Raw genomic sequence first — 266530 nt, forward strand, 5'->3', positions numbered from 1 at the left:
GATCGAGTCAATTTCCTCAGACATAAGAGTGAGTGTGATATTTACACATGGCCCAATGACCAGGTGGGGATATGAGTAATGAACAAAGTGACAATGGTTCATCATTAAAGGAATAGACTATCAGGCTGTGAATAACAATACATAAGTGTCAAACTGTGTGAAGCAATGTGGCATTTTACTCTTGATAAGTCAGAACCCTTGACTGATATTCAGTCTTTTAAAATTGATCTCCAGCATCCATATATATCTAATATCAGATATTTCTCTTTGAAACCTTGTTTTGTAGTGGGTCTTTCTCTCCACCCCCCCAAATTGTACAGGTTTTTGTATGTTGTCACTCCTAACATCAAATTTATGTTCATTACAGAGATTGTCCTGCTTGTCCTATATAGAGTGCAGAGAGGCATTATTGGCAAAGTATGGCATATATCATATTAGTAAATGTGCCCTGATGCAGAGGTTAAGTCCATTTTAAGATGCAGTATATTTGTCATACTAGTAGCTACAAATAGATCTTTTCATTAATTCATCTCATTGACTTTTAAAGCTGCCAAAACTATCAACCAACCAGCACATTGCATGGACTCGTTTACATATCAGTACTGCCCATGGAAGGTCTGGGACATCTGTCCATCACCCTCCAGAAACTGGATTCTGATTCTTAGCCCCTGCCACTATAAGTAGTTTTACGGGATGATGGAAGTACTAGTTTGGACATATCTACAGCTAGAGGTTTCCTGCCTTATAAGATCAGTTCTGGGTGCAGGCAGTGCAAATAGCACATGCAGAAACCTGGCTTTGCATGCACTTTCAACATGGAGTAAAAGCTTTTCCCACCTGCATGTGAGCTCACATTTAATCCCAACCCCTTAGAGAAGTTAATTTTCTTCAAGTGGAACTGGTTAATGTAGAGCTGCAGGAGTTAGCAGAATCTAAGTGGCAGTAATTAAGACCTATTGGGCATGTAAATTGTTACTGCCCTTACTGTCAGTGGGACATGTGCACATAAATGCTTCCCTAGTGCCATATTGCTGATACAGAATTGACTAAACAAGTGGTATATTACTACACTGTTACAATTACAATAGGCTCAGTAAAGTACAAATAATTGGGTGCAAAGTACCTGAAAAGGCCAACTTTGGAGAACCTAATGTTCACTTTGGGCTGTAGAGCTATCATGCTGAGGGTATAACTAACCTCAAGAATTGTTCTGTTTTGCTGCTGCAAAGTTGGACAAATCCAAAGCTCCTTGTTATTGCTTTTAAACACACACACACACACACACACACACACACACACACACACACACACACACACACACACACACACACACACACACACACACACACACAAAGAAGAAAAGTCTTATGAGACCTTAAAGACTGAAAAGTGTATCCAGAGATAAGCTTTTGCAGGCTGAAATCCACTTTGCCATAAATTTACTAGTCTTTTAGGCATGACAAAGTTGTTAGTTACCTTTGCTACTACATAGTTGCTGGACTACCTAAAGCATTGTGACAATAGCCAATGTCACTCATACCATTCATATTCATGAACTGATTTGCATGAGCCTATGAGAGGATTGGAGAGGCAGAGTCAGCAGCTACATCAGGTTTGGCAGGAGAAGGAGGAGTCAGATAGGGCTGGTTAGTCAGAGAGGGAACAGATACTGATAGAGCTGGTTAGAAAAATAGGTAGAGAATGTAGCAAGGATATTACAAGTGAAAAGAAGTATGTACTGAGAGAACTGTTGATGAATTGCTTATGTATAATGTGTATCTGAAGAACTTCTGTTATTATTCAATCTGCTTCACTTCAATAAATAAGTTCTGTTTCTGTTCACAAGACAAGTGTTCTGACAAATGACATTTATATTGTGGACTGAGGTAGTCCACTGGTGGCAGTGAGAGGAAAATGTGATGTGAGCCTTTGTGAGGGAAAGACAAGCAAGGGCCACAAGGGCGAACTCCACAATTGGTGTCCAGCGGCAGGATATGAAATAATCCAGTGAAGCCAATGTTTAAAAGTGAATTTTCTGGGGTCCTGGGTACCTTTTAGTCAGAGGTCTGTGGTGAAGAAGTGGATGACCTGCTAGAGCTTTTGTGGAAAAGCTTAGTGACGGGGCTTCTGAACACAGATCTGGGGGAATTAAAGATAGGGAACCGACTCTAAAGGAAAAATTTGTTTCTTTTACCTCAGGATTTGAGAGACCCAGTGGCTAGCTTGAAATCCAAGAGAGATAAGGGAGCACTGGTGGATAAAAATTGGAAGCCAGGGTCAGAGCAGATCTGAGGTGATAGGAAAATAAAAAGCAGAGGCTTGAAAACAGAATTTGTTTTGTGTCTAGAGGCAAGAAGGTTGTCTCAGACCAAGAAACATTGTGGAGAAAGTATAGCCATCTTTAGCTGCCGAGTAAGAGCTACAAATTACCCCAGAAAAATACTGGAAAAAGAAAACAGCAGTAAAAGTGTTTTGAAAGGAGGCCTGACTAACTCAGCAATAGAAATCAGCCCGTCTTATCAAGAAAGTACATACCACCCAAAAGAACTAAAAAGCCAGTAATGGAGGAAATTGATCCTCGAGAGATTGAGAGAAATGGAAACCCTCAAATTCCGAGTGAGGAAGAATCTGAGGGACCTGTATTGATTGCCTCAGAGGGTGAAAATATTCAAAGCTCCCAAGATTTCGAAAAATTGAAGTGGGGACAGGAATTCAAGCTCAAGGAACTGAAGGAATTAGAAATTAGAGAAAAAGCCAGAGCTGAAGAGAAAGCTAAGGGGCTAGAGCTCAAGGAACTAGAGATTAGAACCAAAGCTGAGCAAAAGGCCAGACAAATGGAATTAAGACAAAGAGAAGTGGCATATGAGCAAGAAAAAAGACAAATGGAATTTCAAATAGAGATGAAAAGATTGGAAATTGCTGCTCAAAATAATAACAACAACAACTCTAGTGAGGGAAATCTCTGAAAGATCGATCTAAAGAAATTTCCCCAATACAGGAAAGGAGATTGCCCTGAATGTTTCCTGATTTCATTTGAGAGAGCGTGCTGGGATTTTGAGATTAAGGTTGATGAAAGGATGATAGTTTTGTGATCACAAATAATTGGGGATTTAGCTGAGTTTTATTCTCAGATGCCTCTGGAGCAAGCTAGAGATTTTGAGGCATATAGAAAAATGGTATATTCTAGACCTGGCATAAATGCAGAACACCTTAGAAGAAAATATCATCCCCTTGCCAAAAAGCCTGAAGAATCTTATGCCCAGTTAGGGACTAAATAGATTCAATGTTTGGACAAATGAATGGAACGTGAGAAAGTCACTTCCCTAGACCAAATGAAATATGTAACTGGTTTAGAACAATTTTATTCAGTGTTGCCTGGGGAATTGCATTATTTGGTCAAGGACAAAAATCCTAAAATCTATTACAGGCATCTGAATATGCTGTTTCCATTAGTGAGATTCAAGATCCTTGATTTTCTGAGGTAAAAATTGGTAGAAAAATGTGGGGTGACAGGAGGAGAGGACCCCCACCTACTAGAAATTACCTCAGAAGTACCCAAATTACTGGAAGCCATTTTGCAAACAGGCCTTCATCTCCAGAGCACAGTCATCTGAAACCTAATAGTCCTGAGGGGAAAGGTAATAAGGCCCTTTGTTTTGAACCCAAGGCCAGTAAACAGTGTTATACATGTGGAAACAAAGGTCATTTTTGGGCTTAGTGTGAGACTCAAAAGACTAGGGATTGTAATCAGCATAGGGGTGGAGATTCTAGTCCCCCTTAGAAGGTGTTTTGTGTACAGCATAATAAAACAACTAATGCAGCAGTTGAAGCTAGCCATGGAGCTGTTGCCATAGCAACACAAGTCAGAAGGGTCAGAGAGCCAAGATCTTCCTGTGGCCAGGGTTGTCCAGTGCTTTCTGATAGAAAGTAATCAGAATCCTCTTCTACATGGCTCAGGAGATGTTACTATGTTGATAATAATAAGTATCTAACGCCCAAAGATTCTTGTTCACAAGTTACAATATGTCACCCTGATATAGTCCTTAAGGAAAATATGTTAGATCGTGAAAATATTTCTATTAAAGGGATTGGTTCTGAAATGGTGGTGCTGCCCATGGCAAAAATACCAGTGAGATATAAGGGATGGTCACGAGTTTGGAAGGTGGCCACAAATTTGGCAAAGTCCAACTTGAAAGGTTCTGCAGCAGCACCATGGTCAGAACTTGCAGCCTCCCCATGTCTTACAACACTGTGGATGCCACTTCTCTTTTGGGACTTTTGAAACCACCCTCTGCTGGCTTTGAATTCTTCTTGTGCTGCACTTCCAGAGGGGTTTCTTTCCATTAAATCACTATGCAGCTTCTTCACTTTTTCACAAATCATGGCTTCACTGACGCTTTCCCCTTTCAGCTGTTTCTCATTCATCCACACCAGTAAAGGTTTTTCTACCTCTTCTATCGGGGTGACCTGTGCTTTTTAAGGATTGTGACTCCTTTTGTTTCTAGCCAATAGAGATAACCTGGCAGATGAAGTGAGACTAAGGGGAACTCTGGCCGAGAGTGATCATGTTCTACTAGAATATTTCAAAGGAAACCAGAGTGTAGCCTCAGATATATGTGGGATTAAAAAAAACCCAGTTTCAGTGAATTCAGAACAACAATAAGCAAGGTCCCATGGCAGGGGATCATAACAAGAAAAGGAGTTCAAGAAGGATGGGAGCTTTTTAAAAAAGTAAATACAAACAAGCATTCCTCTGGTGTGTATGTAGTAAAAGAAAATAAACAGTGGTTCAGTAACTCATTGGAGATGAAAAAAATGATAACAAAGAAAAGGCAGAAATGTTCAATTCCTATTTTAGCACAGTCTTTTCCCAAAGGACAGACTATGACCCTACAGACAAATGAGAAGTGCTGGATGATTGGCTGGATGATGCATATACCCAGTCTATCCTGGAGCCTGAAGGAGGAGGGAACTAGAGTCCTAGAGAGTCGTGAGAAAGAGAGTGCAACTGAAGAAAGAGGGTTGTTGTAACTGAGAGGAATTGAACACGTTACTAGAAAGTTCTTGTAAAAAGTGACAAGCCTGGGTTGGGCCTGATCACAATAACCTACTTGCATTCATATCTAGCAATACAGCCAATACAAAGCAGTTCCAGAGTTTGAGGAAGTTACTTTAGTAGACTGCAATTCCCAGTGTGTATGCTGGCTGTGAAATTCTGGGTGTTGCTATCCAAAACAGTAATTTTTCAAAGCTCTGAAGGTGAAGCCCCTGGTAGGCCCAGTCTACTCTCCGGGAAAGCTTGAAGGTGCCGATTGTGGTGGTGGGGGACCCCCAGGAGGTCTCCGATGGCAGTGGGGAAGCCCTGGGAGCTTCCCCGCCACCATCGGAGATCTCCTGGGTGTCCCTTTTCCTAACCGTTGGGGTAAAGAGCAGCCTCTTTGCCACCAACGATTTGAATGAAACAAAAAAAGGCAGGGAAAATTTGCATTTCCCGCCCTTTTCTCCTGCCTTTTTTCATTCATAGGTCGAAGCTTGATTCGCAAGTCAAAGTAGAACGGAGCCAGTCGAATCGTTTGCAGGTAGAGACATTCATAAGTCGAGGTCCCACTGTACTGGACTGAGTAGACTAACTGTCTCGTTCATCTGGAGCTTCTTACTTTTCTGGATTACAACTCCAGTTTGGAATCCCAATACTAGGCTATTTGCTTAATCAGACTGGAAGTTAAATCCTCCCTTCCAGCCTGTCAGCAGAGCCATTTTCCTAAGGACACCATATTTTGTATCCTTGTGGGAAGACTGTATAGCACACACAGCTGTCCTCCAACATGGTTGTACTGGCCAGTGGCTTGGCGAAGTTGTAATCCAAAATGAAGACTTTTCCAGGAGTTTATTTATTTATTATTCATTTATTTAACTTATATGCCACCCACACTACCCAAAGGTCTCTGGGGAGCTTACAACAATTAAAATACAGTTTAAAAGATAAAACAATTAAAATATATATGTAAGCTACCCCCGTCTCCAAGGAGATTTAGGGGTGCCGGAGACAGAGAGAATCCAGAGATTCAGTCAGTCCTCATGTGGTTAAGACGAGCCCAAATTCTCAACCAGGCCCTGCACTGATTCTCTTTCATCAAGTCTATCCACTTTGTTAAGAAAAGGCAAGAAACACAGACAATCCATGAGTTAACACTCAAGTAAAATCTGGGCTCTATGTGGTAGCAAAATATTCATGGCCAATTAGTTAGGCTAGTTTGCACAAGAGACCAATGCATGCAATTTTAAACATTATTGCTTTTATTAAGAAATATAGTTCTAAACAGAATTCAGATTGTAGCAAAGTAATTCAGTTAGTAACATTTCCATGTCAAGTCAGATAGACCACCCCACAAACTCCAGCTAAGAAAAATAACACAAGAAAAACATACTAAGCTAGAGTAATGCATAGGCGTTGTCTTTCTTACGTATCCAGTGACTCCACAGTCCATAGTCCATCAGGAAAGGTTAGAATCCAGTTGTAATCCAAAAGTCCATGTTGGCAAAAAGGCTCCAAGCAACTAGTATCTTGTCCCGCCTCAAGTTCTCATGAGAAATTCAGTTGTTATCTTGCAGGTGCAAGGATTTGTTATGACTACAAGGAATTCAGCTCTCTCGCTCATCTTAGTAACTAGATAAGACAGAACTATGCAGTTGAAAACAGCATGTAAAATTTCCTTACTATAGACACAGATATTTGATTCAATATGGATGCCATTAAGACAATCTTATGAGTACAAAACCCATTCTAACAAACACAGAAATAGCTTAAAAAACACATATCATTACAATATACTCTAAAAATTGCCATCAGGATCTGCAGTTGATATTATTTCAATTAAAAGCCTTCTGGAACAGGGTTTTGACCGGGCATCGAAATGTCATCAACGTCGGTGCCAGGTGAATCTCATTTGGGATGCCGTTCCATAGTCTGGGGGCAGCTAACAAAAAGGCTCTTTGTCTACAAGCCATCCCTCTTACCTCCTTGAGCGACAGCTCTTTCAAAAGGGCCCCCTGGCTAGATCTTAACTGCCAGGTAGGTTCATATGAAAGGAGATGGTCCTTCAGGTATCCAGGGCCCAAGCCGTTTAGGGCTTTATATGTCAAAACAAGCACTTTGAATTGGGCCCGGGCAGCAACTGGTAGCCAATCCAATTTAAATAGAATCGGCTTGATGTGTCCCCTAGAGGCCCCACCACTTACCTGCCGTGCAGCTCAATTCTGGACTAGTTGCAGTTGCCAGATCGTCTTCAAAGGCAGCCCCACGTAGTAATCTATATGAGATGTTACCAGTGTTATTACAGATATTACTACAAAGGGAAGGCAATTAGCCTTCAGAGGAAGTACAAAGAAGAGTCGACAACAGATGTCCGAGCCAGCAGAGCCTCAGGCAACGTCTTGAGAACTCTTTTCATTAACTTAACATGATTAATAGAATATTGTGAGAATTCAGATAGGATACTAGTTACCTAATCACCACTAGGATTGGCCAGAGAAAGCCTTTGATCTCTAACTGTAAGCAAAAGGGCAGAATGAGGGGTTGCCCTGCCCGCTGCCGCTCTTTGTCAGGAGTGTGTGCACGTCACTGAAACAGAATGCATCTAACAACCATTAAGCAGGAGTTTCCCACATTCCCCCTTTTTCTTTTTTTTCAAGCAGAGGCATATATTCTTTCATGTATTTGCGAACTACATATAAATCTTTTCAGCGAAGTCCTGAAGGCGAAGCTTTGAAACAGGTAGTTATTATGGAAAAGAAGGTTGGTATACCTTGAATAAAACAACAGCAAATTATAAGGAGTATGAAGAGCACAATTGCAAGAATGAAAACACAACATAACAGCATCACAGAGTTGGCATTCAGCTGCAAGATGGCTGCCAAAAAGGTTTCAAGAGTCCCTGTGATCTGCTGCTGACTTAGAGTTATTTTTGCATCAGCACTCAGTGTCTTTAACATCCCCTAGGTAACTTTGGGCTGAGTGCCTTCAGGTCTGATCGGGTGCTTCCAATGACGCAGAGTCATCTGGTCCCACTCCAGAGCCATTGCTGGATTGAATTCCGGAATGGGGTCCTGCAGGTTGCTATGCCAACTCATTCTTTTCACAATATGGCCTCACACACTGAGCTGGATCCACAAAGGACCTCTGGGAGTAAGCACAGCAGCATAGCTGCACCCCCATGTTAGTAGAGGGGCTGGACCCTCCCACTGAGGGTCAAGAGGTTGCTTATAAGTCACCAGCGGCCATTCCATAGGGATTTCTTTACAAAAGTGTTTCTCTTTTGGCGACAACTTATGCTGACCTGCAAATACAGTTAAATGTTTTACAGTAAAGTGAACAAAGCTATTGATACTACATCTGGAACATCTTGGGGCTTGATACCTCTGTTTTTAGTTTGTTTTGCAAGGAGAAATTTAAAAGAGCGATATGCTCTTTCCACAATAGCCTGTCCTGTGCAGTTATAAGGAATACCATGGGAAACTCGAACATTCCATTCATTACAAAAGGTGGTAAAGGCATGAGAGGTATAAAGCAAAGTGTGTTGCTTATATACTGCCCCATAATGCTTCAAGCACTCTCTGGGCGGTTTACAAGTTAATTATGCAGGTTATACATTGCCCCCCCCCCCCAGCGAGCTGGGTACTCATTTTACCAACCTTGGAAGGATAGAAGGCTGAGTCAACCTTGAGGCGCTACCTGGGATTGAACCCTAGGTCGTGAGCACACTTTTGGCTGCAGTACAGCAGTTTAACCACTGCGCCACGAGGCTCTATAGGCAGTGCCATTGTCTGTTTTTAAGGCCTGGGGCCAGCCCATAACTGCAAATGTATGTAAACAATGTTGTATGACATGGCAAGAGGTTTTGCCACGAAGAGGCGTAGCCCAGATGTATCCTGAATAAGTATCAGTAGTTAAATGAACATAAGAAAAGGGTAGGAACATGAGTGACATCCATTTACCAAAGCTGATTGGCATCTATTCCTCTTAGGTTAACAGCATCAAAAAAAAGGTCATGGGAGATATGAAACAGGAAGAGCAGGAGGAGATACTGTCTCAAGCTAGAGAAAGTGGAATAGAAAATTGCTTATGGAGTTGTTTAGCACTCTGGTGAAAAAAGGAATGGCTGTCAATAGGATTAGAAAAGAGGGGACACAAGGAACGAAGAGCAGAGTCTGCACGATGATTTCCCTCTGAAATAGCATCTTGAAATCCAGTATGAGATTGAATGTCAGCTGCAAAAAAAGGTTGTGATCTGGCAGCTAGGAGGTTTTTTAAAGTCAGAAACAGGGAAAGTAAGGAGAAGTCAAGATCAGGAGAAAGATAGGCATGTGACAGATGAGTGAGAAGATTAAATACATATTGAGTGTCCACAACGAGGTTTAAAGGTTGATTTTGAAACATTTGAAAGGTAAGGATGACAGCTGCTAATTCTGCACATTGACTAGAGATTTTAGTAGAAGTAAAAAAGGTTTTTCAGAATCCTGGAGGTTGCTGAAAGGTAACCATGCCTCTGGTAGGCACAGCATTGGTAAAAACAGTTAGAGCATTAGGGAAAGGAGTGGCAGAGAAAAGAGGAAAAGCAAAAGGGTACTTGAGGGTCTTTAGGAGGATTAAAATGTATATCACCAACATAGTCTGAAAAAGCAATTTGATAAGTTAATGACGTAGACATTAAATGATCACAGTCAGCTTTGGAAATAGGTAAGTAACAACACAGAAGATCCCAACCTGTGAGTTGCTTGACACGATGGCATCCCTTGAGTACAAGGTCTGTAATCACATTTAGAGTAGAGTAAACATTTTGGGGAGGAGTGTTAGCTAAATAAAGCCATTCTGCTACAGCAATGGTCTTGTCAGATTTTGGGTTGCACAACAACCCAGTAGGGAATTGGGGAGTGTTCAAAATGACCAGCTGCAAGGGACCAAAAGAAATGTGGTCGACCATGGTACATCGCAAGGCTGCATTAATTTGATGTATGGCATGTTTCATAGCCTTGGTGATGGGTATGAAGTCAGCAGGAGACTGGTGTTCCCGGAGTGCAATTCATGAGTAGGGAGGCCCAAAAATGGATGAGCCCAATTTAAGTGCCCGAGGAACTATTGCAACTGCACTAATGTAAATTGAGATGGAATTTTTAGTTCTGGTAAGAACGGAGAAGATGTAACTTGCAACAGTTTGTGCCCTAGATAAAGAAATGGAGGTGTGGTTTGTATCTTTTCTCAAGCTATATGAAAGCCTTTTTTCTCTAAGAGTTAGCTAGAGAATCATAGACAGTAGTGGGGAGGGATTGCCCCACCACCAATATGTCATCCATATACAAGCAATTTAGGGTATTCTAAATGAAATTGCTGTATGGCTAGATCCACAAAATGTTGACATAAAGTAGGAGAATTCATCATTCCCTAAGGCAAGGCTTTGTAGTCATACCTTTGAGTAGGATGGGAATTGTTGTACACAGGGAATGTAAAAGCAAATTTTCCCCATCTTGTTGTGCTAAAGGAATAGTAAAGAAACAGTCCTTGAGATCCACTATCATTAACTCATAGTGTTGGGGTATTGAATTTGGATTAGGTAAGCCACATTGTAAAGGGCCCATGGGTTGAATGTGCTTGTTAACTTCCCGAAGGTCGTGTAACAAATGCCACTTCCCAGATGTCTTTTTGATGGTGAAAATGGGGATAATCCATGGACTGGTGGAATACTCTATATGCCCTTCATCTAATTGCTTCCTAACTAAGGCCTCCCCTGTGTGGAGCTTTTCTTTAGACAGTGGCCATTGTTCAACCCAGACAGGTAGTCCAGGGAGCCACGTTAATGGCAAGGCTGTGTAAGATTGCGTAGAGGCCTGTATTATAAATTTGTCTGCAATTTTGCATTGACCTTTTTCAAGAGATCCCTTCCCAAGATGGAAAAGGGAATAGGCAGAATGTAAGGAGTGATTGTGATTTGTATAGGAAAGTCACTTAGGCTTTCCAGAACAATGGGCTGAAAGCTTTTCTGGGCTTGCTCATAGCCTCCAACTCCCCAGGTATTGTGCACTGGCTGGGTGGGATAGCTTTCTGGCCAGTATTTCTTTGCAATAACACTAACATCGGCTCCCATTTTTAGAGGGAGTCGGGGCTGCGACTGCTCAATAGTAGTTAAGGCAGCAACTCGAGTAGAACCAAAGCCTCCACTACAAGGGTTGGTAGAAGAACCCATCTGTGTTAATGGAAGCAACAACAATTAAGCGATAGGTTCACCTGCAGGAAGGACCTGTGGTACATTAGACCAGGCTTGAATAATTAGAGGTCCTTCAAAATCCCCATCACTGACACCTGATACAACAAATAAACCATGTGCAGAGGTGCTAGAGCCAGGGAGAATAAGATGTGCCTGTAACCAGTGCCATGCCGGCAAGGTGAGCTGCCTATCCTCAGGCGATGTCTTTGTTTGAAGTCCCTGCTTGATGGTCCCTGTTTGGGTGCCAGCTGTGGGTGATCATGGAACAAAGGGAAGGCAATTAGCCTTCAGAGAAAGTACAAAGAGTCAACAACAGATGTCCGAGCCAGCGGAGCTTCAGGCAATGCCTTGAGAACTCTTTTTATTAACTTAGCATGATTAAATAGAATGTTGTGAGAATTCAGATAGGATGCTAGTTACCTAATCATCATTAGGATTGGCTCAAACCCTTTGATCTAATGCTCTAAGCAAAAGGACAGAATGAGGGGTTACCCTGCCTGCTGGGAGCTGCTGCTCTCTGCCAGGAGTGTGTGCATGTCACAGAAACAGAATGCAGCTAACAACCGTTAAGCAGGAGTTTCCCACAAGCCAGCCTATCCAAAAGGACACTATGGTCAATGGTGTGGAGAGCCACTGAGAGATCCAGGAGTATAAACACGATCACATTCCCCCATCACTCTCCCAGCAAAGGTCATCGTAAAGGGTGACCAAGGCAGTCTCCGTACCAAAACCAGAGCTGAAACACGATTGAAATGGATCCAGATAATTTGTTTCATCCAGCAGCACCTGGAGTTGCCCGGCCACTGTGATGATTTGTGTTTTTATGTGTTACGAGAATGGGATATGTAGTCCTAAGATTGTCCCAATAGCATCCATCTTGATTTAATGTCTGTGTCTGTGGTAGGAAAATTTTACATGCTGTTTCAGAGAAGCTTCGTTCTCTGGTTATCTAGTTGCTAAGGAGAGCCAGAGAGTTACATTCCTGGTAGTCATAATAATTCTGCCACAATACATGATAACAACTCAAGCTCCCATGAGAAAGTTAGGCGGGACAACAAGACCCAGGAGGGGGTGTTCCTTATGAGGCATCCTGGGAAGAAGAAGGAAGTTGGTAGAAGTTGAAAAAAAGATGGAGTTTGACTGAGGAAGGACAGACATGTGCTTTTTCCCAAAATGGATTATAACTTTTGAATGGAGCCTTTTTGCCAACATGGACTAATGGATTACAACTGGATTTTACCTTACCTGTTGGACTATGGACTGTGAAGTCTCAGGATACGTAAGAATGACTACGCTTATGCATATCCTAGTTTAAAATGCATTTCTTGTTTTATTTTAATAGCTGGAGTGGTGGGGGTGATCTGTCAGCCTTGATATGAAAATGTTTCTAACTGAAATGCTTTACTATAATCTGAATTCTTTTCTGAACCATATGTCTTAATAAAGCCGTAATGTTTTGGAATTGCATGCATTAGTTTCTTAACAGACTAACCCATCTAATTGACCATGTGTATTTGCTACCATATAGAGCCCAGATTTGCCTGAGTGTAAACTTATGGATTGTCTGTGTTTCTTGTTTTTACTTAACAAAGGGGATGGACTTGAGGAAGGAAAATTGGTGCAGGGCCTGGCTGAGATCTAGGGCTCATCTTAGCTCATAAGGACTAACTAATTTTCTGGATTCTCTCCTTCTCCGGCATCCCCTTAATCTCCTTGGAGATGGGGGATTGCTTACAGCCACAACCCGCTCCAACACTTTGCCCAAATAAGGGAGGTTCACCACTGGTTGGTAGTTAACCAACTACCCTGGGTCCAGGTTAGGCTTTTAAAGGAGTGGCCAAATTACTGCCTCTTTCAAGGTGGTAGGGACCACTCCCTCTCTCAAAGAGGCATTCACAGCCTCCTGGATCCAGGCGCAACCCCTCCGACAGATCTTCCAATTAGCCAAGATGGGCAAGGGTCAAGCGGAGTGGTGGTAGAATGGACAGATCCCAGCACCCTGTCCACATCCTCAGGTCTCAACAATTGAAACTCATCCATTAATACTTACCTAAGCATGGCACACTGGACATATCCTCTTCTGCAGTAACGGTGGAGTCCAACCCACTGCAAATCTGAGCGATTTCCCCCTCAAAATGAATTGCAAACTCGTCACAGTGAGCTGATGAGCAGTCGGGGGCCTCCACAGGATTTCCTGGTTGAAGAAAATTCCAAACCACCCAAAACAGCTCTGCTGGACAACATTCTGTGGAAGCAATACAGCTGGAGAAATATTGCTGTTTTGCCACAAAATAAGCCCGATAATAGGCTCTAAGTCGTGTTCAATCAGACTCCTAGCGCGATTTCCTCCAGCTGTCTCCCCTCTCGCTTCATCGCCCACAGTTCAGAAGTATACCAAGGAGCTGTCTGGGCTCTGTGTGCAGGGAGAGGGTGCTTAGGCGCAATCGTGTCATCTGCCTGAGTCATCTCCCTATATCAGATGGATAATCCCCCAGAGCATTCAGGAAACCATCCAGATCCATTAGTCTCTGAGGGCGGATCATCTTAATAGATCCCCCATCCTTGCAGAGGGGAGAAGAAGCTAATAGACTAAACTTGACCAGGAAGTGGTCAGACCATGATAATGGGATCACAACCAGCCCCTCCACATCCAAACCACAATTTTCCAGTCCTGTTGAGAAAACCAGGTCCAAGGTATGGGCCTTCCCATGTGTCAGGCCCATGGTTGTCATGGCGGCCATGAAGTCCTGTGCTGCCCCAGTCAAGGAGCCTTGTCATGGATGTTGAGGTCCCCCAGCACCAACATCCTGGGAGTCATCAACACCGGTTCCAAGACTACCTCCGTCAGCTCAGGCAGGGAGACTGTTGGTACACAGCAGGGTGGGCGGTACACCAACAGAATCCCCAATCTGTCTTGTAAGCCTAACACACCAGACAGGCCCTCAAGACCTCCTCTCAAAGGGATAGGAAGCCTGGTCAAAGAGGTAGAACTCCTATAGACAATAGCAACTTCCCCTTCCCGACCCTTCAAGCGGCATTGGTGCTGGATCGAGTACCCAGGCGGACACAGTTGGGAGAGGGGGATACCACCCTCCTCTCCTACGCAGGTCTCAGTAATGTATGCCAGGTCAGCACCCTCATCCAGAATTACATCATGGATGAGGGCAGTCTTATTTTGTACTGACCTGGTGTTCATCAACAGCACCATGTCGCTCAAGGATTTGCTGATATGGTCACCTGATACCATTTGGTTGGGGGTAGGACTAGAAAAGGGGATAGAGGTAAGATATCTAACCTTTCTTCTCCTACGTGGGCATGTTCTATCCCCCACCACCATTCCTTCCCCTACCCAACACCACCTCAATGGCTGCTCCCTCCAACGCCCTCTCCCCTTCCTGTTCCTGAGTTAATACTTTTATCTATTAGCTCAAATCTTGCAGTTCTGCAAACAGCATAACTTAAATGAGAAATGTCATAAATTAAGACACATCTGTAGACATTATCTGTTGCATACAGAGCCACATAACTCAGGGTTTAACAGATGTCTATGAAGATTTCTTAACTTAATGGCAATTTGTGTCTAAAAGTTACACTGTTTGCAGAACTACACAACAGGACCTCATCCATTTTGTTGTTACTGGAAAAAAAATACAGTGGTGCCTTGCATGACGAAGTTAATCCGTTCTGCGAAAATTGCTGTAAAACGAAAACGTCATGCGATTTTAAAAAGCCCATAGAAACGCATTAAAACCTGATTAATGCATTCCTAGGGGCTTCAAACTCGCCGTCCAGCGAAGATCCTCCATAGCGCGGCCATTTTCGCTGCCCATGCAGCGAGGAATCCGTGCCAGAAAACAGCGGGTGGCCATTTTTTTACCCGGCAGCCATTTTGAAACCACCGATCAGCTGTGCAAAAATCATCGCTTTGCGATGATCAGCTACCGAAACAGGAGACCGATCATCGCAAAGCGAAATTCCCCCATAGGGAACATCATTTTGCAATCGCTTTTGCCATTGCAAAAACATCGACGTAAAGCGATTTCATCATCAAACGGAGTGCTCTTAATGCGAGGCACCACTGTATCTTGTGTTCTTACATCACTAATGGAACTAATATATCAGCTAATGGGGTAACATCTGGAGGCAAATTCTCTGTTGTAGACATTATCTATTGTGCACTGAGTTGCAACAGATGAAGTGTACACTGACTTTGTGATTTCCAGCAACTGATCTCCAGAAGTTATGCAATTAACATTATGCTGGCATGACCATGCAAGTGGATTCTGGCTACAATGTAAAATTTGAAAATAAATTTCCACTATAAAAGTACTGTAGAAACAAAATGCTGAGCACCATCTCCATGTCTACAGCATCCAGGGACACTGGGAACAAGAGGAATTTAATTTTTCATTCTCCCCCACAGTTTCTGTAAGTACTGTCCATTCAGAGGCTTGGCAGGGGTTCTGGTAGCAAATCCTGCTATGACATTCATCATTAGGAATAGAAACTAATTGTCATAATTCTGCTTCCAAACAAGACAGGCAGTGCTGTGTGGTGGCTAGAACTTGGGAGGGTCGTGGAGTTTATTGGGTGACCTTGATCCAGTCAATCTCTCCGTCAGCCTGACCTGCCTCACAGAATTGTTGTGAGGTTGATGTGGATGGAAGGACAGCCACGCACACCTCCATGAGCTCACGGGATAAACAGTGGGATAGAAAAGTAACAATCAACCAGGCAGTTCAATACTTGGTTCATACTTAATGTTTATTTTTTAAAAAAAAAAATTGTAGTGGAATCCAAATTATATTTAAAAACAAAACAAACCAGAAACTTTAAAAAACCAAATTACATTTAAAAACAAAACAAATTCGAAACACAGGTAGCAGTGCTTATCCTTGAGGAAAAAAACCCAAAACCATTAGGAGCAATTGAAATAACATAGAAATATGAAGTTCTCCAGAATTCTTTGTCACATTAGGTTGTACAACAAGAAAATGATGGGGAAAGAAACAGAAAAGTCAGTCATGGTCACCTAGTAGCCATGCTGGCTAGGCAATTCTGGGAGCCATCTTTTAAAAAGTAAAGCATCTTTTCCTCAGCTCAGCGATTTAGGCAAACTGGATTGCAGTTGTTGCCATTCTTTGATTTCCTAACAAGATTGATGCCACTTGGCACCCTCCCTTCATCAGATTGTGATGCATAGAACAGCACCGAGGCATGAATTCAGAGTAAGGAATGTACTATGCAAGTTTCTTCAAGTGTCTTTCATGTTAAAACTTGATGCAGCATTTCCTTTACAATTCACTTGATTTTGCATTGTGTATATTGTTTGGCTAGGTAATTGCAGAATGCTTTTGTTTTGTTTTTGTTCTGCAGGGTGGAGTCCCACCACTGAACAGAAGCAAGTTGTTTAAGAATTCTCCATGCTATAACCAGTTTTTCTGGAAACAGAGGAAAAACTTGGTAACCCAAGAGGTTGTCAGGAGAGATGGAAATCCAGATGGACTGGAGAGGCTGCTCAAGAGTTCCCTGTTTCTAAGAGTTTAGTTAGAAGGGATTTCTCAGAGGTGGTCTCCAGACTCACTGGAGTCACTGCCTACGCACCTACAGGCAGTGTCAGCTCAAAACAGGGTGGAGGTCATAGGCAAGATGTTCTTAGTAAGCCCAGCTCCCAAAGTTAGTTCATCTGTTGCTGTAACAGTTGCCCACACACTTGCCCTTCAAGATGCCCATCAAGTGTTGGCACCTGGTCAGAATACTGGCTCAGAAAAGGCGACCTGGTCACAGCATGGCCCAGAATCATTAGATGTATTAGCTAGAATCATGTTTGTTTGTAGAATCATATGAGAGGAATCATTTCCCCACCTCCTACAGGCTCTGCTTCCTGTGAGTGGACGACCACCGCTAGCATTTCTGAAATGGGGAAAGGGCTGGAGAGTAGAAATGCTGAATGGTTTGCCTTAACAGGATTTTGGCCATTTTACATTCATTTACCTTTTTGATGTTTCTTCTTAATTTGCATTTGCACATATAACATGTGTATTTTATGCAAATTGGACTGATGTACTCTTGATTGATTGATTGACTGGTTGGTAATGCAAAGAAAAATCTTTAATCTGTAAATAGCCATTCTAAATGCCTAAAACTGTAGTTGGTTTTGAGTAGAATTCTAGGACTTGCACCAGATTTGCTTTGGGAATTGTTTTGCCGTTCTCGCTGTATATTTATATTTATGTATAATATCTATAAATATTTCTGAGCATATTTATAAATGTAAGCAAACAGTTTATTCATTTTTAAATGTAATAAGTATACAGAGATATTTCCTCCGTGATCTTATATCCTTGCACACTTTCTCTGAGCATCAAGTTATGTTAGCTAGAGATGATTGGGCTTGTATATCTGTAAAGAGTTGGCCTCCCAAAAATGTGAACAAAATAATATAATAAATAACCTCAGAATTTATTATTTCATGTTACCTAAACTAGAGATGCTTTCTAGGCAGGGCCATAGTTTCACAGTAAGGCTTCCTCACTATGAGAAGCCCTTCCTGACAACTCCTGGAGGCAGGCATTTGTGTGAACAAACGCACTCTTGTGAACAGAGTAATCACAGATGTGAAACTAACAATTCCTATAATCAATGTGGCTGGAAAACTGCTATTAACCTTATATATGATTGCCCCAGTTCTAAAGAATTTTTGGATTATAACTATCGAAATTCTATAGCCAGCATGATCGTGAGCTCCAGCTAGTTTGCACCTTAAGTTTGTCCATGCAAGTATGTGCCCAACGGAAATAAGGCTCAGGTAAGGCAGGAAAATACCTTATTTAGAATTCAATTGAATCATAGTCTTACAATGTTTACAATGGAATCTGTCAGCCTCCAAACCTTGTTGCACTCCAACTAACATCAGTCTCAGATGCTGGAAGCTAAAGTCCTACCTTTTGGCTAGATGTCAGACTAGAACTTGTTGAGCTGAAATGTAAATTTCCACTCAGCCATTAATTCATTCGGCGACCTAAAGCCATTCACTTTATTTGAGTTCAACCTACCACACAGGATAGTTGTGGGACTAAAATGGGCGAGACACGAAAAATCCATCTGTGCTACCTTGAGGTCCTTGGAAGACAATGTATAAATGTAATAAATAAATATGTTCTACCATTCAAGGTAGGTTAGGAGAAGAAAGTGGGGAAATCCAGATGGAATTGTTTCTGCAAGTCTGTATCATATGCACAACAATGGAGAAGGGTATGACTGTGAATGTCTGTGTGGCGGTAGCTTCAGCATTAACAATTGTACAAGTGGAAGATTCCTTGTAGTAGGCCAAGTAGTCTATCTTACCTGCCCAATGAAGTAGCCTTCTCTGCACTGCCATGTCATGGAATACAGCCTCCTTCAACCCTGTAAAACATCTCTCACTAAAATAAGCTGGGAAACCTGTTTCCCTTCAAATGTTGCTGAACTCCAGTTCTCATTACCCACAGTGTTAATCACATGGGTTACTAATTTTTTGAACTGTGGATCTAGAATTGATAACTTTTTTGGAAAAAAATGAGTGCCAAGTTTTGTAAAACTGTGCATCTTCACCACTTCCTTGTAAAGCCTGTGCTAAAGCAGTTAGGTCAAGGTCAAGGTTCCCCTTGACATTTAGTCCAGTTGTGTCTGACTCTAGGGCATGGTGCTCATCCCCGTCTCCAAACCGTAGAGCCCACGTTTGTCCATAGACCATTTCTGTGGCCACGTGGCCAGCGCAACTAGACACGGAAAGCTGTTACCTTCCCACCATGGAGGTACCTATTTATCTACTTGCATTTTTGCATTTTGCATGCTTTTGAACTGTTATGTTGGCAGGAGCTGGGACAAGCGACAGGAGCTCACTCTGTGGTGTGGATTCGATCTTACGACCGCCAGTCTTCCAACCTTGCAGCACAGAGGCTTCTGTGGTTTAACCCACAGCGCCACCACGTCCCTTTAAAAGCAGTTAGCTTTTCTATAATTTCTGACACCAGATTTTGGTGTAACAATAGGAAATGGTAACCTCCATCATGCCCCTCCAACTGACTGAAATAACTAGCCTAGCAGCTAATCAGAAAATTGAGATCAGCTGTTTTTGTAATAAATTTGCATTTCACTTATTTTTTAGGTGTCAAAAACCTAGATATTACTTTGAAATTGTGTTGCCTTAGTTTTCTGTGTTCCAAAATACTGATTTCATCATCATGGTCTCCAAAACATCTGGGTTTTATCCTCCACATGCATAACAACCATGGAGTCTTCTAGAGCTAAAGCTAAAGCATTTTTGGCAGGAGTCTTGCCCAGCTACCTACCAGGACAAATAGTGGGGGCTCCTGCCAGGACTCAGTTTCTTTTCGTCCCCTGCTTTGTTTACATCCCAGATCACGAGAGTTTTATTTCTCAGAACAATTACTTTTGCTTTAACTGTGATGATTGTTTGGACGTTGCTCTAACTGACTACTATCTTCAGTCTACTGGTTTGACCTTGGCTTGTCTTTGTTTTTGATCTCAGCCTTTATGCTTTTATGCCATGGTGTCAAGGGCTTTCTTCAAATAGTGTACATAATGTAGTAGCAAAAGTCCATACACTGATGGCCACTCCAAGTGCCTTTTCTGCCTTGTCAAAGGCCATGTGAGTGCTAAGTTGCCAACACTTGTCTAAGTTTTCACTTAAAACCAGTTGTACCTTCAGGCATCTTCCTGGAAGTAAACCTCCAGGCATCAGATCGGGAAGCACAGTGCTGAGCACCTCAGCCACTGTCTATTTGTTCTCAGCCCCCCCCCCCCCTTTGGTTGAGCAGCTTTAATGCCACTCTCCAACATCCCGTCCCTTGACACCAATTTCCACTCTGGAACAGCCTATGCACTGTTCCGCCTCTAAGAGGGCTCATTCCCATTCATCTTTCCATTAATAGAACAGACACAAGAGGGTCAAATAGGCCCTTGACATCCCCTCTTCACCTGTCTGGGCATTCAGCTATCCAACTGTTCTCTCTGAGATCACTGGAAGTTTCCATTTCTCCCCACTGCTCTTTTGCAGTGGATGTCTGAAACTGTGTCCTGGCATGAGCTGTAGCTATTTATCGCAGGAGGCAGCCGGGCAGGCCTCCCCCTCAAAATGCTTTAGCTTTCACTTTAGCTCTAGAAGACTTCAAGATCACTGTGCAGGCACAGAACAAAATCCAGATGACCACTTGAAGAACCATGGCAAGCTGCATATGCTTCTTCTGCATTGACCCCAACATGTCTGTACCAATGCTGGTTTCATTATCACTTTCTGAAGTGATTTTAATGTGTCCCTGGTGTCATATGATACCTAATTAAGAATAGTACATAATTTCCCAATTAGATTCACTTTTCATTCCCATGCTGACTTTCCACTTCCCTAATCAAAGGGAAGAATTTATCTAAACATCTGCCTGTGGATGGCTGTGAACTGTGTCACCTGAGCTATCTGGAAATAATAATGTTTCAGCCCCTCTAGCTGGTTGTTTGTTCTGTTTCATTGTTTAATAAAGACATCATGTAACCAACAAAAACTGTGCCTTTCTATTCTTTAAATTGAACAAATTTGTCTTTGTAAAAAAAAGAGAGAATGAGTAAGAAAGAGGGTAATTGTAGAGGGTTGTTCTGGGTTTTTCAGGCTCTTTGGCCGTGTTCTGAAGGTTGTTTTTCCTAACGTTTCACCAGTCTCTGTGGCCAGCATCTTCAGAGGACAGCAACCTGTGCTCTGGTGTAGTTGGCTTGGGAGTGCAGTATTTATGGCTGTGAGATGGGCTTTTGTCTTTTTCTGTAGATGGGTGATTAGTGTGTATTGTTGTGGGTGTATTGTTGTGCTAAGGAGAAGAGATTATCTGTTCCTGTGGTTGATGGGTGTCATTAGCTGGTCTTTTGTGTGTAGTGATCCCCTGTCCTTGTGGCACGTTGTATTTTTGAGAGCTGGGAGCCAAGTTTTGTTGAGCTTCATACTTTCCTCTTTTTTGTTGAAACTGTGCTGGTGCTTGTGGATTTCAATGGCTTCCCTGGGCAGTGTGACGTAATGATTGCTGGTGTTGTTCAGTATTTCAGTACAGTGGTGCCCCGCATAGCGAGGTTAATGCGTTCCGGATTAACTGTCGCTATGGGGAAACATCGCTATACGGAACGGAAAATGCCATAGAAACGCATTAAACTTAGTTTAATGCGTTCCTGTGGCTCTTAAACTCACTGTTCTGCGAAGTTTCTCCATAGCGCTGCCATTTTCGCACGCTCGGTAAGCTGATCAGCCGTTCCCAAAATGGCCGCCGGGTGCAGAAATAATCGCAATGCGATGTTTAGCCTATCTAAACATCGCAATGTGATCGCATTAGCAACCCCCAAAAACGGGTCGTTATGTGGATTCTTCGTTAAACGGTGCGCTCGTTAAGCGAGGCACCACTGTATTTTGAAATAGAATTTCATGTCCAGTTTGTTTCAGGGCATGTTTAGCTACTGCAGATTTTTCTGGTTGTTTTAGTCTGCAGTGTCTCTCATGTTCTTTGATTCTGGTGTGGATGCTTCGTTTTGTGGTTCCAATATATACCTGGCCACAACTGCAAGGTATCTGGTATACTCCTGCGGTGGTGAGGGGGTCCCTTCTGTCCTTTGCTGACCGTAACGTTTGTTGTATTTTTGTGGTGGGCTTGAATACTGCGCTCTGTGACCCCTGGGGAAACTTTTGAAAAAACACAACCTACAAACAGTATTCAAGCCCACCACAAAAATACAACAAATGTTACGGTCAGCAGGGACCCTCTCATCACGCAGGAGTATACCTCTGTATGGGTGGTGATTTTAACCTCCCACATATGTTCCATATGCTCTCAGACCAGACTCCTACTGACTTATACAATCACAGACAGGCAATTGCTGCATCTTCCGGCAGGCTTGCATTGTGCGTCTGGTTGTGAAATTAGATGCATGTCAAGTCACATGACCAGTTGCTAGAAATTGAGTTTTTTTTTTCACTACAGCTCCCATAATTCACCAGAAATACCCCTAGCCAGAATTCTGGTAACTGCAGTGAAATAAACCCCTAGCATACCAGTGCGATGAAGGACAGCCTGCTAGGGGTGAGACACTATGTAGTTGCTCTTGTATGGGTTTTCTCAAGAGAATTCTGGCTTCAACAAGGTCTTCATTAAGTGCCTGTTAGCCTTCCCCACCTGGTGCCTTCCAGATGTGCTGGACCACAACTCCTACTATCTCCAGCCTACACAGCCAACTCAAGTTGGAGGTGATAAAAGTTGTTTCCAGGTTTGGAAAGTGTAAAGGAAAATTGCAGGCCTGAACAGAATGGAGTGGTTTAATGAGAAGCCATAACAATCAGGTGTGCTGAAACTGAGTCAGGATGACTCAGCAGAGATGATGTAACCCAGGGCTGATGCAACCTAGAGATGAAGTAATGTGATGAGGTAATGTGTAACCTGATTGGTCCTGTGTATGTATATATGTATGGCTGTACACATTTGCCTGCCATGCTGCCAGACTGCTGTATATATTGATGTAAATACACTATGCTGCTGGACCGCCAAATACTCTGCTAAATCGTGATTTCCGCTGAGAAACCTGACAGAGAGGCTTTCCCATGTAGTGCAACAGACATAATCACCATGCCATCTTCTCATGAAATAAATGTTTGAAAGCATTCTATAACAATATCCTATAACATCATTTAAAAATTATAAAACCTTTTAAATAGCGTCTGAGATACTGAGAAATACTCTGTTTCAAGGCTCAGATGATCATTCAAAGTACTTTATTTGGACTACGATTCCTGGAACACCTCATCACTGATCATGCTGTCTAGAACCTATGGGAACCGTAGATTTGAAAAACTTGGAAGATCATTGTAGCCGCCTCCTCATACGTCACAGAGGGGACGGCACTTCACACTTTCTTTCTCTTAACATGCTGCCACCAACCACACACATATATCTGACTCCTCAGACAAAGGTATGGATTTTAAAAATAAAAATTATTGTTTATTGGTACAACTTAAAATACAGTAAATCAATGTATGAAAGGAATAAGTCAATCAATAAAATAAAGAATCCCTTCAGTCACTCTATCACTCAGACCTTATCTAACACAGTACTTCCTAACATACATGCCCTAACTCAAACTCTATCTTCTCATCCTAGCTAATCTCCCACACATCATTCACTCCCCCCTTATATACATAGCTCCACCTCCTGGAGTCCCACCTCCTGCCCTGCTATAGGCAGTTGAGCTCCAGCATAACATTGATAGGCAGGTGACGTCATCGCAGCCGTCACATACCTCCCCCCTTAATAAGTTGTTTTGCGGTGAAAAGCTATAGTGCTTTTCAACTCAAAACAACAGCAGGTAAATTGTATCAATAACCCCAACATTTCAATAACAATCATAAACATAGCACATTTCTATGCATACACATACCTACCAATAATACTTATTTTCAAATAATAAATGCACATATAATAAGGCACTGAACAATATACTCAACATTTCAATACATATCATAACGGTTTACATTTAGATATACTTTAAGAGTCCATATCAATTCATCCGTTATCTTCTGGTCTTCTGGATAAGGCGTCAGCAACGCAGTTCATAGTCCCTCTGACCACCTTAACCTCGAAGTCATAGTCCTGCAAGAGAAGTGCCCACCTCATCAGCTTACTGTTCTGGGCTTTCATTGTCCTTAGCCACATCAGAGGTGAGTGATCAGTGCACAAAGCAAAATGTCGACCCCAGATGTAGGCTTTCAATTTCTGAATCGCGAACACGATGGCCCAACACTCCTTCTCGATGGTAGACATATTCTTTTCACTTGATTGCAGCTTCTTGCTTAAGTAGGACACAGGATGTTGGTCTCCGTCGTCATCTTGTTGACACAGCACCGCTCCAACACCGGCATTGGATGCGTCGGTATAGATGATGAATTCTCTGCTGAAGTCAGGAGCATGCAGCACAGGATGGTTGGTTAAAGCTTCTTTCAGCCGACCAAACGCCACCTCGCAGTCTTGTGACCAGGAAACACTGTCACTGCTCCTTTTCTTCGTCAGCTCCGATAATGGTACAGCAATCTCACTAAAGCAGGGTATAAATTTTCTATAGTACCTTACCAGACCTAAAAAGGATCTTACTTTCTTTTTAGTATTGGGTCTGGGCCATTTAAGGATTGCATCTATCTTGGCCTCTAGGGGTTTGATAAGGCCTTCCCCAACTCTATGACCTAAGTATTTAATCTCAGGGCTTCCTAGCTGACACTTACTGGCTTTGACTGTTAACCCAGCATCCTTTAACCTTTGTAAAACTATTTCTAAATGACATAGGTGATCCAGCCAGGTGTTGCTAAAGATCCCTATATCATCGATATAAGCCACAGTAAATGCACTGAGCCCTTGCAAAGTTTTGTCCATGAGCCTTTGAAATGTAGCTGGTGAATTTCGTAGGCCAAAACTGAGGACCCGGAACTCAAACAGACCAAATGGACTACAAAATGCAGTTTTCTCTTGGTCCCTAGGATCGATTCTTACTTGCCAGAAACCTTTAGTTAGATCCAGACAAGATATGAACCTGCAACCTCCAATAGTTTCAATTAGGTCATCAGGCCTGGGCATAGGATAAGCATCAGGTTTAGTTACTGCATTTAACTTTCTGTAGTCTACGCAGAACCTGACACTACCGTCCGGCTTGTCCACTAAAACTACAGGGGCTGACCAAGCGCTAGAAGAGGGTACAATAATTTGATCTTTCAGCATTTCATCAAGCTCTTTGCGAACTTTCTCAACATAAGGACCTGTTACTCTATACAGAGTTACAGACTGAGGGGAAGCATTCCCTGTGTCAATCCTGTGTAGCACTCCCTTGGCAACACCAGGTTTGTTTGAGAACACTTCTTGATATTTTGTAACTAGTGTTCTAAGATTACTCTGCTGTTCACTGGATAGAGCAGGGCTGATCTGCACATCTTGTGGATTGAACTTTTGTTGACCCCTCCCTTCCCAAAAGGGTAACTCATGTTCCTCTTTATCAGCAGCTTTCATAGCAAACAGCACATGGTTCGTTTCTCTATAATAAGGCTTAAGGGCATTGACATGAACGACCCTCCTGCCTAAACTTTCGTCATCCTCAATAATATAATTGAGGTCACTCATTTTCTGAATTACTCTATATGGTCCATTCCATCTAAGTTGTAATTTGTTCCCCTTAATGGGTCTCAGCATGAGAACCTCATCTCCAGGGTTGAACTGACGTTCTCTTGCTCTTTTGTCGTACCACTATTTCTGTTTGGCCTTTTTAGTTGTTAAATTCTCAACAGCCAAGTCCATATTTCTTTTGAGGCAGTTCATTAATGAATCAATATAAGTTACTACATTTTGGGGATCATCTTCAATACACTGTTCCCAATTTTGCTTGATTAAATCCAGCGGTCACCTCACATGTCTCCCAAATAATAGCTCAAAAGGACTGAAACCAGTACTTTCCTGTGGGACTGATCTGTATGCATATAAGAGTAGTTGTAACTTTTGGTCCCAATTATTTGGATTCTCATGTAAATAAGCTCTGATCATCCTGATAAGGGTCCCATTAAATCTTTCTGTTAACCCGTTACATTCTGGATGATAAGGAGAAGTTTCTAGGTGTTTGATTCCACAAATCTGCCATAACCTTTTCATAAGTTTGGATGTAAAAGAGGTTCCTAAGTCTGTGATTATCTCAGAAGGGAAACCCATCCTACTCATATAATTTACCAAAGCCTCTGCTACAGTCTGGGTCTCTATGTTTCGTAAAGGAATCGCCTCAGGGTATCTAGTGACATGGTCCACAATGGTTAAAATAAATCTGTTCCCTTGCTTAGTGACTGTGGGCAATGATCCTATAATATCTACCCCTAACCGTTTAAATGGCATAGATATTACTGGTAAAGGACACAGCTTTGCTTTAGTCTTGTCATGGTTATGACCCTGTTTCTGACATACATCACATCTCTGGCAGAAACTTCTAATATGTTTTCCCATATCAGGCCAATAAAAATTTTGGGCTATCCTCTGTTTGGTCTTATTTATCCCCAAATGTGCTGAGAAAATGTCTGCCTGTCCCTTTTCTAGAATCATAGGACGATATTTATCAGGAACAAACAACTGACTTTTAATCTCAGGCCCTCCTTTTGAAATATTAATCAGTTTTTCTTTGTAGAGCAAACCACACTTTACAATGAAACGTTCAGGACATTCAAGTGATAATTCTTTGTCATCCACCTTTTCAAAACAGATTTTTAAAGTGGGGTCTGCTATCTGTTCCTTGGCAAATACATTTTTCTGAGGTATTTCTAAAGAAAATGCCTCAGCTTGGGGTATATTTTCCTCTTGCTCTTGAGAGTCAGTACCATTACTAGCTTCAATTTGTTCAGATTGTGATCGAGTAATCACAAACACACTCTTAACATGCTTTGTTAAGTCAGTACCAATAGGAATTTGAGAAGAAACCCCAACTCGCCAATTTCCCCGCCATCCTTGATAATCAATTAAAACATCTGCTACAGGCAAAATCACTATCTCCTTCCCAATTCCTTTGATAGTCAAGTTCTGATCAGGAATTATACATTTCTGAGGTACAATATCTGAGTGGCAGATGGAAACCTGTGAGCAAGTGTCTCTTAAGGCAGTGTAGTTATGTCCAAAAATTTTTATTCTGTCCCCAGCTGATTCTAGTAACTGCGAATTTGTCTGAATATACAGGCAATGTCTAATTTCAGCTATAGGCAGATCTTCATAGTCGCTTGTACTCTGCCCACTCAAAGTATCAATTTCAGAAGAGCTAGCTGCTGCCTCTGGTTTCGTTTCCATGGCTACAGAGCTATCTCTAGAGGGAGTCATCTGGCTGTTCTGTATACAATATACAGACTTAGCCTCTTTTAAATTCACTTTCTGAGGAGAAATTTCTTTATTTTGTTTTGTATTAAAACACTGGGAAGCAATGTGTCCCCTCCCCTGACAAGCGAAGCAAATTTTATCTCCCCATGAGCTTTTGTTAGTGAATTTTTCTGATTTTTCTTTTCCCTCCAAAATCTGGTTCCTGGACTGGCCCTGCCCAGAAGTTTTATCAACAAAATGGCGGCCCATTTTAGGCTGACCCTGACCTAGCCCTTTGGAGTACTTTGGGTCCCATGTTTTCCTCATGCCTCTTCCCTCATAATTTATAGGCCCCCTTATTTGAGAAATAAAATCAGCAATCTGAGCAGCCTGTCTAATGTCCGTAGGTTTCTTTTCCTGTACTAAATATTTAAGTTCACCATGGAGTAAGGAATAGAACTGCTCCAAGCCTACAATATCTTTTAATTGTTGAAGAGTCTGTACATTCTCCTGTTATAGCCACCTGTCCAAACACCTCTCTAAGTTAAAACCAAGTTGTGTATAAGTTTCATCTGATTTCTTTGTAAGCTTTCTGAATTTCTGTCTTAGGTGTTCTGAATTTATGCCAAATCTAAGAAAAACAAACTTTTTAAACTCTGAATAATCTTTACTGAGTTCAATTGGCATATCAGCATAGACTTCCGCCATTTTCCCACTAATCAGAGACCTTAAAATTATCATTTTCTCTGCTTCTCTGAGAGAAAATCTGAGGCTGTTCTCTCAAAACTCGTAAGGAACGCTTCAACAGAATCCCCTTGTTTATAAGAAGGAAATTTCTTTAAATCTGCTTTTGACAATTGGCTCTCCTCATTTTCCCTATTATTATTGTTCTGATTCAGTAATTCCATTCTTCTTATCTCAAATGCCATTGTCTCTTTCTCTAAGGCAATTCTCTCTCTCTCAGCCTCCCTTTCCATTTCCATTCGTCTCATTCTATATTCATGTTCCTGGGCTAATTGAATTTTCCTCAGTTCTGATAACTGTTCCCCATTAATTCCTTCCTCCTGCTCTGAGGTAAACCTGTCCCCTTCTTCATAAAACACCTCTCCAGCTCTTTCAGACATCTCTGGAGATTTTGGCTCACTTTCAGCCATTTTACTGCGTGTTAAAGGCATGTTTCTTGCACAGAAGGCTCCTCACTATTTCCAAGCCTCTGTTTAAAATACTTTTTTCCCTTTCCTTTGTTAAGGTCTGATATATATATTAGCAGTGTGCTCCAACTGATCTAACACTGGAAACTGTAACCAAGCTTCTCTAGCGTCTTCTTTTCCCCTTTCACTGGCCTCTTGCCAAATTCAGGATACTTTATTTTATATTACTGCCTTTGGCTGCTTTTATATTGACCACAGCTCTGCCCACTTACAGGAGCTGTTCAAAATGGAGATCCCTCAGCTTTGCTGCGCTTGGTCTGTCCTCTCAGAGTTCACCTAACTCAGGACCCTCTGACCAATTTGCCACAGCCACTGCTTTTGGGCTAATCTCCCTCACAAAATTGACCTTACAGAGCTCATAAATCAGTTTTCCACTCTGAAGCTTAAGTGCCTCTCCACTAGATTTGCTCCCCGTGAGTCAAATCCTAAAGAGTTACCCACACTTTCCACTCCAGGTGACACTAACTGAAGTCCTTTTGCTCTGGTCACTCTAGCCAAGGCTTTACTGGCCAACTGGCCAACTGGACACCTCGTATCCCACACGCTGGCACCAAATTTTTATTGTAGCCGCCTCCTCATACGTCACAGAGGGGACGGCACTTCACACTTTCTTTCTCTTAACACGCTACCACCAACCACACACATATATCTGACTCCTCAGACAAAGGTATGGATTTTAAAAATAAAAATTATTGTTTATTGGTACAACTTAAAATACAGTAAATCAATGTATGAACGGAATAAGTCAATCAATAAAATAAAGAATCCCTTCAGTCACTCTATCACTCAGACCTTATCTAACACAGTACTTCCTAACATACATGCCCTAACTCAAACTCTATCTTCTCATCCTAGCTAATCTCCCACACATCATTCACTCCCCCCTTATATACATAGCTCCACCTCCTGGAGTCCCACTTCCTGCCCTACTATAGGCAGTTGAGCTCCAGCATAACATTGATAGGCAGGTGACATCATCGCAGCCGTCACAATCATTATAGACGAATTTGGAGCAGAGACAGTGAACATTTAGTCTGCTAGGTAAATTTATTTATTTGATTTATATACAGCCCATCTGGCAGCCAAGGCCACTCTGGGCAGTTTACAACAAATAACAAATAACAACTGAGTATCAAAATAGCAAATAGGGACATTAATACATAGGGGAGAAAATAAAAAATCATAAAGTGAGGATAAAATTATAATACAATAAATAAAATTAAAAGCATAGAAGAAAATAAAAACATGGAGCGTGGAAGTATGATAGAAGTTATATTATTGGACACTATTGTATCAGAGTGTAATTTATTCAGGGAAGGCCCTTCTAAATAGCTAGGTTTTTAGTAGCTTTTTGAATGTGCCCAGTGCATATTATTCTGGGTTGCTTGGAGAATAAATATTTAAAGATGTGTTTTTGAGTAACCAAATGCTATGTACATACATATACAGCAATTTATTTAATGATTTTATTATGTTTATATTCCACTTTTCTTTCAAAGGACTTAACATACACAGCTTCCCCTTTCCCGTTTAATCTTCACAATCCTGTGAAGATAGGTCAGATCACTCAGGAATTTGGGACTGCCTCAATTCTTCCAAGAACCAATGCAGTGCTTTAACACAGCGCTGGGGAACCTGTGCCTCTTCGGCTATTGCTGAACTCTAATTCCTTTTAGACCAGTGGAAACATATCAAGGTGTAATCATTTATTACTATCTGGAGGGCTGAAGGCTCCTCATTCCAACTATCCTCTAAGGAGTACACCTGTGCCTCAGAGCAATACTGGCAATAATTTTGTAAGGTACATCAGTGCTATTATCTCTTAATTTGAAGAGGGCACTGAAAGAGGGAGGCGACACCTTATATACGTAAGGGCACATCCTGCAGTGTTTTCTCCTCTTTTCCTCTTAAGATTTTATGTTCAGGTTGCAGCTTTCTCTGCTTCAAATGCCTGTCGTCTTAGCACTGTAGCCCAAGTGTACCTTTCTTTGGTGAACTTTGAACAGGGACTTCCTATTCAGCTCCTGTTTGTTGTCAAGCCAACCTGTGTGGGTGTATCTATATTCTACAGTTACAGTGGACCCTCTACTTACAGAACTAATCTGTATTGGAACTGTGGCTGCAGGTCAAAAAGTCTGTAGGTCGAGTCTTCATTGACCTACAATGCATTGAAAACCGATTAATCCCGTAACCAGCCGTTTTTGTTCCATTTTTGTTCAATTTTGTATAGTTTGATTCCACTTTAACTGTTATGGCTCCATCCTGTGGTATGTTGGGGCTTATAACTCAATTAACCGGGTTTCAATGCATTCCTATGGGAAATGGTGTTTCGCTTAACGATGTTTTCACATAACGATTTTTTTAATGGAACCAATTAACATAGTTAAGCGAGGCACCACTGTACTCATGACCTCCGGCTGCAACTACACGGTCAAATACTGTGCAAATTGCTGCAGGTATGAAACAGATGAATTCTTTTTTTAAAAAAAGAACTAATCACATGATGCAAAAGCCAATTCAAATCAATCCGGCCCTTTTTGCTCCTGAAATGGATTTTTTCTCTCTGTTACCGGGGGATTATACTTCTTTCAAGCCAAAACAATACAAATGAACTTTCCCCCATGCAAACAGCTGTTCTGTTTTGCATAATGATGGGAGAGCCATGTCTGTGGGAGATGGAGGGGTGACAAAGTCAGTTGGAGCCTGTTTAGGAACTATGGGAACACCTGCCCTCCATAATCTGTCCTGAGTGTCCCAGAATTTTTCTTTAATAAATGAGTTTAGCATTGAGTCATTGCATACTAGCATAGTGCCAGATCATATGAATCATAGAATCGCTGTAGGAGTAGAAGGGACTTTGGAGGTCTTCTAGTCCAACCCCCTGCCCAAGGCAGGAGACCTTATACCATCCCAAACCTCATACCCGCCAGGAGAGCTGGTTGTCCAATCCTTTCTTGAAAACCTCGAGCGATGAGGCACCCACAACATCGGGAGGCAAGCTGTTCCACTGCTTAATGGTTCTCACCCTCAGGAAATTCCTCTTTGTTTCCAGGTTGGATCTCCCTCTGACGAGTTTCCACCCATTGGTTCTTGTCCTACCCTCAGGCACAATGGAGAATAAATCGATGCCCTCTTCCCTGTGGCAGCCCTTCAGATACTGGAAGACTATCATGTCTCCCCTCAATCTTCTCTTCGTTAAGCTAAACATACCTAGCTCTTTTAGTTGTTCTCCATTAGATTTAGCCTCTAGTCCCCTTATCATCTTTGTTGTTCCTCTCTGCACCCTTTCCAGGGCCTCGGCATCTTCTTTGTATTGTGGTGACCAGAACTGGACACAGCACTCCAACTGCGACCTCACCAGCATGGAATAGAGTGGTACTATCACTTCCCGTGATCTTCATGCAGCCTAGGACTGTGTTGGCTTTCTTGGCAGCTGCAGCACACTGCTGACTCATCCTTAGGCGGTGGTCCACAAGGATGCCTAAATCCCTCTCACAGATACTATTGTCGAGCCAGGTACCACCTATCCTGTACCTGTACATCTGGTTTCTCCTGACTAAGTGCAGGGCCTTACTTTCCCCTGCACTGAACTGCATCTTTTTGGACAAGGTTCAATGTTCAAGTCTGTCTGGATCACCTTGGCAAATAATAAAAATCACTCCTCAATCCCACACCCACAATCTGTAGTTTTCCCTCCCTATCAAAAACCTTTCTACTTTTAAAATGTTGAATCTTTTCGCTTTCTCGAATGCAGAAAGATCATCTGTGTATGTGTGCACGCACGCATTCGGCAAAGTACCTTCCTCCTCACAGCCTGTCTTATGGGGACTGCAAACACACACAAGAAGCGGGACCACTCATTTCTCCCTCAACATACTTCTCTCCTTTTCTGAACAGCTTCATCCTGGGAGGACACCAGTTTATTTATTTTTTTACAATTTATTGGATCTGGAAGACAAGAGGAGAAAATAGAGTTACTGAGGACAGAAAGGCTTCTTAAAGCAATTCCTTTGAATTGCAGTATCTTTAGGCACTTGAAATGAATCGCAATTACATAGGGTTGTTTCCCCCCCCCCCCTCTGCCTATGTGGCCACTTACGGGGCAGAGAACTAAATGCCTTGTGTGCCTTCAAAACAAGAGAGAATGTAAATTAATTCGCCTTTCCCTCACTGTATAATCGCCTATATAAGCGCATAGGAGGCGCCCTAACTTGAGTTGCCTGAAGAAGTGCGAACAAGTTGCTTTCGTCATCTTCTCGGGCCGGGAGCGGATAGAAGGCACGCACAATAAAGAGGCGAAGAGCTCATCGCCAGCCTCCTCCTCGCGTCTGCCATCCCTGGAAAGTCCCCTCCTCCCTCCTCCTCCTCCTCCTCCGAGCCAACAATAAGAGGCGTTTTCCCTGGAATCTCTTCTCCACGCAGCGGGCGCGCGCGCGGCCAAGCGAGGGAGGGCTTTCCTTCCCTTTCCTCCTCCTCCTCCTCTTCCTCTCGCTCGCCCGGGAGCCGAAGATAGGAGCTCTATTGCTTTAGTCTAACTGTGTCGGAGGAGGAGGAGGAGGAGGAAGGAGAGCGATGAATATTGATGAGGCTGCTGGGGCCTCTATTGTGCAACCGGAGCTGGCGAGGTGAAAGCGCAGGCAGAGCGGAGGGAGGTGGGGGAGCTGCTGGTGTGTCGCCGCGATGCGCTCGTACGTCTGGGGCTCCAGCGGCGGCAGGAACAGCAGCCGAAGCCGAAGTAGCCGCCGCCGCCGCCGCCTGCCCAGGAGGGGGCTTTGTTAGTTCCACGCCGCCGTCGCCGCCGCCGCCCGCCCTCCCTCCGTCCCTCCCCCCCGCCGCCGCCGCCGCCGCCGCCGCCGCCGCCGCGCGCCTCCGATCGCCGGTGTTTCCTCACCCCCGCCTGCCCGAGCAGCAGGAGGAGGAGCAGCAGCCGCGGGGGCCGCGATGAAGCCGCAAGGGCAGAAGGCTCTGTGAGGAAGACCAGAAGGGCGAGCGGCGCCTCGGAGCCCTCCTCCTTTCCCCCCACCGCCGCTGCCGCCGCCGCCGCCGCGCCAAGGGGGAAGACGAGGAGGAGAAGGAGAGGAGGAGGAGGTACGTACCGAGGCTTGAGAAACAGGGCCATTTTGACGCGACTTTGCCTCTGGGTTTTGCCGGGCGAGCGTGCGTTCTTCTGGCGGCGCTTCGGAGGTTGGTTGGTTGGTGGGAGAAGGAGAGGGCGAGGCGGGAAGGGCAAGAAGGTGGCTCTCCTCAGGGCTGCGACTGGGGAAGGGGGGGGGAGAGAGAGAGAAATGGGGGAGGGGGGCTCCTCTCGGGAGGGACAGGGAAGCGGGGGGGGGGAGGCGGCGGCGGCGAGGCAGGTTTATTCCCCCCCGTTTTTTGGCTCCTCTCGCCAAGAAACACGATTTCCTTTCGCTCCGAGGTTGTCTGCGTCTCTCGCTCTCTCTCTCTCTCTCTCTCCCCCCCCCCCGGTTCTGGTGTCTGGAAAGATTTAGTGGGCCGGGGGGCCGGGGAGGGGAGAGAGAGAGACGGATCTACCGAGTTCTTGAGGGCCGCTACCCCAGCCAGGCTGCCATGTTTTATTGTGTGTTCCGGAAACTACAGCTGTATAATTTTATGGGGGGGGGGTTTCTTTTTTAAGGGGTGGGGCGGGGAGAATGGTTGGCTTTGGGTGTTGTTGTTTTGGCTGAGGTGTGCTGAGGAAGAGGAGAGAGGCACGCCAGTCTCCATGGAAACACAAACCGATGCTGTTGGGAGATGTGGTCACCAGACGGTGGCACCTGCCCTGGCCGGGGGGGGGGGTGGGGGGGGGAAGGACGACGACGGCGGCGACGACCGGGGCTTCTTGGGAGCGTGTCCTGAGGCAGAATGGCGGGAGGGGTTGCGAGCAGCACCTGAGCGGTGGTTGACCCGCGGAGGGGAGGATAGGTCTTGTTATTCATCTAGGGGAATGTGCCATTCTGTGGACTTGCAGGTGAGGTGGCGGCCTGCACTGCCCTTTTTGTTTCTTTTAACAAGAAAGGGGCTTTGGTTCTTCAAGAGTGGCCATCTTCCTGTGACAGAACCTCACTGCTAGGAGAACTTGACATCTGTTCAGGAGTAGTACCCTCCTACCCTAAAGAGTGGCACAGCCTGCCTGAAAGCTGTCCCCAATAGGGTGCCATCCAGATGGCTTGGATGGCGGCTCCCATTATGCCAGAACATGGGAAATGATAACTGGCATTGTATGCCAGGGCATTTTGCAACCTCCAAATTGGAAGTGGTATAACTTCAAGCCTGTAGGGGGGGTCCCTCTCAGAAGGATGGGATGAGAAGGTCAGATGTTATTAAAGGGCTGAAGAGGGGTTCCTCGAAACATTTTAGTTTCCAAGTAGTGGAATATTCTTATGGGAGGAAGACTTGTTCTTAGGTTTCTGTCAGTGGTGGATGAAAAGCTAGGGTTAAGCCATAAACAAATCTCGCAATGTGTCCTTTCAAATTTACCATATCTTTGCCTTTTAAAGGAGCTTGTGCTACCTGAGCATTGACAGAGCTGGGTATCAGAAGATACTAGATAAATGAACGAGGGCATTGCCAATAATACATTTAGCGGCCTGTTCTGTTCTTATATTTGTGGGACTCTGATCTGTTCTGGCTAACTTGTTCATATTTTTATATCGTGTTAAGAAGGGAAAAGAAAAGAAAAACAGTTCTTCCTTTGACTCTGTAAAAGTGTAGAATCACACCTTTCTCTTATTTTATGCACTAGAAAAGTTGTGCTCTGCTAGTATGGAGACATGGATCTACAACTGATATCAGCTGTCTTCACCACCATTCTTATTCTCTGACATTTTTATTTATTTTATTTTATTGGTCTGGATGAATGAATGCAGCAAAGAGTGGGGAGAACACCAGTTCCTTCAGTTCCTTGGTGCTAAGCTAATCTTGCCCTCTCTGTTTGCATAGATACTACATGTTGGTTTGCCCTAGGTTTTTCAGAATACAGTGTAACATGAAACAGAAAAGTGTCGGTTTCTGTAAGCATAAATGTCCATGAAGATTTTTTCCTAAGCTATAAGAATATTACCAATCTCCTTGCTTCTCTTTATTTTATTTATTAAAAGACATAATAGTTCACTCTTTAGCCTCAATAAGACTCCCAAGAGAGCTAACAGTCAAAATAAATGCATCAAGTGTGGAGAGAAGAAGGTGTTCAAAATGACACACAGACAAAATGAATTGAAAACAAGAATAAAATAAAACAGCAGTATCAAAACAAAGTAAAACAAATGATGGCTCAACACATTTAATGTCCCAGGTCATTTACATTTTAAAAACTAAGTATTTTGGCCTAGGAAACTGCTTTGTGCCAAGTCAGTACTTCAATGCATCTAACTTACCATTGTCTTCCATTCTCAATGGGGGCCATATGGCATCCTGGGGGCCCATGGCACATTTGAAGGGTGGTCACAAACTGAAAAAAAAATTCTATTCTCTTTTTCTCTTCATCTGTTCATGTTCTATCCTTGTATTACAGAGGGCTCTGGAACCTGAGAAGAGGTCTTAAAAGGGCTGTGTGTGACTAAGGAAAAAAAGGTTGAGAACGGCTGATCTACACTAGTAGTAGTCACATTTTAGCCTCAAAATATTTGGACTCCATCTCCCAAAAGCTCTACATTGGTATGGCCAGTGGCTTGGGCTTCTGGAAGTTGAAGTCCAAAATATCGAGGACCAGAGGTTGGGAACCACCTGAGGAGTGAAAACTATAGGTGTGCAGATGATGTTGGACAGCAGCTCCCATTAGTCTTAGCCAGTGGTGAGGGATAATTTTAGAACTGTATAACTGGAAGAGACCCTGTGGATCATCAAATCCAGTCTCTCTCAAGTGGGGAATTGAACTTCCAGTTTCTAACTTTGCAGCCAGAGACCTAAGCCACTGAGCTATCCATAATGGGAGCCACAATCCCAAAAAGATTTGAATGGATGCATGTTGTCCCCTCTATTTAATGCTAACTAGGGGTGGCTCTCCAAAGGGTTTTTCCCAGCACTTCCTGGAATAGGACATTCCTCATGCAAGATATGAAGACATGGAAAAATTACCCATATTTTTCCGTGTATAAGATGCCCTCATGTATAAGACACCCCCACTTTTCTAATCCAAAAATTAAGAAATCTAAGTGGGCCTTAGCAAGTGCAGGGGGAAAGGGATCAAAGCATTGCAGGACTACTTTGATCCCTGCTTTCCCCTCCACTTGTTTTTGTTCTCTCCTCAGCTGGGTATAAGACGACCCTCAATTTTTAGTCTAACGATTTTTAGACAAAAGTATAGTCTTATACACAGAAAAATACAGTATTTTTAAAGGCTACAACTCCCCAAATTCCCCAGCCAGTATGGCCGTAGGACACAATGGTTGGTTGTAGCCTCAAGCATACCTTTTTCAGCTTGAGATTCTTTTTCAGATTCTGAACTGCATCTCTTCCTATGAGCAAAAGACAGAGGCATCTCACCAATCTGCATGCCACAGTCAGAAAGGCCCTATGTTATCTGTCTGAGTTCAGTGAGAAGTAGGACATTGCTATGATCATGTGGTAGACAACTTTCTCCAGTTCAGTAGCCTTAGGAAGGAGAAAAAGTATATTGTTTGATGAATTTAGATATTGTAAATTGTTGAATGTCAGTAAAGTTTGAATGAATGGGAACATCACAGAGCAGAGAACACTCAGGAAAAGGTAAGCTGCTTGGATTGGATTGGTCCTGCAAACCTATATTGTGTTCTTGCCCCTTTGGTGGACTATTTTCTCACACTATTTTCACTGGTTTGGAAAGCTTAGCATGAAGGATGGAACAGCCATCCTAATATTTTGTTACTTGCATGTGGATGAATTTGGGCAGGGTTGAGACAGTAGATTGTGCTTTCTTTTGTACTTAATTGCTTTGTTGTTCTGTTGTATTGCAAATCTTGAGGAAAGGAGTTTACGTCAGTGTGCAGGAGACATGGGAAGAGTTTGAACTACCACTCACATAATGCCACAGCCAGCATATCCAGTGAAATGGAGTCAGAAACAGTCACTTTTCCTTTCTCTGATGTGCAGTTCTTGTATCACAAACCTTAGCTTTCTCTTTGGTTTGGACTGCTTAGAAGGACCCAATATGTTGTTTTTAATAACTTGAGGAAGGATAGACCTGCACCCAACAAATGTGAACTACTTTCCTTGAAATGTGTTACTTGTGAGATCAGGCAATGTTTCTTCTTGTGATTTGTAATCCATAGACACAGTTTCACAAATGCAAATGGCACCTCATAATCAATCCAGAGTGGTAGACAAGCCTCCTCCTTAACCTTGGGGACTTGACATGTATTTGATGGTAAATGTGAGCTGATTGGAGGGCCCATTCGCATCAAGTAGCTTCTGGGAAGGAAACCTACATTGATGGGTAGGGATTAAAGTTTCATGTCTGTTTTTTAATAGATAGAAATTTATGCTACAATGTCAGCAAGGAAATGACCTGGAAGATTAAGGAATTTTACAGGTTTAGGAGGAAAGCAGGTGAAACCTAGATACATTCTTGTAGGAACACTTAAATTTCAAAGAAACTGTAGGCTGTCTAAAAGTAAACTTGCTGTTTGTAGAAGTATAACAGGATTAAATCTGACATTTGTTAGTTTTGTAATGATTTACAAGTATAATAGTTACGTGGATTGGGGTGAATGAAAGGTACCATGCCCAACAAATATTTCCCCATATTGCTGTAACTGGAGAAGCAAAGTTGCAGTAAGTTAAGCAGACTTCAGTGGGTTTGATAGTTCTTCACAGATCTCATACGCTATCAATTTATATTGATAACAAAAAACCCTGCATGTGGGAAATTTTCCTCTCCTATTGCCAAGTGCTTTCAGAATTATAAATCAATGAGGTTCTACACAGTTGGCACACATTGATTAAATGTACAAGAGCAGCTGAATGGAATTACTGTTATAAGATTCATACTGAAGAGGTATAACAGTAATTTCTTAATTCAGTTTGCAAGGACAACTTTTAAACAACAAAACTGATGGTCTGTAACAACAGTTTGAGGCTGATGCGGAAACTTCAGGTGATGCAGAATGCGGCGGCCAGACTCCTCACTGGAGTGAGAAAATACCAACGTATTTCTCCAACTCTGGCTGCATTGCATTGGCTGCCCATTCATTTCCGCGTCGACTTCAAAGTCTTAATGCTTACTTACAAGGCCCTAAACGGTTTAGGACCTCGATATTTGGCGGAACGCCTGCTCCCACCAAGATCTACCTGGATTACCCATGCGAGTCAGGAGGAGAGGCTGAGGAGACCGACCGCCTTCCTCTCCGGCTGGCGCAGCCCCGCGTCACTCATTCAGCAGCGGCGGCAGCAGCTCCTTCCTGGCCCAAATGAAGTGCACCCCCCATTTGGAGGCATGTTTTTGGGCCAAAAAAGTCATCTTGTACGCTGGCAAATATGGTATCTTTACTAGTCTGTTAAAGGAAACCAGGTTTCCTGAGAAAAAGTGTTCTGCACAGAGCCTGTGTAGTTGGTTGGCTGCTTGCTTTGCATACCCAGATATTACAGTATTTCCCATCATTTCTATCAGTGATGGAAATTCTAATCCAAGAGATCTAAGGCTGGAAAAGGGTAAATTAGATTGTTGCAGTGAGATAGGATAGACTTGGTCTGAGACCCTTCTCCACTCATGAAGATGACTGAATTATATTAGTCCAGTCATACATTCTCATCCTAATCTACCTCATAGGTTTGTTGTGAAAATAAAACTAAGAGGGAGCCATTTTTGTTATCCAGAATTTTTTGGGGGAAGGATAGGATAAAATGTATTAATAACAACAAGCATCTTGCCTCTGAAAAAGAAGGAACTTCAAGAAAAGTCTCATTACAGATTCTTAAGGACTTGAATGGATTTATGTAGGAGATGCTGCTTCATAGGTCCAAGATTTTTCAGGGAAACAAAGATCCAAGTTAACACTTTGAAATGGGCTAAGAAACAAACTGGTAATCAATGTATATGCTTCAGAATGAATGTCATGTATTTTTTTTCTTGAACTGTGGGTTAGATCTAGACCTAGGCATGCTTATAGGGACTTAAATGAGTCATTACTAACTTGCCCACTTAGCTAGTGGGGCTGCTCCAAATATGTTGAAACCTGGACCCTATCCAACAATATACAGACATGTTGTATCTGAGCGCATGTGTAATATAATATTATATGGTATCTAATAGGTAAAGAGCTGTATGCTCTTTATTTTTCAATTCAGTATTGAGAATCTTTAGGAGCCAGCCCTCTTCAGAACCTAAATACAGTAAATGTTAACAAAGTTGTTTGGTATTTTTGAAGCCGGTCTGAAAAGCTTCAGAAAAGCATGCACTTGTTTGTATGTTTATTCTTGGCAGTAATTGTTCGTTTACCATTTTCCTTCATCTGTTGTAGTTATTTTATTTATATTTTTGTGGTAGCAGTATAAATGTTAAAAACAAAGCTCTGAAAAATATGGTAATGTTAAACCAGGTATTGTGGAGTAAACAAAACTGCTGCATCCTATCAGGAGCCTTGCTTGTTTATTCACTTCCTATTAGTTCCTATTTAGAAATGTTGGAATTCTAAGAGCTGGTGATATGATAATTTATTTGAATCAAAAGTTTGCTACAGTGTACTTTTCCATGCAAGCTCTCAGAGCCAAATAAAACAGCTTTTGTTGTAAATAATTACTATCTGCAAGCTGATTGGGTTTACTGTTTTTGGACAAATGAAGGAGGAGAGTGGTAACCTTGACTGAATGATAAACAGTTAAACCTTACCCAAGAAATTGGCTGGCAATTCTGTTTTCTCATTGTTGTAGTTTTAGAAGAGGTAGACGTGTTAGTCTTTGCAAGCATATCAGGCTTTGAATCTTTGGATTTTGCCTGTTTTCTCATGGCAGCTCAGTCTAGTACCATCCACGTGTTGAATTACAGTTCTCGTGGTTGGAGTAATGGGGGGGGTGTAATCTAAGCACATAATGGAGAAGCTTAAATAGAATAGAGCTGGTATAGCAACATGATAAATCTGCTGTTCCCCAAGTGTGACACCCTCCAACTCAGCTGGCACAGTCAATGGTCACTATTTATGAGAATTATAGTTTGAGATATCTGGAGAGTGCTATGTTGGGGAACAGTAGGTTTAACTATAGTATATCTCAATTACAACCAGTCTCAGCAAATCTTGGGCTTGAATATTCCTTTTGGCTCTCTTCTAGCACAACCGCAAGGATGAGATTGGAATGTTTTGCTTCTATTTTTCATTCGTTGCTTTTTATAATTTGATCCGAGATCTGTAAACTGTGGTGAATTGTAATTGTTGCTTGAAAAAAAATATTGTTAGGAAAGGCAAAAAATTTATATTTTTACTAAGAATGTTACAGAATCTACTTTGTGAGGTTATCCTAAAAATGATATGAAAATGCTGCAACTAGAATATTCATTACAAGGGCAAAATATTTATTTTATTTATTTATTTAAAATATTTTTACCCCCACCTTTCTCCTTAAAAAGGACTCAAAGCAGCTTACATAATTAAAAAATAATATTTAAAGCTAAAACCAAACAGTAAAAATGAAGAAATACCACTCTTGAGAAATGTCAACACAAGTAATACTGAAAATAATGTATAACAATTCATTTAAAAATCCCAGTCAGGCAGCAAGTCACTCAGGGAAAGTTTGCCTAGAGAGAAAGGTCTTTGCTTGCTGGACAGCAAAGATGGGGCCAATCTGGCCTCTTGTGGGAGAGTTCCAAAGTCTGGGAGCAGTGACAGAGAACACCCTCTCATATGTCCCTCTCAAATGAGCCTGTGAGGGTGGTGGGACCAAGACTTCTCCTGATCCTTTTAACCCCCAAGCAGGCTCATAATGGGAGACATAGTCTGAGAGAGAGATACAGTACTGTAGCTTGGACTGAAGCTACTTATGGCTTTATAGGTTAAAACCAACATTTTGAATTGTGCCTGGAAATGGATCAGCAGCCAGTGGAGCTGCTGTAACGGGGTTATATGATCCTTGTAAACAGCCCCAGTCAGCAATCTGGCTGTTGTGTGTTGGACCTGCTGAAGTTTCCTGATTCTTTCCACAGGCAGCCCCACATAGAGTGTATTACAGTAATCCAGCTGGGATGTAACTAAGCCATGTGTCATTGTGGCCAGATCAGACCTTTCTATGAACAGTCACAGCTGGTGCACTAGTTTGTCTCTCTAGATGTTGGACTTCTGTTTCCAGTCCTAGTTGACATAAGTAATGATCAAGAAAGGTGGGAGTTGTGATTCAGTATGAGCATGTGGGCTACATTTCCTCATCTCTAATTTATAATGTAAGAAATTTACATTATGACTCTTACATTACTCTAAGGGTGGACAAGTTGCAGCTTTCCAGATGTTGGTGGACTCCAATAAACCCTAGCTATCAAAGCCAATGATAGCAATGCAAGAAGTTGTAGTCTCACAGCATCCAGCAGAATATACTTTGCACACCCCTGTTCTTTTATATCACTCACAACATGATCCTAAACATGCCTGCTTAAAAGTAATTCCTACTAACTTTGAGGATATTTACTTGCTAGAACGAGTGCTTGGGTATGGCAGTCCTAGGAAATTGTTCAGAATCTGTGCAAAACAAATGAGCTATGGAATAAAAATAGCAATGATAGTAGTAAATCTGGAGATTTATTTGCAAAAGGTATGAGACAGTCTATTTGCTTAAAATTCAGTGGAATTGCCTGTTGGACGGTATTCAGCCCTCTGGAACAAAGTGTCATCTCTCAGAATTGTGGAGGACTAGCAGCCAAGTTAAACAATCAGCAGCCTCACATGCTACATCTGTTTATTAGACTGTACCACTTAATACTACAGTGGGGAGATCAAATATTTGAATGCTGTCCTCTCTCCCTCCACCTATGAAAGAATGCTAGCCTTCTCTCTGAAATCATCTTTGCACAATGAGGAGTTACAGATGGAGGGAATGAAGTGTTGCCCATCTAAGAAATGTGGCCTGCTGATCATGTAGAATGGCACTTAGAGTAGGAAAGGGGAATGTGTGTGTTTCCCCATACTGTGAACAGCAATATATAGAGGTCTACACATTCCCCATTCCTACTCCATCACCATTGGGATGTGCTAGCTAGAAATGCTAGGGATTTCAAGTCCAGCTACACATGGAGAGCCACATGTCCCCATTTCTGAATGCATCATGTATGTTTCACAAGCACATTTTGGAGAGGTTTATGAGGTCTTTCCCCCTACATCTATTTTCTATGACTTATTGGAATTGGAGGTCAAAACATCTGATGGACCAAAGTTTCCTAAGCCCTACTCTAGAAAGTCTTGGCGTCTGGAGTTTCTCTGGCCCTGTTTTTAACAAGCCTTTCAGGGAGCAGTCTAGGGGAAAGAATTATATTTTATCCTGATGGGTTCCCTGCTTCAGTTACTATGGTAGCCTATGTGCTTCCCGTATGTTTATTACTGATTGGCCTTTATAAATGTGATTGCTTTGTTTGTTCGGTTCATAAAATATAACCTATTTTAACAGTGTTGTATCCTTAAAGACTATCTAAAACATGTGTTAAATATGCAAATACATTTTTAACAGGAACCAACATGGTGTAGTGTCAGACTTGGGGGAGACCATATTTAGATCTCCACTCTGCTGTAAAACCTTCTGGGTGATTTTTGGTCAGCTACTCTTTCTTTCTTTCTTTCTTTCTTTCTTTCTTTCTTTCTTTCTTTCTTTCTTTCTTTCTTTCTTTCTTTCTTTCTTTCTTTCTTTCTTTCTTTCTTTCTTTCTTTCTTTCTTTCTTTCTTTCTCGACCTCATGGGGTTGAGGAGATAAAATAAAAAAATATACTGCTTTGAGCCTCCCAGAGGAAAAGTGGCATACTGTATAAATATGATAAATATGTGTCACTACCCATGCTGGCTGGGGGAGTCTGGAAACTTTAGTTCTAAGACTAACTTTTCTAAACTCTGAACAAAGTGATAGACCTGCATGTAGGTAAGGTGAACTTGAGTTGCTGAACCTGGCACTGCTTTAAAAACCTGGCTGGTATTTTAAAATGACAAACAAGACATTTTAGATGAATGCCTTGTTTGTTATTTTAGTCCCTGTGGTGGAAGTAAACATGATCCACCTGTTAATTGTTGCAGATTAACTTGTTGCTAATGGCACAGTTACAAGATCTTTGTTGTTGTTTAGTCGTTAAGTCGTGCCCAACTCTTCGTGACTCCATGGACCAGAGCACGCCAGGCCCTCCTGTCTTCCACTGCCTCCTGGAGTTTGGTCAAATTCATATTGGTTGCTTCAGTGACATTGTCCAACCATCTCATCCTCTGTCATCCCCTTCTCCTCTTGCCTTCACACTTTGCCAACATCAGGGTCTTTTCCAGGGACTCTTCTATTCTCATGAGAATGCCTAAGTATTGGAGCCTCAGCTTCAGGATCTGTCCTTCCAGTGAGCACTCAGGATTGATTTCCTTCAAAATGGATAGGTTTGTTCTTTTTGCAGTCCAGGGGACTTTCAGCTGTACCTCTATTGACCATGCTGGGTGGGTATGATTGTAATATAATACATGAAGAAAGCGCTCATACTGGTTTTTTGGGGTGTTTTGAATGTGACTTTATCTACACATGGCTGGATGGCTAATGTGAACCTTAATATATTTTTGCACTCACATGATCCCTCACCATTGGCACTGATACCCTGTTTTCCCAAAAATAAGTCCTAACCCGAAAATAAGCCCTAGTATGATTTTTCAGGATACAGTGGTGCCTCGCTAGACAGTTACCCTGCATGACAGTTTTTTCGCTAGACATTGGCTTTGTGCGATCGCTATAGCGATTCGCAAAACAGTGATTCCTATGCGGGAATTTCACTGGACAATGTTTGGTCCCTGCTTCGCAAACCAATTTTCGCTAGACAACGATTTTGACAGCTCCCTCCGCACTTGCAAACAAGTGTTTTCGGGAACTAAGCTTCGCAAGACAGCGATTTAAACAGCTGATCGGTAGTTTGCAGAGCAGCTTTCCTATGGCCAATCTTCACTAGACAATGATGATTCTCCCCCATTGGAACACATTAAACAGGTTTCAATGCATTCCAATAGGGAAATGCTTTTCGCTAGACAATGATTTCGCTAAACAGCGATTTCAGAGGAACGGATTATCATTGTCTAGTGATGCACCACTGTACTTGTAATATAAGCCCTACCCCCAAATAAGCCCCAGTTAATTGAAACCCCGCCCTCCACCATTGTGCAGCAACCACAAGAGGACATGACTGCATTTGAATAAATGTAGATGGTTGTATATGAAAAAATAAAACATCCCCTGAAAATAAACTGTAATGTGTTTTTGAGCAAAAATTAATATAAAACCCTGTCTTATTTTCAGGGAAACACGGTAGCTGGACTGATGGGAATCACAGTTTGTCATCTAGAAAGCCACAGTTATTCATCCCTGGTCTTTACCGTGAATTTGTATGGACCTCCACCTCCACTTGGGGGAAAAGGAGGTTCATGCTAGCAGAGTCAGATTCTTTTAAAAAGGCTTACTCTTTAGCCCTAAAAGCGCATAATAACAGTTTTATTACAGTATATCTAACACAGTTGGATGTTAGATATAGATTTAGACATCTATATAGACTGTAATCCTGCCTGCCTGTCAGGGAGTAAATTCATTTTAACAGTGAGATTTAACCTCCAAGTAAATCTCACTAGGTTAAGCTGGGTTGTGCTATTGGCAGAGGATTGTGCTATTGGCCATCAATCAACATTATTATCCCTATGAGATATGCAACTCATTCCACTCCCATTGTGATGATCTCTATGCAGAACACTTTTAAACAGCATGACTTGCCATTATTTTTCCCCTTGTACATCTGCTGAAAGTCTGCTCCGCCCCTTAATACTTTATAATCTGGTCATAAATCAGAGATCATGTCTGTTCATTTTCACTTCCCCTTACTCTGCTTAACAGGATGTTCAGTACCTACACATCCTTAAGATTGCATACACACAAACATAAGGTACCCCAATGTACAATGTTACTCACTGAAAACAAGTAGTAAAGTTTTAATCATTGCATCTTCAGCTATCTTTCTCATATCAGATTTTTGGGGTACAGATAGTCTGTGGCACTACTGTGTGAAATTTAGAAAATAAAACAAAACTGGAGGCATATTAGAGAAAATTTGGATTCAGTAACTACAACATCTTATTCTGAAACTTGGAAGTTTAACTGATGTGTGCAAGCATAACTGAAAAGCAAGTGTTGGAGTTGTACAGCTGTGGCCCTACAATTACAGGTGGCCCCAAATTAAAGAAAAGCCTGGCTTATCATGAATGGGAAACATATTGAGACAAGTTGGCCATTCACTTCTGTGCATGTCCCTCTGTGGGAGCAGCTAAACTAGGAATTCTAACCTGAGCTCTTGGATAGGGAAGGAGTTGTTGTTCAGATGTTGTTGGAGTGCAAGTCCCATAATCCCTCACCATGAGCTGCACTAACTAGGGCTGGTGGGAACTGCAGTCCACCAATGTTGTTGTTTAGTCGTTAAGTCGTGTCCAACGCTTCATGACCCCATGGACCAGAGCACGCCAAGCCCTCCACTGCCTCCCGGAGTTGGGTCAAATTCATGTTGGCCGCTTTGATGACACTGTCCAAGCATCTCGTCCTCTGTTGTCCCCTTCTCCTCTTGCCTTCACACTTTCCCAACATCAGGGCCTTTTCCAGGGATTCTTCTATTCTCATGAGATGGCAAAACCCTCAGCTTCAGGATCCGTCCTTCCAGTGAGCACTCAGGATTGATTTCGTAGGTTTGTTCTCTTTGCAGTCCAGGGGACTCTCAAGAGTCTCCTCCAGCACCACAATTCAAAAGCATCAATTCTTTGGCGGTCAGCCTTCTTTATGGTCCAGCTCTCACTTCCATTCATTGCTACTGGAAAAACCATAGCTTTGACTATGCGAACCTTTGTCAGTAAGGTGATGTCTCTGCATTTTAAGATGCTGTCTAGGTTTGTCATCATTTTTCTCCCAAGAAGCAGGTGTCTTTTAACTTCATGGCTGCTGTCACCATCTGCAGTGGTCATGGAGCCCAAGAAAGTAAAATCTATCACTGCCTCCATATCTTCCCCTTCTATTTGGCAGGAGGTGATGGGACTAGCGGCCATGATCTTAGTTTTTTTGATGTTGAACCCAAGAAGGTAAAATCAGTCACTGCCTCCATAGCTTCCCCTTCTATTAGAAGACATTAAAAGGATGCTGTCCATCCTTCTTTAAACAAATGCAGGGCACATTTTTATTTAATGGATCATATGACTTTCCCATGCACTATGTTGTTTGGTCTCACTGATAGTAGCTTCAGAGATCTTTAGCATAGAAGAACTTTCCTGTTACTTACAGCCCAAGGATATTTTAACTTGAGAAGCCAGAGAACTAATTTGGGATCTACTGCTTAGGAATCATATGAGCTACCAGAGTTCTTCTTAGATTTACTTTTGTGCTGGGTGGATTTGATTTAAATCATGGTTTGAATGTTAAAAAATCAGATTTTTTTTGATAATTTATTTTTAAAATCACTTTTATTTAAATCAATTTGATTTTTAAAACATTATTGATTTTAATCCACCCTGCTTTGATATTATAAATCCCAGAATCTCCCAGCCAGCAAGGCTGATTGGGGGTGTGTGTGTCTTAAAAGTACAGTCTTAAAAGTAATCTTTCCAAGTGTTCTGGTACCCTTCCAGACAAATTCCCACTCAGTTGTGCAGCTCGTGGGTGTAAAACTGCTGGAGAAAAACAAGGACCTGTATCTGCCAGTGTGAGCTCTTTCAGAAGGGTGAAATACAAATGTGAAATAGTTTTTTGAGTCACAGAGATTTCCAGGGTGTTTTTAAAAAGGCTAGTAAACTTGCCCAGTGAAAAGATAGTTGCTGTGTACTAGAGCTGGCAGTATCTGTTTGTTGCACTTTCTCCCACATTCAGTTTTTTTTAAAATCTCAAATTCTTTTCACCCAGACTATGAAGATATCTGTGAGTTTGGTAAATTCTTGAAAAGCAAAATGAAGTGAATTTATCCTCCATCCACACCAGCCAAATTCAAGTTTTTGCTATTTTTTATGCAGAGAAGAGTGTGTTGCTTGCCACAAAAGATTAGAACCTCTCAGAAAAATTGAATCCTAATTTCACCAGGTTGATTGTATTCAGACCCAGCCTTTGAATAGTTAAGCACTCCAAGCCTTAGGTGTGGATGGGCAAGTCTGTTTTGCTTTCTCCTGTGCTGTATTTCAGTTTTTTTAAAAAAAAATCGATTTTCTTTCAATTTCAGATTTTTATTCCACTCCATGCTTTTGCTTTCCAGAGTATGACCAAGGTTTTCATGTGTTCTGATTCCATGCAGAGTGTGGTACCATTTTTCCTTCTGCCCTTAGGAAACTGCTTGTTGCATTAGTCCTGAAATAGGTCCACTAGGTAAGTAGGTTAAATACCAAGTCATCCGCCCACTTGTTTGTATAATACTAGATTTTCTTTTCCTTTTTGTAATGAGTATCTTAGTGATGAAGGGAAGGTGGAGAAGGAGGTGCCCATAGTTCATGGGAGTGTACTGGTGTACATTCTGGTAGTTTTGAATAGGACTTGGGAGTTGAATTGGGAGTGGGAAGGGAATAAGCCCCTGTATTTTTTTTCTGGAGTGCTGTATGTTTGGCCCTGCCCAGCACCATATTACTGAGTGGTGAAACAATACTTGTTCTTAACTTGCAATACCTAGCAAACCAGCTCAGTGTCTTCATTCCAAACCAGGAATATTTTCAGTTTCCTGAAAGCAAACAGATCTACAAAGCTACCTGCTGCTAGGTAGGGTGGAGAATAGAAATCGTTGATTCCCAGCTTTCAGGTTGTTGGACTACAGTTTCTAGAATCTGCAAGATTCTGCAGCTTGTAGTTGAACAACATCTGGGGACCTACAGACTGGGAACGGTTTGAAGAGACAGTCTCTTAAACCAGGAGTGAGCAGAGCATGCCCTTCATGTGTTCTTTGACTGCCACCTGAATCAGAGTTAACCAGTACAGTACATGGTGAGAGTTGCTGGGAGCTGCATTCTAACAATGTCTGGAAAGTCAACTTTGCTCATCCCTGGCTAAAATAAATGTGCAGGTACTGGAAGCTGACTTAAAGAGTTAACAAAACACAGAAAAACAGCAAAACTGCCAAAGCAAAGAAACACCAACAGCCAGAGCTTGAAAACAAGTTACTTCTTTGGACTTCCAGAATCCCCTGCTAGTACGGCTATAGCTGTGATGGCTAGGAGATTCTGAGAGTTGTAGTACAAAAAGGGTGATTTCCCAAGCCTTAGGTACTATGGCAATGTCTAAGCAGCTGCAGTGGGATATAGAAAAGAGTGGAATAATGGTTCTCACCAAACTAGACTTTCTCTAGAAACAAAATTTTGTTTGCATATATTAATTTGTTGAGGTGTGTCTGTTAAAAATAATGAGGAAGAGATTCTCACAGCCAAATCCTAATTTCTTCCATATGGCAGTAGCTCACAAGCACAGTGTTTTCTGAATATTTATGTCTACAGAATAGAGGGTTTAGAGTTTGGATGGCATAATGATACAAGCCTGAGATACACCACGAGAAAGCTTCACTTTGTGTTGCTTCTACCAGGATCTAACAGGGGATTTTTGACAAGCCTCACACAGCCCCTCTCTGCAGTATGAGGGGATAATAAAACTAATATACTTTATAAGGTTGGTGCTAGCTGTGGTGGGCAACTTGCTTCCTTCCATGTACTTAGACTGCACCTCCCAGCAATGCTAAGCAGCATAACTAACAGTGAGGAATCATGAAAGTTACAGGGAAGAATCACATTTTGTCCAATCCTAGTATCAAGATTGTTAGGTGTGCAAAGGAGGGATTTGTGTACTAGTAAAGGGCATAAATTAGTGTTGTGTCATCTGTTGTTTGGCACGATGTCTGAACTGACCCGAGATTACCTCTCTGGCTGAACATCTTTGCATGAAAGGTCATTTTCAAGCACAACAGAGAACAATTTTTTAAACTGTTGTTCTTTTTCTTCTGACCACTTTTTATGATATATCTGCAGTAGAATGTATGTGACTCACGTTATTTTATTTTATTTTGAAAGGGGCTAATGATTCTCTCTGTGTAAAGATGATTGCTTCTGTGTAGCCACTGTGGCACCTCATTGTTTGGTTAATTCTTCAGGAAGAGTAGGAAAGTTCTTGGAGAAATGTTAGTGGTAAGAGTTCAGAAATGTAGTGATATTCCAAGGAGAATATATAGGTCTCTCCTTAAAAAAAGGAGTGTTATCAATATACCCGACATATAATAGAGATTGGATGTATTTATCCAGGTTTTCTTCCCCAAGGTGATAGCTGATTTGTCTGCAGACATAAGAGAAAAATAATTTTGTAACTCAGTGTTCAGTGCCCTAGAAATGCCTATTTAAACACAAATTTGCTAACATTGTACTGTAATAGTGCCAGATTAATTATTTGTGGGACTGCATGTTTGGAAGGCAGCATAGTTCAGTAGTACTGCTTTATTATGCAGAAGATCCACTCTTGGCATCTTTAGGTACAGCAAAGCAAATTCCTTGGCTGAAGCCCTGAACAGCCACTGCCCCTCACTGTGTAGATCCAGGTGGGCAACCTAGTATCTGGAAGGTTTGGATTATGACTTTCATAGTCCTAGAGCATTGGCCATGCTGGCTGAGGCTGATGGGAGATATAGACCAGCGCCTCAGGAAAGGTGCCAGATTACCTGCTCTTGGTGTAGTCAGGCAGTCAGTGTGGGATAGTGATCAGTGTTGAAAAGGTACTTGGGAGACCTGGGTTCTAGACCCCAATAAACCACATCACTCAGTGGATGATTTGGAGCTTTCACTCTTTCTCAGCTCAACTTGTCTTATGGCATTGTTATGGGTATGTAGTGAGGAAGAAGAGACCATGTACACTGACTTGAACTCACTGGAAGAAAGGCATAGTACAAATGGATCTAATAGATACATGTGGTTGCTTCTGAATCTCTCTGCAAGTGAAAAAGTCTAGTCTGGTCTTCTCCTGGTGAGGTAGTTTTTATAGTGTGGGAGGAATCCTCGTGGAGCTGCTGTCAAGCAAGTATAAAATGTGTGGATTCCAGAAAGACTGAAGTCCTGTGTAGGCAATACTCTCTGTCAATTTGCTCATTTGAATGGGTTCTCTCATTTCCGGGACCATTACACGAGTTATGCCGTGGTCTGTGCACTCTTAGTTGCATATTCTTATCATATAAGGTGATGCTGGATAGGTACCTAGATAACAAGAAAGCCAAGAAGTAGAGGTGTTAGAAGCAAAGAGTGTTGCTCTGACGTCATATGGAAGAAAGACATTTTGTAGGAAATGAGAAAGATTGGGAATGGAAGGATACCACCTCTAAGTTGAAACAGGCTCACCTGTCATTGGATATCCCCTTCTTCTATCCACACAACCCTGGTATTGATACAGTGGGACCAAACAGATTTTTAAATGTAGTTTGGGGGAGGCTGAGGGGAAGAAAAACTTTTGTGAAATGGAAGTGAAAGCTCGGATTTCTCAGGTAAAAGGTACTTAAGAGGTACTTTATGTGCTTACATGATGATCTGATGTTGTTTGTTAAACTGGTGCTCATTTTAAATATATCTTTTTATACTACTGTAAGTACTGACATAGTTGGAGCCAGAGTTTGCAGGATTTAAAGTTCCAGGATTTTCTGATTGGCAGGGATGAGGATGTTGCCTGCAAGCACCTCGAGCCTTGCTTGTTCCCTCTAAGTTTAGCTGCAGTTCTGATAGTGACTGTAAGAGGGATTGATTTTCCCATCAACAGTAGTTGAGAGTGATATCTTTGTAATGCAAAATATTTAGATTTGGTTCAGGGTGGGTTTGATTTAAATCACGATTTAAATGATTAGTAAGACTAGATTTTCAACATAAAGACTAGTTTTTGATGTCATAATATTAATATTAACTATCAGATGAAGGTTTCAGTTTTAGAATAACTTTTCAAATTAGTTGTACAGTTATGTCAAAAATTACTGATTTGGTTATTTTATTAGAAACACATTATAGATAGTTCATCTTGCAACAATTTCATAATTATTTATCTCCAGTTTAATAGGTTAACTATTCATATGGTGACAGCTTTTCTGCTGTACTTTATTGGAAGGAGAGAAATAACCATTACCTTGATAATAACAATTTAATTAGTTGTATTTAATTATCAGTCAAACAATCAGTTTTTTATGATCATATGTGACCTATTCAGATACACATCAACCGACTTACACACAAAACAAAGAACACAGAAAATTTTAAAGAAACAGTGAAGTTTCAAGCATCTTTCAGTAAGTAGGCCCTTCTTCATATTACAGCAAGGAAAATATTAGCAACTTGAGCAGTGACAAAGATTCTGGTCTGACAAACCATATATAACCAACCACTTATCAGGATAGCCTTGGAATTTTTGCAAGAGGAGAGAAAGTTTAAAACTAAAACAATTACATTATAGCATATGTATTCTTCTTTATGCTAAAACATCCATTGTTTCTTAACTGATGTGGTTAAACAAAATACCTTTTTTAAAAAAAAATTAGACTATTGGGCCGGTCCACACATGAAGAATTTAAAATATTGTCCTCTGTAGCTCTTTCATCTTCATCTGTTCCTAATCTGGAAAGAAGAGCTTTATTGGATCCCAAACAATTTATCAATTTAGAATGAATGAGTCCAAAGGAAGAGAATATTCTATGCCAGCAGAAGAAGCTACTGCTGTTAAAAGGGAAATCATTGCTTCTAGAGTCTGAGTCCAAGTGCTTAAGTGACTTCCCACAGTTCACTGGTGTGATTTTCTTTAAAACATCATCAGCGAACATATATTTCTTGAATGGTTCCCCTTTAGCTCTGACGTTTATTGTAGTTGGCATTACAGATGGATGCTTGCTGGATACTCATGCCATAACTGACTCCTTCAGCACTTAAGGTTTGACCCTGGTACTGGATATTGACAATATTTGTGAGAAAATGAGCTGGAGACAGTGCTGCTCCCATTCATTTTTTTATGCTTATAATTTAATTCTGTCAGTGTGTAGTTCAGTTTTTAAGTGCTCACTCAATTCTTTCTTAATTTCAACAGCATCAGCAATAAAGCAGCTGTTTTTCCGTATTTTGTTTAGAGCTTCAGAAATGGGTTTCAGGATGCTCAGTATATATTCAATGTTTCTCTTAAACTCAGGGTTCAGGATTTTGGCTGTGACAGTGCCATCTATTTTCTCTCAATTTTGTTCACAAACTGTCATCAGAATAGGCCAATTCTTATATACTGCTCAAAACAATCCACCGTAGAGTTCCATCTAACACCTTATGGGAGCTTTAGCTTTTTATATTCCCTTCCTGCTCTTCAAAATTTCTTCTCATCTTGGATCCATTTGTAGCATTGTCTGTGACCAAACATGTTTTTATGGCTTTTGCTGCCACTTGTAAGTATTCTGCTGCGTGTGCATTTCCTGATTTATCAATTGTTTCTGTAAGGAAAACATTCACTTGTTCTGTTGTTATGCAAGCACATACAACAAGATCATTGTGGACATTACTCCACCCATTAAGACTGGGTTAACAATTTTTTTCCTCTAGAGCTGCTGCACATTACCCCATTTCTCTGTACAGGTGCTGTACACTCCCATCTCCCACCTTTTCTGCAGGTTTGCCCATTCCCTTCCTTCCCTTGCCTCCTTAGTACAACTGCCCACTCACTGATGACAGTGTGTTCTGCCTCCTCCAGTGCCTGCCCACTCAACTGCACTGCTGCGGACTTCCCTGCCTCACCACCTTGTTTGAGTGGGTGGCCACCAGAGGAGACAAAGAAAGGAATCAGTGAGTGGACGATTGTGCTGAGGAGGCAGGGAAGGAAAGAGCGCTTTGGCCGAGGAATGAGCAAGCATGCAGAGGAGGCAGAAAAGGGAAGTGAGAACATTTGTGTGAGTGTTATGCTGAACTGGCAAACTACGGTTCATGCCCATCTCTAGATGTGACTGAAACACTAATAAATAATTCTGAAGCTGTAGAACAGGAGGATAGTGATCTCAAAGGTGGATAGTTTCCGGAATCCTTTATGTTGATGATGGATTTCCCTGAACAAAAAAGTAAATTCTTACTGTTATTTTAGTATTTACAGTATACCATTTCTGCTTATTTAGTATTACTCATTGTATTCACTGCCACTCAGTACTGCCCAAAAAGGAATATTTGCTTGCTTCAACTCTTTATTTCTTAGTAACAATTGTATCAAAATGATAGTAACATGCAGTAATAATAATAGCAAATATACAGTAATTTTGCTCAATCATGACAGTAGCTCAAGGCAGTCTTTAATATGATGAAATCAAAATGTTAACAAACTTGAAGAGCTTGCCTGTTCAAACATGTTCCTTTTGTCATCTTCATCACAACATCTCTCACAATGTTGTGGGCCATCAGGCCTTGTATTCATTTTTTGTAGTGTATGCATTTTGCATGAATGCTTGCCTTACTCATAAGTACAGGGACTTCATTAAAATCCCAGATTCTTCTATAGCCCACTGGCATTTTGGGTTTTCTTCTCCAGGGACAGAATAATGTGATAAACCTTAGGCTATATATAAAAAGATTCAAAGATTTCTACTCAAAAGGCTTCAGTTTCATTTTTAGTGCTTGCCCCTCTTTCCTCACACTTCGTTTCTTGTGCAAATCTATTCCACTCCCAAAAATCTTCTTTTCACTGGTTTTTTTTTAAACTTAGCACTTAAGTGGTAAGGGGTTGATACTGTGTACAAAGGAACAAAGGGATTAAGGTATTTTTCTCAACTCTGTATGTTTATTTTATAATATTTCTGCTGTGAAGAAGAGGCATGTGATCTCTGCCGATATACATTCACAATTTTGAGAGCTGTAAAACCAAGCATCTGTGATAATTTAAATAGAAAAATTGCACAATAATCTTACAGAAACCCCTGGAAGAGCATGACATTGTGAATTGATTAGTGGAATTCATTCATCCCAAAAATTAAACATTACATGAATATACAGCCTCATGCTGCACAATTAAAAACTAATCCTTATTTCATGATAAATAACCTTTGTACTATTTGTTTAATTTATTAAAATATCCCCCTCCCCCCAAAAAAAGAAATATGGCAGGTTATATCATTAACTGCTGGACAACTCAGTGGTTTAGATATCTGGCAGTGGAGCCAGAGGTTGGGAGTTCAGTTTCCCGCTATGCTTCCTTGACAGGGCTGGACTCGATGATCCATGGGGTCCCCTCAATCTCTGCAGTTCTAAGATGATGATGATGATTATAAGACATTATTAAAGCTAACAAATCCTATGCAAATACTAAGGAGGATCAAACAAATACCAAACACCAAAACACATTCAAAGCAGTTAGGCACAGTAATTCATTAAAAAAACCCACTCAGGCAGCCAGTCACTGAGAGAAAGCTTGCTCGAAGAGAAAGATCTTCCTTCACCTGCTTGTGGAAGGACAGTAAAGATGGAGAAAGCCTAAATCTGGGAGCAACAACAGAGAATATGTGTACCCACGAAACATACCTGTGAAGATGGCAGGACAGAAAGGGAGTGCTCTTCTGATGATCTTAACATTTGACTAATCTTACAAAGGGAGATATGATCTCTACAATAACTTGGGCCCAAGGAAAGACTGGAGCCACCATAAAAGAGTGACTCCACATCCCATCCCAGAGATACTGGCCAGAAGGATACAATGGTCAATGGCAATGTTCCCTCTAAGCTGTGCAGGTGTGTGGGAGCTTGCTGCTGCATTGGGTGCACACAACTAAGTGAGTGTATTCTATTTCCTTCCATTTGCAGCTGGAACTCCACATGAAGGGGGCGGAACTGCCACACAGAGCTGTGGAAAATTAGAGAGAACATTGTTCAACGGTGTCAAAAGCCACTGAGAGGTCCAACAGAATCAACAGGGCACACTCCTCTTGTCCAGTTCCCAGTGTGTGTAGGTCATGCACCAAGGCAACCAAAGAAGTCTCCATCCCATTTGTTGTTCTTGTTTAGTCGTTAAGTCGTGTCCGGCTCTTCATGACCCCATGGACTAGAGCACACCAGGCCCTCCTATCTTCCACTGCCTCCCAGAGTTTGGTGAAATTTATGTTGGTCGCTTCGATGACACTGCCCAACCATCTCATCCTCTGTCGTCCTCTTCTCCTCCTGCCTTCACACTTTCCCAACATCATCAGGGTCTTTTCCAGGGGGTCTTCTCTTCTCATGAGATGGCCTAAGTATTGGAACCTCATCTTCAGGATCTGTTCTTCCAGTGAGCACTCAAGATTGATTTCCTTCAGAATGGATAGATTTGTTCTCTTTGCAGTCCAGGGGACTCTCAAGAGTCTCCTCCAGCACCACAGTTCAAAAGCATCAATTCTTTGGCCTTCTTTATGGTCCAGCTCTCACTTCCATACATCACTACTGGAAAAACCATAGCTTTTGACTATGCGGACCTTTGTCAGCAAGGTGATGTCTCTGCTTTTTAAGATGCTGTCTAGGTTTGTCATCACTTTCCTCCCAAGAAGCAGGTGTCTTTTAATTTCATGGCTGCTGTCACCATCTGCAGGATCATGGAGCCCAAGAAAGTAAAATCTGTCACTACCTCCATATCTTCCCCTTCTATTCGCCAGGAGGTGATGGGACCAGTGGCCATGATCTTAATGTTGAGTTTCAGATTATTTTTTGCACTCTCCTCTTTAACCCTCATTAAGAGAGGTTCTTTCATTCCTCCTCACTTTCTGCCATCAGAGTGGTATCATCTGCATATAAGAGATTGTTGATATTTCTTCTGGCAGTCTTAATTCTGGCTTGGGATTCCTCCAGTCCTGTCTTTCGCATGATGTATTCTGCATATAAATTAAATAAGCAGGGGGACAATATACAGCCTTGTCATACTCCTTTCCCAATTTTGAACTAATCAGTTGTTCCATATCCAGTTCTAACTGTTGCTTCTCCAGTTTTCTTGAACAGATCTCTGGTTTTTCCCTTTCTATTATTTTCCTCTACTTCTTTGCACTGTTCATTTAAGAAGGCCCTCTTGTCTCTCCTTGATATTTTTTTGGAAGTCTGTATTCAATTTTCTGTAACTTTCCCTATCTCCCTTGCATTTTGTTTCCCTTCTCTGCTATTTGTAAAGCCTCGTTGGACAGCCACTTTGCTTTCTTGTAATTGCTTTGCTTTGGGATGGTTTTTGTTGCTGCCTCCTGTACAATGTTATGAGCCTCCATCCATAGTTCTTCAGGCACTCTGTCCACCAAATTGAGTTCCTTAAATCTGTTCTTCAGTTCCACTGTGTATTCATAAGGGATTTGGTTTAGATTGTACCTTACTAGTCCAGTGGTTTTTCCTACTTTCTTCAGTTTAAGTTTGATTTTTGCTGTTAGAAGCTGATGATCAGAGCTCCAGGTCTTATTTTTGCTGACTGTATAGAGCTTCTCAATCTTTGGCTGAGAGAACATAATCAATCTGATTTCAGTATTGCCCATCTGGTGATGTTCATGTGTAGAGTCTTGTGTTGTTGGAAAAGTGTGTTTGTGATGACCAGCTTGTTCTCTTGACAAAACTCTATTAGCCTTTGCCCTGCTTCATTTTGAATTCCAAGGCCAAAGTAACCTGTTGTTCCTTTTATCTCTTGACTTCCTACTTTAGCATTCCAGTCCCCTATAATGAGAAGAACATCTTTCTTTGATGTCAGTTCTAGAAGGTGTTGTAAGTCTTCATAGAATTGGTCAATTTCAGCCTCTTCAGCATCGGTGGTTGGTGGATAAACTTGGGATTACTATGATATTGAAAGGTCTGCCTGGGATTCATATTGAAATGATTCTATCATTTTTGAGATTGTATCCCAGTACAGCTTTTCCCACTCTTGTTGAGTATGAGGGCTACTCCATTTCTTCTATGGGATTCTTGCCCACAATAGTAGATATGATAATCATCTGAATTGAATTCGCCCATTCCTGTTCATTTTAGTTCACTGACACCCAGGATGTCAATGTTTATTCTTGCCATCTCCTGTTTGACTACATCCATCTTACCAAGATTCATAGATCTTACATTCCAGGTTCTTATGCAGTTTTTTCCCCCAGTATCGGACTTTCCTTTCATTTTCAGGTGCATCCGCAGCTGAGCGTCCTTTCGGCTTTGGCCCAACCACTTCATTAGCTCTGGAGCTACTTGTACTTGTCCTCCACTCTTCTTCAATAGCATGTTGGATGCCTTCCAATCTGAGGGGCCCATCTTCCAGCGTCATATCTTTTAGCCTTTTGTTTCTGTTCATGGAGTTTTCTTGGCAAATATACTGGAGCAGCTTGCTAGTTTCTGCTCCGGGTGGATCGTGCTTAGTCAGAACTCTCCACTATGTCTTGGGTGTCCCTGCATGGCATAGCCCATAGCTTCTCTGAATTACTCAACCTCTTCGCCACAATAAGGCAGCAATCCATGAAGGGGCTCCATCCCATTACCAAGCCTGAAACCAGATTGAAATGGATCTAGATAATCCTTTTTAGCCAGGAACCCCTGAAGCTGAGAAACCACAACCCTCTACAGCACCTTGACAAATAATAGAATATTAAAAACTGGTCTTTAATTATTCTGTGTTGTGAGATCCAACGAAGGCTTTTTCCACAATAGCCTTTAAGCATGCTGGGATGCTAACCTATTGCAAGGAAGCATTCGCCACTCCTCCAGCTAACTCAACCAGTCCCTTTCTGGCAGCTTTTATAAGCCAGGAAGAGCAAAGATCCAGCAGATATCTGGCGATATATCTTAAATAGGAAACGTATATTTAGACAGAGCTTTCCTCAAAAAGCATTGTATTTAAAAATCCAATTTTAAATAAATAAAATTTCCCGTTTTTAATAAAAAAAATTTATCCACCCTGATTTGATTGGTCTTGAATGGGCAAGTGTCTTTGCACATGATTTACTTCTATTAGTGATTATAACTGCTTAGGTTGGTTTGTTGATGTGGACCAGCATTACAGCTTGCATTGTGGGACTCTACTTAGTTGTGTGTATGGGGGCCTCATGTTAAGCTCCTGCATTTCAGAATTTGGCACTACCCCACTGCTTATAGATCTGAACTATAGTAAGCAACTGTAGTAAAGCAAACCAATATTTGAAACTGATAGCATTAACTTGCAAATTGAGGGGATAAATGTCTCCCACCGTTTCAGTTCAGGAATTTGTTCCCAACATTAGTTTCAGAAAATTAATATAATACATATGTGAGTATACAATGAAGAAGAACATTTATTTGAAGGCAATAAGCCGAAATAAAAGTGTACATTTTTTGTTTTTCACTGTTAGTTTAAGATGTTTGCAGGCAAGCAAGGGAACCCATTCTGATCAGGTCTGTGTTTAAAATATACCTTTTGGTAGTCTCTTTATGTTAGTATTCTGCTTGGCCAAAAAGCTGATTCTACAAAGCGCCTTTTTGAGATCTGTGAATCCTTCTCTTTGGCACTCAGGTGATGGCTTGTAGTTGTCTTATGAACTTTGACTTGTTTAAGTGGTGGCTTGTCTTGACATCTGAACCCACGTATGTCCGTGTCTTATTTCCTCAGTTCTCCACTTGTCAATAAGAGTGAACAAAAGTGTGTGTGTTTGTGTGTAAAATAGAAAAAGGAGGTGACAAAATGGCAGGGTTTTATTCATATGCCACTTAATTCATTTCCAATTTATATGGCTTGTTTTTGTGTATGGATCATCCTTTTCCCGCTTTTAACTTACTGGTATAAAAACAAAAGCAGTTAGCCTGGCCATCTTTGTTCTACCAAACCACTGAGTGTTATGAGGATTCTACACAAATTGTTATTATTCCTCCTCTCTGCATACTTCATCCTGTCTGTTAATTGGGCCCTACTATTTGAAAGTCTCCTTTAGAATTTAAAATGAGTCAGACAGGAGCCTTGATTCCAGCCTGTATACATGAAATGTTTGGCTCAAGCTGTCTGACTCATGATGTAATGATTGATAGCCCTTCTGCAAAGTAGCAGTGAGGTAACAGCTGCTTAAGCCAGAGAATAAGGCAAATGTAGAGAAACAGAATGGGAATGGGTGCTTTCTGTGCCTGAACAACTTTAACTCTGTTCATACCTTCAAACCAGCTTTTAAAAATCCTGCCCATCCTTCAAGGACCTCAAGGTTGTGTGCTTAGTTCTTTCCCCTCACCACCATTTTGCCTTTCCCAAAGCCTTGTGAGAAAGTTGAGAAAGAGAATGGATGTCCAAAAGTTACTCAAGTTCTATGTGGAAGTTCAATTTTACATTTGCCAAGTTCAAATCAGATTGTAATTATTACATCAGGGTTACATAGTCTGCTGTTTTTGAGAATTATAGTTGGACTACTACTGTATTTCCATAAGCCTCAGCCACCATGGTCAGGGATTCTGTGAGTTGTAGTGGAAAACATCAGAGGACATGAGATTGCCTACCTCTTTACCATATCATAATTCTGGGTTTGGTTGTGCGCATATGGGGATGGGAGCAGAGTTATAATCAGATATACATCCCCAGTAGTCTGTGTAGTGGAACATGAGCAGAGTCATGGACTTGTAAATTGTTCCATGTGATCAGGAACCATGGTAAAGTAGAAAATAAGGGTGGGTGATAACTATTAGACCTTCCTGTATTCTATACAAGTACATTATATATCAACCACCCTTGTTTTCAAATGGTATACCAGGACCAGATGGCTTTTTTGTGTTTTGTTGGACTGTGAGAGCATAGGGTTCCTTGAGTGCCTTGTTAATTTGTTGATGTTCATGTATATACGTAGTAATATCTGTGTGGAAAAGTGCATCTTGTTTGCTTTATACAAATAGCTAACAGCTACCTAAAATTTTGTGAAAACAACAGATAAGACAAGAGCCTTGTGGTACATTAAAGCAGGATTAGGAAACCTGTAGTCTCCCAGATATTGTTCAACTTTAATTCCCATCAGCCCGTCAGCATGGCCAATAGTGAGGAATAATGTAAGTAGTCATTAATAAACATCTGGAGAGCCACAATTTCCCCACACATGACCTAAAAAATAATAGATGTATTGTGACATGAACTTTCATGGACTAGAGCAGTGGTTCTCAAACTGGGGTCTCCAGATATTCTTGGACTGAAACACCAAGAAATCATGGCCGGCACAGCAAGTGGCAAGTGGCTTCTGGGAATTGCAATCCAAGAACATCTGGGGACCCCAGTTTGAAAACCACTAGACTAGAGCAGGAGTGGGAAGAATTTAGGCTTGCAGTATGTTTTGTTCTTTTTAACTAGAACTCTTGAGAACCACTGACCAGAGCATAGTACAAATGGCATACTGAATTCTGACTCCAGGGATTTGTCTTTGCTGTCAGAAATGAATGGATGTCACACTTTCTCTCCATAAAAATGTAGCAGTTTTGAATTTTGATTAAATTTCTCTAGCAGCACAGCAGAAGTGCAGGGACTCACAGCAGAATTCGCTTCACTTTCCTCAGATTAGTCCACCCTTTTTTCCTCATCAACTGACACTTACAGTTTCAATAACTGACTCCGAGACCTTATTAAGAGAAAGAATAAAAAGCTTTCATTTATGTAGTTAGATTTGAGCAGATCAAATAGCAAACGGAACAAACATAACTGCTTCCAGCAAAGGCCTCAACAGACTCACTGACTGTTTCCAACAGACAAAAGAGGAAAAAGGGAGCCCTCAGCAGAGAGGCAGAGCTCTCCGTAAATTCATAGTAGGGAAGGAATGATTGGTTGGTTTGTTAGTGCTGGATAGATTATTTAAATTCCTTTCCTGCCTTTCTCTATTGTCTCTCTACTAGCATCAGACATACATTTTTATATTATTGCTTTGATTTAAAATTAGTGCAGCTTCTATTGTTTGAGGAATCTCTTGGGTATGGGTTGTGAGGTATGTCTCTCCCAACGCCTTTTCCACTCAGCATGAAATTTGAGCCATTCTCAGCTGAGATCTCAGAGGAACCCTTTTTGGTCTATGCACTCTATCCTCAGACAACGCAAGCACTCTAGGAAATGTTTACTATAGAGAATGGACACAAAAGCATCAAAGCATTCACCTCGCAATGCTATGAGAAATCCCATTTTTTGTTAATAGAGCAGAAACATGCTTTTCACAATCTTGTCTGTTGTTAAGATGAAGCTGTACAAGTTCCCTAATAAACGTCTTCTGATTTCCTTCCGATGTAGAGCTGGAAAACCATGGGATCTCTCAAGTGCATTTAACATCTCTTTGGCATTTTGCGGCCTTTAATATATTGCATCTGTTTACCTGAGTGGCTTTGTGAAATTATTGCTTGCCTTAAGAATCTTCATCTTCCCATATAGCTTTGTCCCGTGCTGCTTTTGGTTTTTGTCTTGTGAACAACCGTGCACTTTCAAAGTTCTGAGGTTACGCTACACTTTCTTTTTTCCATTGATAGGAAATCAGACACGTTAACTCTGGAAGGTTCCCAAAAATGCCTTGCTGTGATCAAGATCCAGTTTTCCTCTTTCACTTTTCTGAGCACCATTGGTTATGCCATAGAATTTACTTTTCTCCTCCAACAGGTCTTTTCAGACATAACAGTGTCATCCCTGGTTCAAGAGGCCAAAATATTTTCACTCCTGAAAAAGGATGCTATCCGATATGTTACACTAGATAAGCTTTCAACTAGATTCTACTTCCACTATTTTACAGTTCCAAAGAAGGATGGAGGCCTGAGACCTATTTTGGAATGGAGAGATGTAAGCTCTTAAACAGACACCAAAAAGTTCAGGATGGTGATGCTATAAACAGTACTACCACTTGAGCTTGTTTAGAGGTTCTAGCAGGGGAGTGCAACTATTGTATACCCTTGACTGAAGACGTACACTCCTGCTATCTGGGATGGTCATCCTGTTCTTTGGGAAGGATGCATATGGAGTGGTGATGGAGGAAGAGGACACCTGCTTAGCCAGATCAGCCAAATCAATTCTGACTATCAGTGGGGGTGACAGGTGTCACAGCCAGATCGCCCTCACATCCAAACAAACTCCCTTTCATAAAGCAGTACAAGCCTATGCAAGTGTAAACACTGAAATAACAGAAGGATTAATGTCATCTTCCAAACAACTACTAAACAAAGTGGGGAAGCACTGAATTCTGACTTGAAAAACGGTGTTGGCCATTTTCCATGAACTTAAACAAGTGTCATCTCAACTGGACAAAATCCAGTATTTGCCAAATAGGTGCTCCAATGAGAATCCAGTTCTGCAAAACTTTACCCACCTGGGAACCAATAACGGGGCTGCTGAGTCCACAATCAAAAGGGGAGTACATGCAAGTCCCACTGCCACGCAACACTTGCAAACTGATCAGATAACCCTCAAAATTGTGGATAATTTTGTAAACAGAGGGCTCTTGGCCAACAGGCAGAAAGTGCTGGAGTTGTTGAGCAGAATATTAAGAACAGAGGTAGAACAAATTGATCTCAAAATCATTGAAAGAATCCCGGCTCCCCCACATTTATTAAGATTGCTCTAAAACTGCTCTTGAAATTCACCAGCCCTGTCATCCCAATGATGCTTTCAAGGATGAGGAAATTTCTAAGCAACTTTAACAGCATTTGGTTAAATGGTTTAACAGATTTTACAGAAGCTTCTCAATTCACCTATGCCCTGTTTTCCCCAAAATTGTTTGTAACTATTGTAACTAAAAATTGTAACTAACTTGAAATTTAAACCCTAGTATGATTTTTTCAGGATGCTTATAATATAAGACCTACCCCCAAAATAAGCCCCAGTTAAGTGAAACCCCACCCTCCACCATTGTGCAGCAACCAGAAGAAGATTACATGGTGATATTGGAATAAATGTAGATTGTTGTACATGAAAAAAATAAAACATCCCCTGAAAATAAGCCCTAATGCGTTTTTGGAGCAAAAATTAATATAAGACACTTTGTCTTATTTTTGGGGAAACACAGTATATTATCTCAAGGCTGTAGCCAAATCGTTTATGTACTGATCCCTATGTTGTTAAAACCATTTGTGGCTGAACTCGTGGTTGGAGACTATATTGTCTGTGATAATCTCCCACTAACACTCAGCTTGATTTTGAAATTCCTAGAAAGCTGCAATTGGCTGGCCCTAAATTAGAATTAGAAATACTGCCAAAAATAATGTGGAATCTGTTATCCACCCCAAAATTGCAACATACATTGGAAAGGAATACGTGGATTTAATATCTGCCATTATATCAAAAGCCAAACCCATCCTTGTGATAGAATTGTATGATGGGCTGATTGTGTATATAGCTGCTGAGTTAGGTTACAAATCCACCACACATAACACTAAGGCTTCTTTGAATTAAACACTCTGATAAAGGAGAAAAGAACACATCACATTCAAGATCAATGGCACTAACTAATTCAGTCTGTGGTTTCAAAAAATCCAAAACTATTTTGGGACATTGTGGGTGGTTCCTTTCAGCCAGAAAGGTGGGAGCCTTCCTCTGTCCCCTCTCACTTACGGATCCAAAACTTTTATCCCCCTTTTTACGAAAGTCATATTGTCTGCATGCCTGATATTAATCTGTGAATTCATGATCTTGATTGTGACTCCCAAGTTATGACTACAGGTTAAGGTGCCAAAAGTCTCCCTTGTTTTATAGTTTTGTCTGTATAAATAGGCTTATTTTAACTAGAGATGTGCAGACCCGTGTTTTAGAATTGCAGCTTCCAGAATTACCCTCACAACATTTTTTTACCATTAACATGGTAGTTATGACTATAGTATCTGGAAGCTGAGTAATGGTAACGGACTCCTCCACCAAGGACTCCTGAAGTGGGATTATCAAATATAAGAATATATTTACAATATAAGAATATAAGAGGCACCCTGCTGGATCATGCCAAGGGCCCATCTAGTCCAGCTTCCTGTATCTCACAGTGGTCCCATCAGATACCTGTCTCCTGACACCACTCCCCTACATCTGGTATTTTGAGGTACCTTCCTTTTAAACCTGGAGATTATACATCGCCATCATGGTTTGTAACCTGCGATAGACTTTTCCTCCAGGAATCTGTCCAATCCCCTTTTAAAGGCATCTAGGCCAGATGCCATCATCATATCCTGTGGCAGGGAATTCCACAGACTAACACCCTGGGTCAAGAAATATTTTCTTTTGTGTGTTCTCACTCTCCCAACATTCAATTTTGAGTGGATGTCCCCTGGTTCTGGAATTGCATGAGAGGAAAAAGAGCTTCCCTCCATCCACTTTACCCATCCCCTGCATAATTTTATAATCTCAATCATGTCCCCCCTCAGGTGCCTTTTCTCTAGCCTTCAGAGCTCCAAACACTGCAACCTTTCCTCATAAAGGAGTTTCCCCAAGCCAGTAATCATTTTAGTAACTCTCTTCTGCACCTTTTCCAGTTCCACTATGTCTTTTTTGAGGTGTGACCTGAACTGTATGCAGTACTCCAAGTGCAAGTCTTACCAGCATTTTGTACATTATAATTGTGGCTGTTTTATTTTCAGCCCCCTTTTTATTGATACCTAGCATGGAATTGGGCTTCTTCACTGCTGCCACACACTGGGTTGACACTTTCATCGAGCTATCCACCAGCACACCAAGATCTCTTTCCTGATCCATCACGGACAGCTCAGAACCCATTAACTGATAACTAACATTTTGATTTTTTGCCCCAATGTGCATTACTTTACATTTTCTTATATTGAAACACATTTGCCATTCTGCCGCCCTTTCTCCCAGTTTGAAGAGATCCTTCTGGAGTTCTTCACAATCCCTTCTGGTGTTCCCCATCCGGAAAAGTTTCATGTCATCTGCAAACTCACTGCTTATCCCTGTCTCCAGGTCATTTATGAAGAGGTTGAAAAGCACCGGTCCCAGGACACCTCCCTGGAGTACACCGCTCTTCAGCTCTCTCCATTGTGAAAATTGCCCATTGACATCTACTCTTTCCTGGTTCTCAACCAATTTTCTATCCATAAGAGGACCTGCCCTCTTATCCCCAGGCTGTGGAGTTTCCTCAGCAGCCTTTAGTGAGGGACTGCATCAAACGCCTTCTGAAAATCCAGATTAGACAATATCCACTGGTTCACCCGCATCCACATGCCTGTTGACCTTTTCAGAAAAGTCTAAAAGGTTTGTGAGGCAAGACGTACCCTTACAGAAGCCATGCTGATTATGCCTCAGCAAGGCTTGTTCTTCTATGTGTTTTAAGATTTTATCTTGGATGAAGCTTTCCACTGTCTTCATGAATCTTCATGAATATAATGGAATTAGCCAGTATAATAAAAATAGGCTCAACAATTTGTGATCTTGTGTGGCTGCTCCTTTATATAAGAAGGGTTAAAAGTGTACACATGGTTTTTATTGTAGGTGACAGTCAAGTCAGCCTGTGAACCCTCCTTCTATTGGTGATTATTGAGCATTGATTCCAGTTGGAGCTTAATTAGTAGGTCTTTTTGTCTGGGCCATCTTTGCATCACGTTCAAATGCCAACAGTCAGACATTGGGCCTTGATAGCAATAAGGCCCAGTAGCAAGGTTATACTGTACTTGAAATCCTACAAGGCAGGCTTCAGCAGTATGTGGACTGACAACTCCCAGAAGTACAAGCTGGATTTTAAAGGGGCAGAGGAACTATAGACCAAATTGCTAACATGCACTGGATTATGGAGAAAGCCAGAGAGTTCCAGTCAATTAAGTGGTGCTCATTTCTTATTTCTTTCCTTTTAACTCATGCCATCTTGGGTCTGTTTGCTTTAAATTAATTGTAAATTTATGATATTATTTTTATATTGTTTTGTTGTTTTTTTTAATGTAAAATTGTGTATATTTTAAATTGTTTTTATCTTGCATGTTGTGAGCCGCCCAGAGTAGACTATGTCTAGATGGGCGGCATATAAATATCAATCAATCAATCAATCAATCAATCAATCAATCAATCAATCAATCAATCAATCAATCAATCAATAAAAACATCTACTTCTGCTTCATTGACTACACAAAAACCTTTGACTGTGTGGACCACAGCAAACTATGGCAAGTTCTTAAAGAAATGGGAGTGCCTGATCACCTCGTCTACCTCCTGAGAAAGCTATATGTGGGACAGGAAGCAACAGTTAGAACTGGATATGGAACAACTGATTGGTTCAAAATTGGGAAAGGAGTACGACAAGGCTATATATTGTCTCCCTGCTTATTTAACTTGTATGCAGAATACATCATGCAAAAGGCAGGACTGGATTAATCCCAAACCAGAATTAAGATTGCCGAAAGAAATATCAACAACCTCAGATATGCAGATGATACCACTCTGATGGCAGAAAGTGAGGAGAAATTAAAGAACCTCTCTCAACAACCTCAGATATGCAGATGATACCACTTTGATGGCCGAAAGTGAGGAGGAATGAAAGAATGTCTCTTAACGAGGGTGAAAGAGGAGAGTGCAAAAATGATCTGAAGCTCAACATCAAAAAAACTAAGATCATGGCCACTGGTCCCATCATCTCCTGGCAAAAAGAAGGAGAAGCTATGGAGGCAGTGACAGATTTTATTTTCTTGGGCTCCATGATCACTGCAGATAGTGATATCAGCCACAAAATTAAAAGACGCCTGCTTCTTGGGAGGAAAGGAATGACAAACCTAGACAGCATCTTAAAAAGCAGAGACATCACCTTGCCGACAAAGATCCGCATAGTCAAAGCTATGGTTTTTCCAGTAGTGATGTATGAAAGTGAGAGCTGGACCAGAAAGAAGGCTGACCACCAAAGAATTGATGCTTTTGAATTGTGGTGCTGGAGGAGACTCTTGAGAGTCCCCTGGACTGCAAAGAGAACAAACCTATCCATTCTGAAGGAAATCAATTCTAAGAGGTCACTGGAAGGACAGATCCTGAAGCTGAGGCTCCAATACTTTGGCCAGATCATGAGAAGAGAAGAGTCCCTGGAAAAGACCCTGATGTTGGGAAAGTGTGAAGGCAAGAGTAGAAGGGGACGACAGAGGACAAGATGGTTGGACAGTGGCACTGAAGCTACCATCATGAATTTGACCCAACTCCGGGAGTCAGTGGAAGACAGGAGGGCCTGGCGTGCTCTGGTCCACGGAGTCATGAAGAGCCGAACAAGACTTACAGTAATGACTAAACATCAACTCCTCTGGTAGGATGTTACCATTTTTAAAAGGGATTTAAAGCACTTTCCCTCCATCTGGCTCTCTGTTGGCTACATGCTCGTCAGTGTTGCTTTCTGTAGCTGCTTATGTGTTGCTGTTGAGTTATGTTATTGCTGGTTTTCAGTTGTGCATTTGTTACTGTAAACCACCTCACACTTTTTTGAAAAAACAGTCTCTAGTCATGAACTAAATAACTAAATATATCACCAGGGCACTGCTTGAAAAGGCTGTCAGTGTAGTTAGCTAAATGTTGAAAACTAGGGTTTTTTCATACCTTTGGTGCTGCATCTTAAAGACAATTTAATGTGACTGTGTACAGGTCTATAGTACAACTGTTATATTGAAAGAAAGTCCCTGTCTTGTGCAGCACCTGTGAAAGAGAAGGCCTATTTGCTGGGCATTGTTAGGGCAGTATTGTAAGGGTTCACACAGTACAATGGACATGTTGTTTATAAGCAATATAGGATTAATAAGCCAAGAATGAACTTTGAACCTGACTTGAAAGATACAATAAGCCAAGATCCCTGATTCGGACAACATGCTTGTGGTCGGGTTCTTCTTGAGCTGGTGACGGTTCCCTCATTTTGGCAGGAATAAGAGACAGAGGCGGTTTTGAAAATCCAACAGGCACAATTTTATTCACATCAACTTCTGATTCAACTAAATTAAATGGGTCAAAACGGGTATCATCTTGTAACTTAAAATCTTAGGTTCCGGCGTAAACAGGTCACTTCTTACATGGGGGGGGGGGCTGGACCAAAGCGTTCACGATCGGTTATCACCCTCAAGGAGCTACTCCTTAACGCGCATGCTGTCCCACAACAAGGATGTCTCGCCCAGTCCCCTTCGAGGGGTGGATTGTTGTAAGAGGGACTGGGACGGATCACTTGCATCACTCCACTTTGGTTGCGGGGGTAGACTAGAACCATCCATTCCAGTGATCTAACCCCCTTCCCCTCGTGTCTCGTTAAGCCTGGATCCAGGAGTAATCCTCCACCAGTCTTCAGGTTGGGAAAATTCTTTAACAAATCATAGACCTTGTCTGGTGTCTCCTCACCCTGCAATCTCTACTAAGTTTCTGGGTCTGGTCTGTTTCTACTCTAAACTCCCATGCAGCACCCCACTCTTTTATAACCTCCACCCACACCATCAGATCTTGCTCCTCCCCTTTGTCATCCTCCTTGTCCTTCGCCAGACACACTTCTATCGCCTTCTTTTCTTTCACTCCTTCCCCTTCTATCTCTATAAGCACCTCTTCTGCACATCCATGTGTTTCCTCCTGCACATTTTTGGTTGAGGACGGCTCACTAGCCTCTTGTCTTTCACAATGTTAAACAAACCATTTTGATCATTGGTGCTCACCTTTTCATGTGGTAACTAAAATGGGAAACCTTTTTTGATAGAAAAACATAATTGTGAATGTATCCCACTTCAAAATGATAAGAGTCCATCTGTGTCAGTGCTGGGTTGTGTGTTTTGTCAGAAATAGACTGTGGCTTCTGTGAATAGTAATGATTAAGAAAACAGTGGTGAATTTTTTGATCTGCAGCAGTCAGTTGTTTCTTTAAATCTGTACTGTATATACCTTGAGGGAATTGCCCATTACCTGGTCTTGGATTTTAGTAGCAAATAAGACAGCCATCCAAAGTGCAAAAAATATTTCTCAAGAAAGAAGCTGGTTTGGGTATCTCATTTATTGTTTGCTAGAATAATACTGAAGGCCTAAGGATTCTTTGGTTAAGCAAGTTCTGTCTCAGTGAAAAAGATCATCCCACTTGCCTGTCTCCTTCAGGGAGCAGCTCTGACAATGTTTCTGTATGTTTGCCCAGAGATGCATGGGGACCTTTGATGCCTGCCAACATTACATTCATACTTGACTTCACTTAATATAAATGACTATTTACACCCCCTCCCTGCAAAATCTCCTTTAACCATGATATTTTTCAGTAGCTTTCCAGCCAGCAGTATACAATAGCAAATCTTCTTTGGCAGAGTGTTCCCTTTCTTGGAGTTCCCCGGGTGAAGCCCACTGAAAAGTGATCAAAGTGTGGTTTTCTTCCCCCTCCCCCCCCACCTTTGTCCATGCATGCTTACAAACAAATTGGCAGAAGCTAATGTGATTACAGAGGAATTGAAAAATGTTAGTGAGGCTGAATTAATTAGTATGAAGTTAATTACTGTTGCAGGTAAGAGAGAATGAGCTGCTCTCTTGCGCTTGTTCTTTCTGCCTTTCATTGTCATGTAGGAATAGTCAGGAGTTGCTCAGCAACTGCTATTTTTTCAGGGGCATATGCGCTCTTTTTTTCTTTCTCCCACTCACCCTCCCCTCCCCAGTTTTTGGTTAATTCATCAAAAAACAGGACAGTGGTTTACAGGAGAAACAGTAGGATAACACTGGGAAGGGGGATAAAAACAAGTGAACAGTTGTAGCAGTGGATAAAAGATGGAGACAGCAGAAAGCAGAGGCCGTCTATGAGTAGAGGAAGCTGAGGCTAAGCAGACAAGAGGCTGGGTGGGGAGTCGTCCTGGAGTGTCATCTGATCAGCTGCGGCCTGCAAGGCTTTTGAAAATCTGGGTCAGCGCAGCCCTGGATTCCTTGTGCTGGGGGATGGGTTGTACACACATTGAACCACCTCCCAGCTGAACAGATCAGTCTTGATGCCCATGCCTCAGACCAATGATTCAAACTTCTTTTATCCTCCTCCTCCCCCTCAAGCTGGAGACATACACCAATTTTATCTTTAAAAAGATTAAATGGATCCCCATTTCTACTAACTTAAAATGGGGGTATCCCTTTTTATTTGTTTAGTGAAGCTGTTTCTAGAAATCCTTTTTGTACCATAAGAGCTAGAAGTTTACTTTAATTAAGTAAAAATTGAGATCCATAAAATTGGCTTTAATAATTTTCTGTAATTAAAAAAAAACTAAGTCATACTCTGCACGTAAAAATACATTATAGTCATATTGCCTGAAACAAAAGGAGTTATCTTGGGAGGAAATTCTGATTGGAAGCAGAACTGACCAATCCACACTTCCTCTGTATATTTAAAACAGACAAAACGAACGGTTTCTGTACCACAGTGAAGCTATTAAACAGTCAGGGTTAGAGTAGCTCACATGCACCATCTGGCTTTTCTTTGTGAAATCTAAGATTTCAAATTTCCCTAACTCCACTTTAACTCATTTGAAATATTTCAGTCCTAAGATTCCAGTTTCATTTAGAAAGGATACTAGAAGTTAGTATCAGATAGCATTCTGCGTCATTATAAAATCAGTAGCTACGTGAAGTTCACTGGACGCATTGCTTCATAGTAGAATTTACAGTGGGGGTTATGCAGCTTTTCTAGAGGGCAACTTCAGAAAATTTTGAAAGTTTTTGATTTTTTACAATTATTTCCATAATTGTTGAGTGGAGGTTTTACTGAATTGTCCTATAAACACCTTCCACTCCATTATTTTATGATTCTGTGATAATCTAGCCTGGCTAGAGGATTCAGAGACATGCAATCTAAAACAGTAACATTTTCTGAATTCCAGAACTTTTAATATGAGCCTCGTGGCGCAGTGGTTAAACCGCTGTACTGCAGCTAATACTGTGCTCACAACCTGGGGTTCAATCCCAGGTAGCTGGCTCAAGGTTGACTCAGCCTTCTATCCTTCTGAGGTTGGTAAAATGACTACCCAGATTGCTGGGGGGGGGGGGGCAATGTGTAGCCTGCATAATTAACTTGTTAACCGCCCAGAGAGTGCTTGAAGCACTATGGGGCGGTATATAAGCAGCACGCTTTGCTTTTTGCTTTAATTGGAATATAATATCAAAGCCTGTGAAATGGTTGTATGTGTATTGCCCAGATTTGCCAGATTGTGATTTGCTGTACTCTGGCATCCTTTTGTGTCTGGAATTCTTCTCACAATTCCCTCAATTGTCAGACAGCAACAAAACACAATTACAAGCTATGGTTTGTGAACTCTAGTAGCATTAGATAAAGAAACCTGTGCTTATGATGTTCTTGGAAGGCTTAACTCTGGATGGCCCTGTCATCAAAAGGGCAATGGATGGCTTCTTTGAATGAGGTCTTTTTGATTTTGGCCCATATCCTATTATTATATTTACGCATCCACCAAAAAAAAAAAAAAAAAAAAAAAAACACAGAGGCTGATACATTAATAGACATGAAAGTGGAACTTCATCAATTAGCTGTGGCAACTTCTGTGATTTCTTCTGGGCATGCATATCCATTAGAATTCTGACCAGTGGCACAAAAACTGTGGCTCTGTCTTTAAAGTGAAGTTCATTGTTTGTTTTGTGGTTTTCAGATTCCTGAAATGGGCTATAGTGTTTCAGAAGGATGGGAAGATGAACTATAACTGTATTGCAGTACAGCTGCTCCATGTTGTCTTTTATTTGGTTACTACTGTAACCTAATGAAGAAATGCCTTGTTGCCTATTTAAATTAGTTGCAAACACTCTTGAGTATTCACTGAACAAAACAACATCCAAGAGTAAATTAGGAAAAATTTACGAATTAGAATATTGTGCTCTTTTTGTTTTGAAACACTCTCCAAAACACATCTGAAGCATGTATGGTGGGAAAAATAGTACTGTATGTTGTCTGGCTCTTCAGTCCATTGTGAGCAAGTGAGAGCAGAATTTGAGGTTTTGGATGCTGCAAACAAAGAAACCTTGTGTCTGGCCAAACATTCCTCTCTTTGGAGTCTCTTAGCTATATGCCCTTCCTTACTTGTGCCTTCAGACTCAACTACACAGTTGTTATGCAGAGTCATGGGGGATAAAGGAGAAGAGCAAAGAAGGGAGTCCTCATGATGCAAAATCAAATTATTAAGTTCAGAGTCTCCATTTCCTCATGTGAACAAATGTAGTTGGAGAAAAGTCAATAAACATTCTCTGTGTTTGGCTTCATTTGTTTAAAAGCCACATATACAAGATCATACTGAAGGTGGATTAGTTAATGCAACGCCTTTAGTTATCCTAGCATTGTTAGAGAACGGCTGAATGATGCGCTTTTCTAGCAGCATGCGTTAATGGGTAGAATGGGGATCACAGTGTTGTGTAAGATTCATTGAGTAATATTTCCTAAGAAAGTAGGATGTGGATTTTCAAAGGAGTAGTTATGCAAATCTGTTCCAGCATTAACTATGCATCTTGAAGCACCTTAAAGACTAACAGATTTATTTTAACTTGACCTTTTGCAGATTAGTCCATTTCTTCCACAGAATGTCATACTCGAAAAAGCCAGTATCCTAACTGGTCCCAGGTAGCGTAGGCCCATTGAATCAGTTCTGAATCGTAAACCATTGCTTATGTAAATCCCATTTAATCAATGGACCTTATTTTTAATAATGCAAAAAAATTGTTGATGTAACATATAAATTGTCATTCCCCACACATTTTCTTTCCTGTCAATGCAGAACTTCTGTCTGGGAGTTACTTTACAAGAGAGATATTGCAAGGAAAAGGAACAGTAGTGAAAATAAGGTATGTGTGTTTTCTTTATCTCTAAGCTGTAGCCTAGAAAGGTTACATGTTTGGAATAGTACCCCCCCAGAATCTCCTAGTGAGCGTCTAGGAGCTAAGATCTAAAATGGTAATATTTCTAAGCTCTGGCCAGCTTCCACGTTTACAGCTATGGTGGTTGATGTCTCCTGCTCTTAAAATTCTCCGTTGCTACTAATTCTCCTCCTCCTATCCCAACTTTGCAACAAGCACTCCTCTCATCTGAAAGGCATGTTCTGGGGGAGGAGAGTGGTATTTAAGACTACAGACAAAGTCTGTTAAGCTGTTAAAGCACTTTCCTCCAAAGCACCCTGGGCTCTAGGTTTTGTACAGCTGAAAAGCATTTAGTGTATCATGAATAGAGGAGTACTCTTCTGAGTCCTTGCAGTGAAGGAAAGCAGCAATCTTGTGTATCAAGTCTATTTTTCACTATGGTGACCCTGTGGACCAGAGCACTCCAGGCCCTCCTGTCTTCCACAGCCTCCCAGAGTTGGGACAAATTCATGTTGGTCACTTTGATGACACTGTCCAAGCATCTCGTCCTCTGTTGTCCCCTTCTCCTTTTGCCTTCACACTTTCCCCACATCAGGGTCTTTTCCAGGGAGTCTTCTCTTCTCATCAGATGGCCTAAGTATTGGAGCCCCAGCTTCAGGAACTGTCCTTCCAGTGACCTCTTAGAATTGATTTCCTTCAAGAGTCTCCTCCAGCACCACAATTCAGAAGCATCAATTCTTTGGCGGTCAGCCTTCTTTACGGCCCAGCTCTCACTTCCATACATCACTACAGGAAAAACCATAGCTTTGACTATGCAGACCTTTGTCGGCAAGGTGATGTCTCTGCTTTTTAAGATGCTGTCTAGGTTTGTCATTGCTTTCCTCCCAAGAAGTAGGCATCTTTTAATTTTGTGGCTGCTATCCCCATCTGTAGTGATCATGGAACCCAAGAAAGTAAAATCTGTCACTGCCTCCATATCTTCCCGTTCTAATTGCCAGGAGGTGATGGGAGGTGACCAGTGGCCATGATCTTAGTTTTTTTGATGTTGAGCTTCAGATCATTTTTTGCACTCTCCTCTTTCACCCTCATTAAGAGGTTCTTTAATTCCTCCTCACTTTCTGCCATCAGAGTATTATCATCTGCATATCTGAGGTTGTTGATATTTCTTCCGTCAATCTTAATTCCGGTTTGGGATTCATCCAGTCCATGTTAATGTAAATCCCCTCTAATCATAAGTTTGTCTATAGCCCTGAAACCCTTGCTGTACTCTTCAGTAGTATCCATTGTTGTTCTGTTGTTTAGACTAGAGGGTATCAAGTCATGTGGCTGGGCCTCCCAGTGGTACCGTTTCTCCAGCTGTGATGGGCTATTGTGCACTTAGTGGAAACATGCAAGTCACCACAAGTTTTTGGTGCAGTGAAGGAGGAAGCTTCCTTTTTCTCATAGCCCCTCTCTCAGAAATGAGGCAGGAATACCAGTGGGTGGAGAAAGAATGATGTTGGGGAGAAGGTGGCTTTGCTCATTCCTGACATTCTCCGTGCTGATTAGCATGAGCCTCCTGGTCTGTGTCATCCCTCCCCCATGCAAAGGCACTGCATCTGATGGTGACTACCCATCACAGTAATCATGAGTAAGCTGAAGGATGTGATCAGCCTCTTCCTTTGGCTTCATGTAGTTGTGTTGTTGAAAGGACAAGTGGGAGGCTGAAGCTATGTGGTGAAAATAACTGCCAGCTCTCTCTCTCTCTCTCTGTGTGCACGGGGTGGGGGAGAGTGTCCCTTGGAAAGCAATCTGATTTCTAAAACATCAGGGAAGAGGATTCAGACTTACCTGACAACTGACCCACTACTTTGGAAACCTACTTTGCAAATGGCCCAAAGACACTTAGAAAGAGCTCAAGAAAGACATTTTACCACCTGATAACTTGCCATTACTGATGATAAACTGTCAGTTTATATAGTTCCACAAAGCGATGCTGCTTACGTAGTACATTTATTTTCCTAATTATTAAAGTAATTAAAATTGTTACCTGTTTGCTTCCTTTAAAAGATCTGGTTGAGAAAGCATTCTCCTTCTGTTCACTTTTGTCCACCAACATTTGCAGTAGAGCTGAATACAGCAGCGTAAGGCACAGCACAAATGATGTGAGATGGTGGACAATGTGATATTCCTCCTTTACTATGTAGTGAGGCCATATACTTGTGAATTATAAAAGCAACTACTGTATAAAAAAGTTACAATTAAATTGCAAAAGGAGTGTAATTGTCCCTTACTGTGTAATGCAGCTATGCTGGCTGGATAGCTTAGTGAGTTAGGGTAGAGAGTAGAGAGTACTCAGAAGTAGTTTGTCATTCTCTTCTTCTAGGGGCACCCTGGGGCTATGCAGCTTGACCAAGGCTGCACAGGCTGGCTCTTCTGGAATGCACATGGGGAACTGAATTCCCACATTCTAGCTATGCAGCCTGATACCCTATATCACTGGATCTCAGGGCAGCTTACCAAGCTGTCTAAAACAATTTAAGAACATGAGATGCTTAAAAGATTTTTAAATTAAAAAAAGTTAAAACATAAAATTAAAACATTCAACCCATTGCACTAAGATCTGTGCAGGCCATGATCCTCAACCCAGCAAAGGTTCTTATAAATAAACATATGTGGACTTGGTACTGAAATAATGCCAGTATCAGTGCCAATCAAGCTTCCAAGGGAGGATATTCCACACTTACGGTGCTATGGCAGAAAGAGTCCTCCCACATGTCTCCACATGTTGAAGTGTTCTCAGTTGTGGAGCACAGAGGAGGGCCTCCCCAGCAGTGATCAGGCCGGTTTATATAGGGAGAGGTGTGCCTTCAAATAATCACATCCCAAGCTGTTCAGGGTTTGAATTTGGACTAGAAGCATGTTGGCGGCCAATGCAAATCCTTAACAGAACCAGAGTCACATGGGTTCTGAAAGATGTTCCTATTAGGAGACTTCTGTTTGTGTTCCCCCAAATTAATACTGATAAGCATACTGTCTTTCTAATTTAAGACATAGCATTTAGCCATCGAGACTAGTACTCATTGATAGATTTATCGTCTGTGGCTTTGTCTAGATAAGAAGACTTGTTCCTTGCAGGGTTGAATTTGGTCCTTTTTCTTCAATAAGTCTCTTCCCTTTCTTCTTGATCCCATAGGATAGAGACTGCAGCACACAGACACTTTGCAAGCCAAAACCTCTGATTCAATCTGTGGTACTGTATCTTCTGGCAGAGGGATTAAGTAGTGGATGATAGGAATGATCAGTGTCTGATAACTTGAAAAATTGGTGCCAAGCAAACCAGCATTCCCTTTCTGAAATGTTGGTTAAGGATGATGGATTTGCAGTCGAACACACCTGGAGGGTGCCAGGTTGGACTAGACCAAGGATGAAGAATATGTACTTCTCAATATGTTGTTGGACTGTACTTGCCATCATCCCTCACAATTGGCAGTATTGGCTAGAGCTGATGTGACTTGCAGCCCATCATCATCATCTGGAGGGTCACCCTTCTGGACTAACAGCCTGGCCTGGTCCTATTTCCTCTGCTTTGAGACACCTGAAGTAGGCCTCAGCTGTCCCCAGTCTCTTTGTCAGTTCTGCTTTCCCTTCCCACCCCGGAAAATTTTAGCAGTTCATGAAACAAGTGTAGTTTGGGCTTCTTACTCCTCTTTGCACAGAAAGTGTCCATGTCACACCCAGACACTCTTCTGCAATTTATGCCACCTCTTGTTCTGCCACCTTTAATAGAGATTGAGGACTTCCTGCCTCCCTGGGACAGGTTGAAGCTTGTTTGGGGCAGTAGGGAAAGAGGAGGAAGAAAGCACAGCAGTGGAACAGCCTCTCCTACTAACTAGATAATCTGCCAAGAATTACCACCCAGCAGAGATTTTTAAAAACAAGATAGACATCTCCACTCCCATCCTCAACTCTTTTAACCCTTAGGGTCATGTGATTGCGTTTGTTTTGAAGCATAGCCTTTACTTGTAATTTATATCACTGAATTATTAAAGTTATTGTTATTATGTCATTATTATACAATGAAATCTCCCACAAACCCAGCCCACTTATCAGTTATGTACGACGACAACTCCCATGGTCTTCAGTTTGTTGGAAATTGTAGTCCAACACAGATGGAAGCAATGCTGTGTTGTGGGGAAATGATCTAGTGTTTATAAAAGCAAGAGAGGGTATGAGACCAGCTTATCACAAGTTCAGCATAAGTGTCTGAGTTTCTGAAATCATTTTAGTTAGGATTCAAAAACTAGAACTGTTTCAGTTATGTGAAGAAGCTGGTGGGGAGAGAATATAAAGAGGATGTAGTGGGAAGGATAGAAAAGCCCCCACCTGGTGATTTTTAACATTCTTAAAACAGACTGGAGGAAGTGTTTTGCAGACTTAAATAGGTTAGACTGAATTTGGTGCAAAACATATCTCAGATTGTAGCACATTAGGTGTGACAGTCAGTCTGAATGAAACAATGGCTCTCTTTCCCCATTGGAGAATAGAAAGCCAAGCATCTTTTCAGATATGTCTCTGGCTATCTGGGGTTTTTATCCCCGATGTTCTTCAACTTCAGAGCACTGTACAATTTTTTAAAAATGCATTATCAAGCATTTTATAAAAAGTAAGTGGCATATTTTGCAGGGATTTATGTGAACTATATGTGCTAATGTATCCATACAGATGCAAATTCAGAAAGATTTTTAAAATTTAAAAATGCATCTCACTCCGAATTGGGAAGACCATGACTGGACGACCTGTGTGTCTGAATCTGCTGCCATAGAGCTGCTTGTTGTGGACAGGCCGTGTTGGAGTCCCTGGACATCCTTCTTTTGATTATCTTGAAATAAGAGTTGGACTGGACAGCCCCTTAAACAGAGAGTATCTTCAAAAGGACGTTTGTCCTCTGACTGCCCTTCAGGTAGAGGACAGTCACCTCTAAAAGTGAATGTGAATGTGTGGCCACTCTTCGTGAATGGGTTAGCTGGGGCCATCTGCAATGACAGTCTCATTGCTGGTTAATGCAAGGCATGTTTCCCTGGGCCTGTGAAGAAATCTCACTGAGATAATTACGCAGGAATGTGTGCACACCAGATTGACAGTTGAGGCTATTATTATTAATTGTATAAGGGGCACTTAACATGTAAAGTCTTGACATTAGATTTTTCAACAAACTTCAGTGGCAGGCCTCTGCTACTGCTGCTCCCATTTTATAGTTTGAAACCCAGGATCACCATATTTCTTCAGTGTTGAAGTTGTGATTTGAACAATGCTTTGTGTAGCTGTGTCTCTAGGGATTATTTATTCCTGTTTAAAAGAGAGATTTTTAGCTCATTGTTTTGGGTTTAGTTTACAGATCCAAATGACATTACTGCAGGCTGGAATCAATCACCCCAATTTTACTTCTACACCTGGATTATTTCCCTTCACTTGGGAACATTTTCTCTCTCCTGATTCTTTCCTGATTATCAGTCTCATCTAGTCTTTTGTAGAGCCACCCATCTTCTCCTTTCATTTTCTTTCCTCCCTCCTGTCTCTTTTCAGTGTATACACTTCACCATGCCTGCTGCTTTGGGATGTCACACAGACACATGTGCATGAACAATCTCTTTCAGTGCAAGAACACTTCAAGAGCCAAAGTAATGTCAGTCCAGACTGCAGCTGCAAGGGAGAAAGAAGAGGCAGACAGTGGTGGCAGCAGTGCAAGAAGGCAGTCCTAGATCCAGGAGCATGTGTTTGCTTATCTGCCCAAAGAGCACATGCCAGCCTGTGGAGGCAGTGGCAGATGTGGTGGCAGCTGTCCTTGCTCTGTTGACCTCCACCATCTCCAGCAGCACAGTTGCTACCAAATGTGTGATCTACTTGTGATGCACTTTTAAAGTGCAATTTGAAGTGATGCACTCAAGGAATCAGAATGGGGACGGGGCATTCCTCCTCCCTATTATTTATATTTATATATGTGTGTATTTATGTAAATATATATACACGTACACATTAAAAAGGAATGGGGGGAGTGGATGAAGAAAGAGAAGTGATGTCTGTGGTGCAGACAGTGGAATCAGAAAGTCCAGATTGTATTAAGGAAAAATTAAAAGTATGGAAGCTTGAAATGAGTGGTTCTGGATCTGTGGGGGAAAGATATCACTTTTGGAACTTGACTCAGTCCAAGTCAAAACATGTCATTTGGATGGCCATGAAGGATCGCAGAAAACAAAATAACTCTGCTGCTTTCCTGAGCCACATGAAAAGCATAAAGAAGTTATTTTGGGGGACTGAACACTGCAGGTTCTGGCAAAGTCCCTTTGAGGCGCACAAGTGACTGCAAGGGGTCAGACAGCTGAATTAACAACCCCTTTTTGTGACATAGCAGGGCTGATGGAGCCCCTTGTCTTAGAGAGCCTCAGCAGCCTTGTGAGATAAAACTTGGAATACTTCTGTTTTGGACTATGGCTTCCAGGATACTCCAGCCAGTATGACCACTGACTAGCCTGGTTAGGGGGCTTTACAAGATGTAATCTAAAATAGCATTTTCCCTAAACTCTGCAAGGCACCACCTGTGTTGAAACCTGCCCTAGGCCTCTTGTCTTTGAACTGCTCATTAGACTGCAATTTTAATTTCCCATAATGACCCAGACTCACAGGGAGTTTTAAAAAATGGTGGTTCGTAGTAAACTGTTGTTGGAGAAGCGTTTCCCCGCAAACTGTCAGTGCCAAGTAAGCACAGCCTGTGTTCTTGGGACTCAAGGCATTTTGCTAAGGGTCACCTTTAAATGTGCAGTTGGCCCTATAGAACATAAAACAATTTATTTATTTATTTAATAGCACATATATCCTGTGTTATAGCTAGAATGATATGATAGCAAATACTTGGAAGGCAGTCATACAGAGGGGAGGCAGGGTCTGTTCTTTATCCTTTCAGAGTGCAGGATAAGTACTAATGGGCTCAAGTTACAGGAACCCATCTTTAGGCTGAATATCAGAAAAAAAAACTGTTACAGCCGTATGACAATGGAACCAATTACCTCAGAAAGTGTTGAGCACGCCAACACTGGAAGCCTTTAAGAAAAATTGGACAATCATCTGTCAGATCAGCTTTGACCTGTATTCCTGCATTGAGCAGGGGGTTGGACTCGATGGTCTTATAGGCCCCTTCCAACTTAATTATTCTATGATGCTAGAAACAGTTACAGAGAACCTTGCATGTCAGTTAAAAGAAGACAGTTCCTCCTCACAGCTTTGCAATCTAAAAACAGAGACTACGTGTGAATAGATTTGGCATACTCCAAATCCAGGCAGACCAATTTGCAAATTATGCAGATTAATATGGTTGGTTCCATATTGTGCACATGCATCATATTGATTGTTGTATTGTTTTTCTACAAGTATCTTTTGGTCTAAGCATCAGTTACATAGGAACTACTGATCTGTATAATGTAATGGTTAGTGCCTAGCCTAACTCAGTCACAAAGCTTACTTGGTATCCTTGGGCCAACCTCTTAACCAAACCTACACTACAGGGTTGGTTTTCATCATAAAATAGGCAGAGGCAAACCATGTAAAGTAAAATAGGCCAAGGCAAACCATGTAAAAGAAGAATGACATTTTGCCACATGTGAGGACTTCTAGGGATAGTCTCATGACATGCTTGTTGGTTTTGCTATCAGTTTTTATTGATGGCCAAAAAACCCCAAAACCCTCATAGAGATTCATGAGAATACGACAGGAATCCTCCACAAGTGACACACTAACCAAGATCCTGTTGCTTATAGAGCAGTTGATTTACCAAATCCCCATTGAGAATCTGTAGTCTTCCCTGCTTTACATGCTTTGCTTCTGCCCATTTATGCTGAAAACAACACTTGTAAAGGCTTGACGTTATATTTTCTCTTTCTCTCTCTCCCTTTCCCTCACCACTACAAAATCAAGTGCCAATCCATTGTGGTACCTCCTTCTGTTTTGTTTTGCTGCTATAAACCATACTGTAGCAATAGAAAATGAGATTCATAGCAGCACTTGAAAACCTGATATTTGAATGACACCATCTGGAATCTCTCAGGCAGAATAGTTACTGACCATGTTGACTTGGGGATTCTGGGGACCGTAATCCAAGGAAGTAACTTTACCAATCTCGTTTCTGAATGAGTACAGATATATTCATGTTAAATAGAAGCCAGCATAGATTTGTCAAGAACAAATCCTGCCAGACTAATCTGATCTCATTTTTTTATTGGATAACCTCCCTGATAGACAGCGAGAATGCTGTAGACATAGTATGTCTTGATTTCAGCAAAGCTTTTGACAAAGTGTCCTATTATACCTCGATTAGCTAACTAGATGTGGGCTGGATAGATCAAGTATCGGGTGGATACACAATTAGCTACAGAATCGTACTCGGAGGGTAATGATTAATGGGTCCTTCTCCAATTGGGAGGAGGTAATAAGTGGGGTATCCCAAGGCTCAGTCATGGGTCCTGTGTTCTTCAGTGTTTTTCTTAATGACTTGGATGAGGGATTGCAGGTAATGTTTGTTAAATTTGCGAATGACACAAAATTGGTTGGAATAGCTGATACCCTCGAAGACAGAAGCAAAATTCAAAATGAACAGAATGAAATTCAACCAGGATAAGTGCGAAGAACTGCACCTCAGAAAAAGAAACCGAACACACAGTTACAAGATGGGGGATGCCTGGCTCAGCAATACCATGAGCGAGAAGGATCATAGCGTTATTGTAGACCACAACCTGAATATGTGCCAACAGTATTATGTGGTTACAAAAAAGGCTAATTCTATTTTAGGCTGCTGTAACAGAAGTATAGTTTCCAAATCCCTCGAGGTGCTACTTTCCCTCTAATTCAGCACTGATTAGGCCTTACCTTGAGTATTGTGTCCAGTTCAAGTATTGTGTCCAGTTCAAGAAGGATGTTGACAAATTGGAACAAGTTCAGAAGAGGGCAACAAGGATGAGCAGGGGGCTGGGAACCAAGCCCTGTGAGGAAAGGTTGAAAGAACTGAGCATGTTTAGCCTTGAGAAAAAAAGATAAATGATAACTGTCCTGTGTCCTTGGTTTATTTTTCCTAATTCCAAGTCCACCCTCTGGATGCGTTTCCTCACATCATGCTGCCACCAGGTATTATTCACTCAATACCAAATATGCTTCCAATTCAACAGATTTATTGTTTTTATAGATGTTATAGAAATCAAAGGAGTAAATCACAAATGTTTAGGGTTATTCATTAAATATCATTTGCTTTTACGTTGGTTGGTATGTGTTTTTCTTCACTGGTACAATATTCTTTGACTATTTATTCTCTATACTTTTGAACTCCTTTCTATTAACTCTAGCATTCTAACCTTCCAATCTCTGTCATAACTTTCTCATCACTGCAGTCTGCGCATTCTCAAAGGTCTCCTGGCATCCACTCGACCACAGGATCCTCTCAGCTTTTCCCTTGGCTTTTACATTTTCTAAAGGAGAGGCTGAATCTCTGGAATTGACTTCCCAATAGCCTGCCATCCTTATCAAAACTTTTACTCTTGCTTCTTTTATTTGTTCTATGAGCAGAGTAAAGTTGTGGTATTCACAGGGGGTTACTAGGTGTATGCTGCAGTTGGCATGGAGCTCAGCCTCCTTTGGGTAGTGTGGGCGGCATATAAGTTAAATAAATAAATAAATAACTGACATATTACATTCAAAATTAGCCAGTCCCTGAGAATTGCATGTAAGACTCACTCTGACTTTATGCAGCATGTGCTTTTCTTGCCAGTTCCTTGCTTGTTTGTGGATTGGTGTCAGTGTGTACCAATCTTTGGCCTTTGAACTACATTAAAGGAAGATAGCAGAGGACTGTATGGAGACACAGGCACAGACACACAGACACAGACACAGAAACACACACACAGAGAGAGAGAGAGAGAGAGAGAGAGAGAGAGAGATTCCCCTGCCCAGGTTTATATAGTCTTTTCCCAGCTGAATTAGGCAGAATACACAAATATACGTACAAATGTCAATGTGGAAGATAAAAATAAAGCCTCACTACATGGTGCAAATTTATTTTTGAAGATACAGGTAACCTTTGGGAGAAATGTAATGAAATCAAGAAAGAACAACTTTCATATTTCTACTCATCTCTTAAGCCTATTTGGAGGGTTGTTGTGAGGATAAAAAGGAAAGGGGAAAACCAAGAGATGGGACAAAAACGTAGTCAAGTATCTTAACCAGAATTGCTCATCACACCTTGCATAGTGATTAACACTTGATTTTGTCACAGTTCCTGAAAATGTGCAGAGGATCTACATCAGCAATGGAATGTGTACACGTGCTTGTTGTGGCTAGTTTGTGCATCTCCTCTCATTGTTTCACCTACTATGAGTGATGAGCTAATGTTGCTCGGAATTAAAATACTTGAATAACACTTTCCCTCTGCTCCATTTCTGCTGTTATCAAAAGCAGTGATTGCTATGTTGGCACAATCTACCTTAGCTTTTTAAATAGCCAACTGACTCACTGAGAACTAGAAAGTTAGAAAGTTGAGGTCCTCCATTTTAAACAATGTAAATCTCCTACAGCAAACTCAAAACTGCTTCCATGCAGTGATAGTGGGAAAACTGTTCTTAGGCAGACTTTACACTGCCCATAGTGGAGTTAATTTTAATTGACAAATTAGGTAAAGAAGGTCAAGGTAAGCAAATTATATAGTGTTATCTATTTTGCTTGATGATGTCCTATCTTTACTTGCATAAATCTTTCCTGTAGGTTCCATTGCTAAATACTAAATTAGGCAACCGGAAGTTTTCTCAAAAAACAAATTCCAAACTACAGTGGTGCCCCGCATAGCGAAGTTAATCCATTCCGGATTAATCATTGCTATCCGGAAACATCGCTAAACGGAACAAAAAAGCCCATAGAAACACATTAAACTTCATTTAATGCGTTCCTATGGGCTTAAAACTCACAGTTGAGCAAAGATCCTCAATAGGGGCGGCCATTTTCGGTGCCTCTAAAGCGAGGCAACACAGTGGGCGGCCATTTTGGAACCGCCGACCAGCTGGCCGAAAATGGGGTCTTCGGCATTTTCCCCCAGCTGAGCGGCAGGAGCTTCAAAGCCCCGCCGCTCAGCTGGGGGAAAATGTCGGCAGTCGGTCAGCGGTGGCTTTGAAAGGACTCCGAAGCCACCGCCGACATTTGCCTTCCGAGCTCTCAAAGGGCTTCCCCCCCCCGACATTGGAGAAAGCCCTTTGAGAGCTCGGAAGGCTCTCAGTGGCGGCGGGGGCAGGGTAGGGGGTGTCCGGATGGCTTCCAGGCGAAGCACTGGAAGCCATCCGGACCCCCCTACACTGCCCCCGCTGCCGGGAGCCGTGCCCACCTATCCCAGCCATGTTGGGACTCCCGGGAGTCCGAGCATGTCTGGGAAACCAGGCGCGGGGTGGCTCCCGGCGGCGGGGGCAGAGTAGGGGGGTCCATCCGGAACCCCCCCGCCGCCGCTGCTTGGAGCCACCCCGCACCCGGCCAGCGCGTCCGAGCGGTGGCGGAGAAGCCTTCCCCCGAGGCCTCTTGGAAGTGCTGGTTGCGAAAATGCTGGCCCTGGCCAGCGTGTCCGAGCGGCGGCGGAGAAGCCTTTCCCCAAGGCGGCTCGGAAGCGCTGGCCGCGAAAATGCCGGAGACGGGGGGGGTGAGGGGTTGGGAGGAGGGCGGCCGGGAACACCCGAGCCTTGCCCTCCTCCTGGTTCTGCCCGACCCACTCCTCACCCTCATCTCCGCCGCCGCCGCTGGGTTTCGGAAGCCGCTTCCAAAGCCCAGCGGCAGCAGCGGAGAAGGGGGTGAGGGGTGGCTCGGGGGGAGCCAGGAGGCAGGGCAAGGCTCGGGTGTTCCGGCATCCCTCCTCCCAGTGAAGGCTCCCGCCCAGCTGAGCAACAGGAGCTTCTGAAGGGGAAGCTCCTGCCGCTCAGCTGGGGGAAAATGGGGCTATGGGGAAAAATCACTAAGTGATTTTTCCCCATAGAAAACATTGCAATGCGATCGCTTTTGCGATCACAAAAAAGCCATTGCTATGCGGATTCGTCGTTAAACGGGGCACCACTGATTGGTGCCTCACTTAACAATGTTAATTCGTTCCAGTGAAATCGCTGTAGAGCGAAAACATTGTAAAGCGAAAATTTAAAAAACCCATTGAAACTCATTAAAACCGGGTTAATGCGTTCCAATGGGCTGAAAACTCACCCTCCAGCAAAGATCCTTCCTACGGCGGCCATTTTTACCGCCGTCACTAGCGGTAAAAAAGAAAACAACCTGTGTTACAAAAACTATTTGACAATTTGCTGCTCACATCTGCTGCATGGGGCAGGTGCCTCAATCTGCCTAACAGTGGGCATAGCCCTGGGCTTGTTTGAGTTGTTGACTTTGATTATTATGATCATGTCCCAAGTGTTTGATTTAGTCCAGTAAAATATCTAACCAGAAGGGAATTGTCTGAGGCAGGGGCAGATGTGCGAATTCTTCCCTCCCTGGCAGGACTTTCTCTATCCCAGACTCTTCTGGCTGTGAAAGGCATAGGGTGCAGCACCCAATAGGGAGGCTAGCCATGGCTTTGTCCACCCCAGGGGTTACTGAAATGCACACACATCATTTGTGGTGTTCTTCTCTCCTCCAGTATAATCTTCGCTACGTCTAACTCACGCAGCTGCCCCCACAGTCTTGCTCTCAAGGATGGGGGACCACCCAAGTCCACAACAGGAACTGGAGCCTCTGAGTCACTTCCTGGCTTCTTAACCCTTTCTCCTCCTGTTTCCTCTAGGGTTATAAAAGCAGTTTCATGCTCGTTATCCAAACTCCTCTTATGTTCCTAATGCTCCCATTTCTAATCTCAAAAGGACAGATGTGTTCAGGAGCAGGCACCGTGGAAAATGTATTGTTAACATGGATGTAACCTACAAAAATTTATCTTCCCCTGAAAAGCTAACCTGTTCATTACAGCATGAACTTTTAATCAGGTGCATGGTGTGTAATTTTAAGGTTGCTTTATGTTAAACGTTACCTTCTTGGTAAATAGTATTTGTTGGTATTGGAGTTAAGATTAAGAATCCTAAAACAATTTGTGTAAGAAATGCCATGTGCATTTCTAGCATTTTAAGAAATGCTAGAAATCTAAAGCTATACATATGTATCTGCCTATACATCTAACATGATATTTTATACTGTTTATTAAAAAGTGCTTTAGTTACTCATATCACAACCTTACCTTTCTTTTGAAATGAGGCAACGGACGTTACTTACTTTTTACATTACTTTTTTACACAAACAAGCTTACAAGAATGACACATGACTGTCTTCTGTACTTTATGCTCACAACAGCCCCATAAGGCTTGCCAGACTAAGAGACAGTGACAAGCCTATAGTCACCCATGGAGTTTTCCATGGCTCAAGGGGGGCTAGAATCTAATCTTCCTCCTCTAACAATCATGTCACACTAGCTCTCCTTTCATAGGCAGAAGCCAATAATAATGAGTACCAGGGCTTTATGAAACCAATGGGGGGGGGTGCAGCTTATATCCTTTCAAGCTGAAATTGAACCTTTAGTCACATCAAAAACAAAACTGTATGCTTCTGTAGGTAAATAGAAGTATTTGAACATATATTTATTTATTTATTTTATATGCCGCATTTCTCCCAACAAGGGACCCAAAGCGGCTTCTGAAAGCAAAATGTTTTTCTCTTAGCCTTCACCAGGCAAGTTGCAGATTGGTGCTTTGGGGTTAGCAAACCCACCTTCAAGTAGAGGAAGCAGCAGCATACTCAAAACGTTGTGAAAACAGACAAGAACAGGAAACTACCCTGACTTTGAAAGTCAGTACTCTCAATGGCTTAAATAGAAATTGCTGCTGGAGTAGGTGCTGGGAGCTGCAGGGTAAGTTTTTGTCAGATGTAATTCCCCTCTAAGAGAATGTTATTTATGGCAGAAACATATCAGCCATACAAAACATAATGGATATTGCTTATTTTTAACTAGGGTGGGAAGAGACAGCTCTCCTAACCATACTTAAATCTTGTTTAAAGTACATATTCCCACTTGTAGCTCTGTAAATGTAGTAGAATGTTTGGTTTACTTGTTTTCAGTTGGACCTAGGAAGGAAAAGTAGGAGGTGGATTGAGGTGAGGAGGCCATTGTTTGTCTCTGGGCATGGCCCACTGCTGAACTACCTGGTCACCTCCTGCAGAGCTGTAGTTCCAGGCTGCAATTCTGGAATGGAACAGTCTGTTTCTCCTTGTTCTGAGAACATGTTCGGAAGGAGGCACTCTGCGTTCAGAGGAAAAGCACGAGTACTTGCTGTGTCACAATGAGTGGGCTGGCACAAGACAAGCAGAGGGAGGATGGGTTGCAGGTTGATGCAGTCTGCACCTGGCTATAGGGGTGTTTGCTGGTAAAGTCTACATTGCCCTTCTAGCATGCTGGATTCCCGGAGATATCCAAAGGAAACAATGGTTCAAAGCAGTCATAGGAAGAATTCACACCATCAGTATACCACCCTCATGTCCAGTCTTACATGATGTGGACAACTACGCAGAATCAAGTCTGGTTCGTACATGGAAGGAATGCTGTACGGGAATACCAGGAATCTCTGGTGAGCTAGGGGAGAGTGCTGAAACCTGAAACACTAGAGAGCCCCTTTATTCAAGAGAACCGTAGTGGACTAGATGCACTAATGGTCTGATTCAGTATAAGATAGCTTCCTGTGTTCTTAGTGCACATTCAGCAAGGATGACATTAAGACATGTCCAAGTGCAAATTGGCTATTACAAATCAGTCCCTGTCATTAACTGCAGATGTAGTCAAATAGATATAATTTGCATATGCCACTGTGACAATGCAGTGCCCAGTTGAGTGATGGGTGTCCCTAGTTTAATATCACTTTATTTGGATTTTCTACTATCCTTCAAGTATAGGGCGTGCTGTTCTGAATAACTTTTACAGAATTAAGGAATGTTGCGTACTTGTGTTCCTGTCAACTTGACCTAAATATTCAAAGCCTATAGAAAGTATGTATAGGAGTACCTGGCCTTGCAACTGGCCCCAAACCCCTGCCTGCATTTGGTAGCAGTGGCTGAATTCACTGCCATTGCTGTGGTTGCTGCCAAAAACTGGCAGCAGTTGTAGTGGCTCAGTAGTATTAGAGGGTGCCACATGGCACTATAACACTGCAGGATTGAACATAATTTCCATTCTTAAAGTAGAGTGGACATTAAGAAGGCAGCCATCATGGCTTTGATAGGGGCCCATATATAACCCAAAACAGAGATATAGGGGGCTTATAAGGCCTCCAGACTACATGGTGCCCACCCCAGATCTATAGTAAGTGAATCTTTGAGGTGCATGTGAATTTGCAGTTTGTTTCTTGATTTCACTACAATTGCTATAATAGCCATCAAATCCTTGCTAATGAGTATGAATTTTGGTATTTCTGTTACTAGCTTAACTATTTTGAGTAAGCAAAGTTAGTTGCTTTCCTTTTGAAAGTACTTTGAGGTTATGAAAGAATGAGATACCCTTGTTGCTGGAATGGGATGGTTTGCTGCCTTTCTCCCAGAGAAAGTATACTTCGGTTAAGACTTTGAGGCATCTTTGAAGGGCAGTGTGCCCCTAGAGATTTAGTACCCTTGGTGAGGAATCAAGTGCTATCAAGGCCTTGGCTGCAGAAACAATGGATAGGCAACTCCTGCAGGCCAATTTGCAGCCTGTATTGAAGACATAGGGCTCAAGGAAGAACTATAGGGCATGACACCACAGTGAAGACCAGGCAGTAAGAACCGGCTGGCAGTTTTGCCGTGTGTAGCAAGAGCTTGTTGTGGCTTTAATCTCGGTGTAGACTAGACAAGATCTACTGTGATAGACTCTGCCTCTTTGTATCTAGGAAGCATGCAGAGAAAGCTATTTTGACTACAAAATGAAATCTAAAATCAAAACTCCATACTGGGACAATATGTTTCATAAACCAATTTGGGTGGGGCAGAGAATTAGGAGCAACCTGTGGGGATTACCACAACCCATCATCAGACACCTTTCGTGATGAAGGGATCTGGTGACCTTGAAAGCTTATAGATAGTTCTGACTTTTTTTGGAGAGGGGGTGCCCTAACAGAGAGATTATCTGTTTATGGGATTATTATGTCTCATTTGCCTGAGAAAAGGCTATGCACTGATATATCCCATCCTATGGATTTCCAAATATTGTTGGACTACAGGTCTCAGAATGCCTTATAGTCGTGCTAAGCAGGACCTCTGGAAACTGAAGTCCCCAAAACAGTTGGAGGACCTAAAGTTGGGTTCACAGTTCTTTGATGTTGCATTACTCATTTTTGATGAAGAGCAGTGGGACTGGGTTAAAAAAGAATTGTGAATTTGGTCACTACAGCCAGATTAGTGATTGTGAGAAACTGGAAACTCAAATACATGTTTCAAATAACTGAATAGTACAATCAAGTGTGGGAAATAGCAATCATTGACAAGTTAACATGTGACATAAGATTTAAAAAGGGATAATTAAAGCAGAATAAGCTTCTCAAACTTTGTATTATTGTAAGGCAAAGGCTGATTACCCAAACAAAAGATAAAGTTATTTTGGAAATGTTCTGAAGCATCATAAACAATAGCTTGAAGGAAACATATTTCTATTGGTCCCAGTGATGGGTGCACTAATTTTGGTTATGTTATGAAGTTGTTGTGAGATATGAGGGGGCTCCTTGTTTTTTTTTTTCAGTTTTCTTTGTACAGTATATTGTTGAATTGTGAATGATTTTTTTTAAAAAAGGAGAGTGATATTGTTGAACTACAGCTCCCCTCAACCCTAGCCAACATAGCTGATGGTGAGGAATAGTGAGAATTCTAGTCCAACATGGGAAGGGTTGCTCACTCCTTGCATGGATTTTTTTCTTTTAATAGAAGAGAGTGGATGGTTTTGCAGAACTGATCAAGGGAAGGAAAGTTCTTTAAATACAGGTACTGCATGCTGGTTTTTACCACGTGAATGTAGCAGTGCCTGATGTGGTTCAGTTTCAGTTCAAGTCACAACATACTTTATTGGAAATGACATGACTGCTGATAAACCACAAAGCTTACAACACTCTTTGCAAGGGAGTGGGGGGGGGGAACTGAGCCATACCTATACTGTACCAACATCCATACTGAAGTATTGGCATATTGTTGTGCATGATGTGGCAGCAGCTAGCTATGTTGTGTGATGCCAATGTAAGCATTTGTTTTTTCCTAAAATTGAACATACTGAATTTCTCTCTAAATCATAGTATACGCCATCTCAAAGTATTAGCAGTGGGTGGGAGAAGAGCACCATTCTTTGAGGCTTATGCACAAATTACATTTTATACCTTGGCAGCTGTGCTGTTTACTGCTAGGATCTGCTAGCCTTTCTTTTAAGCAACTGTAAAAATAATTTCTGAGAGTAGCTACTGGCGAATTTCTGGCTTGTCAGATTTTTGCAGGGTTGTTGCTACTGCTTGAGATGCCCAAGATCCATCAATCAGAATCAGGGTCCTTAGAATGAAATAATTTTGTGTACACGGAGCACATTCTGTGGCTAGGAATTTATTTGCAGTATTCAGACTTGATTGAACTCAACAGTTCTTTTACATAAACATTCACTCCTGGTTCCACTCTGTGTTGGCTAAGATTATGGGAGGTGTTAGGCATTTAGGTCCAGAAGCTGTTGACTATTCACTGCAAATGACCTAGAGATCTACTAGCAGATGCCAGTCTTCCTTCTGCCCTTGGCTTAAAGCTCTATGAGAATCCACTACTGCAGTGTAAAAGTAGCTTTCCTCTAACCAGTCAATATATGTGTGGCACTTTGGATACTTGAAATTGCAATATATATGTTACCTCTGGCTGGTTGGATAGTTCGGTAAGTCACCGTAGAGAAGAGTTGACTTGTATCACCATGGTCATCTGGACTCATGGCAAGGAATTGCTGGAAAAGTTCCACCAGAACTTCAATAAATTTCATCCTTCCATCAGCCACCAGACAAGTACACTTTCTAGACCATGCTGCAACTGTACAAGAGGCATAGGAATTAGCACTATATTACACATACTTACAGGGACCTGGTGGCACTGTGGGTTAAACGCAGAAGCCTCTGTGCTGCAAGGTTGAAAGACCAGCAGTCGTAAGATCGAATCCACGTGACGGAGTGAGCTCCTGTCGCTTGCCCCAGTTCCTGCCAACCTAGCAGTTCGAAAGCATGTAAAAATGTGAGTAGATAAATAGGTACCACCACGGTGGGAAGGTAACGGCATTCCGTGTCCAGTCACGCTGGCCACGTGACGACGGAAAACTGTCTTTGGACAAACACTGGCTCTGTGGCTTAGAAATGGGGATGAGCACTGCGCCCTAGAGTTGGACACGACTGGACTAAATGTCAAGGGGAACCTTTACCTTACATGCCTCCAGCTTCTACTTGGAACACACCACCAAGTCCATTGTTTACAATCAAGTTGTCTGATTTATCAGATTTGCTTGGAACCACAGGGCAGAGAATCAAAACTCATGGAATTAGAACATACATTTTTTAAATTACAGTGGTCACTCAACATGATGAAAATGCAAATTGACAGAGTCAGACTAGTACTTGGGAACAACGTGGAACAAGACAGACTCAATATAGAAAATGACAGGACTCCATCAGTAATTACCTACAGATCCCAGTTCATGCCACTGAGGTATATTATCATTTACCCGCAGTTTATTCTGGACAGCAATATTTTCCTCTTCCAAATTTTAGGTTATAGACAACCCCCAATCTTAAACAACTGCAGATACATAAAAGGCAGCAAAATATGGAGATAGAGGCATACAGAGATACCAGATAGCTCACAAAGTGAGATACCAGTTGTACCCCCATGGCAGCGCTATTAAGAGTTCCAGTAACATCAGCCACAACATCAAGATTTTATTTACTTGTTCAATCTTCTGCAAGCAGGGCCCTTATACATTCTTCATAGGACAGACATGACAACTTCTGTGCAAGACACAAATTTGACATCAGAAATGGCAGCACAGAGAAAGAGATTTCAGAACACTTCAGCTTTCCAGGGCACGCTGTTATGGATCTCAAAATATTAGAGGTGGGCCATTTGGACTTTCTGGACTATGAAGCCCATAATTCTCCATTCTGGGAGTTCCACCATACCAGACCCACACGTATAGCTACTGTTCCTCACATGGAGAAAAGGCCTGGCTGGCAGACTTCCTGGCCTAACATAGGCCTAACTCTGCCCTAGCTGTGGCTTCCTTTTCTAACAGTGTGTTAGTGGGGAGTTACACTTCTCCTAGGCCTTGAAGTTTGCTAGCCAGTTTTTTTATCCAGGTGAGACACATTTTGGTAGCTGTAGGTGTGAGTCTGTCAGGTGGAACTCTCAAAATGGAGAATCATGGGTGTTTTAGTCCAAAAATTCCAAATGGCACGCCCCTAGTGGCTATTGCAGAAAAGAATGATGAAGGGGCGCTCGAGAGAGAAGCAACAGAGATTAGTTGACAAGTACCAAGTGCACCTCTAAGGGTCTAAATAGAGATCAAGGCTTCTTTGCTCAGTATATGAATGTGAGCCTTGCTGGCCCTGTCTGTGTCCATGGGACTCATTATCCCCACATCTATAGACAACGCCAAGATAGTTCAACACTAATTGGGTTTATTGCAGCTGAGATGGGGGAGACAAACAAACCACTCATAGCAGCCTTCAGTACAGTTCCTTGCAGTTTCCTCATGTCTAAGTTCAAGTCAGAGAACCCTCCAGTTAGCATCACTGGGAGGGTCTCAAGTCCTTTTACCCCTGATGACATTCTCCATGACAATCAGCATCTAAAGGCCCACCGCAAAGTGGGTTTATATGTCCACATCAAGGGCAGTGGTGGCAGCCCCAGCTTATCTGGTCTTGTTGTCTCTCCAAGCTCTGGCACTGGTGTTCCTGTTGCTGGGTAGCAATTGGCTCCTCCAGCCCGGTTTTCTCAGGGACAGGGTTTTTTACTTAGTCTTTCTGTTCGGCCCAGTAAAGGGCCATTGAGAACTAATGTGTCCCTCTGCCTCATTTTCTGGCATCCTCAGTTGTACCAGGACCTTGGTCCAGGGGTACTCTTTATATGTGCATTTCCAGTCACCTCGGGGCTCCAGTTTTCCAGATGGTCTTCCTCCCAGGTTCCCTATTCCTCTGTACTGCCACATCTGGCAGCAGGTCCCCTGTCTGGACTTCCTACTCTACTTTCTCCTCCAGACACCTTCTGCCTCCAATGCCTCCCTTATATCCTGCAGTTCCCATGGTGCCTCCTCCCTTCTCTCCTCTAGGGGTCGCTCTTACTTGCCCTGGTTCTCAGCACCTCCTCCTCTGGGGCCTCCATCTGGGTTTTCCATTCTGGTGCCTTGGGTTCGTTGGCCATGGGTTTTCCTGGCTCCATTTCTGCCCAAAGGGAGTCTGCCATGTTTACTGGGAACACTTTGTGTGTGGAATTCCCTGGAACTGGAGAGAAAATGAGATGGTCTGACCACAGGGGTGTCTGCGACGCTGTGGTCCTACTCACAATTAATAACTAAGCTTTCCATAACATCTTGTGTTTATAAAATAGTTTTCTTTTTTGACAGGCTCTGACCTGTACCTGTAGCCTTCGCGAATATATTGTACCTGAAAAATTACTTTTAGCATTTCTGTGACAGCTGAATCTACCTGGCAGATTATCACCCTTGCTGGAGCCGAGTGCTTCAAGTAATTAGCCAGTTGGTAGTTCCATGTATGCATTAACAAGCATTTTGTGTTACCTGCATCATGACCTGTTCATGACTCTTGCCACCATGATGTGTATAAATATAGAGAACATGTGTTTGTACTCTTTCTGTCTGATGAAATGGATTTTGGTGCTTGAAAGCTCATACTGGAATAAATCCATTAGTCTTTAAAGCACAACAGTATTTTTCTCCCCCCATCCCCTTTTCACTCTTTTCTTTTTCCCTTTAATTTTGGGTTGTGAGTTGTTCATGTTTTGAACCTTTCCTGTTCATTTGAGAGTTCTCATGTGAACTACCATAAAAAAAAAAAACAGGGACGATTTTATCAGCATGCTGTGTCTACAATCTACAATTGGAGGGTTCACACATAATGAGAAGTCTTCTGCTTCTGACTTAATGACCTATGGGTTGAAGGAGCTGCATGCTGGTGCGCACAACTCACTCACACAGAGGGAGAAACAAATGGGCTCTGTATGCCAGCACACCGCTCCTTCGCCATTCACTTTGTGGTTTATTAAATGGGTGTTTTGGACTTCTCTTTATGCAGGAGCACGACCTACGCCTGTAGGAAGGGATTAGTCATTTCCCTCCTTTAGAGCTTGTCGGCTGGAAATTGATTTGGAGCTCTTTGAATCGGGCAGGCCAATGTCATATATTTACTCGGACCTAAATCCCACCTGGTTCAATAGAATTTACTCCCAAGTAGATGGGTGTGGGCTGATAACCTTTGGGGAACAGTCTTTTCCAATGGAAGCAAAAGTTGAGGGGCATAAAGTTGAAGTCAAAGGACATGAAGCTTGCTTTTGGTGTGCTATTGGCTTTTTTCCTGTAGCACTGATAATTAGGCATAGGGTAAAGTTTGCTTCCATTAGAATGTTATGAATCTTAACACACACACCCTGTTCCCTAAAGAAGTTGCTCCTGAGATTTCTGTTCTCCTCATAATCACTGAGATCTTCCCTTGTGAATGATGGGTTTGCCTGCTTCTATTCCTCTTTCATTGCTACAGACTCTCCCCCTTCCCCTGCTTCCCTAGAAAACTGCATACCATGTCCAACTGCTCTTCCAAAACTCCCAGCCTCCCACACCCAGGCTTGCCAGTTGGAACAGATCTGCTTAACCCCTGCAGCACCAGAGTTACCTTACATGGCTCTGTGGAAAGATGGCTGAAAGTGTTCTGAGGACCTCAGATGGGCCCCCTTTTTACAGATGGGAACCGTTCCATCAAAACAAGTGGTTTCCCCAAACATACGGGTGGAGTGAGTGAGGGAAATAAACTACAAACCAAAGGCACTACCAGATTATTAAGTTAGGTGCATGAGACACACACATATCTGCCGCTGTCCAGAGGCCTGGGAGATTTTTTTAATATGAAATGTTAAATGCCCTTGCCTTTTAAAAGCTACAGACATTCCAACAGGTAAAGGTTTTCCTAGCTGGTAATTTCAGGGATAGTGAAAGCTTAAGTAATTGAATTTCTGCCTGTTAATTTGTGGTTTTTTTCTTTTTAAAGCATCATGTTCTCTAAAGGTGGGAGGAGAGAGCACATTTATTTGTATAGATATATACAAAAGTAGCATTTTCCAGTCTTAGGCACTGTTTGTCCAGAGTTACTATGAGATAGATACACTTTTAAGAAGGTAGTATTAAATACACATATGTATATAAATGCTATCTGCATACATTGTGTGTAATATATAGACACATATAATAATAATAATAATAATAATAATAATAATAATAATAATAATAATAATAATAATAATAATAATAATAAAAAAAACAACTATTATTATTATTATTATTATTATTATTATTATTATTATTATTATTATTATTATTATTATTATTATTATTATTATTATTATTATTATTATTATTATTATTATTGCATTCCATCAAGTTGATTCCGACCCATGGCACTCTTTTGAAGGTTTTCTAAGTTCAGTGGACCCTTGACTTCCGTGCGGCTCCACTTACATTATAGGGACTTCTCCAGCCGCAGAATTTCCCATCAACTTGGCGGCTGGAGAATCAGAAGGGGGTCCACAATAAATACTGTGCTGCTATTCGTCTCCAGGAAGTGGCCTGAGAAAGGTGGGTCTCAAGGTTTACTGAGGGCTCTGTTCTTGGCAGTGTGTCAGCCCCTGGTCTGATGGTGGCAGCATAGCTGGTCCCCTCTCTCCTGTCATGCCAACTACATGTGGAGCCCAGGGAGAGTGATAGGGTATGCCAGGAGCATGATTGGGAGGTGGGTATGTGTGTCTCTCTCTGTGTGTTAATCAGCTGTTTATGCTTTGTTGCTACTTTTGGGGGTTATAAGAGTCATAAATGGATTTTGAACACAGGTCCAGTGTCCCTAACCCCAGTGGTGTTTGAAGGGAGAACTGTATTCTATACAGTGGACCCTCAATTTACGGAATTAATCCGTATTAGAACGGTGGCCAAGGTCGAAAAGTCCGTAGGTCGAGGGTCCATTTCCCATAGGAGTGCCTTGAAAACCCTGTAATCCATAACCGGCCTAAGAAAAAAAATAGCCCCTGATGGCAGTGACAGCAGTGTGTGTGGGGGGGGTGACGGAAGGGCAGCGGCAGTTGTGGTGGGCGTGGGGGCAGTGAGGCAGTGGTGGTGGCAGCTGGGGGGGACAACAAACAAATTCATGCTTCATCAGTTCATGAGGGGGAACTTCGTGCTTCTTGATTTGTCAACATTGATATTCGTGTGTGAGGGTGATCTGGCTGCAAAATCTGTTACCTCATTGATGACAAGGGTTGATGTGGCTGATCTGGCTGGCTAGACGGGTGTCCCCTTCCTTCTTCATTGCTCCATGTGCATCCTTCCCAAAGCTGCACACGTGGTGGAAGAGGATGACCATCCCAAATAGAAGGAATGTACTCTTCTTCGGTCAAGGGTATATGATAGCTACACTCCCCTGCTAGAACCTCCAAACAAGCTCAACATTCACAGATGGTCCTTTTTTAATATTTGTACCACTTGAAGTAAGTAAGCCTTCTACTAGAAGCATTTTAATCAATTAATTGGATTCATTTTCATGGTATATTTAGTAATCTAGTACTGAGATTTGTCTGGCTGCTATTTTGTTAAATTTTGCTTTAAAAAATTGAATCTGATGTTTATCATTTGTATGTAGAGTTTTAATGCTGTTTATGTCCTTCCCTCTAAGTCAGCTTTCCCTAACTTGTTGCTGCCATTTGTTTTGGATTTGGTCCTCATCAACCCCAATAGGTCTGTCCAGTGGTCAGAGATTACGGGATTGTAGCCTGAAACATCTGGAGGTTACGGGGAGGGAGGGTGACAGTTCTAGGTCAAGATACTAACTACTATTTTGAGAGTTTGACCAGATAACAAAACCAGATCCAAAAAAGCAAGCAGCATCCTTCCTAGCACTGCTTAAGTAACCTCTGCCTGTCTAGGGTTACAATTTCTAAGTATGTGCTCACTTAGATCTCCATCCCATGGAACTTGGTAGACTCTAAATTAGGAATCAAATATATATACAGTGGCGCCCCGCTTGACGATTACCTTGTTAGACGAGGAAATCGCTTTACGATGAAGTTTTTGCGATTGCTTTTGTGAACGCAAAACGATGTTTTAATAGAGAAAAACCACTTTACGATGATTGGTTCCCTGCTTCAGGAACCGATTTTTCGCTTAATGATGATTAAAACAGCTGATCGTCGGGTCTTCAAAATGGCCACCCGCTGTGCAAAATGGCTCCCAGCTGTGTTTTAGGATAGATTCCTCGCATTACAGGCACCGGAAAATAGCCGCCCTGTGGAGGATCTTCGCTGGACGCTGAGGTATTTCGCCTATTGGAACGCATTGAACCAGTTTTCTATGCATTTCAGTGGGATTTTTACTTTCGCTAGACAACAATTTCGTTCTACAGTGATTTTGCTGGAACGGATTATCCTCATTAAGCGAGGCACTACTGTATCCTGTTTTCCCAAAAATAAGACCTAACCTGAAAATAAGCCCTAGTATGATTTTTCAAGATGCTTGAAATATACCGTATTTTTCCATTTACAAGACAACCCAAAGTATAAGACGAACCCCGTTTTTCTATCCCCAAATTAAAAAAAGCAGGGATCAAAGGGCTCCCTTTTTGCTAAGCCCCGTGCCTTGGCAAAAATCAAGGAAAGCGGCTGTCAAAGTGACTGCCACTTTTCCTCTCCTTTTGAGAAGGTTAGCTTCTCAAAAGGCAAGGGTGCGCTGGGTTTAGCAAAAAAGGAAGAGAAGCCATTGCTCCTTTTTCTTTGCTAACAAGGCAGGAAGAGGAACCCCTCAGTCTCGCTGGAGGTGGTGATTGGACGGGCGGGGGAGGCAGCAGCCCAGAGGTACCAGAGCATGTGTGAATGCTCCTTCGCCTATGTCTCCTGCAGTCTCCGCCCCTGGAGGAGATGGAGGGGACAAGGCAGAGACTGAGCTGAGCCCCTCAGTCTCACTGGAGGTGGTGATCGGGCAGGTAGGGGGAGGCAGGCATCCAGAGGCGCTGGAGCGCGTGTGAGTGCTCATTCGCCTCAGTCTCTGCCTCCTGCTGTTGCTGCCTCAGCCATGGAGGGGACAAGCCGTGAGCTCTGAAAGAGGCAATCGGGCGACAGTGGCAGCAGCAAGAGGTGCCCGAGCGCGCGCGACTGCTTCCTTCCATTTATAAGACGACCCTCAATTTTTCCTCTAATTACTTGAAGAAAAAGTGTCATCTTGTAAATGGAAAAATATGGTAAGCCCTACCCCCCAAATAAGCCCCAGTTAAGAGAAACCCTGCCCTCCACTATTGTGCAGCAACCAGAAGAAGATGACATGACTGTAAAATAAAACAACCCCTGAAAATAAGCCCTAATGCATTTTTGAAGCAAAAATTAATATAAGACCCTGTCTTATTTTTGGGGAAACACGGTAGGAAATTCTACAAGCTTCAGGCTCTAGACTTCAACACAGCGAATATGCTGCAGACCAAGGAGAAAAATCAGCAAGCAACATAGTAAAATTTCACTACTCTCAAGGGGGTATGTTTGTTCCAGCAGTGCTAAAACTCTATAAGGCCAAGACATTATCCCAACTGTTATATGGGTCATTCTTAGAGCCAGTCAGTGTACATTTTGCACCTCAGGAAAGGGTACAATCCAAAATTTTAATAAACATTTTAGAAATCCCCAGATGTGTCTCAAATGCCAGGATAAGACTGGAGACAGGATGCCTAAAAGTAGATACCTGGATTAGCTTCCTCTCTTTATAGATGTGGTTAAAGGCCTATCTTATCTCGCAAGGGCTGCTTCCCCTAATATTCATTGATAACTTCCAATTGAACTGGGACATATCTGTTCAGGCCTATATTATGAAAATTGCTCTCCATGCCTTTTTATTATATGGATTAGACCAGGCAAAAAAAGCTGTTAAGCAAATAATTGAGGATATTGAGCATCAGTCAGATCTTCCCAGCCAAAGAACACTATGGCAAGGGCCTATATTAAAAATGTTATAGAACCAGTTTCTTTCTTTCTTTCTTTCTTTCTTTCTTTCTTTCTTTCTTTCTTTCTTTCTTTCTTTCTTTCTTTCTTTCTACCTACCTACCTACCTACCTACCTACCTACCTACCTACCTACCTACCTACCTACCTACCTACCTGATTTTTTTAGCCGTGCCATTACCAATGGTCTCTGAGCTAACATTGCTGGAAGTAAAAGGGTTTATAGGAGGGTTTTTACTCTGGCAAGGTATGCTGCCCTCCCCTCTGCTATGCTCAAAGGGAAGTACAAAAATGTCCCATTTCTTCTCTAACATACCTTTTAGGGCTGCTGTGGGATAAAATGGCTGGGGAAACATTCATGACCCCTGAGGTCTTTAGAGAAATGGTAGAATTTTTCAACAAACATAATCTGTTCATGAACTGTGTGTGAACCTGATGGCTTAGGGAAATGGTGATAGTTTGCAAACTATCAAGCATCTATTCCTGGGATCAAAACAGGTAGCAGGATTCTTAGGAAGTGCAATAGTCACATGTCTTGCTTTTGTTTAAAAGGGGGGTGTTTTTATTTTGATATGTTTTGTTTAAATCAGTGGTAAACTGCTGGGCACTTCTTGTTCCAGTAGCAGAAGGTGGTACAGCCCATAGTGGGTGGTAGCGAATAATTTACCTCCTAACCTCTCAAGTTCCCATTCCTTGTTGAAGGTGATTCCATTACAACAGGACATATTCCTGATCCTAGTTCAGCTGGAATGGAATTCCATCTTTATCAATATTTTGTGTCACTCTGCTAGCTGTCATCCAGTACTAACCTTAAACACTGAGTTAGTGCCTCCTCCATGTCAGCATACAGAGCATATAGAACTCCAAATCCTTGTAATACTGGAACATGATGGTGCAGTATTGTGTATTGGATAGTTCCCTTGGTAATGTGTACATAAGTATTTGTATTTATTTTTAATACGTTTTTTACTTCACTGTTCACGCCAAAAGGCTGCCAGAGTGGCTTACAAATATTTTTAAAATGCAACAGTTTCTATCCAGAGTCACAATCTGAAAAAGTGTGGCATGGAAGAAAGAACAATTAGGAGGGAGGAGGAAAAAGAAAACAAACCTGGGTTAATAAAGTTTGACAGATGGGTGTTGAACTGGAATCACCTGACAATATCTTCTGAAATTTTCAGTCAGTCATGGGAGTGGAACCGTGCAGTATTGTGTCTCCCAACCCGGACAGGGGACAGTACAACTGATGGTATCAGAGGTTCCTGAGAGGTCCAGGAAATCTGTTATATCCCCACTGTATCTTTTGCCTATGTCTTTAAATAGGGTGACAGATCCCCAAAATCAGACTCCACCTCAAGTAGACCTGACTAGACAGAGATCAAGGATTTTGAGACTGAACTTTTGTGTATATGACGCTGGAGTGTTATAAGTCAATATATATTTTAAATTATATTTACAAATAATTTTTATTTAAGCTTTTCAGTAAACATGTTAGTAAATATACGTAGTCACCATGTAACACAAATTTTCTGAGTGCCTCACAAAACAAATGTAACATTAAAATGCTATACTGTATATAAATCATAAAACAGAAATTTTAAACTGAGAACACCGGGCTGTAGAACAGAGTACCTACTCAACCTCCCTCTCTGCTGCCCATTCTTGTGTATTTGCATCTTAACCAACCCACTACTTACACCAGTGGTTTCTAGCGATGGACTTTATTGGACTGCAGTTTACTATCCTTTTCCTTGGTCATGTTCAGCAGCAAAGATAGGGATTATATTCTGGAACAGTCTTTGTTTCCCATCGATAAAAGCTGCAGATTTTCTTGGGCTTTAACTCTCAGAAATCCTGGCCAGCAGAGGTGGTGGTGAAGGTTTCTGGGAGCTGTAGTCCAAGAACATCTGGAGGCCCAATGTTGGGGACCACTGATCTACAGGATACCCTGTTCTGTTCACTGCCATTCACAAAGTGAAATTCCCAGAAGCTGCCTCATTTTTTCCATCAGTTAACCATTTCTCAACCTCATCCAAAGCAATTGTTAGAGCTATTTTTCATCAAATGTGAATGTTAGTCTGACCAGCACTTAATGGAAAAAGACAATATTGCTGGGGGGGGGGGCAGCAGAAAGAGAGAACAGTCTGATTTGTAATGCTCTTGGTTTGCAAGATCTGAGCAAAGCTCTTAATGATAGGACATTTTGGAAGATGGTAACTCATATAGAATGAGAAAAATGGGAGGGAAAAGGGGGCTCCCCACTGTCTTCCTAACCTTCACCCCAATGTTCTTACCTCATGCTGCAGCTGTCCTTGGCTGCTCTTGCTGCCCTCTCTTTACTTGCAGGGAAACCAGGTAAAGTTACTCATGAATAAATTAAGTAAACTTGCTTACAAGTAAAAAGGTAAACTTGCTCTTTCATAAACTTCCTTTGAGATCAACCCCAGGCACAAAGCAACCCCCTCCCCCCCACACACACACAAACAATGCATTAATTCAGAAGTTTGAGTGAGCTTCTGAATATTATTCTCCATTTTAAATAGAGGGAGATATAACATGAGATGGGTTGATTCAATAACGGAAGCTACAGCTGTCAGTATGCAAGATCTAAGCAGAACTTCATTGAAAAGGCAACATTGCTGGGGAGGAGGACAGTAGGAAGAGGGAACAACCTAATCTGAAATGCTTTTGGTTTAGAAGATCTGAGCAGAGCTCTTAATGATAGGGCACTTTGGAAGTCAATAACTCATATAGAGTAAGGTTGCTTATTTACAGCTAGTGTGGTTTTCAAGGGAAGCTATTGTAAGTGGTAGTAGAGCTCTTTTCTTTCTCCATACTACATTCTTGTGGCAAAATTATGACTTCAAAATATAAAATAAAAGGCAGTCTTGTAGGTTTCCAGATAGTAGTAATGTAACAACTTCGTATGTTATATGTACAGCATCAGGTTCTAAATTCTGTTCAGTTAATTATTTAATAATTTACTTAGGAAAAAAACATAGGGCAAAAACATTGTGGGAAATTTCAGAATAAATATGCATATAAATATGATTATAGTACCAAAAATTATTAATTGCCTATGTAGAGAAGTTAACAGCTTGCTTATGATTGCCAGAGATTGCAGATAAACTAAGCATGTGACTACATTGGAAAGTATTTCTGCAGTTTGCTACAGTATTGGCCTGGGTGAATTTGAAGTATTTTTCAATGATCACTTGATATAAAGCTCACTGCAATCTTTCTCCCTAGTTACCCCGAAGTATTTTTTAAAAACCAAATATTGGATCTAGCACTACACTGTGTCACCGTATAGCTACATTAGTTTGGCACTAGATCACCTACAGACAGAGAGAAAAAAGATTAAAATTGGAAGAACTCTTAAGGAACTCCAGCAGACTACAATGTTTCCATTGTATATGTACATGTTTGTATGTGTATGTAAAACTGGCCATTTCCCCCAGCTGCAATGTAGTCCTTTAAACATTCCCAGTAGCTTGACAGTGGACATAAAAGGAGAGTCAGGGATTGGCAGGAGGGCATAATAAAGGAAGGGGAGCTGTGGAAATGGATCGGGCTATATTCGATTGAAGGCCCAGCACCAAAACAACCTGGGGGCTTCATGTGATCACCTAAACCAGAAGAGACTCAGAATAAAATTGATGCAAAGCTAAATTGTTCCAATTCAACTTTCCGATGTAGTTGCACCCTAACACAGAGTGGATTACCTAAACAGCTGATTGGGTGGGACCCAGCAGTTTTAATAATTATGCAGTAGAAGGAATTTTGACAACTGGAGATTGGTCATGCAGGGCTGAGAAACAAATGCACCTCCTGAAAGAAGCAAAAATCCTTTCTGTTGTATAGCTATTGGCAAGACCATGTTTTGTATGTAAATAATCTATGCTTTAACCACTGGTATTGCTTCACAAAATGATATTAAGTCAAGGAAAGAAAATTTCTCTCTTTGTATTTGATAACACTGTTGATTACCAGAAGCAACCAGGAGTTCTGTACAGGTGAGTAAATGGGCTGGCCAAAAAAGGGGGTAGTAGTTTCTGCTGCCTGCACCAGCCCACTTGATATAAAGCCTTTTGATGTTTAACAGAGCTGGATAAGACGTCCGTAGCCCACATTTACTTGCTGGACATGGAGAAGGACCTTTTATTCCTCTGCAGTCAGCATGAATGCACAAAGGATTAATTTCCCCTTCAGTGGGATTTAAAAAAAAAAAAAAACGAGTAGGGAAACCCAGGACTGGCCAGGAAGATGATCTAGGAAGCTCTCTCTCCTTTCTCTCCGAGGTTGCTCTTTCGCGCTGTGTCTGCCTGCCTGTCTCCTTTTTCCTGGAATGTAGGGGTCAGGGAGAGGCAAGCGGGGTTCTCCTCCAGGGACGAGTCTCCCGCCCTGCTCGGCCCGCTCCAACTCTTGCCGCCTTGTTCACTGTTGCACTTTTGGGGAGGGGGGAGGGGAGCGGGAAGAGGGCCGCCGCCGCTTCCTGGTGGCCTCCCTGCCTCCCTGCCTGCCTGCCTGCCTGAGTGGCGGGCTCCGTGCAGCTGGAGGAGGCTGGGCTGAGCGAGCAGGACGTGCTGTTCCAGAGTCCGCCTGATGCTGGGGCGGGGAGGGGGAGAGCAGGGCAAGGCAGGGCAGGGTGTCGGTGTCGGTGTCGCCGCCGTTGCTGCAGAGACCTGCCCCGCCCTCTCTCTGTAGGGCGACTGGCTTGCAAGAGAGGACGTTCACCGCCCCTCACCAGATCTTGCATGTCAGTCTGCCTGCTCGCTCCCCCCCCACCGCCCCCACCGCATTGAAGTCTGGAGCCAGCAGAGGCACATTTTTCCTTCCACCCTCTCTTTTCCTCACTCTGCATTCTGTACATACAGAGAAAGAGGAAAAGATGCTTCCTGCGTGAACTCTGGTTATCCTACTACTTAAGGTCCGCAAGAAAAGCCAGAGTCCATCTTTCTACCATACATGCTTTGCCAGTTACCTCTGACAACTGTCTGTTCTCTCTCCCTCTCTATAAATAATAATAAGTTGCAATTTTCAGAAATAATATCATCAGAGCGACAAAAATGGATGTATTAGGAACAGTGTACATACTGTGCCGATATTTAACAGATACTTAGGTTTTAGGTTAAAACTTGTACGTACGTACGTACGTACGTACGTACTTACTTACTTACTTACTTACTTACTTACTTACTTACTTACTTACTTACTTACTTACTTACCTACCTACCTACCTACCTACCTACCTTATATGCCACCCACTCTACCCAAAGGTCTCTGGGTGGCTTAAAACAATAATACCAGTCAGTATTTTTATAATTTTGATTGACTGTGCCTGGTGTTGTTGTTGTTGTTGTTGTTATTGATAATGATGATGATGATGATGACAATGATGTATCATCAAGTCAATTCTGACCTACAGTGACTCTTTCCAGAGTTGTCCAGGTAAAGAATACACAGAAATGGTTTACCATTCCCTTTTTTTGCACATGTCCTGGGACTGTGCAGTTAGGATTTTTGGGGGAGATACAATAACCGGATTTGCAAGTGGTACCCACCTTGCAGGTGTGAAAAAGGAAGGTGGAGTCAGCTCTTATGCGTTTGGGAAGGCTTGCATATACAAGCATGAATCTATATCTAGGTTGCTACGTCTAATAATCTATTTTTAAGGGGTGTGGGGAGCCTTTTATTGCCACTGTTAACAAGTTAGGCATCACAAACCCTTGCCAGTCTACTATAAATCATACAGGAGAGATGGCTATGGCTCTCCTTTCCTGTTTACACATTAAGTTTGACTCTATCAGTGACAGAATGAGGCAAGCACTTCAGATGGAAGATACTGCCCATAGATCTGCAACTTCTTACCATTTATCCTGTTTTTCATAAACTAGCTTATTGCCTCCAAATGATGGAGAAAGCTGTGTGGATGTGTAGTACAATTAGATTCTATATAAAGAGTGGGTGATGGGGGCACTATCTTGCCTTTTGCCTCAGATAGCATCACATGTACATCACACTTGCTATAGACCATGAGTGAAACTTAATGTCACAAGAATTTTTTTTATACTTTAAGGCTCAACAAGATTTTTGTTGTTAATGGTACATTGATTGAAATCCTGAAGTACTTGCCCCAGGCACTTTTCCTACTCAAGCCCGGCAGCTTCAGTCAAATAAAAGAAGAAATTCAATTCTGGTCCTCAAATTCTGTCTCTGGTCCTCAGTGTGTCCTCATTGTACTAGGGGCACAATATTCTACCATGCCAATATAAGAGGATTGTTCAGGTATTCAGAACCAGCATTCTCATTTCTGTCAATATTGGCTGTTTTTCTGGTAAAATCTTACCCCTTCTTCAAAGGAACTCCAGTTCCACCTGGAGAGCTGAAAACCAAAAACAAATGAAACTTTATATAATCAAATTAAATGGAAAGAATGGAACAGAGTTACTAGAGGTAGGTTATGAATGGCCATGTTATACTTTGGACTTCAGATATATCTGTCCCCTAATTAACTTTCTCTTAACTCTGCCCCCCTACTCTCTATACTCATCCAATCTCAAAGAAAAAGAGAATTTTATTAGTTGCATTAACAGGGGCCTGCTGCTTCAACTATCTTGTAATAAGGTTTGGAAGGCCTACTCATTTTATCTGAGGGGCAGAGATGATCCTTCCATTGAGCAGAATGAGGTAGCCACCTGAAGTGGCAGATCTTGGAGAATGTGAAAAGTAGTGAATTCCCCAAGCCAGCTCTCCTGTTAGCCCTGCCTGTTCCTCTCTCCTGGAAGACAGAACTGTATGTGCCATGCAGTTGGGTCTGCATCCTCTAAAAGTGATCTGCTGCCCCATTGGTGTTATGGAGAACTCTCATGTTCAACTGTCAGTTTTGTTTCTCTTGCATTCAGCTTTTTACAACCTCAGATTCTTTAGTGAGTACTTCAGAAACTCACTGGAACAATCCCACCACCACACGCTATTTGCAATGGTCAAATTAAACAGCAGGGATGTTGTCAAGTCTTTGAGTCTGATTTCCAATTCTGATTTTGGTACTAAGTCCCATGTTTTTGGTACCAAGTCCCGAGTCCCAAGTTCAAGTCCCTATTAAAAATAAGCTTTTCCCCCCAGAAAAAACGGAGGGGTGGGTGAGATCCAAGTTGCAAGTCATGGGGGGGGGGGAAGAACCACTGCTGTAGTGGATATATGCTGACTCTTCTGACACATAAGGCCTAATGCAGGGAAAGACAACCAGGAGCCTTCCAAAAGTTTTGGACTACAGCTTTCATCAGCCCCATCCAGTGCGGCTAAGTGTAGAAATGATGGGTTTTAGAAGAGAAACATCTGGAGTGTACAAGGGGGACTTCCATGAATTGTTGTTGTAAGGCATGTGTTTCAGCGCCTTTATCATTTTGATTGCCCTTTTCTGCACCTTTTGCCATCATGATGAAGATAAGGTTGCCAACTGACTTGATTTTGCCTGCATGTGTCTCTTTGTGTAATATTTTTTCTTTACTGGCAGCTAAAGGTTTTCATAGCAAGGAACTGAGTGTTATCATCTGGGAAGTGTCTGCCAGTTCAACTGCAGAATAAAAAGCAGGAGTTACTTTAAAAAAAACTAACAGGCAGCTCTGCTTAGGTGGCAGAAGACTGAAACTAGCCTCAAGGAAGCAGGTGAGTGGGAAACACAAGGCAAGCATGTAGATTTTCCAAGTCTAATAGCAGAGATACTTTTCATTATACCTGCAAGATATCTCAGACATATGTACTTAGTAGTTCACCTTCAACTTAGATCCTGTGATGGCGTGGCACGAACTCAGCCCCAAATATGAGGAAAGTTACTTTTTAGACTTCAGGTCCCAGAATCCCAGAGCCAGTCTGGCCAGTGCCTGTTCTATCTTTACTATTCTGGGAGTTCTTTTCCAAAACCACAGGCTGTCACAAATGCAACTCTGCTTGTACCCTCTCCCAGTTGTTAATCTTGGGAGAAAACAGTAGGAGAATAAGGCTATTTACTCTGGGGTTTAACTATGGCACTGAAAACGAGTTTTGGGATTGAGACCAAACATGAGACAAGATAAACTGGTTGGACAGCTGAAAGAAAAACAGCTCAATGCTGAGCTGAAATGGAGAACGTGGTATCTCAGAAACATGGGTTCGCCCAAGCCATTTTGATGACAACGGCAAGAACAGGATGTCAAAGAGTTCTGCACTGATATTTTCTCTCTGCCCTCTTGGGTACCAAATGTCTTGTCATACCTTCAGTACCATCTCCCCCACTTCTCTTGCTACTGGGCAGGGGCAAGATGCAGTGCAGTCCTCCTTGCGCACCAGTGTGTGTAGGCAATACTAGATATTATTTTCCTGTTGCTGCTTCTTTGTGCAGCAATGGGAGTTTTCCTAATCCTAGAACTGATCCTGGTCAGTTGTTTCGAGATTTTCTGATCCTAGAATTAAGACTGCCCTCAAATCCCAGCCTACCAAGACAGCATAGTTTTCACCCACATCATGCCACAGATCAGCAGAGAATGGATGTGGGGCTTTTTCTTCCATGGCATGCCAGAAGAGAAAATTCCCTAGCCAGCATATCTGATGAAGGGCAATGCTGGAAATTGCAATCCAAAAGCATCTGAGGGGCTGCACTTGGGCACCCCATATCCATTTTAAAAATGTCCACAGTTGCTCTGAATGTAGAAAACGAACCTGTTTCACATTCATTCCCCCCTTCCCGACTACTTTAACATCTTGCCACAGAACTCTTAAAGCCATCTGTAAATTTCTATACTGCTTTCTTGATCAAGACAGCTCACATCTAATAGCAATCAAGTCAATCTAAAGCCATTAAAAACATCCAATTAAAACATCACAATTAAAACACCAAACAAACTCCAAGTCTGGTTGGGAGCAGAGTTGCCAACTCAACTGGTTTAATATCAGCAATTATCAGGAGTATCAGAAAGAAACCAAAAAGGGGTTTTGCTCCCCTTCTGGATGTCAGGAGAGAGGTTAACTTGCAGGCCCTCTCCTCTGTATCCCCAGATGCATGGGCAGATTTGGAGACTGACTCGAGGCTGTTCCCAGCCCTTCTCTCCTTTTTCCCCAACTTGAATTCCATTGCCTCCTTTTCCACCCAGCAAATGGTGGAATGGAATGTCCATCCAGCCTGCTTTGTAGGTGGAAACTGCCTCTGAGCTTACTCAGAAAACACTGGAACATCAGTACTTCAGTTACAAAAACTTGCATGTTTGGAGTGGACGAAGTTGCAACACTTTTGGTTGGTTCCTGTTGGTGAACCCACCTGGGCAAGGTCAGATTTTAGCTGTGGCATAACTCCTCTTTACTCCCATTGCCTGAATAAGTTTGGAAGTGGTGGTGGGGAATACGCTACCAGGACCTTGCCAGAGGCCACTTGGCTTGTTCAGGCTTTCCTTTTCTCCCCCTGCCCTGTGCCCGTCCAAAATAGATCAAAACAACCTTGTCAGAGTAGCCCTTGCCTTCTCTTACCTCACTCAGCAGTAAAACAGCACATTCACACAACTAGGACCCACAGGTAGATAGAGGGAGGAAACCAGAGCTAGTCTGGTATGCTTACTGGAATGGAGTCTGCAGCTCTGCTACAGCTTTCCTGTGTGGCTTGCCTCACAGGAATCAGCTAGTTATTGGATGCTGTCTTCCCTCATTTGGGGAGTGAAGACTTTAGCAGTGATCTATAGGGATGGGATTAAGCTTACCAAGACAGGATCTATTGTTTGGCATGCCAGGGCATCTGCCGAGGCCCCTGCCTCAATAATGCCCCTTCTGACAATCCCTGGAGCTTCCTGGCCCTGCAGCTATCCCTTTTGAATGTCGCTGCCTGTTCATCTGCTTCTTCAAGCCAGGAATGAGAGGAATGCACATCTTATCCTCCTTTATTTTTTCAGAGCTTCATTACTTTTTTGGATCACTCTGAAAAAGGTGACTGGAGGATTCTAGCAGGTGAATTCCAAAAAGTAACTTCTCCAATTTCTTCTCTCCCAATCTCTCTCCCAATCTCTCTCTCTCTCTGTCTCTCTCTTTTTTAATTTTCCTTGTCTGGGAAGATAACGTGATTTGGACCTGGAGGGAGGGCTAAGTGAATAGGCATTGACTAGAACAGTGAGTGCCCTCAGCGAACATTGTCCATTGAGAGTATTAATGCAAGAACTCCCAAAACCTGAAGCTCCCAAAACATTGTATTGGATGTAATCGTATGTTGACTAGCTTCTTACCAGCACTGCTTCTGACAGTAGCATATACTTAGTAGTTTGCCTTCAACTTAGATCCTGTGGTGGCATGACACAAATTCAGCCCCAAAAATGAGGAAAGTTACTTTTTTGACTTCGGTCCCAGAATCCCAGAGCCAGTCTGGCCAGTGCCTGTTCTATCTTTATTATTCTGGGAGTTATTTTCCAAAACCACGTTCGCCATTTCAGCTCAGCATTGAGCTGTTTTTTTTTTCAGCTGTCCAACCAGTTTATCTTGTCTCATGTTTGGTCTCAATCCCAAAACTCGTTTTCAGTGCCATAGTTAAACCCAGAGTAAATAGCCTTATTCTCCTACTGTTTTCTCACAAGATTAACATTGGGAGTGGGTACAAGCAGAGTTGCATTTGTGACAGCCCGCACCCTCTCTTGGGTCCCTGCCCCAACCTCACAGTGATTTAGAACTCAATCTCTGACCTTCTGGCTGTTTGGACTCAGCTGTAGAAGCTCCAGCCAGTATTGCCCGTAGCCAGTGATTCTGGGAGCTGATGTCCAAACGTATGGAGGGCCAGAAATTCAGAACCATGGGTCTATAATCCTTTTGGCAATACGGATACTAAATAGCTGAGGCTCCCTCTGTGCTCTGAGCAATATTCCCACCTACTTCAGAGGTTCCACACCAGACATGCAAAGGGTGGCAGGGGTGTGATGGAGAGGTAGGGCTAGCAAATGCAGCCTTCCCCTTAGTTGATGATAATCATTTGAAGAGATGTATGAAAAGGGTTTGTGTGAAGTAATAAACTTATGTGAAGTAATATGCATAACAGGGCTTCTCAGCATGTTCAGTATTTTTTTCTCTCTCTTGACTATGAGGTTAACTACAACCACCCCTCACAAGATGGTAAGGACAGGGAATTGCAGCTAGATTTGTGCAAGCAGATGATGACTGTTACCAGATACAAAACATTTACTGAATGAGACCATTAGCCCACCCAGTCTGATATTATCTGCTCTGAAAGACTGATGGAGAGCAAAACAGAATCTTTTAAATAGAAATGGCAGGAATGGAACAAGAACGTTCCATCTGGTGTCCCACATGTGCTGCTTAGACCAAGGGTTCCCAAAGTGTGCACTGCGGCACCTGCTTTATTCACAGGGCAAAGTGGGCATTCGCCCAGGGCCCACTCTCTGCAGGGTCTCACATGAAAAGGAGCAGCCAGGCAGGAGCTGTTGGGGCTGTGAGGGTTAGGCTGACCTGGGGTGCAGTGCTCCTGGCTGGTGAACTGTGGGGGCTAGACAGCAGGCAGATGGTACTCAGCTCCTTTGTGCTCCACGTCCTGCCCATGACGGCACAGGTACCACGCCCAGGGAGGAGCTGTGGGACCCTCCAGCAGGCATGCCACCCTCCTCTGTCCCCTCTCTGCTCCCCCAGAGGCCCGATCGTGCCATGACACTGGGCTGCTATGGGTGCCGACAGGGTGGCGGATCTTCCTGTGCAGGCCAGTGTCTAGCCGCCTAGAGTGGTCCTGAGTTGACTAGATAGGCGGGATATAAATAAAATAAATAAATAAAATAAATAAATGGCACAATAGCATGGCATGCCTGAGGCAGATGCTGCTGGGCACCACTGCCTAACAAAGAGAAAGGCGGCCTCCTGCACTTCGAGGACCTGCTCCAGGATGTCTTCTGGGCCCCCGAGGGTGCCGCGTCCCTGGATGTGCACACAGCCATCATTTCCCCTGGCCGGCCCAACAGTGTCCTGGAGCTCAAGCGGCTTGGCAAGACCTGTCTCTCCCAACAGAGGTCAGGTGATGAAGTGGGGGAGTGAGGCCAGCCAGGACACATGGGACACTCTGCTTAGGCTCAGAGGCACTCTTCCTGCCAACACCCTCAGTTGGGTGGCGGCAGCTCTTTCTTCCAAGAGTCCACAGCCCTCTGCCTCCTCCCACACTTGAGCCCAGTGTCCTGCAGTCTCACACAACTTCCCTTCCTTCCCTTCCACATGGGACCTGCTCTGGAACAGAGCAACCTCGGCATGTTTTGCACACGATGTATACAAGTATTCCTCTTCTCTGGGCATGTGCAGAGTGCTTCAAATTTCAGCTTTAAGCTTGCCTTGCCTTGCCCCTCCCTCGTATGCTAGACTTTCTTTTCATTACGTTGTTTGCTTGTTTACCCAAGCATTTATTTGCTGCTACGAGGATTAGCTTAGCGAGTCAGTCTTATTTATGTTTTATTTAGAGGTGGGGATATTCATATTCATTTACAAATATCCCCATCTCTAGCTATATTACATTGTCCCTGTTGTGTGACCTATTTAGGTGGGAGGTGAGGGAGAGGGAGGGGGAGGAAGTGGGGCTCCCACTAGTATATTTTTTGCTCAGGGCCCACCAGAGCCTTGAATCGCCCTACCAAGGGCACCACCAAACCCAGCCAGGGGCGCTGCAGAATCCTTGGCCTCTTTGCTGAGCTGCTGCTCCTCCTGGCTTCAGCTTCTTTGTGCTCCTTCACCTCCATGTCCACCCCATGCTCATCCTCCTACTCCGCCACTGCTGCCACTGCTCAAAAGAGCTACAAGCTGAGAAAAATTGGAAACCTGGGCTCTCTCCGAACAGCCATAGGGCAACATGTGCTAAACGGTAGCTGCTGACCTTTTACAAAATGAGCCACATTGCATTTCTTGAGTAAAACTGTGACACACATCTCCACCCCTCAGTTCCATTTCCTGAGTAACAAGGCCTATGTTGGATGGTTAAAACATGCAGGATGGAAGCAGTGCGTGACTAGATGGCATGGCATGTGGGTGGGTGGGTGGGTGTCAGTCAGCTCTTGAGTTTTGCCTTTTTGTAGATGCTGTGGGCAGCAGAGAGTTAATCTGGTGTTACTAGGCCAGCCCTGCAGCCTGTGCCTGCCAGGACCTTGTTTTGCCAGATCTGGGCAGAACGCCAAGTTCCTTCTGGCCGCTGTAGAAAGTTGACGTCGTCAGAGCAGAAAGCCTCTGCTGAACAAATGTGACCACTTCCCCTTAGGAAAAACTGGGACGGTTGAGAAGGAGCTGGAGGAGGGGAAAAACAACATGTCATGAGGGATAGGAGAGGTGACGACGGTGTCGAGCTAGGTTGTTCCTCTGGCAGTTGCCGGTGGGTCGCAGACACTGAAACTCGTGGCCAGAGGAGAGTAGGTGGGCACGGGGTTATTTCTGGTCTGGAATAAAAGCGAGGTAGTGGTGCATCCTCCACCCACTGCTGGCCTTAACAGCTTTGGAGGAGAAGAGGGCATATGAGGACAGACTAGCAGGGATGTCTGGGCCTTATAAAGGTCTATCTGTTTATTAATTACATCAGCATCTAGTTTTTCCTCCCATGAGACAAACAGAAATTTGGCTCTTCTCCAACCTTATCCTCACAACAACCGTGTAAAGTAGATGGAACTGGAAGAGTGAGTGATTGGTTCAAGAGCGCCCATTGTATTATGTCTGTCGGTTGCCTTTGATACCGTGGCCATGGCAAGTTTAGAGATGTCCAAAAATGTTACCAGTTTCTGATAAGAAGTTGGGCTCCTGCGAATGCTAATTTAGAGCCATCCAAGTTGGTGCCCATCACATCATCCTTGTAGTGGTAGAAATTGGAACTCCCACTTACACTCTTCTTTGTTGGAGTTTTGTTTGTTTGTTTGTTTTGGAGTGTATGAAAAAAACTAGGTAAAGCTCCACTGATATAGCTGTCTTTACTTTGGACAGAACAGTTTACCCACATGAGTGACACTGTGGGGTTTTGATAAACAGTATTGGACCAGAACAGGGGAAATTCAGCAATCCATCTTCATTCAGGTGGTATGATTTTCAACATAGCTCTGTCTTTCTCCCTTCCCCTCCCCTTAACTTCAGAAGGTTGTTGTGAGGATAAAGTGTTGGTGAGAGGAAGAGAAGGATGTATAGCATCTGACTTCCTTAAAATAAGGGAAGGATAAAGTAAAATAAATAATAGAAGCTTTATCATTATAAAGGTACACATTGCTTCTGCCACTGTGCAAGTGGCATAAAGCAGGGGTCCCCGACTCCCGATCTGCAGACCAGTCCCAGTCCGTGGCCCTGGCAGGATCAGGCCACAGAGACAAATCTCCCCCCACACACACACACAGATGCATGCACGCCCCTCCCATGCATGCATAGCTCCTCCCACCCACCCACAGCCCCCCCCCCACCTTAAACCAGTTGGTGGAGGCAAAAAGGTTGGGGACCACTGGCATAAAGGACCCAATAGTGGATGTGGTGAATGGAGAGTGAAGAGACAATTTTTACTGGTGTGCCGCACAATCCCTACTCAGACTAGTGAAAAGCTAGAAGACCCTCAGAGTGGCTGCTAGTGTGCAGATGTACACAAGTTGACCATCCCTCTGGATTGTACGTTGCCCTTTTAGATGTTGTCTGAGCTTACTAATGTATTATTCACAGATTTGATGCTGTCTAATCGCAGTGGTCCCCAACCTTTTTCCAACCGCAGACCAGTTGGGGGGTCGTGGCATGCTCACTCAGGGGGATGTTGCGCTCATGAGGGGGCATGTCATGCTCGCATGCATGTGCAGGCGGTGTGTCGCACTCACAGGGAGTGTGTTCCACTCGTGCTCATGTGTGGGGCATGTTGCGCTCGTGCACATGTGTGCGATGTGCTTGTGGGGTGGCAAGAGATCTGTGTCCGTGGCCCAGTCTTGCTGAGGCCATGGACCACTGCCAGGTTGCAGACCGAGGACTGGGAACCCCTGGTCTAATGGACATTTGTAAGTCTCTGTTCAGTATATACTGTAATATATTTTGTACTGAAGTCTTCAGTTATCCATCAGTGAGTTAGTGTTTAAGGACAGCCAGCTTTAGCTTTAAATATTCCATTGTTTTCTGATAGAACCAAGGATGCCACTTGTTGTGTTGTTGTTGTTGTTAGACCTCTGCTAGCCTCAAGTTTTGCTTCCCCCTTTTCTCAGTGATAGCTTAATGTTCAGACAATATGGCTTGCTTACTATAAGCTCCAGTTTTGTAATTTGAGCCAAATGGCTCATTTGGATATGCCAGGAGCAACAGCAACAGTAAAATCCTCTCAGCCAGTACTTTCAGGACTGAACTGAGCCACAATTGGAAGTTGAAGCCTCTGCCCTCTTTTTTTTTCCCTGAGAAGGGCATGTCTTTGGGAAACTTCATAAGTTCATTTTGGAGTCAGATTAGCCCTGCATGCCTGAGACAACACATTGTCTAGCTGTTGTTGTTGTTGTTGTTGTTGTTGTTGTTGTTGTTGTTGTTGTTGTTGTTGTTGTTGTTGTTGTTGTTGTTGTTGTTGTTGTTGTTGTTGTTGTTTAGTTGTTAAGTCATGTCTGACTCTTCATGACCCCATGGACCAGAGCACGCCAGGCCCTCCTGTCTTCCACTGCCTCCCTTCTCCTCTTGCCTTCACACTTTGCCAATATCAGGGTCTTTTCCAAGGAGTCTTCTCTTCTCATGAGATGACCAAAGTATTGGAACCTCAGCTTCAGGATCTGTCCTTCCAGTGAGCACTCAGAGTTGATTTCCTTCAGAGTGGATAGGTTTGTTCTCCTTGCAGTCCAGGGGACTCTCAAGAGTCTCCTCCAGCACCACAATTCAAAAGCATCAGTTCTTCGGCGATCAGCCTTCTTTATGGTCCAGCTCTCACTCTAAAGTCCACAGCCGTGCAAAAGTCTCACCACTGGCCTCTAATGCTAGGCTATTTTCTCCCATCCAGGTGGGAAAAATACTGTAGCTTGTTGGAAAAGCTCAGACTATGCATATAGGAATTCCCAACTTCATTCTCAAGTTAAAATAACAGGTGCTCAGCAAATCCTCCCCTTCAAACATTTGTAAGCAGCTGCTGGTTACATGGACAATTTTTTCGCCTATATTAGTATTCAAACCCAGCTCAGTCTAGCTCAGCTGGAGGGCACCAGGTTGAGGAAGACAGTTTAACATACATACAAAAAGTGCTGGGAGAGTTATCCAGAGGTTTTGTATTTGGTGCTATCAGTATGCTAACAACACTTTACCCCTACTTTTCATCTAACATGAAGTGTTGTTTCTGAACCACTTTCAGATGTTAATAATGGACTGAATGATGTTGAATAAATTGAAGCTTAATCCAGAAAAGATAGATGTACAGCTTCACCTCCTATTGATTGGTTTCTGAGCTCATTTGAAAGTTCTGTTTATGACTTATGAAGCCCTATATAATTTGGGTCCAGGGTATCTGAAGGATCACTTTCCTCCATATGTGTCACCAGGGAGGACTTTTCATGGTTTGATTGTCCTAGGCATATCTGGTGACAATATGAGAGTGTGAGAAGCTAGATTGGTCCCTTCCCTGTTGTTCTTTTACTAACAGGCAAATACCTTTTTGTTGAGGCAAGGTTTTGGCAACTGAATGGGCTGTGGATAAAGGAGCTTTTTATGGGGTATACTGGTTTGTGTGTTTGGTTATTTTGGAAACCTTTTTAAATTGTTTTAAACCAGTGGCCTCTTGTTATGGTTGTATGTTTAATCACATGTTAATAATGCAACTATTATATTGTTTTCTAAGTAGTTTTAGTAAGCTACTTTGGGTCTCTGCGCTGAGAGAAAGTTAGAATGTTATTTTAACAAGAGAAATAAAGAAAGAAAAAGAAAGAAAAAAGAAAAAGAAAACTAGACAAATAGTATGAGCCAGTATAAACCAGCTTCCTGTGTTCCTATGATATTTGTATGGTAAGAAAATTGCTTGGCACTAGCATTGTACCAGTTGTTCCCTGCAGCCAACATGGTGAATGTTATGAGTTGGATTTTTAATAGCTTGCTTTCTGGTTGCTTTTCTCTAGCCGAACTGGAGCTGGGACATTCAAGAGGCTACAACTGCTGCTTTTACTGGGTTGCCTTGAAAGATCCCACACCCAACCCTTTCACCTTTCTGTAGCCAATGAACTCAATGAACCCAATGAAATCATCGCTCCCACCCACCCCACATGGGTGAGTATGGTTGAGCGTCCCTATACTTTCTGGGATTTCTCTGTACATTATGTATATTTTTCCACTCACCTCTCTCTTTCTCTTTTAACCATTGGAAGTAGATTGGGCTGGGTTTATTTTGCACTTTGGTATAAGAATTTTGAGGTGTTGGCAGATAAATCAGTTTCCTGATACAACCAGTTTTATTATAAAATTTCTAGTCCTCATGCTTACAAAGGGGCTTGCAAATGAGCACACAGTAGATTCACAATATAACACAGTGGTAGGAGAGAATCAAAGAGAGAATCTCTGATTCTAATCCCCGGTGTCTCCAGTTGAAAAAGATCAGGATGAAGAGTCTTCTTCCTGAGGCAATGAGACATGCTGTCAGTCAGAATAGATAGTACTGGGCTAAACTATCTAGTCTGACCCAGTTGCATAAGGCAGCATCCTCTGTTCTTCATGCTTCATGAACCATGGTGCCATTCTGAACACATTGATCTCATGAGATTTCAGGAGCTAAGCACTGTTGGGACTGGTTGCCACTTGGGTGAGAGAACCACCAGGGAACACCAGAGATCTTCAGAGAAGGCTTAGGAAAAAATCCTTCCTGGAACTCTGGAGAGCAGCTGCCAGTCAGGTTGACAGGGCTATCCTGTATAATTCAGTGGTCTGGCTTAGTAGAACGTAGCTTTTTTTGTTCCTGTAAAATCTCCAAAGCCATATGACCCTTACTGTGATGGTGGTGGGAAGGCAGAACTTGGAAAATTGAGACATAGCCCCAGAAGCTTTCCAATCTCTGGAGGAGGACTTTCACAGCACAATTAACTCAACAAAATATAATGTGTTGAGTTAATTGGAGGGTACTGCTTGCAGTTGTCAGTCTGTGATTTGAGCATGTGGAAGTAGTTTTTTCAGAACAGCTTTCCCCACTCAACTGGTGACCTTTCTATGTGTTGGACTGTGCTGCACTTTCTCAGGAAGATGGGAGTTGAGAAGGCAAAGTGTTGGGTGAGGGAGAGAACGAAATAAGAGTCCTGCTGGTTCAACTGAAGGCAGATCTAAGTCCCAACATCATGTTTCAAGAAAGTTGTTTCTAAGAAGCCTACAAAAAGTAGGGCATGAAAACAACAGGCCTCTCTCCAATTTTACCCCCTAGCAATGGGACTTTAGGGATCCACTTTGGTGAACACAGAGGTTTTTCATTTAAGTATCGTGGTGAATAGTTTTTGGAATGGTAGCCACTGGGCAATCAACAAGGACATGTGAATTCACTCTTCCCTCCCTCTTAGGTAAGGATCAACCTAAGATTTCTTGCTCGGTTTGGATCACTCACCCACTTCTTTCTTTTGTCTGTCCATGGATATTCCTGCCTGTTTGTCTTACACAGCTTTCCTGTCACTTCCTCAAAGACTCCTAATTAAATTGCTATGTAATGTTCTTGTTTTTTTGTTTCTGTTCTCCTAGTGATGGTTCATATGCCTACGAGTCAGTTCCTTGGCAACAGAATACCAATCAGCCTGCAGGATCTCTCTCAGTGGTAACCACTGTGTGGGGAGTCAGCAACACATCCCAGAGTCAGGTACTTCTTGTTGGTCTTCTGAATCAATGGGATAGAGTGGAGGTGGGAGGGATGTGAGCAGGTAAAGTTGGGCACCCAGGCTGCTTGTGTTTGGCCATTTTGCTCAGATTGCCCTAATGCAGACTTTCCTAGTCCAGAGCTCTCAGAATATATTGGACTGCAATTCCCTTAAGGGATGATGGGGTTTGTATTCCAGCACACCTGGTGGATGCCAGATTGGAAAGATGCCCTTCAAAGACTGTACTTCTGTGAGGACTGTTGGACTAACAATATAGACAGGCACCTGCCCATATCAACTCCATCTGCACCTTTGAATCTTAAAATGACAAATGAGCTGAAGGGCAGAAAAGGGGTGTTCTCTTTTCCTTGAAAACATGGATAAAATAAGATTAGTTTGCATTCCATTCCCACAAGCACCCTCTGCCTCTCCTTGTGCCAGTCCATTCTACGTCATTTACGTAATTTGCTGATGTAGACAAACTGCAGGGTGAAAATCGGGGCTTTTGCCTGGGTAAGGTTCCTCCCTGGCTCTCAGGGTACTAAACATGCAAAAACAGAAGATTTACTTATTTATTTTATTTATTTATTTAACTTACATGCCGCCCACACTACCCAAAAGTCTCTGGGCATATGCAGTATCAAGTCTCAGACTTTAGGAAAGAAAGGACTCCTTAAAAGAAAGAAAGATCCTTCTGTTTGTCCATTTTGAAGTGATCTCTCTCACTTTCGCTGTATTCTGATTTATTTAAATTTCAACCAGAAATATTGATTTATTTAAATTTCAACCAGAAATATTGTTGCACAATGCAGCTTACATAGTATAAGACCTGAAATTGCGTATAAGACCTGAAATTGCAAGATGAAAATAAGCAAGCCTGTAAAATAAAAAACTCCTGGCTCATCTAGTGATGTTGCAAGTATCACCCATGCACATTTAATTAATGGCTCAAATTATGTGCATTGCCTACTTGGATACCTGCTGCCACTGAGTTCAGGAAGTCTTCCTCCTAGATCAGGGGTGGGCAAAATGCGGCCCTCCAGATGTTGCTGAACTGCAACTCCCATAATTCGTAGCCCACACAGCCAATAGTGAGGAGATTTGGGCCTAGCCCACACAGTGAGGAATGTTGGGATTTGCAGTTCAGGAACATCTGGAGGGCCGCACTTTGCCCAGGTCTGTTCTAGATGTTGTAGAACAGCCATTCTCAACAGGGGCCATATGGCCCCCTGGAGGGGCCCTGGCACATTTCAAGGGAGTCACAGACTGGAAACGTTTCTTCACACACCACTTTATAAGGTTCCTTGCGCAATTTATACCATTCTGATTCAGCCTATATTTCTTTCATTTTTTTTTTTTAAGGATGTGGCCCAAAAAGGCTGCGAATGGCTGGTGTAAAAGATTGTTATATCTCTGTATTACCAGCAGAGTACAGGTTGTGGCCCTCCATTTTTTGCCAGATTGCAACTTTGGTTATCCTTGGCTAGTATAACTAATAATGAGGATTGATAAGAGTCAACAACATCTGGAGTACGCTAGATAGCCTATCCCTGCTATATACATTTAGCTGGGGTAAACTCTATTGAACCATAAACCAAAAAATTAACATTTGAACATTGCACTGCTGGAGTTAACTGAAAATGGAATTTTAATCAGACAAATACAAAATACTTTACTCTAGAAATGACAAAATTAGAAGAAACTGTGGATGTAATACTAAGACAAGATGTAGCACAAGCAGTTAGGGTCTGTTCTTTTATACCTATCAACATAATAGTCCTTCAGGTTTGCGGTCTAATTAAAGTTGTTGAAGAAGAAATCAAAAGCTTTTGTGCACGTCTCCTGGAATAAATTGATCATACACCAAAACATAATGTGCTCATTGATGACTGAAATATAAAAGTAGAAAACAAAGTCAAACCAAACATTGTTGGAGAATTTGACTTAGTAGTCAGAAATGAAGCAGGGGAGTAACTGATACAATTCTGTGAAGCCAAAACTTGTTTATGTCAAATACACATGGACATTACCAGTTGATCAGTGTAAAAGTCAAATTAATTGCATAATTGGTAGTAGTAGATGGAGAAGCTGTATTATTTTAGAAAAATAAGGTCAGGAGTAGATTGTGGTTATGTTACATTGTGTGCCATCACATCTTGTTCAACTTATAACAACCCAATTAGGTTATCAAGATATGTGAGATATTTAAGGAGCGATTTTAAAAGTGGCACACATCTCCCAAAATTTCCATGGTGATGCAGGGTTTTCAACTTGGTCTTCTGAGTTCCAGTACCATTCTCAGATTGTGTTGTTAATAGCAAAAAATTAGAATAAAGCTGAAGAATAAAATTAGAAGAATCATTCTGCCAAAATATAATGTAAGTAACATTTTTGATGAATCTGAAGCCCATAAAAATAATCATTTTGCATTACTAATTGATGAGAAGAACTGTGGGTTGATACCAGATATATTGTCAGGGAAGAAAGGCAATTTCTTTACTCAGAATAAGAGAAGAGCCTAGGTGTATGAGTGATGAAGCCCTTACAATAAGGAGAGATGAGAAGCATAATAAAAGACAACAGAAATAGAGTAAGATTCATGAATGCAACTTTTCAGCAACTTACACATAAATACAAAGAACTGTTACCATAATCAGTGGAGGGAAATAGAATCGAATAATGGAAGAGAGAAAAAAAAAGACATCTCTTCCATAAAATCCAAAAAAATAAAAAATAAAATAAAAGGAAATTAAAGCCTAAGCTAGGCATTTGACTAGGACAAAATAAAGAGAAAATGGAAACTATATGCTAAAGAGCTAGATGCAAGAATGATAGGTTTCTTTGAAGAAAGATCCTGTGACTAAAAAAACTGCAATTTTAGAAAGCAAAGTGAAAGTTGCCATCAAAGAACTTGGAAGAAATAAAACACCAGGAATAAATGGTATGCTATATCAAGTTATAGAAATGGAATCTGTCAAAATCCTAATAAGAACATGATAACAAATATGGAAGACAAAATATCTGGGCATGCTCAATATTCATTCTAATTCACAATGGACATGTTCACTATATTTTCCAGTGCCCAATAAAGGAAACACCGAAGAGTGTTATAATGGTAGGAGCATTGCATTAATTTGCAATGCAAATAGAATGATAATCAAGTTTTGCAACAAAGGTTTTTCCACATATGAAGCAAGAAATACCTGATGTTCACACTGGATTGAGAACTGGAAGAGGCAGTAGGGATCATATTAGAAATATGCATTTTACCTCCCTATCTAATAACATAAAAAGATTCCTGATGAAGGTGAAAGAAGAACGTTTAAAAACAGAATGAGGTTGAATACAACATTTTTGAAGATAAAAATCCTGTCTACAGAAGAATTTCATAGTTCTGATATTGGCAGTGAAGATGTTGAATGTTTTCCGCAGGGGTCGATCATCTCCCCAATGCTGTTTAACATTTATATGTGGCCGCTGGGTGGGGTCATCAGGAGGTGTGGGGCTTCATGCCATCAGTACGCTGATGATACCCAGCTCTACTGTACATCTCCTTTTTACCTACCTCAGTGGGTGGCGTTCTGTCCCTTCAGCGCTGTCTGGAGGCTGTGCTGCAATGGATGCAGCTGAATGGGTTGAGGTTGAACCCGGACAAGACAGAGGTCTTAAGGGTGGGCGGCCCCTCCATTGGTGGTTTGGGAAACTCCCTCTCTTTTGGGGGTGTGTGACTCTCACTGCAAAGAGTGTGGTGTGCAGCTTGGGGATCCATATGGACCCGATGCTTACCATGGAAACCCAGTGGCATCCATGGCCCACTCCGCCTATTTCCATCTGTGGCGGATTGCCCAGCTGCAGCCCTATCTTGATGGCGGGGCCCTCACCACTCTCATCCATGCACTTGTAATCTCTAGATTAGACCACTGTAATGAGCTTTACGTGGGGCTACCTTTGAGATTGATGCGGAAGCTACAAATGGTGCAGAATGTGGCAGCCAGACTCCTTAGTGGGGTGAGAAAACAGCAGCATATCTCTCCCACTCTGTCTGCCTTTCGCTTCCGCATTGACGTTGAAGTGTTGATGATGACGTATAAAGCCCTAAACGGTTTAGGACCTCGATACATGGCAGATCGCCTTCTCTCACCTAGATCTACCTGAATCACTCGCCATAGCCAGGAGGGATGGTTGAGGGGCCTAATACCGAGAGAGGCCTGGAAAGAAAGAACAAGAAACCGGGCCTTCTCAGCAGTGGCCCCTCGGCTCTGGAATAACCTCCCATCAGTGATACGCCTGCCTCCCTCACTGGATGTTTTTAAGAGCCAATTAAAAACTTGGCTGTTAGGCAGGCCTTCCCTTCTGTCAATACTTGACTTTATTTTTATTATAATTTTCTGTTTTCCCATCTTGAGTATTACTAAGCATTACTAATCACTATTGTTTTGAATTGTTTTTAACTGTTTTAGTTTTACAATGTTTAATGGAACCCGCACAGAGTAGACTTTGTCTAAAAGGGCGGGACAGAAATCTAATAAATAAATAAATAAATAAATAAATAAAATTAGGATTTTATGTACCATTGTTTCATCATCAGTCCAAATGGAGGCTTCATTTAAGAGATCTGAAGAAGACTGATGTCTCTATAGGACAGTGGAGGCAAACCTTTTTCAGCTCGAGTGCGCAAAATGAGGGGGTGGGGAAGAAACCAGTGGCTGCTGTGCCAACCAGAGCCGGAACAGGAAGTGGCAGTTCCAGGGAGAATCATGGGGGCGGACAGGAAGTTAAAGGGGGAATCATGGGGATGGACATGAAGTTAAAGGACCCAGAACAGGAAGAGAAGGGGGGAATCCCAGCTGCAGCCACTTCAAAAGGTTTGTTGCGTGCCAGAAGAAAGGGCTTCCCATGCCACAGGTTCGCCATCACTGCTATAGGACAATTGTATTAGATTCAGAAGGGCACTTATGAAGAATCTTGTGCAAGGATATATCACTGGATTCTTCATAGCCAGCCTTCGATGTCGAATGCAAAGGTCCTATAAAGACCTCTGTACTATGTATGGTAGATATTCGTGATCATTATGTATGGATATGGAAACTGAACAGTAAAGAAAGCTGATGGGGGAAAATAATCTCTTCCCTTGAAATGTGATATTGGTGAAGAGCTTTACATACTGTATACCATAGACTGCCAGTAAGTCAGATAAGTGGGTTCTAAATCCAATCAAAACATACCAGTCCTTAGAAGCAAAAATGACTGGGCCCTCATTCTTGGGACACATCATGAGAAGATAAGACTTTCTGGAAGAGATAACAATGCTAAGAAAAGTTGAAGGCAACAAGAGAAGAGGAAAACCAGATAAGAGGCAGATGAATTCAGTAAAGGACATCACTTTGCAAGAGCTAAGTTAACAACAAGACCTTTTGGAGGTGCTTACTTCATAGGGTTTCCTTAAGTTGAAAGTGACGATGGCACATAAAACAAGAACAAAACTCTGTTGAACTCAGTTGGACTTGCATATAAATAGACATGTTTGGGATTACATTGTGTGCTATGTTTAACATAGGGGTGGGGTCATATATGGCCACCCTGCAATTCTGATTAGTGAGCATCATAGGTTGGCTAGGGCTGCTAAAAGTTAGAGTCCAACAGCAAGTTGGCTGGGCTGGTTTTAAACAAAATTGAGGTACCAGGTGTCTTAACCCTAGCCACCTTTCTCACAATCTGCATGCAAGATGTAGGAATTCGTCAGTGGGGCAGGGTTTTGTGATTATTGGTTGTTGTGGTTTTTTCGGGCTCTTTGGCTGTGTTCTGAACAGCCCGAAAAACCCACAACAGCCATTAGCTCCCGGCCATGAAAGCCTTTTGTGATTATTCTTAATTACACTCCTAGTTCCTTCTCCAATTAAAACCTTTTATCTAGCAAACTAGAAGGAGATGCTTATGTTGGATTTAGAATATTCTTATAGTCTCCTTTTCAGTTTAAATCTTGGCAATTTGAATACTCTTTTAAAACATTTTAGCTTTTATATGTTAGTTTACAATGGATAAATATTTAAAATTATGTTAACAGCAGAGCACCCAACTACAACCTGAATGCATTAAGATATCTGTCTTGGTTTACTTATATTTGTCATTCTTCTAGATGACATGGAAGACATAAAGGTGTAATCTTCGTCTCAGTTGGTCTTTATGTAAAATAATAATAGTGTCCAGGTCAATTCTGACTTATAGCGAGCCCTTTTTCAGGGTTTTCTAGCTATTGAATACACAGACGTTGTTTACCATTCCCTTCTTCTGGGGCATCCGGAGATTGTGCAACTTGTTCATGGCACAGTCTGGCTCCTTTTCCAGGAGGCACAGTGAGGAATCATACTCCTAACATCTGGCTTCACAGCCAAATACCAAGTCAGTACTGAGCTGTGTACTATCCTGCTGATACTTGCTTCATCCTCTCTCTCGCTTTCTGCTCAGGCTTCTGCACAGTCTTTTGCCTTATTCCACTTACCATGACCACTTTGGGAAAAAATGGACTTAGTACTGTAAACAGAAATGTAACAAATGAAACTTTTGCCAGCATTGGTTGGCTTTACCCTGCTATATTAACAGCAAGAGAGTAGGGAAGTGTGGTTTTTAAAAGTCACAATACAGTTTCTGTAGGTTTCCTTTTTATAGATTGGGAGTTGCAACAGGGCATCTGTCCACCACTGATTTGGTCTAACACCAACTCCATTACAGTATCTACAGAATATTTCTGTATCTATGTAGTTGAATAATTACATCATGGAAATGTGTCTGCACTGCATAGGCATCATTCTACAGAATTTTGTAATATGTGGTATGATTTGGTGAGATAGTGAGGAATCATCTGGTAAACAGAATAGTTCTACATAATACAGACTACAGGAAGTACATTCAAACTCTAGCAAAGAATTATACGTATCATCAAATTCTGGATTCTGTAGGATATCATAAGGGGTATAATCTGTTGGAGGTATAATCAAATACCCAGGATAATAAGTATAATCAAATACCCAGAGTTCTGTAGGATAGAGCTGTGCCAATTACAGTGGTATCAAACTGCTGTACCTGTGTAGTGTAGATACGCTAAAAATTCACAGCCTTCCATGATGCTTTCTTGCTTTTTTCCACTTCCTCTCTTTGGCTGTTCCCTTTGCAGGTTTTTGGAAACCCCATGGGCCCTGGGGGAAACACTTCTGGCAATCCCATGATGCCCAGTGTAGCCAGCAGTGGCTCTGGAATGAATTCACCTCAGTTTATGGGACAGCAGCCTTTCCCTGAAGGTTCCACTAACAAGAGCTATGTGCAGCCTGGGATGTACAGCCGCAACACTTACCCTGGAGGACCGGGCTTTGCAACAAGGTATATTATGAAGGTCTGATCTGCTTCAGCAATTATTGCACATGGTGCATTTGTAAAAGGAGCTTCTTTTATCTAGTACAGTGGTTCTTAACCTTTGTTACTCAGGTGTTTTTGAACTGCAACTCCCAGAAACCCCAGCCAGCACAGCTGATGGTGAAGGCTTCTGGGAGTTGCAGTCCAAAAACATCTGAGTAACAAAGGTGAAGAACCACTGTTCTAGTACAGTATTGCTACTCTGAGTACTATGACACACAGTTTGGTTTCACTGATTGATTCTTCTGTTAGAGATCTAGCACAGTGTTTCTTAACCTTTTTGAAAGAAACGTCCCCTTGAGCCATTGAGGAAGTTATCATTGCCCCCCTCCCTGCGGTGATATCTTATTTATTTATTTATTTTATTTTATTTATTTATATATTTATTTATTTATTTAAGGCACTTAAATCCAATGACCCCTGAAAATAAAATTCAATTGCAAGAAAATGAAATGCCCGAGAAAAACAGATAACATTTAATGATTTAGTTACAAGTGAATTTTAAGACGCAAAAAGAAATATAAAAAGGGCATAAAAACAAACCGCAGTGCAGGAACTAAAAATTTCAAGATGAAAACTCTGAAATTAAATTAAGAATCAAGGAAAATATATTCATGCACACTATAAAAAGGGTTAAAAAGACACAAAATTTTTACAGAAGGAAAGCAACAAAAATCAGAGTGACAATATATAGATATATAGATATCTACACAAAAAGTTTACACGAAGAGCACAACAACAAAAAATTGAAACCAAGAAACCAAAATATAATATTGAACTGGAGTGCACGCTAAAAAAGTACAATACAAAGAGACACACAAAATGTTTCACAGAGCACAACAAAAATTCAAAAATGAAGCAAACATCGTCACACTATGTAAGAACAAAGGAGACGGGGTGACTGCAATAACTACCATGGCATCTCTCTTCTCAGCGTTGTAGAGAAGCTGCTTGCCCGTCTTGTGCTAGAGAGACTCCAGGTCCTTGCACACAGAGTCTATCCAGAATCATAGTGTGGATTTTGAGCGAATAGATCCCCCTCTGACATGGTATTCTTCCTCAGACAGTTGCAGGAGAAATGTAGGGAACAACAACAGCCATTCTTTGTGGCCTTCATAGATCTCACAAAGGCCTTTGATTTGGTTAGCAGGGATGGCCTTTTTAAAATACTTTCCAAGATTGGATGTCCATTTCGACTCCTTAACATCATCAGGTCCTTTCATGAGGGAATGAAGGGCAATGTAGTTTTTGATGGCTCAACATCAGATCCCTTTGACAGAGAATTAGTGCAGCAAAATCACCCCAGAGGGAGACCCCCAACTGCAATACAAGGAGATCTGCAAGCAGGATCTGAAGGCCTTGGGAATGGACCTCAACAGATGGGAAACCTCGACCTCTGAGTGTTCAGCCTCAACAGATGGGAAACCTCGACCTCTGAGTGTTCAGCCTGGAGGCAGGCATTGCATCACGGCCTCTCCCAATTTGAAGAGACCCTTGTCCAACAGGCCGAGGCAAAGAGGCAGTCCCGAAACCAGCAAAATCAGGGAGCTGATTGTATTTGTCTTCAGTGTGGAAGGGATTGTCACTCTCGAATTGGCCTTCTCAGCCACACTAGATACTGTTCCAAGTCCTCCATACAGAGCATATTACCATAGTCTCTCGAGACTGAAGGATGCCTAATCAATCAATCACCCATGGGCAAAACACAAAAGAACACATGAAAATGAAAAAAGGGTGCCGAGGTTTTTATCCAGTGGAAGTCACTCCACTGATAGAAGGCACTGTCCCCTTGCAGAAAAGGGAAGGAGACAGTTTTCAGTGATGCCCCTCCCTCTTGCAGACCACTTCAAATCTGCTGTTAAGTGTGAGTTGGGTAACTTAGCTTGGTGTGGTGGCAATGGAGAATGAGGGCAGCACCGGAGAAAGAATATTGGTGTAGGGAAGCAGCAGCCTAATCTATCCTTCCACCAGCAAGCTGATCCTTACTGGACACAAGCCTGTGTATTCCAAAGCTCGAAAAATGCAGCTTGATAAAAGCTTCACTTTATCTTCCACAAACTACCTCTGACACTTAAATGTGTCTAAAGGGTGACAATTAAAAACAACATGTCTCCATGGCTTCTGGCCAGGACTGTGTATTAATGGCCCATTCTAGTTTCACCAAAAGACTTAGTTTTCATACTGACCTATAATATGTCAGCTGGCATATTATTGCCATTGCGTTTAATGCGTTCCTGTTGGGGAAAAACTCACCGGTAAGCAAAGATTCCCCCATCCAGCCGCCATTTTCGCTGCCCAGTAAGCGAGGGCAGGGCGCAAAAACGCTGCGGGCAGCCATTTTCTGCACCCGGCGGCCATTTTGGAACCGCCGATCAGCTGTTTTCTAAACATTGCAATGCGAAGATCAGTAAGCGAAACACTTACCGATCATCGCAATGCAATGTTTTGCCTATCTAAACATCGCAATGCGATCGCATTGGCGATCACAAAAAACGCGTCGCTATGCGGACTCGTCATTAAATGGTGCGCTCGTTAAGCGAGGCACCACTGTAATAGAGTATTTGTCTGAAAGGAAAGGAATATTGTTTTTGCTGCTATCTGAACTCTAAATTCAAGATAGCAGCCCACTTGGGTCTCAAAATAATTTTTTTGAAAAGGCAGAGCAAAGTTAGAGAGAAATTCTGTAGATAGTAGACTTTGTATTAAGGAAATAGAGAAGCAAATTAGGGTTGTATACAGTATTGCCTTTTAGCAGTTTAAATTTTTTTTTAAATTCAAGGAGCATTGTTAGAATAATGCAAAAGTCTGTTGACCAAAGCAATTTTCTACACATGAAACTTGTTTAATGTAACATTTTCACATTATCTTTTCAGAAGCTTTTGAGAATAATTTTCAAGTTTTATGCCAATCAATTCACAGTCCTAAGGTTTTACAGTAGTCAGAAAGTAATGAGTAACTAACACTCTTTGCAACATTTACTCACACAAATTACTTCGGGGGGGAGGGTTACAACAACATTCATAACAAATTACCTTAAAAACAGCTTTCCATGTACCCAACAGAACAATAAACGACTGAACTGCTGGATAGCTCAACGAGAGATGGTGCGCCACCCCAAACCGACCAGTTTCTTTCCGTGCTTCCATTGCAATGGGCGGGAAGGTGGGCCAACGGCAGGGGATTGTGGGATTTGTACTCTAAACCTTGTGGAGCGCCCCTGCCACTCCCTTCTTGAAGCAAACTGTTATACTCAAGCCACTGACATGCTGCCCTTTTCGCCTTCACTGAACAGATCCTCAGGGTTCAGGAAGAAAGAGGAGTGGCTTACTTTCCGCAGTGCATTTGCTTAAGCCTCTCTATGACAGCCCCATGTGTTTTGCCCTCAGCGCTCTCAGTTCAGTTTGAGAGCTTTCTCTCCCAGATGATTTACACATAGAGGCACATCACACCCGTGTACATGGAAGACGGGAAGATCTCAAGTCCGATGTCCCTCAGTGCCATTTAAAGTCAGCCAGGTGGACTTTCTTCCCCCCTGACAGCCAGCCAGCCAGGCAGCCACAACAGGACAACAAGAAAAGCTGGAAAAGCTGCCCTTACCCTATCCCAAGGTATTAAAAAGAAATAAAGAAAAGCTGCTGAATTCCCACCCACCCAGGATGACCCAAGCCAGCCCTGTCCCTAGAAATCCTGCTGCGCCACCCCAAACCAACCCATTTCTCTCCATGCTTCCCTTGCAACGGGCGGGAAGATGGGCGGGAAGGCAGGATGCACAAACGGGACTCATCTCTCCCTCGCCACCTGGGTGCAAGGCAGTGCTTCACCGGGTGAGGATGGGGACGTGAGAGACCCTTTCCTTCCACCCGATCCACACTTGGTGCTCCCCTAGGGGAGAAAGGCGAGACGTGACAGGCAGAAAGAGCAGTGGCGGCACCGGATCCACTGCCAGCACCATGGCTGCAGCCTCCTTCACAGGTTTGGCTCGCTCCAGCGCCCCCCTACCATCCCCCTTCTGTTCTGCCGCCCCCACGCCATCCCTTTTCATTCTACCGCCCCCCTGAAAAATGAAATCGCCCCCTGGGGGCATTATTGCCCACGGTAAGAACCACTGATCTAGCAGAGCATACCCTGTTTCCCCTAAAATACGACCTAACCTGAAAATAAGCCCTAGTATGATTTTTTCATGATGCTCTTAATCTAAGCCCTACCCCAAAAATACACCCAGTTAAGTGAAACCCTGCCCTCCACCCTTGTGCAGCAACCAGAAGAAGATGACATGACTGTATTTGAATAAATGTAGATTGTTGTACATGAAAAAACTAAAACATCCCCTGAAAATAAGTCCTAATGCATTCTTTGGAGCAAAAATTAATATAAGACCTTGTCTTATTTTTGGGGAAACATGGTACTAGCCGTGGATGTTTTATTTTTTTCATGTACAACAATGTACATTTATTCAAATACAGTCATGTCATCTTCTTCTGGTTGCTGCACAAGGGTGGAGGGCGGGATTTCACTTAACTGGAGGTATTTTGGGGGTAGGGCTTAGACTGGGCTATGAAAAAGGAAGCCTTCATTTTGAAATTGTCTTGTGTTCTGGCTTTTTGGTGATCTTGGTGTATTTTGTAGACCAGCCGTGGTTTCTTATAGGGGTGGGCAATGTGTGGCCACCTAGATATTTGGGGGTGGGGGGGAAGCAAGGCTGAAAATAGCCTTAATGTCAGTGTTAGGACACTTAGCCCTCCAAGCATTATAGAACTTTAGAACATCCTTTGGTCTATGGTTGTTTGTCACAGTTAACATTTATTCTTGAAAAGGCTAAATACTAATGTGAAGCAGACAGTCTTATCAAAGTTAATTTGATTATCAAGGTATAAATCATTTACTTGCTTCTGGCTGGTTTACCAGAAATGTAGCTTTCAAACTTGCTCAGTCTCTCTTCATAGGATGAGAATAAATGACTGTTTTCACTCAGGTTGAAGTAAACAGAGAAAAAAAAGTTCCATGCAAATTTAGCTGTTCTACAAAATTTATTTATCTATATTGCTTCTACATTCCCTAAGCATAAAGATGCTTCATAGTTGTTGAAAACGTGCATCTTTGTTTAAAAAAAAGGTGGGGGGATCAATAAAAGTAGAAATGCATTTGTTTGTCTTATGGCATATATGAACACACACATGGAAAAACAGTGTATTTTCTAAATGCTCACCCAGCCGTCTGCCAGTTAAAATCTATGGAGAAAAATCCATGATTTTGCCTCTGTGCTGCTGTGTCTTTGCAGTAGCAATTATCTCTTTCCTCTCCCTGGCTGTTGGACTGGCTGACTGGCTGGCATCCAGTTTACATTACACCTGCCCTTTTATAGGCATGGGATGTTTATATATCTTTATCTTTGTTTGCATCTTCCTCCTGACCTAGCAGATTCCAAAACTGAAAGGCTAATACAACATCTCATAGACTTTGCTGCTCAAGCCAATGTTTGCTGATAAGAAGAAACAAAACAATTCTCTCTTATCCTTCTTTGTCTTTTAACCTAGCAGGCTCATATTTTCTCATTGCTACAGTTGCAAACCTGAGAGTCTTTCCATAAACTCTGCTACTCACATAGATTATATGGGAATTAATGGGAGGTTTATAATAAATCTACAGTAACCTCTAATGGACATTCAGTAAATGACTACTTAAACAGCTTCCTTCCTTCCTTCCTTCCTTCCTTCCTTCCTTCCTTCCTTCCTTCCTTCCTTCCTTCCTTCCTTCCTTCATTTCTTTTTGTCCTGAAGTAACCTCTACCAGGAAGTTTGTTGCTGTTCAAACTTCTATGTTTTAATTACATGTCAGATTTTAGTGTTAAAATTATTTAGTGAATAGTGTTAAAATTATTATATTTGTACTCATTTAATACTTTATTTACACAGAATATAAAGCTTTGACACACACACACCCCCCACACACACACACCTTCCATCTGGTGAGCGTGGGGAAGTCATGTTTGTAGATTTTCTCTGTGGCTCAATAGTCCAGTTTCACAATCTTCATGATGAGAGGGAGGAAAAGCAATACACACTTTTTTTGATAACACAGAGACCTTTCGGTAGTGTCGGTGGCATATAAGTTAAAAAAATAAATAAATAAAAGGTTAGGGCTAGTAAGTATCAAGAAATGGCAAGAAGGGGATTGCCTCTTCTGGGATGATACTTCAATTTTTGTAAATGAATATATTAGAAGTATTATTATTATATAATATAATGAAATCTGTTTAAAAACTTGGGGTCACTGTTTTCATTTGTCTTTCTAACTCAGTGGGACTTACAAGTAGATCAGAATGCAGTTGTATTTTTAAAGTCTTTTTTAAAAAGCAAAAGTCTTCTACACAATTATTTGAGAGTAGAATTAGAATAGAAATAACTCCTCAGGAAACATGCATACAGTTGCATTGTTAATTTATCTAACCTATTTAAGTGTTGCAGTGCTAATTAATTATTGTTGTATTTAGGGCCAAGGAAGGAATTCCCCCTCCCACATCAGGCAGAAAACTGTTTTTCCTATCTAAAGCTGTAACCTGTCTATTTGACTTGCAGGTTACAAATTTCTAACCCACGAGTCTCAATAAAGCCAGTGATAAAAATTCTCAATTTAATCTGCTTAAGTTCATAAATTCTGTATTAAATTATAAATTTGCAGTAAATCCTGATTTCTTTTTCAACCATGTTAATAGAATAAAGGAAGACATATATGGTCAACAGGTATAAATATTCAGGAGAAGGAAAACTCCGATTTCAAACCTCCACTGCCTTGTGGCTATATCCATTCATGGAAAAGGCTTCAGGAGTTAACCTAGAGGCAAAATCCGGAGCTGGAGTCCCGAAGGCAGTTCTTGTCGTTCTGCCAACTCCTGCGACGTTGCTGGAACCAGTTGTATTGGCTATTGCCTTTCCATTGGACCATTCCAGCAATGTGGAGAGGGGGGATCTGCTGCTTGGGTAACAGCCTATCCTACATATTACTTTACCCAGGCTTCATGCTCTGGAGAGGACACTCCTCATTTCAGAGCATGTTACCATAGTCTTTCGAGACTGAAGGATGCCTATGTCATAAATATTCTGTAGGAGCAGTGATCAGGAACCACAAGGAACGACAGGGTAGGCTTACATTTTAACTGCAACATACGCTGCTGCAAAAATTCTCTTTTTGAGTTTTGAATCACCAGGACTAGAATCTTGGCTGTTCAAATTCATGTGCTGATTATTTAAGAACATAATGTATTTCACTTCAAAAATCACATTCTATCAGCCACATACATATAAGGGAGGGTTGGGCAGACTGAAAGTATGTGTGTGTGTTGGTTCTTTGTTGTGTTAGAACTCTGAGTACCACTAAACAAAAACCAAAATTAGCCACTGTGTTGTTTTTAATGCTTAATGTTGTTTTACATGTTAAGTGTGTGAATACAGATACTTAGTAGCACAAAAATTTTGAGCCTAAGAATTTTCTATAAGTATCAAAAATGGTGATCACAGATCTTCCACACAAAAAATAACTGGTTACTCCAGACTTCATCCATTGTCAGCAGTATAATTTACCAAGAGTAGTTGTGGGTGATTTTTGCTGCTGCTGTTGTTAAACAATTTGGTGTCAAATATCATGGAACCACGTAGCATCTTTAAGACTAACAGACTTATTATAGTTTGAGTTTCTGTGGATGCACAGAAGAGGACTGTGTGCTGACAAAAGCTCATATTGTAATAATGGTGTTGCAGAACTCTTTACTATTTTGCTGCCATAGATTTAAAAGCTACCCCGTGGAAGTTGCTAATATGGAGTCAGCAGTCCTCGCTGTCCTACTTGAAATAGCCCAGATAACTACTAATAAGTCCAGAGCTGTTCTGCATTCATCTCTGAAATGTAACCAACTTTAAACCTATTTTTATTCAGTTACACAGGTAGCCCAAATGGCCCTGGAGGAATGGGTATTCCTTCCCATGCTGTTCGACCCTCTGCAGACTTCACTCAAGCAGCTGCCGCCGCCGCTGTAGCTGCTGCTGCCGCCACGGCTACTGCCACCGCCACCGCCACTGTTGCTGCCCTACAGGAGAAGCAGAGTCAGGAACTGAGCCAGTATGGAGCGGTAAGATGTCGACTGTGATACAGTGCATGATGCCTCCTATAGGTCCTAACATCCCAACTGTGATGGAAGTTGCAGCCCAGTTCTATAGAGCAGAGGTTCTCAACTCTAGTAACCCAGTGTTCTTAGACTGCAGCTATCCAAAACTCTGGCCAGCAATCCAAGAAGGCCTGGGTTACCCAAAGTTGGGAATCACTGCTCTAGAGGGTTTTACGCTTGAGGAGGCTGAGAGAGATGCTGTGGAGAAACAGTGTTCTTTCTCTGTGCCTGCATCTAGGTTTTCTTGCAGTTTTAGGTGGGGGGGGGGCTCTGCTATCAGTGGCAGATCGAGGGCTTGGGAGCATTTTTTAAAAACAAACTCCCAGAATCTTTTAGCCAGTGTGATCATTGCTCCAGGCTCTGAAAACACTGGAGGATAATTTAATGAATGGCAAAGAAAATTACACCCCATATGTTTGCATATCAAGCCCCATATGTCTGCATAAGAAGGTTCAGATGTATTCTGTGTTGTGATAGACAACAGAACAAAAACGAGTGAAAGATGTAAGGAAGCAGAGTTTGAAATGAAAGCAGCAGGTAAATGGCAAATATGAAATGTACTGTCTTGAGTTTATAGGCCTGATGGGGGCTGTTAGTGAAAGAACCTTTTGGAGGTCACTAATTCATGGGGTTTTCCTGAGCTGGAGGTGACGTAACACCACATAAAACAACAACAGAATGTGTATAATATTAGGGAAAAGCTTAAAGAGCCCTTATCCTGAGTTGTACAGTTCTTTCTTGTTTGTAACAACCCAGCTAGTGCTTAAATACTAGACATCTTCAGTAGATATGCATTTAACACAGTGCTCACTTGGAGGAGTGCTAGGCACCATTTGTTTATTTATTAATTTATTTAATACAGTTTATACTCTGGTCTGTGATTAGAAAGGCTTTCAGAGCAGCTTGCATGTATTAAAAAAGATAAGACAGTTTTTTACCAGGCTTACATTTGAAAAAGACATGACATACAAGAAAAATGTGGAAAGAAAAAAGGAAAATGAGAAAACTCAAGTATAAGCTCTTAAAAGCTTTAATTTGTTCAACTGGGTAGAATGGCTACTGGATGGCAGACAAGGAGACACAAAGGCTGATTATTATATATTTTTTGATACCCTTCTTTTGCCAATGCATTAAACTATTTATATTTTTTCTGGAGATGGGAGCTGGGCAGCCCTTCAACAATCAGTTTCTCCCTCACTCGGGCCCCCGAGGACCAGCTGTGCCCCCTGGGATGAATCCTGCCAACATGGGCGGTGTGATGAGTGCTTCAGGGATGCCTTCAATGAGCATGAACACTGCAAGGGCTCCCACCATGAATGCCCTGTATGGTGGACAGCGGATGCCCCAGCATGGATACCCTGGTCCCCCACAAGGCCAGCAGATCCCTAGGCAAAGCGTCAAGCGAGCCTACTCCAATGAGGTGAGCACAGAGCAAGAGTGGGTTTGAAAGCTATGACTTGTGAACAGTTTATCCGAGGCTAGATACACAAATGCAAAGCAATAGGTAAGTTTTAGGAAGATCCATTGGAAGTGGGAAGTTGATTTGTCTGTTTCTTGATGAAATATTCTGTGAGTGTGGCTTTATGTAAATTTATTTCCCTCAGTCTCAGAATGGGTAGAACAGAGAACTAGGTTTCAAGGATAAAACTGAAATAGAAAAGTTTGCAGATAGATGCAGTGTCATTTTGTTGAGGCTACATGTTTTGGTGCAAAAGGTTTCAGCTTCAGTTCCTAGCACTTCAAAGTACAGTGGTGCCTCGCTTGACAACGTTAATTTGTTCCAGTGAAATCGCTGTAGAGTGAAAAAGTCGTCAAGCAAAATAAAAAGCCCATTGAAACGCATTGAAAACCGTTCAGTGTGTTCCAATGGGTTGAATACCTGCTTGTCCAGCGAAGATCCTCCATACGGCGGCCATTTTCGGTGCCTGTAAAACAAGGAATCCACCCTAGAAAACAGCAGGGGGCCATTTTCTTCAGCCAGTGGCCATTTTGAAACCTGACAGTCATCTGTTTGCTGATCGTCGTAAAGCGAAAATCAGTTCCTGAAGCAGGGAACCGATCATCGCACAGCGAAAAAACCCCATGTAAAACATCGTTTTGTGATTGCAAAAGCGATTGCAAAAACATCGTCATGAAGTGGATTTGTCGTTATACAGGGTAATCGTCCAGCGAGGCACGACTATATGGGTGGAAGGGAAGACCGGTCAGAAAACGTGGAGAGCTGTTGCAAATTAGTATATAAAACTGTGACCTAAATGGGCCATTGATCTTACCAGTCTGAAACAGCTTCCTGTGTTCCACAATACAGGCATACGTTAATCATGGAGTCAGCTTTTCTTTGGTTTGGGGAATGCATGGAAGATGAAAGCACAGAAATATGAGGGGAAGTTTAAAACAACCAGAAGTTTAACCATTATTATGAAGAGACCTCACCTATAGAATATGGATTGCAAAATGGGAAGACGTTTGTACTTAATTAGGCTGGATTTAAACTATCTGAAGAGGAGGAAAGAAGCAACAACATAATGCATTACATATATTGTGTGTACAAAGGTCAGTACACAACAGACAAAAGCGGTATCCATATAGTAGTGACAGTGACAACAAGGACAAATTGGGTGGAATAGCCAATACCCTGGAAGATAGAGACAACATTCAACAGATCTTGATAGGCTTGAGCTCTGGGTTGAAAACAACAGAATGAAATATAACAGGGATAAGTGCAAGTTCCACATCTGGAAAAAAGAAACCAAATGTACAATTATAAGATGAGAGATGCATGCTTCAATAATGCTACATGCAAGAAATATCTTGGAATTATTGTAGTTCACAAACTGAATATTAGTCAACAGTGTGATGTGACTACGAAACAAGCCAATGCTTTTTAGGCTGCATTAGCAGGTGTATTGTGTCCTGTTCCCATAAAGTACTGGTTCCCTTCTATTTAACACTGCTTAGGCCTTGTTTTGTGTACTATGTCCAGTTCTGGTCACCACACTTAAAAAAGGGTTCAGACAAACTGGAACGTATTCAGAGGAGGGCAACAAGGATGACCATGAGACTAGAAACCAAGCCCTGTAAGGAAAGACTGAAAGAAGTGGACATGCTTAGCCTTAAAAAAAGAAGACTGAGGGAGAGCTATGAAAGCATTCTTCAGGGTAAAAGTAGTCAAACAGAGGAGGATAGAATCTGATTTTAATCATTCTCAAGTGCAGGACATGTAATAATCAGCTCCAGTTGCAGGAAGCCACATTTTGATTGAATATCAGGGGAAATTTCCTATTAGGACAGTACAACAGTCAAAACAGTTATCTCAGGAGGTGGTGAGTGCTCCAATGCTGGGGGCCTTCAGGAGAAAACTGGGCAACCATCTGTCAGATCTGCTTTGATTTGGATTCCTGCATTGAGCGGTGGGTTGGACTCAGTGCCCTGATAGGTCTCTTCCAACTCCATTATTCTATGAGTCTATCAACACTTGAACCAATCACTTTCTTATTCTGGCAACATCCATTGATCCCTTCAGCTACTTTGCCAAAATCTTAATTGACCTCTGGATTAGGGAGTTAATTCTGGCAGTTGTTCTGTAACTTTAAAGCGACCTTTATCATGTATCCCCGTGATTGAGGACAATAAAGAAACAGGGATGACAGCTTGACCCACCAGGGATGACTAATTGGGACACATCCAAATTGTGCCCAGTTCAGAATCCTTTTGGAAGCCTTTCTGTGAAAGCATTATTGGCAAACAAATCTTATTTCTCTTCTACTATTTCATACATTACTGGCTGACAGAAATTTTCAGAGAGAAATAAGAGTCTCGTTACAAACCTTGCAGAGCTTAGATAAATTAGTTTTTACTGTGGTTCCAAGAACATGCCAGTTAGGGGATTCCAAGGGATATACTCCATGAAAAGTAACTTTTCCAAGTTCTTCAGTGTAACCTATCAAATTTCACACATAGTTTCTGCAATCTGTTTCAAGGGCAGTCAGTAGATATGCATTCTCATTCTAACTGACCGCTCAATGTAGCCACCGTATAGAAAGTATCTATTTATTCTACTTGTGTTGTACTTTTGTACAAAGTATAATGGATGTGAGAAGAAGTCATAGTGGCAGTAACACTATAGAGTCTAGGCCCTAGGTTTTTCAAAATGGTTCTGAGAGTTTCCTTGTGCTAAATGAAGTTCCAGACATTACCTCAGTTTACAGGAGTTCCAGATGACCGTGATGGACGACTAGTTGGGACAAATCCATCATCAATTTTGCAGCATTTCTGTGCTCTCTAAACATTCCTTCCAACCTTTTCTTATAATATTAAATATGTTAAGGAAAAAAGACAAAATAGCTGCACATGCCTTTTCAAAAGAAAGTACCAGAAGCACTTGAAGAATAATATGCAGCCCATTTTTGAAGCTCCATGGTATTGAGAGATCACAAAAAAGCAGCACCTGCCTGGGTTTTGTTCCAGATCTGTAGAAAATCCTTCTGTGTGCTACATGGTACAATTAAGGTTTCATTGCTTTTGCACTCCACATATGGTTTATGGCCCCTTTTTTACTGCATTCTTGCTATATTTAAAGTTTGGTTGATGCTAGTATTTTTGGTTGATTAGACAAGTTTGTGGTTGAATCTATCAGATATTTTGGAGTGTTTTTAACTGTTATTTGTAAACATTTTCTTTCCTTGTAAACTGTTTTGAAATTCCTTTCCTGGGTAAATATAGTACAATATTGCAAAAATAGTAAAGAAACAATACGTGATTATTATTGTTCTATCTTTCATGTCTTTTCTAGGGTTATCCAGGACAACAGTATATACAGGGTGGCCAGTATGCCTCCCAGGCTGGACAGTATGCTCCTAATGCACCTCCACCATCTGCTCCATCCCCATCATATCCTGGCCACAGGATGCCCATGCAACAGGGAATGAGCCAGTATCTCTCAGCCTCTGGCACTAGTGGTCCATACTATAAGGTATCCAACTTGCAATGGTAACCATTCCCCAAGCTTCTCCTCTAATGGAAGGGAGGAAGAGAATATCCAAGAGGAGTGAACTCACCCTGAGAGAGATGGAAAATGAGGGCAGAAGGGATGTGCCTTACTTTAACATAAACCAAAAGAACACTTTGTTATTTTTCTTTTTCATTGAAGTTTTAGTATTTTATTAATCTGAGATCCCTAGTTTTTGTTCAGACATATCCTATGAACTTAAGCCTCAACTAAATAACAGGCAGATTTAGAGATGGAAAATGTAAGTTGCTGAGGGATTCTGGGAGTTGTAGATGAAAGAACTCCATAAACATTTCCTTTCTCTGGACAGATTTCTCTAATTATTGAAGAAAAGGGCTCTTCTGCCCTCAGGGTGAAACCATATACCAGTAGTAGAAATATGTTCTGAGGTAGAGTTTGGAAATTTCCTTTTTTGTATTACAACTCCTAGAAGCCCCTGCTGGCTATTCTTGCTGTGAGATTCTATAGTCTTGTCCAAACTGTGGTGAGAAGGCATAGGGTCCAGCTCAATGGCTGGAGCTAAGCAGGTTTAAATATACTTAAGGCCTAAACAGGAGGCTCTGTTAAGTACTCTTGAATTCCGTAACACAAGGCAGGTTGTGTATAATGTACCCCACCAGTAGTCAAAGTAAGTATGGAGTAGATAAAAACAAAATCTACCAATATATTTCAGACCATTTTAAATGTCAGTGGCACTTCATCAGGAAAATCTGCAAAAGATGGACATATAACATCACAAACTTAAATGTGTTCCTACAGGCAGTTTCATAACCCTGTGAACCTGTGGTGTATGTTTATTTGTCCCTGTCTTAAATCACATATCAGGAAAACTGTAAAGACAGTTTGAAATGATAGTTTGAGAAAAACACATGAATAATATCTACTATTAAAATATAAGGGCACCATTGCTACTGGGAAGATAAATCCTGTAAAATAGAAGATTTCTTCTGTAGGGCAGTGGTGAAAAATCACAAGTAGGAGAAAGGGTTTTTTGGTTAGGGTTTTTTTCCCCCAAAAAAGGTGGCGCTTAACATTTTGAAAAGATGCATTTCATTAGTCTTAATTAATTTCATAACCTTGAAAGGTTGATTTAACACTACTGATTCCTCTTCATGGTCTCTGTGAATACACACTAATGGGGGTTAATTCGCACTTGCGTGGAGCAGCCTCGGAACTTTCTAGCTCCAGCACATGGTGCCAGGACCTCCCCCATGCTGGCTATAACTTCACCCCTGGCACCAAGTGCCTAAGTTGTTTTTCGACCACCGCTGTTGCAGCTTCATTTGGAACTTAGTGCACTCAGTCAAACAATCAATCTTACCTTTCCCTCTCTTCCTTGCACCTCCCTGGCTTGATTCTGGACCACTGACCTCGCTTTACAACTTTGAGTTATCTGCAAAAAGAAAAAAAAGGTTTAATTATTGTGTTGATTACTTTGAGTTTATGGCCTCACTGGGCCTCTTTAAGAGGTGCAAGGTGTGCTCAAACAAAACTCCCCTCTCCAACGGACATTTCCGTTGCTTATTTTGCCTCAGGGAAGAACATCAGTTGGCCGTGTGCATCTTTTGCAAATACTTTATGAAGCTGGCTCCAATGTCTTAAATCATTTCTTTGGGAAAAATCCCTTTCACCATCTCAAACTGTCTCTATAGATTGCCCCAAAACTCTGTAACCATCTCCGGCAGCTTTGCCCGAGGTTGCAACCCAAAGAGCAGCCAAACCAAAATGATGAAAATGGCAGCCAAACCGAAATCATCCTCAGGCTTGAGGTTGACCGCCGCAGTGTAGACACCATTTCAGTCTTCGACATTGAGTTCGAAGAAGAAGAAGAAAACTCCTAAGCCTGCTAAAGATGCAGAAGTTTCAGCACCACGGCCGGAGATATCCTGGCAACATTAGGTAAGCCTGAGTGTAACCTCGGGGGAGGAGGATGTACCCCTGCAGCTGCCGCCGCCGCCTTCCCCTTCTGTCAGTGATATTCCTGACTGGGGTAACACCTCTCTAGAGGTTCTTCAATTGGCACAGGCAACCTGCGGCCTCGCCATCACAGTTGGCTCCGACTGAGGTTCCTCATAAGAGAACCCATAAATCCTGATACCTGGAGCCACCTGAGCAACCGGACCCATATAGCCAGCAGTTGGAGCCGAGGGGATACCCTGCTCGTTGAGGCCTGTGGCATTGCCTTGACTACTCGCCGGCGTATGAGGCAAAGGACTTTGAACGGGACCTGCCTTTTCATCCAGGACCCTATCAATATGACCCTTGCCCTTGGTATGGACACTACGAATCCTATGCTCAGCCCTTTTTGCTGACTCCACCTCAGTATCGCGGATGGTGCGAGCTGAAGAAGGCTATATTCCCCCGCCTCCTTCTCGACCTCGCAAGAGGCACCTGCCGCCAGCCTCTGCTACCATCGGAGGTGCCAATCAATCTCGGCTGGTGTCTGACCCAGATGTGGGCTGTGCAGGCTATGTTTACCCTGCAGTCAGACCCAAGGCGAGCTTGGCTCAATCCCGAGCTGGAGAAGACTTGTCCCCAGGAACACTAGAGAAGGCACCTTAGTCCCCTTCCAATGATTGGGACTCTGACTCAGGTGTCTGAGGGAGAGGAGGACTCACCAACAAATATTCCTACTCCTGTGTCGGATGTGGCAGACAACGATCCCCCATCTCCATCAGAGGATTATTCCTCCTCCTCACACCTCATTCACCAAATAGCGAAGGTCCTCGAGCTTGATGTCGAGGTGCCTGCAGTCAAGAAATCAGACAGGATATATGAAGACATCACTCAAGAACAGACTCCTCTAGTATGCCTCGTATTCATACCTTCCTTCTCTGAACTCATGAGAGACTCATGGCTTAAACTTTCCACCTCCTATCAGGTTTCGAGGAGGACTGAGAATCTGTATAAGATGTATGGTGCTCATACAGATTGCCTCTTAAACCACCCTCTACCAAATTCTTTTGTTGTTGACAGCACACAAAACAGGGTCCGGAATCATTCTGCTACTTCTCCTTCTGACAAAGAAGGACGCAAGTTGGATATCCTGGGCCGCAGAATGTACTCTCTAGGCTGTTTGGGCCTCAGGGTAGCCAACTATTTGGCTGCCATGGGTGCTTACCACTGCCATTTATGGAATTTGGGACTGCCCGGTCTGGAAATGGCTCCTGAGGATGTTAGAGCCCAGGGCCTCTCATATCATCAGGAGGCCATGAGACTCACAAGACACGGGCGCATTGCCGCCCGCCACACTTTAGAAGCACCTTCCAAGCAGTTGGCCACAGCCATCTCTCTATGCCGTCATGCTTGGCTGCGCTCTGCTGGCATTTCCGAAGACGCCAGGGCACGGATAGAGGACCTGCCATTTGATGGAGCAGGACTTTTCGATGAAAAGACCGATGAGATACTCAACAACCTTCTCAAGCTCCGGAAGACGGCACGGTCCTACTCTGTGGAGCAGTCTCGCCCAAGAGGCGCCTGGAGGCCTTCTTACCAGCCTAGGGAGTATCAAGATCACCAGAGACTGCAGGCTCAAAGTTACCAGCCTGCACCTCCTAGGCAAGTGGGCAGGCAGCTCCCCCTCCAGCAAAAATGCCGACAATACCGCAAAAACAAGCAGTCTCTTTAATGCTTACAGTTTCTCCATTGTTGACCAGTCAGTCCGTTTGGCCCCTTTCTTGCACTCCTGGTATTCCATCACATCTAATTCTTGGCTACGCTATTGATAGTCCCCCCCATCACAGGCCATTTCAGGTCCACCACTCCCCCCCCCTTTGGAAGATGAAATTCAAACCCTGCTGGATAAAGATGCCATTGTTCCTTTGCATCTCCCTGATGTTTCAGTAGGTTTCTATTCAGGTTATTTTACCATCCCCAAGAAGGATGGAGGCCTCCGTCCAATTCTTGATCTTCATGGCCTGAACTCTTTAATTACTTTAATTAATTACTTTAATTTCGTATGGTTTCCCTGGACTCTGTTATCCACATGTTACATCATGGGGATTGGTTCACGGTGATTGACCTCAAGGATGCTTATTTTCACATTAGCATCAGGTTGGATGTCGTGAGTTCAGCCAAAGAAAATCTGGAATCTGAGGGGTTAATTAGAGCGGAGGAAAATGCTGGGCAATCAGAATCGCAGACAACTGAATCACCACCAGATTCTCCTCCACCAGTAGCCAGAGTGAGGGATAAGCTTCGGCAAGGAGTCATGACACGAAGATCAGAGGCTCACATGAATGCTCCCCATAGGAACATCAGGTTGACCAGCCCTGAGTTTTAGCAGAATGAAGTGTTTAAATAACTGTTGCTGCTATAAAGTATGCACCCAGACGCTGGAAGTTTGTGGAAGCAACAAATCAACACTCTGGCTTGCATCCATGCTCCTGCTTATCTTGGACTTTGTTCTCTGGATCCTTGGCTTTGGACTCTGACTTCTGACTACAGTTTGTGTTTTGGCTCTGGCATTTTGGTATCTGCTTTGCATCTTCTGGACTTGTGATATTGGACTGGCTAATTGGACTTTTGCCTGTTGAAACCCCCTGGGAATGTGACATCGGAGCACTGGCGTTTCGTAAGGTTCTCAGTAGGAGGCAAGACCTATGAGTTTAAAGCCCTCCCCTTTGGTTTGTCCATTGCACCCCTGGTGTTCACTAAATGTCTAGCTCCAGTGGTGGCACACTTGCGTCTTTTGGGAGTCACAGTTTACCCATATTTGGATGACAGGCTCCTAGTAGATGAGTCCCAGTCACGAGCTCGTAGACATACAGACTTAACGCTTCCCTCTTGTCAACATTACGACTGAGTCCACCTTGCACCCTACCCAACGTGTAAATTATATAGGAGCTACTTTGGATGCTTCCTTGGGTCAAGCCTTTCTCCCCAAAAATAGAATTTTGAAGATGGAATCTGTATTATGCTCCTTCTCCTCAGGTGCATGGATCCCCGCCCTCAAAGTCCAGCAATTCTGGGGCTGATGGCATCCACCATGGCCATGGTGCAACATGCACAGGTGAAGATGAGGTCTCTTCAGGCCTGGTTCCTGTCACTCTTCTCGATGACTCACGACCACCCGTCCACACTACTGCAGGTTACGCTAGAGCTTGCTGCACAGCTCAACTGTTGTAGACTCCCTTCCAGTTTGCTGGTAGGAAGGCCTTTTGGCTTCTTGACTCCTGTGGTCCAGGTCGTTGCCGATGCCAGCCTGACAGGCTGGGGAGCTCATCTTGGCCGCCACGCAGTTCACAGCTGCTGGTCTTCGATGAAGGCTGGCCTTCATATCAACGAGCGGGAGCTCCTAGCAATTGCCAGAGCATTTTGAACCTTCGAGCCCCTGCTCCAGGGTCGAGTAATCCAAGTGGCGTCAGGCAATACAGTTTATTATATAAACAAACAGGGTGGCACTGACTCTTTACACCTTCTGTTTCACACCATCAACCTCTGGGAATGGTGCTTTGTCCAGTACATATACCCAGTGGCTGTGCATGTAGCAGGCAAAGGGAATTCCTTTGCAGACCATCTAAGCGGGCTACAGTCCTGCTCCCACGAATGGGCTCTGGACAATGCAACCTTTCACCACCCCTGCCGCCAATGGGGAACTCCAGAAGTAGATACCTTTGCGTCCCAAGCCAACAAAAAATGTACCAGGTATTGCTCGTGAGCCAGCGTCAGCCACCAGTCCCTAGTCGACATGGTCTAGAGGGGCGGGGTATAAATTTAATTAATTAATTAATAAATAAATAAATAAATAAATAAATAAATAAATAAATAAATAAATAAATAAATAAATAGGGGACACCTTTCTGATACAATGGTCATCTGGCCTCTTTTACATGTTCCCACCCATTCCCCTTCTCCAAAGGACCGTGATAAGGACACGAACATGCAGACATGATCCTTATAGCCCCGTGGTGGCCTCATCAGCCATGGTTCTCAATTCTACTCTCCAGAGATTTAGAGTACATCAGGCTGAAGATGGTCCCTCACCTACCATCTTGGGACAAAGGATGGATTTTTCATCTGGATCTCAAATCCCTCCATCTGACAGCCTGGAGACTTCCCGACTGTAGCAGATGTGCTAAACCATGTCCGCAAGCCCTCAACTTCTTCAACCTACTCCTATAAATGGAATGTGTTCTGTAGATTTGTGTCAACACACCACTTATCTTTCACCCCAACAGCTCTAGATGCACTTTTTGAATTTCTCCTCCACCTGTTTTGATGAGGGCTTTCATACTCAGCCTTAAAAGTCTACACAATTGCCATTGTAGCCCACCAGCCTCCTTCTTCTCAAGCAGTCATGCTCTTTAGACATCCTACCTTGAAGCATTTCCTGCGAGGGCTGAAAAATATGTGGCCTGCCTCCAAACCCCTAATGCTACAGTGATCACTCCAACAAGTTCTTCAACGACTCATGACGCCTCCCTTTGAACCCTTGGCTTCTACTTCACTTCGCTTGTTGTCCTTCAAGACTGCATTCCTCCTGGCAGTAACCTCAGTGTGGAGGGCTGGAGAACTAGCTGCGTTGAGAGCAGACCCTCCTTTCCTGCAGTTTCACCCAGACAAGTTGACTCGGCATCCAGACCTTACCTTTTTGCCCAGGGTTTCGTCTTCTTTCCACTTGAATCAACCAATTGTGCTTCCTGCTTTCTTTCCCTCACCAACCTCACCACTCAGAAAAGCTCTACACTCCCTTGATGTCAAGCAAGTTGTCTCATATTCACCGCACGGCCACTTTCCGTACATCCCAACGACTCTTTGTCACCTTTGCCAGCCCCTCTATGGGAGCATCAGCTTCCTCTCAGACCATTTCTAGATGGATAGTCCAGACCATCCACCTCGCCTATGATTTAGCTGAGACTCCTCTTCCAGGCCCAATCAGAGCTCACTCTACAAGAGCTGCAGCGTCCTCAATGGCCTTTCTCCATGGAGTAGACATTGCAGGCATCTGCTGAGCTGCCGCAGGGGTCACTCTGTCTACCTTCGTCTCCCATTACCACCTAGATATCCGGGCTGAGGCTGCGGTGAATCGAGCTCTCCTGGCTTCTGCACTTTCATGACATCCCTCCTCTGGGTAAGTGAGCTTGCTAGTCACCCATTAGTGTGCATTCGCAGAAACCATGAAGAAGAAGAGGTTACCTACCTGTAACTCTGGTTCTTTGAGTGGTCATCTGTGAATTCACACTCCCTGCCTGTCCTCCCTACTGTCCCTCACGTGTGTCATTGCCTGCTGTGCAGCAGCGGTCGGTTCCATGGAACTGAGGCACTCGGTGCCGGGAGCGGGGTTATAGCCAGCGTGGGGGAGGTCCTGGCACCATGTGCTCGAGCTAGAAAGTTCTGAGACTGCACCACGCAAGCACGGATTAACCGCATTAGTGTGAATTCACAGATGACCACTCAAAGAACCAGAGTTACAGGTAGGTAACCTCTTTTTCTTATCGGAACTGGAAGTGATAAAAATTGTGCTGATGCTCATTTATTTGTGATAGTGTCTGAGGCAGGACAGGGGAGGACATTTTAACAGGAAAACATTTTATTTGGAGTCAGTTTATTAAACTTATGGCATTGCTTTTCATACTCTTTCCGGTGATTAATTATATTCAAAGATGTTGTACAGCTTTGAATTCTGTTTTGTAAACATATATTTTAGTCACTGGAGAACAATATTACTGATTGAAACTGCTGCATTTTAAAGGAATAATTGTGAATATATATTTAATGTGGTTTATGACATTGCTTCTAACAGCATATTGAAGTTTTATAACAACTTTTATTGTAAGAACCATTATAATCAAAAGTTTCCAAAACACATGCTAACAAATATTTTTATTCATCCTGTTGTTTTTTTATTCTGCATTGTTAACTGGGTTCCCATTTTGTGGACTATACATTTTATTCATTTTATTTATTACGTTTTATCATGTTCTTCCACAAAAAGAAGTGCCCAAGTAAGCTAACAGACTTTGCTAATAATAAATTAAAGGTAAAAGGTAAAGGTTCCCCTTGACAATTTTTGTCCAGTCGTGTCCGACTCTAGGGGGCGGCGCTCATCCCGCTCTTCAAGCCATAGAGCCAGCGTTTGTCCGAAGACAATCTGTCCGTGGTCACATGGCCAGTGTGATTTAGACACGGAACACTGTTTACCTTCCCACCGAGATGGTACCTATTTATCTACTCGCATTTGAATGCTTTCGAACCGCTAGGTTGGCGGGAGCTGGGACGAGCAACGGGCGCTCACTCCGTCGCGTGGATTCGATCTTACAACTGCTTGGTCTTCTGACCCTGCAGCACAGGCTTCTGCGGTTTAGCCCACAGCGCCACCACGTCCCTTAAATTAAATAAATTAAGCAACGATTTAACCACAGTCATCACTGTTTCCTAAAGTTATTATTGAGAAATAAATTTAAATGTCGCAAATAGCACAAATACAGTGGTGCCTCGCTTAACAACGATAACCCGTTCCAGGAAAATCGCCATTAAGCGAAAACATCGTAAAGTGAAAATAAAAACCCCATTGAAACGCATTGAAACCTGTTCAATGTGTTCCAATGGGGTAAAAACTCACCGTCCAGCAAAGATCCTCCATACGGCGGCCATTTTCGCTGCCTGTATAGCAAGGAATCTGTCCCTAAACACAGCGGGGAGCCATTTTAACTACCCGGCAGCCATTTTGAAACTGCCGATCAGCTGTTCTAAAAACATCGTTTTGCGAAGAATCCGTTTCCGAAGCAGGGAACCGATCATAAGGCAAAATTCCCCCATTTAGACCATTGTTTTGCAGTCGCAATTGCGATCGCAAAAAGATCGTCATAAAGCGGATTCATCGTAATGCAGGGCAATCGTTAAGCGAGGCATCACTGTACATAAAGAACCTCAAATTTCCTTGTTTCAAAACCAACAGGTCTCTGGCAAACAGATGCCAACCAGAAGGTATTAAGAGATTACCCACAAGAGATGGATTGTAGGATAATTATAAATAATATAATGCTAGCAGTTTCTTTTCAGTTCTAGTTTAACAGTCACAGAGCTTTGATAAATCATTTTTTAAAACTACATATCCCAGAATTCCCTACCTTGAATGGCTACAGAAGCTGTGGGTCAAAAAACTAAATTTTCAAGTAGTTGACAAAATTACCCTTGTTTAAATTCTCATTCAGCCACAGAGATCACTGAGTGAACTTGGATCACTCATTGTTTCTTAGCCTAACTTACATACATCACAGGCTTGTCATGAGGATGATATTTGAGAGAGAACCATGTATATCACCTTGAGCTCCTTACAGAAATAGATGAGATATAAATATGATAAATGCATGAATATGTGAATGAATTATTAAACTGGCAATTTATTTTCTTGACACTTGGAATAGTTTGGAAATATAGAGTATTCTGATAACAGTTGTCTTTGGACTTACCTTTTCTAGCCGACTGATCAGTTCAATGGTCAAACTGCCAATTTCAATGGAGGCAGCTTCAACAATTATGGACAGACTACTATGAATGGGGTGAGTCCTCTTGTTCATTTCCATCAAGATTTGTCTAATTGTGTAGCAAAGATGTGGAACAATGTCCTTTTCTCTTTTAATGCTATTTCTCACAGAGAATTGCAGTGTGATGTAGTGGAGGGACTTGGGACTCTGGAGAACAGGGTTCAAATCCCCACTTGACCATGGAAACTCACCAGGGAGTAGAACCAGTAAAACCACTCCTTAAACATCTCCCTTACCTTGAAAGCCCTGTTAGGGTCCCTATAAGTTGGTTCTGACTTGACCGCATGGGACACACACATACATACACTATATTTCTCATGGATTGCTTTAGCATTTCCTTGTATTTATTGTTTATTAGTTACCTCTTTATCTTATCTTTCTCCCTCAAAGAGCCGAAGGTGGCATATATGGCTTTTCTTTTGAGCTGTCCTCACAGCTATTTTGTGAGATTAGTAAGGCTGAGAGATGTCATCCAGGTCAATTAGCAAGTTTCAAGGCTCAGTGGGTACTTCCTACATGCTAGCCATCAAGGCAAACAGGATATTCTTTAGTTTCCAAAAATCTAATGATACCCTTGTGAGTTTAGTCTGTCCACAAGATAGATCTATTCTTCTTTTTCTCAGTCTCACATACATAGCCACAGCCCCCCATGCATTTGCTTTTGCTTTCTTTCTGTCACAGAGCTGTCCTCAATTTATTGTTTTTTCTTGCTTTTTTTAAAAAAATGTGAATTCGTAAGAAAATTATATTCCATATAAACAAGACTCTGTTCCCATGTTTCATATTAATTAATCTGGAATTGCTATAATAATTTTGGACAGCTGTTTGTTAACATGGAATACATTCTCCCCTTCCAAAAAAGCATTTATTGAAGAAATAGATTTTAAAAAGTGAACAAGTTGAATGATTTGTGTTTTCTTAACATTCCCTCCATCTGGTCCATTTTTATTGGTTTTCCCTCTTGCTTTCTTAGACAACCAGCAATGTATATTTTCTGTCTTTCCTTACTGTAAAACAGGAGTCACATGTGCCCATTAAACTTAACCATAGTTTAGTATGAAGTATTCAGACTAGAATGGGATATAGTGGGCTCATGCACTCTCCCTCTTTTTTCCTTCTGTTTGTTGTGTCCAGATTGACAAACTGTGTAACATTAACTATGGTTAGTTTCAAACCAGGCAAATTCACACCATAGTTACTGAAGCTGGGTTGTCTAAGCTAACCATACTGTACTTAAAATCAGTGTTTAGAGAGGTTATTTGCTTGAACTTAACGAGCTCCAAAATCACTAAACATAACAAGCACGCTGGAGCCTCTTTTGTCTCAGGCCTCCAAGAGTGCTCACTCCTCTTCTCAAGTAGCTGCCATATATTGAATTTCAATATTGAATTTCAATATCAATTACTCAGAGAGACCAGCGTTACTTTAAAACTTAAACTTGTTTATTTGATCAGTAAAATATAATAAGTAAATCACCAGTTGATAATCAATTTCTCTCACTCACTGAACTCACTAACACACAGCTTCTAACTCTCACTGACTTTCTGGCACCCTGTCTCTCAGACTCACAGAACTCTCTCTCACATACTCCATACACTCCTTTATATCCCAGCCCCTCCCCCTTTTGCACCACCTTCCATTCCCTCATTGGCTCCTTTTCCACTGCTCAGCTGTGACGGACAGGTGAGGGCAGGGCTGAACCTTACAGTTTGAAACCAGGCAAAATCACACCATAGTTACTGAAGCTGGGTTGTCTAAGCTAACCATACTGTACTTAAAATCAGTGTTTGGAGAGGTTATTTGTTTGAACTTAAATTCCAGGATGTGCTGGCCAGGCTGGCTGAGGGAATCTGGGATTTTCAGTCCAAGCACATGCCTCTTCAAACTGTAGTTAAAAATAATAATTGTTCCAGGTTATAACTTTCAAGCTAATCGAAGTTTCCGGTGTTCCTTAGAGCCGTTTGAGAGACAAGATGCTAAAGGGAAGTGTTCAATCTTGAGACTCACTACAGTTCATTCTGGCTCATGCAACATATGACACTGAGTTACGGCTGAGTGTGATGTGCAAATGCAGCTGTTCTCTCCATGTGTATTAAATCTAGTGCTCTCAGCTTGCATCCAACTGTGCAAAACTAGTGTAATGTGTTGGTTGTCCTTTCAGCCTGGAAGATCCATGCCTGGTTACCCTAGCTCCCCTCTTCCTGGCAATCCCACACCTCCAATGACACCTGGAAGTAACATCCCCCCATACATGTCCCCAGGGCAAGATGTGAAGTCACCCTTCCTTCCAGACATCAAGCCAAACATGAATTCTTTGCATCCCTCCGCTTCTGGTAAGTGATACGTCTTTATCAGGTCCTCCTCTGTACTGAGAAGGAGTGTGGGTCCCTTCAAGCTCCATGGTTCTATGATCAAGGGGCTTTAGAGTTTGGCTGAAATGCATATGTGTGTACACACACACACAGACGAGAGAGAGAGAGAGGGCCATGGACTCTGTGAATATATGCATCTTCAGCCAGACCTGGAAAGCTAAGGGGCAAACTTAAGGAGGAACTTTCACAGGGCTTTGAATGCACCCTTGATTTTTCTCTTTCTGGATGAATACTGGATGAGTACTTCCTTTTCATCCCGGTAGTCTATTTGACCTAAGGAAGTTACAAGTGTAGCTATTAAATTAAAAGAGACCGTAAGTCAATTTTGTATTTGAAAACCTCACTTCTCAGAAACCAGGCCATGCTGACTAGGAGGTTCTGTGTGATATAGTCCTGTGGTTCTCAACCTTGGGTTATTCAGGTGTTCTTGGACTACAACTCCCAGAAACCTTGGCCAGCACAACAGGTGGTGAAAGCTTCTGAGAGTTGCACTCCAAGAACTCCTGAATGACCCAAGGTTGAGAACCACTGATATAGTCCAAACAAGTTATTTTTCCAAACTCTTTCAAATATTTCAATATCTTCCCTACATTGTGTTCTAGCTCCCAAATTCCAAATGCCCCGCGTACAACATTCATTGTACAACTTTGAAAACTAACGTCCCACAAAAAGTCATTCTGAGCACTTGTTGAGCACTCTGTTCCTCAGGATGGTTCCGAGTTCTAGCCTGAGATAACTGCCTTATTAAAGGAATTTCTGTCTGTGTTGTTACTGGGTGATAGTGGATGAGAAACAGGAGAGACCCTTTTAATGTATTTCTGTTTTTTGTTCCTGTGAAGGAAAATGTTACCCATCTGTTCCAAGACTCTAGTGGAGTGTTACGTTTTGTTTACAGTTTTCATCAGCCCCATCCAACAAGGGTCAGGGTCAGGGATGGTAGGAATTATAATGCAAAACATTGAGGCATTCCAGGTGGTTCCTATCTGTTTCACTTTGTCACTCCATCCCTATGCCTTCTTTTTATTTTCCCAACAGTCAGTCACCATTCCATAGTACAGGGGTCAGGGAACTTTTTTACCTTTTATCCCCCCCCCAAAAAAAAAATTATATACGCCGACATTATCCCCTTGATTCGAAAGGAAGGAAATCATACATTATTTGAATTAAAAATATTATTGACTCTACACAGGCTGTGTACCGAACTAGCAGGATGCGCCAAATTTGATAAAGATGTGCACTCGTGGCGCAGTGGTTAAAACGCTGTACTGCAGCTAAAACTGTGCTCACGACCTGGGGTTCAAATCCCAGGTAGCCGGCTCAAGGTTGACTCAGCCTTCCATCCTTCCGAGGTCGGTAAAATGAGTACCCAGCTTGCTGGGGGGGGGGGCAATGTGTAGCCTGTATAATTAAAAAAATTGTAAACCGCCCGGAGAGTGCTTGTAGCGCTATGGGGCGGTATATAAGTCCAATAAATAAATAAATAAATAAATAAATAAAATATTTTTGCTAGAACATATTGCACTCCAGCCATGGTGTGGTATAGAGAGTAGTAAGGTATCCAACGTTCCTAGCAAGTTGCATTAAATTTTTGCTAGCTCGCAGAGGATTTAATCATCACCAGAGTGGTGTTAGCAATGACATGCTTGGTAGAGACAGCCAACGCAGAATTGGGGGGGGGGCTTTCCCTACCACTTTAATCATTCTATATGTGGTGTGCAAAAAGGGTAAAGGTCATTTCACCCACCCTGGTGCCACAGCCCAAATCAAAGGACCAGTGTGCTTTTTTATCATTATCAATGGAAAACTCAGCAGTGGCCAGAGGATTGGAAAAGATCAGTCTACATCCCAATCCCAAGTCTGCTCATTACCCCCAGAATTTTCACTTTTACCCAATTTGGGGTAATTTACGCCTGTTCTCCGACCTATGCCATAGTATGTAAGTACATTCAGTCCCCAGTATATTGTTTTTTGGTCACACCACCAGCACATAATCACCTTTAAAGGTTCCCCCCCCTCCTTTTTGATGTATGGTGGGTCTGGCTGCAATATGCCTGCTTATCTTCTCTCTCCCCCCCCCCCCCCCCGGACATTGTGCTCTGTCTACAGATAGATTTCCACTCAGGGAATTATGTTTGCTGTTAGAGACGGGCATGAACCACTGGTTTAGCAGTTTGTACCAGTTCATTTTTTGTCCGAGCAAGTGTTTGGCGCTTCCTGGCTCCACCTCCTCCGGTGGGCGCCCACTCAGAGGCAGCTCCCAAATGCCTTTCGGGGGAGGCTGGGAAGTGCCGAACAGCTGTTCAGACAAAAAAAAAACACAACCCCCCTGATTGACAGTTCATACCCACCTCTATTTTCTATTAATATATATACCAATTTGAATTGGTGCCCTCAGGATGTTTGGGGCTTCAGTTCCCATCAGTAGGGTCAGTCTTTATGAATGCTGGGAGTTCTAATCCTGCCTGAAGGACACCAAGTTGACTGGGTCAAGCTCTGGGCCAGATAGAAAAGGCATTGTTCTGGATTTTTGACCACAGAATTTTGATAGCTGGAGGACTCTTTGGCAGTTAAAAAGTGACAGTTGGATACTGTCAGGTGCAGAGCGGGGGAGAACGAGAGATCTCCATTAAGTTTAAATAGCAGCAGATTGTGCACAGCCAGTTCCTACTGCAAATGCTTGGAAAATACCACATTGTGAAGGAGAAAAAAAGGAGATAAGATTCCCTGTTTCATGTAGAAAGCTGGGCTTCAAGCTTGGCCAGTTTTTCATAGGCCTGTTGTCTCAGTCCACCCATCAGCCCCTTGTTGGTAGCACACCCCATTCCCTTCTTATGTGACCTGTTGCCAAATCAAGCTGGCCCTTACACCTGGTTTACACCACCATGCTGCCATCTGTCTCCTGTAGCTTTCACCCTTTCACCAGTCTGCCCTCTTGTCTCACTCTGTCAGGGAACCCTTGTGATGAGTTGCGCTTGACGTTCCCTGTACGGGATGGAGTGGTGTTAGAGCCCTTTCGCCTCCAGCACAACTTGGCCGTCAGTAACCATGTCTTCCAGCTCAGGGATTCTGTTTACAAGACTCTGATGCTCAGGTGAGTTCTTCTATACCTGTGGCACTGTGCTTCCTCTGTATGAACCTTAACTGAAAACAAAATGCAGCTCCCTCCCACCTGCAACTAGCATCCTTTGCCTCTATAGTTCCAAGCATCAGCATTGAAATGTGATCAGCGGCTATAACTCAGCTGTCTGAAACCACTTGTCCTCAAGATGTGCTAGATGGCAAATCCTGTCATCCTCAGCCTTGCTTGCCAGTGTAGGACTACACATCAGAAGGCTGCTGATTAGAAAAAAGATGCAGAGCAAGGCTGTGAGCTTTGTGAATGGTGATGAAAGCAGAATCTGTGGCTGATGTGGGCAACCCAGGTGTTGCTGGGCTGCAACTCTTATCAGGATTTACTAGTGCAGTCCAGAAGTGTATGGAGAATCACCAGTTGTCCAACTCTTATATACTGGGAACAGACAACACAGCTGTTTCTAAGCCTGTGTTGGATCAGGGAAAGCTACTGGATGTAACACAGAAAGCACTGAATAGCTTCAGTTCCTTCTTTGTAGCCATCACACTTGCTAAGATCATGTAGAGTCCTTTTCAATGTACTGACCATTTACTCAGAGGCATATGTATCCAGAGCATGTAGAGAGATATTAATGGAAACTGTTCCATATATTTACAGTAACTCTTTCGGCTGGATGTTTTCCATAGTGTGTGTGTGTGTGTGTGTGTGTGTGTGTGTGTGTTTGTGTGTTTGTGTGCGTGTGCGTGTGCGCACCAGAAAAAGAGAGAGATTTAACAAGTCATCATCTGATCTGAGTTTCCAGGACAGGTCTGGTGATAAGCTAAAATAAATGGGCAACTTTCACTTTGTGAGAAACAGAAATATTAAAGCCCTGTATGGAGAAAGGGAAAACAGAACTGAGAGTAGAAAGAAGAAATGGGGGTCTCTTAGACATTGTTTTTGTAATTGAAAACCATGGAATTTAAAAAAAAATACCAGGGAGAAGAGAAGAGACAATATTGATCAGTAACTGACTGCTTCTACTTTGGCTGAAGCTATACATGTGTATTTGGATTGTATCTTTCTAGTATTTCAACAATAATCACTACAGGTTGCAATTAAGGATGGACAAGAATTTCTTTTCTCTACAAACTTTTCCATTTCATTACCTTCCAAAACTTACTGTGAAACAAAGCATAGCTTAATTTTGAAATCTGCTCATTTCTGAGGCTTGCTGTATATTTTTAGAGAGTTATAATATACACAAAAAGCATGCATAATTTGAAAAACTGCAAACAGCTACACCTATGTGCAGTTGAAACATTATGCAAACATACTTTGTTTGATAGAAAAAATGCCTGCTAGGAAAAATGAGTACCAAAATATGTAGAAATGTCCATATGGAAGAAAAGTCTGATGACCTGAGCAGAAGAATAGGCCAAATGACATAGGGCAAGAGCACCAATGAGATTATGAAAAACAACAAAAACAAAACTGACAAGACTTTGAAATATTTGAGTGTGAGTTCCCACAACTTGCACTTAATCACGGAGACCCAGACTCAACTAGCATTTGGCAGTGTCAGGATCAAATGTCTTTATAGCAGTTCCTCAGCCTTTGGCCTCTTGATTTGGATGAATCACTTTCTGAGACTTTCCTGCTTTGAAAAGTTGCATGGCCTTTTTAAAACAGGGACTAGAGAACGTTTGGGCTTCTCTGGCCAATACTCTTGATCCATTTTGCCCTTCTCAGGGTGAACTTCAGGAATTGTGTTGTGGTGATTTTAAAAAGGAAATGAAATTATTTCTCCATTCTTTCTAGGCCTGACTTGGAGTTGCAGTTTAAATGCTACCACCACGAGGACCGGCAAATGAACACCAACTGGCCAGCGTCAGTCCAAGTCAGTGTGAATGCCACACCTCTGACCATTGAACGGGGAGATAACAAGACATCCCATAAGCCCCTCTACCTAAAGCAAGTGTGCCAGCCTGGCAGAAATACTATCCAGATCACAGTCACTGCTTGCTGTTGCGTAAGTTCCTCCTTGGTTTCTAAGTGGTTGGGAGAGAGCCTTTGCATCCCCAGTTGCAAGAGCCCACTTTTGTTCTACTACAGACAAAGCCTTGATTTAGGTATTCCTTGCAACTGTGCAACTTGTGTTCATTCATCTTTAAATTCTTTCCAAATTTTTCCAAGCACCATTGTGCTTTGCCATGTGTTGTTCAAAGGAAGAAGCAAAACTCCTTTGCTCATCACTGGTGTGAATGCTGTACCAAAATTGAGCACTGACATAAGTCCAATGTATTCTCGAAGGCTTTCACAGTGGGGATCCGATAGTTGTTGCAGATTTTTTCAGGCTATTTGGCCATGTTCTGGAGGTTTTTCTTCCTAGCGTTTCACCAGTCTCTGTGGCCAGCATCTTCAGAGGACAGGAGATAGAACTCTGTCTGTGTTCTAACTCCTGTCCTCTGAAGATGCCGGCCACAGAGACTGGCAGAATGTTAGGAAGAAAAACCTCCAGAACACGGCCAAACAGCCTGAAAAACCTACAACAACCATAAGTCTAATGACTTGCTTTCGATCTAAATTTTTCATATAGCCTAGGGCCTGGACAAATATGTTTTAGAAAACAGTGTTGTGTGTAACTTGTTCCTTTAACAGTAATGAAAACATAAGGAAGATGGTAATTTTGTAATAGTGTAGTGGTGACTTAAGAAAGGAAATGATGATATTTGAGTCAATGGAACTTATGGATGAGTTGACTTAACAAATCCCCATGATTTTCATCAGTGCAACTTACTACACGAAACAACAGGATTTTAAACTGAAAATATTGTTACTGGTTTCATGAAACAAAATGAATGCATTACTTTTTTCATGTTATGTTTTGGGGGCAAAAATGCTTGGGGGGGCATTTAGTGCTTTTTAAAAAATGTATGACATCTTCATAGTTCTCCATTGAAATTTTTGCCAAAATAGCATTAAAAAGTAATGAATTAAATTAACCTGTGTAAGCTTAGTGGCAATGAGTTAATTCTGAGGAGATTAAATGATGAGTTGCTTTTGAAAAGTAAGTTTTAAAGCTCTGATATAACTTCTTATTTTCTATAGTATGTTTTTTACCTGGTTTCCATGAGAGAGCAGCAGGTGAGGTGCTGTTCAGAACACTAGCTCTCCTGCCTTTTAGCAACAGAAAACCCAGCTTCTCAGATTTACTTTCTTCTCCTGTCATGTACTTCCCTTAGTTCATTCTGAATTGCCTACCTGTCCGTTTCATAGGATGGCCACAGTTTGTAGTACTATGGGAAAAGAAGGGAGAGTCTTGCCTCTCGAGCTTTCTCCAATCTAACAACCTGTATCTCCATGATGGCTTGGAATAAAGAGAGTTGCAGAATGTTCGTCTTGTTTGCATGATGTCTGTGTGTCATGGACTCTTTCTCGGTTCAGATCACCTCTTTCTTTTCTTCTTTCCAGTCTCACCTCTTTGTTCTGCAGCTGGTTCATAGGCCTTCTGTGCGGTCCGTTTTGCAGGGTTTGATAAAAAAGCGTCTGCTGCCGGCCGAACATTGCATCACCAAAAGTGAGTATGTGCTCATCTCCTTGCCTGCCTGCCTGCCTGCCTGTGCGCATTGTGATGGGCTCCAGAGAGCCAGGATTCTTCTTTGTGATTCTTCCAGAGATAACAGGGCCATAGTTAGAAGTGGACAGAGCAATCACAAAATGCTAAGAACAGAAATATTCTGCTACTGTTATGAGAACAGAATATCTGCTTTTTTCAGTACCTGTTGAACCCTGTTGGGAAAATTTGGGAGGGACCCATAACTAGCAAATTAAAAAATTAGATGTAAATGTAAAGCATATCCTCAACATCCCAGAATATAGTGCCACCATTTTGTCCCATGGATTAATGTAAAATACCATCAACAGAAAGTGTGGTGAATATATTGAACATGTTGAGATAGGCAAACTACAGTCTGCAGACTTTATGTGTTCCTAGTGATTCACACCATCAGACAACTCCCCTGCCCCCTACTTAACCAGAAGTGGTTGTTAAGGTATATCTTGATTCAATGTCTGCAATTATTTTGAATTTTCAGTGGTGATCAGGCCTCAAAATGAGCCCTTGGATTTACCCCTGGAGTCTCTAAACATACCCTAGTATATGTTCTTTTCCTGTCTGCTTTTCATATCTTGCCCATACTTCTCTCCTACTTCAACCATACCATCAGAGTGTCTTTGTTAGAAAAATGACTGTACCAGTGTCCTGCTGCTGTGACTGAGTGCTGCTTGTTTGTTACATTTCTGCTGCACTTTTCTTGCTGTGAAATCAAAGGCAATGTAGAGAGCTCTTAACTTATCCTCACAACTAACCTGTAGAGTAGGTTAATATGACTGACCCAAGATTGCCCAATGAACTTTATGTCTCAGTGGAGATTTGAACCAAGGACTCCAGTCCAATTTTCTGGCCACTCAACTATACTGGCTTTCTTATCTGTCATTCAGGTGGCATGGCTGGCATTATACCAATTTTGCAGGGCCTCCACAGAATCTATACTCTTACACTACATATCTACATTTTATTAAAATGGTTGTGTTTTATTTTTACTTTTTAATTCTTAACCTCTCTTGAAACCCAAATCAGGACCTCAAGTTGGCATCTATTAAAATAACATGGAACCAAATAATCAACATTTCAAAATGAAAGAACAAGCTTATAAGAACTTATTTATTTATTTATTGGATTTCTATCCTGCCCATCTAGACCAAAGGTCTACTCTGGTCGGTTTTGCAAATTTAAAAACAATAAAACAAAAACCAACTAAGAGCTGGTTTCAGTTTGTTTCACTGGCCAAGATAGGCATGTTACTTAAATACAATTCAGCAAGGTACAGATAACTTTGTAACTGCCTTCAGCAGTTTGTGATACAAGTGTGAGTTTACATTAGTTACTTTTAATTTTTTTTCATACATGTGTTTGTTCTTTTGTCCCCACTACTCTGCCTTTTTCATTTTGCCCTTTCCCTTTTCCTCCTTGTTCTTGTTATTTTTCCAAAAAAGGAGCCCCACAACAAACAATAAAAACAGTTAATAGTGATGGCAACAGTGACAACAACTATAAATACCCCCCCAAAAAAAGAACTAGGTTTAACATGCAAGCAAATGTAAAATAACAAAAGCAAAGTGTTCTTTGAGGTGCAAATTGTATTTGGAGGGTGCCAACCATGAAAAAGCCCTACTTTTGGTTTTCCAGTTTGATGGTAGTGGAATTTATGTGTGGAACTGAACAATTTTGGGGATTTGTTCCTTTAGGAGTAGACGGATCTCTTATTTGCCTGTGGCTGTGTGTTTAAAGGAGAAGTATGTTGAGAGAAGAAAAACACAGCCACTCAGACTGGCCAAGCCAAAACATTTAGACTCTTGTTATCAGCCTTGACTGGCAGCAGCTCACTAAGAGCACAGAAAGTCATCTTATATTAAGGCAAGCTGTTTGTCCACTGAGCCTGGCATTGGAGTTCAGTGATATCTGGATGGCTACCAGTTCCCCAAGCTTGGTTTCAACCAGTGGTTTCCAAACTGTGCCAATCTGGCTGGAGAATCTGGAAATGGTAATCTAAAAAATTCTGGGACCCAAAGTTAGAAATCACTGCTGAAAACTGTAGTCTAGCATTAAGAGGGTAGGCTGCACCATGTCAGGCTCGTATACTTCTCCTGTCCCTGCTTATTTGCCTGCCATTTCTGTTATGTAGAAATGTATGACACAAATGGAGTAGTGACATCAGTTAATGAGAACATTTTCACAAGTTGGGTTAGAACCCAGGAAGCAATGATCTGAGCACTAGAAAGGAATGCAAGAGATCCATACTACATGGGTAGTGTGATGGGGACGGAAGAACTGAGAAATACTACCGTTCAGAGGAGGCCTTGTGATCTAGAAAGTGAGAAATCCATTAGTCTTTAGTTTCTCTCTGCCTGCTAACAAACAAACTTGCTGTTTGCAACACTGTCATTTCCCTTCTCACTTCCTAGTCAAGCGAAACTTCAGCAGTGGCACGATCCCTGGGACTCCAGGTCCAAACGGGGAAGATGGGGTAGAGCAGACAGCCATCAAAGTGTCCCTGAAGTGTCCCATCACTTTTAGGAGAATCCAGCTTCCAGCAAGGGGTCATGACTGTCGGCACATACAGGTGAGCTTCTGGCCTTAACCTCATGTCCTGTGTCTCTCCAGAGGTGGAATGACAGTCATATAACATTAAGTCATGCTGTTTGTTTCCTCTTCTCTGCTGCCTCTTATCTCCTATCCAAAAGTAGAACTGCACCATATCTCAGCCTTCCCCCAACTGGTGCCTTCCAGAGTCATTGGATTATGACTCCCATTCTCCCAGAGCAAACATATGGTGGGACTTGCAGTCCAGCAGCTTGGGGAAGATTCTTATATCAGCAGGCAATTTTCATTACTTAAATTATTAATGATTTAGTGACTTTCTTTCATAGTTGTTGCTAATCTAGATCACTACCTGTGACTGAGCTCTTTGGAAGCAAGCTGCAAATTTGGATGCCTCCTCTCTTCAACTGTGTTTTCCATGTTTTTCTACTCAGTGCTTCGATCTGGAGTCTTACCTCCAGTTGAACTGTGAAAGAGGGACGTGGAGATGTCCTGTTTGCAAGTGAGTATCCATGGTTAGGGCCCTGGTCTTTGCAGAAGGATGTGGAGTTTATTAAATGCAAGAATGGCGCATGTAGTCAAGGGAGTAGCACATGAATTTAAGAAAACAAATCACACTACCCATAGTTTGTCTAATCTGTCCTACTGTTTCTTAGTGGCCAACAGGATGCTAGTGGAGTGCTCACATTGTGGGTCGTTGGCCTGCTCTAAACCTGCCATTTTATTTGCAATAGAAAAAATTACACTGGCCACAGAACTAGAATGCTGGTACCTCCAGATATTCTTCCTTTGTGTGGCCATTCCAAGAAATTCCTGGCTTGTGTGGCTGATAATTTTCTTCTACAAAGAAGTGGCAACATAAACTAGAGGACTAGCTATCCTTGACTTGATTCTAACCAATAGAGAGGACTTGGTAGAAGAAGTGGCAGTAATGGGAACTCTGGGGGAAGGTGAGCCTATTCTACTTGAGTTGTTGATTTCAAAGGAAATCGAAGCAGAGTGTAGCCACATACATATGCCTGATTTTTAAAAAGCCAATAAGTAAGGACCCGTGGCAGGAGGTTCTGACAAGAAAAGGAATACAAGAAGGGTAGGAAAAGGGAAAAAAGCAAATTCAAAAAGCACAACTACAAACAATACCAAGAAGAAGAGTATGTGGGTGCCAAAAAGGCCAGTGTGACTTCCCAAAAAGGTCAGAGAGGGTCTGAAAACAAAAAAGGACACATAAAGAAAGCAGAGACAAGGCCAGGCCACAAAAGAAGAGTACAGAAAAGTAACAAGGAATTGTAGGGATGGCATTCGGAGAGCAAAAGCTAAGAATGAACTAAGGTTGCTAAAAGCAACAAAAAAGCTTTATTCAGGCACATGCATAGCAAAAGAAAAAGAAAAAGCAGCTCAGCTGCTCAATAGAGATGGAAAAATGATAACAGAAGACAAAAAAGGACAGAAGTAAACAATTCATATTTTAGCTCAGCTTTTTCCCAAAGGACAGACTATGGCCTGCTAGACAGATGTGAAGTCCGTGGAAGGGACAGGATTACAGGTGGAGATAGATAAACAAATAGTCAAGGAATACCTTACCACCTTCGAGATCCCCAGAGCAGGATGAACTGCAACCAAGAGTACTGAAAGAATTGACTGAATAACTCTCAGAACTGCTGCCCATTATTTTCTTGAAATCATGGGAAATGGGTGAGGTGCCAGAGGATTGGAGGAAGGCTAATATTATTCCTATTTTGAAAAAGCACAAAAAGGAGGAACCTGGGAACTACAGGCCATTCAGCCTGATGTCAATCACAGGGAAAATCCTGGAGCAAATTATTAAATTGTCTCATCTAGAAAACAGTGCAGTAAAAACTAGACGCCAACACAGATTTGTCAAGAACAAATCCTGTCAGACTAATCTGATCTCATTTTTTGATTGGATAACTTCCTTGATAAAGGGAATGCTATGGACGTAGTGTATCCTGACTACAGCAAAGCTTTTGACAAGGTGCCTCATGACAATCCTGATGAGCAAGCTAACTAGATGTGGGCTGGATAGACCAAGTGTCAGGTGGATACACAATGGGCTACAAAATCGTACTCAGAGGGTGATGATTAATGGCTCCTTCTCCAATTGGGAGGAGGTAACAAGTGGTGTACTCCAGGGATCAGTCTTGGGCCCAGTGCTCTTCTTGGTGTTTATTAATGACCTGTATCAGGGGATGCTAATTACATTTGTGGATGACAGAAAATTGGGTGGGATAGCTAATATCTTGGAAGATAAACAAAATTCAAAATGATCTAGATAGGCTAGAGCACTGGGCTGAAAACAACAGAATGAAATTTAACAGGGATAAATGCAAGGTAGCATGCCTAGAAAATAAAGACCAAACACACAGTTACAGTGGACCCTCGATTTACAGACGGCTCGACTTACAGACTTTTCAAGTTACAGACTTCTCTGGCTGCAAAATTTAGATTTGACTTGCAGCCAGAAAATCGACTTACAGACCAGAAAAAAACCAAAATGGAACAAAAATAGAATAAAAATTGCCAGTTGTGGGATTAATCAGTTTTCAATGCATTGTACGTCAATGGAGATTCGACCTACAGACTTTTCGACTTACAACCACCGTTCCAATACGGATTAATTCCTTAAGTAGAGGGTCCACTGTACAAGATGGGGGATACCTGGCTCGTAGCAATACTGTACTACGAGTGAGAAGGATCTTTGAGTCGTTGTAGATCACAAGCTGAATATGAGCCAACTGTGTGATGTGGCTACAAAAAAGGCTAATTCTATTTTAGGCTGCAGTAACAGAAGTATTTTTTCCAAAGCCCCCAAGGTGCTAGTTTCCCTCTATTCAGCACTGGTTAGGCCTCACCTTGAGATTGTGTCCAGCTCTGGACATCACACTTCAGGGAGGATGCTGACAATTGGAACAAGTTCAGACGAGGGCATGGGAATGATCAGGAAACTGGAAACCAAGCCTTATGAGGAAAGACTGACTGAAAGAACTGGGCCTTGAGAAAAGAAGACTGAGGGGAGAGCTGACAGTTCTCAATCATCCCAGAGTGCAGGGCACGCAATAGTGGACTCAAAGGAATACAGATTTTGCTTGAATATCAGGAAAAATGTCCTAACTCTTAAAGCAGTACATCAGTGAAACCAATTACATCTAGAGATGGTGAGTACTCCAACACTGAAGGCATTCAAGAGGAATTTAAACCTCCTGGCAGATCTGCTTTAATTTGTATTCCTGTATGGAGCGAGGGGTCAGACTCAATGGTGTTATAAACCCCTTCCAACTTCATGATTCTATGATTCTATGAAGTTGAATGTTGTCAGAAACATGGAACAATGTGTATTCAATGAGCCTGTTTAATTTCTCTCCCCCCCCCCTTTGCTTTCTTTTCAGTAAAACAGCTTTATTGGAGGGACTTGAAGTGGATCAGTACATGTTGGGGATTCTTATCTATATCCAAAAGTAAGTCGAGTAATTTCCCTTTCTGTTTACTAATGTGCAAAAAATAACTATTTCGGGTAGAGTGGATGTTAGTACCAGAGGGCAGAGAGGTTATCTGCCCCACCCCAGTAGCCTACTATCCTTTCCTCTGTTAAAACCATGAAGTATAATATACTGAGATATGAGAAGAGTGAGGAGACCCCATGGAACCCATTTTGTAGAATATTATAAAAGTTTTAAAAACATTTTAGTACCAAAACTTAATATAATAATGGAAGGAGAAAAATATTCCTTCTTCCTGGAGATATTCAATGATTGTTTTAATATTAAAACCTAATAAAAACCCTATGGATATGGAAACTTATAGAGCTATTCTATTAAAACATTTCAGCAGTATTGGCTAAAAGGATTAATAGCTTTATTGTCAAATATATAAAGACTGATCAAAATGGATTTATAAAACGAAGGCCAATGACAAATGTAACAAGAAGTATATATAATATAATGTGTAATGCATTTGATAGCCAAAAATAAAAATAAAGCAGGAATAATGGCACTAGATATTTTAGCCAACACTAAAAAGGCTAGTAGAAAAGCTTGGATTCAGTATACAGTTTAGAGGCATAGTAGAAGTATATTCTGAACATTTTGCCACATTATTAATTATTGGTGGAGAAACTGGGCAAATTTCTCTAGGCTGGGGTAAGTGGCAAGGATGTCCTCTTTCTCTAATTCTAATTGATTTGGTTATACGTAGAACTCTTGGTGAATGCTATTAGGGAAGTTGAGCTAATACAGGGCATAGGCCAAAAAGATATGTCTAAGATTAATTTATTTGCTGCACTACATTGCTAACAATAGATGATCTACATAGAGCTATAGATAATATAAAAGCACATTTTGTATTACTTGGGAAATCTACTGGCTTACAAATTAAAAGAATTCTAAAGAATTCTAAAGAAAAAATAAGGGAATTGTTAAAAGGTGAGAAGAGAACATGGATTAATGTGATACAGCTAGATAATTGGATGAAATAAAGGGGAAAGCATAATGGTAAATGCTGAGAGATAATGAAGTTTGAGGAAATTATAATTCAAGGAGAGAGAAAAAGAACAGACTACGAGAGGGATGGTGGCTAAGATAAGGCATTGTTAGGGGTTAGAAAATTACCAAGAAGCTCTTAAAATAATATAGAAAACATACTTGGTTAAGAAAAAAAGTACCAACATGTGGAATAGTTTATGGAGAAGGAGATCTGGAAGTTTAATCATGGCAACTGGACGTCTTCCTTATTAAGCTGAAGCGTTTCGCTACTCATCCAAGTACAGTGGTGCCCCGCTAGACAATGACCTTGCAAAATGACGAATCCACATGACGATGAGGTTTTGCGATTGCTATAGCGATTCGCAAAACAGTGATTCCAGTGGGCGATTTTTGCTGGATGATGTTTGGGTCCCTGCTTCGCAAACCGTTTCTCGCAAGACAATGATTTTGACACAGATCAGCGCTTCGCAAAACGGGTGTTTTCGGGACCGATGATTCACAGGACAGCCATTTTAACAGCTGATTGGTGCTTTGCAAAATGGCTTCCCTATGGGTGATCTTCCCAAAACGACGACGATTTTTCCCCATTGGAACACATTAAACGCATTTGGCTAACTAGTTAGTACAGTAATGCTTGTAAGGTGTTCGAGAAGTGAAGTAAGAAAGCTTTGAAAAATTGTTGATTAGGACTAGAATTCCCAGAATCCCTGAGCCAGCAAGAATAGTGCCCATGCTGGCTGAGGGATTCTTGGAATCAAAGTCCAAAGAAATAGGACTATCCCAAGCTCTTATAAGGAATGGGAAATTGTTCCTATTGTAGAATGGGTATTAGAAAGAATTTCCTTACAAACTAGAGCAACATCTTCTTCATCCTCAATAATTCAACATCGTTAATCTCTGAAGCCAAACCTCAACTGAGCAGCTACCTCATTCTGAACCAACCATTCTACCTCATAGACTTTGGCCCACAAAATCTCCAGTCATACCCCCCAGAAGCCTCCAGCAAATGCAGCTGGCCATTTCAGGTCATTCTTGCTTCTGATCGTTCTGAAAAAAGAACTCCTGAGCCTAAAATAGTCCCAGTGACACCTGCTTAAGGCTTCTGCAGATGCAGCTGGCTAACCTGAAGTCCAAAATCAGGATTCAGGGACATGACCTGCAAAAGAAGCATTGGAGGCCACTTGCAGCCTATAGACTGTGCTTAGCCCAACCTTGATTTAGAAAATAGGCACTTTTCAAGAAGTTTTCAGGGTTCCTCTATTCCTTTTTCCACCCTTTCCTTAGATCAATATATTTAGTTTTTTTTCCAGCTGCAGAGTTTCTGGTGCCTTTTTAGTGTCAAACTCTGTTTGGTGTAGGCAGGTCTTCCTTGACCTAAAACCTAGAACAAACCCAGCTAGTGTGCAAAACGTCTCTTCTGCCATGTGAGGGCCTCATGTTCCCATGTTTTCACTATCAAGAAGAAGAAGAGGACAAACCTGCTGGGCACTCGAGGCAGTGATTTTCTGGCCTTGGTGTTTAATTTACTGCATTATCTCCCCCCAGCCTCCAGTTCTTTAACACTGCCAAGGATAAACCTTCAGAGAAATACAAAAATGGCCATGCAGTCTCTCAGAGGAATACTAAAGAAGAGGCTTCAATTTACACTTAGCTTGATAACAATACCCTTAGAAGACCTCACTTTCGGGATCTAGATTATTTGGAGGTTATCCCAACACAGAAGAATTTAAAAAGTGTTTAGCCTCCCTTGTCATCCCTTGCCTTCTGTCAGATATCTTGTCTGGTGCACAGAGTTCATAGTTCTGCAAAGCAGCCTTCCTCCAAGAAGGTGCCCTCCAGATTAATGGAGTGAGGATGATGGAAGTTGTTGCCCAGTGAATGTGGAGAGTACAGTATTTGTGTAGGGGAGGCTGTTGTAAAGAGAGGTAGTGAGAGCTTATGACGGAGTTAGGGAACCACTCCCATCGGCTGCAGCCAGCAAGTTCTATACTGAAATATTAAGAAATTTGTAGTTCAGTAGCAGCTGACAACCTTTACATTCCTCATAATCTTTTATGATGATGATCTTTTGCAGAGGAGGGATGATACATTAAAACTAAGGAGACTATGTAGTCTTCATGGTAAGTTATCCTTAGAATATGAGCTATTGCTGTTCCTTTCTCTGCTCAAATTGGCTACAAAACTATGCACTTCGTGGTCCAGGGAATTTTTGCAAGGACCATACATTTCTTGTTGGAGTGGGAACATCATAAGCTCTGTTACAGTAAATCAGACCAATGGCCCATCTAGTTCTATTCAAGGGTTGCCAGCTGTGGCACCTCCAGATGTTTCTGGACTTCACGTTCCAAAATACGTAGCCAGCATAATCAGTGATGAGGGAAATTGCAATCTAACCTCTGGAGGGCCACAGTTGCTCACTCCAGGGCTTCAGGAAGAAGTCTTTCACATCCCTACTTCAGGAGTCAACGTTTGTATGCAAAGCACGAAATATGCTGCTGAGCTGTTCCCACTCCCAGCCCCTCCTCCTCTCACCTTCCTCTCTCCTTATCTTCTCACCTAGCTCCGAATACGAAGAGATCACCATTGACCCAACATGCAGCTGGAAGCCGGTGCCCATCAAACCTGACATCCACATCAAGGAAGAGCAGGATGGGCCAGTGCTGAAGCGTTGCCGCACCATGAGTCCCACCCATATGGTGATGCCTAACGTCATGGAGATGATTGCTGCCCTGGGGCCTGGCCCATCACCTTTTGGGCCTCTGCAACCTCCGTCTGCTGGCAGCAGTGGCAGTGACTATACTACTCCAAGTGAGTCCGCCTTTAGCCAAAGTGAGCCCCCTTGGGCTAAGGAACAAGGGGAAGGGTTTGATCCTTTGGGGAAACAGTCCTCTCCCCACCAATAAAATAAATACCATGTTTCAGGGATCAATGAGAATTTCCCAGTTCAGGAGAAACGAAACCCCAGCTATGGTGTGTGCTGGCTGAGAGTGGCAGGCCATCACCTCTGGAGGTCCCCACCTTGGGGACACTGGACTACCTCATGTGTCTTTTGCAGCTCCAGAGGGCATTTTATCTGCTTTTTGGAGTTTACTGCCACCCATTGATCAACAGCCATGTCATCTATTTGTGACCAAAAAACCAAATGTATGCATGCTCATTGCACTGTTCCTGGTGTGTGTGTGTGTGTGTTTTCATCCTTGTAAGGCAAAGTTTGTAATTGTGTATCTGTATGTGGCAGGATGCACAGTACGTTAAAGCAGTGATCCCCAACCTTTTCAGAACCGTGGACTGGTTGGGGGAGCGGGGTCCGTGGGTGGCATGTGCATGTGTGGATGGGTGTGGTGCATTCGCGGGTGAGGAGCGCACGTGCGCACGTCCACCTTCAAATGCACTTGCTCACCCATTCATGCATGCAAGCGCGCCACACCCACCATGCGGGGGAGCGGGTAATATGTCTCCACAGCCCGGTCCTGCAAAGCCCACGGATCAGCACTGGCCCACGGACCGGGGGGTCAGGGATCGCTGCTTTCGAGAAAACAGAAGGATGTGTTCTTATCCAGAGAAATATCAAATTTGAAGCCAGCAGAAGGGAAGCAACAAAGGAAGATGAATGAAAATGGAGGCAGGGAAAACAGAAGAAGATGTGGTTATGTCATTTACATATACAGTATTTTCACATTTTTGGACTGCAGTATTCAGAGGTCTGCCAGAATTGCCCCAGTCAGAATGCTGGCAACTTTAGCCCAAACACAAAGCTCTCTCAGATGTTTTCAGTAACTTATAGCTGCTGCATAAATGAGGGGGGAAATGTGTTCCTGAGCAACTGGACTGTTTTGACAGTTGAGGAACTACCTCAGCAGGGCTGCCAAGCATTAGGGATGCTGTAGTTTCCCTGTTCATTACGTTCTGTACAAGATGCCTCTCAGAAAACTACATACCCTAATGCTTCGCAGCACCCAGAGCTTAGCCTCACCCAACCAGTTCCTCCCTCATTGTATAGCTCGCAGCTCAGAAACAATCTTCTCATTCCTTGTAGTGGCCTCTGTGAATGCACACAAATGGGTTCCTTCTGCACCTGCATAGGAAGTTTCGGAAGATTCTAGAGCTTAAAAAAGAGTAACAATTAAGATTCCCCCCCCCCACGGCACAAGCTCCGCCTCCTCAACCTTCCCCTCAGTTCCTTTTTTCCCGCCGTTTGATTAGGACATGAGGAACAGGAGAGCTTCAATAAGGAAAGTAAATACAGCCTTTCCCACCTAATTTTTATTTTTATTCTAGCTATTTCTTTTTTAAATCAATATTCGTTATTTCCCTTAGTGATTAGAACCCTTTTTCCCTATACGATATCATTCTTTTCACCTTCCCGCCTTTTTCCCCCACCCCACTCCGGGACTTTTTCCTCTTTCTCCTATGTTTTATGGGGGATTTAAGAGGTGCTCCGTTTGTCTCCGAAAGATCCCATTGACCGACGGACACGACAAATGTCTATTTTGCCTAGGAGAATCCCACCAAACTCAGTTGTGTGCCGCGTGCAAAAGCCTTTTAAACCAGCAATCAAACTTCAGCACCTAAGATCTTTTTTTGTACGAAATGATTTTAAATCCTACTATGGAAGTGGAGACCTCTCCTTCATCTAACTCTCCACGGCCAGAGGCTGCCAAACCCACATCTAGCCCAGCTACCCAATCTCTGACTAGCACGACGTCGATACCTACCAAGTCCAAAGAATCATAAAAACCTTCTAAATCGGTCAGCGTCTCTTCTAAGACCCAGTCACGGTGTGATGACTCTTCCCCCCTCAAAAAAAAGACTAGGATAAGGCTAAGAAACAAAAGAAGACTACTAAATCGACTGTCATAGTTCCCCCTCCAGCCCCGCTGCCTATGGAGGAGTCTTCCAGAGAAGCGCCTACACTCTCAGACAGAGAGGAACACACAGTCTCTTCAGATCAGGCACTGCATGTTATTCTTAGCATGTCACCGAGCTCAGGCCAATCTGAGGCTGATGTACCTTCCAGCCTGGCCGTGGCCCACTATAGCCCTCGAACATCAGGGCAGGCAAATATTGGCGTTGAGTCTGAATCGGAGTCTCCTGAACACTCTCCAAGAAAGAGAAGCATAAACATACCTCTCCATACCAACCTCATCGACATGGTGAACACTCCTGCCATGCTGAATGTCCTCCTTATTATGGACACCACTACTTTGATCAGTACCATCCATATCAGTACCATCACCGTGGATACCATGACAACTACAGAGCATGCAGTTACCCCCCGCTGACGTGGTACTCTCCCACAAGATCTCCTCCAACAACTCATCCTTGACGCCGAGAGGATCTACCTCTCTCTCAAGACAAACCATCTCAAGATCACTGCACCAGCAAAACGATCTAAGCACACTAGGAGCCAGCCCACGGTCAACACAACTGTCTATTCCGGACCTCATAGACACGACGTCGAACCTCCTTCGATATCTATGCAGCCAGATGACGACCTCATACCAAGGGCCCATATAGAAGGACCGGACCATTCACCCTCAATGTCCTCCATGTCCTCCCAGAATGACGGCTTATCCTCAGATGTCTCCACAATCCAGCATCCCGCCGCTCGCTCAGATACACTAGATAACCACCCCCTGTCACCTTCAGAGGATTACACATTGTATGCCCAGTTCATACTGCGCATGGCTAAGACCCTGCAGCTTGATACACAACTATCATCTCAACAGGAGAAGGACCTAGTGTTCCACGACTTGGAACAAGATAAGACACCTCCACCTAGCTTGAGCCTCATGCCAGCACTACTTCAACTTGTCAAAGAATCATGGGACAAGCCACCCTCAATGCTGCAGACTCCCTGCAGAGTGGAACACCATTACAAGACGCACGGTATGGATGCCGACTTCTTACTCAAATATCCAATCCCTAACTGAATCGTTGTTGAATCCACACAATATAAGTTGCGCACCAGATCGTCTGTATACATCCCAGAAAATTCTGCATGCTAACCCTTGATACCATTATCCCTCTTCTATCCCAGGGAAACTGGTTCGTGGCCATTGATTTGAAGGACGCCTACTTACACATAACAATACATCCTACTCATCGAAAATTTCTCAGGTTTCGATTCAAGAACTCGACCTACCAATTCTGTGCCCTATCAACAGACTATCAACAGTTCCCAGAATGTTCACAAAATGTATGGCTCCTATTGTGGCGTACCTTCGGCTCAGAAGGGTTACAGTCTTCTCCTACATCAACAACTGGCTTGTAGTGGCTCTCATCACAACACTGTCGAAGCCACAAAAATCACCATGGACACTTTACAAAGACACAGCTTGAGAATAAACCTCGACAAATCCCAACTAGAACCATCACAGACGATCAACTACATTGGAGCGGAACTGAACTCCGTAGCTGCAAGGGCATTTCTGCCTCTACAAAGGATCATAAAGATACAAAAAGCCGTGCACCCATTTCAGCCATACAAAACCGTATCAGCTCAAAAAGCACAACATCTGCTAGGCCTCATGGCAGCTACAACTGCAGTTGTCATCCACACAAAGCTCAAAATGAGACCACTGCAGGCATGGTTTCTATCCCTGATCAATGCACTAACAGACCATAAATCGAAATGCCTACTGGTAACCCCAGAATTGGCACACCAACTTACCTGGTGGACATCCATTCGGAACCTGATGGCGGGCAGACCTTTCAAGCCAATACACTTATAGATACAGGTGACCACAGATGAGAGTCCTTCGGGATGGGGAGTGCAATGTCCAGAACTCCAAATACATGGCCTATGGACAAAAAGAGAAAGGGAACTTCATATAGATCAACTGGAGATGTTGGCCATAATAAAGGTGTTCAACTGGGAAAAGTGCTTCAACTGGTGACAGACAACATCACAGCAATGCATTACGTGAACAAACAGGGAGGTGCACACTCTTTACCCCTACTACACCTCACAATGGAACTTTGGGAATGGTGCCATCTCCACCACATTTTCCCATAGGCTAGCACATCTCAACAGAAGACAACTACTTGGCAGATCGTTTGAGCAAACTGCCCACCCGTATGCACGAATGGACATTAGACGAGTCGGTCTTTCAGGAGATCTGCCACAAGTGGGGCTACCAATGCTGGACCTCTTTGTGACTCGATACAATACCAAGTGCCCCAGATACTGCTCGAGAGCAGACAGTGATGCCAAGTCAATGGGAGATCCCTTTATGATAGATTGGATGGGAGAACTCCTCTACATCTTTCCACCAATACCAATGATCCAGAGGACAGTCATCAGGATCATTCAATATCGAGTGGACGCTATACTAATCACACCGTGGTGGCCCCTCCAACCATGGTTTACTCGCCTCAGGATGATAACCACAGAAATGCTTCACTTACCGTCAATAACAAACCTTCTATCCCAGAACAGTGGCTCCATAGTTCACCCGGACATACACTCGCTGAATCTGACTGCGTGGAGGATAACCCTGAATTCCTCAGAATTTTAGAAAGGGCTCGAAAACCGTTTACCAGGAAACTATATGAGAATAGGAGATCATTTCTAAATTTTACGGAATCCAAAAGTTTGACTCCAATTCCAGTCTCGCTCAAAACAATGCTTACCTTCATCCTCCATCTGTTTGACCTTGAACTGTCCCATTCCACTATCAAGGTTTATATTTCAGCCATAGTGGCTCATCAGCCACCTCATTCTTGGTCTGCTAGACTTTTCTCTCACTCCACTCTCAAAAGATTCATGAAGGGCCTTCAGAACATCAGACCTCTGGCACAACAAATCATTCCCCAATGCTCCCTTCAACTAGTTCTGGAAGTGCTAACCAAGCCTCTATTCAAACCAATGGCCACCTGCAATGAAAAATTACTGTCCCTAAAGACAATATTTTTGGTCGCAATTACATCAGCGAAGAGAGCCGGTGAATTGGCAGCTCTGAGATCTGATCTCTCGTACCTACAACTTCATCCAGACAAGGTAACCTTATACTTTGATGTCTCTTTTTTACCCAAGGTAGTATCTGAATTTCATATGAATCAACCAGTAGTGCTACCGACATTATTCCCTTCTCCGACCACCCCGATCGAGCACAAGCTCCACACACTAGATGTCAAATGAGCTTTGGCTTTCTATCTGGATAGAACGAAACAATTCAGACAATCACCTAGACTGTTCATATGTTATCATGGACCCAACAGAGTTGCTCCAGCACCGGCACAGACTATATCTAGATGGGTAGTTCAAGCTATACAGATAGCCTACAAACTCCCTGGCAAGTCGATACCAGACCATCTGAAAGCACACTCGACACCGACTGCACTGCATTGTGGAATCGAGGTACAGAACATCTGTAGGGCAGCTACTTGGTCCAACCCGTTGACGTTTACGAAGCACTATCACCTCGATGTCAGAGTGAAAAATGATGCTGCATTTGGAAAGGCGATCCTGACATCTCTGCTTCCGTGAGGGCCCTCCATCCAGTAAGTGAGCTTGTCAGTCACCCACTTGTGTGCGTTCACAGAGGCCACTACAAAGAAAGAAAGGTTACCTATCTGTAACCATGGTTCTTCTAGTGGACCTCTGTGAATTCACACATCCCTCCCTTCCTCCCCCCCATCCGTCACGTTGTCTCTTATTAGACCTGTTCTCCTTGGCAACGGCAGACTGCAGGAACTGAGGGGAAGGTTGAGGAGGTGGAGCTTGTGCCGTGGGGGGGGGGATCTTAACTGTTACTCTTTTTTAAGCTCTAGAATCTTTCGAAACATCCTGCGCAGGTGCAGAAGAAACCCATTTGTGTGAATTCACAGAGGTCCACTAGAAAAGAACCATGGTTACAGGTAGGTAACCTTTCTTTTATCCAGCAGCTTTTTGCAAACACCTGAGAGGGTTGTTTTTTTGTGGAGTTGGGAGGGGAGGGGCTAGAGCTGCCAGAATTCTGCCAGGGGCAATTTCGGCAGATTTCTGGGTCCTCCAGTCTAAAAAAAAAATGAAAATCTCATCCCTACTTCAGGAACAGTTACAGTAGGGCAGGGGAACATAAGGATGAGAGGCAGGAGAGCAGAGCTATTTCAGTCACAGAATAGAAATGTTATACTGCCAGTGATCAATTTCTGCTGGTGATCACGCTACAGAATGTTCAGTATCAAATACTAATTTGAAATATATATATATATATGTGAAAAGGATTCTTTATTTAGTCTACAGGGTCAGTTACGAAGTGGGGTATTGTGCTCAGCCGGCTTGCTAGCTTGAATCCTGCTACCATTTCGGTCATTTTTGACCTCCTCTTGTTCTAGTCCCTGCACTGTTATACGAGGTCTCCTTTCTAATGTTCATCATCATGGCTTTGTTTCTGTTTTCCTTTTCAAACAATTACTTCTTTTTTGCAGGTTCAAACTTCTCTGGTCCTGGAACTTTCCCAGATTCATTCCCTACTGTCAACCCTGGCACCCCAACATTAAATGAGTTTAACCCAGGACCTCCCCCAATCTCATATCAATCTGACATTCCTAGTAGCCTGCTGAGTCCTGAAAAGCCATCTGCTCCCTCCATCACAGGACAGGTCAGCAAGAGTCTTCTCCTGTAGTGGTGTAGTTGGGAGCGGGGGTGGGGGCAGAAGAAAGCAAGTATTTGTGTATATAAACATTTCCTTCTAGGAGTGCAACTCTGCAGCTGTCCAATACTCTTGGTTTTCTTGGATATACTTGGAACAACTTGCCAGAAGAATTTGGACATTCAAAGTGTGTGAAGTTATAAACCTGGAATTTTTGATTCCTAAAAGTTTTGGTTGAGCTCTAAAATGTAGGAAAAGAGAGGCTGGTTACAGACTATTTACTGTTGGCACACAAGAGAGAAATGCATACGTTTCCATGCATTTATGTGTTCATGAAGCCAGTGATCTATTCTTAACTCTGAAAAATTCTTGGGACTAGAAGACCTCAGTTTCCAGAGATTCCAAATATGACATCAATTTTTGCATCCCTCATATATTTGGCTATAGATTTTGTCCATCCCCCAGCTGAGAAACAGTCTTGGATTTTTGTGACTGCTGATGTTTTGCTTCCAGGAGACATTGTGGCCAATGACACTTAAACAAGAGAGCCAAAGGGATTTCTCACTAGTTGACTTGAATAGTTCACAGCAGATACAAAGCTTTCCTATCACTGTCCACTGGCCCCTAAAAGGAGAAGCTTCAGAGAAATTTCACATGTGCTATACTATCAATTAGAGCTTGGGAAAATTAACTTTTGGGGGCAGCAGCTCCCATAATACCTGGTACTGGGAGATTCTCAGTCTGTGGCAAGGAGGCATTCAGGAATGGGTCAATTCTTTTCTTAGTCCAGTGCAGGTAGGAGGAGTAACAGCTGTGGTCCCCAAGCTCCTGCCTTTGTCCAGAACAGGTCTTGCTCTTTCTTCTTTCTGGCCTTTTATAATTCTCCTTCCTTTAAAACTTCTCATTCTCTCCTTGTTTTCCCTTTTTTTAAAAAGGTCTTCATTCTCTCCTCCCTCATAATCCTATGAGCCTTTCTTGCTGTTGTCTTTCTTTTGGTCTCAATGGGTAAATCTGGCAATTTACTCTCAGAGGGTAAATCTCCTCAAAATCTTCATCATTAAGCATGCTTGCATGGCACTTCATCCCAGCTCCATCAGGAGTGGGCAGCAGGTTCCTCATTCTCTAGATCAGCCATTCTCAACTTTTTTTGGCCACAACTAGAGTTGGGATTATTTGTATTTGAATACGAATATCCCCATCTCAGCTGAACCTAATGAGAGTCCGGCCCCTGGAACCAGACCATCCATTCACATGTCCCGGCATTGCCAGCGTCTTGCTCTTCCCACCAATTGCAGAACTAGCTCCTCTGTCTCCTTGCTCAGCTGGCCACTCCAGGCAGGGGGCAGGAGAATGAGTCTCCCTGCACGGCTGCTGTGTGGCCAGCCAGGCAGGGTGATGAAGGAGTTACTTCCACGATTGGTGGGAAGAGTGGGACACTGACAGCGCTAGGACATGTGAGTGGGTGGGGCGGTTCCAGAAGCTGGACCCACATTAGTGCAGCTGGGATGTGGATATTCATATAATAATATCCCCATCTTGAGCCATGACCATAATTACAATATGAAAGAAATATAGGCCAAATTGCATAGTGAACCTTGTAAGATAGTGTGTGAAGAATTTTTTCCAGTCTGTGGCCACTTTCAAGTGTGCGAGGGCTTCCAGGGGACCATATGGTGCCCAATAAGAATGGCTGCTCTGGATCACCATGTGGTCCCTGCAGTATTGCCTTCTGCGTTTCGTATCGTTTCGGGTCGCCCACCACTAACACAGGAAGCATAAATAGAAGTGAAGAAATTAACCTAATCCCAGGAGATGCAGCAGAGGCATCCAAAGGGGAAATTGTTTCCCAGTCTTGTGAAAAGGAGTCTTAGCCTCAGGCTCAGTCCCAAAACTCTTTCACACTAGAGGCAAGAAAGGGGTTGAAGCCACCTCTTGTACCTCAGGGTCAGCTGCAAACCTCTTCTGCACTAGCCACGAGGAAGGACTTAGACTCATCATCTCAGGAAACATGGATTACCAGCACCACACAGGAGGTTTGATGGGCCCTGGGAATGGGGAGGAGGCTGGGGCTATTTCCTGTCAAAACAGGGCCCGGCTGTTTTTAATAGACAAGGCCTGCCATTTCTGGATGCTCCCCTGCCAGATCTCTCCAGAAAGCACCTCTGCATGCAAGCTGATGGCAACTATTTTGAACTGCTTTATTTTCAGCCTTGTGTGCCTCCAGTGTTTTAGATGCCCACTTTAACGAGGATTTTTTAGTTAACAAGATTAAAGCTGCTGTTCTTGAAGAGATTCAGGACAAATTGCAACCCTGTCAACCTCCTTCTAAGACAGCTTGACATCATATGTAAATGCTTTGAAGCTTTGTCACCTTGCCACTTAGGTGATGGATAATTTAAAAATCCCTATGGTAGACACCCCTTTTGCAACTATGCTCTAATAATAGAATAATCATAGAATGATTGAGTTGAAAGAGCCTATAAGGTAATCAAGTCCAACCCCCTGCTCAATTCAGGAAGCCAAATGAAAGCACATCGGACAGCGGGTTGTCCAATTTTCTTTTGAATACTTCTAGTGTTGGAGCGGTCACCATCTCCCGAGGGAATTGGTTCCATTGTCATACTGCTCTAACAGTTAGGATGTTTTTTTGTTAGCCGAAATCTGACTTCATTTAGCTTGTCCCCATTATTATGTGCCCTGCACTCTGGGATGATTGAGAGCATATCCTGCTCCTGCTCCTGCTCTGTATGGCAGCCTTTCTATTTTCTGAAAAGGGCTATCATATCTCCCCTCAGTCTTCTTTTCTCAAGGCTAAACCTGCCAATTTCTTTCAGGGCTTTGTTTCCAGTTCCCTGATCATTCTTATTGCCCTTCTCTGAACTTGTTCCAGTTTGTTGCCATCCTTCTTAAAGTGTGGTATCTGGAACTGGACACAGTACTCTAGATAAGACCTAACCAGTGTTGAATAGAGAGGAACTAGTATCTCACAGGATTTGGAAACTGTACATGCATCCTAAAATTGCATTTGCCTTTTTTGCAGTCACATTCACACTATTGGCTCATATTCAGCATTTTATCTACAACAATTCCAGAATCCTTCTCACTTGTAGTATTACTGAACCAAGTTGCCCCGTCTTGTAACTATGCATTTGTTCCCCCCCCCCAAGGTGTAGAATTTTGCATTTATCCATGTGAAATTTTATTCTCTTATTTCAGCGTAGTGCTCAGGCCTACCAAGATCTTTTTAAATTCTGTTCCATTCCTCCAAGGTACTAGCAATTCCACCCAATTTTGTTGAGTATCTGCCAATTTGATACGTATTCCCTGCACTCCCTCATCCAAGTCATTAATAACAATATTGAAGAGTACCAGGCCCAGGACTGAGCCTTGTGGTGCCGCACTTGTTACCTTCTCCCAGTTTGAGAAGGAGCCAGTGATAAATACTCGCTGAGTATGATTCTGTAACCAACTGTGTTTCCACCTGACACTTGTTCCAGCCAGCACAAACCTTGTTAGCTTGCTAATCAGAATTTCATGAAGCACTTTGTCAAAGGCTTTGCCAAAATCAAGATATATAACATCTATAACATTCCCACCATCTACTAGGGAAGTTACCAGATCAAAAAATTAGATATGATTAGTCTGGCAGGATTTGTTCTTGACAGATCCATGTTGACTTCTAGTTATTACTGCATTGTTTTCAAGGTGCTTACAGAGTAACTGCTTTATAGTCTGCTCCAGAATTTTCCCTAAGATTCATGTCAGGCTCACTAGTCTGTGCTTCCATGGTTCCTCCTTTTTGCTCATTTTGAGAACTGGGACAATGTTAGCCGTCCTCCAGTGATCTGGAACTTCACCCATCCTCCATGAGTTAAAAAAAATAGACAATGGTTCTGCAGTCTCTTCAGCCAGTTCCTCCAATGCTCTTGCATGCAGTTCTACCGGCCCTGGAGATGTGAAGTTCTTCAAGGTACTAAGGTATTCCTTAACTATTTGTTTTTCAGTCCCCAGCTGCAATCCTGTCCCTTCCACTTGAACTTCACATTTGTCTAGCGGGTCATAGTCTGTACTTTGGGAAAAGACTACGCAAAAATACGAATTGAATACTTCTGCCTTTTCTTTGTCATCTGTTAGCATTTTCCTATCTCCATTGAGTAGCTGAGCCACTGTTTCTTTTCTCTATCTTTTGCTATGCATGTATCTGAAGAATGTTTTTGTTGCTTTTAGCATTTCTTGCTAACCGCAACTCATTCATCTCTTTTTTTCTTGTAATTTTTTGTAATTTTGTGTTTAGAATTTCCATTTTGAGAAACTCCCACCCATCTTGGACTCCTTTTCCTTTTAGGATTTCCCTCCATGGGACCTTACCTAGCATTGTTTTGAGTTCATTATAATTGGTTTTCCTAAAGTCCAGCGTATACATGTGGCTACATTCTATTTTTTTTCCTTTTGAAATCAAAAACTCAAGTAGAACATGGTCACTTTCCCCTAGAATTCTTCTTGCTGCAACTCCTTCTACCAAGTCATCTATGTTGGTCAGAATCTTGTCAAGGATAGCAAATTCTCTAGTTTCTTCCTCCACTTTTTCTAAGAGAAAATTATCACCCACACAAGACAGGAATTTCTTGGAAAGTCCATATTTGACAGAATTTGCCTCCCAATACATATCAGGATAATTGAAGTCTCTCATTACAATACATTGTGTTTCTTTGAAATTCTTGCAAATTGTTGTTTAAAAGTTTCATCTGCATCTTCTTGGTTAATTAGCAGAAGACTCCAACTGCCATATTCTTTTTGGCTTTTGCCTCACTTATATTAATCCAGATGTTCTCGATGGGACAACCAAGCCCATCCTCCTGTATTTCTATGGAGGGATATGTGTTTTGACATACAGTGCTACTTCATCTCTCTTTCTATACTTTCTGTTCTTTTTGAACAATTTACATCCAATTACTGTATTATAGTCATGGGAATTGTCCCACCAAGTTTCAGTTATCCCTATCAAGTCATACTTAACCTCCTGAACTAGGATTTCCAGTTCTTCCTATTTGTTTCCCGTACTTCTGGCATTCATGTATAGACTCCAGATGTTATGTGATTTGCGGTCTGCTTCATTTATGACATTTTTGTGAAGATTATTCTTGGGCTCCATTTGAGGAGCTCAGTCTGTTTCTCTTTTTGCACATAACCCTTAATCTGTCTTTACCTCAGAGCTTGTGTCTTCCTTCACCTTCCAGTTCAGTTTAAAGCCCTCCTGATGAAGTTCTTCATGCTATGGCCAAACACATTCTTTCTGATCCTTGTGAGGTGCAACCAATCACTTGCCAGCATTCCATCTTCCCGGAAGTGTAGCTTGTGGTCCCAAAATCCAAATCCCTCATGTTGGTATCACTTTCATTCACCTGAATCATTTTCCTTTCCCTTTCTGTTCCTCTTCTGAATACTCAGGACTCCAAAGTCCTTGAGTTTCCTTTTCAGAGCTTCAAAGTCTGGTGTGATTTCTTCATAGCTCCTCTTGGCTGTGTCATTTGTTCCTGTGTGGACAAGAAGAAAGGGATAGGTATCTGTGGGTTTTATGAGCGATGGCAGTCCTTCCATTACATCCCTAGTCTGTCATGTGGGATACTTGCTTCCAAAGAAAGAGTGTCCCTCTTGAGCCCAATGAAAAGTGATCTGATCTAGCCCTTCACAAGATCCACGAGGCATCTTCATTAGTTATTAGAGCTTCTTCTAATTCCTCACCATTTGCTAGGACTTCTATACTTTGGGTGGAGGATTTATTTAAAAAAAAACAGACCTTGATGCCAAAATACTTCAAAGGTCCCTAGTCCCATAGGCATGCTCTGGTCTTTTGCCAATATTGTTCATGCTACTCCATATTCGCTGACATTTGCTACCAGATCTGTTACTGTGGCCACAGTGGCTCACAGATCCCTGTGGATCAGGCACTGGAGTGCAGATACATCTTCCGAATTCAGTTAGCCTACATGGGGACTCACCTTTTGGGGTATCATGCCCTCAAAGATGAGCTAGTGGAGACCAAAGATAAAACGAAGGCTATGCCAAATTTACTCAAAAAATATCTTTCTTTATCCAAGTGTTGTACAATTTAAAATTATGGATGTATATGAAAAAAAAGATGATAAAGACAGATCAAAAAGGAGCTTTGCCTTCTTTTGTTACCCACGAGGGTTTTCCCATCTTGAACTTTACACAGAATTCCCTCTCTTCCCTTGACCTACTCAGCCAAGAACCTCTTCTTCACCCAAATCCAGCCTATCTCAGACAAGCTACATGGAGATCATGTAGTCCTCCATGTTGAATATATATAAATGTAAGACAGTCCTCCACTGATGTTGTAGGAACCACAGCTCCCACTGTACAGCAGGCATTGCAGTTATTGGAATTCCTCTGGGATGGCTTGGATTTGGGTCTTTGCCCTAGTGTGCCACACCTACAAGCATCATCCCTCTCTCTTTTGTCAAGAGAAGGTAGGAAACCACTGAGTGCTCACCCACACCTAAAAAAGATTGTATGCGCAGCATCCATCATTTCACCACTTGTTACACGCAGCGTTCTTTCATGGGGACTCCCGAGTGGTTCTCAAGGTCCTCATTCCCCTTCCCTTTTGAACTCTCACATTCTGTCTCTCTTCAGCTTCTTTCCCTCAAGGTGGCTTTACTTGTTGCTATTACTTTAGTGCATAAAATCTCTGAACTCACTTCTCTGTCTATTGATAAACACTTACATTTCTTTAATCCTGACACTCGTAACACTCTCCTACATTCCTATGTTCCTAAATCCAACATAGCCTTCCATAGATCTCGGGAGATTATACTTCCTTCTGTCCTAACCTGAATTACCCCTTGGATAAGGAGTGGCACAGACCTGATGCTAGAAGGCCAGTCAAGATTTCTATCAAAAGAACCACCTCCTTCAGAATACATAACTCTCTCTTCACCTGTTTCCTTCCCACTACTTTGGGTAAGAAAGAATCCCCACCCTTTTTCTTTTTTGCCAAGTGGAGAAAGGCTTCCTGTTTCTAGCACATGAGCTCTGCCACATCTGACTGTCACCTCACTGCCCCACAAAGATGGCAGCTACTTCTGCAGCCTTCTTGGCCAATGCTCCTGTGCAAGACCTTTGCCAAGCGGCTACTTGGGATCTCCTTTCCACATTCTTAAGACACTTCTTACGATTGCCATACCTCCTTCAGCATGAGCTGCCTGAGGGATCTGATTGAAGAGTCAGTCACCTTCCACACTATAAACTTAGAATTTGCTTGGGTCTGTCTTATTCCTGGATGGCTCCTTCCCACAGGCATTGGGACTGGCTTCTCCATGAATGTCTATTCTAGTCTGCAGAGAAGACATCAAGATCCACCCAGTGGGGACTGACTTTACCTCTGTCTTGATCCACTGGCCCCTTTTACTATCTTTTACTAACACTCATATCAATTTCCTCCTTTCTTTGGCTAGGCTGGGGAAGGGAAACTGAGCAGCTTTTGGAGCATGACTATAAAGTTCTTCTAAATTCATTCTTCCTGCCTAGATTGGACTGAGAAAGGGGTGAACCCATTTTTGGATGTCTCCTCTGCAGACCAGAATGGACTTCCATGGAGATAAGCCAGTGTCCGAGTGGTTTGCCAAAGTTTCTCAAGCTTTGCTCTGTCTTCACTTCAGCAGTTGTGAACTGTACCTCATACCAGACAGTACCAACTGCGATAGTGGATGTGCTAGTGGTTTTTCTCCATCGACACTAAAATGGGAGGTGCATTTCCTATGTGCTCTTTGGTGGGGTGGGAGAAGAAATTAGATAGAAAAGGAAGTGACAGAAAGAGGGAGAAAGAAGAGTGGTCCTGCCCAGCATTGGCATGTGATCCTCTCCCCTGGGAATTTGCCTCCAAGAGAATGATACTGAAACAGTCTAGATGAATAATGTTAACAGAAAAAATTCTTGGGGACAAAGTGTGTGTATGTGTCACTCTATTAAAAAGCAAAAAAGGAGTCTTGTGGCACCTTTGACACTAATAGGTATTTTTTGGAGAGGTTCGTCCTTGGAAATGAAGGACATTAGTTTTTTCATATAAAAAAAATCAAAGCATCTTAGAGTAAAAAGAGGGGAACACAACAAGGCAGAAAACAAATCCATTACAACCGATAGCCCAGTGAAACTACAGTATTAGCAAACAGGAGCACATTAAAAAAATGCCAGCAGATGGCATTCCATGTTTTAAAGCACTGGTTCTTAACCTTTGTTACTCAGATGTTTTTGGACTGCAACTCCCAGAAGCCTTCACCATCAGCTCTGTTGGCTGGGGTTTCTGGGAGTTGCAGTTCAAAAGCACCTGAGTAACAAAGGTTAAGAACCACTGTTTTAAAGAATATCATTCATGAAGAGCTGAGGGCAGTAGGAATAGAGAAAGCTGTTTTAAGGGAAGATCAGATATTGATCCTTCTTGTATGGTACTGTCTGTCATGTTTGGCAACAGCTCTCCTGGCAGAGAATTTTGCTAGCCCTATTTTCAAGTGTCTGCCATTGAGCCCAGACCTTTCGCATGCTCTTAACACTGAGCTACTTGCCCTTCCCTCAAAGCATCTTTACTCATGAAATTACTGTAAACTCTTCATGAATTGTCTAAAGATGAGTGAAGCACAAGACTAGTGGATCATACACAGAGATTTGGTACAATGGCGAAGGGATAACTACATAGAAAGATAGGAAGGTGTCTTACTCTGAATCAGATTGTTAACTCATCTAGCCCAGAATGGGAGCTCTGACCAACAGCAGCACCGTCAGGATTCTTTTATAGCCTGCCTGAAAATCCTTGTATTCCCTAATGGTCACCCATCCAAATATCAACCAGGCCCAATCCTACTTAGCTTCCAAAATTGGATGGGATCAGATATATGTACAGAGTGTAATAGTGATCAGTCAGGTAATTGAGAGGAACAAGGAAATTATTCTTTCTGTCTTGCTTCCTGGTTTCACATGAAGGAGAGAAGTGCCCATTATTTCAAAGTGAGTTAGAGTATCATTCCTATAATTTCCCAGTCAACATGGAAGTTGTTCTCCAAAAAAATTAACTTTTTCAAGCTCTGGGTCCTAAATATTCACTCAACAGGTGCTACACTGACCCATAGTTGCATATGTGCATGAAGAGTGAAAGTCCATTATAAAAGTCCAGTCTAGTGGCTGCATGACCCTTAGGGAAGTTATTTTGGAATACAGTTCCCAGCAGCAATGCTAGCAGAGACACTCTGGGAATTAGTCCAAAAAGTCACTTTCCCTAGCTCTGTTCCCAATGCAGGAACAGACCACACATCATGTCCCTTCACACAACCCCCAAAAGCCAGGAAGTTACATGAACTCCTGTTCCTACTTTTGTGCTTCCTTCAGAATAGATGTTCTCTTTTGCAAGGAGTGTGTAGGTGAAACAATGAATTGTGGGTATGTGCCAGAGAAGGTGGTTCTGAAGTATAAGATGGCCCATGTTCTTTCCTGTGCCTTCTACAGCCAAGCCCTGAGCGTGATCTCCACTGCCATCCCATATTGCTAAATATTTTTCCATTCTTTTTGCTCCATAGATTCCTTCATCAAATAGGATGGCTCCATCCCCACACAATCCTGTCCAGCAGGGACTAAACAATCCCAACCTTGCCAGTCAACCAGGGCAGCAACAGCAGCAGCTCCACCATCGGAACCAACCTCCACCCCAGTCACGGCAGCCCATGATTCAGTCAGGCTCAGGAGGGCAGCTCCATGGAGGGCAGGAACTTGCCTTCAATCCTGGCCCTGGGGTTGCAGGGCCTCCCGGACCGGTGGAAGGGCCTGAGCCTTCCCTTGATGTAAGTAACAAGATGTTTTTTTTTCCTCATGCCAACTCTTATCATTTTTCCTTAGCGTGCTACAAGCTGTGAACTTTTCCACCTCACCAGGCCATTGCCTTGCTGCAGCCTTCTCCTCTCAGCACACTTTTACCTTGCCTTTTAAGCCCTTAATGGATCACTTGTAGAGCTGCCACCTGTAATGGAGCTCTAAAACAAGCCAGGCAACCTAATGCTTTCCAGGTCAGATTGCAGCTCCCAGAGTCCTGTACCATTTGGTCGTGGTGGTCAGGGCAGAGACCAACAGCAATCCAGAACACTTTAATAGAATCATGACACTCAGTTCTGGTCTAAAAAGTGACAGAATTGTGTGAGGATGTGTTCTTGGCTGTGGTCTGTGTGCAATACACATATGGGTTAATCTTGTGCATGCAGAGATGTCTTGGAATTTTCTAGCTAGAGATCCCTTCCATCTTGTCACTAAAAATTGTCTCTATTTATTTTATTTTTATTTATTTGTTCGATGTATATCCCGCCCATCTGGTATATTCTACCACTCTACTGGCTGCTGCTTTCTTTTTATAGTAGACGTCCAGAACAGAGGGTGAGGCGGGAGCCCCATGTATTTATCCCACCAGGTGTGAGAGCATCGCTCCTGCCAAAATGTATTTAGCTTTAGCTTTAGTAGATTCTGAGATGTCTGTGCATGTGCAAGTTGATTTGGGGAAAATATATACGAAAATCTAATTTTCCTCAACTCTAAGGACCATATGGGCATCTTTGCATGACTTCCCATGGGCTGCTCCAAAGGCTCACATTCCAAAGAAGCAAGATGTCTTGAATCCTGCGTCTGCTTCCTCCACTTACCTGTGCTCCCTGTCTCCTTCCACAGGCTGGATTTGTGAATCCACAAGGCCATTTGGGCTGAGCTTCAGAGGCCAACCCTTCTCCCCTTCCATAATCACATCTATGCAGATCTTTTCTATCTCAGGTGTACTGAGATGTTTGGCCACAGCTACTAAAGCATCATTGTCTGCCCTTTTGCATCTCTTTGTGGTCTTGCCTGAGGGTCAAAATTCAAGTTGTCAGACTGTTCAGAGGATCCAGAAACTGGGATGCCAAGCACCCTGGAGGCAAGACAGCTGCTCCTGTCGGTCCTGTGAGGGAGGAGGCGGGGTTTTTCTCTGCCTTGTCCTGCCAGCTGCTGCAGCTGTTGGGCTTCTCTAACTCCTAATGGTCTTAGCCTTGGCACTGGCTTGTTCCCAGTACTGACTCAAAACATTTTGCTGCTTGAGGCAAAGATAAAAGAGCACACACCCCATAATACGTCAGCCAGCGTGATAATTGGCTAATGGTATTGGAATACCAAGAATCAGCCACACCTAAGGACAGCAAGAAACCTGGGGTGGAGGCAGTGCAAGAAAATTACCCAGCATCCATAGTTCTATCTTCCAGCTGCTGTTTCCTCAGAATCCTCTGCCTAAGAGGCAGCCTTTATTCTTCCCACCAGCACTGGATCTTTTCTTTCTGCCCAGGCCCCAAAGCTTCCCCAATCTATTTCATTCATTCATTCATTCATTCATTCATTCATTCATTCATTCATTCATTCATTCATTCATTCATTCATTCTTATTTATTTATTTATTTATTAGATCCATTCATATCCCAATTTCCCTCAAGTAAGGGAATATATTGCTCTCCTTTCTGCTTTTTATTACTTGCAACAACCCTGTATTTTAGGTAGGTCAGACTGAGCGAATCCAATTTTTCAGACAGCAGGAAATATCAGAAATGCAAATACATGTTTTCTTTATTTATATGTACTCCCAATCTTATGAGAATGCAGGTCATAGACAACATGTCAGTGATTTGCTAAGAGAGGAAAGTGACTATAAAGCTGTTATGTACATGAATTAACAGATCCTGGCCAGAGTAATGAATTAGCACTAGACAGTTCCCCTTTGCTTTCTACAGAGGGACAAACAGGACAATCTCTGAAAAAGAATGAAAGGACACCAGTTTAACACCAGGAACACAGAGAAAGTGGTTTCAGAATTCTGCAGTGTCCCAAGACTGTGATGGATCTCAAACTGGCTATTGTCTAATGGCCTGAATAGAAATAAAGGCTTCTTAATGCGCTACATATATCAATAAGCCAGCTTTCTCTAATATCTTGTGCTTATAAAATTGTTAATTATCTAAACTTGTTAACTCTCCCCTCCATCCCCAAAAAAGCTCCTAGCTGACATACAGCTTATTACCTTGGTTGGGACCTTCTAATTCAAATGATTAACAGCCTGGTGGCCCCATTCCTGTGTTAATGAATCCCTGACATTCTTACTAAGCGTATCCTCAGTTTATCAGTTCATCATCATCATCATACATTTATTGGCAAAATAAAATAAAATAATAAATTGGGAACCAGTAAACTAGCTGGTCAAAGTTTATGGAAAAGGATAAATAAACAAGTGGTCTAGTAGTCCAGATAGACAGGGTATAAATCAATCAATTAAATAAATAAATAAACAAACAAACAAGTGTGAAACCAACGATCAAATAAGGCCCAGTTAACTAGATTTGGGTAACATCCTTCTTCTCTGGATAATCAATTTCAAGAAAATTGCCACTTTCTTTGATACATCAGCACTAACATATGAAAGAAGACCTAATTTTCTCCCTCCCTCTTCATAAGGAACCTCTCCAAGAAACCAGAAGGCCCTTATAGAAAGGGCAGTGCAAAATCATTTCTCCCCACCTAATGGAAAAACACAGTTTCTCTCCTTTGTGGAAATTCCTGTAAATGTTCCATATAACATCTTGAAGGGCATAGCATTACTTCTGGCTAATGAAAAGCCTTTCCGAGCATTAGGACTTCTTAAAAAATAGAAATAATCTGCTATATGCTCATATCTAACTGGAAGCTGCCATATATAAAGCCGAACAGATCTTATTGGCAGCACTCAGCAGATCTTGCCTTTCAGTATCTAAAAGTCTGTGTTTAATATAATAATAGTCATGCTCAAAATTAAGTGAGTTGATGATGTCGAAGTCCAGACTGATGGCTTTAATTTTCATTCCAAAAACGTTCATAACCCTAGAGGGTTCTGCTTCTTGTAAAGGGCGATAGAGCAGACTATCATGATGGAATGTATAGAAAAATTTGAGTCAATACTTTAAAAATCTTAACCAGGCCACTGTCTCCAGCCTTAGTCCTGTCTCTAAACAAAGCATCACAATATGCTACACAACTTGGCAGCCCAAGATGCATTCAGCCAGAATGAGACCCCATAAATGACTAGGGGGATAATTTCAGCTCTATAAACTCAAGAGCTGCTGGGACATATGAATTGCCTCTACTGTAGAAAAAAAAATATGTGATGGTTCGGGTTGTGATCTTAGCATTATTCCCGATTACCCTATGGTGCACAGCCCAAAAAAAAAACTGGTTTGAAATACAGTAGTACTCGTAAATATTGGAATTATTTCACTTGGTTGATTTTGTTTCCATTAATGCTCCATTTGAATTGTTTCCTTGATTTGCCAAAGACCTGGATCTTAGACTTATTACAATTAAGTTGGAGATTGTTCTTTTCTACCCTGTTTCCCCCAAAATAAGACCTAACCTGAAAATAAGCCCTAGTACGATTTCTCAGGATGCTTGTAATATAAGCCCTATCCCAAAAATAAGCCCCAGTTTAGTGAAACTCTGCCTTCCACCATTGTGCAATAACCAGAAGAAGTTGACATGACTGTATTTGAATAAACGTAGATTGTTGTACATGAAAAAAAAACATCCCCTTAAAATAAGCCCTAATGCGTTCTTTGGAGCAAAACTTAATATAAGACCCTGTCTTATTTTAGGGAAAACATGGTAGATATTCCATGCATCTCATCAGCAAACCTTTCAAACCAATACAAGTCCTGAATAAAATAATGCTATCATCTGCAGAAGAGGAACAAAGAGGGATTGCAATTTAGAACTGTGGCAGTCTGTCTCTGCTAAAAAGGGGCTAAATGGTTTTTTAAAAGATTGAATAAAGTAGGTGATAAAATGCATTCCTGTTTAACCCCACAGTTAGTTTAAAAAGGTTCTGACAATTCCCTTCTAAGGGTCACCCTAACCCGGCAGCTTCCTAATTAGTAGGAGTAACCTTCTGTCTTTACCTAAATGCAAGAGTTTGCTCCAGAGGATAGTCCTATCCACTGAATTGAATGCTGTCATCAAATCCAAGAAGGCCACAATTTCAAATTACAGTGGTGCCTCGCTTAACGAGCACACCATTTAACGACGAATCCGCATAGCGACGCATTTTTGCGATTGTTTTTACGATTGCATTGCGATGTTTTCTATGGGCAAACATCGCATTGCGATGATCGGTAAGCATTTCGCTTACCGATCTTCACATTGCAATGTTTGGGAAACAGCTGATTGGTAGTTTCAGAATGGCCGCCAGAAGAAGAAAATGGCCGCCCGCAGCGTTTTCGCGCCCTGTCCTCGCTTACCAAGGCGGCGAAAATGTCGGCCGTATGGGGAATCTTCACTTAACGGTGAGTTTATCCCCCATAGGAACGCATTAAACGGAGTTTAATGCATTCCTATGGGGTTTTCAGTTCCGTTTAGCGATGTTTCCAGATAGCGACGTTTTTCCTGGAATGGATTAACGCCGCTATGCGGGGCACCACTGTAGCTCTATTGACCTGTTTCTCCACAAAATATGATAGTAAGGCCTAGTGATCTAATGTAGATTTCCTCTGTCTGAATCAGTTTTGTTCACATCCAAGAATGGCCTTATCATTAATCCACTTCACAAGATTATTTAATAAATCTTCGGCATATAGCTTGCCAATAATAGACAGTGAACATACTGGTCTGTAGTTGGCTGGTGAACTAATCTCACTCTTTTTGGAGATTGGAATGATTATGGCTTTTGTGCTGTCTCTGGGCATTATGCCTGTTCTATCCACTGCTGTGAAGAGGTGGGCCAACATCAAGGCCCACCACTCCAATTTATCTTTTAACAGGTTAACTGGAATCACATCAGGGCCTGGACCCTTGGCCTAAAAGTTCTCTAGTCTCCTCAATGTAGACCAGTGGTGTTCCAGGGATGTGACTCGTAAAGAGAGTGAAATCAGTTGAGGGTGTTAAAGACCTATTCCGCTCAGAGAACAAAGAGGAGAAATACTGATATGTGCTGAAATCATTGAGGGATCTCCTTCAGGCCTACAAAAGGAGCCTGACACAATATTCCAGAATTTTTTAGTATTTTAAAGGGATATAGATTGTAACAGTTATACCATTGTTTCTGAGTATAACTGTTCCTTTTTACATTAATAAGGCCTTTCAGTCGTTGTTTCAAATGGGAAGTTGGGAGAGGGTTACACTCGTTAGACTCTATATTGTTGGTACGTTTCTCTGATGTGATCCTTTAGAGCAAGGACCTCCAAACTACGGCCACATCTAGCCTGCCTTGCCTTTTTATCTGGCCCAGGCATAGGAAGAGGAGGGGAGGAGGACCCAAGTGATTCCCCCACCTTTGTGGGGGATCGTTTGGGTCCCCCTTCCCTCCTTCAGCCCTTGAAAATGTGTTAAATACATGATGTGGCCCTCATACTGAAAAGCTTGAAGACCCCTGCGTTAGAGCTTTGCAGTCTCTGTCAAACCAAGTCTGTTTATCGGAGTGCTCTCTGTCATTAGAAAAGCTAGGGAAGTGGCCCAGTTTGGCCACCATATATGTGTATCCTCACCTAGTTATGGAGATATGAATAAATACAGAAGACATGTGTTTGCATCCCTTGTGCCTGAAGAGGTGAATTTTGATCCACAAAACCTTGTAGGGAAATACATCTGTTGGTCTTTAAAGCAGCCAGTCTCAATGGGGGCCATATGGCCCCCTGGGAGCCCCTGGCATATTAGAAAAGGGCCGCAGACTGGAAACAGTCCCTCACAGACCACCTTAGGTGGTTTGCTAGGCGACTTACGCAATCCTGATAAGGCCTATATTTCATATTGTATTTATGGCTTTGGCCAAAAAAATATTGAGAAGGGCTGCTTTAAAGTGGCATAATATTTTATTTTATTTCTCTCTTTTTTTTCTTCTCCTTTTAATTTTGTCAATATGCTATAGCAAACATGGATACTTATTTGGAAATTACATGGGGGAAGGTGATTTTTGAATTAACTAGTCGAGGAGAAAATCTGTAGTGTATAGTTAAGAATGTGGAGCAAGGTTGGTAAGATATGCCATCCCCCAAGATACTAACTACTGCACTGTGACTCTCTAGATCGCTAGATAGTTGTGGGAGTCCCACATGAAGGGCACATGGCTCTGTCCTGCTCTAGAGTATAATTGCCCCACTCAAAAAATATTTCATAATATAGGGTCAGCATATATTACTCATGTGTAACTCCCATTACTTGCAACAAGTGTAAATGTGTTCCAGCGGTGAGAGTATTGGTAAGGGATTTGAGAAATCTAGATCCTAGTTCCCACTGAGCCATGAAACATGTGGAGTAACATTGGGCCAGTTTCTCTTTCGATACTCACTTGGGCTGTTGTAAGGTTAAATTGGGAAGAAGAAGAAGAAAAAAAGGACATATTTAATTGGGGGAATGTAGGGACATGGTGGTGCTGCGGGTTACACCACAGAAGCCTCTTTGCTGCATGGTTGGAAGACCAGCAGTAGTAAGATTGAATCCACGTGACGGAGTGAGCTCCCGTAGCTTGTGTCAGCTCCTGCCAACCTAACAGTTCAAAAGCATGCAAAAATGCAAGTAGATAAATAGATACCACCATGGTGGAAAGGTAACGGCGTTCCGTGTCTAGTCACACTGGCCACGTGACCACAGAAACTGTCTTCGGACAAATGCTGGCTCTACAGCTTGGAAACGGGGATGAGCACTGTGCCCTAGAGCCGGACATGACTGGACTAGATGTCAAGGGGAACCTTTACCTTTACCTAGGGTATAAATGTAAATGATAAATTAACAAATAATATGGTGACCAGGACTGTTATGTTAGGTGAGAAGTATGGTGGAGAGCCCCCTTGGAATTCTCTGTTCTGAAAATGGTGACATTCTGGGCTTTTCACAATGCATAGTATCTCACCATATCTTGCAGAGGCTCGTTTCACTTCTTCCCATTCCCCACACCATTGTTCTAAGGTGTTTTTGATGCCATGTCCATACTTGGAATGCTCTGTGACTCTTAAGAATTAACAATGACCCTCATTCTTTGTCTTTTGCCTTCAGCTTCTTCCTGAGCTGACGAACCCAGATGAGTTGCTCTCCTACTTGGGGCCTCCAGATCTCCCTAATAACAGCAATGATGACCTGCTGTCTTTGTTTGAGAACAACTGAGACCGCCCTAAGAAAACACATTTACTGAGCTCTGCACACCACGTACTCATCTGCACTTCACATGTATACACACAGAGATGCGCGTATACACTTACACAGTCAATCCATACCATAGCATCCCCAGCTGTTATCAAGAGAGAGGCCTTGCCTTGTATAATGACAATGCCCAAGGAGTCTTGCCAATGAGTCTGAACAGTTATAAGGCAACCCAACGAAATTTTGGTCCCCAGTCAGTCATCATGGGTTTTTTGTTTTCTTGAATGGCCTTTTACTGTACAGATGTTCTGTTGCAGACACAAGGGCAGCTTGATTGTAGCTGTCTTAGGGAGCCCTTTGTATACAAGACAGATGGTGGTGATGCTGGTTGCAGTAGCGGGGGGACTGTACCTGAAGAATTAATTTTTTTATTAAGTTGCTCAGACCATGCTAATATGCTAGGTCCAGACAGACAGCAGCTGTACGGTTTCTCCTGATGCTGCCCAGGAGACATTCTGGAAATCTGCAGGAAGATATGGACCCAAACACCTTTATGATATTTTAGCAGAACTGATAATTCTTTCCTCCCTTTCCTCATGCACCTCATTCAGGATCTTCATCTCAGGATGAACTGCAGTACCCAAACAAGTGAAGCCCTAGAAGGAAAGTGGTTGCTCCCTTTGTTTTGACATTTCCCTGTGTTTTTTAAAACCACACAGCGCCAATGAAGAATAGAGATCAAGAAAGAAGTACGTGGAGCTTGCTTGTCCTTGCATGTCACTGGATGTGGAGTCTCTCAGGAGCCTGTCCAAGCTCTTCAAGTCCTGGGGTGGACATCACAGCTGCTTTTTGTTTTGTTTTTGTTTTTTTGGTCTTATGGCTTCCAGCATCAAGGATGTGCGAGAACAAACCTGAAATCAAGATCAGAAATCTATTCACACTCCCTGATCCAAAGGGTTGGTTCCTGTCTGAAAACCCTGCAAGAAACTGAGCTGGAAATCTCTGCCCCCACTCCTATTCCCTAGTTTCTTCTCCATAGACAACAGCAGCAAAGAAATGCATCTCTGGCTTGAAAGAACATATAGTTCCCTAGACAGAACCTGACACGCTGTCTCCATCACACGATGGATCCATCTACAAGCACAACAATGTATATAATGTAGAAACACTAAAGGAAACAAAATTGAGGGGTGGGGGTGAGAAGGGGAGGGAAGGGAAAGAAATATTTAAAAAAGCAAGTGCATCACTCTGTTGTATAGTCTCAAGGGCATCCCAGCCTTGGGCAAAGGTCCACTGTATAAATGTGCATAAGCTTCCTAGATTGTAATATAGACCATTCCACATGGGGCTGTGTGCACCATCCAGAGAGTCAGTGCATTTAGCCATAGCCAGGAGGGCCTCCCTCATGTGTGACAATTGTGTGTCCCACCAAAGTAGGATCTGGATGCCGAAAACAAACTCATCTTAATCCTAAACCCCAGAAATGAAGTGCAACGCGTCAGTCCAAAACAATGTTATGTGTGTTGACTTGCCATTCCCTTCCAGTCCTGCTCAGGAACCTGATGCTGTTGAGGTTGCTTTTGGGATGGTGGCAAAGAGGTCCCAAATATTTCCTCTCTGTGAACAATTGAATCCATTGTTCATGGCCAGGTTTCCTGAGCCAGGGAATCTGTGTGTCCAAGTGCTGACAGCTCTGTTGAGTTTTGTGTATCTTGTTTCATTATTATATTAAAGGATTCTTTTTGGTGGGGCTTGCCAAAGAGCTTGTGTCAAAGACAAATCTGGGGAGTATGGTGGATCTCTTTATCTCCCCACACACACACACACACACCCAAACTGAATTTGCGGTGGGTTATGCAGCTTCTCGTTTCCCCCTATTTCAGTTTAATTGATGAACAATTTAATTCTTGAAGAATACGGCTTATTGTTACCTCAGTCTTATAATCAGCATAAATGTCTTACACTCAAGGAAGGATAAATTACATTTTTTTTTAACCACAACCTTTAAAATCCCTTTAAAAAGCTAACGGGTGGTGGTGATGGTTTCAAGGAACTCAGTCCAAAAGAGCTGACTTCTCCAGAGTCCAATTATAAAATCATGCCAAGGAGCTAAAAATACTTTGGATAGGGCAGGCTTCTTAGTCTGTCTCAATGAAAGAATGTTGTCTTACAACTTCTCTAAAAATGGGAAGAGACAGGGAGAGAGAAATGAGAGGCTAAGTGTGAAGTTACATCATCTTGGTTCAGTGGCAGAGTGCCTTCTTTGCTTGCAGGTTTAATCCCCGACACCCTGTTGGAAAGGATCAGATGACAGAAGATTTCTGCCAGAGGCCAAGGAGAGCTATTGCCATTCAGAATTACAGTAGTACAGTAGCTAAACAGGCTAAACACCCAATCAGATCTATATTACAAGTTCATATATCTTGAGAGCTTGTGATCCAGGGAGAAATGGCTGAATAATATCCCTAGGACAGTTCATTTAAAAAAAAGGGAACCAAGTCTTAAGTAAAAATGAACCAGTTTAGCTGAGATCTTAATCCACATTGAATAGAAACAGAGGAATAAAAGTGTAATGTGAAGGGGTGAAATATCAAGTATAAAGAGGCAAAGAATGGAAAGGTATGAGCATATAGGAGAATTTGAGCAGAATTACTCTTGAGGATGGAATGAGCCAACAACCATATTTTTTTGCCCAATGAAACTTCAAAGAACAAAGGACAACAATAGTAAATTAATCTGGCCTACCGAAAGAACTCAGAATCTGCAGAAAGAACTTAAGCTATGAGATGGTGAAGTCACTAAAGATGGCTACAAACTGACTCCCTAGCATTAAAGTTTTTCCCAGAAACGGACAGGAGTATATGTATATGGTATAATATCAACAGACATGGAATGTCCAGTGCAATACATCATAGGGGTTGGGTGTTTCCCAGGAGATTAAAAGAATTTAGCTATGAAGTGCACTAATGCTTCCTAAATTATCCCAGTGCAGTGTGGAAGGACAATCATATAAATACCCCTGTCTCTGGTGATTAGTGTACAGGAAATGGATCACCAAGAGTGATGCAGATAATGAAGAAGCTAGTGAAGAACATAAGAATCTCCTGATTCGGTCAAAGTTGATTATCTGGCCAACAATGGCCAGAAGATGTTGCTTTGGCGCAGTATTATTTTTATCATTAAACCTTGCAGATTCTGTGAGAATTTAATGCCCCTGGCAGGCCATTACTTTCCCAGAGACCTTTACCTGCTTTCTCAACCTTTTGAGTAGGAAGGGCGAGCTTTGAGAGGTCTTTTGGGTGATGACCACTGAGAATTTTATATGACATCCATTACATAGGCTATGAGATTTCTGCTCGTTACAAACATAACAGATGTATTGATTTCTATCCCATTTTATGTTATCCAAGTTCCAATCACCTGCTTTATTCTTCCGTAGAATCTTGAATTAGTGTTGACTCTTGGCATTCACTTCATGCAATGTTTATCTTCCAATGCCTGTATCAGAGGAGTTTCCACCTAGTCAAGGACCTTACATTATCCCAAGTCAACATATTAGGTGGTCCTCAGTTCGCAGGAGCAGTGGCATTGCTGGAATGTCAATAGTGTCCTCTGCAGGAATGTAACCTGCAAAGTTCCAGACACTAAGCATTCAAAAACAAATCCCACTATTCAGTTTCTTTTGAAAGTTTATTTATTTATTTATTTATTTATTTATTGGACTTATATACCGCCCCATAGCGCTACAAGCACTCTCCGGGCAGTTTACAATTTTTAATTATACAGGCTACACATTGCCCCCCCCCCCCAGCAAGCTGGGTACTCATTTTACCGACCTCGGAAGGATGGAAGGCTGAGTCAACCTTGAGCCGGCTACTTGGGATTTGAACCCCAGGTCGTGAGCACAGTTTTAGCTGCAGTACAGCGTTTTAACCACTGCGCCACAAGGCTCCCCCAGAAAGTTATCTGCATGTTGTCCTTTCACTAGTTTGTAAATTTCTAGTCCATGCACCTAATGAAGCCCTCTTATTTGCAGAATTAGCCCTCTATGTAGGACAAAGCATTTGAAACTGATGCAATTTTTAGTCCTTGTTTCTTTGGATTCTGTCATATGTGAAGATTGGTGAGTTCTCATACACATTCCAGGTAAAGAACATGACATCATTTCTTCCTGCAATCAAGTTTGCCTGAGCTGCTAATACAGCTTTTTCCCCCATCCCTGCATTCTTCCTAGATATGTTGGGCTATAGGTCTGGACATCCCCACTCAGTACAACATATGGTCATGTTGGTTGTACTGGATGGGACTTGGAAGACCAGCGCATCTTGACAACACAGATCTAGTTCATTCCTGTCTTCATTGCTGTGATCTGGCTCAGTATTCCCTTGAAAGAGCAGGTCTGGTTCATTAACCATAGAAATACATGAAACCCTCAGGGTATGAAGCAGTGCCCGAGTAAGGAATTGTTTTCTCATGGTCCCAGCGTTCAGATGCTTCCTACAAACAATGGAGAGTTCCTATCATCAGCTGGCCAGTCTGAAGAATGGAAGAAAATTCCCATCTCTGTTCAATTACATTCCGTTGGAGAGGAAAGCATATAGGTTTGCCAGATCAAGATGTGTCTTTAAGCAATGTCTATAGCGGCTATGAAAGTAAAAGACCGAAAGAATAGAACCTGTGTAGTTGACACTACCTATCCATTCTGTAGAAACTGCTAGTTTCTCAACTGCCTTCTGCAGAGATGGAGTGCCTCTTTGGGGTGAGTTCACATCTCAGTAATTGACCATTAATTGGGAACACAGGAGTAACATATGTTTCTGTGATATAATTCTGTGTGGGGTTGTTTTTTTAACTTGCCTCATTTATGGGGTATTTATCTGGTTCCAATTTCACCAGCCCTTCCCCAACTTGCATCCTCTATTATCAGTTGGATTACATCTCCCCCACTTCCCCAGTCCTGAACCCTCTGTGCACAGCACAAGAGGAAGTTGAGCACGTTCCATATGTGTTATCTCTGACACATTTTTGGCATCACCTGGCAGGACAAAGTTCCAAATAGAGTAGTCCTGGAACGAGCTGGAATTTATAGCATATATACATTACTGAAACAGCAATGTCTGTGTTGGCTTGGGCACATTGTGAGACTGGCTGATGGTCGGATTCCAAAAGATCTCCTGCATGGAAAATTAGTGCAAGGAAATCGCCCCAGAGGAAGACCACAGCTGCGATACAAGGAGATCTGCAACTGGGATCTGAAGGCCTTAGGAATGGACCTCAACAGATGGGAAACCTTGACATCTGAGCGTTCAGCCTGGAGACAGGTGGTGCATCATGGCCTCTCCCATTTTGAAGAGACCCTCGTCCAGCAGGCTGAGGCAAAGAGGCAGTCCCAAAACCAGCAAAATCAGAGCTGGAGTGTGGAAGGGATTGTCTCTCGAATTGGCCTTCTCGGCCACATTAGACGCTGTTCCAGGACCTCTATTCAGAGCACGTTACCATAGTTTCTTGAGACTGAAGGATATCTACATCCCCAGACAGGGTTGCTACCTTTACCATGCAGTGTTTCTGGTGAACTCCAGGTTTGAGAAGGCTGCATTTAACCCTGCCTAAATTGTCATCAGGGTAGCTACTACCTGGTGCCATGCACATTAGCCATGAGAAAACGTGCTGGAGAGAAACAAAGATGCAAAGTGGTCCCATTTGCTGAACCTCACGGCGTTAAACAGCCAAAGTGCTGCAAAACCCATTTATACCGATTCAGACACGGGTACGATTTTGTTTCCCTTCTGCTTAAGTTATTTTGCGGGATCTGGAAAAAGAGATGCAACTGTTTAACACTTGGTGTGAAAAGCTTGACTCCATTCACATAGTGATTTTGCAAACAGATGTTAAGATTAAGCCCCAAAATATGCAGCCCTGCATGGCTGGAAACTAGGTTTCCAACAGTTGTTGTTGTGAATAGGCCATGTTTATTAATTAACTTTTCTCTAAAAACCCTCAGGGCACCATATGTGATCATCCTCTCCATTTTTATCCTCACAGGCACCATTAAATAGAATAAACTGACACAATGGCTGAATTCCTGTTGCCCAGTTATGCAAATAGTATAACTTTTAGAAGTGAATTAACGTAAATTAACAAATCCCTGTAGACACCTGTTGCATTCTGAGTTGTGTGACTTGGAGATAATAATTATGGAGAGTTCTTCAACATTTTTGTTAATGATTTGGATAAGAAGGTACAGGGAATGCTTGCCAGATTTGCAGATGACAAAATTGGGTAGAGCAGCTAATGCCTGGAAGACAGAATCAAAAAGATCTTGATTGTACTTTGCTGACAACAGCAGAATGAAATTTAACGGGAATAAGCACAAAGTTCTATACCTGTGAAAAAGTAATAATACCCTGTTTTCCTGAAAATAAGACAGGGTCTTAATTTTTGCACCAAAAAACACATTACGGCTTATTTTCATGGGATGTTTCAATTTTTTCATGTACAACAGTCTCGTCTCGTCTAGTCATTCAGTCGTGTCCGACTCTTTGTGACCTCATGAACTAGAGCACGCCAGGCCCTCCTATCTTCCACTGCCTCCCGGAGTTGGGTCAAATTCATGTTGATTGCTTCGCAGACACTGTCCAGCCGTCTCATCCTCTGTCGTCCCCTTCTCCTCTTGCCATCACACTTTCCCAACATCAAGGTCTTTTCCAAGGAGTCTTCTCTTCTCATGAGATGGCCAAAGTACTGGAGCCTCAGCTTCAGGATCTGTCCTTCCAGTGAACACTCAGGGTTGATTTCCTTTAGAATTGATAGGTTTGTTCTCCTTGCAGTCCAGGGGACTCTCAAGAGCCTCCTCCAGTACCACAATTCAAAGGCATCAATTCTTCGGCGGTCAGCTTTCCTTATGGTCCAGCTCTCACTTCCAGACATCACTATAGAAAAAAACATAGCTTTGACTATTCGGACTTTTGTTGGCAAGGTGATGTTTCTGCTTTTTAAGACGCTGTCAAGGTTTGTCATCGCTTTCCTCCCAAGAAGCAGGCGTCTTTTAATTTGTGGCTGCTGTCTCCATCTGCAGTGATCATCGAGCCCAAGAAAGTAAAATCTGTCACTGCCTCCATATCTTCCCCTTCTATTTCCCAGGAAGTGATGGGACCAGTGGCCATGATCTTAGGTTTTTTTATGTTGAGTTTCAGACCGTTTTGTGTGCTCTCCTCTTTCACCCTAATTACAAGGTTCTTTAATTCCTCCTCACTTTCTGCCATCAGAGTGGTATCATCTGCATATCAGAGTTTGTTGATATTTCTTCCAGCAATCTTAATTCCATTTTGGGATTCCTCCAGTCCAGCCTTCCGCATGATGTATTCTGCATATAAGTTAAATAAGCAGGGAGACATACTCCTTTCCCGATTTTGAACCAATCAGTTGTTCCATATCCAGTTCTAACTGTTGCTTCCTGTCCCACATATAGGTTTCACAGTAAATAGATAAGGTGGAGAGGCACTCCCATTTCTTAAGGACTTGCCATAGTTTGCTGTGGTCCACACAGTCAAAGGCTTTTGCATAGTCAATGAAGCAGAAGTAGATGTTTTTCTGGAACTCTCTGGCTTTCTCCATAATCCAGCACATGCTAGTAATTTGGTCTCTAGTTCCTCTGCCCCTTCAGAACCCAGCTTGTACTTCTGGGAGTTCTCGGTCCACATACTGTTGAAGCCTACCTTGTAGGATTTTGAGCATAACCTTGCTAGAGTGTGAAATGAGTGCAATTGTGCGGTAGTTGGAGCATTCTTTGGCACCGCCCTTCTTTAGGATTGGGATGTAGACTGAACTTTTCCAGTCCTCTGGCCACTGTTGAGTTTTCCAAACTTGCTGGCATATTGAATGTAGCACCTTAATATCATCATTTAAGATTTTAAGTAGTTTAACTGGAATGCCATCACCTCCACTAGCCTTGTTGTTAGCCAGGCTTTCTAAGGCCCACTTGACTTCACTCTCCAGGATGTCTGGCTCGAGGTCAGCAACTACATTGTCTGGGTTGTCCGAGATATCCAAATCTTTCTGATATAATTCCTCTGTATATTCTTGCTACCTCTTCTTGATGTCTTCTGCTTCTGTTAGGTCCCTCCCATTTTTGTCCTTTATCATGTCCATCTTTGCACAAAATGTTCCTCTAATATCTCCAATTTTCCTGAACAAATCTCTGGTTTTTCCTTTTCTGTTATTTTCCTCTATTTCTTTGCATTGTTCATTTAAGAAGGCCCTCTTGTCTCTCCTTGCTATTCTTTGGAAGTCTGCATTCAATTTTCTGTAACTTTCCCTATTTCCCTTGCATTTTGTTTCCCTTCTCCTCTCTGCTATTTCTAAGGCCTCGTTGGACAGCCACTTTGCTTTCTTGCATTTCCTTTTCTTTAGGATGGTTGTTGCTGCCTCCTGTACAATGTTACAAGCCTCTGTCCAAAGTTCTTCAGGCACTCTGTCCACCAAATCTAGTTCCTTAAATCTGTTCTTTACTTCCACTGTGTATTCACAAGGGATTTGGTTTAGATTATACCTGTCTAGCCCAGTGGTTTTTCCTACTCTTCAGTTTAAGCTTGAATTTTGCTATGAGAAGCTGATGATCAGAGCCGCAGTCAGCTCCAGGTCTTGTTTTTGCTGACTGTATAGAGCTTCTCCATCTTTGGCTGCAGAGAATATAAGCAATCTGATTTCGATATTGTCCATCTGGTGATTTCCATGTATAGAGTCACCTCTTGTGTTGTTGGAAAAGAGTGTTTGTGATGACCAGCTTGTTCTCTTGACAAAACTCTATTAGCCTTTGCCCTGCTTTGTTCTGAACTCCAAGGCCAAACTTCCCTGTTGTTCCTTTTATCTCTTGACTCCCTACTTTAGCATTCCAGTCCCCTAGAATGTGAAGAACATCTTTCTTTGGTGTCAGTTCTAGAAGGTGTTGTAAATCTTCATAAAATTGTTCAATTTCAGTCTCCTCAGCAATGGTGGTTGGTGCATAAACTTGGATTATTGGGATGTTGAAAGGTCTGCCTTGGATTCGTATTGATATTCTATCATTTTTGAGATTATATCCCATTACAGCTTTTCTCACTCTTTTGTTGACTATGAGGGCTACTCCATTCCTTCTATGGGATTCTTGCCCACAATAGTAGATATGATAATCATCTGAATTGAATTCACCCATTCCTGTCCATTTTAGTTCACCAATGCCCAGGATGTAGATGTTTATTTTTGCCATCTCCTGCCTGACCACCTCCAGCTTACCAAGGTTCATAGATCTTACATTCCAGGTTCCTATGCAGTATTTTTCCTTGCAGCATTGGACTTTCCTTTCACTTCCAGGCACATTCACAGCTGAGCGTCCTTTTGGCTTTGGCCCAACCACTTCATTAGTTCTGGAACTATTTGTACTTATCCTCTGCTCTTCCTTAGTAGCATGTTGGACACCTTTCGACCTGAGGGGCCCATCTTCCAGCATCATATCTTTTAGCCTTTTGTTTCTGATCATGGGGCGTTCTTGGAAAAGTTACTGGAGTGGCATTGCCAGTTCCAACTCCAGGTGTACTGTGTTTAATCGGAACTCTCCACTATGTCCTGTCCGTCTTGGGTGGCCCTGCATGGCATAGCCCGTAGCTTCTCTGAGTTACTCAAGCCCCTTCGCCATGACAAGGCAGCAATCCATGAAGGAAGTACAACAATCTACATTTATTCAAATACAGCAATCTCATCTTCTGGTTACTGCACAGTGGTGGAGGGTGGGGTTTCATTTAACTGGGGCTTATTTTGGGTGTTTGGCTTATATTATGAGCATCCTGAAAAATCATACTAGGGCTTATTTTCTTTGCAGCATTGTTCTCTTTGCAGTCCAGGGGACTCCCAAGACTCTCCTCCAGCACCAGAATTCAAAAGCATCAATTCTTTGGCAGCTTTCTTTATGGTCCAGATCACTTCCATACATCGCTACTGAAAAAACTATATCTTGGACTATGTGGACCTTTGTTGGCTAGGTGATGTCTCTGCTTTTTAAGATGCTCTCTAGGTTTGTCATCGCTGGCATCTGACATAGACACCTTTAAAAGGGGATTGGACAGATTCCTGGAAGAAACGTCAATCACAGGTTACAAGCCGTGGTGGGGATGTATACTCTCCAGGCTTAAAAGGAAGGTAGCTCAAAATGCCAGATGCAGGGAAGGGGGATCAGGAGGCATCTGGTGGGGCCACTGTGAGATACAGGGAGCTGGACTAGATGGGCCCTTGGCCTGATCCAGCAGGGCTCTTCTTATGTTCTTATATAAATTGTCACAGATTGTGATTTTTTTCATAATTTTAACAGAACAAATTTGATGTTTGTGGGGGTTTTTTAAAAAAAATCTGAATATAGAAACAAAATTGATAGATTCAGCTACTCATGCTGAAGGGTTTTAGTGCTATGCTCTTATTGGCTAGCTTTCACTCACTGTATTTATTCAAGGCTGTGGTGCTGTGTGAGATTACCTGCTCCTTCCCCCCCCCCGATTCTCATATTTAACAGTATGAGGGTACCACACCCAGACCAATGCCTGCGTAATCTTTTTCCATGCTAAGCATAGCAATACCTGTTTCGTCTCTCATACAGCTAGTAATTTCATTTCCCCCCCCCCCGGCTTTTTAAAAAACATTACAAATCCCTCCATGAATGGAACCAAAGTAATCTGAGAATGAACATTTCAAAACAAAGAAGCAAAAGTAAAACTGATAGAGCTACCTATCCTTCATCACCACTAAGCAGCAAGGTGAATGGGTCCTGGGTTTGTTTTTGTTTTTAAATTGCAAAATGAGTGTTTTGAAATGTTGTTGTTCCCAGGAATCAAGATAAATTGTGCAGAATACAGCTATTCCAACTTTCTAGCATGACTGCTATTTACTGGAGTCTTGGGCTAGCAATTCACTTGTCTTTGAGTCAGCAAATCATATAATCTTGGCAGCTGCTGTGTAGATTAAATGAGACACTTGCGTGTCACATACTAGGACTGCCTGGCATGCCTGGCTGCCTGAACCAGCACTCCCCAAGGAAACAGACGGTTGCAGTTCTGCTTAAAAGTGTTACGTACTGGAGTGGTGCTTTTACTTGGAGAGATGGGAAGGGTGGCTCAAGAGAACAGGTGGGAACCATATGCCCTTCTCACTTCATGCCAATCTAACCCCTAAGGATTACCTTGGACTCCTTCTGCAAAATCCACTGTGCAGCAATACTGCATAGCTGTAGTACATAAGAAGAACTCGAGGAAGACCCTAGGAGTTGCAAAGAATCATAGAATAATGGAGTTGGAAAGATTCAATAAGGCCATTGAGTCCAGCCCCCTGCTCAATTCAGAAATCTAAATCAAAGTATATCTGACAGATGGTTGCCTCCCTCATCTTCATATCCAGTATTGAAGACACTTGACTCTTTGCACATGTTTGTCCCAGAGGCACATATTTGTCCCAGTGGCATATATTTTCTTGGGCCAAGCTAAGATATTTTACTTCCTGCAGTGAAGGACCAGTTCACAGCCCTGAAGAAGGTTCTGCATTCTGGTCCCACAGCAGCCAATCAGATGCAGAAGGGAAGCTAAAATGCAGGTCATGGGTCCTGCTACCTGGAGCTACCCTCTTTCTCCTGTTCTCTGTGCATTGCTATGAAAAAGCCTGTTGCTACCTGGTAGTTTGTGGAACATAGGATAGGGCACCGCTCTCACACCAAATGTACAAATACATGAACACATGGCACAGACATACATCTCCCACTTTCGTGCACCTTTCAGATTGATGTGACAATCTCACTCTGCCTCATGGAAAGACCAGTTACTCCAGATGAAAATAACTGAAAACTATTAGGAAAAAAAAAACAAAGTAAAAGGAATTTTAAAGAATATTATTATTCTGGAGAATCAAGGATCTCTGAGAATATCCCTTTGACTGCTTGCTACAGCAGAAAATAACTGAGGGAAATTGTTTAGGCACATCGACATGTGCTTTGCTTGGGGCGGAGCCCAGAGAAAAAGTTACTAAACTTTGGAACATTCCAGAGACTGTTCTGCATAGCTCACAGATGACCACTTGAAGAACCACAGTTACATGTAATCAACCTGCCCTACCTTAGAGCACAGCCATAAGAATTAAAGTGGCATAACGGTGAGATAAGGAAAATGCACTGTACTTGGGTGACACCCAAAGTTCCCCCATGCTACACTTAAGTCTCTGGTTCTTCAACGTGGTCTCTATGAATCCACACCAGTGGGTTAAATAGAGCTTGCGCTGGTCCTCTCGGAATCTTCCAGAGCTATAGGGAAAAAGTAACAAAGTTTAGGTTGCCCTGTACAGCGCATGCTCCACCCGCCAAAGCCCCAGTTCCATTTTTCCACCCTCGGAGTTGGAACCTCTTGTTCAGAGCTCTTCAAAATTGTTGATCTACCTTCTCATTTCGGACTTGGACTTGATTTTTTCACCTACCTGATCTCTGTTGCCCTGATCGCGGAACGTCTGACTATTCTCTTGCCTCTGGTGATTCTGCAAGTACCTTAATTGCTCTTTATTGCGGCCTATTTACCGTCTGCTGAGATGCCACGCGCCTCCCGGACTGCTTCAGTTACACCCTATTTACCTTATTTTCCCACGCTATTTGGCCTATGTCACCTAAAAGAGGGCCATTTAGCCACTGCTCTTCGTGTTCAAGGAAACTACCCTTTTCAGACGGCCATTCTCTTTGTATTTTTGTTTGGGGGAGACCCACTCAACCAGTCATTGTAAACATTGCAAGGAGTTTACGAAGGCCACTTTAAAGACTCACCAGCAGCATTTAAAGTACTTTCTGTGGAGCCAAACTTTGTCGGCTTCACAGCCTTCAGACATGGAGTCTGCTCAATCTACATCCTCAGTCCGCTCTGAGGTTAGACTTGTTTCTTCACCTCCTCCTCAGACTGCTAAGGAGAAGCTTAAGAAAAAGGCTACATCTAAGAATCCTCAACTGGCTTCTTCTGTTCCTTCGACAACATCGGAACCAAAGCAGAAAAAGGCGCCAGCGAAGCCCAAGGCTAAGGCAAAGGAACTAACTTTGGTTGTTCCTCCCGTTTCTGCCTCTTTCCCTTCTCCCATATTAGAAGACTCCTCTCAAGACCGAGACTCGACATTGGAATTGGGCACCTCTCTTCCACCTTGACAAGAACCTCCTGTCGACACCGAGAGGTCGCCTACTGCTAGCCAGCTCACTCAAGCTATTGCTGGCTTAGCAAATGCCCCTTCAAGCCCAAACCTGCATAAGAGTAAAAAGACAGCAAAGTCTTACTCTATTCAACAACAACCTAGACTGAGTAAATTTCAGTCGTGCTCTAAGTATTCAAATCAACATTACCAGCAACCATCTGCCAACACTTACCGTTCTTTCAGCTCTCAGGCTCACTAACGTTCTTCCCAACCTTAATCGGCTACTGCCTTCAAACCTCAATCTAGTCAAAAACGACAGTCATACAAGACACCTGGCAAGAAGTCAAGGCAATATCTTTGACTTGCCCAGAATCACTTCACTCACCAGCCACCCCACCCGCCTGTCTCCTTACCTTCACAACTGGACCATCATAACACAAGACTCTTGGGTCTTGAACATTATACACTCAGGTTACCGTCTGGAGTTTACAGAATTGCCTCCTCTAGGACAGGTCAAGCCTACATCATTCAATCCAGTCCTAGAAGAGATTCTCACCCTTCTCGAAAAGCAAGCCATCCAGAAGGTGCCAAGTTGAGACATCATAAACAGGTTTTACTCCCAGTACTTCACTGTACCCAAGAAGGACGGCGGCCTAAGACCAATTTTGGATCTGAGGGACCTGAATACCTACCTCAAACAACGCTATTTCAGGATGGTCACCTCAGAAGCAATCATTCACCTGTTGAAGAGAGGTTTGTTGTTGTGGATCTAAAAGATGCGTATTTCCACATCACCATTCATCAAAAGTTCAGGAAATACCTGCGCCTAATCTTCATGGACACCATTTACCAATATATGGCTCTTCCATTCAGCCTCTCAACAGCTCCAAGGACCTTCACCAAATGCATGGCCCCGGTAGCAGCTTACCTCCGTCTACAAGGGATACAGATCTACCCGTATATCGACGACTGGCTGATTGTCTCCAGGTCAAGGATACAAGCACTGACACACAGTATGTTATCCGCACCTTGGAAGCGTTGGGCCTCTCCATAAACTACGAGAAGTCCAATCTACAACCCGCTCAGGTGATGGATTACATTGGAGCAAGACTGGACTCAGTCCACGCTCGCATGTTCCTACCACCAGAACGTATACACAAGTTGAGGAAGGCAATAAGAAAGTTCAGACCTCATGCAAGAGTGTCAGCAAAACTCACCCAACATCTTCTAGGTCTGATGGCATCAACAACATCTACCCTATCTCATGCTCGCCTCAAGATGCGCTCTCTTCAGTCTTGGATGCTCATTCTCTTCGACCCTCATCAAGACAGTCAGCACAAGCGACTAACAGTTGTAAGCAGCCCCTTATCTCCAAAGAGATTTACGGGGGTGCCGGAGACTGGGATGAGTCCGAAGTCCAGACAAACCTCTGACTGCTGAGCAGAGCCCTTAGGTCTCAGCAAGGTCCTGTCTAACACTTCTTCCTCAAAAGCCAATCTCCTTTATTAAGAAAGCAACACACACAGACAAATCCATGAGTTATACTCAGAATAATCTGGCTCTAAATCTTTGGTAGCAAACACACATGGCCAATTAGACATTCAGCTAGTCTGTACAAGAACCAATGCATGCAGATCAAATCATTACTGCTTTATTGAAAAGAATTGCTTTAGAAAAGGTTTCAGTTGATGGTAAAATAGTTCAGTAGGTACATTTTCATATCAAGACAAACGGAACACCCCCCTTCCCACTCCAGCTATAAAAATAAAGAAATGGAATTATGCTAACTAATAAAAAGCATAACACAGTCCATCTCACGTGTCTTGGGTCTTCACAGGCTGACGCTAGATGAAATCCAGTTAACTTCCATCAGTCCATGGTAGGAAAAATAGTCCATAGCAAAGTTATAATCCATTATGGGAAAAAGCACGTGTCTGACCTTTCTCAGTCCAACTCCATCTTTTTCCAACCTCTTACCAACTTCCTTCTTCTTCCCAGAATTCTTCATAAGGAACACCCCCTCCTGGGTCTTGTTGTCCCACCTAACTTTCTCATGAGAGCTTGAGAGTTGTTATCATGTTTTGTGGCAGAATTATTTTGACTACGAAAGTCTCTGCTCTCTACCATCTTAGCAACGAGATAACCATAGAGCGAAGCTTCTCTGAAACAGCATGAAAAACTTTCCTACTACAGAGCAGACTTTAAATCAAGATGGATGCTGTCAAGACAATATTATGACTACAAAACCCATTCTAGCATCTCATAAAAACACAAATCATCACAACAGTCACTCCAGAACTTGCTCTACAGCTACAGTGGTGGACATTCCTCCCACATCTCCTGGTCGGACATCCATTCCATCCTCTGCAGCTTACATGACAGGTCACAACAGACGCCAGTCCCCTGGGATGGGGAGCACACTGCGAGGGTCACTAAATTCACGCATTGTGGTCCCCTCAGGAAGTGTCACTCCACATCAACCACTTGGAGCTTTTGGCTGTCATAAAGGTGCTCAGGGCCTTTCTCCCTCTGGTACAAGGCCGAGCAATACAGTTGGTGACAGACAACACCACAGCCATGTTCTATGTGAACAAGCAAGGAGGAACAAGGTCAAAATCACTCCTGTTTCTGGCAGTCCACCTATGGGAGTGGTGCTATCAGCAGCACATCTTTCCGGTGGCCATTCATGTCTCCACAACAGAAAACCAGGTGGCAGACGAGTTGAGTCGTCGCTTGTCGTCACTTGTTTCAAACTCATGAGTGGGAGTTGGATCCACTCGTGTTCCACACACTGTGCCGCAGATGGGGAACACCCTCTATAGACATGTTTGCCACTTTGAACAGGAATTGTCACAAGTATGCTTCACATGCGGGAAGAGGCGAGGAGTCTCTGGGGGATGCCTTCACGATCCCCTGGAACAAGGGACTCCTGTACCTTTTTCCGCCGATACCCATCATACAAAGAGCCCTAATCAGGACACTCCAGATGGAAGCAGAAGTAATTTTGATTGCTCCCTGGTGGCCACGACAACCATGGTTCTCCATGCTTCTACAGTCAGCGATGGACAAAATGAAGCTGCCCCTCATTCCACATCTGATCACCCAGGACTTGGGGAATGTCCTTCATCCAGACCTGGAGTCCCTCCACTTGGCAGCGTGGAGGATATCCCATCAATAAAGGAAGTCATTGACAAGGCTAGAAAACCAGCAACTAGCTGTCTTTACAAACACAGATGGCAAAGCTTTCTCAAGTTCACTAAGGAATGTGGTTTACAGTCTTCTCCAGTTGCATTGTCTACACTGCTACTTTACCTCCGGCATCTCTTTGATTTAGGACTTTCAAAATCTACTCTCAAAGTATATACATCAGCCATTGTAGCCTTTCAACCCCAGGGCTCTCAATCATCCAGGTGGTTTTCCCATCCTACATTGAAGGCCTTTTTCAAGGGTCTTTCAAATATGATACCTCCTGTGAAGAGACCTTTGCCACAGTGGTCACTACAGCTTGTGCTTCATTGCCTTACCCGTCCTCCCTTTGAGCCTATGGCTAATTGTGACCTGAGACTCTTATCATTCAAGACCTTGTTTCTGGTGGCCATCACTTTGGCGTGCAGAGCTAGTGAGTTGGCAGCACTTCATGCGGATTCTCCCTATCTTCAGTTATTCAAAGACAAAGTTGTGTTGCACCCAGATACTTCCTTCCTCCTTAAAGTGATTTCAGAATTTCATGTTAATCAACCCTTGTTGCCTTCACTGTTTCCAAATCCAGTTTCTGATGTTGAGCGCATGCTCCACTGTTTGGACATTCGACGTGCACTATCTTTTTATGTTTCAAGAACCAAGGACTTTAGAAAAGTTCAAAGACTTTTCATATGCTTCTACGGTCAGCGTAAAGGTTTTGCTTGCCTCATCGTCTACTCTGTCCAGATGGTTGGTTTCCACCATTTCTTTGGCCTATCAGTTGCAGACCAAGCCTCTCCCTGAGGGTCTTCAAGCTCATTCCACTAGAGCTGTTGCCACATCCACGGCCCTGCTGCGAGGAGTTGACATCCCTGACATATGCAGAGCAGCTACCTGGTCCAATGTGTCTACTTTCATCACACATTATAGACTGGACCTACGGGCGAAGAATGAGACTAAGTTTGGGAGAGCAGTGCTGACATCAATCCTGCAGTGACGGTCCATCTGCCTGTAAGTTAGCTTGCTAGTCACCCACTGGTGTGGATTCATAGAGACCACGTTGAAGAAGGACAGGTTACTTACCTGTAAACATGGTTCTTCAAGTGGATCTCTATGAATACACACATCCCGCCCAGCCTCTCCACATGTCCGTCACTGTTGACTGAGGTCCAACTCTATGTGGCGGGCACATGGAACTGGGGCTTTGGTGGGCGGAGCATGCGCTGTACAGGGCAACCTAAACTTTGTTACTTTTTCCCTATAGCTCTGGAAGATTCCAAGAGGACCAGCGCAGGCGCTGTTTAACCCACTGGTGTGTATTCATAGAGATCCACTTGAAGAACCATGTTTACAGGTAAGTAACATGTCTTTTCTAGCCTGAGTGTGGTCACAGGAGACTTCAACTATCATAATATCTGTTGGAAATCCATCTCTGCCAAGAACATAAAGTCTAACAAATTCCTCACTTGCCTTGCTGACAGCTTCTTGTTCCAAAAAGCTAAACAAACAAAACCAGCAAGGGGCTCAGCTATGCTGCACCTGGCATTCAACAACAAGGAATAACTGATCAATGAGGTAGAAATAGCAAACTTTGAATGGACGTAACCATAAGCTTTTGTGCTTTGTTATATTGAGAAAAGTTAAGGTGGATAGCAGTAGAATGCATATTCTCAAGTTCAGGAAAGCAGATTTTGAAAAGTTAAACAAATACTAGGTGAGATCCCATTGACTGAAATACTTAAAGACAAAAGAGTGGAAGATAGATGAGAGTTTCTTGTGGGCAAAATACAAAAAGTGCAATCATACAATTCCTGTGGGGAAAGAGAGAGGGAGACACCTAAAGAAACGAGTTGCTGCAGCAAAAGCTTACAGATTATCTAAGATTTTAAAAGGCAAATGGAAGGAGGAGTATCAGGAAGGAGGAGCACAAACAAGTAGCCAACATTTGGAGAGGGAATATGTGGCTCAGTGTTGAAAAAGAGTTGTAAAAGACAAAGCAAATACCAAAAGGAGGTTTTCAAATATGCTCCAAGCAGGAGGAAGATCAAGGAAATAGTGGGCATGTTGCATAGAGAGGATGGGGAAAAACTGTTTGGTGACTGAGGTAAAGTAGGACTGCTGAATGCATATTTTTCTGGGGCAAATAGAATAAAGGAGAGCACAAGGGAGCTGCTGCCCATTATTGTTACAGGAGGTGGAGTGGACTTAGCTACTTGAGATGGGCTCAGATCTTCACAGTCGGAAGAATACTATCCAAGGTACAAAATAAAATTATGGATAAAACAGCAATTTATCTTCGAGAACTCTTGGAGAAGTGGAAAGGCCATCGAAGACTGGAGAGCAAATGTCATCCCCATCTTCAAAAAGAGGAAGAAAGAAGATCCAGGCAACTATCAAGCAGTGAGTTTGACATTAACAGCAGGAAAGGTTCTACAATAGATCATGAAACAATCTGTGACCACTAAGAAATCACTACACTGTGATATCTAGGACTCAGCACTGGTTTCTTAAAAACAAGTAACACCAGATTAATCTTACCCTTTTTATTATTATTTTGTCGAGCCACAAGCACAGTTGATGAAGGAAGTGCTGTAGATGTAGCAGATTAATTTCAGCAGAACTCTTCACGAAGATATTCTCATGGCCACACTGGTAAGATGTGGGCTAAATGGCATCATCATTAAGTGGATTTGTAGCTAGTTGAAAGGCCATACCCAAAGAGTATTTGGTTCATCATTATCCTGGAGAGAAATTATTAGTGGATGTGTCACTAGCCCAGACTCTGTTCAACATTTTCGTAAACAATTTAGATGAGGGGCTGGAGGGAATTCTCATTAAAATTGCAGGTGACACTAAACTAGGAGGGATGCTATCTTCATAAGATAGAATCAGGATTTAGGAAGGCCTTGGCACACAGGAGAACAAAACAAACGAAAAGAGCTTCAACAGGGAAAAAAGTAAAGTTCTATAGTTAAAAAAAAACAGATCCACAAATATAGAATGGAGGCCAATTGGGTAAATAGTAGTATAGGTAAAAACCAGTGTAGGAGTTTAGTAGACCATAAACAAAACAAGGGTGTGCACTTTCATTTTTCGGACAGCAACCCCAGAATTCTCCAGAAATCCCCAAGCAGAATTCTGAGAGGTACAGCTCAGAAACCTACCTCTGCAGACCAGGTTCCTTACCTCTATTACTGCTTTCTCCATCCTATTCTTACCTCCAAAAGTAAAGAAGCTGCTACAGTGCTACATAGGAGTTGTAACTCTTTAAAAGGTGTCCTCTATAGAGCCAAAAGGGCAACAAGTTATTTGCACCTGTCACCTTTTAGTGGTGGAGTGTTTCTGGCTGTCTTGGCCCAAGAGATTACTTTTCCTAGATCTCCCAACTCAGACATGTCAAGGTGGATCTACAAATATTAGAGAGCGACAATATACTTTTTTGGTGGATAGTGATGGCTGTAGTAGTTTGAAAAACATGGAAATATTCTGTGCTCTTTCCATATTTTTAAATACTACCTTATGTAGAATTCTATGCAAATAAGGAACTAGCACAACAGATAACTCCTAGATTTGCCCCTTTCTGTTTGTCTTACTCTCTTGGTCTCTCCCTACTCCTTGCTCCTCCAAAAGGAAAATATCTCTTTATTCTGATTCCTCTGTACAGTCTCTGATCACTTTGTATACTTGTTTTAGGAAGCATTCTATCCTCCACCTTCCCATCTTTGTGTTAACTAAGGGCAGCTGCACTAAGCCAGAGAAACATTCTATGTTCGCTTCCATTACTAAGCCCAAAGGATCTTCTGCTGCTTATCAGACATCTGCCTTTCTGGTAGTGAAACTCTGGCTTCCCGGGGTTCATCTGGACCAGCTTCCTTCTTTTAGGGTTGAACAGAACCTTGTGACAGGCTGTTGCTACTACTGTTTGCACATCAATATACATTTCAGAATGATCTGCTCTCTTAATCACTCCTGCACTCTTTCTTTTGCTAATGACATAGGTCTTACTTTGTTTTTGTGGCCTAGTGGTTATACTGTCAGACATTGCAGTTATACATTACAGTTTGGGAAATCCGGGTTCCAAGCCATGAAACGCACTGCACACTGAATAGCCTTGAACTGCTCACTCTTTCAGCTTCATCTACCTCACAGTGTTGTTGCAAAGAAGAGTGTGAGGCAGAAGACAGCCACCTATGCCAGCTAGAGCTCAAGAGGGGAAAGATGGATACAGAAAAGTAGTAAACGGGCAGATACAGAAGAGACCCTGACTTTATGATGCCTATCAAGTCCTACAGTTCTTATTGAGCTAAATGCTCTTCTGTCAGACATGTTCTGTCAATATCTCTAGCAGCTTTGACTGTTGCTCTCTCTCCGTAGCTAGAAGGTGAGAGAAGGAGAGACCAAGGAGGGTCACAGTGAATTTTGATCAGCTGTATCAGACGCAAACAGATTGAGATCCAATTTTTGCTGTATTATTTGGGAATCGGAAGAACATTGACATATGCCACCCTTGGACTGTTGACTCACCTCTTCGTATAGATGATTTGGGACCAAGAAGTAAGATAGGGAAGGAGGGGGAAGAATATTTATAGGTGACTAGTTACTTATGCCCCTTCACGGATTGCTGCCTTGTTGTGGCGAAGGGGCTTGAGTAATTCAGAGAAGCTATGGGCTATGTTATGCAGGGACACCCAAGAAGGACAGGTCATAGTGAAGAATTCTGACTAAATGCAATCCACTTGGAGCAAGAATTGGCAAGCCACTCCAGTATCTATAAAAAACAACAATCCATGAACAGAAACAAAAGGCTAAAAGATATGATGCTGGAAGATGGGCCCCTCACGTTGGAAGGTGTCCAACATGCTACTGAGGAAGAGCAGTGGACAAGGACAAGTAGCTCCAGAGCTAATGAAGTGGTTGGGCCAAAGACGAAAGGATGCTCAGCTGCGGACACGCCTGGAAGTGAAAGGAAAGTCCAATGCTGCAAGGAAAAATACTGCATAGGAACCTGGAATATAAGATCTTTGAACCTTGGTAAATTGGATGTGATCAAACAGGAGATGCCAAGAATAAACATTGACAACCTGGGCATCAGTGAACGGGAATGGGCGAATACAATTCAGATGATTATGATATCTACTATTGTGGGCAAGAATCCCATAGAAGAAACGGAGTAGCCCTCATACTCAACAAAAGAGTGGGAAAAGCTGTACTGGGATACAATCTCAAAAATGATAGAATGATGTCAATACGAATCCAAGGCAGACCTTTCAACATCACAGTCATCCAAGTTTATGCACCAACCACCAATGCTGAAGAGGCTTAAATTGACCAATTCTATAAAGATTTACAACAACACCTTCTAGAAATGACACCGAAGAAAGATGTTCTTCTCATTATAGGGGATTGGAATGCTAAAGTAGGGAGTCAAGAGATAAAAGGAACAACAGGTAAGTTTGGCCTTGGAGTTCAAAACGAAGCAGGGCAAAGGCTAATAGAGTTTTGTCAAGAGAACAAGCTGGTCATCACAAACACTCTTTTCGAACAACACAAGAGGTGACTCTACACATGGACATCACCAGATGGGCAATACCGAAATTAGATTGGTTATATTATCTGCAGCCAAAGTTGGAGAAGCTCTATACAGTCAGCAAAAACAAGATCTGGAGCTGATTGTGGCTCTGATCATCAGCTTCTTATAGCAAAATTCAAGCTTAAACTGAAGAAAGTAGGAAAAACGACTGGGCTAGTTAGGTATAATCTAAACCAGGGGTCTCAAAAATGTGGCCCGGGGGCCATTTGCGGCCCACCGGATGATAGTTTGTGGCCCCCGCCTTGCCTGCCCCCCCGAAGCACCCATGCGTCCTCTGATATCAAGAGTCAAAAAAAGCCTCGTCTCGCTCGCTGGCTCTCCCCCCAGACAGCGCCTTTTGCACACTCCTTCCAGAACTGCAGCCTGCCAGCCAGCCCACCTGTCTGCCAGCTGGCAGGCTGCAGTTCCGGATGGAGGGTGCATGAGGCGCTGTCTTGGGGGAGAATCGGCGAGCGAGGCGCGCTGTCGGCCCTTTTCCCCAAGTGCCTGAGCCACTGCTGAACGATGCCCAAGAGTGGAGCTCGCTCCCAGACCATCCTCGAAGAGCACCTCCAAGCCACCAACAGCAGCTGCCACAGCCACTGCCTCTTCCAGGGAAGCGGCTCTCTTTCTCTCTCAACACCCCCAGCACCAGCCCGGCCAGCGGCCACCTCAACGCACGGTGGTGCTTCCTCCTCCTCCTCCCCCTCATCCTCTTCATCCTGCTTCAGCCACCTCGGATCTGCAGGCTGCCTGGGCTCGCCTTGCAAAGTTGCTCCTCTGTCGTGGTGGAGGTAGCTGCTGCTGCTGAGTGAGACTTTTTTGAGGGGGCCCTCAGAGAAAGGTTGCCAAACCTCCATGTGTGTGTTTGTGTGCATGCATGCACGGGCACCTGTGGGGGCCTCTGCCCCATTCTGTTTAATTTTGCGAGTACCGGTGGGGGCTTTTCTCCTTTGGCAAGGGAAATTCTGTGAGGTGTTTTTTTTAATTTTATGTCGTGCCCTCCTCCCCATGGCTAGGCGTCTTCGTCCTGGTGGTGGTGGTGGTAGTGAAGAAGGAGCTGGAGGGGGGCGTGGCCAGTGATGAGGGCTCGCGCGCCCCTCCTCCTCCTCCTCAGAGCCCCAGCCAGGCTAAGGAAATTCCTGGGCAGATTCCTCGGGCTCTTGCTCTGCTTGGCGGAAAATCTGATGTGGCCCAGCCTCACCCAGACTCTGCCTTCAGTGGCCCCCAGGTAAATTGAGTTTGAGACCCCTGATCTAAACCAAATCCCTTATGCATACACAGTGAAAGTGAAGAATAGATTTAAGGAACTCAATTTGGTGGACAGAGTGCCTGAAGATTGGAAAAGATCAGTCTACATCCCAATTCCAAAGAAGGGCAGTGCCAAAGAATGCTTCAACTACTGTACAATTACACTCATTTCACACACTAGCAAGGTAATGCTCAAAATCCTCCAAGGTAGGCTTCAGCGGTATGTGGATCGAGAACTCGTAGAAGTACAAGCTGGATTTTGAAGAGGCAGAGGAACTAGAGACCAAATTACTAGCATGTGCTGGATTATGGAGAAAGCCAGAGAGTTCCAGAAAAACATCTACTTCTGCTTCATTGATTACACAAAAGCCTTTCACTGTGTGGACCACAGCAAACTATGGCAAGTTCTTAAAGAAATGGGAGTGCCTGACCACCTTATCCATCTCCTGAGAAATCTCTATGTGGGACAGGAAGCAACAGTTAAAACTGGATATGGAAAAACTAATTGGTTGAAAATCAGGAAAGGAGTACTACAAGGATGTATCTTGTCTCCCAGCTTATTTAACTTAAATGCAGAATACATCATGTGAAAGGCTGGACTGGATGAATCCCAAACTGGAATTAAGGTTGCCGGAAGAAATATGAACAACCTCAGATATGCAGATGATATCACTTTGATGGCAGAAAGTGAGGAGGAATTAAAGAACCTCTTAATGAGAGTGAAAGAGGAGAGCGCAAAAATGGTCTGAAGCTCAACATCAAACAAACTAAGGTCATGGCCACCTCCTGGCAAATAGAAGGGGAAGATATGGAGGCAGTGACTAATTTTACTTTCTCAGGCTCCATGATCACTGCAGATGGAGACAGCAGCCCCGAAATTAAAAGACGCCTGCTTCTTGGGAGGAAAGCGATGACAAACCTTGACAACATCTTAAAAAGCAGAGACATCACCTTGCCAACAAAAGTCAACATAGTCCAAGCTATGGTTTTTCCAGTAGCAATGTATGGAACTGAGAGCTGGACCATAAAGAAGGCTGACCACCCAAGAATTGATGGTTTTGAATTGTGGTGCTGGAGGAGACTCTTGAGAGTCCCCTGTACTGCAAAGAGAACAAACTTATCCATTCTGAAGGAAATAAACCCTGACTGTTCACTGGAAGGACAGATCCTGAATCTGACACTCCAATACTTTGGCCATCTGATATGAAGAGAAGACTCCCTGGAAAAAATCCCTGTTGGGAAAGTGTGAGGGCAAGAGGAGAAGGGGATGGCAGAGGACAAGATGGATGGACAGTGTCCTCAAAGCCACCAACATGACTCTGACCCAACTCTGGGAGGCAGTAGAAGACAGGAGGGCCTGGTGTACTCTGGTCCATGGGGTCATGAAAAGTTGGACACGACTTAACGACTAGACAGCAACAACAAAAGGTTAGTTATGTGCCGGAAGAAGGGAGTAATATATCACATTTCAATACTTTATACCCAGGAAACCCTGGAAGGGGTTTCAAAGGTTAGAATAGACTTGACAGACCCTAATAGGGCTTTCAAGATAAGTGGAATATTTAAGGAGTGGTTTTACAGTTCCACTTCCTGAGTCAGTTTCCATGGCTGAGCAGGGATTCAAACCCTGGCCTCCTAGTTCATCACTCAATCCACTACACCACATTTGTACCAGTGATTAATAATACAGTGGTGCCTCGCATAGCGAGGTTAATCTGTTCCGGATTAACCTTCGCTATAGCGAAACATCGCTAAACGGAATTTAAAAAGCCATAGAAACGCATTGAACTTTGTACAATGCGTTCCTATGGCTTTAAAACTCACCGTTAAGCGATGTTCCTCCATAGCGCCGCCATTTTCGCGCCCTCGGTAAGCGAGGGCAGGGCGCGAAAATGCGGCGCAGACCTTCCAGCGGCCATTTTGGAACCGCCGATCAGCTGTTCTCCCCCGCTTCGTTATGTGATATTCGCTAAGCAAATTGCTTAGTGAATATCGCAAAGCAAAAAATCGCCATAGGGGCCATCGCTGAGCGAATGCTCCAGCGATGGCCCAGAGTGCCTCGTTAAGCGATTTCATCGCTCAGCGAGGCGCTCGTTAAGCGAGGCACCACTGTAACTCTAATAAAACTTTCATTCCAATTTGTGGCAACTCTTTCCAGAGTTTTCTAGGTATGAAGTACTTTGATGGGATATATTGTTCCATTCTTCTGAGTGCACTTTGGGACTGTGCATCTTGCCTGTGGCTACACAGGTCAGCTGTTCTCCCAGGAGACATAGAGGGGAATTGCATGTCCAACATCTGGCTCGGCAGTCCGATACCTGACTCAACTATTCCATTTAATATCTGGTACCCTAAAATGGTCCACCTTGGAAACTGGAAACTCATGCTATGTGTAATATGATAGCCACTACCCTGTTTCCCCGAAAATAAGACCTAACCTGAAAATAAGCCCTAGTATGATTTTTCAGAATGCTCATAATATAAGCCCTACCCCAAAAATAAGCCCCAGGTAAGTGAAACCCCACCCTCCACCATTTGTGCAGCAACCAGAAGATGACATGACTGTATCTGAATAAATGTAGATTGTTGTACATGAAAAAAAAATAGAACATCCTCTGAAAATAAGCCCTAATGCGTTTGTTGGAGCAAAAATTAATATAATACCTTGTCTTATTTTCGGGGAAACATGATAAAAGATTTAGCTTCATTAATTTGGTTTTTCTTTTCTACTAATGCTGTGGTTATCATTATGCTTTATACCAATAAATGGCTTAAGTAGATTTTCTGGCATTTTAAAGTGGGCAGTATTTCATAGCTCCTCCTGCTTCAAGGAAATTATACACAATGGAATATCACTGTAATAAGTATTTTGAATACGTTTATGTGACCACAGGCCTCTCCAGTCCTTCTGGGGTTTTTTATGGCCTAGCAGAGAAAAGTCCCTCAGCCTCTAGCTTGGCTCTCCAAATGGACTTTCATTCTCCATGAAATTCTCCAAGGAGCATTACGGGCAGAAGAGAGAGCAGGCTTAGCTGCCGTGGAAGACGGCAGAAGGAGACATCCATGACTGATTCTACCAGCATGAACCCTTCCATTAGACAAGTGGAGTCATTCCTTTGAGCAGCATATTTGCACTGTCATGAAATGGAAGCTATTTCCCCTCCCCTCCTCACAACTCATTACTATATTTTTACAGGAAGAGGCACCTGTGTTTTTTTTTCCAGAAATGACTTGGCTTGTTTTGTTTGCTAGGCAAGGTGGGGGGGGGGGTTGGGAGTAGGTGGGCAAGCACTAAAGTGCACAAGAAAAATAAAGAGAACAGAAGGCCCAGGAATGAATGGACAGCGTAGTATTTTGAAGTGAAGCACTTCTTCACAACCTTATATGTTTAAGAAATACAGCACCAAACATGCAGGATTTTTCTGCTACCCTGTGTTGAGCTCATCAGGAGTCTCAGTTTGTGAAAGTGTTTCTGTCCCAAATATTATAATGAATAAATGCATTCCTTTCTTTTCTTCTGTAGGCTAGACAGCTTTGCCAGGCTATGAAAGCTGGGCACATCAGCCTCAAGGAGTAACGTGGCTTGGTCCCCCCCCCTCAGATGTTTGCAAGGAAAGCAAATCCTTGTGAGACTGAATATGAGATACTTCAGCTGAATAATGGCCCAATAACAAAACTGAACCAAAAAATATGGGGGGGGGGGTTGTCACAAAATCCTTCTAGATGAAATAAAAAATGGCAAGAACTCATCCTTTAAATTCAGAATTAGGCAAAACAGTTTAGACAGACACTTAATCTCACTGCATAGTCCCCAAATCCCCTTCACGGATTGCTGCCTTGTCGTGGCGAAGAGGCTTGAGTAGTTCAGAAAAGCTGTGGGCTGTGTCGTGCAGGGACACCCAGGATGGACAGGTCGTAGTGGAGTGATGTATGGAAGCGAGAGCTGGACCATAAAGAAAGCTGCCCATTGAAGAATTGATGCTTTTGAATTGTGGTGCTGGAGGAGGCTCTTGGGAGTCCCCTGGACTGCAAGGAGAACAAACCTATCCATTCTGAAGGAAATCAACCCTGAATGTTCACTGGAAGGACAGATCCTGAATCTGAGGCTCTAATACTTTGGCCATCTCATAAGAAGAGAAGACTCCCTGGAAAAGACCCTGGTGTTGGGAAAGTGTGAGGACAAGAGGACGACAGAGGATGAGATGGTTGGACAGTGTCACCGAGGCTACCAACATGACTTTGACCCAACTCCAGGAGGCAGTGGAAGGCAGGAGGGCCTTGGCATGCTCTGGTCCATGGGGTCACGAGAGTCGGACACAACTAAATGACTAAACAACAACAAAAGTCCCAAATACATATTTTGACTTAGCTCCTAGAGGTATTTTTAAGAAGACCAATTAACAGCTATAAGATCTAAGCAGATTTTCTAATACAGTGGTGCCCCGTATAGCGAGGTTAATCCGTTCCGGATTAACCTTCGCTATACGAAAACATCGCTGTGCGGGTAAGCAAAGCCTATTGGAACGCACTAAACTTAGTTTAATGAGTTCCAATAAGCGTGGAAACTTACCCCTCCAGCGATGTTTTCGCTCCGGCGGCCATTTTGGAGCCGCCGATCAGCTGATCGGTGGCTCCAAAATGGCCGCCGGATGACCCGAAATGGCCCCTATCAGTGTTTTCGCGCCCTCCCCTTGCTTACGGAGGTCGCGAAAACGCTGCGGGGGGGCATTTTGGGCCATCCGCGGCCATTTTAAAATGGCCGTGGATGGCCCGAAATGCCCCCCCCCGCAGCGTTTTCGCGACCTCCGTAAGGGGAGGGCGCGAAAACACTGATAGGGGCCATTTCGGGTCATGCGGTGCCCATTTTGGAGCCGCCGATCAGCTGTTCGGTGGCTCCAAAATGGCCGCCGGAGGCCCCAATCGTTGCAAAGCGAGTGCGGCGATTGGGGCTGATCCGTATAGCGATCCCCAAAAAGGGATCGCTATACGGATTCTTCGTTAAACGGTGCGCTCGTTAAGCGAGGCACCACTGTATTCCTTTTCCTTGCACAACAACTAGTGGACAAGGTTCAGATGAAATGTAAGTTTTATCCTAAAAAGGATCCAACTTGGTTATATAAATGGGACACTCGTCAATAAATCATAGCTTGGCAAGTTACTGAAAGTCCTAACCGTTTCTCGATGCTGGTGGCATCATTACTGTTCTGTTCCAAGTAGCGTATGCTACTAAGTTTAGCACACTGTTGCCTGCAAACCTTAACCCATTTGTTCAGAAGAAAGCTCTGTTTATGTCACACAAATGTCCTTTGATTTGCTGCCCTACATGGTCTTGACATCAGATTAGTCCCACTAGTTCACCGAAACACTTCTTACAAAACCAAATCAAGTATTAATTCTACAATGTTGGTTGTTCCTAAATGAGATTTATTGTTCTCATGTCATTTCTGACATGGATCTAAAAGCCACTCTTTCCCTGTATATACAAGTGTGGGAATGTGCATGCAAAATATATACAGTATGTACAAGCATATTTAATCCAGTTATGACATTTCCAGGTTTCTTGTCACTTCGTTCTTTCATCCATACAATTTCTGCTTAACAGTTTGTGCCAATTCCAGCCCTTTTAAATTGAAACTACTTTGGGGTCCACCTGAAAGAGAAAATGCACTGTTAATCCGTTATGTTTATTCCAGTTTTAACCTTACATTTGGTTTTTCTCTGTTTCAGCACAATTGCACAAAGGTTTACTTTCTAGTTAAGTGCGTACATGACTTCAGCCTTAGTCTCTGGTTCTCATTCCCTAACTTCCTATTATTGTGCAAGAGAGTTTGGGAATTCTATTCCCCACTGTGCCTTCTTGACAGGGGAAGGACTCAGTGATTCAAAGGGTCTCTTCCAGCTCTGCAGTTCTAAAATGGTGGTGTGATTATGATGAAATTCTCCTACATCTTACTTTGTATCCATCCTGATTCAGTAGGACTTGAGATATGCCTTAGCATTCTCTGTGATATTATATGGGATCTTACACTGTATTTCTGAAGGTAGTAGCATTTTGCATAGTTTCCTAGGAACAGGGTGGCACAACACATTGCAAGTTATGGCCCACTATTTAAATCCTCTAAGAAAACTAAATACTGCCCTGTTAGACACAATTCTTTATCATTTTTATTGGGCAGCAAGAATACTGCATAACAAAATATTAAATGACTGAAACCCAATCCATAAGAATATAGGCAATGGATACATTTAAAATTATGAAATTATCAGTACTCAGTCTACTCACTTGTTCAGTTTGTGATCAGATCTGTTCTACATGTACTATGAGTGTTACTTTATAAGTCACCATATAATTAGTGTCATTCAGCAAAACAACATGGTCCACATTTTATTGACCATCCCAGCATTTTATCAATATAGTTCTTTGTAAGTGCAGAAAACAGGCACCTTAACACCTATGTCAGCATACTCCATGTTCCCAACAGGTACTACAAGAGATGTGATGTTTTCTGCCCCAAATGCTCTTGATGTTACCCATTAATGGGCAAAAATTATCCAATATAATTTATAAATTATACTGTGATACTTCTGACATGAACAAAGATTTGTAGGCATATTCTTCTGAAAATTTTGACAGATCCACTCTCTGTACCTTTAAAGGACAGTTCTGTTGGTATCTCATCTGGTCATGGTTTATTTCTTCTAAATATTTTCACAACAGCTTCACTTTACTTTCTAAAATTGCTGGCTCTTTGTTATAAGACTCTTCTCCAAAGCAATCTATCATCCTTGTGTTGTTTCTGCATATTTCTTCAGTTTATTGTTTCCACTATCCTGGTCAGATACACTTTCTCTTTTCATCTTCAAGCATTTATATTTCATTTTCCCTCTAATATATAAATTGGATGAGAGATCCGACCACTAGGCACAAAAGAGTCTGCGAAAATTTACTGGGCAGTCTAGGAGTAGCAATACAGAAAGTAACTTCTCCAAGCTCTGGGCACCAGTGATAGCACCAACAAACTAACCAAACTCACACCCATCACACAAGGGACTAGTGCAACAAGCCACAATATATCCGCAGGTAACACATTCTGGTCCCTGTATCAGCCAGTTTTCCAGAATATGTATTTTTAATCGGAGGATTTGTTGTTGTTGTTAATTCCTTTTAGTTAGCAGGACATAAAGTATAAAAGCCAGCTGCAACATAGGAGAACCATGAAGAATAGCTAAAAATCCCCGCTTCCATTCTTCTGTTCTCACAGTTCTTTACATATAAAAATCACTGTACAAGTAGAAAAAATTACTTACTTGTTGTGGAATTTCAGTTACAATGAGAATGAGAAGGATAAAGAAACTGCAGTCTCAGCCATCTTGGGAGACTGAAATCCACCATGCTAGCCACCTAATTAGAAGTAGTGAAGAAATTTTACATATCTGCTCATGTAAAAAAAAAAACCAGAGAAAAGACAGCAAAACAACAACAAAACAAAACAAACACAAAAACACCAACCGGGAGCAAACAAATAGGAAGAGGGGGCAGGCCTTGCCCCAAGCCCTGGAAAAAGTGCTAATATGTTATCAGTGACGCATAATTATGTCAGGCGGTGAAGCCTTGTTCCCACTGAAACCCAGTGTTACGTTGTATGTAAGCTTGCATGAAACATCCCTCAGGTCCCATCTTGCTTTGCAGGTTCTTGAAACGATATCTTATTAGAGTCAGGATATCTTCTATCATAGTTGGACAGCAGATGATATGAATGGTCCACTTCTCTGCCAGGTCTCGTAACCAGGTGGTACTTCAGGCTAATGTGTTTGGTGTGTACATTCATTTTCTCACTCTATGGCAACCTGATGCAGCTCTGATTGTTTAACATTACTTGGACTGGCATATTTTCATCTATCCCGAAGTCCATTAGCAACTTCTCCAGCCACATCAATTCACTGCATGCTTTTGTTGTGCCAGTCATAGAATCGTAGAATAACTGAGCTGGAAGGGGCCTCTAAGGCCATCGAGTCCAACCCCACCCCCGCTTAATGCAAGAATGCAAATCAAAGCAGATCCGACAGACAGTTGCCTCCACTGGTGAAGCGCTCACCATATCTCAAGTTAACTGGTTTCATTGTTTTACTGCTCGAGTAGTTAAGAAGTTTTCCCCAATATTCAGCTGAAATCTGGCTACCTGTAGCTAGACCTCATTATTACATGTCCTGGGGTGTTCAAGAACAGATCCTGCCCCTCCACTGTATGACACCCTTTAAAGTATTTGAAAAGTGCTATCAGATCTCCTCTTAGTCTTTTTTCAAGGCGAAACCTGTCCAGTTCCCTCAGTCTTTCCTCATAGGGCTTGGTTTCCAGTCCCCTGATCATCCTGGATGCTCACCTCTGAACTTACTCCAGTTTGTTTGCGTCCTTCTTGCTGTGTGGTGTCCAGAACTAGACACAGCACTCGAGGCCTAGCCAGTGCTGAATACAGGGGAACTAGTACCTCACATAGTTTGGAGATTATACTTGTTAATGCATCCTAAAATCACATTTGGCTTTTTTGCAGCCACATCACACTGTTGGCTCATATTCAGCTTCTGAACTACAATAATTCTATGATCTTTCTCACTCTTAATATTACTGAGCCAAGTATTCCCCCATCTTATAAGTATGCATTTGTTACCCCACCCCACCCCGGCATAGAACTTTGCACTGTTAAATTTCATTCTCTTGTTTTGGCCCAGTGCTCAAGCCTTTTTTAATTTTATTCCTGTCTTCCAAGATATTGGCTATTCCATCCAATATAGTGTGTTATCTGCAAATTTGATATGTATCCCCTACACTCCCTCATCCAAATCATTAATAACAATGTTGAAGAGTACCAGGCCCAGGACTGAGCCTTGGGGTACCCCACTTGTTACTTTCTACCAGTTTGAGAAGGAGCCAGTGATAAGCACTCGCTGAGTACGATTCTGTAACCAACTGTGTATTCCCTTGACACTTGTTGTATCCAGCACAAACCTCTTTAATCTTGCTAATCAGAATATTTGGCACTTTGTCAAAGGCTTTGCTGATGTCAAATATAATACATGTATAGTACTCCCACCGTCTACCAGGGAAGTTAACTGATAAAAAAAGGAGATAAGATTAGTCTGGCAGGATTTGTTCTTGACAAATTAATGTTGGCTTCTAGTTATTACTGCATTGTATTCAAGGTGCTTACAGAGTGACTCCTTTATAATCTGCTCTAGAATTTTCCCAAGATTTGATGTTAGGCTGGCTGGTCTCGTGGTGGTGGTGCTGGGAGTTAAACCGCAGAAGACCTGCAGTCATAAGATCGTATCCACGTAACGGAGTGAGCTCCCGTCGCTTGTCTCAGCTCCCGCCAACCTAGCAGTTCAAAAGCTTGCAAAATGCAAGTAGATAAATAGGTACCACCACAGTGGGAAGGTAATGGCGTTCTGTGTCTAGTCGCGCTGGCCACGTGACCATGGAAAATTGTCTTCAGACAAAACACTAGCTCTATGGGTTGGAAACGGCGATGAGCACCGCCCCTTAGAGTCGGACACGAATGGACAAATTGTCAAGGGGAACCTTTATCTTTACCTGACCGGTCTGTAGTTCCCTGGTTCCTCTTTTTTGCCCTTTTGATTAATTATGACTATGCAGAAGACAAAGCTACATGTTTAAGAGAAGCCCATGAAATAGAAACATCACCACACAAAAACAGGAAACCACTGGTGAATTTATAATCTGTATTGTCCTCTGCCCAATCTGCATCAGTGTTCCCTATAAACTTTGGGTTTATATACTAGCTGGCAGTTTTAACTTGAAGTCCATGGTCTCTTTCAAATATCTAGCTCCCTTCTTAGAGTTGTCCAATCATTCTGTGCTGGTGAACTTTTCTGCACAGTATGTCTAGAGCGGTTTCTATATCTGGTCTGGTAGTGATTGTAAGGTACAAAAGCTTAAGTATAGCTGTTCTGTATTTACTTTTATTTGCTAGAGGTTCACTTTCCTCCTTGTTTTTAAGAAAACCTCTCGGCATGGTTGTTGTAATGCTATGAGCATCTTGAAAGCCTAATATCTGCAAAAGCTCAACTAGCTTTTGTTTCTGATTTAACAAATATGACCCATCTGCTCCCTTTCAGTTTTAATGCCCAAATAATGTTACATCTCCAACTCTTTGATTTCGTCCTCTTTATTAGTCTCTTTGTTTACCTATTCCCTTTGGGTCGCTATAAGTCATCCACATAGGCAAGGTGTGGATGTGGCCAGCCTCCAGCCCTAGAGCTGGTGACAGCCGCGTTCCCTGGCACAAAATCCATGGGCTCAACTTCAGGGTTTAAACATATAGACGCTTCATTTACAGTTGTACTACAGCTTTGGAGAATCCCTGCAGCTTCAGAAGATGCAGGCTGAGGGGCACACACCAGTCCTTGAGAACACCACATTCCCTCAGTGGGATCCTGAGTCACTGAGGGTCCCCACAGTTCAGGTCCAACAACATGAGGACTTTGCCCGACTCAAAGAGGGTTCGTATTGTCCTTGATATAGACGCTAGCTGCCCAGCCCTGCCTTTCCACCTGGCCGGTCCAGAATGACGACTGGGAGGAGGTCCTTCCAGTGAAGGAACGCCATGCAGCCCTCCTGGCTCCATCAAGCAGCAGCAGCTCCTCCAGGGCATCAACCCAGGCTCCTTTCTCCTCCTCCTCTTCAGTTGACCAGCTGCTTCCCAAAGCCCTGTCTTCCCTCTCTTTTATCCGGCTCCTGGCTGCCTCTGGCAGGTGTTCTTTGTTAAGCGGCTGCACCTTCCCCAGCTGTCTTCCCTCCCTCTTCGCTTGTGCCTGAGCCTCTTCCCCTGGCTGAGCTCTCTACCAACCTAAAGGGGCCTGACGGCTCACCGTGCTCACTCACTCCATCACACAACAATACAGATGGAATGTCCATTTCTGCTTCTGGTATACAAGCACTGATGTGCATCACCTTGCTTGAAGCCTTGTTGCAGTAGCATCCTCTTCCATTTCTCGTTCCAGGCTCAAGCATCTTCCTTCAGTTCCTACAAGCCTTTCTTTAGTTTACATACAAAATCAGGGTATTTCTGGTTAATGAAGCAAGGTGGCTGTTCCATTTATCTATCAATCAATTCTTTATTTACAGTCCCTAGACCTATCACACAGAGAAGCGGACAACTCAGATCCACACAATCTCTGCAATACGTACATCAAACATAGACATAAAACAAACAAGTATACAACAAGTATAAAACAAACAAGTGTATAGTTCCTCTGCAATCTCTCCACGTAGGATTTCTCCACTTCTCCTTCTGCACCCTTTTCCACCTTGAAGACCCTCTTGCACCGAATGGCTTGCCTGGTGAAAGTTTAGTCAGGGTCCAGGTTTTATTCTCGTGCAGTGCTTCTATCGCTTTTCTTGCAGCTCACCTCCATTTGGCAGCTCCAGCTGCTGGCATCTGTTCAGTTCCTTCCCAGGTGTGGGCTCATTCATGAGCAACAGCCTTGTGAGACAGGTCAGGCAAGAAGACAGTACACATTTATTGGGTCTCTTGAGCATCTTATGGCATCAGCGCCTCTTCCCATTTAACAGCTTCAACATCTCCAATCTCCTTCTGTTGGTGTGCTGCTCTCATTCTGTGTATCAACGTCTTCCAGCTTTGACTCATGCTGAGAAGGTACCGGCACTGCCGAATGTACAAGAGGCTTAACACAGTGGTCATCTGTTGCAGAGATTTCTAAAGCCTCTTTTGTCAGCTTTCTTTTGCTCATGAACGACATGTCTTATGATGATCTCCTTTGGCAGATAGGTGACACAGTACCTTGAAAAAACATCCACAAATATTAAAATGTACCAATTGTGTCACAGTGATGGCGCACTGAATGGCCCACATAAGTCATTGTGTATTTATACGTAGGGGACCCATGGCAGCTGACAACAGATAAAACAACAGATTTAAAAACAGTATATAAATATAATATTTAAACACAATTAAATAGATATTAAGATAAAAATCAAGTTTAAAAACAATTTTAAAACATTTACAAATCTGCAAGTTAAGAAGCAGCATTCCTGAGGCAACCTACTGCTTAAAAGACTGCCTGAAGAGGAAGGTCTTTGCCTGATGATGGAAGGACAAGAGGAAAGGGACTAGCCTGGCTTCACAGGGAAGCGCATTCAAGGTCCTCTCTTGTGTCCTCATCAAATGGGCTTGGGAAAAGTGGTGAAACCGAGAGAAGGACCTCTCCAGAAGATCAAAAAGCCAAGAAGGCTCATATATGGTGATATGATCCTTCAAATAGCCTGGACCCAAACCATATAGGGTTTTAAAAGTAATAGCCAGCACTCAGAATTGGGCCCGGAAACAAACTGGCAGCTGGAGATGCTGTTGTAAATGCTCCCTATAAACAGCACCAATCAGCAGAGTGGCTGCAGCATTTTGAACCAGCTGTTTCCCAGCACTCTTCAAAGGCAGCCCTACATAGAATGCATTGCAGTAATCCAAATGGGATGTGTAACTAAGGTAAGCGTCACTGTGGCCAGACTGAACATCTAAAATAACAGGCACAGCTTTAACTGTGCAAATGTACTCCTGGCCACTGCTGAAACCTGTGCATCCAAGCTCAGGGTTGAGTCCAGAAGAACACTCAAGCTGTAGACCTGACTTTTCAGAAAGAAGTTTGACTCCATCAAGTACAGGCTGAATCCCTATCACCTGATTTGCGTTGTGACTGAACAGAAGCCCTTCTGTCTTATCTGGATTTTCAGTTTGTTAGCCCTCCTCCAGTCCATCACTCACAAATGGCACTGATCTAAGCACAGAACAGCTTCCTTAGAATCAAAAGGGAAAGAGAGATAGAGTTTAGAGTCATATTGATGGCACCAAACCCCCAAACCCCAGACAACCTCTCCCAGTAGTTTCATGAACAGCATGGAAGACAGGACCGAATCCTGAGAGACACCACAGACCAATGGCCAGAATATCAAACAGGATCCCCCCAACACTACCTTTTGAGGTTGGCCATCCAGAAAGGCTTGAAACCACTGCAAGACCTATCCTACTGAGAGATCCAGCAGAATCAACAGGGACACACTGTGTCCTGTTCCAGGTATAGGTCATCCACCAAAGCAGCCATAGCTGTTTTTGTCCCCATTCCCAAATAATCATTTTTCTTTTCTAGGTAATCTCGACTTTCCATATGTATGGAAAAACCTTTGCCATCTAAGGCTAATACACTTAACAGACTGCACTGCAAATCAGGAACATAGAAAATACAGATAGGGAGACCCTTTGGTCTCTTGACCCTGACGGTTCAGTTAACTGTGGATGCCAGCCCGTCAGGCCTGGGGGGGGGGAGGCTTGTCTACATCACCATGCTGTCCACAGCCACTGGTGCACGATAAAAGCCAGCCTGCATATCAATGTACAGGAGCTCCTGGCAATCACCAATGCCTTTCGGGCCTTCGAGCCCCTACTCCGTGGTCGAGTGGTCTCAGTCGCGTCAGACAATACGCAGCAGTTTATTATAGAAACAAGCAGGGCGGCACTCACTTGTTACGCCTTCTCTTCCACACCATCAACATTTCAGAATGGTGTTATGCTCGCCACATTTATCCAGTGGCTGTACATTTGGCAGGAAAGAACTATTCCGTAGTAGACCATCTCAGCAGACTACAGTCCTGCCCTCACGAGCGGGCTCTCAACGATGCCATCTTTCGCTGACTCTGTCGATGTTGGGGGGACTCCAGACATAGACGTTTCGCATCTCAGACGAACAAGAAGTGGGCCATGTTCTGCTCCCAAGCCGGCACTGGCCGCAACTCCCTAGGGGACGCTTTCCTGATGAATTGTTCATGGGGCCTCCTTTACATGTTTCCACCTTTCCCTCTTCTTCGAAGGACTATCGTTCGGATCTGACAAGAGAATGTGAACGTCATACTTATACCCCCTTGGTTGCCTAGCCAACCTTGGTTCTCGATCCTGCTCCTGTGAGTCGTGGGATACATCAGGCTGCGGCTGGTCCCTCATCTACTGTCTTGAGACAGAGGTCAGGTATTTCATCTGGACCTTGAGTCCCTCCACCTGACAGCTTGGAGACTTCCCCATCTGTAACAGACATGCTCAATCATGCTCTCAAACCTTCTACCACCTTGACCTACTCCTATAATTGGTAGGCTTTCTATCACTTTGCATCAAGACAACATTTGCCTATTAGGCCAATGTCTCTGGACACACTCCTTCAGTTTCTCCTACACCTGTTTTGCCTGGGACTGGCCCGTTTTACCTGCAAGCTACTTCTCCGAGGCCTGGAAAATATGTGTCCAGCCTATAAGACCACTAATACCTCAGTGGTCTCTCCAATTAGTTCTTCAGTGGCTTATGAGGTCTCCCTTCAAGCCCTTGGTGCCAGCATCGCTCCGCTTGCTGACCCTCAAGACTGCCTTTCTCCTGGCGATAACCTCAGCTCACAGGGCTGGAGGATGGGCTACACTAAGAGCAGAACCTCCTTTCTGCAAAGTAACCTTATGGCCAGACCTTACCTTCTTGCCTAATGTGAAAGTCAAAAGGCAGCTAGTGTGCCTTCTCCTCCAGTGAAAGAGAACATCAAAGAGGAGGGAGAAAAGGGGGACAGTTTGGAGAGAGCCGCTGAACAAGAGAGGGTTAAAACGGAGGTCTGCTTGACAGAGGAGGGAAAAAGTAAGAGGGAGGAGCAATGGGCGGATGTATGGGAGGAAGATATAAAGGGAGGTGACAATGTGCAGGATTTTCAAGTAATAACAGGCGTGAAGAAGGAGGAGAGGGAAAAGACCAAGGCACGAGAAGTAAAAAGTTTATTGGAGGACTTTCCGAACTTAAAGGTCGGAGGACTATTACCAGACCCTGAACTGAAGCAAGGAGGCGTAGTAGTCCAAGAGACCACAGAATGGACAGTGGTGGTCTACCCGGGAGGTCAGGGTCCTTGGAGGAAGGTGGTACGCCCGGATGCGACTTTCAGCAAGCCCCCGGCACAGGGAGATTGGGCACACCACCCTTGTTGTGGGACACTTTGCGCAGTGAGAAGCACCCCCCTCCAGAAGCCCGCCCCCAAGGAACGTTTTGGTCCGGCTCCCCGGTTTTGAGACAAGAGTACATGGTTAACCCTTACGGGCAAGTTGAATGAAAGTTGTATGATTGGGACATGTTAGAGCCTACTGAAGTTGTTATAGATACCCCAATGTTGCAAGTTAATTAAAAACTGTTCTGCTTTAGATGTTCAGACTTCTGACATTCCTGCATATCTCAGTGAAGCGCCCAAAACTACTTACGAACCTTTTGACACATAAGGTACAGTATCTTCTGCCTTCCACTTGAACCAGCCAACTGTCCTTCCTGAGACAGCCCTGCACACTCTGGATGTGACGTGTGCTCTGTCATATTATGTGCACTGCACAACCACTTTTCGTGCCTCACAACGTCTCTTTGTCACCTTTGCTGGCTCCTCCTTCGGAGCACCGGCTTCCTCTCAGAACATCTCTAGATGAATAGTCCAGACCACCCGTATTGCCTATTTGGCAGAGACTCCTCTTCCCAAATCAGTGAGAGATCACTCTACTAGAGCTGTAGCATCCTCAACAGCCTTTCTCTGTGGAGTGGACATTGTGGATGTCTGCCGCGCTGCCACATGTGCCACTCTGCCTACTTTCATCTCCCACTACTGCCTGGATGTCCGTCCGAAGTAGGTCGAGATGTCCTGGCTTCTGCACTTTTGTGACATCCCTCCTCCTGGTTAGTCAGCTTGCCAGCCACCCATTAATGTGCATTCAGAGACCACGAAGGAGAAAAAGAAGTTACCTGTAACTCTGGTTCTTTGAGTGGTCATCTGTTCACACTCCCCACCCTCCTCCCCGCTGTCCGTCACGTGTGCCATTCCATGATGGGCAGCAGCGGTCGGTTCCTTGGAACTGAGGCACTGGGTCCTGGGGGCGGAGTTATATAGCCGGTGTAGGGGAAGTCCCGGCACCAGGCGCTTAAAGCTATAGAAGCTTCCGAGGCTGCTCTGCTCGATTAACCCATTAGTATGAATTCATAGATGACCACTTGAAGATTTGTACTTTAGAGACACGATGTAGTTGTGATAGAAGATTTCAATTATCATGATATCTGTTGTAAGGTAAGTTCTGCTAATTATGGGCCGTCCAATAAATTCTTGGCTTGTGTGGCTGATAATATTCTCCTACAAAAACTACAGAAAGAAACTAGAGGTGTAGATATCCTTTACTTCCTTTTAACCACTAGATACAACTTGGGGCAGGAAGTTGCAGTAAGGGAAACTCTGGGCGAGAGTGACCATGTTCTACTAGAATTCTTGATTCCAAAGGAAACCAAAGCAGAGTGTTGCCACACGGTTTGTGTGTAGCAAAAGACAAAGAAAGGAAACAGTGACAGCCGACAACAAAGAACAGGCAGAAGTGCTCAATTCCTATTTTAGTTCAGTTTTTTTTCCAAAGGACAGACTGTTACCCTCCAGACAAATGTGAAGTGCAAGTGGATGGGTCAGGAGCAAAGCTGGAGATTGATAAACAAATAGTCAAGGAATACCTTATTACCTTGAACGAGTTCAAATCACAAGGACCGGATAAAGCGCATTGAAGGAACTGGCAGAAGAACCCTCAGAACCACTGTCCATTATTGTCTTGAAATCATGGGAAATGGGTGAGGTGCCAGATGAGCAGAGGAAGGCAAATGTTGAGCCTATTTTCAAAAAATGAGGAACCTGGGAATTACAGACCAGTCGGATTGACATCAATCCCAGGGAATATTCTGGAACAGATTATAAAATGGTCCCTATGCAAGCACCTAGAAAACAATGCTATAATAACTAGAAACCAACACGGATTTGTCAAGAAAAAATCCTGCCTGACTAATCTGATCTAATTTTTTTATCAGATAACCTCTCTGATCGACAGAGGGAATGCTGCAGACATCATATATCTTGACTTCAGCAAAGCTTTGGACAAAGTGCCCCATGAAGTTTTGATTACCAAGATAACTAGGTGTGGGACGGATGGAACAAATGTCACATGGATACACAGTTGGCTACAGAATCATACTCAGAGGGTGGTGATTAATGGTTCCTTCTCAAACTGGGAGGAGGTAACAAGTGGGGTACCCCAAGGCTTGGGCCTAGTGTTCTTCAACATTTTTATTAATGACCTGGATCGGGAGATGCAGGGACTGCTAATTAAATTTGTGGATTACAGAAAATTGGGTGGAATAGCTAATATCTTGGAAGACAAAATTAAAAATGATCTAGATAGGCAAGAGCACTGGGCTGAAAACAACAGAATTAAATTCAACAGGGGTAAGTGCAAAGTAGTGTACCTCAGAAAAATAAACGAAACACACTGTTACAACATGGGGGATACCTGGCTCAGTAATACTACGAGTAAGAACATCTTAGAATGATAATAGATTACAATCTGAATATAAACCAACAGTGTGCTGTGGCTACAAAAAAGGCAAATGACATTTTAGGCTGCATTTATAGAAGTATAGTCTCCACATCCCATGAGGTACTCATCCCCCTCTATTCAGCACTGGTAAGCCATCATCTTGAGCACCGTGTCCAGTTTCAGAAACCACACTTCAAGAAGGACGTTGATAAATTGGAATAAGTTCAGAGGAGGGCATCCAGGATGATCAGGGGACTGGAAACAAAGTCCTGTGAGGAAAGACTGAAAGAACTGGGCATGTTTAGCCTTGAAAAGAAGATTGAGAGGAGATCTGAAAGCACTTTTTGAATACTTGAAAGGCTGTCATACAGAGGAGGAGCAGGACTTGTTCTCAATCAACCCAGAGTGCAGGACATGCAACAATGGGCTAAAGTTATAGGAAATCAGATTTTGGTTGAATATCAGGAAAAACTTCCTGTGATGTTTTCCTCATGGGCCTGCTTGTTTCACCAAACCAAGGGCTAGCACTATGTAACCCACAAGCTGACACCAATTTGTCACGATACCCATGTGTCCCATTTATTATTCCCTCACAAAGGCACTCGTTGTGTTCTCTTTTCGCTGCCACCAGTGGATTACTTCAATCCACAATATAAAATGACGTATGTCAGAACACTTGTCTTGTGAACAGAAATGTGAGAAGGGAAGCGAGGGAAAGAAGCCCCTCGCTGGAGTGCCGTCGCTTCCACCAACTACAGAAAGGGAGGTACAGACCTCACCCATTCCGTCCCCGGTTACAAAAGAACAAAGGGGTACCGATACCCGGGATTTAGAAGTCAAAATGTGTGGGTTAACAGAAGAACATTTGGTGGGAACGGGTAGGAAAAAGAGGGTGGAGATTGAGGCAGGGATGGCAGAGATAAAAAGAGAAGAGAGGGGATTACCCCCAGGTTCAGAATGGATCTGAACACAAGATCCCTGGACCAGAGAGTGGGAAAGACTCCGGGTGCCCAGGGAGGAAGCGGACTACTGATGGAGATGGGAGATTCCCCCGTGTCCGCCCTACTAGGGTGAGGCAGAGGCTCGCGGGTGGAGGAGGCGACTGAGAGAGGAGAAAGAGAAGGTAGAAAGGGAAAAGCAAGAGAGATTGAGATGGAGAGTAGAGGAGGTACAGAGGAAGGAGGCGCAATGAGACCCTGGACACTGTTCCCTGGAACCCGAGATGCCAAGCGGGAAGGAGCCAGTGAGGACGAGACCATTCCCCTACTGGAAGGAGAGGAGGTCAAGGTACTAAAAGAGGATCCTCTCTGTGGCTGGCCAGGTCCCTGGGATCCTGAAGAAACAAACCCGTTTTTGGTTAATGCAAAAAGACCCTTGTCGGACCCATTGGCGGCAGAAGAAAAGTTATGGGACAATTTCATAGATAAAGAATTCTTGTTAAATACAAGAAATAAACCTTTCCCCTGTTACAAAGTTACCGAAGGATGTTTTTGTAGAGATCTATATTTCAAAAATTGAACCTTCACATATAACAGAACTTATTTATTGAAGTGAAGCAGAATGAGTAATAACAAGTTTTTTAGATATTCAGTATACATAAGCAATTCATCCAGTTCCCTCAGCATATATTTCTTTTTGCTTGCAATTTCATACCACCTTCTCTATTTTTCTAACCATCCCTCTCTGAATGACTAATCCTAACTATCTGACTAACCAGCCCCATCTCTACTCCTTCTCCAGCCAAGCCTCATGTAGCTGCTGACTCCGCCTCTCCAACCCTCTCATAGGTTCATGCAAATCAGCTCATGAATATGAGTGACATGAGTGAAGTGGACTGTCACCAAACTTCCCAACTTTTAAAGCAGTACGAGGTGGTGAGTGCTCCAATACTGGAGGCATTCAAGAGGAATGCAGACAACCACCTGGCAGGTCTGCTTTGATTTGTATTACTACATTGAGCAAGGGGTGGAACTCAATAGCCTTATAAGCCCCTTCCAACTTCACTGTTCTGTGCACCTGTTTTGGCAATACTACTGCCAAGCAATGTTGCAGCAATCAAGTCAAATAATTGTGTTCTTTATGGCTGAACATTTTAGTAAACCTGGTGGATTTCTAGCACTGAAAATCCTAGATCCCAATCGAGAATGAAACAGCACTTGTGATTTTATCAAAGTTTAATAAAAAAGAGATTTAGGACAAAAATGTTTTCTCCTCATCTGCTGTAGTTGTGCAAACGGGCACAATTATGCCACCATACAAATTCTAACTCTGTTATTACTTAAAACATAGGATAGCTCTAGCATTCACAAGACATTCTAGTCTTCCTTCATGTTGTAAAAATGTGATTTGAGTTCCTAGTCTCATTCTGTCTTAAAGTCATTGTATCCTTCCATGAAAAGCAGTAGGTCACCTATATGTAACTGCTGTCAATGCAAGAAAAATGCCTTGATCAGCAAGGCACAGGAGAAAATAAAAACTCCCAAAATCTAAAGATGATCAGATTGCTAGACCAGCAATTAAAATGGTAACAAAAATGCAGCCTTTTTATTAACTGCATGCAGTCAATTCTGACTTATGACAACCCCTCCCAAGGTTTTCTAGATAAAGAATACACAGAAGTTGTTTACTATTCCCTTTTTCTGGGGGTGTCATGGAATTGTGCAGCTAGTAAGGGATATATCAGTGATTTCAATGGGAGCTGAGTTCTGATCTTTCCCTTGGCACTAGACATGGCCTAAACATAGGATAATGCTGAAGAATAAAGATCATACAGCACAGAACTTAAGATGGTTGTTTTCTATCCTAATTTTTCCCTTGGACCATATCTGATGCTGTTAACAACAAATAGGAAGACCCTACTTATACTGTAGAGCAAAAAATGAATTATGCCCATAGTATAATACTAATATGTATTTACAATTCTGTAGCTTCTAATCTTGATTCTCATGTGTGGCATCCAGAATCATACATCCAGCAGTCACTATAGATAGACCCACTGGGTCTCCAAGACATGTGTTGCAGAATATAATTTTCCAAGTTCTTATCTTTTTCAGAAAATAGAAACCATTCCTATGGAGTAATAAATAATAATGACGTGCCATCAAGTATATTTTGACTTATGGCAACCCTTTTCAGAATTTTTGAGGCAGAGAATACTGAGGAGTGGTTTACCACTCCCTTCTTCTGGAGGAACCCTGGAATTGACTTCTTTCATTAGCAAGTGGATCTAAGCCTGGAGGAAAATGTGAATGAAAAATGCATCTCTCCCCATCCTATAACATCAGAAGATGTGTCAATTTTGAGAAGAATTACCACACACAATGTATTATTATTATTATTATTATTATTATTATTATTATTATTATTATTATTATTATTATTATTATTATTATTATTATTATTATGCATTTCTCCCAACAAGGGACCCAAATAATAATCATGAAAGAGCAATAAATATACAAATGAGAAACAATGGAGTCCATGCCTCAAAAGTGTTTCCCCTCTAGTCCCAGGACCACCTTCCAATTGGGGGTGACCAAGAGTTATATATTGTCAATTTATATTTAAGAGTCACTGATCTTGGAAGGGAAGACCTGGAGCCGCCCTTTAGCCACAACGCTCTGCCTTGGTCCAGAGACACTCTCTTTACCTACCTACCCCACAGGGCTGTTGTGAGAATTTAAAAAAGGGGGAGACAATTTGGACGTGTGCTCTGAGCTCCGTGGTGGTGCAGGATATGAATTATACTATTCGTTATAATAACGATCAGTGGAAGTAGAATCAATTCCAGCAGGACGCAGTCCTGGGAGATTACAGTACTCTCTCGGACTAGGGTTGGGTAAACTCGGGTTCAGATTCCTGCTTGCACGACCCAGGCCCCAACAGCCTAACCTCCTTCGCAAGCCGGTCGTGAAGGGAAACCGCCTTCGCCATTTTGAGCTCCTCGGAGGAAAGGAATAAATGCACAAGATACGCAGACGTTCTTTTGGTCAGGATCGCGCATCGACGCTCACTTCCAGGTCATGGCTACTCGCTGCTGCACCCCCTTCTGCTGCACTATTTTTACACGAACTCGAGCAGCATCTGCAAATAATCTCAAACTTGCAAATTTTACATCCTCATGCTTGGGATAAAACTCCCATGATTTTGAAGTAATCGCGCATAAACTCCGGCAGCATACAATACCAAGGGCATGCCTTCGACGAACCAAGGAAAAACGCCCCCCCCCCCGCACTCCTGTTCCCATCCCCCAACTCATTCCGTTGCAGACACCCCACCCCCCAGTAAAGCCAACCTTAGCATTACACAGAACCGCCCAGCTCTGCGCATGCGCCAAAAGACATGCCTTTGCCGGGTTCCCGCCTGCCGCGGAGACCACGCCCTAACTCAGAAGCGCGGATCTCCGAGATCCCGCCCTCGGCTCCAGAGAAAAATTTTCATTGGACCGAGCGCTTGTCGCTCGGCAAATCCTTCCCACTCTGATTGGCGAAAGGTCGCGTGAGGGAAGGGTGAGGAGGAGTTACACCGGCTATATAAGCTTAGCGAGCCCTCCATTGCTATTGTGACTCCGTTGCCATTTGTTCGTGCTTGTTGCGGGTATTCTTTTATCTTCCTTTTTACGCGACCCAGTCCCACCATGTCGAATCCCATCGTGTACTTCGATATCGCCGCCGATGGCGAGCCCGTGGGGCGCGTAAAGTTTGAGGTACGAGGGCGGGAACGATTGTGGGGGAAGGGAAAAGCCGGGTCTGAGGGTGGCTGCATAGCCGCCATTTCCTGCCAGGGAGGGACTGCGGGGCCATTTTGGGATCTCCCTCATTGTATGGAAGTGGCGGGAAGGGGATGGGAGAGAAACAGGAAGGCTGGGGAAGTCTCCTCACTGCAGAGCGCTTGAAGGGTTGCGCGCGCACCTGGGCGTGGGGGGGAGGGGGGAAGGCGTTTGCGCCTCAGGGCGAGCGAAGGCGGGCGGGCGTCGCCGTCTCCACATGGCCTCTGCCGTCTCCTCTGGGGAAGCGCGGCCGCCGTTGCTTCCTTAACCGCTGCTGCTGGAGTTTGCCTTTCTGCAGCCAAAGCAAGACCTGTGGCCCCGACAGGCGCAATTTTGTGTTTCGCCCGCGCCCCGCCCGCTTTTATTGCAGTGGAGAAGGAGGGCAGTACGTGCGCGACGGGGAGACGTGGGCTGCGGCTCTTGAGTTTCGCAGAAAGTGGAGATTTCTCTGAAGTAGGAATGATCTTAGGGGCAAACTGCTTAGAATCGTCCTCTTCTTTTCCCTGCGACGGCAAGTAAAGGAGGAATAAAGCGGTTTTCTGATCGATCGCTTTTCACAACTGCAGAGGTTCACATACGTCTATACGGGCCTGGCTGTAGGTGGAGGATTTAGGGTGGTTCCCTGAAGCTTGCCACCGTTTTCAGAAACTGCTGCGGATACGTAACGCAGACTTTTAGTTTGCTTTTTTACTATGTTTACACGGTCGTACAGAATTGCAGTAAGCTTTTAATCTGCTAAAACACGAAGTCGAGGGTACAACTGGTTTTTTTGTTGTCCTGCTTTTTAGTTATTTAGTTACCATATTTATGCACGCCCAAGCCTCATCTCAAGACAAGTGTTCACTTTTCTGCTTCTCGAAGTATCTAGAAATTAGGACCATGGCCATTTTGATGGTTATTTTCCTTGCTGTGGGTCTTTAGGAGCCTGTATAACCAGTTTAAGTATTCTGGTGCAGGATTTCAAATGTGCTGAATAGTTCCACCAGAAAGTAGGCCATTGCTTCCAGTCCACTTTCAAAGATGGCATACTTGATTAAAAATTATTTAATATAAGAAATGAAATATTTTTCATTGGAGCCAGAAATGAATCTGAATAAATTACGTTTGAATTCCAGGAAGTGGCTGAAGCAAGTTGCCTGCTTTAATTCAACTGGATGGCTCCTTTGAGTCATTAGTGGATGGCTAAGGAAGCAGGAGTGTAATAGACAGGCATCAGATAGTGCTCCTGTAACTTAATTCATTTTGCTTGATTTCTCCTTTTTTTGTAGTAGGTTGCTTACTTCCTTGTTCAAGGAACGTATTTCCTAGAGCTTTTTCAAGAGTGTGGGCCTGATCCACAACCAACTTTTACCAGTCTTATGTTCTTTAACTCGTATTTTAGCAATGTTCAGTTAGTCATTAATTTGTCCATTCAGAACTCATGGGACATCTGAGAGAACTTTGGCAATAGGTGCCTTTCCAAATAGGAAAAATGGGTGATACTGACCATGTGCCAGTTAATACAGAACAAATTGCTGCAGTATTCTCCCTAAACTGCAGCAATGCCTATGATATTTGCTCATGCTAAATAGGTAAAAATCATGTACCACAAAGTTTGAGCTTGTCTAATGGAAAGGGGAGTATTCAGACAGGGGTGTGCACAGTTATATTCTTAAACTTGTATGACTTTGAATGAACTTTATTTTTTTTAAATCCCACAGCTGTTTGCAGATAAAGTTCCAAAGACAGCAGGTTTGTAAACTTGAATTCCTTTATGTTTAAGCACAGTAGCTTGAAATGATACTGCTATCAAGTCTAAGCAAATGTTCTGACAAATGTCTGCCTGCCTCTGATTTCAGAGAACTTCCGTGCTTTGAGCACTGGGGAAAAAGGCTTTGGTTATAAGGGGTCCTGTTTCCACCGAATCATTCCTGGATTCATGTGCCAGGTACATACTTGTTTATTGAGCTGCTTCTTAAATAGTGTCTGCGTTGATTTACCTATGCTTAAATATTATGTAATATAAATTAAAATATGTCAAGATTTCAGGTGTACATTATCTCCTCTTACAGGGTGGTGACTTCACTCGCCATAACGGAACAGGGGGTAGATCAATTTATGGTGAGAAGTTCCCTGATGAGAACTTCCTCCTCACGCACACAGGCCCAGGAATCTTGTCTATGGCAAATGCTGGTCCTGATACAAATGGGTCTCAATTCTTCATCTGCACTGCCAAAACTGATTGGTAGGTACTTGACTTCAGATTTGACAGTGTTCACTTTTTGACACGTTTCCTTTGTATTTTTGAGGTCTTTATCTCCAATCTGTGCTGTTATCACCTAACTACCTTTTAATGGAACAGTTTGAGACAACCTGAGAAAGCTTAGGAAAAATTGAAATCAAGGTGACAGGTGTTTTTAATCAATATTTTCTTAAAACCTCATTCTTCCTTTGGCATTTCAAGGTAGTATCTTTCTCATGTAATTGTTGCCTGCTTCATCTGGTCTGAAATCTTAACGGTAACAGAGTAGTACTTCTAAAGAAGCCTTGTGGGGTCACAAGCTAGATTAACAAACATACTCTGTTATGTCCTAATCTGTGTTTCTAGGTTGGATGGGAAACATGTGGTCTTTGGCCATGTCATAGAGGGAATGAATGTTGTGGAAGCAATGGAGCGCTTTGGATCAAAAAATGGCAAGACAAGCAAGAAGATCACCATCTCTGATTGTGGGCAGCTGTCATAAAAATTCCTTTCTCTTAACAATCAATCATTCCTTCTGTAGCTGGGGTCAGTCCCCTGTAATCTTTGTGCTTCTGACTTACTGCTGCTTTTCTATTGGGTTTCAATTCCTCCTTCACAAGTCCAGCTGGACTGAAGACAACTTTGTTTGCAAAATGAAATAAAATGATTTAAACCACATACTAGTTTGTTTTCTCTTGCCAGGGAGTGGTATATAGGCACATAGGTCCTGATCTCAAATGGTGGCAGTGCCAGTATTTAATTTCTAGCACAGTTAAAAATTCTGGAGGGTCTATGTTATAACTGAGTCCTTGCTATTACCTTCAGGTTCCTCAAAAGTCAGTAGAGGTGAAACAAATAATGGCATCAGTAAAGAAAGGAGGACTACCTTCTAGATAGCTATTGAAGAAAGCTCCAGATGGTTGTTGGAGCACAAAAGTTTGGCTGTAGCTGTGTGATCACACAAAAACTGTTTGTAAAGAGAAATGAATAAGAGACCACAAAGTCAGAACAAAGTTCCAGTCAACTGTTGCAAACGTTTTACCTTTTCAAGAGCAAGGGCAGGTAATAACTTCTGCTAAAAATACTGCAAATGCTGGCTTTTGGCCTATATTAGTCTTCATTAGGCTGTGCACGTGTATATTGTGGATTATACAGAAAGAACACAAAAGTGTTCTTTCTGTATAATCCACAGATGGCAGATGTTTGTGCAAAGTCTTAAAAAGTGAATGCTAAAACGACCTCACATGTACATCTGCTATGACTTCTAGAACTATTTGTTTTTCCCTGCATCATCATACTGGTGCATAGGCCAATGAAGACAAGTATAGGTGGAAAGCTATTTGCTCTCTTGACTTTTTGAAGAGAAGCCCAAGAGCAGAGTGGATTAAGAGGCCATACAGGTTGATCATTAAAACTTTAGAAGTGGAAAAAACTTAATATATGAATTTAATTTTTTTAACAATGCTTATTGGACATAACTTCCATAAATTGATGGCAATTCTGCAGTTCTACTTCAATAGAGAAACTAATTGCCTTTTACAACTTGATAGATGTGCCACATGGTTGTGCTAATTCTGAAACTAACCACTATATACTTCAATGTGCTCACCAAAATCAGTATTTTATTTCTCCCAGTCCTGCAGTTGTCAAGTGTAGGCCAAACTCTTGAATCAATTTACTTGCTGTTGATTAGTTTTAGCTGAGACAGCAAATGTAAAATATACAGCTGTCTTCAACCAGAGCTATTTTGAATGTAGTGCTCAGTTATCTGAAATAATTCTGTAGCACACTGAAGTTCAGGTCTGCTCTGCTGAAAAAAATAGCATTTTGATGTCCTGATATGAAGTTCATGGCATTACCTCCGTTACTAATTTCTGACCAAGTCACTTGTGCTTCCCCAAGCTTCCTTCACTGAAGATACCTAAAGTGGACCTAGAAAAACAATTATATTTGAGTTTGAGCAAATGCTATTAAATTCATTTAGAGTTATAAATTATAACTCCTAACATCCACAACAAAGCTCTCCTTCAACGACATGTTTAAAATATTTTTCCTGTCACCTTAACTGTCCAGCTTTCATATCCAGCTTTCACGGTGATCAGAAATACAGGAGAGTGATGGCCTATGCAGTTTTAAAGCAGACAATATGAGTGTTGGAAGCAGTCACATAATTGGCAGCTTTTGTTCTTGGTGGTTTAAAAAGATTCTAAACCATGCTACAAAGGCACTTGAGAACAGCCTCAAGAGAACTGGATTTGTCTCCCAGGCATGTAACATCAATTTTTGTACTCTCGTCTAATATGTTTTGCACAATAAATTAAGGGGTTGTGTTGAGCTTGAAGTGGGTTTTTCTTCATCAAACCTTGCAATTTGTATGATTTTACAGGGTCCAGTAAAAGGGATCACCCACCCTTAAATCTTGGGGAGCCTTACTCTTTTTAAATCAGTGAGTCATTTCCAGATACAACTGCTACTAGTTGCCTACTGCTACAGGCATTAATTTACTGTATAAGTATGCATTATTGGTGGTTTTTTGCTTGAGAAGTTAGACATGGGCACAATTATGGGAACTTGAGTATTTTTGTCGAGACCAATCCAACTGCACATGAGACCATTGGTTGATACCAGCTGTCCATAAGAGGTAAGGTTTGCCTGTTTTTGAGATTTTCGTCTTGCCCATGTGAGTGCCCTGTAAAATTCAGATGAATTTTGTATTACTGCAACACACCTGCAATTACATATTTATAAAGTTAGTCTAAGGTGTCACCACATTTTTGTCTTTATACTTGTCTACCTATAATGCTTGAACAGATTTAACAGCACCTCTTCTGCAACTACATGGTGTTAGTGGGTGATCAACGTTGGCATGACAGATCAGCCTGTTCATCATATACAGTACATAGAATTCTAGTGCATTATCCTGCTGGAGACAATTCTCTCAAAAAGTGACAAAGTTTCAAGTATTCAGTCTCTTGTTACCGTGGCATGTGTAAGAAGAGTGTCTAGTACATGTGTGGAACCTGGCATCCCCAACTACAGTAAGCAGCAGTTAGGATGACAGTTCTAATTCTCCAGCATAGGGGGGTGGTTGGAAATGATTTACAAGCCCTTTATCTTCTGTTTTAAGATGTTGGGTACTTTCCTTCAGATTGTAAAAATAATATAAGGAGATGAGCAAAAGTTAGCTAATGCTATGCTGAAAACTATAGTATTTGGCCAATTTTCAATCCGTGTTAAACCTATTCAACCAGGATATTATAAATCTAAATGCTTTAACTTCAATATCATAATTGGATTAGATAAATCAATATATTCCAACATTTTACATTGTGCTTTTCTATGAGCTTGCTTCCTTAATCTCCCTGTTGATCTGCCTTTGCTTTCCGGAGCAACTTGAATATTGGTGTTAGATTTATATCTGATTTCTTGATTATGAACAGCAGTTTTTATTGCAAAGGGATTCCAAGCGCCCTCTTTAGAAGGGAGCTATTTTCCACAATATTAGCATTTGTTGGATAACAGTAGCTTCTGCAGGTTAAAAAGTGTCTAAATAACAAGGTACATTGCAATGTCTGAAGCTTTTCAGGGGGGGTGGGGTACCGTTGCCATTACACAACATCAGAGATTTCTGTCCTGCCTGTTTAAGAGGGAGTATTAGAAGGAAGACACTGCTGTGTTGATTACATCATCTGCTGATTCGGCTGCCCCAAGAACCGGCTTTGGATGATTTGCAGAAAAAATGCTGTTCTGTATACAGTGAAATCAAGGTTTCATTTTGCTTTAGACTCTACAGCATATTGCTTGAATCGTGCTCTAATAAACTATGCAGTCTTTCAATCTGCAGTGATTCGTGATCACTCAAGTTCATGATTGATTAATTGATTGATCTGATTTGATTCATATACTGCCCCATTAGTGGAAACACTACTTAGGGTGGTTTATTAAAACATAGAAACCTCACAGACCTCATAACTGCTTCTAGAGTAAGCAGGATGCCTTGGAAAATCAAGGAATGCCTTAGAAAGCAAGAGCAACCACTTCAGTTATGCCAAATAATGTTAGATTTAAGAATAATTTCTCTTCTAATACTAAGTGTCTCCCTTTAAAACACATTTTCTGAAAGGTAACAGGTGGTATGATCTTTTAAAAAGCACAGCATATAACCCTAAGGCTGTAAAGTACAAATTTTAAAAAATGCATTCCAGAAAATATAGAAAAGTACCCTAGCTGCAAATCTTGCTTTGGAAACCCATACCTTACCCTATGAAAAATTTTAGAGCTCATGTAATTACTTCAGTATCCTATTATCAATGCAATTATGGCAAACAAGCAATTTACCTGCTCTTTGTTTAATCTTCAGCTCAACTGCTGCATTTCAAAAAAATAAGTTTTTTTATAAATTTTTAAAAAATACAATTTATTTAAAAAAGTCACTCTGAGAAATGGAAAACACAAATGAAAAACAAGTAGTATTAAAAACAGTCAAAGCAGTAATGCATAACTGTCCATCCAAAAATCCCAGTCAGATAGGCAGCCAGTCACTCAGTGAAAGCTTGCCTAAAGAAAGGTCTTCACCTACTTGCAGAAGGACAGCAAAGGTAGGGCTAGCCTGGTCTCCTGTAGGAGGGAGTTCCAAAGTCTGGGAGCAGCAACAGAGAGGGCCCTCTCCTGTACAGTATCTCCATCAGACACATCTGTGAAGGTGGTGGGACCAAAAGAAAGGCCTCTCCTGATGATCATAACACCCAAGCCAGCTCATAATGGGAGATACGGTCTTTGAGACAGCTCGGACTCAGGCCGTTTAGGGCTTTACCCGCACTTTGAATTGTGCCCAATAACTGGTAAGGACCCAGTAGAGCTGCTGTAACAGAGGTTATGTGATCTCTGTAACCAGCGCCAGTCAGCAATCTGGCTGCAGCGTTTGGACCCACTGAAGTTTCCTGACACTTTCCATCTACAAGATGGAAATAGTGTGTGTTACAATAATCCAGCTGGGAAGTAACTAGGGTGTGTAACACAGTGGCCAGATCAGGTATCTCAAGAAACAGGTAACTGGCTCACTAGTTTTAATTATGCAAATACACTCCTCTCTACCACCAAGACCTGAGCATCCAGGCTCAGGGATGAATCCAGGAGCAACCCCAAGCTGCGCACCTATTTTTTAAGTAGGAGTGTAAACCCACCCAATATAGACTGCATCCCTATTTCTTGATCTCCCTTTCAGCTGACCAGGAGCACCACTGTCTTGTCTGGATTAAGTTTCCATCTATTCACCTGCATCCAGTCCATTCCTGACACTGATTTACAGTCAAAACAGCTTCCTCCGATTTAGGTGGCAAGGAGAGGTAGAGTTGAGTGTTATCCACATACTGATGACACCAAACCACAAAACTCTGGATAATCTCTCTCAGTGGTTTCATGTAGATGTTAAATAACACGGGAGACAACAGAGCCCTGACAGGTCAATGGCCAGGGTGTTGGACATGGAATTCCCCCAGCACCACCTTCTGAGTTCTCTCCTCCAAGAAGGGCTGGAGCCACCGCACAGGAGGCCTGGGGGCCTCTCAAAACATATTTTTATTTTGAGATGTATCCATGACTTGAAAGTCACTAAAACGTCTTTCAGTTATATTCGTCAGTGTCATCACGTTGGACAAACGTAGATCCATGAAATTAGCGATGAATCTGTGATTTTCGGCTAGTTTCCCTCCTTTTCAGCTTCCTGCTGATCTCTTGTTGCCTTCTCAGAATGAAGCTGTTGCAGATGCCATGCTGCCATCTTTCTCCCCGGCTGTGTCACCTCAGGGGCATTTTGCAGAACAGAGCATGACTCAGGAACTGACTGGGGTGGGGCTAAATCGCTCTTCTTCCCCGGAGGAAAGTCTCCCCGTTGGGGACTCGGCAGTGGTCGCAGCTGCCCGGCCGGGGCTCCCCCCGCTCCGCTCACGCCCTCCTGCCTGCACATGGCGCGCCCAGTTGGCGAGGCAGACCCCGCCGGGTCCTCCTGCGGCTCGGCCTCGTTCCCACCGCCCGGCGCGCTCCTTTTCTCGCTCTCGCGCCCGCCCTGCAAAACCACTGCAATGCAACACGGAGGCGGCCGCCTCGCCCCACCTCCCGAAGCCAGCCCTGCTCTGCAAGCCGCCCGCGTGGGCGCCGGCCATTCCGGCGCGGGGAGCGGGGCTGGCGCGCTGGCGGGACCAGCCGCCCATCTCGGACAAAGAGCGGAGTCCGCAACGCAGAAGGCAGGTCGATCCCCAGCAGAGTTGCTCCAGCCCTCCCTCTTGGCATCGGCGAGAGCCGGCCTCCCAGGGTGACTCATCCAGCCCCGTGGGCGGGCGGGCGGGCATCCCGGCCCCATCGGCAGCAGTGGAAATCTACCGCGCCTTCCCGTCTCCCCGGTCGAGGGTTGTCCCCGCCCGCCGGCTGGTTCTCTTTTGCTTCGGAAACCCGTCGTTTCCCAGGCCAGAGGACGCCACCTGGTGCAGTTGGGAAGGAGATGCTGCTTCAGGTCGCAGTTGGAGATTTTTTCTCTCTCTCTCTCTTTTTCTCCCCCGCCTGAAAGGCGGGAGAGCTGCTGTCAGTCAGTAATACTAAGAAAGACTAATTATAAGTTAACTGACTCCTCAAACTCAGGGATCTTTGGGGGCTGCCACGCCTCTGAAGATGGCTGTTCCCTCAGAAGGGACTCTACCTCCTTCAGAGCCGATTCCCTTGCCAGGTGCTTCTCTCAACCCCTCTCGGTCGGAGACCTGGATTTCATAAATGGAGAGTTGCAGGCTTTAGCCGTGCTCCTGTCTTGGAAATCTGACAGCTCAGGGACACTAGCTGTTCACTGTGTTTTCATGTAGATGTGTTCACAGAAACACTTCAGAACCAAAAAGTGAGATACGCCTGAGGATTTCCCTTTAAACTAATTGTCTGGCATGGATAAAGACCTAAGACTGTAACAACATTAGCGACAAGATCTCTTGAGAGAGATGAAGATTCAAGTGCCAGAGACTGGAAAAGAGAAAACTGGATGTAATAAAAATGCTCAGGAAGACAATTACAAGTGGAACAGAGTGTGTGTGTGGGGGGGAAATAGTTAAAAAGCAGAAACCCTGCCTGAATAGTCTCTGAGTTGTCTCAAGGTCGTGGCTGGACTTTTATCTCTGCTGAGAGATTATAAGCAATTGTTTTTTCTTTTGTTTTCTCCTTATTTTTTCTTTTCTTTTCTCTGTTTCAGACTATACTACTGGACTAATGAAACAATGATGATTTATAAAGAGTTTTTGAATTGAATCATACTAAAAATTCAGGACTTTACAGAGGAAAGAACCCAAAACAATATGTAAATACATATTTACTTCAGTATATTATGTGCAAAAAGCAGACAATAAGAGTGGGGAAGTTTTACCTGCTTAGAAGCTTTGCTTCTAGCCTCACAAATACCCCATGAGGTTCAGCTGTATTGCCTCATCACCATCTGTGGGTTGGGGGGGGGAAGGGGGGAAAAGGGATGGGAGAAGAAGGATAAGGAGAGGGAGGGAAGGCGAGAGGCAAGAAAGGAACGGGAAACTGAGGGAAGACTATGCATACAATCCTGCTTTAGATGGTTACACGATGAACACAACAGATGAGCATATACTGTAGATATGATATGTATCAAAATAGGTCAGAAGTATAATAGTGATGTAATTTGTAAGCTTAAAGAGTAGAATGACAGATAACCTCAATATAATTTCTTTCAACACAAATGGGTTAGGAACACCAGCGAAGAGGTATATAGTAATTAAAACAATACTTGGTTTGGCAGCCGATGTTATTTTGTGCAAGAGATGCACCAGAGAAAACAAAGGCAAGATATTATTAATCATTCATCTCTTGGAGACCAGTATACAGCAAAGGGAACAAACAAATCACGGGGAATAGCTATAATTTTTATGAGAGAGTCAAAATTTGTAGTAGCAGATCAATTAAGGCAGGGGTCCCCAACCCCTAGTCCGCGACCCAGCAGTGGTCTGTAGCTTAGGCAGGACTGGGCCACAGACACAGATCTCCTCCTCCCCCCACAACTGCATTCCACCACTCCGTGCATGCCATGCGCGTGCGTGCAAGTGGTCTCCCTGTGAGCACCACTGTGCGCATGTGCACAAGCACGCTCCACGCCCCTGTGGGCACCCCACACACATCCCAACCAGTCCATGGTTGGGGTCCACTAAGTTAAGGCATCCAGAGGGAAGACATGTATTAGTAAGAAGGAAAATAGAAAATAAGCTATTGACTATTGGCTTACCAAATGCGGGTCAACCAGTATTTATGGAAAAGTTATAAAGGAAAATAAAGCAGTTTGCATTGGGTGAAATTATACTGGGGGGAGAAAGAAATTGTATTATAAATATAAAGAGGGATACAACCTCAAAAAATATAAAACTATCAGGGGATGGAATTAAAATTAGGAAATTATTGAAAAAAATAAAATGTAATCAATGGATGGAGATATTTAAACCCTAAAGAATGTTATTATACTTTTCTTTCAAATACAGTGGTGCCTCGCATAGCGAGGTTAATCCGTTCCGGATTAACCTTCGCTATAGCGAAACATCGCTAAACGGAATAAAAAAAGCCATAGAAACGCATTGAACTTTGTTCAATGCGTTCCTATGGCTTGAAAACTCACCGTTAAGCGATGTTTCTCCATAGCGCCGCCATTTTCGTGCCCTCGGTAAGCGAGGGCAGGGCGTGAAAATGCGGCGCGGACCTTCCGGCGGCCATTTTGGAACCGCCGATCAGCTGTTCTCCCCCGCTTCGTTGTGCGAAAATCGCTAAGCGAATCGCTTAGCGATCATTGCACAGCGAAAAATCGCCATAGGGGCCATCGCTGAGCGAATACTCCAGCGACGGCCCAAAGTGCCTCGTTAAGCGATTTCATCGCTCAGCGAGGCACTCGTTAAGCGAGGCACCACTGTAAATATACAACCTACTCAAGGATAAATGTCCCGCTTGACAATTTTGTCCAGCCGTGTACGACTCTAGGCGGCAGTGCCCATCTCCGTTTCCAACCCATAGAGCTAACGTTTGTCCGCAGACAATCCTCCATGGTCACATGGCCAGCGTGACTGGACACGAAATACCGTTTACTTTCCCACCAAGGTGGTACCTATTTATCTACTCACATTTTTGCAGTTTGCATGCTTTCGAACAGCTAGGTTGGTGAGAGCTGGGACAAGCGACGGGGGCTCACTCCGTCGCGTGGATTCGATCTTACAACTGCAGGTCTTCTGACCTTGCAGCACAGAGGCTTCAGTGGTTTAACCCGCAGTGCCACCACATCCCTCAAGGATAGGTCACATAATTATATCAGAATCCTTAGCACCACTGTTAGATAAAATTGATTTTGCACTGATAACAACCTCAGACCATGCACCATTTAACATTTAATGGACTAATAACACAATACTTTAAAAATAAACCCGAGATTAGGTACTAGTATATGTGGAAATTGACAAATTATTGAAAAAATTAAAAAGGATATTAAGCTATTTTATGAACTAAATAACAAGGAAGGGGTGAAATCAATAGTTATATGGGATACTCTGCTTAAAAGATATTTAAGAGAAATTTATCATGGAGGGATCTCGATTAAAAAGAGAGAGAGATAGAAATTACAAATACAATTATTTATTTATTAGATTTTTTACCCCGCCCCCTAGAAAATGTCTACTCTTACAAGAAGCACATAAGAAATCAGGATCAAATAAAATATTGAGAGAAATGGCAAAAACTAGAGCAGAATTAGAAGCATTGGACATAAATAAAACTCAAATTGCAACGAACTATTTAAAGAGGAATTACTATGAATATGGAAATAAAAACTCCAAATTATTATCTAATGCCATAAAAAGGAAAGCCATTTAAAAATTGTTAAAATAAGAACTAAAGACAACAAATAGTAACATCACAACAGCAAATTCTAAAACTTTTAGGGAATATTATAGAGAGCTACATGAGACAGAAATGGGACCAGAAATGGATGTTCATGAATTTGTAAATTCTCTACCAAGTAATCCTATTAGTGAAGAACATAAAAACCAATTTAACTCACCAATAACACTTAAAGAGATAAAAATAACTATAGAAAAACTTAAGAAGGTATAAAGACTTTGCCCAATTTAGGGTTTTCTAAAAACTTTTAGGGACATGGTGGCACTGCGGGTTAAACTGCAGAAGCCTCTGTGCTGCAGGGTCAGAAGACCAGCAGTTATAAGTTCAAATCCACGTGACGGAGTGAGCTCCTGTCGTTTGTCCCAACTCCTGCCAACCTAGCAATTCAAAAGTATGTAAAACTGTGGGTAGATAAATTGGTGCAACCATGGTGGGAAGGTAACAGCGTTCTGTGTCTAGTCACACTGGCCACGTGACCATGGAAACTGTCTTTTGAGAAATGCTGGCTATATAGCTTGGAAATGGGAATGAACACCGCACCCTAGAGTCAGACATGACTGGACTAAATGTCAAGGGAACCTTTACTAACAACTTTTTATCTACTTCCTTAATATAGGTCTCTTGAATAGATATGATTTCTATTTTGGCTGTAAGAAGTTTATTTAAAAATTACCTTTTCTTCTGAGGTGAATTTATCCCTTTAACATTCACTGATAGTAATTTAATTTGTTTAGACATCTGCGTGGCTTTTACTACCAATTTTATCCTTGGTTTTCTCCTTGCCTCTAATTCTTCTCGGTGAAGGTGAAGTTCCTTGTCTTTTACGTCCTACTTCTGGTTCCTCTTCTGATTCCTCACTGGAAAACTGTAGGTCTTATGTCAGCTTCAGTTTGTTTCATTTATTTCAGAAAATTCCTAGCCTTCATTTTGCTATTCAGATTAAATCTTCTTTTCTCCCAGTTCAGAAAAACTCATTCAGGTGTCTGCCATGTGAAAGGAATTTTCCTGTCTATCAATATTTTACTAAGGAAGGAGTATTCTTGTCTTTTTTCCTGCATGCTCCAAGGCACCTGTTTCAAAATATTTATCTTACTCCCTCTGATTGTCAGGTCTTTTTCTCTGTTGACTTTCAATATTTTCTCTTTCACTGACCTTCTCAAAACTTTATATGGATTTCCTTCGGCAGCTTATTTCTTCTCGTGAAAGCATTCACCACTCTATAGATTATCTCTATTGATTATTGCAGCTCTTCCTAGGTTATCCCTGTTTGTGTGGCTAATTCTTCCAATATCAATTTTTCCAAGTCTTCTGATTGATCTTCTTGCACATTCTGTATTCTGAAAAAATATGAGGCTTTGTCAGTTTCTAAAGTTCCTGATCCTTATTGTTTTCTTTACTATTTTATATTTCTTATTCTGCTTTTGTTAATCTCTGTTCCACTTTCTCAACTGCCTGTGTGAAAATGTCTATCTTCTGATTGTTACTTTCAATTCCAGCTCTGAAATCTGTTCTAAATTCTTGCACCTGTTCTGAAAGTTGTTTAATAACAAGTTTGCATATCCTGTATAGCATTTTTGAAAGGATCTTGGGTAATGAGTTTAGTTAGGTTGGATGCTTGGTCACGTGATTCTTCCTTTTTCAATCTTGTGGCCATTTTATTTCTGTTTTACCAGTTTATGGGAGGGAAAAATATTTTTAATTATTATACTATCTCACATTCACTCTAGAGCAGTGGTCCCCAACCTTGGGCCTCCAGATGTTCTTGGACCACAACTCCCAGAAGCCTTTAACACCACCTCTGCTGGCCAGGATTTCTGGGAGTTGAAGTCCAAGAACATCTGGAGGCCCAAGGTTGGGGACCACTGCTCTAGAGCCTCGATTTGCCACACATTTTATATTTTTAGGTAAATACCCATACATAATATAATTCAGCTTAATAAGACTCCTCAATTTGCTTATGTAGATCTAAGGCAGGGGTCAGGGAACTTTTTTACCTTTTACCCCCCCCCCCCCAAATTTATATACGCCGACATTACCCCCCTTGTACATTATTTGAATTAAAAATATTATTGAATCTACACAGGCTGTGTACCAAAGTAGCAGGATGCACCAAATTTGATAAAGATGTGCACTATTTTTGCTGGAACATATTGCACTCCAGCCATGGTGTGATATAGGGAGTAGTAAGGTGTCCAACGTGCGTAACAAGTTGCCTTAAATTTTTGCTAGTTCGCAGAGAATTTAATCATCATCAGTGGCTGCCAGAGTGGTGCTAGCAATGACGTGCTTGGTAGAAACAGCCAACGCAGAATTGGGGAGGGGCTTTCCCTACCACTTTAATCATTCTATGTGTGGTGTGCAAAAAGGAACAAACCAGACTAAAAGTCATGTCACGCACCCTGGTGCTACAGGCCAATATCAAAGGACCGTTGTGCTTTTTTTATCATCATCAATGGAAAACTCAGCAGTGGCCAGAGGATTTGAAAAGATCAGTCTATATCCCAATCCCAAAGAAGGGAAGTGCCAAAGAATGCTCTAACTGCCATACAATTGCACTCATTTCACACGCTAGCAAGGTTATGCTCAAAATCCTACAAGGTAGGCTTCAGCAGTATGTGGACTGAGAACTCCCAGAAGTACAGTACAAGCCAGAGAGTTCCAGAAAAACATCTACTTCTGCTTCATTGACTACACAAAAGCACGGCAGAAAGTGAGGATGAATTAAATAACTTCTTAATGAGGGTGAAAGAGGAGAGTGCGAAAAATGGTCTGAAGCTCAACATCAAACAAACTAAGATCATGGCTACTGGTCCCATCACCTCCTGGGAAATAGAAGGGGAAGATATGGAGGCAGTGATAGATTTTACTTTCTTGGGCTTCATGATCACTGCAGATCGTGACAGCAGCCATGAAATTAAAAGACACCTGCTTCTTCGGAGCAAAGATATGATAAACCTAGACAGCGTCTTAAAAAGCCACCCTTCCCCCGCCTTAATTCAGTTCCTCTTTTGCTTGCCTGCCTGTTCATTTTCACAGTTTTGACCCAGGTTCTCTCTCTCTCTCTCTCTCTCTCTCTCTCTCTCTCTCTCTCACACACACACACACACACACACACACACACACACACACACATCCATCTATCCATCCACCCACCCTCCCTCCATTTCTTCCCTCCCTCCATTTTGTACATTTAAATAAGCTTGATCAAGTCCTCGATCTCTCGCGCCTTTCTTCCCTCCTTTCCCTTGCTTGCTCCTTGATCCTCTCACTCCTCCTGCTTGTTTGCAGTCATTTCTGGAGGAAGCAGTCATTCAGAAGCCCCAGATTGATTGATTGCCTGGGGCTAATCCACAGCTGCAACCAATCAAGGAGCTTATCTCCTGATCTCTAACGAAACAGAGATTTTATGAGTGCCCTGCTGCAATGAAAGAAGTAACAGGGAGATGTGGCTTACAATTTGAGTTTTGGCTGCAGAGGGTGGGGGTGGGTTGGAGGTAGGGGGGAGCAGTTTGCTCATTACCCCAGAATTTTCACTTTTACCCAATTTGGGGTACTTTGCCCCTGTTCCCCGACCTATGATCTAAGGCAGTGGTGTCGAACTGTGGCCCTCCAGGTGTTCTTGGACTTCAACTCCCAGAAGCCTTTACCACCACCTTTGCTGGCCAGGATTTCTGGGAGTTGAAGGCCAAGAACATCTGGAGGGCCACAGTTCGACACCACTGATCTAAGGTATAAATCTCAGTTACTATCTTGTCTTAACCTGACCACCAGAGGGCAGTAGCCTATTCAAAATTTAAGGAACTAGATTTGGTGGACAGAGTGCCTGAAGAACTTTGGATAGAGGCTTGTAACATTGTACACGAGGGAGCAACAAAAACCATCCCAAAGAAAAGGAAATGCAAGAAAGCAAACTGGGTGTCCAACGAGGCCTTACGAGTAGCAGAGAAGAGAAGGGAAACAAAATGCAAGGGAGATAGGGAAAGTTACAGAAAAGTGAATGCAGACTTCCAAAGAATAGCAAGGAGAGACAAGAGGGCCTTCTTAAATGAACAATGCAAAGAAATAGAGGAAAATAACAGAAAAGGAAAAAACCAGAAATCTGTTCAGGAAAATTGGAGATATTAGAGGAACATTTTGTGCAAAGATGGACATGATAAAGGACAAAAATGGGAAGGACCTAACAGAAGCAGAAGACATCAAGAAGAGGTGGCAAGAATACACAGAGAAATTATATCAGAAAGATTTGGATATCCCGGACAATCCAGACAATGTAGCTGTTGACCTTGAGCCAGACATCCTGGAGAGTGAAGTCAAGTGGGCCTTAGAAAGCCTGGCTAACAACAAGGCCAGTGGAGGTGATGACATTCCAGTTGAACTATTTAAAATCTTAAAAGATGATGCTGTTAAGGTGCTACATTCAATATGCCAGCAAGTTTGGAAAACTCAACAGTGGCCAGAGGATTGGAAAAGATCAGTCTACATCCCAATCCCAAAGAAAGGCAGTGCCAAAGAATGCTCCAACTACTGTACAATTCCACTCATTTCACACACTAGCAAGGATATGCTCAAAATCCTACAAGGTAGGCTTCAGCGGTATGTGGACCGAGAACTCCCAGAAGTACAAGCTGGATTTTGAAGGGGCAGAGGAACTAAGAGTCCAAATTGCTAACATGCGCTGGATTATGGAGAAAGCCAGAGAGTTCCAGAAAAATATCTACTTCTGCTTCATAGACTATGCAAAAGCCTTTGACTGTGTGGACCACATCAAGCTATGGCAAGTCCTTAAAGAAATGGGAGTGCCTGACCACCTTATCTATCTCCTGAGAAACCTATACGTGGGGCAGGAAGCAACAGTTAGAACTGGATATGGAACAAGTGATTGGTTCAAAATCAGGAAAGGAGTACGACAATGCTGTATATTGTCTCCCTGCTGATTTAACTTATATGCAGAATGCATCATGTGGAAGGCTGGACTGGAGGAATCCCAAGCTGGAATTAAGATTGCCGGAAGAAATATCAACAACCTCCCATATGCAGATGATACCACTCTGATGGCAGAAAGTGAGGAGGAATTAAAGAACCTTGTAATGAGGGTGAAAGAGGAGAGTGCAAAAAACGGCCTGAAACTCAACATGAAAAAAACTAAGATCATGGCCACTGGTCCCATTACCTCCTGGGAAATAGAAGGGGAGGATATGGAGGCAGTGACAGATTTTATTTTCTTGGGCTCCATGATTACTGCAGATGGAGACAGCAGCCCTGAAATTAAAAGACACCTGCTTCTTGGGAGGAAAGCGATGACAAACCTTGACAGCATCTTTAAAAGCAGAGACATCACCTTGCCAACAAAAGTCCAAATAGTCAAAGCTATGGTTTTTCCTGTAGTGATGTATGGAAGTGAGAGCTGGACCATAAAGAAAGCTGACCGCCGAAGTATTGATGCCTTTGAATTGTGATGCTGGAGGAGGCTCTTGAGAGTCCCCTGGACTGCAAGGAGAACAAACCTATCAATTCTAAAGGAAATCAACCCTGAGTGCTCACTGGAAGGACAGATCCTGAAGCTGAGGCTCCAGTACTTTGGCCATCTCATGAGAAGAGAAGACTCCTTGGAAAAGACCTTGATGTTAGGAAAGTGTGACAGCAAGAGGAGAAGGGGACGACAGAGGATGAGATGGCTGGACAGTGTCTGCGAAGCAACCAACATGAATTTGACACAACTCTGGGTGGCAATGGAAGATAGGAGGGCCTGGTGTGCTCTGGTCCATGGGGTCACGAAGAATCGGACATGACTAAACGACGAAAACGAACCCAAATCAGAAATCTGGCAACTCAACTGCATAAAGCCCCAGGCTCAAATAGACCATTAACAGAAATAGAGAAACATTGTATAGAGATAGGGAATAAAAGGAAAACAGGGTTAACTTCAGTAATTTATGAAAGTATTATAGATAAGCAACTTGGAGACAATATGGGATCCAAGATAGTTTGGGAGACAAAAGCTGAAATATTAGAAAACACATGGAAAAGAATATGGACCTCTCAACCTTACAAAACAGTTTCATCTCAAGCTAAAGAAACTGTTAAAATTAGTGCACAGATGGCACTTATACCTTGTAAAATTAATAGAATAAATAAAGGAATATCCAGTCCAGTCAAGTTCAAGTTTATTGTATTAGTTAAAAGCCGTCACCATTGTTTAAAATACAAATATGATCAAATGAAATCATGATAAAATAAAGGAATATCAGACATGTGTTGGAGAAAGTGCAGGAATAAAGGAACTTTGGAACATATGTGGTCAACATGCCCAAGAGTGGAACTTTTCTGGTCTGAGGTAATTAAGTGGTTGGAAAGTATAACAAAAGAAAAAATAATCTCAAATGAAACGTTGCTACTTTTTTCATTATTTATGGGAGGGTACGAAAACGTTGTAAATAAAGCACTAATTGTGATTACGGTATATTAGGAGGAGCCCATAATGAAATTGCCCAACACTGAAAGGATGCTCAGTACTTGTCCATGCAAAGATTTCAAAATAGAATATGGAGATTGGCTCTGATGGAAAAACTGACCTAACACATTAAATTCTATAGAGGTGAAATAAAACAAGATAAATTTATGGAAGTATGGAATCCCTTGTTGGCCTCTGATGCAGGAGATCAATTGGAAAATGGGCTGAAATGCTGGTTAGTTTTGAATAACTGTAGGGTTAGAAGTAGATATATAAACCTTTAAATATTATTAGTATACCGTAGTTAAGAAAATTATTGGAAGTATAACTGTATTTATAGGTAATTATTACTTTTTTCTTTTTTGTTATGTGACCAGATGATTGTAACTTATAATAATAATAATAATAATAATAATAATAATAATAATAATAATAATAATAATAATAATAATAATAATAATAATAATAATAATAATAAACAAAAACAAAAACAACAATAATAACAGTACTACTACTACTACTACTACTAGTAGTAGTAGTAGTAGTAGTAGTAGTTGTTGTTGTTGTTGTTGTTATTATTATTATTATTATTATTATGAAGAAGAAGAAGAAGAAGAAGAAGAAGAAGAAGATGCATTAAATAACATCGAGTGCCTGCCTGTCTTGGAAGAGCTGGACAGCGAACCAACTTTAGCAGAAATAAAAGTGGCCTTGGATTCCCTCGCCTCCGGCAAGGCACCTGGAAGGAACAGCATCCCTGTTGAAGTGCTGAAATGCTGTAAGGAGATCATCAACACTGAACTGTATGAAGTCTTCTGTCTCTGCTGGAGGGAAGGTGGAGTACCACAGGACATGAAGGATGCAAACATTGTCACATTGTACAAGAACAAAGGAGACAGGGGTGACTGCAATAACTACCATGGCATCTCTCTTCTTAGCGTTGTAGGGAAGCTCCTTGCCCGTGTTGTGCTGAAGAGGCTCCAGGTGCTTGCAGACAGAGTCTATCCAGAATCACAGTGTGGATTTCGAGCTAATAGATCCACCACTGACATGGTATTCTCCCTCCGACAGTTGCAGGAGAAATGCAGGGAACAACAGCCACTCTTAGTGGCCTTCATAGACCTTACAAAAGCATTTGACTTGGTTAGCAGGGATGGCCTTTTCAAAATACTTCCCAAGATTGGATGTCCACCTCGTCTCCTTAATATCATCAGGTCCTTCCACGATGGAATGAAAGGCACTGTAGTGTTTGACAGCTCAACATCTGATCCCTTTGACATCCGGAGCGGAGTGAAACAGGGCTGTGTCCTCGCACCAACCCTTTTCGGGATCTTTTTTGCTGTCATGCTGAAGCATTCCTTTGGAACTGCAACAGAAGGTGTCTATCTCCGGACTAGATCAGATGGAAAGCTCTTTAATCTCTCTAGATTGAAAGCAAAGACCAAAGTCCAATTGAAATGCATGCGGGACTTCCTATTCACAGATGATGCAGCCATTGTTGCCCACTCTGCTGAAGACCTCCAACAACTCATGAATCGTTTCAGCAAGGCCTGCCAAGACTTTGGACTAACAATCAGCCTGAAGAAAACACAAGTCATGGGCCAGGGTGTGGACTCACCTCCCTCTATTACCATCTCCACACAAGAATTGGAGGTTGTTCATGACTTTGTGTACCTTGGCTCAACCATCTTTGACACCCTCTCTCTAGATGTCGAGCTGGATAAACGCATTGGCAAAGCAGCTACCATGTTCTCTAGACTCACAAAGAGAGTATGGCTCAATAAGAAGCTGACAACACATACCAAGATCCAGGTCTATAGAGCCTGTGTCCTGAGCACACTCCTGTACTGCAGTGAGTCCTGGACACTTTGTGCCCAGCAGGAGAGGAAGCTGAACACCTTCCATATGCGTTGCCTCCGACGGATTTTTGGTATCACCTGGCAGGACAGAGTTCCAAATAGAGTAGTCCTAGAACGAGCTGGAATTTTCAGCATGCATACATTACTGAAACAGCGACGTCTACGCTGGCTTGGGCACGTCGTGAGAATGGCCGATGGTCGGATTCCAAAGGATCTCCTGTATGGAGAATTAGTGCAGGGAAATCGCCCCAGAGGGAGACCACAGCTGCGATACAAGGATATCTGCAAGCGGGATCTGAAGGCCTTAGGAATAGACCTCAACAGATGGGAAACTCTGACATCTGAGCGTTCAGCCTGGAGGCAGGCGTTACATCACGGCCTCTCCCAATTTGAAGAGCCCCTTGTCCAGCAGGCTAAGGCAAAGAGGAAGTCCTCAATACAGAGCACGTTACTATAGTCTTTCGAGACTGAAGGATGCCTACTACTACTACTACTACTACTACTACTACTACTACTACTACTACTACTACTACTACTACTACTACTACTACTACTACTTATTATTATTATTATTATTATTATTATTATTATTATTATTATTATTATTATTATTATTATTATTATTATTATTATTATTAAAAAGCTGAGGGACACTAGCTTATGGCAGAAGCTGCCAGATGGCAGAGATGAAGTGCTCTGTTGGCCCAAAGTAAGCAATCATGGAGGTCGTCAGTTGTCCTACTAGAATGGTATAAGCCAGGCAGAGGTGTGAATGAGATCAGTAACATTACTTTTTGGATTACAGCTCCCAGAATATCACATCTTTGTTTGTGAGGGCATTATGAGAATTGAATTTTAAAAAAGAGCACTTCCCCATTTCTGGGGGAAGGGTACATATGGAATCCTAAGCCTCAGTGCCTTAACAATTGCCTGTCCTCGTTGAGCTTGATGGGAGGAGTCAGGCCGACCAAGCTGGAGGGCTAGGTGTCCCCCCCCCCCCCCCCGTTGCAGAAACCATTCTGTTCAGAGTCAGAGGCCTCTGTGGAGGACAAATCCTCCTTGACTGATGCCCTTTTCTGGTCACCTACGGGAGGAGGAGCTATTGCTCTGTGATTGGAGCAGGTACTTTCAATGCACTGCCCCCCCTCCACACCGGCTCATTTGCTGGCATGTCTTGTTCAAACGGATCAGTGATGAAAAAGCCTTTGAGAGCTGCCTGCTCTTGGAGGTGATGATACTGAGCTGAGTCCAACTTGTTATGATTCTGAGAATAGCTTGAAAGCACTAGATTTATTAAATAATTAAAAGTATCCAAACTGAGTCTTCCAGTACTTTACATGGAGCTAGTTTGTACATCAGGAAATGCAAGGAAGAGAACTTCAGTGATGAATATAACTGACAACCTAAGACACAGGACCTGTGAGGAGTACCAGTAGGGTTCCGGAGTTTACCCCTCCGTCTTACACTCACTGGATAATTCCTTCACTCCCAACATCTTGTTCCAGTACTAGTAACTTTCCAAGCACTTGCTCTGAAAGCTGAAATTTTCCAGGCTGAGAACCTTTGTTTTTATTTCTCTAAAGTAGATGGGTAAAAGTTCTTATTGTTCAAGGGGGAGAGGGAAGAAAGAGAAGAATGCAGTTTGACAACCAAGTGAAAACAGCTAGAAGGAAAAGACAAAACCTCAGAACAAGCTGTTTTAAAAAAGCATAGGGCCTACATGTACATTGGAAGAACAGAAATTAATCTGACTTTTTACAAAACTGAAATGCATCTGCAGGGGCTGCTGCACTGCTCAGAACAGAGGCTGGAGAGGTACAGTGGTTATCTCACAACATTTACAGGGCCAACAGGCTATTTTGGAAAATGGATATATCACTGTCTCTGCTGCTATAAACAAAACCATTCGCCCTCTATGTTTGAAATTTAATTGTTTTTTCCTTCTTATACTAAGGAAACCCAGTCAACAATCTCCAGCTTAATGCATAATTTGCCTCTGAAAATATTCAGCTCTCCTCTCCACTGGCTGCTGTTGCATCAGGTTGGTGTTTCAGTTTTGAAAATTCAGAGTAAATGAAAATTCAGAGTAATGTATAAAATTGATAGGGAATGAGTGGCCTTCCCCATGTCATTGGATTGCAAAGAGTCAGTTTGGTGAAATGGGTAGTACAGTCTTGGTAGATTAGGATTTGGGACACCGAGATTCAGATTCCCCACTCAGCACTGAAACTGGCTGAGTTAGGCCAGTGATACTCCCTAGGACTGGCCTACTTCACATGGTTGTTGTAAGTATACACAAACAGTGTTTATGTTCTGGCCATCTACAGTAATCCTCTACCCACTCTCTCTTCTAGGTACCTCTCTTATCATAAAATGTTTCAAGGATGTACATTTGATTATACAAAGCACTTTGTAATCATTGTTTTTTATTTTTTACTCAAATGTGTTCTCAAGCTTTGTGAAAATAAAGGCTGCTCTTTACTTCTCTCTGTTTGCCCCACAAGAGACCTCACTGTTTCCACTGGGTTCTGATAGAATTAAATTTCATATTTCCAATGCATTTGGCCACACACACACACACTTCTATAGTGGGGGCATAGCCATTTCATTTTAGTGTCTGTCTTCAGGCAATCTAAGCAGTTAAATATTCAACTGCACAATTTCTCCTATATACCAATTAGTATCTTACAAATTCCCCTTCATGGATTGCTGTCTTGTTGTGGCGAAGGAGCTTGAGTAACAGTGAAGCTATGGGCTGTGCCGTGCAGGGACACCCAAGACGGACAGGTCATAGTGGAGAGTTCTGACTAAATGCGATCCACCTGGAGCAGGAACTGGCAAACCACTCCAGTATCTTTGCCAAGAAAACTCCATGGACAGAAACAAAAGGCTAAAAGATATGACCCTGGAAGATGAGCCCCTCAAGTTGGAAGGGATCCAACATGCTACTGAGGACTAGGACAAGGAGCTCCAGAGCTAATGAAGTGGTTGGGCCAAAGATGAAAGGATGCTCAGCTGCGGACATGCCTGGAAGTGAAAGGAAAGTCCGATGCTGCTAAGAAAAATACTGCATAGGAACCTGGAATGTAAGATCTATGAACCTTGGTAACCTGGATGTGGTCAAATAAGAGATGTCAAGAATAAACATTGACATCCTGGGTGTCAGTGAACTCAAATGGATGGGAATGGGTGGATTCACTTCAGACTATTATCATATCTATTATTGTGGGCAAGAATCCTGTAGAAGAAATGGAGTAGCCCTCATAGTCAACAAAAGAGTGGGAAAAGCTGTACTGGGATACAATCTCAAAAATGATAGAATGATTTCAATACAGACACACCTTCTAACATGATAGTACTGTAATCCTAGTTTATGCACCAACCACCAATGCTAAAGAGGCTGAAATTGACCAATTCTATGAAGAATTGCAACACCTTCTAGAACTGACACCAAAGAAAGATGTAGAAGATGTAGAAGAAGATGTAGAAGGGGACTGGAATGCTAAAGTAGGGAGTCAAGAGATAAAAGGAACAACAGGTAAGTTTGGCCTTGGAGTTCATAACAAAGCAGGGCAAAGTCTATTAGAGTTTTGTCAAGAGAATAAGCTGGTCATCACATTCTTTTCCAACAACACAATACGCGATGCTACAAATGGACATCACCAGATGGGCAATACCGAAATCAGATTGATTATGTTCCCTGCAGCCAAAGATGGAGAAGCACTATACAGGCAGCAAAAACAAGACCTGGAGCTGATTGTGGCTCTGATCATCAGCTTCTTATAGCAAAATTCAAGCTTAAACTGAGGAAAGCAGGAAAAACCACTGGGCTAGTTAGGTACAATCTAAAACAAATCCCTTATGAATACACAGATTTAAGGAACTAGATTTGGTGAATAGAGTGCCTGAAGAACAATGGATGGAGGTTTGTAACATTGTCCTGGAAGCAGCAATAAAAACCATCCCAAAGAAAAGGAAATGCAAGAAAGCAAACTGGGTGTCCAACGAGGCCTTACAAGTAGCAGAGAAGAGAAGGGAAACAAAATGCAAGGGAGATAGGAAAGTTACAGAAAATGCAATGCAAACTTCCAAAGAATAGCAAGGAGAGCCAGAGGGCCTTCTTAAATGAACAGTGCAAAGAAATAGAGGGAAATAATAGAAAGGGAAAAACCAGAGATCTGTTCAAGAAAATTGGAGATATTAAAGGATCAATGGTTGTTTTGGGTTTTTCGGGCTCTTTGGCCGTGTTTTGAAGGTTGTTCTTCCTAACATTTCGCCACTCTCTGTGGCCGGCATCTTCAGAGGACAGCACTCTGTGCTCTGGTGAGTGGCGAAACGTTAGGAAGAACAACCTTCAGAACATGGCCAAAGAGCCTGAAAAACCCACAACAACCATTAGATCCCGGCTGTGAAAGCCTTCGTGAATACATTAAAGGGACATTTTGTGCAAAGATGGACATGATAAAGGACAAAAATGGTAAGGACCTAACAGAAGCAGACGACTTCAAGAAGAGGGATTGAAAAGAAATTTAAATAAGCTCCAAGAGTTTAGCCACTTAGAGCAACTAAAAATAAATTACACAAAATCTAAAGTGATGATTTTTGGAAAGCATCCCCCCAAGTTCAACTGGACTATAGGCGAAAACAAAATAGAACAAGTCCAGACCTTCAAATACCTGGGAGTGCATCTCGATGAGAAAAACTGAGGGAAATCCCAGATACAGAGCATGAAAATATCAGCTCAGAAATCTAGCTATGCTCTGGTCAAATTCTTTCATTCTAAAGGTGGCAAACTAGCAACCCCAGCTTTAAAAGTATTTTCAGGGAGAGTCATCTCCCAAATGCTTTATGGAATTGAGATCTGGGGTATGAATCAGAACAACCTACATCATCATGAAGTAGGACAGAATAAATTTCTGAGACACATCCTCGTGGCACCCCAGGGGATCCCAGCAGCTTACCTTAGAACAGAGACAGGTATGGTATCCATCAAAGCCAGGGCAACTTTAGCTATACTCTCTTATTACAAGAGAGTGATGGATATGCCCGACCACCGCCTACCCAAACGCTGTATGATAGAGCAATGGAAGAGTGGCGGCTGGGCAACTTCAGCTCAAAACCTACTAAAATCTAATCCCTCTCTACAGACATTTTCATTTTTTCTGAGGTTAAAAGAATGTTGAGAGATTGGCTCTATAAATCGGATAACGACCAGGACCTGGCTTTAATCCACTCTTTAGGTTTCTCCCACTGGTACCGTCTGTTGAAAACAAACCAGTCAAGGGTGCAATACCTAGATGCACTTACTTTTGCCCCCTTGAGAACCACTTTCATAGAACTCCACTTTCAAACCATGCCAACCGCTGTCTTAGATGGCAGGTACATGAATGTCCCTAAACATCTAAGGATGTGCATCCGCGGATGTGCATCTACTTCTGCTTCATTGACTACTCAAAAGCCTTTCAATGACATCATCTTGCCGACAAATGTCTGCATAGTCAAAGCTATGGTTTTTTTCCAGTAGCAATCTATAGAAGTGAGAGCTGGACCATAAAGAAGGCTGACCACCATAGAATTGATGCTTTTGAATTGTGGTGCTGGAGGATGCTTTTGAGAGTCCCCTGGACTGCAAAGAGAACAAACCTATCCATCCTGAAAGGAATTAACCCTAAGAGGTCACTGGAAGGACAGATCCTGAAGCTGAGGCTGCAATACTTTGGCCATCTCATGAGAAGACTCCCTGGAAAAGACCCTGATGTTGGGAAAGTGTGAAGGCAAGAGGAGAAGGGGACGACAGACGACGCGATGGTTGGACAGTGTCATCGAAGCGACCAACATGAATTTGACCCAACTCCAGGAGGCAGTGAAAGACAGGAGGGCCTGATGTGCTCTCGTCCATGGTGTCACAAAGAGTTTGACACAAGTTAACAACTAAATAGTTCTGCTTATATTCCCTTTATACCCTCAAATGCTGTGAATATTGTATTCCACCCCCAGAGTATAGTTGTTCCAACGTCTTGATAGTTTTTAATTGGCCTTTTTCTGCACCTTTTTCTGCCCAGCAGTGTAGTGGTAAATTTAAAAGTGTAGGTAATTTTCATGAGAGTCCCTATGGACAGCACCCCACCCCAACAGAGTAGAAAAATGCACAGTGCTGAATCAGTCTGCATAAAGAAATAAAGAGCAAGGGTTTTTTGTAAAACAAATGGCTCTTTTAAAGGTAAAGGTTCCCCTTGACAATTTGTCCAGTCGTGTCCGACTCTAAGGGGCGGTGCTCATCTCCGTTTCCAACCCATAGAGCTAGTGTTTTGTCTCAAGACAATCTTCCATGGTCTAGTGCAACTAGACACGGAACGCCATTACCTTCCCACCATGGTGGTACCTATTTATCTACTCGCATTTTGCATGCTTTTGAACCGCTAGGTTGGCGGGAGCTGGGACAAGCGAGGGGGGCTCCCTCCGTCGCCTGGATTTGATCTTACAACTGCAGGTCTTCTGACTTTGCAGCAGAGGCTTCTGCAGTTTAAACTGCAGCGCCCCACGTCCCTTAAACCACTCTGCAATACTTTTTGAAAAAGTATAGCTACATCGAGAAAAAGGATAGCTTGCTTTGATACACTGATCCTTGAAAAATCAGTTTCTCAGTTAGTGTGTTGAGTGTTGCTATACTCAGAGGGAACAGGGAAGCTTGAAGGAGGCAGATGCTGTCATCATCCTTACTCCACAGAAAGCCCCTGAGATTGTTGGCTCCACTACATGTTTGCCTTTTGATCAGAAGTATACATGGCATTCCAAGCACAGCTGGTTAAAGTTTTGTATAAGCTGTCATTGGACTAGAAGTTCTAGTTTTTAATTTCTTTCCTAATCATTTCCCATTATGGACTCTGTTCTTTTCAGGCAGCTGCACATTGGTTGTTCAGCACAATTTCCTGCCTTCATTATTCTCTTCCTATTCTCTGATAGCAGGAAGTGTTCTCTTTACAGCCGCTGGCAACTGTGTTGGAGTATAATGGAAAAGGTAAGTCTCCTAGAAATGTCTATGACCAAATTCTACTGCTCATTTGCATGCTTGAACATGATTGGATTTTCAAAAGAAAAGAAAAGAAAAGAAAGGGGGGGCGTGGTACATACAGAATTCAGCAGCTAAGTGGCAATTTCTCTCCAACAAGTAGGTCTTGTGGCAGGAGTAGAAACCACGTGACGCCGGAGATATTATTGAATTACAGGTCCCATAGTCTCCTACTGGTGGCTGTGTTGGCCAGTGTTAATGCGAGTGACAGTCTAGCTAAATCTGAGTTGCCATGTACTGTATTGTTATGCCCTGTGCAAAATACCTGCTAATGCTTAGATACAGTTGCCTCAATGTCACAATTGTTCATTTTGACCTCAGGCCATCACCACAGCTTGTATTTCTTCCCCTCACTTATTCTTCTTTTTCTCACTTTCCAGGGGGGAATAACTAGATACAGTAGTTAATTTGCTGAGGACTAGCCTTGTATTAGAGGTAAGTCACTCAGTCACCATTTCCTTCTTTATAAAAATCAGAATGCTGAAGATATAATATTTTATTTTTGAGCAAAGGAGAGAGTGGATCTGTTTTCCTGCATTAAATGAGAGCAATTCTTGAAATTGTTAAATACTAGGGTTAAGAGGCAAAATACATTCAAGGATGATACTGTTAGCATGCTGATCATTACATAGTGAAAGAGTTGCAATACACAGAACACAACTTTGTCAGACACAGTGGACACATCTGTCATTTTCAACCCATTTTCATATTGTGGAGACTTGATTTCAAATCCCCATTCAGCCATGAAACTCCCCATATGATTTGGGCTGTGTAGACTCTGACCTATCTTCTAGAAAATTTTGTGAGGATAAAATGGCAGGAATTGGGTTGGAGATGTGCTGTGTATGTTTAAACCAAAGGAAAGAGAATATACTTGGTGTAGTTTTGTGGATCTATTATTATTATTGTTATTGTTATTGTTGTTGTTGTTGTTGTTGTTGTTGTTATTATTGTTATTGTTATTATTATCATTGTTATTATTATCATTGTTATTGTTATTGTTGTTATTATTGTTATTATTATTATTGTTGTTGTTGTTGTTGTTGTTGTTGTTATTATTATTATTATTATTATTATTATTATTATTATTATTATTATTATTATTATTATTATGCTGTTGCTGTTGCTGTTGCTGTTGCTGTTGCTGTTAATTAGTTTTATTTATATGCCACATTTCTCTCAACAAGAAACCCAAAGTGGCTCACAACATTAAAATTCACACAATTAAAAACACAGTAAGTTAAATATTAATAGACAAATTAAACAATATATGATTTAAAATTAAATTAAAACATTAAAACATTAAAACTTGGGAAAGATTAAAATTATCTGCTGAAATGGGATTCAGAGATTCAGTTGTAATTGTTAAAAGCCTGTGTGAAGAGATGGGTCTTTAGCTTTTTTTCCATGTTAGTATAGGGGTGGGAGTAAGAGATAATGTATTATGTAAGGGTCAGAGATGTTGTTTCTTCCAAATAAGAATAATCTGTCAGCATGATATCATGCTCTTTTTGTCACCTTGATACAACAGAACTTTTCAGTATATGGAACAGCGCCACCTTGTGACCGACTCCAGAGCTCACTTTAGGTTTGTTTTGAATGCATGTTTTTGTTGCATGCTTTGACTTTCCTCGTACCACTGTAAGGAGCCCTTTACCATGAGTTCTTTTCCTCTCATCACTGCTTTGCACACTGACTCAATGGCTCTGCAGACGATGCTGTGTGGTAGTCCTTTCTTTATCACACTGGCTGTAAGACAGAATTCAGGATAGTCACTTGACATCACCAACATGGAGGACAAAAGTGTATACTGACTTGTAGAAATACACTAAGGCGGAACAGAAGCAAGGCAGAAATGCATTTTATAATTTAAACTTAACCAATAAGCATCTCACTCTCCTGGGAAAGATTGTGTGCCTGCTGAGTTTGTCCGAAGCTACTGCTGCTGATCGTCCTCCATGCAGTTCTTTACCTTTCAAGCAGACTTCAAATAGAGACTATAGTATTTTCAAAAGGATTGTCCTCTAGCAGCTATTCACATGGGGGAATATTCTCCCCAAAGGAGGCTTTATAGTCACCCTATTAGGATTGGCATTTGTCCACTAAGAGCCGTAGAATAATAGAGTTGGGAGGGGCCTAAAAGGCAATTGAGTCCAACCTCCTGCTCAAGGCAGGAATCCAAATCAAAGCAGATCTGACAGATCGTTGTCCTATTTTTTCTTCAATGCCTCTAGCACTGGAGTGCTCTCTACCTCCCAAGGTAATTGGTTCTACTGTCATATTATTTTAGCAGTTAAGATGATTTTCCTGATAGTTGACTTAAAGCTGGCTTCATGAGCCTGAGCCCATTGTTATATGTCCTGCAGTCTAGGATGGCTGAGAAGAGATCTTGCTCCTCCTCTGTACGACTTTCAAGTATTTGAAAAGTGCTATCCTATCACCCCTCAGTCTTCTTTTCTCAAGGCTAAATATGCCCAGTTGTTTCAGTCTTTCCTCATAGGGCTTGGTTTCCAGTCCCCTGATCATTATTATCGCCGTTCTCTAAACTTGCTCCAATTTGCTGGGA

The 266530-nt window shown here is 42.6% G+C and overlaps 2 protein-coding genes and 4 long non-coding RNA genes across 10 annotated transcripts; 4 read left to right on the forward strand and 2 right to left on the reverse strand.

The window, feature by feature from the left end:
• Positions 1–32235: 32235 nt before the first annotated feature.
• LOC140701859 (uncharacterized) lies at positions 32236–33584 on the reverse strand. The gene is made up of 2 exons (XR_012080847.2): positions 33447–33584; positions 32236–32298 (listed from the first exon to the last, which is right to left on the reverse strand). It is a non-coding gene; the product is annotated as an uncharacterized LOC140701859 (long non-coding RNA).
• ZMIZ2 (zinc finger MIZ-type containing 2) lies at positions 33246–192824 on the forward strand. 5 transcript variants are annotated; one of them, XM_072979010.2, is made up of 20 exons: positions 33246–33438; positions 73059–73125; positions 116486–116633; positions 118080–118194; positions 125364–125566; positions 133529–133721; positions 134914–135177; positions 138550–138729; positions 148188–148268; positions 150415–150586; positions 153575–153716; positions 155499–155709; positions 157152–157257; positions 159705–159862; positions 160275–160342; positions 163245–163313; positions 166897–167144; positions 173751–173923; positions 183502–183762; positions 190991–192824. In XM_072979010.2, the coding sequence occupies exons 3-20, from the start codon at positions 116584–116586 to the stop codon at positions 191096–191098; spliced, it is 2802 nt and encodes a 933-aa protein (XP_072835111.1). In that variant the 5' UTR covers positions 33246–33438; positions 73059–73125; positions 116486–116583; the 3' UTR covers positions 191099–192824. The 5 variants fall into 5 exon arrangements, with proteins under 5 accessions (XP_072835111.1, XP_072835113.1, XP_072835112.1 ...); XM_072979012.2 differs by having other exon boundaries at positions 191794–192085; XM_072979011.2 differs by lacking the exon at positions 73059–73125 and having other exon boundaries at positions 33297–33438.
• A 27579-nt stretch (positions 192825–220403) lies between these two features.
• Positions 220404–235880, reverse strand: LOC140701886 (uncharacterized). Its single transcript, XR_013538289.1, has 4 exons — positions 235564–235880; positions 227792–228153; positions 226326–227070; positions 220404–226060 (listed from the first exon to the last, which is right to left on the reverse strand). It is a non-coding gene; the product is annotated as an uncharacterized LOC140701886 (long non-coding RNA).
• Positions 235881–236041: 161 nt separating this feature from the next.
• On the forward strand, positions 236042–239339 carry PPIA (peptidylprolyl isomerase A). The gene is made up of 5 exons (XM_020803559.3): positions 236042–236377; positions 238141–238171; positions 238279–238367; positions 238492–238664; positions 239028–239339. Exons 1-5 carry the CDS (start codon positions 236309–236311, stop codon positions 239161–239163), a joined length of 498 nt encoding a protein of 165 aa, XP_020659218.1. The 5' UTR covers positions 236042–236308; the 3' UTR covers positions 239164–239339.
• Positions 239340–245884: 6545 nt separating this feature from the next.
• Positions 245885–259024, forward strand: LOC140701887 (uncharacterized). Its single transcript, XR_012080880.2, has 2 exons — positions 245885–245991; positions 258850–259024. It is a non-coding gene; the product is annotated as an uncharacterized LOC140701887 (long non-coding RNA).
• A 3358-nt stretch (positions 259025–262382) lies between these two features.
• LOC140701888 (uncharacterized) lies at positions 262383–266222 on the forward strand. Its single transcript, XR_012080881.2, has 3 exons — positions 262383–263913; positions 264345–264399; positions 265496–266222. It is a non-coding gene; the product is annotated as an uncharacterized LOC140701888 (long non-coding RNA).
• The last annotated feature ends 308 nt before the right edge of the window (positions 266223–266530 follow it).

Source organism: Pogona vitticeps, chromosome 8 (assembly GCF_051106095.1).
Source record: "Pogona vitticeps strain Pit_001003342236 chromosome 8, PviZW2.1, whole genome shotgun sequence".
NCBI lineage: Eukaryota > Metazoa > Chordata > Lepidosauria > Squamata > Agamidae > Pogona > Pogona vitticeps.

Excerpts from the sequence above, each read along its gene's own strand:
- ZMIZ2 (XM_072979010.2), top strand. The coding sequence starts at position 116,584 with ATGAACTCAATGAACCCAATGAAATCATCGCTCCCACCCACCCCACAT. Across the intron at positions 138,730-148,187 it reads CTAGTGGTCCATACTATAAG|CCGACTGATCAGTTCAATGG; the intron begins GTATCCAACTTG and ends TACCTTTTCTAG. Across the intron at positions 148,269-150,414 it reads GACAGACTACTATGAATGGG|CCTGGAAGATCCATGCCTGG; the intron begins GTGAGTCCTCTT and ends TTGTCCTTTCAG.
- PPIA (XM_020803559.3), top strand. The coding sequence starts at position 236,309 with ATGTCGAATCCCATCGTGTACTTCGATATCGCCGCCGATGGCGAGCCC. Across the intron at positions 236,378-238,140 it reads TGGGGCGCGTAAAGTTTGAG|CTGTTTGCAGATAAAGTTCC; the intron begins GTACGAGGGCGG and ends TAAATCCCACAG. Across the intron at positions 238,665-239,027 it reads TGCACTGCCAAAACTGATTG|GTTGGATGGGAAACATGTGG; the intron begins GTAGGTACTTGA and ends CTGTGTTTCTAG.